The sequence below is a fragment of the Rhinichthys klamathensis genome, unplaced genomic scaffold, assembly GCF_029890125.1.
Source record: "Rhinichthys klamathensis goyatoka isolate OS25496 unplaced genomic scaffold, OSU_Roscu_1.1 h1tg000311l_1, whole genome shotgun sequence".
In the NCBI taxonomy this organism is placed as follows: Eukaryota; Metazoa; Chordata; class Actinopteri; order Cypriniformes; family Leuciscidae; genus Rhinichthys; species Rhinichthys klamathensis.
In genome coordinates this window covers 1,521,375-1,809,732 of record NW_026606829.1, presented here as the reverse complement: position 1 = coordinate 1,809,732, position 288,358 = coordinate 1,521,375, and the positions used below count along the sequence as shown (strand labels likewise).

The following is a 288,358-nucleotide window of genomic DNA, read 5'->3' as shown; positions in this document are numbered from 1 at the left end:
TGATGAATTAAAAAAATAATAATATCCAAAGCATTGTATTAACATGGCCTTAGTGTGTCCAATGACAAAACCCTTTAGCTTGTGCACTAAAAAGATAAAGGACTCCGGCTCAACTCTCTCAGTAAGCATCCCTCTGGCTTAAGTCTAAATTTAATCCACCCCATCAAAAAAAAAATGCTGTAAATAAATATCAGTTTCAAAGTAAAGGCACCAAAGCCCTATAGGCAGGTGTACTTATTTCAATCAGGTGACATTTGTTAGTTACCCACACCAAGAAGGAGGCAGCCACTGGCTAACCTTTCAGCAGTGAATTATGAGAATTTACCTTCATGCTTCAGTGCTTTTGCTGTTCTGCTGCCTTTAGTGTCTAAATCAAAGGCGGGATCTGCCACCTCGGCACTTTCTCTGGCAAGGGCAGCCATTGCACAAGCGCTTGACGATCAGTGACATTTACCGTGTCGCCCAGCCCACTACAGCAGACAGCACAGAGCCCAGGAGGCAAGCACAAGTCAATTCACACTAGCAGCCATTTTCTGCTAATACTGCAACATCTGAAGACTTGGGAAAACACAGGATTATGTAAAGTACAAATATATGATTATTTTAATTTTTAATACATTATTTTCTTAATAAATATTGAGCAATGTCACACTCGCAGTCATTGACTATCTTAGATTGAAACTTATCTTAGAATGACAAAAACAGACAATTGAGAGTGTGCTATTGCTTTCAAACAAGAGTCCAATAAGCAAGACGTTAATACTTAGAAATCTATGTAAATTCATTTTTGCAAAAATACGTTCAGGTTTAAAATGTTCAATCAAACCAACTTTTTTTATTCAAAATCACTGGATGAGCACCAAAACGTCTTGTCTTGTTTCTTTTCATTTGACCATTGATTTAATACTTGTGTTGTGGTGCTGGTGAATGTTCGGTAAAATGCCACACGCTGCATGTCTCAGTTTTGGGAACACTGGTATAAGTGTCTTTTAAAAACGAGCCATTTATAACTTTGTGTTGTGTATTTGTATTTGTATTATTGTATTTTATTTTATTTTATTTGTATGGATGGACCATGAGTCTGAATAAAAGGATACAAACAAATACAAAAGTTTGTTGGTGTAAACATTTTACAACCTGCATGCTTTAGAAAAGTGAATTTACATAAACAGATTGCGAATCAATTTGGCGAGGATAGCCTGAAGACAACTGATGGTGTTTGAATGAGCACCAAAATGTCTTTTTTCCTTTTTGGGGGGGGCGGGGGTATTTCTGAATGAATCAGTGTGTTTGAAGGAATCGGTTGAATGAATGGTTCAATCACTCAGTCATAATAACAGTGGCTGCGTTCGAAAGCTTAGGCAGCTGACTTGTTTCCTTGCTGTCCTATTAGGCAATGACTTTGAAGACAACATTTGCGCATGAAGGTACTTCACAAATCTGATTTTGGACAGGCTTCTGAGGAAGCAGAACGGTCTAATGATCTACAACAAAATTAGAGAGCTTTGGTGATAACCAAGATTAATTACTACAATACTAAATTCTCGCTAAAAATGACATCAACATTGGATAAGATGGTCAAAATCTGGACGTGTCTTGTTGCCTTCCTTCCTCTGTATCCTGCCTGAGGCGGAAGGATTTTTCAGCTTTCGGGTGCAGGCAGTGACTCTGAATGAATCAGCATTTTTGAACAAAAAGGCTGAATTTACTGATTCAATGACTTGGTCATTATAACAGTGAATGAATGAATTCCTGAATGAATCAGTGTTTTTGAACAAATCTGTTGAACTGTAAACGCCGTGAACGCCGTTCGGTCAATCGGATTCGAGGACCAGATGTGTAATTGACACTCTTATTCAACATTACTGAAGAAATAAGCACTGCAACTTAAAAAGCTTCCAAGAAGAAAAGTACAAAACGTCAGCTCGAGGCGAAATGACAAAACTTCAGATTAGATCCAGCGAGTGCAATAGATATTTGCGAATAGAGCATCGCCTCAGGGAGATGAGAGTGGCTCCCAATGTCTGGCTTAGTGAAGCCGGGGCCGACACTCCCCAGACAGTTCTAATTTATTTAACAGCTCAACAGGTAATTTTCCAGCAAAATGCTGATTTTCCTCACCAGCTTCCTCTTCAGCATGTATTCTAATTAGCAGTGGCTCTCTTTGATCTGAGGCCCGCACTTCACACTGCTCCGGCTTCCCCGGGATCTCATTTCATTAGAGGTTCATTTCGTTTTGGCTCACTCCTTATTCCGCAGATACACATTCAGTTAGGGGGGGAGATACGGCTTGACATATTAACTGAGCGCACTGACAAATACTGTCAAAATACACAGCGGCGCTTCCGTCTGCTCTCCGGAGACGGGGCTCAAAAACAAAGTCCGCTGCATTTAAGGAGATGGAAGACGGGATTAAAGATGAGTCCGAGTTCTGATTACCTGATTAAAATTTGGAGGCTGGGTTAAAGACGGCAGTATTAAATTAATTTCATCAGCTCTGTATCAATCATAGCGCCCGGGCTCGCAGGTGCCGTGCGAGGTATGAATGGTTTTAATCTGAGCTTGGCACTGAAAGGAGGTTTTCTGATATCAGGGGCCTCCTGTTAATGATTTGAGGGACGCATCAAGTCCTGTAATAGTTTTCGATGTCAGGGTTTCGTTGTTGCGATAGATTCTGACATGAAAATACAAAGCTCATTACAATACTTGGCCCCCGATAGACTTGACTAGCCTAGCTTGTTATGGTGCAAAGAAATAGGCAGGCCAAGACAGAATTGGCAGACATTTTCAGCTCTAATTTTAGGAGAAAATCAGCGGAACTTTTCAGACGGTAAAATATATTAGAAATAAACACTTTGATTTGATGTTCCCACTTCACAATCAGCATTACTGAAGAAACGAGCACTGCAACTATTAAAAACCTTAGAATTCAGTTCAGTTCAGGAATGACAAAAGTAAATAAGCAAAATAAATAATGATGCAAATAAGACATGTTTTTAATTTATTTGTTTCGGTAACACAGACCTTGGCTTCTGCCAAAAAGGTTTTATTTAAATAAAAATAAAAAAAATAAATAAAAAAATCAATATTTTATAATAATAAAAATGAATAAGATTTATTTATATAGCACCTTTCCAAAACACATGCTTTTCTGATATCATAATTACAATGATCTTAATTATTTTTATTATTTCAGAATATATTGGTTGCATTAATAATTATATTATTATTATTACAGAATATATTGGTTGCTGAAAATAAAACATAAAACTAAGCCAAAATATTTAACAAACAAACAAAAGGGTGCAAATTGTGTAGAACTTTGTAAATTGGTAATTCCAATAAAACAGCCAATTTGTTGGCAAAAGCTTCATTTCAGGCAAGTTCATATCCTGAGGCCACATTACATAATGGCCTATAAGTACTATAAGGTTGGGAATTTTTGTTGGGCAATCCAGCACTTGTGGACTCATCATCATCCCCAAATCCAATTTGCAGTTTGGTTAATATGCAATACGCCCAACAGCTCAACAGCCCCGGAAAGAAGTTGATGCCATTCCACACACACAGTATTCCTCATAGCTAAAAGTGGGTCATTAGGTATACTGCTGAACAAAGAGAAAAAGACTCCTCGTCCCAGAGCTGAGAGGCGACATTAAAAGGGGTCTTTTCAGTACGCAAGAGCACGCAGAAGGTGGCGGTTTTTCGGGAAGGGCCCCCTCAGTTCCTCCATCTGTCCGTCTGTCTGTCTCTGCAGAGGGTCACTGCAGGGGGTGGGTGGCACACCCCCTTCGATGCCCGGAACAGTGCCACGCCTGCACAGAGCCGTGCTGTAATACGGACGATGCCCTGCACCGCCATCGGATGGGCAAGTCTGCTTTACCTGCTGCGATTCCATTACCAGGCTGCCTGTTCCAGCGCTCAAGTGTTTCTGTAGCATATTAAACAGATTAATAGAACAATGCTCCAGGGAGCGAGCGGCCTGTCAATCTCGGCTAAAAACACAAAAGCAGAAAATTAAAAAAGCCCATGGCTGAACTCCAGAGCCGATAAAACACGCTGGAATCTACGAAGGAGGGGGGAGTAACACAGATGGTAAATATTTATTCTCCATCTCGCCGCTTTAGAGACCACACAAACATACTCGTGTACAAAGACGGCATACTCACTCACACACACACACACATGAATGCGGCAGGGTTTGTCTGTCACATCTACACACACAACATGAACATACATTCACAAATAGATCTGTGTGAAGAATACAAGGTCAGACTGAAAAGTCAGTTCTGCCTAATACAATATTAAACCTTTACTATTCACTGCTAGAGACTGTATTTAGTCTGTTTCAAGGTGCATAGTGGCTATTTTACGGGCATGTCATGTTTGCATCGTCCTCGAATGCAATTTAATGTTTTGATTTAAAGATCTAAAGACACGTCGCATATTGTCCTGAGAGGTTTGGAGCAAATTCACTCGGCGCTGTGTTTTATTTCTCCAAGAGATTCCAGGAGATTCAGGCTGGTCTGCAGAGACCACAGAGGCATGCTGGTCTATCTGCTATCTTGATCACAACTCAGCGACCAGAACTGAATTGCTTGAGGTTTGTGGGACCCAATTGTGTGCATTTTAATAAACCATTCCAAAAAAAAAAGGTTATGCGTGTCTTTTTCTGGGAAACAAACACAAATCCACTAACTTAAACTATCAGACATTGCTTTAGCACATTATGTGAAATTGTCTTTTTGTCAAATCCACTGGCTTTTCCTTGTCCCAGGGCTGGATGTGGAGACAGTGCAGTGTATTAGCAGGTTAATTGCCATGTGTTGGATCACAGGAGGGTCGCCTCCAGTTTAATTGTGCACCGTCCTGACTGCTAACCTCAAAGAACGGATGGCCTTTAAAGCAGTGGCCGGGACCCACCAGGGGGCTGCAAAATGACTTAAAATTGATTTCACTTAACTAAAAACATGAAATATGTACAATATTAAATTGTATTTCTTTTTTTTTTTTTCTTTTTTTCACTAAAACTAAAATGTATGTTTTTTTAGTATGGTTTAAAAGTTTGGGTGAGTTTAAATGTATTCTTTATTCAGCAATGATGCATTCGACTGATCAAAAGTGACAGTAAAGATGTTTCTAATGTTACAAAAGATTTATATCTTCATCAGAGAATCCTGAAAAAAATTATAGTAAAAAATGATAATAAGAAATATTTCTTGAGCACCAAATCAGCATATTGTATTATAATGATTTCTGAAGGATCATGTGACATTGAATTCAAGTTTTTCATCACAGGAATAAATTACATTAAAACGTATTAAAGTAGAAAACAGATTTTTGAATTTGTAATAATATTTCACATTGGAATTCTTTTAAAGGCGTAGTATATAAACTATTGTTTTATTGAAGTTCTTGAAACTTCTGTAATAATGATATTAATCATGGTTAATTATTTTTAATCAATTGACACTGTTAGGTTTTTTTTATATATATATATATATATATATATATATATATATATATATATATATATATATATATATATATATATATATATATATATATATAAACGTTGAAAACAAGCAATTTTGCCATGATTACGGCAGAATAACAGAAAAATCTTGGACTACAATGAGGGGCCGTTAAATCAAAAGGTTGAGTCAAAAAGGTTGAGAAACACCGTTTTAGTGGACAGGTGCTAGTCTGTATGGTAGGAGTACAGTAGCAATATATGTGATAGGAGCAATCATTTACAACTGATAAAATAGACAGATTTACTGTAAAAAAAAAGTGATTCAAAGTTGTAAATAAAACAAAGATTGTAGTACTGTACGTTTTACAATAAAAGTACTATTTCAGTTATTCTACTTTAAAATTTCATGTTCAATTTGATGCGTTACTTGCCAAATTGCCAGTAAATTTCACAATTAATTACAGAGTGAAAACTTTCTACACCAAATATTTTTCAGTGCACATACAAAAAGTACTCAAACCAATAATTGACATGCAAAATGTGTTTTACATGTAAGACAGAAAAACTGAGAGGTAATTAGGAGCAGAATCTATGTTCTTGGGTTTGTAAACCTCTGTCCATGGTGCTGAAAAGAGTAGCTAATCACAATCATGCTGCATACGGTCATTTCAAGAAGAGGTTATGACAGATTCTCTTCAATCTCCAGTCACAACCATCCACACCTCAGTTCAGCCTGACCTTCACAGGTGCCCTTTCCTGCTCCGTTGCAATGCAGCCACCTATCTCTCTCTCTCTGTCTCTGAGCCTGTCATTCTATCTCTCTCAGTTTGCACCTCTCTCCAAACACCCCTTCTCAACCCCCCTCTCCACTCGTTTGCATTCCTCTCTGCCCGCTCCTGGATCATCTCCACTTGGCAGCCAAGCCGGCCCTGTCTGTTTTCATTCCCCTCCAAGAGGACAAGTAATTTGGGAAAGAAGAGAGCAGATGACCACTGGCTTCTGACCTTTTCTGCCTCAATTTAACTCCTCCGTGTAGCACCGCGAAAGTGGCAATCAGACTAGGCAGAAGTGACACCCTCATCTAAGCATGGCGGAGCCCCACACACAATCACAGTGTCACTTTCCATCACAGCACAGAGCGGGCTGGGAAGAGAGGAGGGGTTGGCCCGGACGCCACGGCCGTCTCCCTCCACACTGGCTCTTATTAATGCAATGGCGGAGTGGCCAATGAGAAAAGCATCATTAGCGCAGGCTGGACCGCCGGCTTGTCATCAAAATGCGATAACATAGTTGGAATGATCCTTACACTTTGTGTGTCAAGTGCTAATAGACTTGGCTATGAGTGAGGCAAACAGAAAAGGGAACGTGAAGCACTTTTTGTAGGGTTACATGCAAAAACAATTGCTCAAACAAGTAAAGTGTATATCAAACAAGTATATCAAACAAATAAAACACTGGCTTTTGTTGTTGTTGTTTGGTATGAATACGTTTTAAGACAAACCAGGGACAGGCCTATATACAGAACATTTAATGCATGTATATGTAATTCATTATGCACGGTCTGTCAATTAAACATAAATAAAAATAAAATATTTCATAATCAAAAAAATTATTAAAGTAATACATGATTATTAGTATAATAGTACACTGTATATATACTGTACATACACACACACATATATATATATATATATATATATATATATATATATATAGTGTACATACATACATACACACACACATACATATATATATATATATACAGTATATATATATCCTAGAAAAGGATGCTTTAAGTCAATTGCAGGCCTTTCAAGTCAAAAATAATATTTTTTAACATTTTCAGTCAGTGTTTAAAGCAATGAAATCACATTACAGAAAGTTTTAAATGACTATTTGATTTCAATTGATTGAGCTAGTTCTGTGATTTTAGTTTTATTAGACCTCAGCGCATTGATTGTGATATTCTTCTCTCTTGCCTAGAAAAGACGGTGGGAATTTGGGGCATGGCACTTGAATATATCTAAAAATGTTAATATATTGTGGAATTGCACAGCATTTTAATCCTTTCTTTGACAAGAACAGAATTGTTCTCTCGTCTGAGAGGTCACACTACTCTTTGACAATTCATGACCCTGGTTCTAGAAATGTCCACTGGCAGCTAAAAGCTTAGAGACTTCATCAATGCATTCTGAAATGCTGAAGCAGTCGATTATGTTTGTCTGAGCAGAAGGAGGAGGAGGGGGGAGAACCATACGGATGAACCGCGGCGCCTGCTCAATATCAGCAAGTTCCACCACTGTTGCTAAAAGACGTGCCAATGTGTGTGGATGTATGTAAGCTGGTGTGAAATACAATATGTGCCATGCTCACAGGCTACACATGTTATGGCAAGAGCAGCCATGAAATAGAGTCGCTCAGAGGGGATCTGCTACAAAGTGGCATATGCAAAAAAAAACATCACACAAGCCACAACACAAACTGGATAAATGGATTACAGAGAGTGTTCATGGACTTGTTGAGGAGCAGGAAACTTAGGGAGCCGCACAAGCTTGTAACATGATCAGAAATGCAAAGAGCTCTGGGACGCAGATACGATACGTGGCAGAGCTAACCAGAGCGAAAAAAGACTAACTAACATCTTTCTTTCCAACAAGAGGAAGTTTACCTGAGTAGGGGGGAAAAAACTAAATGATGATACGCCTCTAAGGGGGGTAGTATCATATGAAAAGATCCAGTCATTGTACTTGCTCATCCCCTCTGCGCTGAAAATGAAATTGTCTGATGTGCAAGATTTACCTTTGCCGCATTTGGCCCCGCTCAGGCGAGAGGGTCGCGGCTCCACATGTCATCTTGTGGCACCATCGCGGTGGCTCCAATTTACACACAGAGCCGTTCTGCATTTCAAAGAAGCCCAGCGCGAGCCCTCCTGTTAGCGATCGCTATCTGAGCCCCGCGGACGCAAGATTAGGCCAGCTGGAGAAACCGCTCGCTGCTTCCCCCGCATTTACATTTTCATTTTCATATTAGATTTTTCCTCCTTTCCCCCTCCTGGGCTTTAACTAGCCTGTCCACACACCTACCCTTCCCAGATCTCCCCAGAGCAGGGCCATGCGGGCTAAAGCCTGTCACTCCGTCACTCTCTAGCCACTTTACATGGCTATGATTAATGGAATAACTAATGAAACTTTTGATGTAAAAACAAATAATGGAGCTCGTCTGCGGAGCGGCTTTCAAGTATTTCATCTAGAGAGAAAAAAAGGCGACTGTTTTAGACTGACTGAAATAGATCAAAGAGTTACTAATAAATCCATGCGAGGAATACGAGAAGCATTCAAACAATATCGTGGAAAAAAATTAAACGACTGCTAGATAAAAGGAGGTTCGCGCTCGCTCCTCGAGTGTTCTTGTTCTTCTGTGGTTTTGGGCTGTGAATCAGAGATACCGTTCAGAGCAGGCTAGACACGATTAGATGTTCTCGCCCTTGAAAATCAAACTCAGAAACGCTGACGCTCTAAAAAGAACAAGAAAGTATTGTGTGTTTCTCATGAAAAGCACAAACGTGTGAGTTAGGAGAACCCTGGTGAGGCAGACCAACAGAGAACTTCGGAGGTGACCCACACGCAGGACCCCGCTTTAAAATGGACTGGGATTTAATACAGAAGGGATAGTTGCATTATTCCATCGCAGTTTAAAAAGCTTCTGTCTCTCAGGCAGATCTTGTTTATTGTGTGAGTGCAGGGGCCTCATTCAAAGTGGCACTCAATGGACTTAAAGGGCCACAGTGGTACAGTGATGCATTGCACACATAAACACCAATGACTTGGCCTGCATATTAAAGGCAGGGAGCTGCACCCCTATGCATTCTCATCACTTTCCTTGGCCTTCGACAAGCAGACAGAAAAACTAAACCAATCTATCAACAGAAAGTAGTCACCAGCGTGTCACAGGCCGACAGTGGCCAAACAGGTCAGTCGTCAGTGGAACTAACGCACATGATGAACTAGCTGTTGATAGGCTAATAAAAGTGCATGGGGGAAAAAAGCAATGTTTTTCTTAGCTACCCATATTTTACACTAAGTGCACAATTTTTGTCAAGGAATAGTTCACCCCAAAATTTCAATTCATAATTTACTCGTCTTTCAATGGCACAAAAACAAACAAAAATAACAAAGTATGTTCACGCTGCTCTTTTTCATGGAATTAAATTATACATTGACCATGGGTTGTCAAGATCCAAAAAGAGCAAAAAAGACTAATGTGCTATATTCAAAATATTTGATGATCTTGATTATTATTGGACAGCTATTTATTTTATTTGCTACATATTTACTACTACTAATAATAATAATGTTTTTATTTTGACTGGTATTATTACTATTATTATTTTCATTTATATAATTATTTATGAATGCTTTTCCTATTATAAATACTACACTGGGAAAAAAATAAAAGATACATGAACATTCTTCAGTTCAAAATATGTTATTTTGTATTTTTCCATGCAAAAAAAAGTGCCTCTAAACAACAATGTAACAATTGTTTTGTGTAACAAAAACTATTCCACAATAAAACTCTGACATGGGTCAAAACGTCAATATATTCTCGCAGTTTTGTGGCATATACAAAAGAAATTTCATCATTCATCATGTATTGGTTACTTAACCAATGGTTACTTATGGCTGTAAATGTTTCTTTGTGAGAGTGGCTCTGGCTTATTTGCTAAGAGAGTGCGGAAAACGGGAGGAAGAGGAGGAGAAGAGAGAAAGACTCGTTTTACATTTTCTGCATGCTCCTGGTGGCAGACAGCTGACCTTCACTGCAGACATGCTTGGGCGGGTAACGGCGTTCAAATTACGTCCATTTCAAAGGACTACATGAAACGGCCACGGCGCTTTAAAGTCCTTCAATTAGATTATCCTTTTCATTTCTTTCTTCTTGTGCGCATTCAAGATGCAGACATACAGCAACAAAAATGTACACACAGCCTTACACATGTGAAAAAAAAACAAATACATTCACGACAGAGTTAGGGAAGAGATGGGGTAAAAGAGAAAAAGAGTGTGAGAAAGAAATAAGAATGACAAGTAAGCTCAGCGAATGTGATCTGCAGCCTTGATTCTGTGACTTAATTCAACCCTGGAATAAGAGACTAATAAACCCTGCTTGCTTCACAGTTATTTTTTTCCTCTTATTATACATGCTCTAATTATTCATACTCTAAAAAAATGTTTTAATAAAATGTGATAACTTATTCTTGACATATCTAGCAATTTGTGGATGACTGACATGCATGAAAGACAAAGTATAACACTAGGTACAATAATAGCTAAGAAACTGATTCTGCAAATATGGAAAACAGATTTAGAGTCCAAGTTTCAAATGTGAGCTAAAATGATTAAACATACTGATACTAAAGAGGCTGAGATATTTAAACAATCGAAAACCTCAAAAATAATAATAAAATAGTAATACTACTATAATAAAATACATATACATATATATAGATGTATATATATATATATATATTTTTTTTTTTTTTTTACTGATATCAACCATTTATTTTATTATCCTTCTTTCCAACCACCTGATTTCAGTCTAACATGTAACAGCCACTTTTAATGATCCAATATATTGGATAACATCAGGTTCAAACGTTTTTTCTCAATAAATATCCGGTCTCACACAGAAATATTTCACATTGTAGATGTGAAATGAGATGCAAACGCTTCATCATAGTGCCTCTTACAAAAAAAAAAAATTATATGGTATTACCTTGTTTGGACATAATACCAATATAATACCACGTTTTTTTCTTTGGACCAGTAGTAATATTATGGTAACTTGAAGTACCTGGTACAACCCAGTACATTTTGTAAGAGTAGATGGAGAGAAGTCCCTACTCTGCCAACCTTGCTCTTTGATTCCCCCCACCCACACACAGCCCATCTCTCGTAGCTCTCCCACTTTTTCTCTATGTGCACTTATTTTCTGCCCCTGCTGTGGTTTTGAATCCCTCCAGCTTGTCAAGAGAACTGGCTGTGCGGACAGCACCGCATCAAGCATTACAATTCAGTGCAGCTTTGTGTGTGTGTGTGTGTGTGTGTGTGTGTGTGTGTGTGTGTGTGTGTGTGTGTGTGTGAGAGAGAGAGAGAGAGAGAGAGAGAGAGAGAGAGAGAGTGAGGAGGTGTTGGGGGGGGGATGGTTGTATTTTCAGGGGAGTTACCATAATTATATGACAAAATGCTGCAAATCTCACAGGGTGCCGAACACAGGAGCAGGGGTCAGGGGACAGAGCACTTTCGGCGGGGTAATTTGTAAATGTCATTCAGGTGGGCTCCTCTGTCAAAGCCCGGTATCCGCAGCAGGCTTTCTCATGCAGATTTCTAGAACCAGTGCTGCCAATGCTGCTTAATTCTGCTGACCTCCTTGGCAGTATTATCTAGTGTTGCCTGAATAATCAGCAAAAATGTGTTTTAAACAAAAACACTCATTGCGTAATGAAAAATATTCTGCTAACCTTGTTACTATAGTATATATATATATATATATATATATATATGGTAGGCCTCTAAATTGTCCAAATTATATTATACAATATAGAACAAATATATATTGTGCATGAAGAAAATAAAACCAACTATTAGAACCCTTAAAGGGGTCATGACATGGATTTATTTTATTATTCTAATATGTTCCTTGAGGTTCACTTATAATGTTAATAAAGTTTTGGGCACAAAAAACAGATATATATATATATGTGTGTGTGTGTATGTGTGTGTGTGTGTGTGTGTGTGTGTGTGTGTGTGTGTGTGTGTGTGTGTGTGTGTGTGTGTGTGTGTGTGTGTGTGTGTGTGTGTGTGTGTGTGTGTGTGTGTGTATTTATGCATATATATGTATACATGTATGTAAACAGCCACTGTTATGATTAGCTAATCATTGCATAGGAAACAGTATAAACGCCCACTTGCTATTGCACGTGATTAAGTGTTTTGAAAACATTCTCTATATAAAACCGTAATTTACGGACAAAGCATTATGAAATCGTTTGCTTATGGTTTTGACGCAGTTGCTGTCAGATCCAATACAGTTGGCTCCTTTATCTTTCAGCAAAAATTTTCTCTGCAAACTCTCCATTACACTGTCCCTTGCCTTTATTTCGTTATTCAAACTTATAGAAAAAAAACAAGGCCTAAGAGATTTCTTAACCTTTAAAGGCCGTGTTGCAGGGTTAATTTTTCAACGAATTTGTGCAATTTGCTTGTTGGTAATAAACATTTAAACTGTTATCCATTGTCTTTTATGTTGTTGGGTATCACAAAGCGGAATATAATACGAAAAAGTAGGTACTATCTTACAGCGGTTTGCAACGATTCTCATTTCCCCCACAATGCATTGCATTGTTTGAGCCTTGCCTCGCCTGACATGTAGTTGAGAGTCGACTGCAGTGAGAGGAGTGAAAAAAGCGCAGGCAAGCCACAGATCTCTCTTCTCGCAGTGGATCAGACACCTGTGAGATCAAAGACTGATAATCGCGGGATTCACGCTCGTGCACGCACGGTGTTGCTAATAAACTGGATGTAATTTAAGTTTTGTTGCTTTTATCTGAAAATAAATATAATGAAAAAGACACCCAAAGTACTTATTTAATTCCATTTTAAATAGGCCTACGTGTTTATCAAAAAAAATTTCTTTAATACTGACATTTGTTTTTATTAAAAAATTTTAATAAAAATTACATCACATAGATCGCACTGTCAGAGAATTTGGGAATATCCACACATAATTTATACACATAAAACATGATATCAGAGTTTTAAAATCAAACATTTTAAAAGAGAACAATACATCACGGTTGTTTATACCAATAAGCATTAAGCTGTGTCGTCAGCAAGTCGTTTCCCATCGTGCTTTTGATCAGCACCGTCGGTGGAGAGCAACTGCGTGCGACTGCAGAATCCGACACGTGCGCCTTGCGGTCGCGAGTTTTTTTGACATACGTCGGCATGACATCAGAGCAAGGCGGACCGCACTCGGACACATTACTAACCGGCATGCATCTCGCGCTGATCATCGGTGATCGGTTCTGTCAGAGAATTGCTGCGTCCCAATTCGCCTACTTATACTACGCCCTAAAAGTATATACTCTTTTTGTGAAGAAAAAGTACATACTTTTGAGTGTGTAGCAAAAGAGTAGGCAAGCTTTGGGACATACTACTTCGTCATCATTAACGGACAGATCTGTCGCGTGCATCCTATCACCGTAAACTGCCCTGTCAATCATCTCGTCACAGTTAAAATCCTCCATTCAATTAATTTCTTACGGTTTCGGAGAGAAATGTTGTAGCACGTTCATCTGCCAGTCGTGGGTCTTTCAATGCTGAGACTATCCGTCCTCATGTGTTTGGATTTTGAATATAATAATGCATTTAAAAGTTAAAGGTATTGTAGGTAGGATTTTTTTTTTAAACTTTTTGCCAAATTTGTTTAAACTTTCTATATATATCAATGCATAATTAAAATGTAAGTACTCTGGAAAAGAGAGTATAAAAATCGAGTGTCTGTAGTCCTCTCAGGGCTGTAATAAACACAGCTACTTATCTCCATTCACTTCCACCCCCTCCATTCTGGGCTCCTTCCAAAACCACGCCCCCAAAACACATGAACGCGCGATGCCGACAGCTCACAGCTGGAGGACGCGCTTACCAGCGCCGAGCGGAGAGGAGCAGTGCATGTAGTGACATCATGTCAGACTCACATGTAATAAAATACCTAACTTTATCATTATGAATATAAACAACTAACATGGCTGTTAGTACTCACTATCAAGCTAGCATATCGATACTAGTAAAGTTTAAAATATATTGAGTTTGATTCGTTAACGAGCTAGTAACATAAAGCAAAGCTAAAAACAGGTTGCATTGATACAGGTTTTCCCATTACAATCAGTTACACTGTGATGAAGGTGAATTTCGTGTAAGATTCATAACATATACGCCGTGTTTTGCATGTAATTGTGTCTCTTAGTCTCTTACCCTCCTCGAGTCAAACGAGTGCGCGCATGTGGGCAGCGCATGTAGCAGCGGGGGTGTTGCCATGGTTGCGAGAGAGTGACAGTCGCCTAAGCCAATCCTTTGTTTCGTCCCGGAAGGAAATAATGAGCTGTGTTTAGTGCAGATTAAACGGTCTAGAGTCACTCGATTTTTATACTCTTTTTATCAGAGTACTTACATTTTAATTATGCATTGATATATATAGAAAGTTTAAACAAATTTGGGAAAAAGTTTTTTAGACCAAAAACGACCTACCCTACCTTTAATGGCTTAACATATCTTTGCAAAAGTTCACAATGCTGCTGCAGATGCAATATAATGTGGACAACATTGAATAAATACATTTTCGTAAGGTTAGATACTGATAATTAATCACTCAAACCCCTTTATCTAAACCTCTCTACATAACCGTCGGACTCACGTGTCCTCCATGTCTGTAGTTTTTGAACACTTTTCACTTGTGTTTGTACTTCTAACCGAATCCTCGTCCAACGTGCGATGGGTTGTGGGCAATATTAGCCGTTAGAGTGTGCAGCGATCTGCACTTCGGATTCTGACCGGAAATAGTAGACCATCCGGGTCTCTTTGGAACACTCATTTCAACATACTACGATTTGGGACGTACTAATTCTATTTTCGAATACTATTTAGGACGGATAGTATGCGAATTGGGACGCAGCAAATGTCTAATTCAAGAGAATTGGCAATGTCTGGTTACTTCCGGTTTCTGGACTGGCTGCAGTAACACGTCTACACGTCCATGCGGGGGCGCTCGCAGGCGAGTGCAGAATGAATGGGAGTCTATGGGGTTTCACCCCAAGAAATCCACTTTTCTCAGGATGTAATTTTTTGTCAAGTAATTTGAAAGTTGCATTCAAAAGGGAGTGCTAAGATAATACACTCAGCTGAAAATTGCATTTTTAAGTTCACTTATCTGTTCTAAAAATCCGTTCAAAAATGTGATGACGTCACATAATAGCAGAATGCTAGCGTGTTCCGGCCAACAACGGCCTAACCTGTAAGAAATCGAAAGGACAGAAGTACTCGTTCATTCGACTTTTGGCCTATAATCTATATTGAACTTGCGGAATCAACAATAAAATCTATGTTGATTCAACAACAAGCAGGAGAAAGAGATACATTTAGCCGTTTAGCTCCATAGACTCCCATTCATTCTGCACTCGCCCGCGATCACCTCCAGTGGAATTCTAATGGAACTGCAACCAATATGATACACAATGGGGCTAATAGGAAGTGCCAAGGCTCTCCGTTAGACGGCTCTGGTTCTGTGCAGATTTTGCTCATCTCAAACAAGCCTATTTACCAAAGCCCGCCTTGAGAGCAGTGAGAGTCACTAGAGAGACGAGTAGTAGACGAGAGTATTCAGATAGCGCAGATTATAGATAAATTCATAGATATAGATAGACTAGATAGACTAGATAGACAGATAGACAGATAGACAGATAGATAGATAGATAGACAGATAGATAGATAGATAAATAGGCTAGTATAGAGAGAGATAGGCAGACAGCCAGATAGCATATCGTTAGCATAGATAGCTAGCAGCTAGATAGATTAGAAATATATAGTAGGTAGATTGACAATGGTGAGGCACGTCACATGTGGTCGCGGGGTGAGCTCCTCGACCAGCGACCAAAACGCACTCACTTCCCTACAGCAAAAGCTTTCCAACGCAGTTTCCATGGGACGGCACCGACCACACAAGCACCTGCCAAACACAGCGACAGACACGCGGACGCGGCGGCTACGTTTGCAACAACATTTTCACCGGAGGAAGAGATACATTTTTCACTCGGTGCTATTCAATGACAGTAAAAAAAAAAATAATGTGTCGTTATTGCACTGCTCGTAGACTAGCTCCAGTGCTCATTGCTGCGTTGCTAAATGATAGCAACTCACCAGGACACTTCACCAACTCTCCACTCATTCTCCTCGGACCATGCATTTAATTGCCGTTGACGGCCATCAGTTCTTGGCGATTCCTCATTTGCCCTCTCACGTCTGGCAGGTTCGAAATCATACGGCTGCGGGCCATCATACATGTTGGCTCTTGCCACCTCTTCCTCATCCCAGTCAGTCGCCATAGTTCTAATACTAGGCTGAGGCTACCTTTCCTCCACTTCTCCCCAACGTGACGTCATCACCGAATTGCGTAGAAAAAACGTTAATACCAAAAACGTTAAAAAACTGGTCTTTAAGACCATTTTTGGGACATTTTAAAAATGATATACATACTGTATCTTGAGTGATTTATGTACCCATTAATCGTTAGTGGTGGTGGTTAACCTGCAACACGGCCTTTAATGCAGGCCAAAGCACACAGCAATGAAAGGGTTAAACTAAACCATCAAGAGTGTAACTGACACACACACACACACACACACACACATGCACAGAGGCAGAGTGAGATCAGATGCTCAGATTGTTTACCAGTTAATTGAGCCAGAAGATTCAAGTTACAAATAAATAAATAAAATCTATACTGTGACAGAAATTAGTATTTCAATAAGACACCTGAGATGACAACACCTACTCCAGGAATTAAGCTCCAGAGTTGTAGATGTGGCTGGACCAAGGAAACATCCTATGCAGGCCTGAGAAGACACCAAGGCTTGAAAAAGTGCTTGCTGTCAACGCAACAGGGAACTTGCATTGACCGTTACTTCTTACGTAGCAGGTTGAATAAGGCAAGTGAAGTTCAGCAGCAGGACCAAACCCAAAGTCTGTAGAACATCAATCCCCCTGTTCGAGAGGAAGAGGAGGAGCCAAGCATAGTTGTGCCCCTCAAGCCCAACTTGCCGCAGCCTACAACTGAGAATAAGATTCAGGGGCGGAAAACACAGGTCAAGTGGCCAAAATCCTGTGAGAAAAAGGAGTGGGAGACGATTGACACAGACATCAGTAACCTCCTGGGACAACTGAGGGGAACTGCAGTCAAGAAGCTGGAGCGAATGGGAGACCTGATTTACAACTATGGTACACAGCGCTTTGGGATGGCAGAAAAGAGGAAAAAAACCATCACCCACCCCGACGAAGTTCAGAAGACAGCAGGAGATAGAACGGTTAGTCAAGGAGAGAAGGCAGCTGAAAAAACAATGGAGAAAGGCTCCAGAGGAGGAGAAGGAGGGAATTGACCTGCTACAGGCAGAAATTAAGAACCGATTGGCAACCTTGAGGAGAGCTGAGAATCTGAGAAGGAGGCGTAAAATGAAGGAGCAAGCGAGATCAAACTTCTTTAAAGACCCCTACAAGTTTGCAAAAAACCTTTTCACAAAGGAAAAAAGTGGCAAACTCAAAGCATCAAAGAAAGATCTGGAAACTTACCTAAAACAGAGCCACACTGACAGCAAGCGAGGCGGAGAGACAACTCTTCCACCCGATATGCCACCGATACATTCCCCAGAACATCAGCTGGACATCACCCCCCCCAGATGGAGCGAAGTGGAGAGAATTGTACGTCGGGCAAGAGCTGCATCCTCCCCTGGGCCCAATGGAGTCCCATACCGGCTGTATAAGAACACACCAGGGGTATTGCGCTGTTTATGGAGGCTAATGAAAGTAGTGTGGCAGAAACAAGAAATTCCAACGGCATGGAGGAGGGCAGGAGGCATCCTAATCCCGAAGGAAAAGGACTCTGTGGACATCAGCCAGTTCCGCCAAATCAGCCTCCTGAACGTTGAAGGTAAAATCTTCTTCAGCGTAGTGGCTAACAGACTAACAGCCTACCTGGAAAAGAACCACTACATCAATACCATGGTGCAGAAAGCTGGGATTCCAGGCTTCTCTGGTTGCTTAGAACACACAAACATGATATGGAATCAAATCCAAACCGCCAAAAAGAATGGAAAAGATCTCCATGTGTTCTTGGATCTTGCAAATGCCTTTGGGTCAGTTCCTCATAATCTCCTCTGGGCTGCATTCCAGTATTTCAGCATCCCAGAAGAAATCACCTGCCTCGTTAAATCCTATTTTCAAGACCTGCAGCTATGCCTAACTACTAATGAGTATACCACAGCATGGCAACGTTTAGAAATCGGAATAATGGCAGGATGCACCATCTCACCTTTAGCATTCACGATGGCTATGGAGGTCATCATTCGCGCATCTCGGTGGGTAGTAGGAGGTCAGAAGCTCAAATCTGGTCTTCGTCTCCCTCCCATCAGAGCCTATATGGACGATATGACCATCCTCACCACAACCAAGGCTTGTGCTAGGTGCCTGCTGAACAAGCTACAGGAAAACATACAGTGGGCTCGGATGGAAATAAAGCCAGGCAAGTCCAGGAGCATTTCAGTCGTCAAGGGAAAGCTGTCGGAACAGCGGTTCTATGTGGGCAAGGACCCTATACCAACAGTGGCAGAGAAGCCAGTCAAGAGTCTTGGACGTTGGTACCACGCCACCCTTAAGGACACAGAGCAGGTAGACCAGCTTAGGCAAGATACAATGCACGGCCTTGAGAGTATCGACAAGACCATGCTCCCTGGCAGGCTAAAGCTGTGGTGCCTTCAATTTGGGCTACTACCTAGGATGATGTGGCCTCTCACCATCTATGAGGTCTCAATCTCAAAGGTAGAAAAGCTGGAGAGAGTGATCAGCTCATTTGCCAAAAAGTGGCTGGGACTGCCCAGATGCTTTACTAACATAGGACTGTATGGAAGAGGCATCTTGGAGATTCCTGTTTCCAGCATGGTTGAGGAGTTCAAGTGCTCTAAAGTAAGGCTGGAAATGACACTAACAGAGTCCCGTGATCCATGCGTTTCCCAAACAGCTCCTACCCTGGTGACCGGAAGGAAATGGAGCCCAGCTGAAGCCACTCACCAGGCGAAGTCAGACCTCAGGCACAGAGACATCATTGGCAATGTGCAACAGGGGAGAGGCGGCCTCGGATCTGGAGAGAGCAGACCATCGTGGCATAGAGCAGCTCCAGCTCAGCGGCGACGGAGCTCGAGCTTGCTTCACAAGCCAAGCAAGGGCAGTGGATGAGATGGGAGGGAGTTGAGAGGAGAAAGTTCTCTTGGAGGGAGCTGAAGAGCATGGAAGCATTTCACATCAGCTTCATCTTACGTGCAACGTACGACGTCCTGCCTTCCCCCTCAAACCTCAACCAGTGGTACGGAGAAGACCCAACGTGCCCCCTCTGTCCATCCCCCGCAAACCTCAAACACATTCTGGTTGGATGCAAGACAAGCTTGTCACAAGGCCGCTATACCTGGCGGCACAACCATGTCCTGAAGTGCCTAGCAGCCACCTTGGAGTGCAGACGACTAAAGAACAATGCCCTGCCTCCTCCATCATTCCATCCTTCATATGCAAGGGAGGTCATTCGAGAAGGGGTAAAGACAGCCAAAGGCTATACAACCATGGTTAGCGGCCAGCTCGGAAAGGCTCGAGACTGGAAATTGGTGGCAGATTTGAACCAAAGGCTTTACTTCCCATCTGAGATTGCCACAACGAACCTAAGACCAGACCTTGTGCTCTGGTCCCCATCACTCCACATCGTGTACATAATAGAGCTTACCGTTCCCTGGGAGGATGCTGTAGAGGAGGCATTTGAGCGCAAGAGACTTAAGTATACCGAATTGGCAGCTGATGCTGAGCAACGCGGATGGAAATCCAAGGTTTTCCCAGTGGAAGTCGGCTGCAGAGGCTTCGTGGGCAAGTCAACCATCAGGCTGCTTAAGGAACTGGGAGTGCGAGGCCAAACCCTACGCCAAACCATCAAAGCCCTCTCAGGTGCAGCAGAAGAAGCAAGCCGATGGATATGGGTAAAAAGGGGAGACTCCAACTGGGCCCCTAATACCACCTGCGGCATGTAAGGGTTGAAAGCAGAGGGGGGCACACCTGGGACGCCAGGTGCTGCCGATGAGCCCTCTGGAGGTGTCGTGGGCCTATCATTGAAACACCAGAGAAGGGGGGTGCCCACCTGATGACTCCAATGAAGCTTAAACACCCATTCTTAGCCCACTAAACCATTACCACAGTGAGGAAATCATTCTGATGGATGCGTTGTTACCACTAAAACCTGTCACCACTACAGAGAGGAAACCACTCCGATGGATGCATCGTCACCACTCATACCTCAGGTCTTAAACAGGGAATTGTTTCACCTAGTCCTAAATCATAATTTGATAATGTCTAAATATACATGCAAATATTATACCTACTAAACATAATTTTACCTGAAAACCGTGTTCACTGTGCCTCATTTACAAAACAATCTGCAGTCAAATTCTCAGAAAAAAAAAACATAATCCTCCGATGGGATCTATGACAGCATTAAAAATAAACCATCCACTAGTTCTTGACGCTGGTATTTTTCGGAAGTCTGTATAGATACGAGAAAATGAGCTGTTTACTGTCACAAATCCCACAATATCCAAACGAGCTGTTTTAGAAGCTTGATTAAATAAATGCTTTGTTAATAATGAGGACATTTTAAGCTCTGAAACTTGCAGGATGTTTTAATGGCACAAAGATCTCTTACATGTCAAAAGATCAAGGCAAATTTGCCTCTCATATCATGACCTCTTTAAGACTGTTTGCATTGTGAAATTTATTTTCAGGACAATCATTTTTACCCTCAGTCAGCATTGCTGTAATGTGAAATACAAAGTTTCCATTATTGCAACATAAAAACAAGATAAATATAAAAATGTTAAACTATTTTCTATAAACTATAAGTTAGAGGAACATGTTAAAAAAATTAAATGAATTAAAATGAAAAAAGAATGTAGAATTTTCATAACGGTTTGATTAAGCAGCGACAGTATCGTACATAAACATAATATTTCATCCAATGGAATTTTTTTTTGGAGAACAAAATAAGGCCCATTGCATGGGCCGAGACAAAAAAAAATGGATTTCTATGATAAAACATTCAATGCTGTGTAATCGTTCTTCGAGTGTTTGGCCTCAGTAGCCAGTTGATAGAAACGACATGAGGTCAGACACTGGCTATATGATTAGGTGCCTGTGAGATGTCCAGAGCCCGGCTGTAGAATATGTTACTCCAATCTGAATAATCACAAGAGAGCATTCCAGACCCAATCGATGCACTATCACTATTATCCTTTAAAAGAGCCGCCTCATTTTCCCTCAAGTGGGCTATCAATGTTGCCTCTAACCCATATATTTCGAGGCCTGGCCGAAGTCTGAATTAATTTCAAGGCCATAGCTCGTTGGAGCCTTGCTTGCAAGAGCTTGCAGGTTTCTCCAAGCACTACATGCTTTAGACAGACACTTACCACCTATGATGCAGAGGTTTTGAGGATACAGTCAAAGCTTCAAGGACTGAGACGTTGCACAGAGCGGATGGTTACACAATGGATGAGCAATTGCAAGGCTTTCAAGAAGTGCTTCCCAAAAGGTTTTTATTGAGGAACAGGGCAAGGAGTGCTGTTTGGTGATGTGGTTCATTAACTACATGAGGCTCCTTGAGTATCAGATCCTGTAACCTCCTATGATTCATGGCCTCCACAACAGAATAGGAAGTAGATTTGTGTCTCAGCTTCTGAATCACTGTTTACTCAGCACTATTCAATGTGAATCATGAAAGCCTATGCAGTGAATGTCACCAATATATGAAAAGCAAAGTCCAGTCCAGGTAGAAGCAAATTTGCATTCAAGAAAACAAGCAGTACACTTGATCTCATGGGATCAAGGGAAAAACCTGACAATCTATATGAAATAGACATTTTATTTTAAACTTGCACAAACAATGTGCTGCCCACTGCTTTAAAGGGGTGGTATAATGCCCTTTTCACAAGATGTAAAATAAGGGTGTATTCACACCAGGAAAGTCCGATAGTTCACTTGCTTTGGTCCGGACCAAATAATAATTTTTTTTTTTTTTTGGTACGGTTCGCTTTCACACTGCTCTTTTTGCAAGTGAACCAAAATGTGTAAACAAAACAGAATTAAAAAAAAATTAAGTTTTTAAGTTTAACGCAGCATCATCCTTGTATATCGTTACATTATATGAACTGCAAAAGCTTTTTCTGCATCTATGCGTGATTAGACTAAAGAGAACGCTCTGTATGTGAATGCCCTGATGCACACACTCATTCATTCATTCCATTCCAATTATGCACACACGACGCGCAGAAAGACGCGCAACAGTATCGTGTGGCCAGACAGCGCGCCGGAATGGAATTCTCTTTCGCACTTGAACAACAATAACACAAACCATTATGCCAAAATCTCCGACTACGGAAGCCTGTTAACTCAAAGGCGCAGTGCTTTCTTGCAATTGGGTCGGTTCATGTTCACACCGTAAACGAACCGTACCAGAGTTCGTTTGGAACCGTACCGAGACTACCTCTTCAGCTGGGTCTCGGTTCGGTTGTTTGGTCCGCACCCGAGTTCGATTGCTGTATTCACACCTGCCCAAAAGGTCCGCACCAAAGGGGGAAACGAACTAGAGTTCGATTCAATCGAACCAAACAAGGCAGGTGTGAATACACCCTAAAGGTGATGATACACAGGGCAACATTTTGAGCAATGTTGCTGGGCAATGTTGCCGTCAACGGGGAACCAGATGAGACACAGGGCCCACGACCGATCTAAATTATCCAGATAGAAACGTATTGCCCATTTTCAATGGGAAAGTGCCCAAGCAACAATCGCTCAGCAAGATTGCCCAGCAACATTGCTCAAAAAGTTGCCCTGTGTATCATCACCTTAAGTCTTTGATGTCCCCAGAGTGTGTATGTGAAGTTTTAGCTCAAAAAACCCCACAGATATTTTTATATAGCATGTTCAAAACGCACCGTTTTTGTGTCTGTCCCTTTAAATGCAAATGAGCTGCTGCTCCCAGCACAGAGGGCGGAGCTACAACAACTTGCACTCACACAGACATGCACTGAAAATTTCTAAAACTTTTAGCCTTTTATGTTCAAACCGGAATCAGAAAGATGCAGAGACTCAAGAAGAAGTGACAACATGTAGACAACATTTCTGAATGGTTTGTAGATGAATTTATGTAGCTTATGTGTAGTTATCTTCTAGTCATTGATTAGCATATTCTGTCTTGATAATCTATAAATCGTGTTCCTGGGGCGGGGTTTATGTAAATTTTAGGGCTCATGATGTCACTAACCCGGGAGGAATGTCATGTAGTCCCTACCAGCCGTTTGTTGTAGTCTTTAAAAAGCAATTTCTTTATAAGAAAATATCTCCCTTTGCTTTGAACTTTGAGTGTCGTAACTTTGCAGTTGTTGTTTATGCTCAAACAGCAACATTACACACTAACAAAAGTTAGAAAAGTGAAATCATAATCAACCACCCCTTTAAAGCAGAAGTTAAAATCACTAAATGAAAAATGATAAAGAAAAACAATTATAGACTGAATGTTAACTTGAAGCTTGCATTCATCTGTCTCCAATTTGGAGTGCAACACCCACTTCTCAAAATCCAATCAGAAAAGTATGGGTAAAACCAAGTGCCCTGTTTTTTCTTTTTCTTTTTAAATAGGCCTAATCCATTACACTTGGATGTATTGTACTTCAAAATATAGAACAAAAGATTTGTCACTACTTGCGTTTTATCACGACTTTAACGGAGACTCACTTTATGTCGCGATGACCAGTTATACAAAATGTAAAAACTCAAATGAATTTTTAACATGTACAGATAAAATCATAAAATGCAAGTCATGCATTGAGAAAATATGTCCCAAACAGTTTTCCCGCAGCAGCTCACTCTAATTCCATCTATAATTCAGAAGCGTTTGTTCCATAGAAATGTGAAATTCACAATTGTAAAGTGGTGTCACTGTGTCAATTGTTTTCTTAACGATTAGCTGTTGCAGCCCAACATGAGACATTTCTTTTCATGGTTTTGACATTCATTGGTGACTTTCATAGCTTTAAAGTGGGGAAAGACAGGCATCATTACACTATTTCCATCAGCACAGTCTCTACAATAGGGCCATGGGTTTTAGACTTATTCAGAGTAAAGCGCACTGTAGCTTTCCATCCAAGCACCAATCATTATATCTAAAGCAGCTGTGATATTCATTATAAGGAGGCACCTCGCCTTGACCATTCTACTCGCTGCTGATGGCACAAAAGACTCCCCTCAATGCCTCGCCAACACTGAGATGTCAAAACCTCATTCTGAAAGTGAAAACCCTGATCTAATGAATTGCAAATGTCTTAAATAAAACTTGATGAATTAAACTTAATGAGATTATTTTACAAAACACGTCCACATACAAGGGAGTCCAAGAAACGCTATTCATGACGTGGAATTGAAATGAACCGAAAGGCCTTTCTTGAGCTATGTAGGCTGAGAGGTCTGGGGTGAGAGGGTTTTCTCTCTTTTTTCCACTGCAGGTCTATGGCCCAATACTGTAAGAACTTAATGCCATCAGGGACCCTGCTATTTGAATGCAGAGGCTTTTTTTTATCAGGAGCACAAGTGGTGCAGAAAAAATTGCTTGGGATTAATTTGGGTGGCGGCGAACATACAGCTGGGATCAGCGCATGCAGCTTTCTCCGCCCGTGCTTGCGATATGCTGGGGTTGCATGGTCTGTTTATTAACGGTGACTCGACTCTCATTGAGGGGCTGAGACTGGGGGGCTGGAGTCAGTAGTGCAACTTTAAAAGGCATTTAGCCAATAATAACATACATGTACAATACGATAAGAAAATTAAACCTTTTTGGCCCCACTCATCTTCGCAGCCACACCTAAGAACAGCCAGTTTCCCTCTCCTCTTTATCCATATCCAATGCAAAGCTCGGCTGTATCATCTCAAAACATGCAGGATCATGTGTTCATGTGCGTAAATAAGGAGAAAGCATATTACCACTGTGTGTGAAGAATCAAAGCATGCGGTCCATGATACAACCCTATTGGGGATGTGAATGTAAATGCATGCTATGTTGTGACTGTTTTATTTCTCTGTCATACCAAACCGTTTCTGTGGGGTGCAGATGGGTACTGTAGTTAATGGACCAGCACTCGGAGGCATGGCTGCTTTTCACTCGGCCAGACCATAGTGCTTTTCCAGCAGGAGTGGACGGTAGGCTTTGAGCAATGTTTGCAGTTGGGCATTCGTCCATTTAACACAGTATCTCCGAGCTGATGATAGTGGACCCACTGTGAAGGAAACGGCTTCATGGGTACAGCTGCAGCTTCTCATAATGTGCTCTCCCTTTAGCACAACCATAAAATGTAAGTGAAGACAATGAATATGGCTGGGCAATATATAATTGATATTTTTTGGCCAAACAGTAAAATAGTATCTCATGTGTATATATGTATACACACCGAAACCGGAAATGACTACTACTTTTTTAAGTAGGCTATTAATTTCTTATTTTAAATTTGTTTTGTTTTTTTGTATAATTGTATTATTATTATTATTATTAAACTTTTAATTAAATTCAATAATTAATTAATCTGAATTCAAGCCAATAAGATACAAGGTGTGGTTATTTTATTTTATTTTATTTTGAGTAACACAAAAATTATACAGAAAATCGGCCTATATTAAAATAATGTTAAATATCAAATATTAATATAAATATATTATTCTTCATTCAGTTCTATGCAGCAGAATCAGATTTAAAGATACTATTTGTAAAAAAAAAAATCGCCGCTAGGGGTCACTAAGCTCTTACAATAACAAAGGCGTAGGTCGATGACGCAAAATTCCAGTTTAATTATGGAACTTGTCAAGCTTATAGATCTAATAATGCTTATGGATGAGTGAATACATTGATGTTTTTAACATGACTGTGGTATGAAGCAGGGCTCGATTGCTAATGAGAGACAGATATCAGCGCCACACGCGAGTCCCGCGGATATAAAGGAATAGGGACATTTAATTCTACCGAACAGTTTAACGTTATTTGACGAATGAAGCTTGTGAGGTAACGCAGCGCTATTTCACTTGGTCTACACTATCACACTAAACTGCATTTGAGTGTGTTGCGAAAGTTATAATGTTATTCTATGTGTTAGTTTGTTGGCTATATGGGACTAGCAAGTAAGCTAGATCAACATTAGATTAACATACAGATCATATTCTAACATTTTATCATGTTGAACTACATAACATTGATTAGTTGTATGTACATTTGCTCACCTGTCTAATAAAGTAACTTACATGTAAGAGCTCTGTCAAGTCGAAGTTTGTCACGGACGTGGAGCTCTCGGCATCTCGAAAACGCCGATATTGATCCTCGTTTTAGTTCTCCTTTTTCCCCCAAAGTCTGCTTGCCACGGTCCATAATGTTTGAAGGAAACAACTGCAGCTAGACGCCATGGTTATCTGTCGCCATGGTTACTATGCTCGTACTGGAAACCAGAGATAACGCGGATATTACGTCAGTGACAGGCGAAAAGTGAAAATTCCTGGACGGAAATTGGAATTTCTCTGAAATTAAAAATCTATGGGAACTTTTGGGATATTGTAAGTACACAACTGCAGGAAGTATATAACACTGTGCAAGTGATTTTTGGATATTTTATTACATAAAGTAGTCCTACAAAGCTATTATTATCAGAGCATGTGAGCAGATAGCAGGGAGTGGATCGGTGAACGAGAGGGTAACATCATTTTACCAGCGTTGCCCAGCACGGCTATACACACCATGTTACAGCATAGTAGGGCTATTGCAAACAGAAACAAGTGCAGAGAAATTTCATGTCGGCACGTGAATATGTGTATTCTCAATATATCGCCCAGCCATAATGATGTCCAAGAACAGAACTCCTACAAATGAAATATGTGACTTAGAGAAAGAAAGAAATAGTTATTTTCCCCAATAAATGCTATAGCATCATTTTAAACCAGAGTTCCATGTATGATGACAAAAGCAGTCAACGACTAGTTCTCCCTTAGGCAATAATGGTTTCAATGCAACTATCACTGTAATAATGTGAAAGCACGCTGCATTACACCCATTCTGTGGGCTTTGCATCAGGCGTGCAGCCACACACACACACATGCACATATCCAGTAGATAAGAACTTAGCAAATAAGCAGCGTCTGGCCAAAGGCAGAGTGTTATTTCACAGCATAACTAACTGAATGATTGCTCAGTATCTAGCAAGAAAAGGATGGAGAGAGACAGAGAAAGATACAGAAATGAGACATCTTTCCTTCAGTCAGGTCACCACGTGTCATTTCTGGTTGCAAAACTCCGTCCAAAGCACATACAGTCTTTCAATTTAAACAAAGATTCTGGGAAATACATTTACAGTTACAATCGAGCTACAAAGAGTTTTTGCATAGTCGAGCTACAATCTCCATCTATCCATCCAAGTATACATGACAATATGTAATCGAATATTTGATTATCTTTCGGAACAACCAAACAACACCAAGGCCAATTACAGTGGAAGCAGCTTGACTTTATCTCACGCAATTCTGACTTTATAACTTGCAATGGCGACTTTATATCACGCAGTTCTGACTTTAAAAAGAGAAATTGTGAGAAAAAAGGTTGAATTAACTTTTTTATTTTTTATTCTATGGCGGTAACAAGCTTCCATAAAAGTTAAAGGTAGGGTAGGTCATTTTCGAAGAGGCCAGCAATAGCGAACTAGCTTTGAAAGCACAAGATCCCAGCCTCTCTCCAGAGCTCTCTACAAAGCCACGCCTCCTCCAAAACACATGACTGCGTACAGCAAGGAGCAAACAAAAGCGTCATGAGAGACGGCGTTAAACTACCTCATGTCTCAGAGAACATAACATTACAATAATAATGAACAAACAACTTAAAGAGCTCTGACCTGTACCACCTGACTGCTGCAGATCATTTCGCCGTTGATTGTGTTGGCATTGAAACACAAAAATTCAAGTCACGAACCGCTCCGAGTATAATATTGGGTCCCCGTCTCTTCCAAATTACAGTAGTTATGGCGTGAACACAGCATAAGCTCGTCTTTTTGTTTCAGGAGAGACTATGGGTGTTGTTGCGGTTGCGGTGCTTGGTGACTGAATTCTGTCTAACTCTACATATCTGAAACACGCTGATGACGTGTGATGTCTGCGTAAGTAGAGAGCACGGAGTTATGGAAATACATACGCTGACAGGCAGGTAGGACATAGTATCATTGATTTTGGGCCGAATGCAATGATTGGACGAACATTTTATGGTCCTACGCCTTCCACAGACCTCAATCACCTACTCTACTGTAACTTAGTGATTGCTATCAGGATGTGAAGAGACTTCAACCAGCATAACCAAAAATGTTCTGGAACAAATTGCCTACCCTGCCAAATTAAAATAATAAAAAATAAAAAAATAAATCTAAATAATTTTATAATAATAATGATAATAATAACAACAACAATAATCATAAATGGTTTTAAATAATTAAATGGTTTTTAGACCATTTAATTAACCGCTACTGAACAATTAAAATATATGTGAATGCACTTGGTGTGTCTTTATCCTGTATCCAAGCTTACTGAACAACCACTTCTAGAAGCGGTTTTATTTGAAATAAAAATAAAATAAAAAATAAAATAAAGCTACAAATCTTTGGCTCAAATCCGACCACTCTCCCTTCACACATAGACGTTAATGCAAAATTCAACAAAAACAACAAATAACTCCGTTAACAGCATGTAAAGCAATGTGAAGTGATGAGCCAGAAAAAGACAACATGTTTATGGTTTTAAATCACAGGAAATTTCCAAATTGAAAAAGGTGGATAGTATAGAGCACAAGATAATTCAGATCAACAGATCTGGAAAAGAAAAACATGCTGACCGGAGACGAGAGAGGCAAATTGTAAAAGTGATGGGGTGAAAGTTAAACAATCCGAGCAGTTTGTGAGCACGGCAGTGCATGAAGAAACAGGAAACGTTGTGTGCGTTGGATTTAGAAAATGTGTCTGAAAGCAATCAAACAATGTCCGGACCAATACCGGCCTCATCATGATAAGAGGCAGCCGTGAGGCTGAGTGTCTACCAGGCAGCTCTCTAATCAGAGGCCGGACCAACGTAATTGCCTGCTACAATCTATCTCTGCCACTGCCGGCTCCATACTTTCCGTAGTATTAGAAGGCTGCCCAGTTCATTTCAATACGCAGCGCGCCGTCAAGTGAAATTGGCAGGGTAAATAGGAACCGCTGTTTATTTCCTGCTTCCTTCTGTCGTATTGGGGCCAAACACAGAGTAAAAGAAAGTGCTATTAGCTCGGGCAGAATCCACACAAACCGCAGAAATTACTGTCAGCAGGCAACCCTCCTCAAGCCACAAACAATAGACGGCATCCAAATTAAAGCACAATAAATCACAATGTGTTTAGCTGCGCAGACCCCGCCGGAGTCTCATCGTTTTATATGTGAGCGCACGTGTGCGTTTTGCGTTTCAAGGAGCCGAGGGCCTCAAGCTCAGCGGAAAAAACAGGTCTGGTGAAATCTTAGGTCATTATCAGGAGGAACATTCAACAATTCACCTCACACTGCTTCTAAACGCTCTCTTGAAAATAAAGGGTGCCAAACAAGTGTAATGGCTTACAGAGAAAATAAGATAATAATAGTGAATGGTCCTGGGTAAACAATGAGGTTTTGTTACTTGTATTGTTGTCGAGGCAAATTCGGCTCATTGTGTGTGCCGCTAAGCCAAAGAATGGATTTTCCGTCTGGACATTTGTTTTCCTCCTTGTCAAGTAAAATAAAAACACGCTGAAATGTTAACTAAGAAACATACCTAAAAAAAAAATACACATTCTAAGTCTGAAGGAAGTGTTGGTTTTAGATAACTCCAGCCTGAACCGATCTATAAGGACAACAAAACAAATGACACAGTTCATACAGCAGAGTGCGAAAGGTCAATGCAATCACTTTAATATTGTGTGTGTGAACCATCACAACATTTACTCACCACATACATCCCAGTCACTGATCTTCAAAAGATCTGTAATTAAACAGAGAAATGACATACCTATACTTGCATGCAGACACCTTCAGAGGTCCGACATAATTAGTTATCATGACCACCACATAGTAGGCAGGACACAACAAATCAATAACCCATTCTAAATGACCTCATGAACAAACGGACAATAACAGAATCCCTGAAAACATCCACAGAGCCCTGTAAGAACTCAAGGCTGACCGGATATGGATAGGAAATCTCCGTTACCTCAATAAATCACGTGCTTGTGCCAATAAAATCTTTTGCCTTTTCTGTACATTAAGTCATTGTGTTGAAAGTCGAATGGCAAACATGTTGCAATATTTTGACAAGACAGACAGGGGAGTATTTTATATCATTTTTTTTTTCCAGGGTACTTCAGTGCTTTTATGAGGGCGCTTGTGCTTTTTCAATCAGCAATAACAACAGTATTTGGCACCTACTATTCAGCAAGAGCCACAAACAATAATGTTTGAACTCTGGGTTCAAAAGGCCTGGATAAAAACATCATTCAGCCTTACTTTTTCACTTTTGGATGAATTCAACAATTGAGACTGAATGGTTTCTTCAAAATAGGCTGCAGTGCTATTCCTTAAAATGACCTCTAATTACATGAAAGATATTTTGAGTCTTTCAAATTATGATGTGTTCGCCATTGGCCTCCACCTTTTTAAAGAAAATGGGCGAACAATTTTTGTTCTCTTTAGTCTTCCTGAAATGGCTTTTCAAAGTACCTCTAGAGTGTCTCCAATTGGGTGGTACCGAGCATTGCTCCGTTAATTCTGACGTCTGCTGTTTGGGATTAACATGCTGAGAACATTGTTATTTCTTTCTGAGATATGTTACCACCTTTACTTTCCTTTTCGCTAACAAAAGATGCCCTGATGTGGTGAAAATATGGCGCTATACCACCTTTTAAATCATCGACGCAGTCGTTTCATGTTCACACTGCTGCGATATTAAGATGCAAGGCCGCCACAATCTCCCCGTTACGTAGATCTTCTCGGATTAATTACCACCAAAGTCTAAGAAAAGGCTCTGGCACCTAAAGCCCAAGGAACATTACGGACAAGAGCCTTGACTAAATCAGATTCTAACTGCTAAATCAATGCCAATTATTGTGAGACAATTGACAGCAATGCATCTGAAATGAGCCTCTACATTATTTCTGCCACTCTTTAACAAGGACTAGAGGAAAATATAAGACGTTGAAATGTTGGTTTGGGTGAATTGTATTGGCAACCATGACAGGATTATACTGATTTACAGGAACTGGCTGCTTTATGTGTATCAAGTATGTGTTATTTTCACTGGAGTGTACACAGAACACCATTTACCAATCAAACACAACACGTATATAAACACAGTCAATCACTTCCAGCACCACTGAGATCATCCAGTGATATTAAATGCATCATTATGAAAACAACAACAGTATGCATTCAAGAAATCAAGTATATAAGATTTTGACCACACTTATATGATATAGTATAGTATTTCAAAATATAATGATCTATCGACAATATCAGTTTCAAACACCTTTGAAGGCTGTGCCAACTGTATAACTAACTAAACCCTAGTTAGTTTGCAAATTATTTCAATTAATTTATTTTTTGAAATAGGGGACGTGGGTACTTTTGCATTGGGGTCTCCAATGCATTTCAGCGACTCTCGGTATGGACACACCACAAATCACAGTCATACATTAATACTACAAGAGTAATCGATTAATTCTGAATGTTAGGTCTTTCACAGTACGCTCTATTATTTCTAATTACCCAATGGGTCACGGAAGTATGCCTCTGCAATTGCACAGCGCCTACCAGGTATATAAAAAAGAAAAAAAAAAGAGCTATTCCGGCCCTCCTGTCCACTCTTTCTCCCTCTCTCTTTTACCCACACACACACACACACACACACACGTCTCAGTGGCCTTCTACCAAAAGATCACAGCTCCACCTAGTGCAATGTACAAGAAACGAATGGTAGTGAATAGAACTGACACAGTGATCTTTGCAACACGCTTTGGGTCATATTTGCATTATAAGTTAATTGTCAACCTTCAAAAGTGCCTAAGATAGATTATAATTTTCAAAAAGTCCCTTTTTTTTAAAAATAGCTAAATGACACAACATTGCGAAAAAAAATGCACAACATTTTCTATAGGACTTATACTAAATAAGAAAATAAACCAAACATCCACTGCAAGAAAGTAAAAACACACACTAAAGATTTATACTGCCTCAACAGAGTTATTGTGACTCCAAGACCTTATTTTATAAAGTGTTATCTTAATTCTATAAAATGCACAAATAAAAAAGGAAACCAGGGTAATAAATGCCCAAAGTTAGTCTACTTATTATGTGAAAATGACATTCAAAACCTTTTCACTTGATGTACAACATTGAAGGGGGAAAAAATATCTAATATACATGAGATATCATACATATGCATTTATACTACATAATTTTGTCATATTTTGGATCACATTAATTCAGGTTTTCAATGCAGCGGCTTAATTTAATCGATGGGTTTGCAATCTTTATATTTTTCACATATACAGCGATGCTATGCCCAGTATTTAATTTAATTGAACTTTAATGAAAAAGTATGTGAACAGTATTTATGCATTTATGAACAGAAAACGAACATCTATTTTTGTACTGTCACATCTTGCCAATCCAGAGAGCAGACCAAGCTGGAAAATAGGCTCACCACACACACACACTTTGTCTCTTCACACACACACACACCCTCTTCACCCGCTGAGTTCCACAGTCTGGGCCTGCTGCACCGAGAGAGAATTTACATTTTAATAGGCAGAGCTGCTCGCACCGACTTCGAATGAGGGTATATGCTCAGCTGAACAGCGGGAAATGCACCCCACAGCAGAAGTTTAGAATGAACCTCAAGACAATTCCTGGTGCACAAAGACAGAAAATGATATATTTTAGCCCATCTCTGTCACGTATATAGTGAAATATGCATACATATAGAAATCATTTTCTACCAGACCTCATCCGAACGTCTCCAGGTTTATGCAACATTTCTGCATTTAAGCAGCAGCTTTCAATGCCTCTTGTTGCAAGCGGAACTGGGATCTAATGCACTGTGCGGAAAACGGAAGGAACCTGCACAGACTTCCAGTACCAGCGTGCCAATATCTTGATTAGCTACATAGCAACCTGAACAGAACTCTTTGGAATAAGTTTGGAATAAGGTTCAGAAATTATTTTTGTTTAAAAAACAAAATGTGCTGCCATTTAGTTCTATGCAAACGTATTCCTTATGCTAAATTCATTAACAATCAATTTGACTATTCTTATTATTATTACAACAAATCACCTTTAGGATGTTTTCTATCTACCGTTGACCCAATTACTAATCTGACCACAAATGCTCCCGGTTAAAGTAACCGAGGTCAAATTTATGTTTACCTCCATTTATTTCCATATTCTTAGAAATAACCATTCTGTGTTCTCATCTTTCTCTTTCCCTGTTTTTTTTTTGTTGTTTTTTTGGTCACCATGTCATGACTGAGTGTGAAAAAGCACAAGATGTCACTGCTCCGGGCATGCAATCAAGTGGCAGGCCCCTCCCAGCTCTAATTAATAACTATTGAACATGCTAACAACAATCAACACTAATTAAATACGAGCTTGTTGACAAGAGTGGAAACCTTATCAAAAACACCCCCCTTCAAAAAAAAAAAAAAAAAAGCTGTGGAGAAGGGGGATGAGGGAGGGCACTCCTGTTTTCCGTAATTAGTTAACGAAGAGCCCCGAGCCACTCTTTCGATTGAGGGCCTGCAAGCTAGTTAGGAGTTTCGTCTGACACCCTGAACAGAAGAAGCAGTCAGCCTAAACAGCAGGTCACATGACCATGCAGAATCTCCGCTCCGGTTATACTGCTTTCAGCTTTTGAGGTGTTTCACTGCTTAATTTCAGAGAGAATGGAATTTTATGTTGTAATATATGCAGAGGTACAAATGAACACTCACCAAAAGCTAAATGAGATGAAAAATGGAAATAAAACCAGTTGGCAGATATAAGGAATTACAATGAAAGCTATATGAGAGGGTCTACAAACCAGATACTGAAGAAACAACTTTACCTCCATGAAAAATGTAATATCCCAAGTTTATAAAGGAATATTCCTTCAGAAGTACATGTAGTGACACAAATGTGAAAAAAATTACTACACATCTTCATGTTTAGTGACAAGTTTTTCTGAGAGACAAAGTTCATCTTGCTTTTGATGCTGTGCGTGACAAAATGCCTGTGCTGCTTGTAATTAGCATTTTGCCTTGTATTTTTGAATTATTTTTATTGAAATATATATTTTACTTTTCTATAAAAAAATACAATAATGTTACCACAATAAAAATAAGTCATAAATATGCTAGTAATAAGCATTGCCTTAATGTGGAATCTTTTTTTATATATAAAATTAATTTTTAAATCATAAAAAAATGCAAAAAGTCCACTTTAATGGCCAGTAAGAAATATTTATAGTAGGTCATTTCTCAATTTACTCACAATTATCCAGTTGTTGTTGTTTAAATAAATAAATTAAAATACAAATCACAAAAAGAAAATGTGCTAGCATAGAAGAAGAAAAAAGATCTAAGACAACAAACTGACAAGAGAGTCCAAACATCAAAGAACTCCAGAAAGCTAAATTGCTTGTCACTGTGGGAAATCTATGAATGACATTATCTGTCAATAGCCAACTTGAACACACTCAGCAAATGTCACAAAAGGGCAGGTTTGTGGTTTTAGGAAGCTGTTCATGGCAATACAGCTTTAATTTAGAGACTATGAACACGACAGCAGTATAGCGTAGAGAATTTGAGAGTTTGTTGGCAACAAACAGGACACAGTGGGCAGTCAGGGGCAAGAGATTGCCCTCCAGTGCCCCAGTAACCTAACTGACATTTGTATGTGCGCAAACAACCCCTCACGCTCTCCCAAACCGGGAGTAATGCTGAGTGACAGCTACCACGGGGTACAGCCCTTGCATCGACAGCAGCCGTTTGTTTCCATGATCGCTCCCTGATAGGCAATTGAATTTGTCAGTGACCCTAAACAATTGCTCCGATGAGATCCAGCAGGCCCTTCCTTCCCCTGGCCCCACTGCCCATCCTGATCAATAGAGCTGATCAATGGCCAGCGGCCGATATTGATGACTCTGTCCCATCTGCTGCCTGCTGCACAGAAGCTTGCCAAGAGGGCAGCGGGCCACACTTGTTGATCACTGTTGTCCACTGTTTGAACTGATGTCTAAATAATCCTGCGCTCCCAACCAAATCAGAGGTGGGAATAGTCAAGTTGAAGACTGCCAACCTCAAAGCATTCCAGTCAATCATACACCATAGTCAAATACCAATGCCATAATGCCAATGATGACACCAATATAAAACCTGTGACAGCAGAATGCTTGCTATTAGCAGCAAAATAAATCAATTAAAAAATAAAAATAAATAAATAAATCATTCAGATAATTTCAATGTATGAATTAAATTATTGTAATTATAATAAACTTAACGACTCCTTCAGCAAATCATGTTGGTAAAAGTTTGCAGTTAGGTTCAATTTGTTAACAATAGTAAAAATATTTTAGAATTTAAAAAATGTTTTATCTAGATTAGAAATATTTCATAATACTACTGTTCATTGTTACAAATTACAATAGTTACATTTATTATAATTATAGTGAACTTTGTTAGTAGGCTACGCCGATAAAATGTTATCATTTTCTTTAAACAATAAATAATAATAAAACATTTAAACAATTTTGGCAACCCTTTGCAATAGTTACATTTGTAAACATTTTTTTTATTAAAAACTAATTCAAATGAATGTATGGTTTTAGTATTGTTCGTTGTTTATTCATGTTCTTGCATAACACATTAATTCATTTTTACAACTTGAATGTGCAAATTAACATTACCTTAATAAAAAAAAATGGTTATATATGTTTTATTTCCTTGTTTCTATGGCCTGGGCATGGTAGTCTCCGCCATCTTGAAATTGACATCAAATGGCACATTTCACAAAATCTCAGGGTTGGTTTATCTGCCCAGTTCCACTGGTTATATTCAAGTAGGAAGTTTTCGGAGTCATCTGGACGCTGCATTAGTATCCGTGTTTACATTGCTGCTCTTGTAGTCAATCGATCCCTCCTACAAAAACCATAAAGAGTGCAAAAGCAGAGCATGTGCATCAACGAGTGGAGATCAATGAGACCGCATGAATCCAATCAACACAGCCCACCTGATCGCCATTGAGCTTTGGATACTAAAAACGACAAGATCTCAGTTGTCTGCACAAGAACACCTCTCTGGTTCAATGGCATCAGGTTTTGCTTTGGAGACTGAGAGTGTCCCAACTGTGAGGCCTGTGTGTCTGAAGAGTCTGGGGAAGTAGGGAACCATAATTAAAAACCTACCTGAGCAGCACTCTTGATTCAGAACAGGGATCACAAGCTCCCCAAGCGGCACAGCTATACGCCACCCCCTCTACGCCACATGCCCCAAACTCTCGGCCTCATGTGGTTAAGGATTTTCCACCTTATTAGATAAATTGCTAGTGATCAAAAGTAGTCCTCCTGGTTCACATTTCAACCCATAAAAAAGCCCTTGTGGCTATGTGGGCCTGCCAAGACACACTGACCCAGAGACTGAGACCACAGCTGAGGCAGCAATTAGACATCAATAACAGAAAATTCAAAATAAGACGTAGAGAAGTATGCGCAACGCAACTCGCTGCACGTTGTTGCGAGAAGATATGGATTTTGTTTTCCATCCCATTGCCTCGCACATCTGTTTGTGTTTGTTGCTTTGGCATGTTTCCTCTGTCGCCAGAGCCAAGAGGAGTTAGTTCACCATGCTCATTAATTAACAGATTTAGTCCCCCTGAGAAAATGGCTCAAAGGCACCGCAGTCAAAAGCACCAGTCCCACTCGTGAATGAGCCGTCATAATATTCGGCCATTTAAATCTTGCATGCTAGCGGAGCATTCAAATATAGGGAAAAATAAATCAAGGCCTATGAAAACTGCATTTGCAGACTACGGTCCGGTTCACACAGAACGCATTTTTGCTGTTAAAAACAGGAGAAGCAGGTCAGTGCAGTGGAAAGGAAAAAAGTGCAAGGTCTAGTTGAAAAAAGTTGAACTTTTTAACTAGAGCGCCGTGTTTTTAGAATGCCATGTCATGCCCGAGACGCAGCAAAAGACGTGATACGAGAGCACAAGGGTTTAAGACTACTTGTTTCAGTTTCGTGTTTGTTTGTTTCTCATCGTTTCCTTTTTTCCTTTTAATGTTTCCTTGGTTGTCACGGTTTCCAAGTTTTACAACCAGCACAACATGATCCTTCAGAAATAATTCTAATATGTTGATTTGGTGCTCAGAATTCTTTAATGAATAGAAAGTTTAAAAAAAGATCTTTTGTAATATTAAAATGTCTTTACTGTGACTTTTGATCAATTTAATGCATCCTTGCTGAATAAAAGTATTCATTTATTTAATATATAAAATGTTTAAAAAAAAATGTTTTATGATTTATCTCAACTTTTTCTCTTTTGTCAAATCAACTTAATTAATGTGGTTAAGATAACATAATATTTTGAGTTTCTATTAATTAAACCAATCTCCTTTGTTGTATTAACTCAAATTTAAAGGCAACCAGGTAACTTACTTTAAGTTAAACCAACAATACATTTTTACAGTGTATATATATATATATATATATATATAGATACGGTAGTGGACGGCCTTTTAAAACACTTGCTTTTTACATCCTCATGTCATTCCAAACCTGTATGACTTCTGTGGAACACAAAAGACGACATTTTGAAAAGTCAATTTAAGGAAAGTCAATGGACAGTGGCCCCCATTGAAAGGACAAAAAACACTGGGACATTTTTTATTTGTTCTTTTCTGTTCCACAGAAGAGAGTCATACAGGTTTTGTCAAATAAACAATGACAATTTTCCTTTTGGGTGGCATTTTGCCTCCAAAACACTCTATAGTAAGTCCTAAACATTGCTTACTCTTTCACGCAGTGAATGAGGTGCTAATAGTGCATCTGATGGGTATGTTTGATCCAGTCGGGCCTGTTTATTTTTTCAGGAGTGCAATTAGTATCCAATCAATAATCATGCTTCCTCTGAATTTCTCTTTCAATTTTCAGTGGATTTCAGACAAAGAGGAAGCCTTGAACTGTCAATAAGAGCTTCTTGTTTATACCTTCACAGAAACTCTCCAACCGAAGTTGTTAGTGCATAATTGGAATTCTTTCATTGTCTTTGAGTAACCGGGCGATTCGCATTTGACTGGCCGTTTGACAAGAAAAATGTAACGTTGTTCATGTGATGCATCACAACAAAAACAGCCCCAGAGAAACTGTTATCCATTCAGAGTCTCACCTCTCCACTGTAAAACACACTTCCAAAAACACAGAGCATGACTGTTACGCCAGCTGTGCTTTTTAAAAGACATGTCTTAATGAATGACTGTCACAACTTGACTGAACCCTGCTATTAAAGATCTAGAGTATCTCCTTCTCTTTGTTTAACCAAAGACGGCCTGACTAATTATTAACCAGCCTGCTGTTTGACAATTCATTATGTATTCTCAGGAGTACGACAGATTAAAAATGAGAGTAAATACTGCACGTCATGTGTGTTTCAACCAAGTAAATTGTGATTAACAGTGATTCTTGTCCTTTCTCCTCCTCCAAACAAACAAACAGAAAGGGTTGATGCTGCATGCCGTTGTTGAAAACACCACAAGATATCACCTTCCTTCCTTTGGGACAGCGTTAATGTTTTTCCAAATATCCTGTACTTGTTTGAAAATGAGTGATTGCTCATAGTAAATCTCTAAAATAAAATAAAAATGGTGCTTTATTTCAAGGTAGCTAATTGGCAATTAGTAAAACAATTGTGGAGCATTGTAGCATCAGCCTAATTGATAGCGTTTATAAAGCTGGCTTACCCAGCAGCATGCTTTCAGAGCTGTGCACAGCAAGCTACATTTCTTCATTAGATTACAGCAAATTGCTAAAACAAGGAAATAGGCTCATTTACCTAAATGGTGTAAATTAATGTATGTTTATGAAGCTTTTACGAAACCAGCAATAACTTGCTTGTCTATTTTTTAATGCACCCCTGTCTCCAGGCACAGTCAAAGAGCAACGGGCTCATTTAAACCGGCACATCACTGGGAAAGTTTTCAACACTATATGACAGGTAGAACCTTAAAGGTGAGTATATATTTAAAACTACATTTCCCATTTCTTGAAGGAAATTGCAGTGCATACAAGACAGCAAAAGAATAGTGTTCAAGTTTCAGGCAAGTTAGGTGCAAGTCTTAGGTTCTGTACTTAATGCGTAAATGCACTTTCTATGCCGTCTTTGCCATGAAAAGGGTTGATATCAATGGTTAAATAAATTTTGTAGAAATCACAACTGCATAATTCAGATTGCAAACATTATAATGATATTTAGTAAGTTTTGTAATACTCTATTTATTGGAGATTTGGAAAGTTAACAAACATGATTATATTCATTTTTAATGGCGAACGTTTTTGCAATGTTTTATATTTATATGTATATTTTAAGATTAAACTAAAAAAAAGATACACCAGTAAAAATAAAGGAATTTAAAATTCTACATTAAAGGGATAGTTCACCCAAAAATGAAAATTCTGTCAGTAATTACTCACCCTCATGTTGTTCCAACCCCGTAAGACTTTCGTTCATCTTCGAAACAGAAATTAAGATATTTTTGGTTAAATCTGAGAGCTGGATCACTCCTCCATAGGCTTCTAAGGGATTGAAACTTTGCCGGCCCAGAAAAGTTATTAAAGACATCGTTAAAATAGTCCAAGTGACTACAGTGGCTCAATCTTAAATTTATACTTAATTTATACCAAAAAAATAAATAAATAACAACTTTAGCAGCGCTTCCGTGTTGTACGTCACACATAGGCTCACTATTGGCCGACACTGGTCGTGTGTGTGATGCGTGTGACGTACAACACTGAAGCGCTGCGCTGTTACACTACGTGAACTAACTCGAGAACATTTCTCTTATTTTCAACAATTAATGCAGTGATCTCTTGTAAGCACTTGAATAAATGAGGATTGACAACAAAAATAAAATTAATAATAAAATCATCATTATAAATAAAATCCAAATCAGATCAGTGGAAAACCTGGGATTTTATAGGCCTATTTAAATTTAATTGATATTATAAAACTTATAAATATTTATAATTAAATGTTATTATAGGCCTACATCAAAAATCAAATGGATTAAAATCATGCAGGAGAACATGATTAGCAGGTTTTACACAAACTGGTGAACTTCATGCAACTAGTGCTGCAAAAAAGGGGCAAAACAAATACCAAAAAAAAAAAAAAAAATTATTGACAGGTTTTACAAACATGACTTTGTTATATATATGTGAGAACTAGAATTACCTAGATCCATCCATCCATCCTAAATTTGCCCTGTTCAGATGCTACTGCTTTAAGGGTCTGGTTTCCTTCTGCCACCTCCCACCCAAACCCTAATTACTACTCCAGGAACACAATAGTATGGAAGATGACAGACAAGATAGGAAAGAGTAAGAAGAAGGTGTGAGCTGCTATTCTGACACTCTCCGGCATGTGGAGCATATTTGTAAACATCGTTAATCACAGATTAGCAGATGGGGGTGTTAATTGCACCTGTGGAAATAACATGACCCAAAGGATGCTTCTATTTACCGCCTTCAGATGGCATTTCTACACGGGGAGGGCGAGAAGGATAAACAGGAAGCCTTTGCTCGTGACACAAGCATTCTTTATTTGAATGATTCTCCAAAATGTTGTCACCCAGTCTCACAATCAAACCCCCCTTCCCATCTCACACCTCGCGTGTTACTCTAAAGTGAGACCCAGCATCACTTTGCCATTCTCCCTCCTCTCAGGCTGAGATGGAAGTGTGCTGCTCCCCTGACCACCTGCTACCTTCTGCAGTGAAAACCAGTCACTGTACGCACTGAGCCAATGACATAATCTCACTGCCCTCAGCCAATTATGCTATTACAAATATAACTCAAAAACACAATGAAACTGCTTGATGTTCCCTATTAAAAATGACAGTTTGAGTGGATAATACGAAAAGCTTTTTTTAAATAGCCAACAGGATATACATACTTCCCAGTCATCTTAGATGCAATTGTAATTGCAAATGGTAATAGGGAAGGGACATTCTCATACTAGAGATCATCTGATTGGACAAGAGTAGGTCTAGTTAGTCATCACTAATTTTGGTCTGTATTTCTGAAAATTGCAATGATGCACATATCTGCTACAAGTTAATTTTGCCAACATTTATGAGTATTGTTTAGCATTTATACACAACCACAAATCTAATGGACATGTATTAAAAGCCACAAAACTCCTTTGATTTCATAGGGGTTGATTGATTTTTTTAAGGACGAACATACAAAATAAAAAATATATAAAAACCATTTTGCACCAAAAGCAGTAGCCAGTATATATATACAGTGGTGTCCAAAATTATTAGAACAGTAAGATTTTTTTTAATGTTTTAAAAGAAGTCTCTTCTGCTCACCAAGGCTCATGGGTCATTTATTTGATCCAAAATACAGCAAAAACAGTAATATTGTGAAATATTTTTACAATTTAAAATAGCTGTTTTCTATTTGAATATATTTTCAAACTGTAATTTATTCCTGTGATCAAAGCTGAATTTTCAGCATCATTACTTCAGTGTCACATGATCCTTCAGAAATCATTCTAATATGCCGATTTGCTGTTCAAGAAACATTTATTATTATCAATGTTGAAAGCAGTTGTGTGCAATTTCTTTTCAGGATTCTTTGATGAATAGAGGAGTTCAAAAGAACAGCATTTATCTGAAATAGAAAGCTTTTGCAACAGAATAAATGTATATACTGTCACTTTTGATCATTTTAATGCATCCTTGCTGAATAAAATTATTAATTTCTTTAATTTCTTTCCAAAAAAAAAAACTTTTGAAGCTATCACGAAGTGATAATGTTACAAAAGCTTTTCATTTCAGATAAATGCTGTTACTGTGAACTTTCTATTCATCAAATAATCCTGAAAAAAAAAAAATGTACACAACTGTTTTCAACATTGATAATAATAATAAATGTTTCTTGAGCATCAAATCAGCTTAATGATTTCTGAAGGATCATGTGACACTGATGACTGGAGTAATGATGCTGAAAGTTCAGCTTTACCAACACAGAAATAAATTGCAATTTAAAATATATTCAAATAGAAAACAGTTTATTTTAAATTGTAAAAATATTTGGTTTGTTATATTATTAATTAGACAAATCTATTATTGTATTATAATCGTGTATAATAATGTCTCAGAATTCATTAAAATAGTTGTCGAAATTATGTTATATATATATTATATTATATAATTACATTCAATTATATATTCAATCATATTTTTTTATTAAATTCTATTTAATTTTCTCATCATAATACTAGTTCTGTTAATAGAATGTTTATATTATTATAACAATATTAACAAGTCAACAAATATATTATGATTATATATATTATAATATATAATATATTAACTACTATAATAGTTTCATTGTAATTAATAATATTTATAGTATAATTTATTTTACATTTTGTAATACAATATAAACAAGACAAATATTAATATATTATAGTGGTCTCCAACTTGTATTATCATTTTTATTTTTTAAAGACACATTAGCTTTAACAAATCACAATCATGTGACAGTTCCAGGTATGCATGTGATATCCTTACAAGGTCAACAAGGGCCGTATGGTTTTATTCTGCCATCATGCAGTGAAATTAATCCTTTGAACTAATTCTCAAGCAGCTGGACACTACACAGTCTCTCACACACACACACAGCTGCTTCCCACACTCACATGCCCCAGCATGCCCCACGCCCAGCCTTAGCAGCAGCAGCAGTCTCGATCAATCAGGCTCCTCCCATGCAGTGATTGCTAATTGATGCACTAATCCAGTCGTTAAGTACTGTGCCAAAGAGCTTGGGAGTGCGTCCAAAGTAAACACCTGCCGTCACTCATCAATGTGTTTTGCTTCTACAAAACGAATCGAAGGGGACGGTGTAGTTACAGACTTACCGTGCCTGAGAACAAACACACAGAGGAGAGGTGGCCAACATATGAGATATGATCGGTGACATGAGCACAGAATGGATTTTTATAAATATGGCACAAGTGACAGTCAATACTTTCAGGTTAGAAAACAATAAGTGCACAGAAGAAACTGGGTAAAACTGACCAGATTCATCCACCTGGATAGTATGCAGTGTAAAAATATCAGCATATATAAACAGGATGCTGAGATGAGGTCTTAAAAAAAAGTGTCAAAACGTGACTATCCCATTATGAGGTAAAGCAACGGGGGTTCTGTCGAAGATTCATGGATATGGGTAAGGGTCTATAACAAGTCTTCTTTTTGGTTATCCCATCACACTGAATGGTTGTAGCCCCAGACGCCCACTTTCATTCAGAGGAAAAGCAAACTCTAATATGACATGAAATTACTTCTGCAATTCTCAGTGTAATCTAACCTACTTTATTCTAATGATTGTCATCTTGACAGAGGTCTCTGTAGACTCTTAAGGTTGTGTGTTGCCTTGAGTTGAAGGTTGCCAAATGTGACACGCTACTGCCCCCCAGTGAACCAAAAAGGTACAACATCCTATCAATATATAGGTACAATATCCTATCTGACAAGGTAAATAAGCTTTAAATGAATGAAAGAAATTGTTTTTTTTAATTTCTTCATTTGATTGAGATTTTCTAATACATGAGGTATTTGAATTAGTCATGAGTTAAAAAAAAAAAAAAAATCAGTGGATGCAATGTTCCCATTTGGGTCAAAAGAACTGATCATAAAAAAAGCAATAACACAGCATGCATGTTTATAAAAACAGCACAATGTAAGAGTCCAGAAAAATATAGATGTTCTTAGAGAGAGAGAGAGAGAGAGAGAGCGAGAGAGGGAGCATTAAAACAAAGTCCATTGAGTGAATACAAATCATAACTCTACTTCACCTCTACATATTTTCAAAAAAATAATAAGCATTACATATCATAGGAACATTATATGTTACTTTGGTTACTGTTTCCCAAGCTATGCATAGATTGTTGCTTCATTTAAAGTAGGGATGCACAATACATTGGTACAACATTATTTATTGGCCCATTTTTGGTTACACTTTAGTAGTCAATCTTAAAAAAAACTAATAATTTGATAATAATGTTAGATACAATCTTTACAAATCTCAAAACAAATATCCGTTTTTCATTCTGTACATTATAATGTTGTGATGCCTAAATCAGTTTAGGTTTTAGTGTTTTATTTTTATTTAAGACAATTTCCATCAATGTATAGGTCCATAACAAAAAAAAAAAATGTATCAGGTTATGGTATCAAGCAGAAATGAAATATTAGTGTGAACCTCTAATTTAGAATATTGTATTAATTTAAAGCAACAACATATTTTAAAACAATATATATTAAATGCAAAAACCAGCCACCTCAGCTACGTGTGCACCTGTGAATTAAATGAAGAACCTCAACAGCTGATACTCATAATGCTGTTATCGGGCTTTTGTGTGTGGAGTTCTATTGTTCCACAAACCTGCATGAGCTCACTTAAGATAGGTCACACAGCCTCTCGCTCACTTCCCAAAGCTTCCTGGCCAGGGCATCGTCCCGTCCGTCAGCGCTTACATTCTGCAGAGCGCAGGAAGAGAAGTAGCGTCCACTCAGAGGCTCGAGTCCCTCCTGCAAAGCACAGTATAGTGTGGTCTGCGCACCTCCCTCAGGGTCCAGGAAAAACAGCTTGGACATGATCGGGTAAACCAGCTTCTGCACCGAACTCATATTCCGACCAATCTCAGTGGCTATGACACCTATTAAAAAGAGACAATGAAGAAAATTTGGAGGAATAATAATACTTGTGACATAATGGCACACAAAAAAACGAAGGACCACTAACCTGGATGCAGGCAATAGCAGGTGACACTCGTCCCTTCCAAGCGGTTTGCGAGCTCACGGGTAAAGAGCACATTGCAGAGTTTGCTGTGGCAGTAGGCTCTGAATGCATACCAGGAAGACTGACCTGTGACCAGATCCTTGTGGGTGTTGAGGAGGTTGAAGTCCACAGAACCCAGCCGATGCAGAAGGGCGGACACGTTGACAACGCGGCTGTGCTCTGCCTGCTTCAGACGATCCAACAGCAACAGCGTCAGTAAAAAGTGGCCCAGGTGGTTGACGCCGAACGCCATGCCAAAGCCATCATCAGTTTTGCCTGATGCGATAACACCTAGAGAAAACCTCACACACTGAAATCATGTTCTTGCATGTGTCCATACACCAGATTGCCTCTTAAGTTACCTGCATTGTTAATGAGCAAGTCGAGCCTCGGTTCACTCTTCAGAAAAGTCTCAGCAAAATCACGCACTGACTTTAAACTGGCCAGGTCCAGTTGCATGAACAGTACCTCAGAGTTCCCACTTTCCTGGGGGATATACAGCAAGTTATTTCTTTTAGACTGATATCAGTGTAATAAGAACTGGGAGGAATTGGGGTTAATGGAAGAGTTCACCTTTCTTATGTCATAAACTGCAGCTTCAGCTTTCTGTTTGTTTCGGCAGGCGAGGATCACTCGGGCCCCTCTCTTGGCCAGATCCAAGGCTGTGGGTTTTCCAATGCCTGTATTACTTCCTGCATATACAGATTATTGATTACTCAACCCTGAAACAAGGTTAAATGTTCTCTGATGTACAGCAAACTACAGTAGATATAAATATGCAAATACAATATGTATCGACCGTGCTTAAGCGTTTAAATGTTACCAACCTGTTACAATTGCCGTTTTCCCCTTTAACGTGACGCTGCTCTTAAATCTAGCTCCTTTAAACACGGTGTAATAAAGCAGGATATATACAGCCAGCACACCAGCCAGCACTGACAACAGGATAGACATTATGTCCTTTGAGGGCGTCAATTGAGGAATGTTACAAATTTTCAGAGTTTAGGAGAGTAGGCAACACGTGTTTTGCTCTTGGGTTTTGCTCCGTGTTTTGTTTTGTTTTTCAAGCTTTTGTATCGGCCAGTTTCCGGGTTTAACTTCTGACAAGCGCTGGATGGCGCCATTTCTCTACGTCATCTCAAGAAGAAAAGTCGCACTTTCTGAAGAGAATCACCCCAAGACCAAAAGAAGAGCATGAGAAATTAAACTTAAAAAATAAGCCCGTTTTAGTATAGTAGGCCTACCACAAATATGTCTCATAACATTACCTGCCATTTGTATTTTAAAAAGCACCATTTCCACTGTGAAATGATTAGATGTTATAATCTTATTATAGGCTAATGTTCTTAACAAAAATGAAATATTTCATTTTATTTATTCTTTATTATTAATTGTTATTATTATGCCATTACCCATTACATTATCACACACTACCCCTAAAACACCTTTCCTCTGACCATACCTCAACACCTGTGAAATGTTAATGTTATAACCTTAACACAGGCTCTGATGTGTTGCGAATTTTTTTTAATAAAAAAAATAAAAAATAGTTCTTGTCACAACCACACAACAGAAACAACATAAATTGTTTAAAAATTTTAGATAATTTTCCAATTTTAAGCAACTTGCTGCTGCGTGTACATGTGATACGCAAATAGGCTAGTTGTTTTGTCAAAAATGTAAGATTTTTTTCTTATTGTGATGATTCAGTAGATGAAGCAAATCATTTGAATCCAACATGCTGTTTAAATTAATTCCTTCCTTAAAAGTGAATAGATTTGAGAATATTTATCATAAATAAATTAGTTAGCATGTAATCATAATGGGTGACAGACAGGTCAGGAAAATCAACATCGCACCCAAAGATGAAAACAACAATAAACTTTTATTTATTCGTTTTCAGTTTTGCACCCTATTTTGTCCCTGTACTCACAAGCCACTGGAAATCAACTCTTTTTAACAATAGGATGTTTTGGTGCTAATGATGGTTAAAATTTGGGCCATTTTACAAAGTTAGTTTCAAACTACACTGCATGCATCAAACACACTCTCACAATGGTTGGTTTTCATGTGTGTACCCTTTATTGATCTCTTTTGCACAGACTGCATCATGACAGTGATGAGAAGCGAAGCTTAAATCACACCACTGTGCCGCTCACAGAATCAGTCTGCTTGAGTTCTTCCTCTGACTCTTTTCTTTCAAATCGATGGCATGCAGAAAGAAGAAAGCGTTGTAAACATTTGCCGAATGCACCAGACGTTCAGCCTGTGCTGGGCTTGCTGGTATCGGAATGAAGGGGTGGAGGTGAGGAAGAGGAGGAGGAGGCAGGGGAGGGAGGAAGGGTGCTGGGCGAGCTGCCCTCACTGCTGAACCCGGCGGAGGGACTGCACCTGGAAGGTCTGAGCGTGGGAGCCCCATTCCCTGTAGTGTTTGTACTCGCCGCCATGGTGGTCACACTCCATGATGTACTGGAAACCACGGTAGCCGGGGTACTGGTAACAAACCCAGCTGCATGCAGTGAGGAAACACATGACAGATGCAAATTGAGATCTCTAGTTTGAAATTCCAAGTATCCCACATATTGCAAGGTTTGCCAATGTGCCCTCTAATTGTTTTTTTCTTGCTGAGCAAAACCTCTTTCTATAGGATGAACGATTCACTCAAAAGTGCTTACATCATGCTGTAACTTTAAAGTCTGCATGACACGGAAGTTGCGATAGGCCTTTTTTCCCTATCATAACATGTGGTTTGCTAGTATTGGTGGATCTCATGTGAGTGACAGGTTGTCCCGCCCTCGCGCCAGTAAACACGTCATCAGTGAAGAGAAGAAATGTCGATGCAAGAGGGAAGGGAAGTTATTTTGATTAAAGATTATGAGGGCACATGAATTTATTAAAAAATAATGATTTTTGCTTGGATAAATCATTTATAATAAATACTGCAATATTCCATAAAATATAATAATTGTTCGATTTCATGGTGACTTTAAAGTGCTATTTGTACTATTTTATTTGACCCCTGATGTAACCAAGTCAAAATTAAATCAGATTTCTGAAAACAAGCCGTTAATTTAGCAAATATGAAGCACATTTTAAGGTTATCTGAGATTTTTATCTGTGTTAACTGTGCCATTCTTTGAACTATTTTTATAATAATATAATACAATTAAATATAATATAAAATAATATAATAATATCAAATAATATCATATAATATAAGCTTTCAAATAGCTTTTTTTGACTCTTCCTTCAGCGTGGCATTTTGTTTTTTCATCAGAGGTGTGTGGCCTGCATGTGTGCAGCTTACAGGGAACACTGGTTACAGCACCAGACGCTAATGCCATATAGAGAGAGAGAGAGAAAAGTATGGTACTCACGCCCCACTTTGCACCTGCATGGATCCGATCTCATTGGAGGGCCAGCCCATGGCCTTGAGAGAGGGGTAGTCGTCAGTTATCTCCCACTGGTGTCCGATAAAGTTCTCCCGCTCAAAGACGGTAATTTTTGACTCCTTGTGGTTCTGCGTAGATCATAACAGCGGAAGAGATTGTGTTTTATTTGGAGAGATGGTTAAACCATTTCACCACTGATTATTGATATGGTTTCAGACTCACAGCAGAGCAGATTGGCCGGAAGGACATTAGTCTCTCGATGTGGTAGGCATTGCTGCCGCTCCAAGACTCCCAGCGAGGGTAGTCGCCTCTCTCCAAGATGAACTGCTGCCCACAGAAGCTGGAGTGTTCGTAGCCCACCCAGCTGTTCAAATATACACATGCTACATAAATAATACGTGTAGTGTGTGTGCATGTGTGTGTGGTACTGGTAAACCCTACGTTATGGGGACAAAATGTCCCCACGAAGATGCAATATCCAAAATCCTTGTCCTAATGGGGACATATTTTTGGGGGTCCCATGAGGAAAACAGTTTATAAACAGTTTTATAAATGTTTTTTGAAAATGTTAATATGCAGAAAGTTTTCTGTGATGGGTAGGTTTAGGGGTAAGGTTAGTGTAAGGGTATAGAATATACAGTTTGTACAGTACAAAAATCATTATGTCTATAGAAAATCCCCATAAAACATGAAAACCCAACATTTTTTGAACACTACACTAACAACTTTTGAATGGTAGTGTAAAAATTACAGATTATATTAATATTACTTTATATTTTACACACAAATAATATTACATATTATTCAAATACACATTAAACATTTACACAATATTATTAATATTATTTAAAATATATAGTTTTTAAAGTGCAAATACTTTTCTCTTAGGGGTTAAACTGTAGTACTTCTAATTAATTAGCATGATACAACAACAAATGAAGTCTGTTGTGGTCTCATTTAGATAGTATGTGTCTGTGAATACATGACTTACGCGCCACACTCCACTTTCAGAGAGCGGACAGTGTCCATGCCACATTCCATTATGTTTTGACAGGCTGAGGTGAACTCCACGCGCTTGCCTTGGAAGTTCTCTTGGTCATAGACTGTGAGCTACACATATTCACAGAGACAAAAGAGATGTGATTGATTCAGATTATTCCATATCCTTTTGTACTGTGACCAACATTATTTCATAGACATTAAGTGTTTACTTGCCTTCCATGGCCCCATTGGCATGGGATTAGTCAGAGCCATCCTTGAAGATATCTCAATGCTGATAGACCTGAACAAGATAGTTAAAAAAAAAAGAAAAGAAAGAAAACATGCATGGGTTCTATATAATTTATGTTAACTCTACAAGTAGCCTAGGGATAAAAATAAATAAATAATAATAATAAGAAAGATATGGCAGCCAACAAGTTAGACCTTGCTGCTGTTTTAGAAGGTATCATCCAAACATAACAGGATAAAACCACAGCTTACTGAAATATACTGATTAATAGCCAAAACATTGAGGTATATACAAATTTAAAAACGGCATAGATTACATCAGCAACTGCTAAAATATCAGATTGTCTAGAAGGTTGTACATTATGCAAAGCTTATAGTGCCTATTTTACATTTTTAGTCACTAATTTTATATATATATATATATACATTTTCTGAAAAGCCCATATTGACAAAAACAAAACTCATGTATATTTTGACAAAGACACCCACATATGCTTGCTATGTTTGCTTTGGGTTTTCAATTGTCCATATGTGCGCCCTTCCCATAAAGTTCTGCAGATCAGAAAAGCACACTAAAAGATGACCGCAGAGGCTGAAAGGACAAACATGAAGGGCTTACCTGACCTACCCAACAAATAGCTGCAAGCACTCAGGAGTTCCACACAACGGTCTCCAGACCTCCGACTAAGGGCTCTATTTATATGTAGCATGACAGAAAGGGAAGATTGGCCACAGGGCAGGCAGGAGTCAGCACTTTGCCTCAGGCCTCATTGTTTTGGACTGAGCCTTTGGCTTTACCCAGCTCACAATGCCATCTGCCGTAGCCAGGGAGGCATCATGCCTACTGGCATCTGCCACCGGAGTGGATGCCAAGCAAGTGATTCCATGCATGCTTTTACATATGACCGGAGTATACTGCAAACCACACATGCTTGCAGAAACACAAGCAAGCTGTTTCGACTTGAGATCATTCCAGCAAAGACAACACAAAGATTCACTGAGGTATAGATTCAAGGTTTCTTTCAAGCCAAAAATGCTGGGTACAAACAAAAAACTATGGTTTTTAACAATTAACTATCATTAAAAGTCCATTTTTAAGCTGAATTGAGACCCTTCAGCTCTCCTCTCAGTGCGGTGGCAGCTACAGAATGTTTCAACAACCCTCTTCCACCTGCCTTTACATACTCGCCCACATACAGACGCTCTCCCTCACATATGCATACACACGCAACAGGCCCGTATACAAGCACATCCATTCAACATCCATGTCCTGCCCACTCCTTTGACTTTATGCAAAGCAGGCTGCATGGCTGGGGCCCAGTCGAGGAGGTGCATGACTAAGTCAAATGAAGTGTGTGAATTATGGCATTCAAGTAAATAAGAAGATTGATTCATAATTTTGCAGATTTTTGGGTGAGTTTCACTATAGCTCTACAAAGAGAAGTATTTTTGATTTGTCGATGGCCATATGTGTATGATTGTGAGAATAATTAAATGCATCGCTATTTAAATGTAGAGTACCTAAATGCACACTTGTGGGAACTTTTACTTCAAACTTATAAGCTCCAAAATCCTTGACAACATAAATATATAACCGTAACCACACAGAAAACTGCTGAAGCTTCACACAACGGCAACAAGTCCTCTTTCTCTCAATGGAGAGGTCTGTGGCCAGTCTACTGAGGTCAGCACATTGCTAGCCATGCTATAGAGAGTGTGTGAAAGAGTGTTGAAGAGATAGGGGCTGTGGAGTGCCACGCTTTTTGCTGATGGAGGTAGACATCAGACATCCAGCCCTAGCCTGGAACAAAGCAATGAGCAGAGTCAGCAGGGTCACATAGATAAGCCTCCACTCCAAACCCCTCCAAACGGCCATCACTTTTATCCAATAGCCTGGTCTCATTTTGCTTTAGAAGTACTGCAGGCATATATATATATATATGTATATAGAACCCTTGTACATTACCTTGTACATTCAGGTCTCGGCATCTTTTCCTCCACCAGCGCTCCTTTTACATTCCATTCCTCTGACTGCAAAAGTTTAGGTGAGATCTGATTGGTCATTTCAATAATTTCAGAGTGACCACCCTTTAAATAAGTTTGTTATGATTGAGATAGATAGATAGATAGATAGATAGATAGATAGATAGATAGATAGATAGATAGATAGATAGATAGATAGATAGATAGATAGATAGATAGATAGATAGATAGATAGATAGATAGATAGATAGATAGATAGATAGATAGATAGATAGATAGATAGATAGATAGATAGATAGATAGATATCTGCCGAGCTTGTTGCTTTATAAAAAAGACCATTTAAATATGTCACTTGACTGATGAAGTTGCTAATGATTTCTCTACAAATGTGTTCTGATAAATAGCAAAGAAGAATTGAGTGTAACATTCCGGAATTAATCTTGATTCAGTCTTTCATTTAAGCTCAACTTCTCTCTGTTCTGTCGTTTGCAGCTTCAGCCATGTCACACACTGCTCTACAAGGAAGTATGGGGAGTCGCTATGCCAAGGAAATGAGCTCCCACAGAGTATGTCAAACCTGTCCCATCATGCTCTTATCAGATTCTCACTTTTTCCTCTAATATTGCCATTACAAGTGTTTTGTACAAGAAGCACTCGCTGAATTATTTGCCTTTACTGTGTGATCTCTCTGATCAGATATATCTGTTTGAGTACGAGAATTTCCAAGGGAGCATAATGGAGCTGAGTGGAGAGTGCCGTAACGTTTGTGACAAGGGGCTTAACCGTGTGGGCTCCATCAGAGTGGAGTGTGGGCCGTAAGTACTCATCTCACAAATCATATGCATAATATGATTTGTCGCATATGGGTCAGTAATTTTTTTTAAAGGGGTGGTATAATGCCCTTTTCACAAGATGTAAAATAAATCTCTGATGTCCCCAGAGTGTGTATGTGAAGTTTTAGCTCAAAATACCCCACAGATATTTTTATATAACATGTTAAAGTTGTCACTTTTTGAGGGTAAGCAAAAACGCACCGTTTTTGTGTCTGTCCCTTTAAATGCAAATGAGGTGCTGCTCCCGGCACAGAGGGCGGAGCTTTTTAGCTACCTCACACAGACATGCACTGAAAATTTCTAAAACTTTTAGCCTTTTATGTTCAAACCGGAGTCAGAAAGATGGAGAGACTCAAGAAGAAGTGACAACATGTAGAAAACATTTCTAAATGGTTAGATGAATTTATGTAGCTTATGTGTAGTTATCTTCTAGTCATTGATTAGCATATTCTGGCTTGATAATCTATAAATCGTGTTCCGGGGGCGGGGTTTATGTACATTTTAGAGTTGGTGATGTCACTAACCCCGGAGGAATGTTGTGTAGTCCCGTTTCCTTAAAAAGCAATTTCTTTATAAGAAAATATCTCCCTTTGCTTTGAACTTTAAGCGTCGTAACTTTGCAGATGTTGTTTATGCTCAAACAGCAACATTACACACTAACTAAAGTTAGAAAAGTGAAATCATAATCAACCCCCCCTTTAAAGAAACTAGTACTTTAATTGAGCAAGTATGCATTACAAGTCACTTTCAAGTTTCCACAAAAATGTTAAGCAGCACAGATTTTTTTCAACATTAAGAATAGGAAATGTTTCTAGAGCTCCAAATCAGCATATTTGAATGATTTCTGAGGCTCACGTGACACTTAAGGCTGAAAAATAGTTATTTTAAAATTTAAATAATATTTCACAATATTACTATTTTTACTGTATTTTTTATCAAATAAAAGCAGCCATAAGAGACTTCTTTCAAAAACTTTCTTTAATCTTTTATCCTATTTGCGAATATTCCAAATTATTTAAATTATCTACAATTTATTTCCGTAATCCTTTTCAAATGTTTCTTATCTGTTAACTCTTGTCAATAGCATAAAAGGGAAAAAATTTAAAATATCTATTCCATAATGTACATGTAAAAAGACCATTTACAGTGTGTTTGCCCTCTACTGTCTTGCAGATGGGTAGGTTTTGAGCAACAGGATATGACTGGTGAGATGTTCATGCTGGAGAGGGGCGAATACCCTCGATGGGACACTTGGTCTAACAGCTATCGATGTGATCGCCTCATGTCTGTCCGGCCCGTCAAGATGGTGGGAGAACATTATATCAGTCCATTTCCCATTTTATCACAAAACATAACCAATTAATAATAGGAGGACCATCCGTCTCAACTGTTTCTTTCTCCATGTAGGACCCCCAGGACCATAAGATCTGTCTGTATGAGTGCATGAACTTTGAGGGTCGTAAGATGGAGGTGTCTGATGAGGACATCCCAAGTTTGTGGTGTTATGGCTTCCAGGACAGAGTCGCCAGCATTCAAGTAAATGGTGGAACGTAAGTGATTTAACATTTCTTATATTTACTATTACAAAAGATGAAGATTATCTAGGCATTTGATGTTATCTCATGAGTTACCATATGCTATGCTCGTTCCTACTGTAGGTGGGTTGGATACCAGTACCCTGGCTACCGTGGATATCAGTACCTGTTTGAATATAGATCCTATAAACACTGGAACGAATGGGGTGCCAATCACCCCCAGATCCAGTCTGTGCGTAGAGTGAGAGACATGCAGACGCATCACAGAGGCTGCTTCGAGATGGCATAAGGAATGACACGTGGCATGGACAGGTGGATACAACAAGGCCCCGCACGGAAAACTGTGGAATGTAAAAAAAAAAAAAAAAAAAATCCTTTATAAAGAGCAGCTTGGAATAGACATTACCTAGGAATGAACAATCATGTGTTACGAGTTGTAGAACCACTATTAGGTATGGCAAATGCATTCTACGTCTAACCCCATTAAAAAAGTAAAGAAAATAGATCAAGTAGATCCCAATTTTAGTGCTTGTCTAATCATTCATCAGTTTTGTTTGATAGTTTTGCATCATTATATGTTTCTTTGCTCTACCTAAACTCTCTATCTCTTTGCCTTTATTACTTTATATAAGAATGTCTACTACCATATGAACATCCACAGTAAAGCTAATTTGAATCAATTTCTCATTTAGCTGCTAAACCCTGGCAGGAATATTCATTGAACCAGAGGGAGGTGCAATTCAGCTAGGCCCGGCGCCGGGGGCATTGCCCCCTCAGATCTGATTTGTGCCCCTTCAGTTTCATTTTTGTATTCATGGTTACAAATTAAATTTTTAACCTTTTGAGCGGTACGGTCCCATATATGGGATTTTTATTTCTGTGCCCCTGAGAGTCCGGTCCCACATAAGGGATTTAGAATGTTCAGTGACGTGACATAACTGCCAGATTCAAACTCTGAGCCAGAGACGGACGAGCTCAGCGCTGTCATATATCACAACTATGCAGTGTTTTCAACCTCATAATGTTTATTTTAGGTTTCAGACATTTAAATACACATGAGCACTAGCAAAACAATACATTTGGAGTTTGTAAAATACACACTGATGTCTGTGGAAGCAGCGATAACAATCTATTTAAATATAATTTGCCTAATTTGTTCAGATCAGACAAACAAAGTGGAAGTATCAAGTTTACTCTATTTTTCTCACAGTTCACACGCCACTTTCATAGGCCTACATGTATTTCGGGAGAAACTGATGACTGGCAGGACTATCTGAACTGCGGCGCAAAGAAACATGGTGGCGCCCATCTCACGTTATAGATCAAGATCAAGATTATTTATAAAGGTTTTAAACGTACACGCGCGAGAGATCACTTCCAGCGCTTGCCGGAAAAGACCGAAGCGCCCGCGCCCTCAGATCACTTGGACGTGGCTGTGTTTACAAGGGGTAAAAACTATATAAATACTGTTCGTTTTCTCACACAAACTGCTCGTTTCGTGTCTTAGGCTATCAATGTGTACTTACATTTACGAGTCATTAAATCATGTTTAATTTGGACTTCTCTGTGCATGCTCTTTGAGGAAGTGACCATAGACCTGCATTATATGACTGACAGACGAGAACGGTTTGACCTAAAAATATCAAATTAAAACTACTGCGGAAACAAAGACAACTACATCTTGGATTCCCTTGATGTAAGCTAAAACATACCAAAAATTAATTTCAAAGTGAACTATCCCTTTAAGAATTTCACGTGCCCCCGGCCCTCAGTCATTTCATCCTGCAGCCGGGCCTTAAAATTTTATCACAGTTTCCACACAGACACGAACTGTTTTCAACATTGATAATAATCAGCACTCAACAACCTTCTCCTGCTTTCACACCACATCTTCTAGAATCTAGATGTTCAGCTGGTATTGTGACGGACGGAGTCCTCAACGTGGCAGATGGGAGGAGAGAACAGAATATGCCTCTTCTCTCTCCAGGAACAGATTTCAGACCCTCTTTATTTACAAAATAGAATCTTTATCACTTTATAAGGGATGCTGGCATCTAAAAACACATTTCCTAGAAAACCAATAAACAAAAATAAAAGATTTTAAAGCACAATAATTGTACAATGTCCTTAATTCAATATTTTTAATTATTTATGTAATTCACCATGCATAATAAATTAGGAAAAACGGTACACATATTTGGAAGTGAATAGTTATTCTATATTCTACTGGTACCAAATTTTTGCATGGTTTTTGTCATGGTTCAGATAGCAACTATTCACTTCCTAATATGTGTATCATTTTTCCTAATTTATTATGTGTGTGTGTATATATATATATATATATATATATATTGTGTGTATGTATGTGTGTGTATATATATATATATATATATATATATATATATATATATATATATATATATATATATATATATATATATATATATTATTGCTAAAAAGCTTAATCATTTTCCGGTTTTCCTCCAAGAAAGAGGAATAAATGCAAGTGTTGTCCATACAGTGCATAACAAGTCTGATCAAAATGAGACAGACATTTAGTTTTAAAAAGAAGCGGCTTGAGTGAGTAAACCGTCTGACCACTTCCTTCCGCACTTAGTTAATACTGCTCATCTCTCTCGGGGTTTGCTCGATTACATGGAGTGGTTGCTCTAATACCTTCAGCTGCAGACAAACATGCAGATTACAGAGCGAGAGTCCCTCGCCTTAGAAAAGGAGTAGCTAAAATACGGCAACACAACATCCTTAGAAGACAGACTGGCAGGGGGAGGTGAATGCGCTATTCTTGTATCAGTAAAGAGCCTGCGTTAAATAACCAGGACGCATAATACAGCAGAGGTGAGGCAAACCAACGGCCCTTGCCAGAAAGGTTGGTGCGAAGACCGCAACTCGTGCACGGACAACAACAGCAGCATCTTATCGCATTTAGACATGAAAGTGAAGCAAGGCTGCGACGCGGGTGTCCTAAATACGACCGAAGAGGATTTGTTAAAAAACACAGAAATAACGCCGGATGATGTACTCGGACTGCAGAAGATCACAGACAGTAAGTTCAGTAATATCAATGCCACTCTGAAACAGGAAGCTTCCGACAACAATCGCACGGCTGACGAGCTGCTCTGCTAGCTCACACTGTTGCACATATTTTACCAGTGCGAAATGGCACGTTTAGTCATGCGGTTCTTTTTTTTTTTTTTGTTCAGTCTTGCGCATTCTAGTACGAAACTTCTTTTAGAATAGAGCGTCATCTTTTAAAATGTGACGTCGATGTAACGTTTTCATTTAGCGAGTAGGCTACGTCTTCGTACGGTCCTCTTTTTTTTTGGTCGAACGAACCCAGTGATACTGATGAACGTACTGAGCATCAAGAAATAGGCTAGGCTATATATAAAAAAAATAATAATAATAATTTAAATACTGACACTGAGTAACGTTAAGCTTCATTTTAACGTAATAAACGAAATATGTAATCATGTAGGCTATGGCTATAGTTAACTTAAGGCCAGTTTTAAATGTTTGCATTTGTCACCTCTAAAAAGTCTGTGAAAAGTCATTAAATATATAGGAATGATATTTCTAGAATCTGAATGCAATATTTTAGGATACGAGGATGATTTGAATACATTATTCACTCACTGCTAATGAATGTTTACATTTCCATGTAAGATTAAGCAAGTTATTATTATACTTGCTGAACCTCTTTAATCATACAGCAAGAGGAGGTTTACTTAAAACAGGCTTCAGCATTTATACTTTAATTACTGTATAGGCTTATGTGTGTAACTTTGTGCCACACACAGATAAATGCACAAGATAATTTCTTCTAATAATGTTGCCGGATTCATTTCTTTCTGAAGCAGCATACAAGAAAGAGCATGTTTTGTGTACATAACACATTCTTAAACACGTGGCAGGGTTATTATAGTTAACTAAAACCATAAAAAAAACATTACTTGAAATACAATAAATGTTAACTGAAATAAAATATAAACAAAACTTACTTTATTTCAGCTAGTTGCCAAATCAACATTTCTCATGTTTATTTAGTTTAACTCCATGTACTAAAATTACCAAAACTAAAATGCCAATTATATAGATACATTTTTTATAAAACCAATTAACAAAATTAAAAGTTTGACCAAAAATAAAAGGAAAACATAAAAATAAAAAAATAAACTAATTTGAAATATTAATAAAAATCTATAAAATGATTTCAATAATCAAATAACACTGACAGGTGGTTAATGATACAAATTTCAATGAAATGAGGAAGAACCATGCATGCATCACATGATGAGTAAACATAATCAGATCAATCTGATGATGATTGAAGATATTTGTTGAGGATCAATCATACTGAATAGTGTTAACATTTGATATGACTAATAATCCTCTGTCTGAACCCATGGTTAAAAAGGAATTAAAATGCTGATTTGGTTGAAGTGCTTTTACTTATTCAAAAACAGTTTGATTTGTTTAAAATGGAGCATTGTTGGGTTTGTATATTATGATCTTTGACCAATAAGCATTCATCACCTCATGCAAAGGAACTCAGATGCTAAATTTTAGTATGACTGGATGACTCTTGTGAGCTGGTGTTTTGACACATTTTTGATAATGTCTTGCTTGTTGATCCTGCATGGAAGACATTATATCTGGCTCTAAAACAAATATACTTGATCAGAGATCAGATCTGTGGATGAATGCAAATGCGCAGTTTGATGAACAGTTTTACGGAGCTGGCTCTGCCAAAACTGACTAATAGACATTTGCATTACTGTTACACTTCTCACGGTCCATAAATAATATTTCACTTGGACATAATAGCTACACTGTCTCGTCTTTGCCACCATTTCTTGTTGTGAGTCATTAGCTCTGAAATGCGAGTGATTTGTGGTTGAAAAATCAACAATGTATTCTTGTCCTCTGAGCTGTGAATTAAAACCTCTTTGAATAAATATATTTACAAGTGCACAGAAGAAATGCCTGAGAGAAGTGCTGAGATATCACTTTCAGATGCCACTCTTCTTCTAAATGGAAGAAAATCTGGTGTCTGGCTATTGGCTAATCACTTGGATTAGTGCTCTAAAAATAGAAGCTGCTCTTGTTTAAGGATACAGGCTGCTATTCTGAGGAAAGTGGACAGCATGCTTGCTTTGGATTCACTATTATTTACTAATTGCATTTTTGTCCTCTTTATCCCATGTTACTGTTATAAACAAGAACACAGAGTATGTTAATGGATGAAGTGATAAATAGTATAAATATATAAGTTATGTTAATAAGTGTTTCAATTTCATTGAAGTGGATTGGCTTTTAGCAAATGGTTACATGACATCCTCCTATAATCTTTTGATTAACTGCTCAATTTGGCGCTTTACTTAGTGTTTGGAAGCATTTCTTCATAAAGAATGAATTATGGTGTTTAGATACGCACATTATGCCTCATAAATCTAAATGAACCTGTGTGGTCTTGTAAATGGATGCTGTTTCGTTCATAATCTGTGTTTGTTATACAGAGCAGTTCCTTTTGTTTACCTTACAATAACAGGTGGTAGTTATTCTGGATTGGTATCAAAAGATATGTTGCTAGGTGACAGCATTAGAAGCAGTGAAGTGCGGCACCATGGTGGTTTGGAAAGCTACATTGACACTTGCCTGCCACACAGCTCTGATAAGATTTTTTAAAGAATTGCACATTTGACATTTTGTCAGATAATCACACAAATATTGCTTAATATGAATGATCAACCTGGGTACATTAGGTTTCACAAGAAAAGGCCATTTTTAAGGATCAGAGAGAGAGAACTCCTTAATTGCACATTTTCACTTTTTTTTTACAGTTCACAAATAGTAAAGCAGATGCACACCAGGTGCTTTATAACTTTTAAATATAAAAGGCTAAAAATAATTGATTGCACTTATGATGCCTCCACCAAGACATTGGGGTTATGAAAACTAGATAACAGCATATTATATTATATTATATTATACTATTAAAATGTTACATTCTCAATAAATAATATAATAATTGATTACACTGATCATGCCTAAATAAAGTTTAAATTACTGAGATTTACACTTCTAAAAATACACTATGTACTGTCTCTGTTCATTTGTATTCTCCCTTCACCTCTCAATTTTCCTGACTATTTGTATTTTTGCACTCACACTCACACACCGTAGTGTTACCTCACGTAGATTGGTCCCACTGTGTGGCAATTCATGAGGTGAAGTAAACAGAGCGAAACAAAAAAACATTTCCATGAACAAGTTCACCGAGAGCTATAAAAGTGTTGATTTGTTTCGAGCCTGTTTTGTGGTATTGGCAAGTGCATTAAAACGCAGGAAAATATGCAAGGTATCCGTTTCTTGTCTATTCAAGTTTCAGTGTTCTACTCTGAATTGGCTCTCATGCTCAGAGAAGTTATTTATCAGCAGGATATGTTTAAAAACATAAATCTTCGGAACACTAAAGATCTTTTCGATTAAATCTGAAAGATTTCTGTTTCTCCATTCATAAAGAGATCGTAAAACTAATCCATATGAATTGAGTGGTTTAGTCCAAATTTTCTGAAGAGACATGATCACTTTATATGATGAACAGATTGAATTTAGGCTTTTATTCACATATAAACATTTATCAACTCACACATCAGCTGTGGAAAACGGAAGCACAAGCAGGTTCGCTTGACGTGCGAGAACCAATGAGGTTCATTCTTGTGTGTTACGCAGCATGTTTGAGCTTCCTCAAGAACCAATGAGGTTCATTCTCGCGCATCAAACAGGTTCGGTTGAGCTTCTGTTTATGTTCGCTGATCAATGTTTAAATGTGAATTTTATGGGATACGTTACGGTTCAGTGTCTCACAGGAAGGAAGTAGTAATACACTCATCTCAATGTCATCCTAGCAGAGATGGACCTCTCAAAATTTAGAGTTGTCCTAAATCCCCTTAGTATCTACCAATCTGCTCCATGTGATGGGGAACAATGTAAGCTTCTTAGGTATAATCCATCCCAGGTAGAAGAGGGCTGACACAGCTGCTCCTCGCACCTCATATGCCTCCTTTGGGAGTTTGGTATGAGGAAAAGGAGACAAACATTAAAGGGCATGATAAGAGTAGCTGGCCCAAAATTTTTACCAACTCCAGGACACAAATAAATCCCCATATATAGTGAACACCAAAAAATATTTGGACAGTTAAAGGTGCATTGTATAATATTTAGGAGGATCTGTTGACAGAAATGCAATATCATATACATAACTATGTTTTCAGTGGTGTAGACCTTTAACCGTTATGTTTGAATTACCTTAGAATGAGCCATTTCTATCTACATACACTGCGGGTCCCCTTGCATTGAAATGCGCCGACATGTTTCTACAGTAGCCCTAAACGGACAAACGCGTTTCGGAACTATGTTGTTCTTCGTGCAAAGAATTACACAGTGCACCTTTAAGTCACACTTACAAATTACAAATGCCATTGCATTAGATTTTGGGGCCCAAGGACACCAAAGGGGATGGTGCCTGTTAGAGTTAAATACATAGATTCACACACAGAGATATATATAAAAATATTATTATTATATAATGTATATATATACACACACATACTAAAGCAAATTATTATAATATTACATGGAAAATAATATTATAAAACATAACAAAATATCCAACCAGCTGTCACTCATTTTACACAAAATGAGCAAACACACTGTTATGGCAATCTCAAGTTAAAAAGCAATAGAAAATGTTGAAAATGAAAGCACAATGTGTTTAATAATGTTTGTCTGATGGTATACTTCCCATTGTTCTGACAGTATTTCTAAACAGTATCAGTCTCTGCAGGCAGGTAATGAATCGAGTAGGTGTATGGTCATCATCAATGTCATTTCCATACAACATCAGAGAGAACAGAAATAGCTCTTTTTGTCCCTGCAGTCTATCACACAAGGTTACGGCTCTCAGCGTTACTCAGCCCTGAGGCATATCTTTGATAGCTCACTTGATGCATGTGACCTATGTCACGCACACATACCCAGTGTTAAAATGTAGTTAGCTTTATATTTTGAAATGTTGTGACAAGTCTGGAGAGAATCACATCCATGTTAATGTTCCATTCATATTTCATTATCTTACAAATGTTGATGTTATGAAAGTCATAACTGAGGCACATCTTGAACCGCTGCGGTTTTGTTTTGTTTCCATAGATTACCTCTGCGGTCCAGAGCAGAACATACACAAGATTGACTTCACCAGGTTCAAAATCCGAGACATGGAGACTGGCACAGTTCTTTTTGAGATCACCAAACCCCCTACAACAGGTAAGACAAGGACAAGACCTCTCAAAATCACTTCCTCACTCCACCTACACAGGCTACACATTTAAATGCAAGGCTTGTCTTGATTTCTTTTTTTTTTCGCCGTAAAGCCCTGATTTCCATTTAGATGCAGCTCGCTGCTCAAGAGCCCTTCAAAGGCTCATTTGATAATGCCGACCCCTTTCTGATTCACAGAGAGTGGGGAGGACAGAACAGACTTTGACCAGAACGCCGGACGCTTTGTGCGTTACCAGTTCACCCCCACCTTCCTCCGACTACGCCAGGTTGGCGCCACGTAAGTGCATAGTGCAATCAGTGACAGGATTACACTTGATCTTAAATTGCAAGCTAAAATTAGCCTGAAATCACACTTGAGTCTATTTGACTTAATCTTTAAAGGAGTCATATCACAATGAATAAAAGTTTGAGATAAATTGGTTAATTGTACTATGAAAACATGCCGTTTCAACAACTTAAAACTTCCAAGTGAAAAAAGTCCATGTTAGACAGATGAATAATTGAACAAATGACCCGCCAAGTCACAGGGGAGAAAGTAGGATAGTTCCCTTTGTACCTCTGAGTTTTAGAAAAATGGGCAATGAAATTGGCAAGTGGAATTTGCTTAGCCACTCCCCCATATATACTGTTATATAAGATGCAGACAGCGATCACTTTTTTAATCACCGATAAAAGAGCATTGAAAAGAGAAGATGTCTCTTGCTGGATAGTTTACGGTCTCACTCTCTAGCAGACATCTGCAGGGCTGCGGGCTGGGCGACACCTAATACCAGTGTTGGGAAAGTTCACTTTCTAACATGAACTAGTTCAAAGTTCAGTTCACAAATTTTAAAATGAACTAGTTCAGTTCATACTTCACAATTTTGAACTAAGTTCACACAGTTCCAAAAATGAACTAGTTCATAGTTCTTTTTTTCCATATTATGTTGCTGCAAGCGATTTTTTTTTATTATTGCCACAGCCCATATACAACCACAGACAGCAATTATTTTATCGGCGGGCAAAGTTTGCACAGAAATGTAAGATCGTATCATAAAACCCGTTTAAATGATCATACGACGCCTCCTCAATGCTTTGTCGACTACAACTTTTTGTTTTGATGACGCATGCGGCGGTGTGACACTGGTGGCTGGTGTTGCCAGATTGGGTGTTTTTTTCGCTACATATTAAGGCCTGTTTACGGTGTGTTTTAGCCGGGTTTTCGCCTGGAAGGCTCTATAGAAATCTGGCACCCTATTGAACGAAGTTAAACTGAGAGACAGCATTCACAGACACCAGAATGAACGAGTTCACAGTAACGTTCATCAGGCAGTAATACAGTACGTTCAGTTCACGTTCGCCCAAAACATGAACGAGTTCATGAACTATTGTTCAATGAACGCGTTCAGGCACAAACACTGCCTAATACCTTCACGAGATTCTATAATCTCCGGGTGGCGTGGGTTTCTTCCCGCGTGTTGGGTAGTACAAACAGGTAAAGTGTGGGAAGACCACATGGGTATTTCCACTTCCCTTTGGGTAGGATGTGGCCTCCGCAGCATCTCTCTCCACCTGGACTTGGTTAATCCCCAGCATTAACCACTGGTCGTGGCTGTAAAAAGAAAATGGAAAATGAGCCGAAGCACTCTTTTCCATTAAGAACATAGAGAAACAGCAGTAATTTAACCGTCTCCGTGGTAAGCTCAGTCCATTCCATCCCAAGAGGCATGAAGGACTATTCGGCTTACATGGGGCGTTGGGAAGGTTAAGATCGGGCAAGGACATTTGGTGGCACGCTACAGCTTGCCAGCATCTGCTTTGCCAACACTCGTAACGCAGTTCGATCGTTGTGGCACTTTCCATAGGGACCCCTAATGTCAGTCGACATAACGTAGAGCGTGACTGACAGAAAGGGAACGTCTCGGTTACTGTCGTAATGTAACCCTCGTTCCCTGATAGAGGGAACGGAGACAGTATGTCCCTCCTGCCACAACCTTGAACTAACCGCTGAATGGCCGGGACACTGTCTTGGCTCCTCGGCACAGACCTAATGAGTGGATTAGTGCATAGCTGCCTGGATATGCATGCAAATTCCACTCGCTAATTTCATTAGCTGTTTTCCCAAGTAGGACCCCTAATGTCAGTCGACATAACGTCTCTGTGCCCTCCAGCAGGGAACGAGGGTTACAACAGTAACCAAGACTATACCACTAGTCCTAAGCACCAGAAGAACTAAAGATAAGGCAAAGGAAGATATGCCAGATATATACTTGACAGTTCTGCTCATAAGTTTTCATACCCCTTACAGAATATTCATTAAAGACCATTGGGTGTAAACTTCTTGAATTGGATGATCAAAGTAAATTGTACTTATTTGGTCTTCAGGGGAACATGTAAATCATGTAGCTTATAAAGGGCAGTGCTAAATGTAAAAAATATATATAATCTTTAATTCATTTTGATTGAAATAATTTTTTCTTTTGATTTAAATTTGATGAATAAAACAGCTTGAAAGCATTCTGAAAAAAAAGGAAATAACCTTTTAAACATGAAAGTATTATGCAATCATTTAAGATATTTCATCTTATATAGAACCCTTTTGGCATAAAGTGTTCTTTAAAATTGAGCCAAGAACCCTAAGGTTCTACTGTACGTAGAACCCCATTGAATCTTTTTCTTGTGCACGCTCTGCGTTTTATCTCCATCCAGAACATGGTAGGAATTTCATTGCTACATACTACATAATCTTAAATGTGTCCTTTCCTGCCTCCACAGGGTTGAGTTCACTGTAGGCGATGTTCCAATCAACAACTTTCGTATGATTGAGCGGCACTATTTCCGTGGGCAGCTGCTGAAGAGCTTTGACTTTGAGTTTGGCTTCTGCATCCCGAGCAGTAAGAATACCTGCGAACACATCTACGAATTCCCACCTCTCTCTGAAGACATAAGTAAGTCATGAACTGTTTTATGAATTCAGAGTGTGACTTAATAACTATTGATTGATTTCTGATCTTGTGGCAGGACATAATACAAGTGACATTGTGTTTCTTGCATCCCTCTACAGTGCGTGAAATGATCCTTCACCCATATGAGACACAATCCGACAGCTTTTACTTTGTGGACAACAAGCTAGTAATGCACAATAAGGCAGATTATTCCTATAACGGTGGACCGTAGAAATCTGCATCCAGTTGCAGTGGACTGGCATAGGAACATCTACTGAAAGTGGCATCTAATCTTGTATGTGATGGTGCATTGGTTTAAAAAAATCTCAGGATTGTGTGTGTGCATATTTGTGCGTGTGTGAGACAGAGAGAGAATGTTACTCTAAGAATGGGCCTGTACTACTTTTTTTCTCCTTCGAATCTTTTAAAGTGTGTGATAATTGTGTCTCTCATTGAGTACATGAGTGTGCCTGTGCACATGTGCATTAATTGCATGCTCTGTTTTTTATGTATTTTTCAAAGCCCAAAGCCAAATGATTTGTGACTAAATGTTCATACAGTGAGTGACATCACTCAAGGCTTCTAATGCATAAAAAGAGGCTCATGTAGAGAGAGGTGCAGTGTGTTTGAACCTTTAAAGGAAGGAATATTTTCAGGAACTGTGCAAGGAAATGTGTATTTTGCCCTGACATTACACCCCACTGCCTTTTAGATTCGCTGAAAGGCCCTGATTTTCCTTAACTTTTCTCATTTTCCTTTTTGAATACTTATAATTTGGTCAATGATGATGTAAATCTGTGTTATTTATATTAATATGCTCTTATTTATATTGATATACATTGTCAAACATATTTTTAATAGCATCTTTTGTCAGAAATAGTTATATAATATAGTATAGTTATACCATTATGTGTAATTGTTTCATGGAATTTAACAAAAAAAAATAAACAGAAAAATAAAAATTCCAGTGCTTGAAATCATATTTGATTCAATTTATTGCTTTCATTCATATGACTCCTGCATAGTGTTGTAATAGATAAAACAATGCTTAAATCGTACACTGCTGATCAAAATTTTGGAATCAGTGTTATTGAAGATCTCAAGGCTGCATTTATTTGATCAAAAATACAGAAAAAACAGTTATTGTTTTAAAAAAAATAAAAACGTTTAAAATAACTCTTTTCTATTTTAATATATTTTATATAGTAATTTATTCCTGTGATGGCAAAGCTAAATTTTCAGCATTACAATTTTCAGTGTCACATGATCCTTCGGAAATCATTCTAATATGCTGATTGATGCTCAGGAAAGATTTCTTATTATTAATGAGCAGTGTTGTGGAAAGTTACATTTAAAAGTAATGCATTACAATATTATGTTACTCCCTAAAAAGTAATTGAGTTACTTTTATGGAAAGTAATGTTACGTTACTTTAGCATTTGCTTGTTTTTTAATAGCAAAACAAGGTTTATTTTGGCAGATGTAAAGGCCCTTTCACACCTGTACAGCAGAGAGCACAGCTCAAACACACCTTTCAGCTGTGCTGCCATTCTCGATCGCAGAAAAATAGTACAGGAGATGTTCAACACTCTTACTTCAGCAATAAAAACTCAAAAATGAAACACAAATGTGATGTTTATCTAAAGTCATTTTTTGCTTATTCGTATGGTTGAACTGGATCATCGAAAGTCAGCGGCAAAGGCATTGGTTAATAAAGTGAGATTAAATACATAGTGTATTTGTGTAATTTAACATAATTCATTATTGCTGGTTTGCGTAATATTCTGAGTTTGCATTGTTTGTATTCATTTTTAGGAACACTGAATCTCTTTTTGTGTAAGTGAGATTTAGTCTAGAACTACAATAAGCATGTTATCACAGCGTGCAACGCCTCTGCCTCTTACTCCCGATTTCTCTCAACATGGGGACAGAACGGTCAGTCAATAATTGGGAAAACAAAGTAACTTGTATTACTTATTTGAAAAAGTAACTTTATTGGAAAGATACTTTATTGTAAATTTAAAAGTAATGCATTACTTTACTAGTTACTTGAAAAAAGTAATCTGATTACATAACTCACGTTACTTGTAATGCGTTACCCCAACACTGTTAATGATGGTTCTTTCATACTTTTGATACTTTTTTTCCAGATTCTTTGATGAATTGGAAGTTCCAAAAAACATTTAATTTTTTGTTGTTGTTGTTTGTTTGTTTTCTTAATAGAAGTTGTTGTAACTGTTTTTACTGTAACTTTTGGTCAATTTAATGTGTCCTTGTTAAATAAAAAAATATTGATTTCTTTTTAAAAAAAAACTTACTGACCCCAAACTTTTGAATGGCAAATAGTATAATATAAGATACAACCAAGGGCTATAATAATTATTTACTGTAATAGACATTTACTATATTTTCTAATAACAGCAAAATGCATAAATCTGTTGTATATAATGAATTATAACTCAACTGCCTTGTATGTTGTGAGGTTCAGTTCTGGTAGATAATAGATCAGACCACCTGATGGACTTGAGTAGAAGGCTCTAATTTTTGCTTAATCAAAAATTATGAACCATTTGAAGAATTTTGTCAAACAAAAAATAACTTGCAGAGACAGTAAAAATCCTGCAATTCATGAGATCTGTTTTAACTTACTACAGTGCCTTTAATGTGTATTACTGTGGAAAGACAGTATAAAAAAGAGGCAACTACACCCCCCAGTGGTTCCCAGCGCAGATGCAAACAACAATTTGATTAAAATCTTACCAACTGAAACACTTTTATAGATTTGAAGAAGAAAAAAACACTTGTACAAAAGCAAACAATATTCATATATTGTTGAATTTCAGCAAACTTCAACAAAACAAAAATTTAGGCCACATTAAAGTGATTTTGAGCATTAAATGCTTACAGAACTTTGTGGTCATGTGAATTAATAAAAAAATGCATGGGCAGTTTTATACATTTTATAAATATACATTTTTATATTCATATTCACTAGTTATGACTATAGTATATTTTATCAGGTAGAAATTGTGTGTACAAAATATTTCTTTTCAAAATGTATCCTTAATCCTCATCCAGAAAATGACTCAAACAATCATGGGGTCTTTGAATATTGTTGTGGACAATGGAAGCCTTGGATATAGGTATTGGAATTTATGCATTAAAAACATTAAAGCTAATGTCATTTTTAAAACTCAAGCGCACCATTCAGCATAGAAGTCACACATTTTAGACATTCAAAAATATAACCTTTTCGACTTTGGAAAAAGTAGAGATGGCTCGATGGGATGCTAGTACACAGAGGTTACTTTCTCATAGAAGAGGAATGGGAGTGTTTCCTGAAGAAGAAAGGAGACCTGACATGTTGTCTGTACTGGTGAAAGCGGTTGTGCAGAGCCCGCTGAGATACATCCCAGAAACGCTGCCTTGCATCCCACCTTCAGTCTCCGCTAGACCCTCACAGACCCCCACCCTATCCCGTACTTGACTGGGACTGAGCTGGGGTAGGAAAGGGGTTGAGTCCATAACTACCAGTGAATCCAGAGCGAGGCTGTCATTCCTTAGCTCCTCCCAAAGATTCCCTTTAAACAAAGACAGAGAACATGAACATCAATAGACAGGGGTGCATCCCAATTTGCGCACGTATGCACTATTCTGACGTTTTTAAGTATAAATAGTGCGAGTAGTGTATTCACAATGAAAATTCCAAAAAGAAAAAGTGCACTTTAAATACCCGGATGATGCACTAAATCAGGGATGGGCAACGTTGGTCCTGGAGTGCCGTTCTATATCTATAGTCTTTGGTTTAGCTCCAACCATGAAAAAAACTCACCTGCCTGGAGCCTTAGTGGAAAAACTGAGTGGAAAACTCATGCTTGTCAATCATAGATTTGGAATTTTTTATCTTTTTTTATAATTGTGGAGATGTCCCTAATGTAATATAATTTAATGTACATGTTAATTGTGGAAATTGCTTTTTCTGTCTTCAAAACCGTCATTTTAGTTTTTTTTCTGTTGTGCCTTTAGCTTTTTGTCTTGAATCACGTCATAGGATGTCACAGGACAATTTCAAATGAACGTGAAGATAATTTCCAGCTCAAAACCTTATTTATCTGAAGCAGGTTGACCTTTTCATTTTTATCATATATTTATGTGTTGACTCCTGACCTTATGCTTGCAGTTTAATGCACAAATGTTTGTTTTATTATTCATACCACAACAATACATGTCTTTATAGAAAGTTTATATTATAGTAAAAACGACATAATGATGTCCATTTAAAATTAAGAGACAATTTTATACATGTAATTGTGTCTGGCAACTTGAAAAATGTGTTTCGTTGGGGTCTAAAAAGTTAAAGATTTTTTTTTTTTTTTAAGCATTTCACAGATTTACTGTCACCTACACTATAGTTACACAAATGAACTAAATGCAGGTATTTCCATTCAAATGGATGGAAACAGATAGAAAAGTATTGGGCTTAAAAGATTCCTTATCCTGTGTCTCCCTCTAGTGGACAACAGTAATATCAGAGCTTGGACCCCTATAAGATCATCCTCAATGGATACAGTAAACATTTAAGATACAGCGGTAAAACATTTATAGTACAACTACAGTATATTTTAAATTGATGAAATATAAGTGTAATGTCAGTTCAATATACAGTATGGCAATTTTATTCTATAGCATATTATCAGAGTCGAAAAAAGCTCCACCCCTCTGTGTTTCTGTTGGGTTTTTTTGGCATAGGAATACCAATCTCATTAGAAGGGGGGGGGGGGGGGGGGCACAGGACACACAAATCTGATCTAAACAGTTGCGATACAATAATCTAGATCAGATTCCAATGAGATACACAAATAATCACTGCACTGACAGCGTGAACGCAGCTAAAATTTCTCAACTGCCGAAAACATGACTAATTTTTTCAAACTCAATCTTACCATGTAATTGTAGATCTGTGAGGCTGGGATTTAATGTATCAACATCATTGCTGATTTCTCCATCCAGCAGAAGCTCCTGCATGCTCGCTGTAGTGCTGTGACCAGCCTGCAGGGCAGTGCTGTAGCTTGGTGGGGTGTGTGCTGGTAAGGGGGAATCCAAGCTGCCTGTCCTGGGACTGGAGGGGTGCCCAGCACTGGGCTGATGGGTGACTGGAGAGTAGTATGGGAAAGCTAAAGTGTCTGGAGGTAAGTAGGGGGGAGGCGGGACGACAGTTTGAGAGGGTAAAGGGCTGTAGAGAGACTTCTGATGCAGGACACTAGTATCATGGACAGGTTGGTGTCCGTAGGCAGGATGCATGGCAACTCTTAAGGACTGAGAATGTGTTTGGCTGCTTGGTAGACTGAAGTGAGCTCCAAGAGTCTTCAATTTTTCAGGTCTCTCCCCAAGCAGACGTTCCAGCTCCTCTAAAAAAATGAGCATAATGGGAACTATAAATATATATATATACACACACATTTTAATTTATATATTATAAATATATATTATACAATATAAAAGAAAGTAATATAGTGTAATATATATAAGAAATATAATTTGGGGTCAGTAAGATTTTTAATAAATAAATAATACTTTTATTCAGCAAGGATGCATTACATTGATCGAAAGTACAGTACATTTAATGCACTTTATTTTAAAGAATTCTGAAAAAAAATATCACAAAAATATCAAGCAGGACAACTGTTTGATAATAATAAAAATAAATGTTTCTTGAGCACAAAATAACCGTATTGGGATAATTTGTGAAGGATCATGTGACACTGAAGACTGGAGTAATGTTGCTGAAAATTCATTTTGCCGACACAGGAATAAATTAGATTTTAAAATATATTCACGTACAAAGCCGTTATTTTAAATTGAAATAATATTTCACAATATTACTGTTTTTATTCTATTTTTGATCAAACAAATGCAGCTTTGGTGAGCATAAGAGACTTACTTCTTTCAAAAACAAAAAACCGTACCCCAAACAGGATAGAATTTTATTGAAACATTAAATAAATAAATACATGCAATTTTTTATATAAATATATAATGGCTCAAATAAAATACCTTTCGTTATTCTCTCTTAAAACAGAAATGTTTATAAATACAATGTTCAATCATTTGTTTTATAATTTTTGAGTTTTGAACACTGCAGGTGATCATAAGCATAAAATACATTCACAATAATCATATCGCATATGTGAATTTGAGTAATCTGGGTCATTTTTTGCACTTTTAACTTCCAGACCAACAAATGGGACCTTCAGTGCCGGTCCTACACTTCTGCCGCACTGCATGATGTCCGAGTCCAAAACAGTTATTAAATAAATCATTAAGTATTCAGAAAAATACATTTCCACACGACTCCGCTAAATTTGAATGCACATTTATATTTGCATGTTATAAAAAATATGTTTACATACGCTACTTAAATAATCCGTGGTGCTTTGGGGGCCCTTGCGTAGTTTGCGTAGACCGGAGTTGTGCCAAATTCTGACCCCCGCCGGATTATTACCTTCAGTATAATCGCCAGTATGGGTAGGTTTAGGATTAGGTATGGGGGTATAGTTAGGATTAAGGGGTGGGGTTAGGATTATGCAAACAAATAGAGGGTTGAACCCTCTGCGCACCTGGTCGGGCCATGCTCCTCCGTACAGTCAGCGGATCTTTACGTCTCCACTTGTGAAGTTCCTCCTGCATCTTCTCTACCTTCGCTGGGTTCAGGGCCCACAGGCAGCCCTTTCGAGAGGAGTTCCCATTCTTGTTCTCTACTTTCTCAAAGCACTTGTTTAAAGAGAGGTTGTGTCGGACAGAATTCTTCCAGCCATCAGGTGCTGTCTGAGGAATCACAAATAAAACCTAAGGTTGTGAAGTGGTCTCTAAACTGTTGCGAGGCAGTGGCTAAGGGTATTCTAGGGTGTGCACCGAAAAACAATTAATCTAAAACAGAGATTGTACCAGTCAGTTCTCTAAATAAAGAAAGAAATATCTTTCTTACAACACTTCCCTCAGTGAAGTCAACACTGGATCGGTACAAATCTGCATGTTTACCTATTGATGAGCCAAAATAATGTCACATTGTAAATCCCTTTACCAGCACAGCGCCAAGAGGAGGGTGAATTAACTGATCAGGCATATGATCATGCCATAACAGGTATTTTCCAGGAAGAATGAGGAACAAATCTGTTTACATTCTGTATTTGTTACATTCCTCATGAACAGGCCTCCTCTGTAACTGTTCACTGTAGAACAATGTATATTAGATGTAGTAATTGTTCTGAGAAGTGGTAGAGCAGTTTACCTTGAAGTAGGGGAAATGATCCGTCATGAAGCTGTAGATCTCACTTACTGGTAGACTGCCCGTTTTGCTATTCCTCAGAGCCAGGAAGATGAGAATACTGCAAAGAAGTATATTTAACAATGAAAAATCACCAATCAAACAAGACTATTGTGATGCATTGGTTCTCTTACGAGAGGTTCTCTCGTATTGTAAGCTAGCTTACGCTACAGGAAAGATTCATCTTTTCTGAGAAATTGAAGCCAAAAAATTATCCTATAATTTTGTATCCATTGTCAACGCAGTTCAGCTGCAGCAGACCATGAGCGGGCTAGCTAGCAGCTCATTGGTTCGCTCACAGAGAACTGCTTAAGCCTATGAGGAGACGCGAATGAACTCTCGGCCAATGAGAGTCTGACATGCTCTCATTGCGTCAGAGCCCGCCGAAACGGGCGTGGTCAGAGAGTATAAATTCGCCTCTCAGGCTGCACTGATTTTCATCTCTTCAGCGAGGCTACACGCATCTGCTGATCCTGAGAGAAGCCGCCGTCGTCGAAAAGGCAACTCTAGCGAGCATCTGGGAGACTGAGGAAGCCGGCCGTCTTCGCCACCTTCAGCCGTCCTGCGAGCTAGCGCCATCCGACGGATTTGTATCCTTTTTACGAAAAAGCTTCCTGTATTGTATTGTATCTAAAAGAGCCGAGCGTCTTTGTAAAGATGTCTCGTAAATCTTCCTGCGGTTCTTGCCGCGCTCCCCTCGAGACTGGAGACCGCCACGTCATCTGCGCTCTCTGCCTCGGATTGGAGCACGCCGAGCTCGCCCTCGCCGATGGCGGCTGCGTTCTCTGCGAGGAGATGCCGTTGTCGACCCTGCGGGCTCGACTTCAGGCCACTAAAGTTGCTTCCGCGCCGCCTCTGACTTCGCCGCGGAAGAAGAAACGCCGCTCTCAGAGGCCGCCGGAACCCCAGCTGGAAGCGTTCATCCCGCCGGAGCCTGTCGCCTCCCGCTCTCCTTCTCCACCGCTTCCGGACGTACAGTTGCCACCGAGTGCCGCTCTGTCGCCTCCGATGATGCCGCGGAAATCAAGGAAACCTGTTCGCTTCTCGCTTCAGACAGTGAGGAGTGGTCCGGTTCTCACGCCTCCTCGGCCCGAGAATCCTCTGGGACCCGCGCTGGAATCGAGGAGGAATTAGTGCGCCTCCTCTCACAGGCCGTCGAACGCCTCGGGCTCGATTGGTCCCCTCCCCCCGAGCAGACCATCAACCGTATGAACGGCAGCTACTTCCGCCAGCGCTCGACTCCCGTCACTAAACGGGCCGCGCCCTTCCTGCCTGAACTGCACGCGGAACTCACGAAGTCCTGGAATGCCCCGCTCTCTACCAGAACTCGCTCTGACTCTTCCGCCCCGCTTCGCGTTGTGGACGGAGCCACAGAAAAGGGCTAACTCTCCATTCCCCCTGTAGAGGACCTGGTCGCCGCACATTTATGCCCGCCTTCCACGAGATGGCGCTCATCACCTGTGCTTCCCTCTAAAGCCTGCAAAGCGACTTCGAGCTTTCACGCCCGCGCTTACTCAGCCGCCGGCCAAGCAGCCTCTGCACTCCACTCCATGTCCGTCCTTCAGATTCTACAGGGCGATTTACTTCGTGAATGGGACGAGAGCGGAAAAAATCCCCCCTTAGTCGCGGATTTGAGGAGCGCCACGGACATTGCCCTTCGCGCTACAAAATCTGCTGCTCAAGCCCTGGGGAAATGCATGGCCGCCATTTGTGTGTCTGAAAGACATTTGTGGCTCACACTCGCCGACATGGGAGATTCTGAGCGCGCCGCCTTTCTCAACGCCCCGCTCTCTCCATCCGGCCTCTTCGGATCTGCTGTCACGGGTATCGTTGACCGTTTCTCCGAAGTGCAGAAAGCCTCCCAGGCCATGAATCTTTTTCTGCCTCGTCGCGCTAGCTCCTCTGCAGGCCGCTCACGTGACCAGCCTCCTGCACGAGCCCCGCCCCAGCGCCCAGCTCAGCACAGTCAGACTTCTCAGCGACGCCAGGGTGGCCGCCCTCGTTCTCGCTCTGACAGCCGCCAGAGACCGCCGCCTCCCCGGGGGCCTCGGCCCAGGATCACGCTGAAACCTGATCACTCGAAGTCTGCCTAGCACAGCTGAGGAAAAGACGGCGCTCTCCCGCCGCGGCCGGACCGCCGTCAAAGTTTCGCCCTCTGTTAGTCCCCGCTCACGCGGCTACTACAGCAGTGTTCCCCCGCCATTACCAAGCCGGTCCCTTTTCCCGCTTGCATGAGCACAAACGCCGTTTTCACGGCGACCCAGAGAAATCTAAAAAAGAGCATAAAAGCCTCATGTGTAGAAAATGTGCCCACAACACTGTGTTCACTCATACACAAAAGCATTTCAGTTCCCGTGTGTCTCACAGAGCCAACTCTCATAAAGCGGTTCCAACCCGCTCGAGTTTCAGAGTGCATAAGCGCGCCCACGAGCCCGTGTGCGCGTCCCACCTCTGCTCACTCTGTTACACGGCCCTTAAACTCCTCTCTGAGTGTAAGTCCCGCTGTCATAAACACTATGAGCGCGCCCGCGCAGCCCGCTATGTGCAGCAACGGGGACCATGTAGCCATTCTCCCCTTAGCGTTACGCTTCAAAGCGTGGGAAGCTATTCCGGGAATTTCCCAGTGGGTGCTAAACACAATAAGGCTAGGCTATCGCTTACAGTTTCACCGCCGCCCTCCACGTTTCCGAGCGCGGCTAGAAACTATTGTGAACCCAGAAGCAGTGACTCTGCTCCGTTCAGAGATAGCAAAACTATTGTGCAACAGGGCTATAGAGGGAGTTCCTCTATCTATGAGCGAGTCGGGGTTTTACGGCCGTTATTTTCTGGTTCCAAAGAAAGACGGCGGCCTCAGACCAATCTTAGACCTCAGATTTCTGAACAAAGTTCTCATGAAGAGACCGTTCAAAATGCTCACTATCAGAAAACTCCTCGCGCACGTGCGCCAGGGGGACTGGTTCATTTTACTAGATCTGAAAGATGCTTACTTTCAGATTCAGATAAATCCCCTTCACAGGCCATTCTTACGTTTCGCCTTCGAAGGCCAGGTTTATCAATACACCGTCCTCCCGTTCGGCTTATCCCTAGCACCCCGCACGTTCACGAAGTGCATGGATGCCGCGCTCGCCCCCCTGCGGAGTCAGGGGCTGCGAATACTGAACTATTTGGACGACTGGCTGATTTTGGCACAATCACAGAGAGAGCTACTGTCTCATCGTACAGTTCTCCTCGACCATCTGAAAGCTTTGGGCCTCTCTGTCAACTGGACAAAGAGCGCACTACAACCCAGTCAGACTATCTCCTTCTTGGGTATAGAGCTAGACTCGGTCACAATGACGGCTCGTCTGTCAACACAGCGCGCGCGCCGTGTTCAGCGTCTCGCCGCATCTTTTCAGATGAACAGACTCACACCTCTGAAAACTTTTCAGAAGGCGTTGGGTTACATGGCCTCAGCCTCCGCGGTGCTCCAGCTGGGGTTACTGCGCATGCACCCGCTTCAGCTCTGGTTGAAGAGACGTGTGTCTCACCGCGCGTGGACCACGGGCCGCCAGCTGATAAAGGTAACGCAGACCTGTATCACAGCTCTGCAGCCATGGACCGTGGCAGAATGGTTTCAGCAGGGCGTTTCCATGGGGACCTTTTCTCGCCGAAAAGTCATCTCGACAGACGCATCCAACACGGGTTGGGGTGCGGTCTGCGAGGGCTCACCGGCCTTCGGCCCCTGGTCAGCTCAGGAGAGTCTCCTCCACATAAACTGTTTTTGAGATGCTGGCGGTCGAGAACGCGCTTACGCGCTTTCTTCCGCGCATTCACGGTCACCACGTGCTGATCCGTTTGGACAATATAGCCGTGGTCTCCAATCTAAACCGTCAGGGCGGAGTCAGATCCAGGAATCTCTTCCAGCTGACAGAACGCATCTTAGCTTGGTCTCAGTGTCACCTGCTCTCGCTCAGAGCGACGCATGTGCCGGGTCATCTGAACGACGGTCCAGACAGTCTGTCCAGGAACCCCATTCCCCCCGGGGAATGGTCCCTGCACACTCTTACAGTCCAAAAGCTGTGGCGAATATTCGGCAGAGCAGAGGTGGACCTCTTCGCCTCAGAAGAGAACACCCACTGCCCAATATTTTTCTCAAAGAGCAAGGACGCGCTAGCCCAGACCTGGCCCAGCCGCCCGCTTTATGCATTCCCTCCGGTTTCTCTGCTACCACAGGTGCTTCAGAGAATCAGGGAAACACGCCACTCGGTGCTCCTCATAGCCCCGCGTTGGGAGGGTCAGACTTGGTTTCCGGAGCTCACTCAGCTGTCACAGACAGCCCTGTGGCCCATTCCAGTCAGAGCAGATCTCCTCTCCCAAGCTCGCGGCACGATCTGGCATCCCCACCCAGAGCGCTGGGCGCTACATGCGTGGTTGATCAACGACTACCCGTCGCTTTGCCAGAGGGAGTGTTAAACACGATCACGCAGGCTAGGGCGGCTTCTACTAGAAGGCTCTATGCGTCTAAATGGTCTGTGTTCTCTAAATGGTGCACCGACAGAAATTTGGACCCACGGTCATGCGAGGTCCCTTCCTTGCTAGTTTTTCTCCAAGAGATGTTGGACAAGGGCAGGTCCCCGTCCACTCTCAAGGTGTATGTGGCAGCCGTCGCAGCGTTCGTTGAACCCCGGCGCAGCCAGTCACTGGGCAAAGAGGGCTTGGTCATCCGCTTCCTCAGGGGAGCTAGAAGGATGAACCCCCCGCGCCCCCCTTCGGTGCCGATTTGGGACCTTTCCATAGTTCTCGAAGCTATGAAAGCCCCCCCATTAGAACCGCTAAACACCGTGGACCTCAAATACCTTTCGCTCAAAACCGTTTTTCTGCTCACGCTCGCGTCAGTAAAACGTGTGGGAGACCTTCACGCGCTGTCCAGTATCGCTTCCTGTCTCGAGTTTGGGCCCAATGACTCCTTAGTCGTTCTCAAACCTAGACATGGTTATGTCCCAAAAGCGATTGGTACCCCGTTCAGGGCACAAGTTATTTCCCTATCGGCTCTGCCTGCTTCCGATAGCGAATCTGACTCTAATCTCCTGTGTCCGGTCAGGGCCCTGAGATTATACATTACTCGCACTGCTCCGGTCAGACGATCTGAGGAGCTTTTCGTTTCGTTCGGTGGGCGCACCAAGGGGTTGGCCGCCTCGAAACAGACTCTATCCAGATGGATAGTTGATGCCATTGCAGCCGCATACGCATCAAAAGACCTGCCATGCCCTCTGGGCATCAGGGCTCATTCCACTAAAGGCATGGCCTCATCGTGGGCATGGTCCAGCGGAATTTCCATTCATGACATTTGTGTGGCAGCGGGATGGGCTTCCCCCTCCACCTTTGTCAGATTTTACAATCTGGAAGTTCCCGCCTTGCAGGCTAAACTACTAGCAGTCTAGTAGGTTACAGCTCTTCTGGTTGAGCTGCACTATAGGGAATTATTCACTCAGACCGGTTTCGCTCTGTCCCTCTCTATCATGTGCTTATGTACTACACAATCTCCGGCCCGTTCTGCTGACCTTTGTCACAGGTACATATATTTATTCCCACTCATAAGGGTTCCCCGGGGTCTCCCCTGGGACTCATAGTGGATGCTTAGCACGCACGGCGTTGACCAGGTGTTCCCGTAGCGTAAGCTAGCTTACGCAATAAGAGAGAACCTCTCGTAAGAGAACGAATCGGTTACCTAACGTAACCTCGGTTCTCTCTAGATGAGGGAACGAGTATTGCGTTCCTGGCCGTGCTTGTGCTACTAGCGTTCTCGCTTCATTCTATGAAAACCAGTGTTTACAGCCTGAGAGGCGAATTTATACTCTCTGACCACGCCCGTTTCGGCCGGCTCTGACGCAATGAGAGCATGTCAGACTCTCATTGGCCGAGAGTTCATAAGCGTCTCCTCATAGGCTTAAGCAGTTCTCTGTGAGCGAACCAATGAGCTGCTAGCTAGCCCGCTCATGGTCTGCTGCAGCTGAACTGCGTTGACAATGGATACAAAATTATAGGATAATTTTTGGGCTTCAATTTCTCAGAAAAGATGAATCTTTCCCGTAGCATAAGCTAGCTTACGCAATACTCGTTCCCTCATCTAGAGAGAACCGAGGTTACGTTAGGTAACCGATTCGTTTATTTTGATTTGTTTGGAAGTATTGTCAGTTGTGACCATGTTTTTTTTATGCTTTTACATATGCGCTTGGCTGGCACTTGCCAAAGTGACAGTGCACTGCATTCACATACATTGTATTAGTATGTGGTATAGTAAATAATTTAATCTTTTCATAACAGATGACTGATTGTGGTTTAGCAGTTGTCAGCAGTTTAGTTATACTTTTTTATTTGTAACTACATCTGTATAAATATTTGTTGTTCGTCATTTAAAGGGGTGGTTGATTATGATTTCCCTTTTCTAACTTTAGTTAGTGTGTAAGGTTGCTGTTTGAGCATAAACAACAACTGCAAAGTAACGACGCTTAAAGTTCAAAGCAAAGGGAGATATTGGAACACGAATTATAGATTATCAAGATAGAGTGCTAATCAATGACTAGAAGATAACTACACATAAGCTACATAAATTCATCTACTAAGTTACTAACCATTCAGAAATGTTGTCTATGTTGTCACTTCTTCTTGAGTCTCTCCATCTTTCTGACTCCGGATTGAACATAAAAGGCTAAAAGTTTTTGAAATTTTCAGTGCATGTCTGTGTGAGGTAATTGAAGCTGCTAAGAAGCTCTGCCCTCTGTGCCGGGAGCAGCAGCTCATTTGCATTTAAAGGGACAGACACAAAAACGGTGCGTTTTTGCTTACCCTCAAAAAGTGACAACTTTAACATGTTATATAAAAATATCTGTGGGGTATTTTGAGCTAAAACTTCACATACACACTCTGGGGACATCAGAGATTTATTTTACATCTTGTGAAAAGGGCATTATACCACCCTTAATAAGTATCATTTGATATATTAAGTGTCAAAATTTTTACATGCTAGATATTGGTTTTCATGATTTTTTACATGACGCTGCACATATTTACACTCAGCTGATATTTAGATCAATGGCATGATTGTAAGTGTGATGCTGCGTTTAACATTTAAAACATTAACATTTTAAATAGAATGGCAGTTATGTTGTAAATTTCTGAACGAATCAGTGTTTTCTCAGTGACTCAGTGGCGCCAATACACAATACAGTAACACTATTTTTCATAGACGTATTTACGTTTAATACAATATATATAAATGTGTTATTCCATTCATCACTTTATAGATTTATATTGGCCAATTATGGTAGCCCAAGCAAGTGACAAACATTTAAACATGGTACTTGTTGTATAATATGTTGGGCCCTGAGACTATTTAGAACTAACAGGTTTCAGATGACGTTTCAGAAAATGATCTATTTTTGAATATATGTCTTAGATAATACAGGTAGGTGCAAATACATACCTGTAAGAGTAGACGGGTTTAGGGTAGAGTGTCTGGGCAGAATTGTCTTGAGATGTTTGTGATGAGAGGCTTTGGCTATAGTAGTGAGAAACCGTGTCTATTCCTCTTGAAGAATAAAACTAGAGACAGTACATACACACAAAAAATAACTCTTTAATTTTAAAAAGTGTAATTGTGTAAAACGTATATTATTTTTAGTGTTGTCAAATCGATTAATCGTGATTAATTGCATGTAACAAAAGTTTGTAAATATAATATATATATATATATATATACATATACAGTATATGTTTGTGTGTGTGTATACATATATGTATATACAGTATATATATATATATATATATATATACTGTATATATACACACAAACGTTTGTTATTTGTGATTAATCGCGATTAATCGATTTGTCAGCACTAATTATTTTTGCTTGTTTATATATACTATACTACACCCATGTTCAACAAGAGTGAATCTTTGTTATTTGTCAGTCTTAGGATGTAGTAGAACTTTCTGCCAATGTTTTGACTGAACATGCGTCCAAAACCTGTTATCATTTGATCATTTCTACCTTCTTACACATACCAAAGTTTACCTACAGTAGTCATATCAACTTACATATACACTACCGTTCAAAGTTTGGGGTCAGTAAGATTTTATTTTTTTATTCACTAAGGATGCATTAAATTGATAAAAAGACTTTTATAATGTCACAATATATTTCTATTTCAAATAATCCTGAAATGAGAAATGCAAACTTGAGCATATGAGAAAAAAAAAAACATTAACACACTTTTGAACGGTATAGTGTATCAGTATATCACACATTCTTTCAGGAGTACCTGATGTTGTAGAGGACTGATGGCACTGTACGTCTGATGATTAACTGATGTGTAGTCGGGAGGATCTTCAGAGCTCATCTGAGGCTCACTGTAGGGGTGTTGAGTTCCCTGCCCCAAGAGCAGACCATGATTTACTTAGTTCTAACATATCATATGTTAATGCTTCTTTAGAAAGTGTAATAAGGACATCTGCTTGCACATCTGCCTGGCAGGTCTTCTTCTTTCCATGTCTTTTGCCCCTGGCCTAAATATGGTGGCAAGAATTTAAAAGAGCCTTCAAGGTTATACATATAACCTTGAAGGCCTTTTTAAACGAAATCCAAGATAACTAAATACTGTGCAAATTCCTTTAAAATGGGAAATGTTTTCTTTGTTTTTTATCTGAAAAAGAAATTAAAAAAATTCTGTTTGAACAATCACTCAGTCTCACCATGATGCCAGTCGTCTCCACATTAGTGCTTAATGGACTCCAAGAGGATTGTTCCTCCAATCCATCGGCCGTGGTGAGTTTCCCAGCCAGTCCAGGTCTTCTGAGACAACTGAAGGTTTGAACCTCACCGATGGCCCCTTCACTGCATTGACGTCTGTAAGGATGGTAGTGATAGTTTTCCGTCAGGCCAGACTCTTGTTCAACGGGGCTTCCGTCTATACTGTGTCTACGAAAGCGCTCGGCAATAGCACTCTTCTGCCTGTAGGGAAACCCCTCTCCAACATTGCTCTGGTGACACTAGATTGAACAACAAAATAATGCAAAAACACTATAAAACATGCATATTAGCTCACCAATATGAAATTTTCCTAGAACCTAAAATTGCCTAATACATGCAACACCTATAGGCCATTCCATGTAAAGCAACACTGCAGTTTTATTTCTAATTAATGCACTCTTTAACATAAAGCAGTTTTCCAAGTGGAAATGCTGTAGCACGTAAAGATCTTTGATCTGCTAAAGAGCCCATAAATGCATTTAATGTGACATACAGCCTTCCCTAGGGGCCATAATTAATTAATATTTAATGAAAAGGATTTGGTAAAAAGGCAGGATGAAATCCTCCTATTTCTGCCGCAGGGTCTTGTGTCCTTGAATAGTGCCTTGTGCGGAGGTTCATGTCCTCATCAAAAAGTAATAATTATGACACTGTCGTAATGAGAGCAGATGGCAGGCAGCGGTTTCTAAGAAGCGGCAACTACAGAACAGTGTATAGATCAATCATCCATTCATCTATCCATCTATCTATCTATCTATCTATCTATCTATCTATCTATCTATCTATCTATCTATCTATCTGTCTGTATATCTATATATATATATCTGCCTGTCTGTCTGTCTGTCTGTCTATGTATCGTTCTGTGTTTCTAAATTGATTAAAAACAAATGTTTTAAAATTAATAAATTAAATTATTAATACCTGTGACTCTGGCATCTGAAAGCAGGGCGACCCAAGAGGGTCAAAGGATTGTAGTTCACAAGGTGAAGGAATTGGTGAGCTGCTGCTGCTGCTTAAAGACAGGCCATGGGACTCAGAGGACATCGTCCCTTCAACCTGCCTCTTTAAAACAACACAACAGTTCATCAGGTTTTTAGCCTTATTTGTAGATAGAAAGATAAATCAAACAGATGTAATATGCAAATGTGATCCCTTAAGCTACTGTAAGAATAAAAGCATGTAAAACATGGCACAATATACCCTCAAACATTTACACTAAAGTGTCTGGGGCTGTGGTTTTAAAGATAAAAAATTATGCCATATAATGCTATCATGTTTCATGACATACATATACAATAAAAATCAACCTCATGTTTTTTTTCCCTCAGACATTATGTCATAAAGGTATTTTCCATGTCTCCAAACAATCTCTCTAGCTATTTGGCCTTTGAGCAAACCTACAGTCTTACGGGTCGTAACTGTGTAACTCCGTCTAGTAAGCATTTTCCATAACATTGATGGTCCATGTTCCCTGTTGAAGTGAAAAAGGTCCAAAATGCTGTATATATCATTGCCCTGGCTGCTATCTGATCATAAACAGGTAAAACATAAGGCCACATAAGTATCTGGTATTCCTGGAAATTCAGGCTACTCTCATTTACTGTCAGCAGACAGTGCTGTTTGAGCCGAAAACTCATTAAAATCACCAACAAACCATGAAGGAGAAGCAGAAGTGTGTTAGTGACATGAAATGGAGATGGGGGAGTTTTGCTCCATCTGAAACATAGAGTGTAATTCAGTACTGGAGAGGAAGTTGAGCTGGCCTTTATGGTTCATCACTGTGACTTTTAAACTGATCCTTTGACCTGTTACGGTCGAGATACAGGCCATTTCCACTCTTGAGAGAAAACAGCTGAGTATACCACGCAAAAAGGTTATTGGGTGCTTATGTGTTTAAACGATTAGGCAAGCAAATGAGGTATGATAACCGGAATTTAATGCTACATAATTTTAAAGTATATGTTTTTTTGAAGTCTGTTTTACTGTAAACAATCATATAACTACATTTTGTATTTCAAAAATTTTACTCAGCTCTTTGGAATACTTGATTTTGATTGGTCATCTGCAGTCCAGCCTCATAACTGATATTGTTGTGTTGCTGTGCTCGTCTTGTCGCTAAACTGATTGTTTTGTACATTGTAGTGGACAATTTTTTCTTAGCGGAATCCTTAAGATAAGATACAGGTAAGATAAAGAAATGTATGAATTTAAAGCAATTATATTACAAAATAAACAGCATGTTCTGAACAAAGACTAAAAAGAAATACAATTTCTGAATGCATAAATGTATGTTCTGAATATAGTGTGTAAAATGGATACATACAAATCTTAAACAGCAAAAATGTGATTTATGAAAAATAAAACTGATGGTTTTAAAGTCTTATTTAGGAGTGTTTAGCCAATAGGAAGTAGTTACTGCATGATTAGATTCAAGTTAAAATGTCACTGCTTTGAGGGTCAGTTTAATCAAGTCAGTGAAATCACTAAATAAAATGGAACCAAATGAGATCTTGCTCCTTTTAATACATCCACTGGGATGGAGCTACAATTTTACTTGATTTATTTAAAAAGGGCAAATTCATTTATTCCTGCATGGAACCAGGTCGTTCTTCATAAAGAGCTTTACTACTACTTTTGGATCAACCAAATACTGCTTAAAGCAGTGTTTAAAAAAAAAAAAAAAAAATTATATATTTAATAATAGTTGATCGTGTTGCGCGCTATTTAAGTTTTAATGCACAATTTTTTATATATGATATATTGAGAAGCTCAAGAAAATTCACATGATGAACATGTTCCGTTTTCCATTAGCATCGAGCAAAGGTCAGAATGCTGACTGAGGTCAGTAAGCCATGCTATATAATCCTCTAATACAAGATAAAAAAGAAGATAAAGTGTGTGTGCATGCGTGTTCTTGTTTAACCTACACTGAGAGGACCAAATGTCCCCACAAATAGTAAAATGTGAACATTTGGTCTGGTCCCAAGATATAAAGAAAACATGTGTGTATACAGTATGTGTGTGCAATATCCACAATCCTTGTGGGGAAATGTTTTGGTCCACATTAGGTAACCAGCTTTTAAGTGGATTTTTTTGAAAATGTAAATGCAGAAAGTGTTGTGTGTTGGGTAGGTTTAGGGGTCGGGTTAGTGTAAGGGGATAGAAAATACAGTTTGTAAAATATAAAAATCTTTACGTCTATGAGAAGTGCCCACAAAACATGGAAACCAGTGTGTGTGTGTGTGTGTGTGTGTGTGTGTGTGTGTGTGTGTATGTGTGCTCTTGTTTTTATTACATTGTGAGGACCAAATGTCCCCACAAGAATAGTAAAACGTGAAATCACCTACATTGTGAGGACTAGCCAATGCTCCCCACAAGGGAAATTGATTAATGAAAATACTTAATAATGTTTTTTAGAAAATGTAAAAGAGCAGAAAGTTTTCTGTGATGGGTAGGTTTAGGGGTAGGGTTAGTGTAAGGGGACAGAATATACAGTTTGTACAGTATAAAAACCAGTACGTCTATGGAGAGTCCCCACAAAGATAGTGGACCAGACGTGTGTGTGTGTGACTGAAAAGATCATCTTGAGTGAGTAAGAATAAAAATGCTGAAACAGGTATAAATGTAAAAGTACTTCATTTCAAGACTCCTTCCTCTCTCAATATGATCACATTTATCTCACTTTGATCTGGTCTCTTGCATGTCTATACAGCCCCACCCGTGCACTCTCACCACACTTGAGTGGCATTTCAAATGGACTGTGCATCTTCCTTTACACCGTCATCCATCAAGTAATTGGTAGGATTTCTTCCCGTATGTCTACAATAGCACTTTCACTCCACTTCAGTGGAAACACATCTGAGCGTTTAAAAAAAAAACAGTACTTTACTTCCTTAAATGTGGTCAAATGGCAGAATCCTCTCTAAAGGCACATTGATGCTGCTGTTTTCCAATCAATGAAAGTAAATGGTGACCAGGAGCTGTCAGATTTTTTTTTTTTTTTTAAAGGACCATAAAAGTAGTCCAAATCCAAAGTAGTTCTAGTGTACTTATTCTAAGTCTTTGGAAGCCACATAATATGAAGAATAAGCCCCAACATTTTTTTTTTCCAAGATTTTAAAGGGAAAGATTGTGTATTTTGAAGTTTGACAGCCCCTGGTCACCATGCACTTTCATTATGTGGAAATAAGCAGTGTCAACATTCTGACTAACTGATCTACTTTTATGTTCCCCAGGGGAAAGAAAATCATAAAGGTTTTTAATGACATGAGGGTGAGTAAACAATGACAGGATTGTCATTTTTAATGCACACTAGATATTTAAGATCACCGTCCAGCTTAAATGGAAATCCTAGAGATGAAAAACATTGGAGCCAGGAACTTTGGAGCTTTGAACGTGCCTTTGCAAATCTTATAATGAAGGTTTCTGAAAATCGGTTTAATACTATTGTAAACATTGATAAAATGTGATTGATGTGATGAAATTAGAAAGCATACAAGTAAACCCTGCACCTGACAGAAATACTTGTTAAGTTGTATACCCTATAATATATAAATACAACATTGAATATAAATATTGTTTTTTGTATAATATTTATATTAAATATAAATATGAACATTAAATATGACAATAAATACAAGATTATCATTAATTATATTACTAAAATTTGTCCTTATCTATTTGCACATATAGCTTTATCTGATCAGTGAATTAATGACTGTCCAAATTACTTCAAATAAATTAGACAGATACAAAACCATCAGCATTATTTTGATGATAATAAAAATAATAAAAAAACTCAATTAACACTCAAGGAATGTATGACAAGGTTGCTAGATCACAGCTGGAAACCATATCTGTGATCATACATTTGTAACATTACTCATTAAATAATGAATCACATTCATCTAATAGCTTGCGCCTTGTAAAATAAATCTCAGCTCAGCTCTGAGATTTTAACTGGGAATTTGTAAAAGGCTCAGTCCATTTGGCCCCCAGCCAACCTATGGGAGCCACACACCCACAGGGGACAGACCTGCTGCAACAGGTTTTCCAATACACACATGTGCACACGTGTTTGCACAGCTACACACACTTGGGTCACTGGCAGCTGGGATCATAATGAGAACATATTTTAAATGTTATATCAGACCCATCCATAATCATAACCCGGAGAGAATTGGCGGTTTGCCGAACTTCAGCACCCAGAGGGAAACGACCCTGCTGCACCTGCCCTGCCCTCTTTCTCGTTCTCTCTCTCTCCTGTATCCCTCTCTTCTTCTCTTATGAATTTCAGCGGAGATTTCATCCAGGTGGAGACAAGCCTAACAAGGAGCCTGAGGGACATTTCTTGATGCCTTATTTATTGGTGCCAAAAGGGATACAGTTGTACAATAGTATCTGTGTAAATGAAAAGTAAGATCCCACAGATGTTTACACATGTGTACGCCTTTAATTTTGGACTTCTTAGCTCAGGTCTATCTCTTCTAGCATGTTATTTTGCTGTCAATGAAACCTTTATCACAATGTTGATCCTGGTATGTACCAGATGCAGAAAAATGATAGCTTGCAGAGATGACTTTGGAGTGCATATTAAGTAAAAAAAAAAAAAAAAAAAAAAAAAAAAAAAAACTTACCGCTGTGTGTGCTGCTTCCAGGCCCAGGTTGTAAATCTAAGACAGTCAGAGTCCACACAGATACCTGCAAACCAGCTGTAGATCTCCTCAGAAATCTCTCTCTGAGTTTCCTCTCTGAGTTGCTTTTATAGTGACTGACTGACTGACTGCTGACAAGAAAAACAACTGAGACAGATATCTGTAGAGAGTGAGAGAGAAAGAGTGAGGGAGGGAGGGAAAATGAATGTCAATGCAGGTGAATTTTTGCCCTACCCTCCTAGTGAACCTGGGAGGCAGAACCACGGCCCTCCTCAGCTGCTGTATTAAAATCATATTCTAATGTGAATGGCAGATGGCAAGAAGGGCTGAGAGAAGCAAACATAGTGATAGTAAAAGGGAATCGCTCAGTGAAGTGCTTATGCTACACTGCTGCTTGGGGTTTGTTCATAAGGCAATCAAAACTATAGAGGGAATGAAACAAAATGACAGAATGTAGAAACTGTCGTGTTTATCTCAGTTTTACTTTAAAATTGTATAAAGTGCAGTGTTTCTTCATTCGTGTCTATTTATGCTATGTGATTTGATCTATAGATTGTAATGATTTGTTTTAAGAAATTAATGAAATACAGAGTTTTTTTCTTAGATAGATAGATAGATAGATAGATAGATAGATAGATAGATAGATAGAACATTGCACTAAATATGCAGAAAACGGCATGTTTCAGCAGTACTTGTTCAAGACAATACATTACTATATTATGTTTCAGGTAATCCCTCTTTGATTAGTCTTGTTTTTGTGTGTTCTGCAAAGAAATCCTTGAAATAACATGCCTTAAGCCCTGCGATGGTGTAACTGATCATGGTGAATAGTTTGGCACCAGGACATGGCACAACAAAGCACACTTGATGGAGACATATCTGCTAGTCTTTTCCCACAAAAAAAAACACACAAAAAGAATACCCTTTCCTTTTGTAATGTGCTGAAAATCGATAAGTATTGGTAGTGGGCAAGAAAATGTCTAAAAAATCTAAACGTTTTCCCTATCATGTTCCAAACTGAAGTCACCCGAAGGTGAGATGTTTATATAGATTTTACGGCTTAAAACTGTGTGTATTTATATTTACGTCTTATGACTTGGTATTTTAAGTTATCTTTTAGATATGTCATCAAGGCAATAATGTCATGTCAAAAATGATGCTCACGGTATCTCCGGTGACATCATTGATCATGTGGGTTCAATTTGCTATTGACGTAACGCATCCCATATAGACACAGAAGACACTTGGCTACATTATAAGAGAACTAATGATGTTGTGTAACCTGCGCAGTTATCACTTTACTGAGAGGATGTGGTTTACAGGCTGTTGGATCAGTCCAGATGAGTTAGGGTCATGAGGTTAACAGTGCCTATAGTCCACCTCAACCCAGTTTTACAATCTCATCCTTATACTACACTCATCCACTCAACTCAATTCATCTCTTTACCTGAAAGGATTTGCCTTCTATCCCATCCACTTGGTCCAAACCAATCAAGGTCTCTGGAGCTGGAAAAGGGGACATGACCAGCAAAGCACAAGAAAATCTAGATCTACTGTATAGCTTTTGTTTCATTTGGTTTGTTTGTTTTTAGTTAAAACAACAACAAAAAATAATACACAGTAATCACAAGTGTTTTGTTTGTTTGTTTTTAGTTTTATTTGCTTTAAAGTTTTGTTTGTTTTGTTTTCATTTGTTTTAGTTTTGTTTGCTTTTATGGTAACACTTTTCAATAAGGTTCCATTTGTTAGCATTTGTTAACTATTAACAATGAAAAATACTTATAAAGCATTTATTAACCTTTGGCCCTGTTAACATCTGGTGTTAAGATGTGTTTTGTGGAAACACTAAATACAGATGTAAACGGGGTCTAAAACGTTTTGAGCTTGTCCACTTTTGACAACTTCGAGAGGTAGTCGAAAACACATTCGACCGGAACTTTTATGTGGTCGAATGCATTCAAGCAGCCACAAAAGGCAGCACTGACCAAATGCGTAAATATTATGGGAAGAGCGCTAGACAGACGGGATTTAAACTTTGTCATCTGAAGACCTAAGTTCGGTTTGAAGATGAAAAACGTACCAAACACACGTTTCTATTACCATTCCTGATTTCTCACTACGTTCGGAGTGGTTACACGGCTGTCAGAGCATAAATAAAAGCTGCTGCTCTCTGTTTGTGCCATAGACCCTCCCCTCAAAGACATCAGGACAGAAGTGGCCGAAAGTGGACAATAGAGATGGATTAAAACACCAGGTGTAAACGGGTATGTGTCTGCCTCGCATCTTAAAGGTGCACTATGTAATTTTTAGCGGCATCTAGTGGTGAGGTTGTGAATTGCAACCAACAGAAGTTATGGTGGCAGAAAGGGAAATATGTCGTCGTCTGAGACAGCAGAGTGTAGCCAGTTAAGCAATGAGGTTTCATTACGAAGATAAATTAAGAAATTAGGTTAACTTAATTATTAAGTAAATCGATATGTTATTGCTAATATTATTGTTCCCTTTCATTCCGGTCACGTTCGATGTAGTCGGAGGTACCGTACTGATTTGGATCACGCTTAGGGAGCCTGTCATCTTCGAGTATTGATAAAATGAGCCAATGCACATTGGCGTGCGAGATTTGCATTTGTATAAATACGGAAGCGGATGCACGCACCATTTGTCTTTTGCTTCAGAGCCGATCGGTCTTCATGTCGATGTCTCTGAAGAGTGTTGATTCCTTCACGAGCGAGTGTGTCAGTGCTTCTTCTGGAAGGCTCTCCTGGTGCTGGTGGTTCTACAGCGCGAGTGCAGCAGTGATCGCCAGATTCTGAGCTCTCAACTGCTGTTTTAACAGCATTCTCTTTGTGTTTGTTTGTTTGACGGCTGGTTAGAGGGCGAAGAAGTGAGTGTTTCACTGGTACAGGCTGCACCATCCACTGTCAGTGTTGCCGCAGTCATTCCCCTGTGTGCTCCGGCACTGGTGAGAGTCCCATTTCCTGAAAGAGCAACACGGGTGTGTCTGCATCTTTTTCAAGATGCAATTCCACCCATGCGTTTCTGGATGCAGTCGTTCCCTGTCCCCAGCTGACGGTCACAATAGATGCATTACATGTTTGGGAATTCAGCACGTTGAAGCAGCTTTTGTGGATGGTTCATGTTCTCATTGCGGGAACATGACTATCTCGGTGTTGATATCAAGACTCGCCTTCATCCGTGAAGGTGGAGCCCGCATTCTCATGCCCCACTCTAGCGCCCCTTTTGGCCCACCCCAGAAGAGAGCTACCGCGCCGTGTGGGATGGGTGATCTGAGGATCACAGTGAGGGCTTCCCCACCCGGTAACCAGTCCCTGTGGGCCCCTCACTCCTCTGTCACATCGCAGCCGGTGGAGCTCCCTACTGAACGTGTTGGTCCCTCTGTAGTGGACCGACCAGCCGTTTCGTTCGGGGCTCCTCCTGAGGACAGGATGTCGATCGCTGCATCGGAAGGGGAGCTGGACTCTGGAGATGACGACTCTGCTGCGCTCCTTCTGGGAGAGTAGAGTTGCCCGAGCCGGAACCAGAAATGTCAGCTATGCTGAAACGGGCTGAAACTCGCGTGGAACCCTCCACCGTGTCCCAAACCATCTCGGTTGGATGATTGGGTTCTCGGGGCGGGCCGTGCTGGTCCTCAGCGCGCCGCCCCATTACCATTCTTTCCTGAAGTGCATGACGGAGGAACGGCGAAGGGTTGCGTGGCTATCCCTCCAGTGGAGCAGTCTGTCGCAATGCAGCTGTGTCCGGCGACCGCTACCTCTTGGAAGGGTGATCCCACGCCATGACGTTGCTGCAGGTCCACCAGGCCAAAGCACTCATGGACATGCACGAGGGTAGTCCAGACCGTGAGCTCATGGGTGCCCTCCGGGGCACGAAGGTTGCGGCTCGCGCGGTCGGTCTGGCGATGTCCACTCTAGTTGTCCAGAAGTGCCATCTCTGGCTCAACCTGGCCGATATGAGGGAGATCGACAAGTCTCGGTTCCTGGACTCCCCCATTTCCCAGGTTGGGCTCTTCGGCGACACGGTGGAGAACTTCGGCCAACAGTTCTCCACCGCCCAGAAGCAGATGGAGGCGATCCGGCACATCCTGCCCCGGCGGCCAGCTACTGCCTCCGTCGGTGGCAGATCCTCCCCCTGCCACCGCCTTCACTCCCGCTAGGCCACAGCAGCAGCCTTCACCCAGGCCTCAGCGTGGAGCCAGCCGCTTTATTCTTAGGCGCTACAAGACCAGGTGGCAAGCGCAAGCACAAGCGTCCCTGAGACGGGCCACCCAGGGATGGAGGAACGAGCTCTTCAGGAGATGGTGACCGCACCACTCCCTCCCCCGGCTGGCCGGGTGGAGAATCTTTGTTTTTTTTTCTGTTTCTCTTCGGCCGCTGGCTCCCCGGAGCCCCCACCCACATTTTCAAAGAAAGAGCAAATTCCTCTGTTCCTGGGTCCCAAGTGGGCCAGACTGGCAGTGTGCGACCCTGTAAAGCCTTGCCACCCTCAACCCCCTCTTGTATCACCAACCGGCAGCCAGGTGCGGTTTGAGGACCCGATTACGCCTTCTCACGCACCCCCTGCCGACCTGTGGAGACAGGTAAGTGTTGCACCGCACACTCAGACCACTCTTCGGGCCGCCCCCGGACCTTCCGAGTCGGGTCCCTGTCATCCACCTGGCTGCCCCACCCCGGGTACGTCTGTGGTGCCCCTGGTCCGCTTGGCCCGGTTCGTGGAAGCCTGTAAAGTGCTTCCCAACCGGTCCAGCTGGCTCCTCCACACCATCAGACTCGGCTATACAATTCAGTTCGGCCGGCGTCCACCCAAGTTCAGCTGTGTTCATTACACTTCGGTGTTGAGCGAACGTGCCCCTGTCGTGTGCACGGAGATCGCAATCCTACTTGCGAAGGATGCAATAGAGCCGGTCCCTTACGCTTCCACAGCCCGTACTTCATTGTACCCAAGAAAGGCGGTGGGGCCATCCTTAAAAATATTTTGGTTTGGAGTAACAGCAAAAAAAAAAAAAAAAAGGGTCGGTAGGTAGGTCTATTTTTTTTTTTTTTAAGATTCAATGTAAAAAAAAAGGATCATTTTGGTCATGGTGATTACGTCGGTATGAATTTAAACAAATTTACATATCGTGACGTCACTGACTGGGTCTTCAACCCATGCCTTCGGGCGCACCATTGCGAACCTCATTCTGATACAGGTTATAGACCACAAACAATTTGAAATCTTTGTCAAAAAAACATATTTATTCCATTAATTCCAGCTGCATTCATTTGGAAAAAAAAATAGGCTGAATCAATAAAAAATAAAAAAGAAGCCACTAGATTTTAATGAAAGTGGATTTTCAGAAGGAAACAAATAAATTAAAATGACTAATCTCACCAGCGCGCGCCGACCAATAAAACAGCGCGTTTGGCACCATTCGTTTACATTTGACCCATACTGTTACAAGCCCCCTTTCTGGTCTAGGGGCAGGAAAGGAGGGTAACAAAAAGTTGCAGGGAGAGAGTGAGAGATTTGACCCATTAACATCTGCTATTATTAACGGAAATCAGTGAGGTCAAATGGCTAGGAACTATAGGCCTATTAAGTATGGTGAACGTGATTTCACCAAGTACCACATGTTCCTGGATCAACATCGTTGTTGATCCTGGATCAACTTTCCAATCAACCAATCAGATTTGAGGAACAAGTTTACAGTTTATGTCAAGTTTAGGCTTAGAACCAGGGTGAAGTACTCAAACATCAGTGTTATTCACCTTTCATTACCCTCTGATTTTAGGGAAAAGTTATGGGTAGGGTTAGGTTTAGGGGTTGGGATTGGGTAAGGACTACATTTTGGGACAGGAATGTTGATCCAGGATCAACAAAATATGTTGATCCAGGACCATGTCTTACTTGGCAAAATCACGGTGACCTATTAGGTATAGTCCTGACATATTATGGAATGGTCGATTTTCTTTTGTGCTATTTAGTACATTTCGGTATGGCATGTGGTGTTTTATTCATACAGACGTATGAATGAACGTATGACGGCTCATACAGACGTATTTCACAAGCAGCCGCGCCGCAGCCATCATCACCGAGCGCGAACCATTGACAGTGAATGAAACGAAGCGAACGCACAGGCCATAGTGTGACATGCGTAAACCAATGGTGTAAACATAATCATAATAGATGACGCCACGGGTTTTTATTTAAAAGAAAGAACGTAGCCTACGCAATTTATATTCACAATACTTACTATAATATAATTTATATTATTTTATTGCATTTGTATTAGTTGTTTGAAGAGTAAAAAAAAATCGGTCGGTCTTAATGCAAGTTTACAACCGGCAAGTCGGTCGGACTAAAAGGGGAAAAAAATAAATAATTGGGTCGGTCCTAATTTGACTGGGTCGGTCGGGTTACGGCAAACAAGAATATTTTTAAGGATGGCCTGGGTTACGGCCAATCTTGGACCTGCAAGTCTTGAATCGGGCCCTTTACAAGCTTCCGTTCAAGATGCTAACGCAGAAACGCATTTTCAAATGCATCCGTGGTTTGTAGCGATCGACCTGAAGGACGCGTACTTTCATGTCTCCATCCTCCCGCGACACAGGCCATTCCAGCGCTTTGCGTTCGAGGGTCGAGCGTATCAGCAAAGTTCTACCCTTCGGCTGGCCCTGTCGCCCCGTGTCTTTACGAAGGTCGCGGAGGCGGCCATTGCTCCCATGAGAGAGCGTGGTGTTCGTATCCTCAACTATCTCGACGACTGGCTGATACTAGCTCAGTCTCGGAAGCAGTTGTGCGAGCACAGGGACTTGCTCCAGCATGTCAGTCAGTCACCTTTCGGGACCAGGTGGTGAACCTGCAAGCACTGCCCCTGGAGAAGGCAGACCCAGCCCTGGCTTTTCTCTGTCCCGTCCGCGCTCTGCGCCTGTACGTGGACAGAACGCAAAGCCTCAGGAACTCAGACCAGCTCTTCGTCTGTTACGGAGGCCAGCAGAAGGGAAAGGCTGTCTCCAAGCAGAGGTTGGCCCACCGGATAAGGAATGCCATCGTCTTGGCGTATCAATCCCAAGACGCACCATGCCGTATGGCATACTACCTACCACAAAACACAATATCTGCCCAAACACCAACCCTCAGGTCCTCGACCCCTCGATTTTGACAGAGAGATGTTTTGGCTGTTTTGGCGGGCAAACAAGATGGCGGATTAGGTGAACACTCCTGAAGCACCTGCTCGTCTGTAGAACAAAACTGCGCTTCAATTGATCTAATGATATTTAGTTGGCATTTACATGGGCAAGTCGAAATATAGACTAAAGTAACAGTACAGCGTATGGACGCTCCTAATATCACGAGAGGAGAGAAGAAAAAGTTGAAAGGAAAAGTTTCCGCGTTGCTACAGGAACAAGCAGGCATGGGGACGTCAAGGGCTGACAACGCTGTCTTGATTGCTGAATTAACTGAAGTTATTTCTACATTAATGGACGATAAGCTAAAAGAAATTACTGACAAACTCACAATTGTAGTGGCACAAAATGAGCAGAGACTCCAATTGGCAGAAGAGCGGATATCAACTATGGAAGATTCCGTCAAGATACTTCAAACCAAAGTGGCTGTAATGGAAACACAGCTGAAAACAGCAAACGACAAAGTGATCGATCTGGAAAGTCGAAGTCGTCGGGACAATCTCAAAATCCTGAATCTGAAAGAAGGAATCGAAGGGACTGACCTTAATTAACTTATTTATTTATTATTATTATTATTATTATATTGATTTCGTTGACAATAATTACATGATTTCTGTTAACATATAGGCCATTCAGAAGAAATGCACAATTTTGAGTCAGGTAAATCCAAACAACATGGAGCAGATGGTCGCTAGCCTATAACCATATGAATGACATTAAACCAAGCTCCATCATATTAGACATAATATCCTTAATAATTACAGCCTGTCATGGTGCTATATAGCTAGATATATATATTTAGAGATGTGAAGACACATTTGATTCATAATGTGGTTCTCACTCATCATTCGGGCCCTCGGGGTGTGTGTGCTGGTGAGGGCAGTTGTGCCGTCAGTGCTGGCAGCATAACACACGTTCAGGCTCATCCCTATTGAGAGCTGCAGGTACTTCTGCTCTGGAAGTAGGCTACATTTCTATACATTTCTATATGTATGTTCCAAACTGAAGTCACCAGAAAGTGAGATGGGAAAGAAGGTGTCTAACAGGAATGACCACAGCCACCTAGAATGCCTTCAGGGCAATATACAATATTTTCTGTCAAAGGGTACAAAGATAAGTGGGATACAAAAACAAACACGCTAGACTTATAATGGTCATGGTTCAACAATACAAAGTAAATAAAATGCACAAGCCTAAAGATTTACAGTGCTGGAAATATATTGTTCATTACTTTATTCTGAACCGTTTTGGGCTTTCATATCCAAATTTGCCAATTCATAGTCTTGCACATGCATGAAGAGGAAATCACACAAAAATCTCTCAAGCCAAAACCCCATCTTTGGTTAAAAACAATGCTTGCATTTATAAAGGTAAAGGTTGAAAGACAGCAACTAAAATGAGAATGCCTCTGGCAAACTTACAGAGCTCTTTTCCCACTGTGTGACAAACTGACAGCATGGGTGGAGTAAAGGGCTAAACAAGGGGGAGACACACTATTGATTACACAATATGACAGAAAGGCAGATTGAATGTGAAATAAATATTGAGATATTAAAAATGATTTATTTATAATTATTACTGGCAGGTCAAGGGTTTTTTATGTTTTGATTCAGTAGAATATATTCACAAAATAATTTTTACGTTACAGTTTTTCTCAGTCGCTTTGGTGCATTTCTCACATCACTATTTACATTTGCACAACAGTTAGCTTAACCTTCACAACATTTAGTAATTTGTGCACATCATAGTAGCAGTTTCTCATTCCTTCCAACAAATTGCAAATGCTTTTGGACATGCATCAATTGCTTTCATACAACTCTCTGCTGTTTTATAACATTATCATTTGCATGTCATGTCAGTCAAAATTAACTATACTTGTGAATGCTGAATAGTCATTCCATATAAAACCAATAGTCCTCATTTCATTGTTTGAGTCATCACATACAAAAATGTTGAACTAGTTGTCAAAATCTGTCAAGCAAATTTTACATTTTGTTCATCTTTTTTTATCCTAAATTGAACAATTTCTCTCAGGTGAACCTCAGCTTTCACTGATGAGAAGGGATGTGCATGAATGATTTACAGGTCTATGTATGTTGTATGTTCAGTTCCAATATGTACTGCAATATTGTTTACAGTTGTGCACAGCTCCAAAGGGAGTTTATGATTGTTGTAAATAAGGGTGTATTTTTTTCTTTTGCACAATGCTGTGAACAAATTAGAATTGCAAAGAGCATATGCAGTAAAAATGTGAAACATACATATTCAGTGTCTTGTACTCAGTTACCTCACTAAATACAGTAATGTGTAACTTTACTGTAGTTTTCATATGGCTGTGCAAATAGTGCTGTCTTGAGCATTTTCAGGTAGTGTCGCAAGATCTGACTTTTTTGCATTGGAAAACATTTACAGAGTAAACTGTTATAATGAAAACATGACAAAGCCATTTGACTATCTTGTTCATAAACAATGGTGTCAGGACTTTTCATCTTGACAAGTCACTTTCTGACTGACACTTTCATTGACATGAATACTTGCTTTTGAGGAATGAGCTATCCATTTTGAGCAAGTGACACGCTTTTGCAGGTTATCAACTAGGTTTTGCAGTTTGTACTAATTGTTTTGAGAACTGCATTAACTGTTGTGCAAATGTAAATAGTGATGTGAGAAAAACTGTAATTTACCCAAACCAGTTTTGCATGTTTAATTTGTAGGGTGTTGTGTCAAAATTAAATGTTAAAAGATGAACCTGGTACAGAATGTGAGGCAGAATAGATAGATAGATAGATAGATAGATAGATAGATAGATAGATAGATAGATAGATAGATAGATAGATAGATAGATAGATAGATAGATAGATAGATAGATAGATAGATAGATAGATAGATAGATAGATAGATAGATAGATAGATAGATAGATAGATAGATAGATAGATAGATAGATAGATAGATAGATAGATAGATAGATTGATTCTTAAACTGTTTTAAATAATATCAAATGTATATTTCTTATCTCTCCGAAAGGGAGTGGAAATGCTCATGATAACATAAAAACATGTCCAACATCATGCCATTTATGTTTCTTGAAAACATGAAGAAATTATATAGGTCTATCTTAAGAAGAAGCTCAAGTGTTTGTGTATGTCTCTGCAATTTGTCTTTAAAGAGGAGCTGAACTGAATAGCTGTCATTACCTTGGTTTCATCAAATGCCAAAGTGCACTTAAAAGAGGAATAGTAATCTTTCGTTCTCTCTGTTGCTGCAACATGATCTCATAGATATTATCAAAGGAGCTGAAGGTCCCACGGAAAAAAAGAAACCTTTCTCATGGCACTCCCATTAGGACATTGTCACATAGATTTTACTGCTAACATTTTAATGACTTGAAACTGCAAGTTATTTTAAAGTACTTTCTAAGTGCAATGTCCCTGGGGGACACTAGTGATATGTTAAATTTACCATGGATGGATTTCACCTTTTATTTCCTCTGATAATAATTCAAGTCCTCAGCCTACATTTAAACTCACACACAAAACATATTTAAATTGTTGAAATTATTAAAATATTTTTTTAGTATAAAGTGAATTATATCTAGTATCATATAATTCCCTATTGTTAAAGCATTCCATGAAACATTTCAGAGAATCAAAAACGAATTATTTATTCTATATCCAGTTGAATACACATTTAAATAATAAAATAATCTTAATCATTATATTCCAAAGGAAATTACTTATACACATAAAATAGCAGATTAATTTGAAACTGGATTTCATGAAGAATTTTTATTTATTTATTCCTGTGCGCAAGTAAAATCAATATATCATATCAGCCTGCAATCTGCAAATCCTATTTGAGAGGTTAAACCAGGGGCATTCCTCTTAAAAATGATTTCATGCTCAAAAGCTTTTTGAATCCTATTATTACTTGAATCATAATCTAGCGTAAATGTAAATGAACAAATAAAAAAATATTTCTTTCCCATTATTATAGAATTGTTTTACTAGTACATTCCAATATGTTTTTACCTGACAGAATGTGCTATAGGCTACTCATGTCTGGAAAGTTCTGTGAAAGTTATAATATAATATAATATAATATAATAACCTTTACAATAGGATATTCACCAAACATTATAAAGATGACTTTTAAAAAAAACAAATGGCAAGTTTTTTTTGGTCTAAGGAAGGATAGTCTGTCATTCATTGTTTAATGCAATACTGATGAGTTGTACGGGTTGAAAGCAAAGCAGTTGGTTTTAGTTTAGTAATAGTGTGTCATGAGTTAGCATGCCTGAGCACATGGTTAGTATGGGTGACTCGTGATTAGTGCGATAGCCCGCTATACATGAGAGAGGGTCATTTATGTAGATATTATTTGAGTATATAAGAGTTCATGATGTTGTTTAAGCTTATCTTAAACTTGCACATTTGGGTAATTTAACTCCTTCATGTCTGTTAACTGAGAATGCATTTCATTAGTCTTAATCAATCTGGTATTGACTTTATGGTAGGAAATACACCAGACAAGATTGAGTGAACATTGTTTAGACATGAGCATGTGATTAATATCTCAGCTGCATTGTTGTGTCATCAATTTCATACTGTCATAGTGGCCACTTCTAGGGCTGTGGTCAATGGCAAGCGAATTCATTCAAAAGGAGCAACATCTTTATCTAAAAGAATCAACCATGCAGTTGTGGTGGAAAATTTAAGCTGAATATTAAGAAAACCATGTTTTAATATTTGACCTTGTTTAACCTGCTAAATCTCTAAAACAATGTACTAAGACGTTCTGTATTTTACATGAATGTATGTGTGTCGAACCCCTGACTGTGTGTATAAATAACAAATATGGGAAATGAGACTAGACAGATGACTAAGTTAGAACTTGTGATCAATGAAGTAATCGTAAAAACAAATTCTTACCTAGTAACAGAAGGAATAACCAATCAAATGAATGTCATTATGCCATACCTCCCTATTGTATAAAAACTGTTGTTTCCGTGTTTTCGGAGGGATTCTCAATGGAAATTGTCTGAGATCCTCCGGCCTTGTTTATTCTTGGGAGATTCTCTGAGAAATGCTCGAGAACTCCTGGCCGTAATAAAGAACAGTTAAAGGACAATTACTCAAGTCTGTCTGTCATTAAAGCTGCGCAGCAATAGAACAAGTAAGTTAGATTATCGGCTCAACAGTAGTCGTCTGGAGACACGCTGGAGTATAGGTTTTAGACTCGGCAGTAGTCGTCTGGAGACATGTCGGAGTATAGTTAGGGACAAAAGGCTGTAGTCGTCTGGAGACACGCCAAAGGGTTAACGTAGCTAACGTCAAAAAATACATAGACGTGCTAGCGTATAAGTTATACTAGAATAGTTAGTCTTAGGGAGACAAATCTAAAATAGTTAGGTTTGAGGATAGAAAATTAATGACACAGTTCAAACCAAAAATGGGTCTGTCGCATTAATATGATCATTTATAAATGTAGGTAATGCGCAAGGAGAGGGTCATGCCTTCATTGATGTTATGAAAACAACAAGTAATGACATCAGCAGAGACAGAGAATCGGGGATAACAGCAACAAGCATTTTAAAAGAAAGGGATAGACTCAGTTGAACTAATCAAATGCACAGACATTCATTCAACCTGTGTCTATCTCAAGGACCTGCCAGGTCTTGCAAATATTTTTTTTTGCATCCAACCAAATAGAAGGGAGTTGGATTAAAAATAAATTGCTGGCTTTGCATCTTAATGTTATAAAATGTAAAAGTGTACAGTACACAGACTCATATCTCTTGAGTGTTGAAATGTCTTGGATGTTTGCATAAATGCATAATTTTGAAATGATTTAGAGTAATGGTTAATTTTTTATTTTTGCCTATATCTATTCTTACTCTTATTAATTGTATTCATTTATTTGTTAAGACTCATTGTTTCTATTGCTGCCAACAGCTAGAGCGTAATATAGTTCAATGAAATGTACTTGAATGTAATTAAATAAAAATTGTATGAATAAAACTACAGCAACTATCAGAGTTTTTTTCTCTAGTCTTATATAGCCTATCCTGAATCCAAAACCTGTAGGTTTTTTTATATTTATTTTTCATTTTGTATTTATTTATTTTTCATTTACAGGAAAAAACTCCTGTAAGAAAATATTTTGTTTCTGCAGGATTTTTTCACTTGTGCTGCACAGCAGTATGTTCAGTACAACAGAAACATGCAGGAACACCCAACACTAGTGAAAAATCCTGCAGGATTTTAAACTTCCTGCAGGACTGCTGTGCAGCACAAGTGAAAAATCAGGATACCTGCAGAAAATATGAAAATCCTGCAGGATTCCTGTAGGTTTTTTTGTAAGGGGGTTAAGGGTAAATATTCTTTTTGTAAAGAACATGAGATTTGAGTGTCACTGTGTCATAAATGCCACACGTCTCTATAGTGTGATGGGAAATGCTTAAAGCATAGACTGTAAAAAATAGGCTTAAAGTCACTTATGTTTACAGCCAGAGCCAGTCATTACTGTGAAAAAAAAAAGTGATACATGCACTGATGTAATGTGGGCTACTGAGCGTTTGTTATACACATGTATGCATGCCTTTATTATTTTGATTCAGAGTAAATACACCGTCAAGGAAGCCCTCACTGCAGCGCTCTCTTTTATTTAACCCTTGTGCTCCATTAGGGACATTTTTGGTCTTTTGCAGTTTAATTTCTTTGACCATTTTGGCTGTTTTAATGCAAATGGTATGTAATTTGGCAAAATTGTGACTTTTTAGATAAATGTAAAAAAAATTATCCCATTTTGCAAAATATGTATAACACACTCCGTGTAGAACAAATAGTAACACTCAGCACCATAATGGACAAAAATGTCCCATTGAAACCCATTAAAACGTCGTTTAAAGCCGGGGCCATCATTAATACACGAATCATGATTTATGTTGAAACATCCTTTCATTTTGAAGCAAAAGCATTATATTTGCATTATATAGTGTATTCCATCAGATGACGTCACTACATAGGTATTCCCTATGGGTGGAAATGCATGTTATTTTCCTGGTTTCCACTAGGGGCACTATTGACTGTGTTATGAAGCATTTTAATGGCTCAATGATCTAAAATTATGTTTCTGAGTATGTGTGGATGTCTGAGAGCAATGTGTGTCTGCGTTGACAAAAGTGTGTGTGTGTAGGGCCTAAATATAATACATGGTGTTTAGGCGAGTGACAAATCACAATATCCTGAAGGTCATATTTTACCCTTTCTGTCTACTCTCTCTCTCTCTCTCTCTCTCTCTCTCTCTGTGTGTGTGTGTGTCAGTGGTGTATGATGTGTGTGTAGGCGTGTGTGTGTGTGTGTGTGTGTGTGTGTGTGTGTGTGTGTGTGTGTGTGTGTGTGTGTGTGTGTGTGTGTGTGTGTGTGTGTGTGTGTGTGTGTGCGCATTTAGCAAGAGAAAGCGCTTCTCACTGCATTGTTTTCTTTCGGTTTGATTCATGCGTATTTTACGCACAGACATGAACCTTTGACACAGCTTCGTTTTTTTTTTAGCAGTCTATGTTTCAAAGTTAATTGATAATTTCTCACATACGTAGAGGCACAAACACAGCCATGCAGTCAGTCCTTAGACAATAATAACACCTTTCATCTTGCGGCAACACAAAGATGTAGCTGCGAGGGATCCAAAACAAAGTCTGCCTTTGTTTTGGATTAGACTAGTTGAGAAATCATAAGTGCGGTTGATGCAAAAGTTATAAAGCTGTGCACATCTTTGGTGCGGCAATTTCAAACTGAGCAGAAAATTCAGAGGAAAGTGGGTCTGCAGACACCCATGACAAGAGGAGGAGGGGGTGCAGTTTCTGCCCTAACAAAAAAAGAAAAATCTCCATCACCTGTTCAAAATGTGGCATTTACATCTGTAAGGAGCATGCATTGCAATTCTGCAGCTCCTGCAAATGAGCTGAAGAATGATTTTGTTTTGAAGTTTTGATATGTTTTAATAATAATAATAATAATTCATTACATTTTATATAGAGCTTTTCTCAGCACTCAAAGCGCTTTACATAGAAGGGGGAATCTCCTCAACCACCACCAATGTGCAGCTCCACCTGGATGATGCGACGGCAGCCATACTGCAAATTTGGCCAGGATTTTTTTGTGACCACAGAGAGTCAGGACCTCGGTTTAACGTCTCATCCGAAGGACAGTGCTCTTTGACAGTATAGTGTCCCACCATGTTAGGACCCACACAGAGCACAGGGAGAGCACCCCCTGCTGGCCTCACTAATTTTATGTTTATAGAATTAAATTGTTTATAGAAAAAATAAAAATTCATGTTCATGGTGATCTTGTAGTTTTGCTTTCTTTCTATAGCAAATTTTGATGTGTAGTGAGACAGGCACAGGTTATAATCACCTAGTAGAAATCAGGAAAATGTTTGCAGTACTACAGATGTTTGCAGTATGTCAATTATATGACACATGGTACCAACTGGTGGAAAACAGTAAAAAGTAAATATTTTACCCCAAGGCTTGGTAATGACAGGGTATTTGAATAGAAATGATAATTTTATGATATTATGACAGTGGGTTCAAAAATGGATATTTGAATGGGTTCAAATAGGACCAAATTTGTCCTTAACGCGCTATGTGTGATTTTTTGCAAAAATCTTACATATCACAAAAAAAATTAAAATGCACCAAAAACAATGTTGCCGCTAATCTTTGACATATTCAAGACTGTGATAATCCAAAGCTAAAGTTTTCTCTTTGCATTTAGTGTATGGAAAATAATTAAATTTTTGTGTTTTTTCCTCTTATACAAATTGATGGTATCGCCACCAAAACTGGTATTTAAAGGGTTAAAATCCTGAAATTAAATACATATTTGGTAGTTATGATGAGGACTGATGCTGGTTAAAAGATTTAACTTGGTAAAAGTGGAAAATAATAATAATATATAATATTTTAGGCAATGTTTAATATGTGGCCATTTTTGTCCATTAATGCACTCAACGGCGTAAAAAATCTAATGCAGCACAAGGGTTAATTCTTATTTAATCTTCTTATACGTCTTTTCAGGGGTATTACAATTTTGTTTTCGGTTTTATTTAGATTGTCATGTCAGTTTCATATGTGATTCAAAAGGGGGCGCCAGAAGCACGGCAAACTGCTGAAGACGCGGCGGCTTCCGTAAGTCACATTCTGAATGTCAGCTGTTTGCGGTTGCTGTCTGTTCAGACCAGACTAAGTTATGTTAACACTCTTTTGTCGTGCAGATTCGTGCGGATTTGTATAGACCCGGAAAGCTTTAAATCATGGATGAATCAGATACAAGCGCTATTCTTGCGGAGGACTCGGAGTCGGGTGACTCCAGCAAAGTCTGTTGTTGTTTTAAGGTGACACAAAACAAACCTCCTCCGCCGTGTTCGTGTCCATTTTCCGTGACCGTGGAGCCCGTTATGTTCCTGTCCACGTTCTCCATAGCTCTCCAGATGCCTCTATACACGCAGTACCTGTGGGAACGTCTCAGTGAAGATGTGGGTTATAATGGAACAAAGGGAGGAGGATGTAATGCATCTACGGTCCACGACCCTCTGCTGAAGGTAACCGACATTTGACACGTTGTCGTCTTGGTTTGGAACCATAAACGGAGAAGAACCGTTTTTCATTCCCAAATCAGCCGGTTCTTTTAGTGAATCAAAAACATACTGCGCGACCAGTGAAGGGTGAATTTCGAACGAATAACACTTTTGAGTCGGTTCTTTGTAGTGAATCAAAAGCGCGCCTATTGAATTTTGATTCCCGAACGAATGACACTTTTGAGTCGGTTCTTTGTAGTGAGTCAAAAACACACACAGAATAGCGCATCGTGTAGTTCGATTCCCGAACGAATGACTGTCACTGTTATGACTGTCACTGTTATTATCTTAATATACAGAGCCACAGTACCGTAGTTCGATTCCCAAACGAATGACACTTACGAGCCGGTTCTTTCTGTATAGTGAATCACAAAATTGGAAAACAGTTATTTTGCTACCAGTAAAGTCTGATTCCCAAACAAATGACACTTTTAAGCCTTTTCTTTTTAGTAAATCAAAAATAAAAGTATAAAAGAAAATATACACCGCTTGTAGTTCGATTCCCGAACGAATGACACTTCTGAGGATGTTCTTTTACAAAATTGGACCACTGTACCCTGAACATATTGGGGGACCAGTAAATCCAGATTCCCGAACTAATGACTTTTATGAACCTTTTCTTTTAGTGGATCAAAAACATCAACTCAACCAGTGTATTTCGATTGCCGAACATATGGCAGTCACAGGACACCTACATTATGAATGGCTTTTTTTTTTTTTTTTTTTGTAAAACACAAAATTGGACCAGTCAGTGTAATCCTATTTCTGAACGAATGACACATGAACCGGTTCTTTTTACTAGTGGATTAACTCATTTTTAATGATACGGTATATTCAACTGGGAATTATTATTACATTATCACACTTGCCACTAAAGGAGGCTGTTGTGTTTCAAATACTAAAAAGCTACATATGTTTCCAAAAGAGAACTTTAATATGTAATTTATTTCCCTCGTCTAGGAAGTGGAGACTCTGACTGCACACTGGAACCTGTACATCAATTTGGGTGGTTTTCTAGTTGGGCTGATTACGGTGACCCTGTTGGGCTCATGGAGTGATCGTGCAGGTCGGCGTATGGTTCTGATCATCCCATCCCTTGGCCTGGCTGTTCAGGCAGCCGTTTATTTGATTGTAATGTACCTGAAGCTGCCTGTGTTCTGGTTCCTTATTGGGAGGATCTGCAGCGGCCTCTCCGGGGACTTCAACGCCATTTTGGCCGGTTGCTTTGCGTATGTGGCCGACACGAGTGGCATGGGTTCTCGCACCTTTCGTGTGGCGATACTAGAGGCTTGTCTGGGATTGGCTGGCATGTTTGCGAGCATCATCGGAGGACTGTGGCGACGGGCACAAGGGTACTCGGCAGCTTTTCAAACATAAAATAAAATTGTTATATTTCTGTCAAAAAAAACAACAACAACAACAACGTCATGTTTCCCTCCAGGTATATCAACCCTTTCTGGCTAGTATTGGCCACAAATCTTGCAGCGGCCTTCTACACATACCTGTTTGTGCCTGAAACCGTCACCCCTGACCCCGGGGCAAAACTCCTCTCCACCAGGCATCACCGGGCCATCTACCACCTCTATGAATCTGACACGCCACAGGGACGCAGAACTAAACTATGGTTTTACATTTTCTGCTTCTTTTTGGTGGTGTCTGTACATTTGGGCTGCAGTGACCTCTATGTGCTCTATGAGTTGAGTGCTCCGCTCTGCTGGGGTCCAGAGCTGATTGGTTATGGCTCTGCGGCCAAGAATCTGGCCTACCTCACCAGCCTGATGGGGCTCAGGGCCATGCAATGCTGTCTGGAGGACTCCTGGGTGGCTGTGGTGGGCCTTACCTCTAATATTGTTGGCTTGATTGTGATTTCGATCGCTGACACTACAGCTCTGATGTTTACCGGTAAGATCTTCTATATTCAGTTTATACACCACTGTTCAAAAGGTTGGGGTCGTAAGATTTTTTAAATATTTTTGAAAGAAGTCTCTTATATGCTCACCAAAGCTGCATTTATTTATTCAAAAATACAGTGAAAACAGTAATATTGTGGAGTATTACAATTTAAAATAACTGTTTTGTATTTTAATATCAATTATAATGTATGTAAGCAATAAGGTACGTCAGGCTGTGCTGTATCGTGAATAAGTAACGGCTGGAGGGCGTTGTTAGGCACGACGCGAAGCGGAGTGCCTGCAACCCCTTCAGCCGTTACTTATTCACGATACAGCACTTGCCTCGAGTACCTTATTGCTTTTATAAAACGGTTGCCACACAATAAAAATATTAAAGCCGAAAAATATGTATCTATGCAACTTTCATGAAGTAAAATCACTAAAAGCCTGCCTTCCGCTGGAAAAAATAGTCCCGGAACGTGAACAGCAACAGAAGTTACATATATTATTTCGCCAATAGATGGCGGCAAAGACTGTCTTTATGAGTGAGTGAGTGAGTGAGTCTGTAGAGAAGGCTTTTGAAAGGACTCGAACTTGTGATCACGGAGAAGACAGACGCAACTGACAGATGACTAACGTTATGCACGGAAAACCCCATGACTGTTAAAAGGACAAAATATGCAGCGGACATTCAAACGCATTTTTTTATTATGAATATAGGACTGACCTGAAGGAAAATGCTACGTCTACTGTAAATGCAGGTACACTCGCTTACTCGATCTCTCACAATGCTCTGCTCTAGCTTTAAATGAACAATATCAATGAGATGAAACATCTGTTTAAGTTGCTAAGAGTGGTTGCTAGGGGTGTTGTGTAGTGATACATAGAACCGTTGGGTGAAGCGGTCATAGCCGTGTTTTATCGTGAATAAAGCACAGCTATTGACCAATCAGAATCAAGGATTGGAACTAACCGTTTTATAATATGAAATATAGTTTTAATGTATTAATTATTTTAGATCTATTTTAATATGTAAACATTGCATTTATTCCTGTGATGGCAAAGCTGCATTTTCAGCAGCCATCTGAAGCATCACATGATCCTTCAGAAATCATTCTGCTGATTTGTTGCTCAAGAAACATTTCTTCTTATTATCAATATTTTAAAACAGTTGTGCTGCTTAATATTTTTTAAAGACCGTAACATCCTTTCAGGCTTTCTTGATGATTTCTTTTTTTGTACCAATGGAAAATTCTTTGTCACTTTTGATCAATTTAATGCAAATCTTAAAACAAATATTACTGACATCAAATTCATGTAGTTATAAGTGTGTGTAAAAATATGTATAATATATTTTATAAACATACAATTTTATTTAAATGTATATTATGAATCTTATAGTTATATTTTTATATGGATGTTTATTTAGTGATTATATAATGCATTGTGTTGTTTAAAACTGATTATTTACTGGTTAACAAGATTTACAACCAGTTTTTACAAACAATTGAAAGTTTACTTGTACAAAACGGTACAGCAAAATGTCAGAAAACATTGATTGAAAAGTAACATAATTTAACTGACACTTTTCCAGAGTGACTATAAGACGTGTTAATGTTCTACTGTTTAGATTAGGCCTATATTACAGGAGAAAGGTCAAGACACTCTTTCTTGACATTTCGAAATATACAGTGCTGATGCAACCTCACGCTGTCCTCCAGTGGCTAAAGTAGATAAATATGAATCAAGGAAATTAACTTGCAGAAGTTGCTTATCTATCTGTCTTTGTCAGGATATGGCCTGTGCTTCCTTTTTATGGCCTCTACCCCAGTCCTGAGATCTAAACTGTCCAAGCTGGTGGACCCTTCAGAACAAGGTGAAACAAAGATGGCATTTTGTCACAAATTAGTAACCTTTAGAATTAAATGGAATAACATGTTTTATTATTATTATTTTGTCTTAGGTGCTCTGTTTGCTTCAGTGGCGTGTGTGGAAGGTCTGTGCTCACTAGTATCTAGTGGGGTTTTTAACACTCTGTACCCTGCCACCCTACACTTCATGAAGGGATTCCCTTTCCTCTTTGGGGCCGTCATCCTCCTCATTCCAGCTGGCATTATTGGGTAAGACCCCCTCAATGATTGTCATTTAGACTCTCAGTTCGAGAATGAATAACATATTTTTATTATGATGTATACAGGGGCTTGGGTTGCCAGGAGAAGAGAGAGAGCAGAACAAACAGAGAAGACTCTGGAATATCTTGACAATTGACTCTGTGAGTTTTTCTAGAACAGCAAAGGACAGAATGAGTCCAGGAATAAGCAATAATTTTCTGCACAACTGGGATCCTAAAGTTGATTGCCAATAGAGCGCACAAAATGGACTTGTGTCCAATTCGTGATGACTTGGCCATGCAGGTTGCTGTGATTTTGCCAAGAACAACATTCCTGACCAAGAGTATGATTTTTTTTTTAAAGAAATTATTCCGCAAAGATACATTGAATTGGTCAAAAGTGACAGTAAAAACGTTTATGATGTTACAAAATATTTCTATTTCAAATAAATGCTTTTCTTTTGAACCTTCTATTCATCAAAGGATCTTGGGGGAAAAAAAAACTGTTTCCACAAAAATATTATGCAGCACAACTGTTTTCAGCATTGATAATTAGACATTTTTCTCAAGAACCAAATTAGCATATTAGAATGATTTCTGAAGGATCATGTGACACTGAAGACTGGAGCTTTGGATCACAGGAATAAATTATGTTTTTTTAAGCGGATGTGTGTAGAGACTGAGAGTTTATTGTTCCTCATCATGTTAATGTCAACCTTTTTAATCTTTTGTCTTTTCTTCTTTGTAAGCAATAATGACCACTGCCACTTTCATAAAAAAACTGTTTACTGAAGTTTTGTGTAGATTTATACAGGGATGCAGTACACACACATTGAATCAGTCATGTCTCTCACCTCTCTTTTCTTTACTGTGCACTCTCACTCTCCCCCTAAGCATTATGGGAAAACAATTCTTAAAGCTGAACAACATAATAAATGTCAATTTAAACTATTTCTATTATTACTGAAGACAACTTACTAAACATACTTTTATTACTATTACTCATTAATTCACAACATTGAAATGCTTCCCCAATGTTAGTTGTGTTCTAGTTATCTGAAAATTACAGGGATTTGAGAGGAGACTCTTGAAATTATGGCTTGTCTGTGTCGTTTGCAGTATACTAACAGGAAGTGAAAATTACATCTTGTGATTTGTGCTTGTCTGAAAGTGTCAAATCGTTTATCTCAGTGGTTTTGTATTGGAATATTTGAATACAGTGCAACAAGGAATTTATTTGTGAAACAAAAATTTGGACATGCAGAATATGTATGATTTACATATATGAATATGAGTAATGTTTTTCCAAAACCAGTTTTATTGCTGTTTATTTCTCAAAAAGAACATTTCATTATTTCATTGTACAGATTTTACACGTTGTTTAAGACATGAAAGACAGACTGGCAAACATCATAAGGCAACAGTAGGGAGATCAATAGCAGGATAAAGCTTGAGGTGTCAAGAGGTGTTAGTAAATGTTCATTAGCATTTCCCTTGACCTGTTGAATCTTCACAGTGTCTGAAAATGTATCAGTGACTCAAATATGCTGCATAATATCCTTGCAAATCCTAGGAAAGCCTCTACAGCAGTATTTCAAGTCATGTCACTGTCTAAAAGGATTTTTTTTCTAATACTGCACGAGGTGATGAATAACCATTATGATTTAGATGTGAAAAATTGTTCTTTGCTTTGTGAATGATGCAAGATATAAAATAAAATAACAAACCTGCACAAACCTGTAATTATTCACGAAAGAATAACAGAAACTCTTTTTATAGAACTACAGTGTATTTGACGCTTTTAATAACCTACTGCAAACCAAATTCAGAAAAATTAAAAATTTACATTTCATAAGGCTTTTTTAATATTTCAATTGATAATGCTATAATGCAAGATTATCTAGTATTATCTATCATATAAACAGAGACTGATTATGCTTTATGCTGATGTCATAAATACGATTGATAATGCAGAAATCGATTCAACTTCCTGAGTTACAGAAATGTCCCACACAATTCTGGGAACGTGGTCAGTACTTAGCTAGTATGATTACTGCAATTGAGGAATATTCTTAGAATTAGAATAATCCTTAAGGTGCGGTCACATTTATTGTTGTTCGGAATCCAACGCAATCGCAAATTTTGTGTGAGTGTAATAGATTTCCCTATGTAGATTTGACAACAGGTTTCAAATTTCACCACATTGACCACCAGAAAGCTGGCTTGTTTGAAAGTGACTGTGTAAGCTGTGAATCATACATCACTACTATGACGCGTGGCTTTTTCTTCCCGTGAAATTTTGCCAAAATGTCCCTAATGCGACGGCACCTTTAAAGTTTCATTGCGTCTCTGGGTAGGTTACATTTATTAAATTTTTTTCTCCAAGAAAATTCAACCGTAAGCTATCTAGACCAGCTACATGCATACAACCAAAGGAAACGCTGGCCTCTGAGGGTTAACAGGAGCGTTCTGGTTACATGATGGCCATTATTGGGAACGCAACATTATTTTATTTCTGGCTCTTTTTTGTCTGTTTTTGCAGCATCTGGTTGCTCTTGGCTGGGGCATTGCGCTGTCTTGGAAACGCATCTTGGCTGTAGGAAGCGCAGAATCTTGTCGATAGTGGCTTCCTGATACTCATGGGACCACCTGTGACATTAAGAGAAAAGATTTACATTCATTATTTTTCCAATTAGACAAGTGCAAATCTCTACAATAAAAGCTCTTATTGGATATGGATCTGGGGCCGTATTCACAAAGAATTTTATCTTACCACTAGGAGTACTCCTAAATCGCACTAAAATATTTTTGTCATGGCTGGTTGAAGTGAACAAGAGAGTAGGATCCATTTGCAGCATTTATTAAACATACAAACTCAAAACTACAGAAACGTGAACTCAGGAACAAGAAACAAGGTCAGGACAGAACAACCAGCTAACAAACATTAAGCACTCACCAAGACTACACAAGACACACAGGCTTAAATAAGCTAACATGATAACGAATGGGTGTGGTCAATGGGAAACACCTGGGAAGACTATTAACACGCAGGGAACAATTAACCAAGAAACATAACAAAACTACAAGACTAAACACATGACCACTAAGCATGAACCCAAAGACAGAACACAGAACTAAATACGAAACAGAATCCCCCCCTCTAAGGAGCGGATACCAGACGCTCCACAAACATAAGTCCCGGGTGGTGGTGACACAGAGGGAGTCCAAGAGGGAGGTGGGACGGACAAACAATGAAATAACCTGTGCCTGCAACCAGGGCGGGGCAGGCAGTTCAGGAACAAACTCAGTGGCGCCCTCTACCACCTGTTCCGGGTCAAGTTTGAGAGTGACCTCCATGACGTGCTCCGAGACTGACTCTCGAGCGACCTCTACGGCGTGCTCGAGAACAAACCCGCGAGCGACCTCCACGGCATGCTCGAAAACAGACTCGACCTCGCTCTCCGTGACGAATCCAGGGACAGCCTCCTCCACCGCAATCTCAGGGACAGCCTCCTCCGCCGCAATCTCAGGGACAGCCTCCTCCGCCGCAATCTCAGGGACAGCCTCCTCCGCCGCAATCTCGGGGACAGCCTCCTCCGCCGCGATCTTGGGGACAGCCTCCTCCGCCGCAATCTCGGGGACAGCCTCCTCCGCCGCAATCTCGGGGACAGCCTCCTCCGCCGGAATCTCGGGGACAGCCTCCTCCGCCGCAATCTCGGGGACAGCCTCCTCCGCCGCGATCTCGGGGACAGCCTCCTCCGCCGCGATCTAGGGGACAGCCTCCTCCACCGCGATCTCGGGGACAGCCTCCTCCGCCACGATCTCAGGGACAGCCTCCTCCGCCGCAATCTCAGGGACAGCCTCCTCCGCCGCAATCTCGGGGACAGCTTCCTCCACCATGATCACAGGAACATCCTCCTCCGCCACGATCTCAGGGACAGCCTCCTCCGCCGCAATCTCAGGGACAGCCTCCTCCGCCGCGATCTTGGGGACAGCCTCCTCCGCCGCGATCTCCGGGACAGCTTCCTCCGCCGCAATCTCAGGGACAGCCTCCTCCGCCGCGATCTCCGGGACAGCTTCCTCCGCCACAATCTCAGGGACAGCCTCCTCCACCATGATCACAGGAACATCCTCCTCCACCACGATCTCAGGGACAACCTCCTCCGCCGCGATCTCAGGGGCAGCCTCCTCCGCCGCGATCTTGGGGACAGCCTCCTCCGCCACGATCTCCGGGACAGCTTCCTCTGCCGCAATCTCAGGGACAGCCTCCTCCGCCGCGATCTCCGGGACAGCTTCCTCCGCCGCAATCTCCGGGACAGCCTCCTCCACCATGATCACAGGAACATCCTCCTCCGCCACGATCTCAGGGACAGCCTCCTCCGCCGCGATCTCGGGGACAGCTTCCTCCACCATGATCACAGGAACATCCTCCTCCGCCACGATCTCAGGGACATCCTCCTCTGCCGCAATCTCAGGGACAGCCTCCTCCGCCACGATCTCAGGGACAGCCTCCTCCGCCGCGATCTCGGGGACAGCTTCCTCCACCATGATCACAGGAACATCCTCCTCCGCCACGATCTCAGGGACATCCTCCTCTGCCGCAATCTCAGGGACAGCCTCCTCCGCCGCGATCTCGGGGACAGCTTCCTCCACCATGATCACAGGAACATCCTCCTCCGCCACGATCTCAGGGACAGCCTCCTCCGCCGCGATCTCAGGGACAGCCTCCTCCGCCGCGATCTCAGGGACAGCCTCCTCCGCCGCGATCTCGGGAACAGCTTCCTCCGCCGCGATCTCAGGGACAGCCTCCTCCCCCTCGATCTCAGGAACAGGTTCCTCCGCTGCGATATCCGGGACAGCCTCCTCCACCGTGATCACAGGGACAGCCTCCTCCGCCGCGATCACAGCTTTCGGGAATAAAGTAAGCTTGTGGGGCTCCCCTTGAACCGAACCCACATTGAATGGTGAGTCGGTTATGAAAAGGGCAAAGACAACATACTGTGCCAGTGTGTAATGCGGGGTGTCAAACGGCATAAGTAAATAAAGGAACTTGTCGAATCCCCGACCAAACATGTCTTTCAAAGCAGCGTCCTCAATATCCACCTCCTGGCAAAATTCACAAAACTCCCGCACATACTCATCCATCGGACGATTCTCCTGGCGGGAGCAAAAAACTGTTGGATCCTTTGCTGGGTCATGGCTGGTTGAAGTGAACAAGAGAGTAGGATCCATTTGCAGCATTTATTAAACATACAAACTCGAAACTACAGAAACGTGAACTCAGGAACAAGAAACAAGGTCAGGACAGAACAACCAGCTAACAAACATTAAGCACTCACCAAGACTACACAAGACACACAGGCTTAAATAAGCTAACATGATAACGAGAGGGTGTGGTCAATGGGAAACACCTGGGAAGACTATTAACACGCAGGGAACAATTAACCAAGAAACATAACAAAACCACAAGACTAAACACATGACCACTAAGCATGAACCCAAAGACAGAACACAGAACTAAATACGTGACAATTTTTGCTAGGAGTTTTCTCTTAAAGGTTATTCACAACGCCTTTCAGACCTACTCTTAGTAACGAAAAATGACAACTCCTAAACTAAGAGCGAGTCTTCGTTGCTATGGATGACGTCAATTCTCATGCACGAGCTTCCTCGCAATGATCACAGTGATTGGTTGTTAGATGACAGGGCCATCATGCGGAACATAACACAGACGCAACAAATCATGGAATTACGACATCTTAATATGTCTGTCCTACACAAAATAATAATAGTAATGTCATCGAAATGCATATCATGTTTGTGCAGGCCCCAGTGAAGTGTAATTCTAAAAAGGCAGAGAGAGAGAAAAGTTGTGAATTAAATTAAATTAAATCAAGGTAGCCTAATACCCTAATGAAAACTGCCACTTGCCTAAAAATGAAAAACGACACTTGCATTAACACTTGTTTAATTAATTGACATCCTATTAGCCTAAATAGACTAATTAAAGCAAGGAAATGTTGCTCCTATTGAAGTAATGTATTAGTTGAATGACGGTGGATTATGAATAGGGATGGGAATTGATAAGATTTTATCAATATCAATGCCACTAACGATTCTGCTTATCGATCCAATTCTTTAACGATTCTCTTATCGATTCCTGATAGCACTGTGAGGGAAAAAGTAGTCTTTTTCGGGGGAAAAAACAAGTTGTTTTATTTGTTTTAAAGCTTACACTTGACTAAGCAAACTGTACTTTTTATGTAATAAATGGAACCTTATTGTAAAGTGTTACCGATTAGTTATACACCGATTAAACGCCCCGTGAGTTCAGTGTTGGAAAGATCAGTTGTTTTAACCATTCATTAAAACGAATCGGTTCAAATGAGTAATTAGTTCGCGAATTGGACGTGTCATTATCGGACGTGTGCTCGTTGTGTGATTATCCCGGCAGTTGGGACATCCCACAAGATGTGTGTCATCACAGAAAACATTTCATCACTGGATCGTTTTTTTCGTTTATTTGAAGTGTGATTATGTCAGCTGAATGTGCGGAACACTTTTCAGAGAAGATAAGGCAACGTATTTTAGCACAATTCACACCCAGCGGCAATTCAGGAAAAACAAATCTCCGAATGCTCCACAAAAAACTTTAGTCTCCCTACCTTACCATCGTGTCGTTTATTTTGATTAATATGTGCGAGGGAGAGAGGAAGACAGCGCTTAGTTTTGAGACAGTAAAGCCTACTTTCGCCTTGCTCCGAAGAGAGAGAGTGCGTGCGCGCGACCGGGGCTCTCTCGCTCTCTCTCTCTCTCTCTTTCTGCTCGATCAGTTTAACATGCGCCCTGTCACAAGCGCAGCGGTTCATCTACATTACCAGAGAGAGACAATTTTACTCACTGATCAAATAAGACTTTGCAGGACAAAGATTAGCTTTGGACGCGGTGCTATGGTGCTTGATAAAGGACAAAAGGGACAGAGCAGGAGCATCGATAAGAGGACTCGTTAACGTCGAGGGCATACAATATCGATGGATCGTAAAATTTAGAACCGGTTCTCGAGTGGAACCGGTTTTCGATTCCCATCCCTAATTATGAACTCGCCAAAACGGAAAAGAAAGCCCAACTGGACACAGGATCAGTTACTGCTGCTGGCCCAGTTGGTGCTGGAAAAAAAAACATAATAAAAGGGAAATTCGGCACTGGGATATCAAGCAAAACTAAGCGTGAGAATGGGAGAGGATTTGTTTGCAGATCAATGCAGCATTCCCGCTTGTGTCACGGACCCCGGACGACTGCGAGAGGCGGTGGTATGCACTACAATCCTTTGTGAATAGGTCTTAGTGATTTAGGAGTCCTCTCGACTTCTTTTAAGCTGTCCCAGACTTAGGTGCTACTTTTAGGGCTAAAATGCTTCGTGAATTACTCTTAGTGAAAAAAAAATTAGGAGTCCTAAAGTTAGTACATATTATATGTTAAAGAGTAACTGCACCAACATGTTTAGCGAGACAGAGTGTTGACTTACTTAATGCCATTAAATTTGAGAATGGTCCTCATGTCCTCCGGCAGAGAGGCCGGATCGGGCCACACAAAGTTATCAGTGACAGGAACAATGTTCTTCTTCTCATTCAGAGCAGTGACAATCTCCTGTGGATGACAAATTAAATCGTTTAGCCTCACTGACAATATTAATACACATAATTACATACTTCAAAGTGTTGGCAGAAGGGCGTTTTGGCATTTTCTGAGAATAGATTTATGGATTCTCAAATAGGGATTTAGGTAATGATGACTATGACTCAAGCCTTAAGGCCTGAGTTTTCCAGTTGAAGTGCAGCATTTTTGTGTAATGAACTGAACCTTGATCAGTGTAAAAAATGACTTTATTTATAAAAGTAAAGCTTAATCACAGAAAGGATTTCTCTCTCTAACCTTATGAACCCAGTCTTTCATAGCCACGTCGCCCATACATTTGTCCAACGCATTGGCTGACAGCACCAAGATGAAGTTTCGAGCTCGGTGCACGCTCGTGATCAGCTTCTCCTCGAACCTGCCGGCTTCCAGTTTCTCCACGTCGATGAAGACGCTGAAACCATGTAACTGTAGATGCACCTTCAGTAGGCTGCAGAGAAAGAAAAGAACAGGAGATTTAGATTATTTCAAAACAATAAATGGTTGATATTCAAATTATGTACTACGTTGTCTAAATAAATTAAAAATAATGATTTAAAAAAGCTACAAGTTAATTTAGGAATCACAAATGGTAAATCCATTTTTCACAGTATGCAAAGTATGAAAAAATGGATTTATATTTTGAGATTTGCATTTAACATTTCAAAAGAGCAGTCAAGATTACATTTAACGGCGTTATTAAATTAAAAGTGATTTTAAAGATTAACTTTAAAGTCTTTAAGAGTTACATGGTCAAAGTAATAAAAAAAACTTTGGTTACTAAACGGATGATGATGATAAGATGGATAAGAGCCATCTCATTTGTGGTCTGACCTGGCAAGCTGTGAACCCGTAGTGCGACGGTAGCTGATGAACACATCAGGGCCTGCAGGCTGGGAATCAGTTAACTGTTTAGCAGGGCAGCTGGCGGTAGAAAGGATCTTGGCACGATGGATGCCATTCTCTATATGGCAGTCAGACAGCAACTGTTCGTCTGTAATCTTGGCAATATTGTTCCGATCAACTCCAGACTGAATTAAGCCGTAGGTGTACTGACGGAATCGCGGGTCTACATCGGCCAGCCAGTCTGCCAGGTTATTGGGGTCACATGTGGAGTAGTTGGCGTAGGTCTTCAGCACACGCAGATCTCTAAGAAATCTGTACAGAGAATTGCTACAGGTTATGATAAAATGCCTCCATTTTGCCTCTTTTTTTTTTCATTTCAATTTACACTGGGGCTAAAGTAATGACTGCTGAGAATTCAGCTTTACTATCACAGGAATTAATCACATTGGAAAATATATTCACATAGAAAACAGTTGTTTTAATATGTAATAATTTCACAATATTACTGTGTTACTGTATTTTTGTTTCAAATATATGCAGCCTTGGTGAGCATGATAAGAGACTTCTTTCAAAAACATTTAAGAATGTTAATTATTCCAAACTTTTGACCCCCAGTGTACATTATAACATTTGTTTAAAATTATTTTTTATTTCTTTTCATTTCTCAAAATCCTAAAACCTCCAGGTTTTTAAATTAGATTTTTAATCTTTTGGACCCTAATTATGATTATGAACATTTCTATAAATATTTTTAAGAATGAATACTTTTCCAAGAATTAAGTAGCACTAGCCTCTTCCGAGTGAGTCCAGATGTCATGGCCAGATCCTGGATCAGATCCTGTTCTGTGATATTGAGCAGCAGATCTCCATCTACCTGCAGTTCCTGAGAGATATGGTGCAGAAAACTGTGATTAAGTCCACAGCAAACATCGGCATGATATCATCATATCTTTCACCATTATCTTGTTCAGCTGAACAGGAAATAGGAGCTGTGTACAAACCTGAAACCGTTCAGTGAATGCAGTGAAGCCAATCTGCTGAAGCCAGGTCTGCACCTCTCCACTCTTCCAGTTGGGTACAGATGACAGGATACGCTTCGGGACGTCCTCACTCATCATTGTTAAGGCCCGCTTAGCCAAAGAGCAGACAGTGGCATTACTGGAGTACATGACGATCCTCTTTAGACTCTGGACAGCCCCAATCTCCTGAAATATCTGAGTAGAAAGATCCAATACTTAATATTCATTAAATGTATGAATATACTTTATATATTTTGTATACTTGTGCCTTAGTTATTATATGATTATATGTTATGTTTTTATATTGCATAATAATTTTTATTCGATTTTTCTAGACCCTGAACAGCTCCACTCTCCTGAAATACCCGGGTAGAAAGATCCAGGATTTTACCTGATTTATTACCGGATTTATTAAATGTATGAATATTTTATTTTATATATTACTTATTCTCATGTCTTGGTACTATATATCTGTATTAATTAAATAAAACTATATATATATATATATATATATATATATATATATATATACACACAGAAAGAGAGAGAGATTTATTATATTTTATATAAATATATACACTATATACTAAGACACATGCTCTCACACATTTCAGCTAACAGGGAACAGTCTCAGACAAAGTTATGAACGTGTTCTTCCAGTAATGTTTTTTGAAACATTTTAGTTGGGCATTAGTCTAATGTTTTTAAAATGTTTCTACTTACTACTTTTTTCAGATGGTTTAGACTAGAGAACATTCGAATGTAACGTTCCCATAGTACTTGCAAAATGATAACATAGATAACACATTTCCTTAATGTTTTCTCTAATGTTCACATAACCAAGCCAAGGAATTTTTTATTTTTTTACATTTAAAAAACTTGATGTTTTCAATGCTCTGAGAACATTCACAAATAACGTAACTTAAAGGAGAACTCCGGCGCAAAATGAACCTTTGGTCTAATTACACATTGTTTCCTAGTCAACCGTTATCTGAGATTTGTTTTCATGATTATCGAATGTAAATAGTTTTATCTCTAAAAACAGTTTAGCCTATAAAGCTAGTATAACGCTAATATATTGGGCATAGATCAATGACAAATAAAAATCGCTTGTTAATACCACTAACAAGGCTCAAAATAGCCCCACACTAGCACGGTAGCATAATGAGGGTCCCTACCTTCAAACCGAAGCATTGAGAAATTTGTCAGTGTCCAGACAGTTTAATAAGAAGATATTTTATACATACAGTCAACTTCGCGTATACAGGCAGGAGCCATCTTTGAAAAAGAGTCTCTACCAGTCAATCTACGAACGCCGATCCAAGCCTGCTGTTCGCGCTCACCTTATCACAACTTATAGCTCGTTCACATCTCACCAGCGCACTTGGATCGGCGTTCGTAGATCAACTGGTAGAGACTCTTTTTCAAAGATGGCTTCTGCCTGTATACGCGAAGTTGACTGTATGTTTAAAATATCTTCTTATTAAACTGTCTGGACACTGACAAAGTTCTCAATGCTTCGGTTTGAAGGTAGGGACCCTCATTATTAGGGGTGGAACGGTACACAGAAGTCACGGTTCGGTTCATACCTCGGTTCAGACATCACGGTTCGGTACGATTTCGGTACAATGGAGGGAAAAGCAAAACAAAAATGCAGAATGCATTGTATTTTTTAAATAAGTTTTATTATATAAAGGCATAGAACCAGTTTATTTGTAGTGCACTGACAATAGTTTTATATAATTAGTTTATTAATTAAATCAATGAAAAGACAAAAAGACCTTGCGATATGTTTGGTAATTGTACCTGAATTAATTTAAAATTAATTTGCTATATTTCAGATCAATATATTTGTTTTCCTTAATTTTAATTAACATTATTAATTAACAATTTAACATTATTCTTATCTGAATTATAAATAATTGATTTCTGTTAAAATAATACTACCATTAAAAACACATTCGATTTTCTTTTTTAATCAATGTAGAGTGTGTAAGATTAGTGCTCCGAGGACGAGAAATGAAAACCAATGCGATATGACGAATGTCCAAAAGATGGGACCCACAGACTGTTTTGAAATGGAGTTGGATAAATATGTTTTTCTTTTAAAACAGTGTGTGTGTGTGTGTGTGTGTGTGTGTGTGTGTGTGTGTGTGTGTGTGTGTGTGTGTGTGTGTGTGTGTGTGTGTGTGTGTGTGTGTGTGTGTGTGTGTGTGTGTGTGTGTGTGTGTGTGATTTTGGTTGAGTGACAGTTGTAGGTTACAGTTTGACTAGAGTTTACAGTGTGCACAATGTTGTGTTTTATTGCGAGTGTACACAAATATAAGTAAACACTTATATTTGGTTTACACTTATATCACAGGTTTAATGATCTGTATGAACAAAATTACGGAGTATGTTTTTTTTTATGTTTCCACTGTTCGGCCGCGCGCCTCTCTCCTCTCTCTCTCTCTCTCTCTCTCTCTCCCTCCCTCTCCCTCTCTCTCTCCCTCTCTCCCTCTCTCCCTCTCTCTCTCTCTCCCTCTCTCTCTCTCTCTCTCTCTCTCTCTCTCTCTCTCTCTCACACACACACACAGTTCGATCGCGCCTCTCTCTCTCTCTCTCGCGCGCGCACACACACACACACACACAGTCCAGCATTGCAATCTTGACATCGCAGCCTTCATTATGCGGTCACACCAAACGCGAATAGAGCGTCAAATTCGCGTCTAGTTCGACGCTAGTCCAAAGCGAATAGGACGTTCAGAGCTAAGCCGATGGTACAGATTATGTGTCCCTAAAGAACCCGCGTATCTAACAGTAGTTCCGCATTACATTAATTAATTTGCACGCGAGTTTTTATTAATTTTTATACCGTGTATTCTCCGTGTAAATTCGTGCACCGAACCGTGACGCCCGTACCGTTTCGGTTCGATACGAATACATGTACCGTTCCACCCCTACTCATTATGCTACCTTGTTAGTGTGGGGCTATTTTGAGCCTTGTTAGTGGTATTAACAAGCGATTTTTATTTGTCATTACTCCATGCCCAATATACTAGCGTTATACTAGCTTTATAGGCTAAACTGTTTTTAGAGATAAAACTATTTACATTCGATAATCATGAAAACAAATCTCAGATAACGGTTCACTAGGTAACAATGTGTAATTAGACCAAAGGTTCATTTTGCGCCGGAGTTCTCCTTTAATTGGAACATTAGCAAATTGTTCATTGGAACATATTTTTGTTAGTTGGGGAAGGCCTAGAGAATCGAATATAGTGTCTGTCTGACCTTGGTATTACGTTGACGGGACTTGATACTAGTCTCCACGCACAGGTAGAACACGGCGATGCATTTCCCCTCAAGACGTGTGCCATCCAGCAGGGGCAGCAAGTGCTGCAGGTCTGTCGCCGTGCGGCCCTGCATGCTGTCTGCGCTGTCCAAAAGGTTGCGTGCAAACTCATCAGGGTCTAAGGAGGCGATGAAGGGCTCCACCAGCTCCAGAGTACCAGACTTCACCACTTCTTTCTCTATCTCCCTGTTGGCCGCCAGTACAGCCACGGCCAGGCAGGCATGGAACCGGATCAGCTCGTCCTCTTTGGAGAACGCCAGAGGGAACAGCCATTCAGCCGCCTGTTTTTCGATCATCAGACGCTGGCAGCTGTGCCCGCCATGCATGGCGCAGTTTGCCAGGGCCACAGCGCAGTGCCGCAGTACAGTTGGGTCTGTTCCACGGCACCAGTACAGGAGGGTGTCCAGTGCCCCGTTAGTGATGAGCTGCGCAGATGTCTCCTCTGTGTGTTTAAACATGTGCTCAAGGATGCCCGACACACTTCGTGCCAGCTGGGCGTCCTCCTGCTCACGGGTCAGGTTCAGTATGACCCCAAGGCCCATACGGGCCACATAATCCCTGCAAAGAAATACAAAAACGAGCATTTAAAAGAATTCTGAAGCAAAAGCCTTCTGTCCAACAAATACACTATAGTAATCCAACCAAGTGGCAACTACAAATAAATGACACAAGACCCTTTTGAATTTACATTTTACTTTTTAGTGGATGTATGAAGTGGCCTTAAGCTCACAAAAATGGCAACAAAAGTAGTAAAACTGTTTAAAACCTATTTAAATGTGTTTCAGAAAGCAATAGGTGTTCCAGAACTTCTGCCACAATTTTTTATATTATTTTATATTATTTCCATTGAGGTTAATATTATATCCAATATATTACAATACAGGGCTCTGAAAATAATGCTTTGGCCATTTATGTAGGCTATGTCTCTCCAGCACAAGCTTTCTCCTGTCTTCCCGAGAAGCTGCTCACTGCAGAGCAAATGGGTGGAGCTTACGTGGACCTCCTCCTCGCTAGAGCTCCAGCGAGGAGGAGTGAATGTAATTAGGGCCTAATGAGTGGAGCTAGAATATCCAACAACAGCTACCTACTACCCAAAACTCTAGCCCTCCACCCCCTTAGAGCTCCAGAGAGGAGGGGCTGGACTAATCCCACCCCCTTTGAGCTCCAGAGAGGAGGAGCTGGACTAATCCCACCCCCTTTGAGCTCCAGAGAGGTGGAGCTGGACTAATCCCTTTGACTCTGCAGTGAGTGAGTACCACTTGTTTCTTCCACAGAAAACCGCGCATTTTAACTGTAAATTTCGTTTTACTGGCTGACTGACTAATTATGTTTATCAATATCTTTATTGAATAATTACTTATAATTAATAAATATGATTTTGAATAGATCTGACACACTTATTGAAAAGAACATGATGCTAATCGATAAGATATTTTTGTTTACGGACCAAAAGTAGCATGTCCCGCACTGTGGTAAGAAATAAATGCCTATAGCATTTAAATGTAGCCTACTGATAGGCCTATATAGGTGATATCAAGGTGATAAATAACATTGCCAAATGATTGTTTATTCATTTTTGTAATGTCTGTAAATATATATTTCATATTTTAAAGACCATATTGTGTTAAAGTTATTTGTTGCTGAAGAAATTTCAAATCTGGATAGCCTATAGCCTACCCTGTTAAATAGCCTTTAACGTTAAATCTTACATATTAGACCAATTTAAAGCTGCAGTCCGTAGCTTTTTTAAGTTAAAAATAATCCAAAATAATTATATTAAAAAAAACGTATTCTGCCAGTGGTCAAAACTATCTGCTTGCCATAGCTAGATTCAAAACGGTTAGCTTTTCTCGCAGCACTTTACATAATTAAACTTATGGCATCCAGAAAGATCCAAACAACAATCATCAGTGTCAACTGGAGATTCAGCAGTTATAAAACCCAAAAGACTTCGTACTTCGGATTTAAGGTGGCTAGAGAAAGAAAAGAAACCGTCTCATAAGAACACAAGGATTTAAACATCGGCGGGGCTTTTGAAAAGTGCATGAACTCCGTGTTTTGAAGGGGTTCAAAACGGAAGAGACGGCTTTTTTCTGCTGAACAAGTAAGTTAAGACATTTCAATAGTTCAATCGTGTATCAGTACGTTTTCTTAATTCATTTCACACAGTTATGGAGTTTCCTTTGTTGTGCCTTTCTCGTTTTGCTATTATGGAGAATATGAATTCTGAACTACACAGGTAACCATAAAACACATTAAATTTAACATTAGTCACGCAATGCTGATGTGATGTTGTTAACATGAACAATTTGAGAACAAAGTAGGCTATAATTTGCACGGTTGCTGTAAATCGCGTTGATTAAATCTAACGAAGCTTATCATGTCGAATGCTTTTTCCCCCTTAGTTGGTCAGAACAAAAATGGATGTTACTTACTTGTTCAGAAGACATTTTCTTATGAAAATTCTTATGTTGGTCAAACTTTCAAAAAGTGAATCTGTGATTCTGTATGACAGTATCCACACAGCGCGGTGACTGACAGCACCACTCGCCTGAAAACACTGTGTTCATCCGCGCTGTTTCATGCCGATGTACAACCCACGTAAAGATGATAATTCCGCGAATCACTGCAGTTACAGATTTCTAACAGAGAGATGGCGACAAAGAGGAAAAGATACGGACTGCAGCTTTAATATTATTTAAAGTCCCCGTGAACCGGAAGTTTCAAAAGACTTTTCTAAAGTGTTGTGACGTATTTCCGAGAGAAACGGAATACTAAATGAGGCAAAATAGTGGGCGTGGCTTTTTTTCCAACTAGCACCTGATTGGATCTAGAAAAGTAGGTGTTGTCATTCAGCCTGTCTACTGTCAGTTGAAGGGGCGTGGTTACGGATGTTAAGCAGACACCCAAACCGTCAAACCTACGTCATCAGGGAAGGTCCTCCAATGCAGAGGAGAGGGGAAATTTCAGATTTTGATTAAAGATTACGAAGCCAAAAAAAATTTTTTTGTGGATTGACTTGCATGGATGAATTGTTCACCACAAAACGATCAATTTAGGCAAACAAAGTATGGTCAATTTTGAATTCATGGGGACTTTAAAAATAACGTTAGGGGAACGTTAAAGTAACGTTATAATAAAGTTATTTAACTAAGAAAACTTTCCTGGCTAACCAAAAACAAACCTTAAAGGGATACTCCACTTTTTTTGGAAATAGGCTTATTTTATAACTCCCCCAGAGGTAAACTGTTGAGTTTTACCGTTTTTGAATCCATTCAGCCGATCTCCGGTTCTGGCGGTACCACTTTTAGCATAGCTTAGCATACATCATTGAAGTAGACAAGACCATTAGCATTTCTCAAAAAAAAATGACCAAAGAGTTTCGATATTTTTCCTATTTAAAACTTGACTCTTCTGTAGTTACATCGTGCACTAAGACCGATTTTCTAGGCTGATATGGCTAGGAACTATACTCTCATTCCTGCGTAGTAATCAAGAAACTTTACTGCCGTACCATGAGTGTAGCAGGCGTAATGATATGACGCAGCGCCTGAAAATAGTCCCCAGCTCGGCAACTTCCAACGTGACCGGGACCTGCGCCTGCTGCACTCATGGTACGGCAGTAAAGTTTCTTGATTACTACGCAGGAATGAGAGTATAGTTCCTAGCCATATCAGCCTAGAAAATCGCAACTTTACATTTTCCGTCGGTCTTAGTGCACGATGTAACTACAGAAGAGTCAAGTTTTAAATAGGAAAAATATCGAAACTCTTTGGTCATTTTTTTTTTTGAGAAATGCTAATGGTCTTGTCCACTTCAATGATCTATGCTAAGCTATGCTAAAAGTGTTACCGGCAGAACCGGAGATCGGCTGAATGGATTCAAAAACGGTAAAACTCAACAGTTTAACTCTGGGGGAGTTGTAAAATAAGCCTATAGAGATCGCTAAGACATGTGACCAAGTGGGCGGCAACGTCATCAGAACCCAAAGAATTATGGGTATGTTTGGCCAGTTTACATGGGCTGGCACATAGCAGGCTTGCTTTCTGGCATGAAAAAAACAAAACAAACAGTAGTGTGAAAAACATTATAATCCTACAAAATGCAGCGGGCTAAAGATAATATTGTCTGACCATATCGCCTAAAGCTAAATGATAATGCAAAGACGAGATACGAGGAGAAAATAAAGGAAATCAAAGGACTGGATCCGTATGAGCATATAGTGACTGGTCAGGAGACGTCAACCTGCTGCCCAACTTCCAGCACCCATATATATATATAACTACATGATATTAAATGTTAGTGCATACACACACGAAGTTTTCAGTAACTTCAAGTCGCTGCAGCAGGCCCAAGTCTTTTTTACAGATGGATGGGTCCAGGACCTGGAGATTGTAAAAGTGGGGCAGAAAACTGTCGTCCGTTCAAAGGTATCCTAATGTTTTATGCACCACACTCATCGCACTCTCTCGTCTATCTGCATGCAGCATGCAGTCAGAATTCATGTTAAGATTGCAATTTAGGAGTGTACGTGTGTTCCCGCTAGAGAGAGAGAGGGAGGGAGGGGTCGCGGGCGTCGAACAGTGGAAACATAAAAGCATACTTCGTCATTTTGTTCATACAGGACATAATTCAAACAGAACTGCAAAGTGTTTACTTATATGTGTGTACACTCGCAATAAAACACAACATTGTGCTTTTGTCACACTCTAAACTCTTGTCAAACTGTAACAACGGTCAACCAAACACACACACACACACTGTTTTAAAACATATTTATCCAAGCCCATTTCAAAACAGTCCGTGGGTTCCATCTTTTGGACATTACTCGTGTCGCATTGGTTTTAATTTCTTGTCCAAAGAGCAAAGTTACATATTCTACATTGATTAAAATAGAAAATCAAATGTTTTTAATGGTAGTCTTATTTTATACAGAAATCAATTAAATTTAGGGTTAATTAAAATGAATGAAAAAAAAAAAATTTTGTCTTATTAATATTATTTTAATTAATAAACTAATTATGTAAAACTATTCTCAGTGCACTACAAATAAACTGGTTCTATGCATTTATTATTAAAACTTTTTTTACAAAAAATAATTTATAAAAATGCCTTCTGCCTTCTTGTTTTGCTTTTCACTCCATTGTACCGAACCGTGATGTCTGAACCGAGGTATGAACCGAACCATGACTTCAGTGTACTGTTCCACCCCTACGTAAATGTGATGAATAGTTTACACCGTGAGAACGGCTATTACAGTTTACAACGCCGCAGGTAGACGGCATCTTGTACACTGCTTTTACTCCATGCAATCAAGTCTGGCGCCTTGCCTTGTCTTTGTGCCGCGGATTCCCAAAATGCTTTGCGTTCACCACTGGTAATACGTCACTGGTGACGTCACATTAGCAATCTCTATTTCCAAAAAAAGTGGAGTATCCCTTTAAAAAAGAACGTTCGGGGAACCAAAAATTGTTAGCTGGGTTCAATGATATTCATTCATATTTAACTGTAACTTGACGTTGAAATACATTTCAGGGCCTATTTGAACAACATAGCCTACTTTATGTTCCCTTACCTGTTTTCTGAGACCAATATCTGCTCAAGCAGCTTGGCAGACTCGTATGTGATTTCTACAGCAGGGGTCTGCAACAGCTGCAAGAGAAGCTCCAGACCCCCATCCAGCCGGATCCTGTTGCAGATCTCCTCTGCTACCTGACGACCCACTGTGGGCAGGACCCAGGCCTCCTCAACCAGCTGGAAAGTTTCAGCAATGGCTCGGCGAGTCTCTTCCATGTCTCCTGTATCTTTGGAGGACTTCAGCGTTTTGACTGCGGAGCGCAACGCAGGAAGAGAGACTTCCAACACGACCTGGACGTCGGTGCTGATCCCCGGAGACACAGCCCTGGGGTCGGAGCCCGTCCTCCGGTTGTGTAGCCGACTACTGACATATCCAGGAACCGTGAGTCTGTCGGAGCTAAACATGGAGAAATAACGGCAAATCTTGCTGAGATAAACGACGAGGGACAAAAACATGTATGCCAGGTGTTTGTCTGTTGTTACCACAGTTCTGATGTTTCTTTGTCTTTCAACTGTAACAAAAAAATAATCACGTCGCGGTTAACTCATTACGTTATCAAATCGTTTAATGCGAAACAGTTTAATCCATTAACAGCGACTGTTTGCACCAAACGACAGAATCCTGCTGATGTCAGGAAAAAATAAAATAAACGCAAATGACGTCAGAGACGTTACAAAGCCTTTAAGATACCCTTTACGAATCCACCGTTAGAAAAGGCCCATCAAGCTTGTTTAAAAACCATCAAATACCAAGATAAAGCTGTAAGACTGACTCGATCTTTGAGGAAAAATTAGACAAAATTAGCCGGTTTGTTGATGTAGGCTACATTGGCAATCGATCAGATCTCGTCAGGCAAAGACGAATATTTCCACTGTCCTTTTGCCACACTCGGAGAGATTAGGCTACTGTGCAAGCCAACTAAAGCGATATGCCTAGGCTACTTGTTAAATAACAATATGATGCTGCCATATTTTGAATGAAGTCAAGATTGTTGATAATGGATGCTGCTCAAGCATCCTCAGCGTCCGTTTGTAGACCCGCCCAGGTATGTGGAGAATCAACCTCGGCATCAAAGTGGTGCTCTGCAGAGTCAAATGATGTCCAGCTCCTCCTCTCTGCACGTCTAATGGGGTGGAGGAATAGAGTTGTGGGTAGAGAGCTAGAGAGCCCCGTTCACCGCCAGCGACAAAGCGACATGATCCCATGGAGCGCTGGCGACATCCAGCGACACGAGCGACAGTAAGTGACAGAATGTGGGCGTGTCAAGAGACAAGCGACAAAAGTTGAGAAATTTCAACTTTATGCAAATGAGAAGAGATTTGGAAAGAAGATTTTCAGTGGAGCTCACGTCACCATCGAGATTTCACTGTTTTATATGATTTGACTGTAACCACATACATGGATATAATAAAATGACGAATGGAAAAGAAACTGTCGACAGTCTCAGTGAGTTCATATACATTTATAGTTCGAGACTAGTGTTGTAATTTTATGATGCAAGTTTAGCACTGCTGCTGCAGATCATTTTACAGTTTCCCAATCCCCTGCATTATGTTGACTATTAGGGACAAGACAATTGATTATTTGTCAAATTCGAATGACGTTTTAGTAATTTATGACAGAATGAGTGAGTTTAATTTGTTGATTGATCGATCGTTAATCTAGTAAATGATTTAATCCACTGAACACTGCTGTGGTAATATAAAAACACTCTCCCAACAGCATACTGTTTCTTTTGAGCCTAATTCCTAGTTAAATTAAAATGATATAGTTGTATATGTCACTTCTGATGGTATTTTGTATAGATATATGGCCAGACGTGCAGTCTACCAATAACATTAGAGCGACAGCACTACGAACGCCTACAAGCGACTTCACAGTACAGAGACAAGCGACATGTAGCTGCTAGCGATAAAATCGCTGGCGGAGACGGTGTGGTTAGATATTCTGTAGCATGTGTTGTTCAGTGCAATGCTTGGCTCCACCTGCTGGAGAAAGACGATAATGCACCAAACCTACCAAAGGTGGAGCAATTAAAGGGATAGTTCACTTTGAAATTAATTTTTGGTATGTTTTAGCTTACCTCAAGGGCATCCAAGATGTAGGTGTCTTTGTTTCCGCAGTAGTTTCAATTTTTATATTTTTAGGTCAAACTGTCCTTGTCTGTCAGTCATATAATGCAGGTCTATGGTCACTTCCTCAAAGAGCATGCACAGAGAAGTCCAAAAACGAACAGTATTTATATCGTTTTTACCTCTTGTAAACACAGCCACGTCCAAGTGATCTGAGGGCGCGGGCGCTTCGGTCTTTTCCGGCAAGCGCCGGAAGTGATCTCTTGCGCGTGTACGTCACTCATACAATTGTTTTATGTATTTATTTTTTTAATCGTTTTCTTTTACGACGATTTAAACATCCCAGATAAGCGCAAATTAGTACCATTTTAATTAGCCGTCTTACCTACAATCTCTGTTCTGTGTAAACAATGAGTGATGTACACGCGCGAGAGATCACTTCCGGCGCTTTCCGGCGCATGCTGGAAAGGACCGAAGCGCCCGCGCCCTCAGATCACTTGGACGTGGCTGTGTTTACAAGAGGTAAAAACGATATAAATACTGTTCGTTTTCTCACACAAATCGCTCATTTCGTGTCTTAGGCCATCAATGTGTACTTACATTTACGAGTCATTAAATCATGTTTAATTTGGATTTCTCTGTGCATGCTCTTTGAGGAAGTGACCATAGACCTGCATTATATGACTGACAGACAAGAACGGTTTGACCTAAAAATATCAAAATTGAAACTACTGCGGAAACAAAGACACCTACATCTTGGATGCCCTTGAGGTAAGCTAAAACATACCAAAAATTAATTAAGGGGGGTCAACCTCAAAAAATTAAGGGGGGTCAACCTCATAACACCCCATCAACCGCATAGTAAGTAACATGGTAAACACCTTCGGAACGCATCAGAAACCACTTAAAACACCTTTGAAACTCCACAACAACACACTTAAACACCCAGAACACATTAGTAACCACATAAAACCTTAATAGAAAATGAAAATATCATGTTTGTAAGCAGTTGTGCAAGGTCTGTGTGTAGATGCTGACAGGTTACAGAATGGTAACCTGCGTCCAATGGACCTATTAATCATTCACTTTTCACAGAAGTCAACAGGGTTATTTGTCCCTATAGTGCATACCCGTAAAGTATGTCATGGTGGACTCTGTTAAACAGACTATAGGCTATCTTACATTTTGAAAGTTGTAAACAATCATTATTTGTTTTGTAATACCTTTAAATGGATCACTCAAAATAATGTAATCCACAAAAACATCCAAAGTCATTTACTATGACCGGATTTATTAATGTTAATATTATTCAAGTTAAAGAAATGTTACATAAAGTAGTCCTCATTAAACAGCTTTGTCTTTGTTATTATTATTAGAAAGCAAAACAATCCCTGTCTGGTTTTAATGATTACATTTGAACAAAGACGAAAACATATTGCAAAAAATAAGCAAACAAAAGACTGTGAGTGACCTCTGAATCTATTGATCCACTGATTTCTCTTTGGTCCTGATGGTCTCAGTTCTTCAGTCACATTCACTAGACACCAGGATGAGGCTTCTTTTGCTGCTAGGACTGCTTTTCTTCACATATGCGGCTGAGCAAGGTGAGAACGCTTACTTTTTATAACGATTTGATGTATATTTTCTGTGTTATGTTGGAAATGTGCTCTTCTTCCTGTCAGAGTCATGTATTGAGCGCTGTGAAAATGGGTTTGACGCCACCAAGAACTGCCAGTGTGACTCTATGTGCACATACTACAAGAGTTGTTGCACAGACTATGAGTCCTTATGTCGTATTAGGAGTAAGTTTACCATTGTGGTTTCATCAACCATTTCATAAACATGTGAAATGCAATGATCAAAACAGATGCATGAGAAACTATTCTTGTTGCAGCCCGTGGAGACACCTTTCCTTCTTACCCTGAGGATGATTACGAGGAGACAAATACCACAGAGGTACCAATCAGATCCAGATCACAGCAAAGAATTTTGACCCCTTCTCCAGCAACCTTTGCTGATATATTCAGCCTATTAACACCAACTTCTCAAGTCTTGGATTCGACGTTAAATGATGACCCATCACCAGTGATTTCCACTGCTGCCACTCCAACTACACATTACCCTCTATTACCCTCCACCATCAAGACCCCAACAACAACTGCACGAACAAACTCAACTGCTGATCCCACACCAACAAAAGCCAGAGACCCTGACACTGAGGTCTGCAGTGGCAGACCCTTTGACTCCTTCATGCAGCTCAAAAACAGCTCTACATATGCATTCAGAGGTAAGTGCCTCACAGCAAAGAACGAAAATGTAAACAGTATACAAAATGACTTTACATTTTTTACAGTTGTAACGTAGGGTGACCAAACGTCCTGTTTTCCCAGGACATGTCCTGCTTTCACGTGCTGTCCTGGCTGTTTTTTATTAAGTGATGAAAATTTCCTGGTTTTCATTATTTTTCATTGGGCCATTAAGAAAGAAAAACAGGATAAAGAGGAAGAAGAAAACTAAATTGTGCCGAGTGTCCTTGTTTTCGATAATCAAAATATGGTCACCCTATTGTAACGTGTAGTCAGTTTTTGTTTTTGTTTTTCTGTTCCGTTCCTGTTTTACCTATACCTGAGTAGAGTTCCTAGTTAGTTTCCTTGGTTATTAATTAGCTCAATACCGGTTCTGTTATAGTCAATAGTCCTCTGTGTATTTAAGCCTTCAGTTTGCTGTGTTTCATTTTCTGGTATTGTTGTAGTTCTCTTTCATAGGTTCACTCAACGCTGCGGAAAGCGCAGTGGGATATCCTCTGGATGTGCCGATTGCCTGAAGCCCTATAGAATCACGCCAATTCATTGGCTGATGGCGCTCGCGCAAAGCTGGCTCCGCCCCGACGCTCTTACGTCGTAGCATGATGAACGCGCGCGCGCCATCTTCTCCTCAGATTTCTCTGCCTTCACGAAGCGGTCACATCTCGCCCTTCGTTCGGTTTTTCTGAGCCCGAATTCTTCAAATTCAACTTCAGCTTTCGTCTCGACACTTCAGCGACTGGTATAAGTGGAACTCTGTTCTCCTTACAGTGAAGTGTCATGGATTATCGACGCTGCTCTCCGCCATGCGTTCGTTTTATCTCGAACGACGACCCTCACAGTAAGTGTGTTAAATGTATGGGTTTTTCGCATGCGCGTGAGGCTGTATTGGGATTGTCGAAATGTAAATTTTGTGACAATCTCCTTCTCAAAACCCTCCGCTCTAGACTCGCGGTTTTTGAGAAGGAGTCATTCGTTCCCCCCCGTCGCGCTCCCGAGACTGCTGAGGCCTCTCGTGGATCCGCGGCCTGGGGCTCGGATGTTGAGCTCGAGGATATTGAGTATGAGCAGACGGGCCTCGCCCTTTCTCTCCCTCCCTCTCCCGAGCACGCACGCGGCGCGGTTGAATTCGCGCATGATTATTTATGTCCCAGCCCGGGAGCCCGCGAATCGGTTTCTTTCGGTCTGGATGACGTGATTTACACTGCAGCCTCCGACTCCGAGGATTTCGGGCCTGCTTTGGCTGATGACGTTATCCCACCTAGCGGCCAGGACGCGCGGCCTACTCCGGCCTACACTGAGCTTATTGACGTGCTGTCGCGCGCTACAGAGAAGCTCTCTATTGACTGGCCTGATGAGCCCCGCGAGTCTCAATCGTCCAAACTCGACGAGAGGTTCCTACGTGGCCCTAATTCTAGGCCAGAGCGAAGAAAGCTGCCCTTTTTCAGCGATCTGCATCACGAGATCTCCAGATCCTGGAAGCAGCCTTTCTCCGCACGCCTAACTAACGCGGCAGCCGCTGACTTCACCAACCTTGTGGGTTTTGTGGAGCAGGGTTATTCCGCTATTCCAGCGGTCGAGGACACGCTGGCTAACCACCTCGCCCCGTCGTCTGCACCGTCCTGGAAGGCGCGTCCCCTTCTTCCTTCCAAGGCTTGTAGGACTACTTCCTCCCTTATTGGGAAGTCTTACATGGCAGCTGGTCAAGCAGGCATGGCCCTGCATACCATGGCCATCCTTCAAGCCTACCAAGCGGACGTCTTGAAGGACATGGATGAAGGAGAGGGACTGACGCCCGAAGCTGTCAAAGAGCTTCGCAAAGCCACAGATCTGGCCCTAAGAGCCACCAAACACACTGCTCGGGCTGTTGGTCGCTCTATGGCGGGCTCGGTTGCTGCAGAGCGCCACCTCTGGTTGAATCTCACGGAGATCCGAGACAAGGATAAGAGTTTCCTCCTGGATGCCCCTATCTCCCTCTCAGGTCTTTTCGGGGAGGCGGTCAACACGGTGGTTGAGAAGTTCCGTGCCGCTAAGTCTCAGTCGGCCGCGTTCAGGCAGTTTATGCCCAGGAGGGTCAGAGGGCCAAGAGACTCCAACCCTTCCCCTTCTCAAACCCGAGAACGGTCTGCTCATAGGGCTGAATTCCCTACTAGCAGGAGTGACCCGGCTCACCACCCTCCAACTACGGTCTGGGGAGCCCGAGGTCGTCCATTTCCCCGCCAGCGCCCTCACAAGCGCCTTCAGCTGAAGCGGTCCAACAAATCGGCCGCTCCAGCCTCCTCGAGCCGTTCCTGACCCGCAGGTCAGAAGGAGGAGAGCCTCACCAGATCTACGAGGTTGGGACAGACCGGGCAAGCGTTTCTGCCCTCCTCCACCCGGCTCTCCTCATCCAACCTTGTCACCTTCGCCACCCAGCGTGTTTCGAAGTGCAGGTCCTGTTTCACTCTCTTCACCCAGTCCGGCGCAGGAGGAAGGAGACGCGTCTTGCTTTCTCCCCTCGCTCCCGGTGCACGTTACACCCGCCAATCGCTTCCTCGGAGGCACAGTTCGTTTTCCTCTGGAGCAGGCGGACCCAGTTACTTCTATCCAGGTGGTGTTACCCCCCAGTACGTGTCAGGACGCCAAGCGCTCTCCTCCACGGTCATCCGCGCCTCCCCATGGGAACCAGCGCGACACCCTACCTCAGGTATCTCCCTTGCACTGCAACACTCCTCTCCCTCTATCACATTTCGTTCAAGAATGGGAGCGTTTACCAGGGGTATCGCCTTGGATCCTTCGCACAGTTCGGCTCGGCTACACGCTTCAGTTTTGTCGCAACCCCCCCTGCTTCAACGGGGTCTTTCCTACTGTAGTCGACAGCGCCGCTCAGGCTTCTGTACTACAGCAGGAGATTTCATCCCTTCTGCTGAAGGGGGCGATAGAAGAGATTCCTTCGGGGGAAGTCGAACAGGGCTTCTACAGCCGTTACTTCCTGGTCCCGAAGAAGGGGGGCGGCCTGCCGCCGATACCAGATCTTCGCCGGTTGAATTTCTCTCTTTACAAGGGAAAATTCAAAATGTTGACGCTGAAGGCCATCATATCTCATATCCGGCTGGGGGACTGGTTCGTGACGATAGACCTCAAGGATGCTTATTTCCACATCCAGGTCGTACGGCGACACAGGAAGTTCCTCAGGTTCGCCTTTGGAGAAAAAGCGTACCAGTACAGGGTCCTCCCCTTTGGCCTCGCTCTAGCGCCAAGGACGTTCACAAAGTGTATGGATGCTGCTCTGGCCCCGCTGCGGCTCCAGGGCATCCATATACTCAACTACCTGGACGATTGGCTCCTTTTAGCCCACTCCAGAGAGTTGGTGACTCACCACAGGGACATTGTCCTCCGTCATATTCAGTCTCTCGGTTTGAGGTTGAATACGGAGAAGAGCGTTCTTACTCCAGCTCAGAACACGGTTTTCTTGGGGGTACGCATGGACTCCGTTCTTATGCAGGCCCGTTTGGCTCCTGCACGGATTTCCAGTCTGGTGACATGTCTGTCCCGTTTTGCACTAGGCCAGCATGTTTCCGTGAGCACCTGCCGCAGACTTCTGGGCCTTATGGCCGCGGCCTCCCCTGTGCTACCTCTGGGGCTACTCCACATGAGACCTTTTCTGTGGTGGATGAAGCTCTCAGGGGCTCGGCCCACGGGGCCAGCCCTTCGCCTATTGAAGGTGTCGCGCAGTTGCTTTCGCGCCCTGTCAATCTGGCGGGACCCCCTCTTCCTTCAGAAAGGAGTCGGTATGGGTGCGGTATTCCGTCGCCAGATGGTTACGACGGATGCCTCTCTGACCGGATGAGGAGCGGTTTTCGAGGGCAGGCCAGCGTGTGGGGTTTGGACTGGCGAGACCCTCTCGTGGCACATAAACAGCTTGGAGCTGAGGGCTGTCTTCCTGGCTCTTTGTCACTTTCTCCCTTTCCTCGAAGGACACCATGTCATTGTCAGAACGGACAATATGGCAGTAGTGTCCCATGTAAACAGACAGGGGGGTTCACGATCGCGCACCCTAGACAGGCATGCGCGTCACCTTCTCCTGTGGTCCCAGGACAAGTTCCTCTCTCTGAGAGCAGTTCATGTCCCAGGGATTCTGAACCTCGCAGCAGATTTTCTGTCGAGGCAGAAGCTCAGGTCTGGGGAATGGATGTTGAACCGCCAGACGGTGGCCCTGATCTGGGAGGTGTTCGGAAAAGCGGAAGTGGACCTCTTTGCATCTCAGGAGTCGTCCCAATGCCCGCTTTGGTTCTCTCTGAGCCCTCCAGCTCCGTTGGGGATAGATGCGTTCGCCCACCCTTGGCCGATGCAGAAACTCTATGCCTTCCCGCCCATCAAGCTGATCCAGGCGGTTCTGTCCAGAGTGAGGGAGAGCGGAGTCCGCCTCCTTCTGGTAGCCCCATTCTGGCCGTCCCAGCCATGGTTTTCGGAGCTGATCCCTCTGTTGGAATCCTCCCCCTGGGAGATACCGGTCAGGGAGGACCTGCTTTCCCAGCTTCAGGGCAGGATATGGCATCCTCGCCCCGACATTTGGAAGCTGTACGTTTGGCCTATCAGAGGCCGTTACCTTTAAGCTTTGATCTCCCAACTGACGTTCAGGAGACCATTGCGAATGCTAGAGCCCCTTCAACGAGGAGGCTATATTCCTCCAAGTGGAGGGTGTTCGAGGCATGGTGCTTAGCACATGATAGGAACCCAGTTAACTGCCCAGTAGGCACAGTGCTGGAATTCCTGCAGGAAAAGTTTGCTTCCAGAGCGGCCGCTACCACTCTCAGAGTATATGTCGCAGCTATTGCCGCTCATAGAGAATCAGATGAGATTCCCTTGGGGAAACTGAGGTTAGTTTCGGCCTTCATGCGTGGGGTTAGGCGCCTAAAACCGGCTCGCCCCCCTAGTGTTCCCTCGTGGGACCTGTCAGTCGTCCTGGAGGGTTTGTCAGAGGCTCCCTTCGAGCCCTTGGAGTCAGCCCCTGAGCGGATTCTGACTCTTAAGGTTGCTCTTTTGTTAGCTTTATCTTCATTAAAGCGGATGGGGGATTTGCAGGCTCTCTCTATTAGTGAGTCATGCTTGGACTTCGCTCCTGGCCTGGTTAGGGTTACTTTGAGGCCGAGGTCGGGGTATGTACCCAAGGTTCTTTCCACGGCGTTCCGCTCTCAGGTTGTTAACCTTAACGCTTTCCACCCTCCTCCTTTTGCCTCTGAGGAAGAAAGGAAACTTAACTTGCTCTGCCCGGTCCGTTCTTTGAAGTTGTATGTAGATCGCTCAGGCGGTTGGAGGAAATCAAACCAGCTCTTGGTATGTTTTGGTGCTGGCCGCCGCGGGCTTGCAGCATCAAAGCAAAGGATTTCCCACTGGGTAACGGATGCTATTTCGCTGGCTTACGAGGTGCGTGGTTTGCCTTCACCTCTTAGCATCAGAGCACATTCCACCAGAAGTGTGGCTTCCTCTCAAGCTCTCTTTAGAGGGGCCCTCTTGGAAGACATTTGTGTGGCGGCAGGTTGGTCCTCTCCGCACACCTTTGTGAGGTTCTATAATTTAGATCTTGACATGACTCCAGGTTCCCTGGTTCTTTCTGCTTGAACCTGTCATGGTTGTTATTATTATTTGGTCTGGTACCAGTTATGGCAGCGCTTAGCTTGGCGAGTTTGGTATTTCGTTCCCACTGCGCTTTCCGCAGCGTTGAGTGAACCTATGAAAGAGAACGTCTCTGGTTACTTACGTAACCTATGTTCTCTGAATAGGGAACAAGACGCTGCGTTCGCTGCCAAGCTCCTCGCGCTGCCGACAGTTTTTCTTTTCGGCAGAGAAATCTGAGGAGAAGATGGCGCGCGCGCGTTCATCATGCTACGACGTAAGAGCGTCGGGGCGGAGCCAGCTTTGCGCGAGCGCCATCAGCCAATGAATTGGCGTGATTCTATAGGGCTTCAGGCAATCGGCACATCCAGAGGATATCCCACTGCGCTTTCCGCAGCGTCTCGTTCCCTATTCAGAGAACATAGGTTACGTAAGTAACCAGAGACGTTTTACGTGGTTGTGTTTGTTTATTCCCTGTTGAATTTATTAAAGACTGTTTCTGTTCATTACTTCTTCGTCCATTACTCTGTGGCAACAGCAATATAAAAATGAACATACAATTATATTTACTACAGGTAGATTTTTTTTAAATATATATAAATGAATACAAAATGGGTAAGTAGGTAAAAGGAAAATAAAAGACCAAAAAAAATAAAAACGGTAGTAAGATAATAAAACAAAAAGTTCTGCAGTAGTTCTGTAATTATACTCTTATCGTGGTTCAATATTTGTTCTTCTTTTTATATTAATTTATTCTCTTTTACACACTTGTTTTATTCAAAATGTGATATGTTTGTCACCAGGAGAATATTTTTTTGAGCTTGATGAGAAATCAGTATTACCGGGGTACCCAAAGCTCATTGAAGACATCTGGGGAATAAAAGGTCCAATAGATGCTGCCTTCACTCGCATAAACTGCCAAGGAAAGACATACATTTTCAAAGTATGAATGACCCCGAATTATTTAGTGAATACAGTGTGAAAAGTTTATTTGTGTTATTTACAATAAAGTAGCCTAAATAGTCACAATTCAAATTTGTTTAATCAAAGTTATTTAATCTGTTTAATGCGTTATTGAAAAAGACAATATTTTATTATATTATTCCCAGGGTAATAAATACTGGAGGTTTGATGATGGAGTGCTAGATGAAGACTTCCCACGGGACATATCTGTGGGATTTGAGAAGGTACCAGACCATCTTGATGCTGCCTTTGCCATTCCTGCTCACAGCCATCATGGCAAAGAGAAAGTTTATTTTTTTAAAGGTCAGACCTAACTTTAAATATATATATATATATATGTAATTCACATTGAATTTAAATTTAATTATCATTCATTAATCTTTACTAAATAAAGTATATGTTTCTTCTTTCTAGGAGACCAGTATTACCAGTATGAGTTCAAGCACCAGCCATCCCATAAGGAGTGCATTCAGATGTCATTGAGATCTCCCTCAGCACTCTTCAGCAGATACACTGATATTTACTACGACCGATGGGTTGAGCACTTCAACCAGCTCTTTGGTGGAGGTAATACTTTTTTAGGGCAAGCTATCAATATTATGCACCTGGGAAAGCTTTCATAACACAACTTTTAATTGCTTTTTTCCAGCCCAAAGTCATCACGGTGGCCATCACTTCATCAACAAAGACTGGATTGGGATCAAATCACCTGTGGATGCTGTGCTAGCCGGCAGACTCTACGTCACTCCGAGATGGCCCAACAGAAGGCGCCAGGACAGAAATCGGCAGGATTGGGACCAGCAGTGGGGCCAACGCTATGGGCAGCAGTGGGGCCAACGCTATGGGCAGCAGTGGGGCTCCAGGCGCAGGCAGAATAGGTCACCATACTGGGAAACTATGGCTGAGAGGGGCATCAGCATTGGACATGAGTATGCTCAGAGGTTTGGGCAGGACAGGTGGCAAGATCAGGACAGACGCAGAGACTATTATCATAGACAAAATGACTACGATTCTGACTACAGATACAAACCTTCGGAAGACATTGTCCATGACATGCTGCACAGGCGTCAGCCCTTACAGAGTGTCTACTTCTTCAAAGGAGGTACTGAAATTTAAATGATAGTATTATATTAGCCTACCTACAGTATATTAGTATTGTATTAGCCTACAGTATATTTATATTATATTATATAAGTATGTAAAACAATTTCTTTACAGATATGTACTACAGAGTGAATCTCCGAACGAAGCGGGTTGACTATGCAAACCCTCCCTACCCAAGACCTATTGGAAAATACTGGCTTGGCTGCAAAGACACGCCAGGAGCAGAAAAGAGATGAGTCCAACTGTAAACAACGGCCATTTAATAGTATTTATCATACAGGCATACAAAAATAAGCTGCATTTGTAAGGTCAAAAATAAGGGTGATAAGTAAGGCCTTATAGAATCTCTCCACAGATTTCTACACACATGGAACGACATCATTCATAAATATTCCTGATTGTTGTGGTGATTGATTAAGCTCAGTGGACACCATGCAGTTTTTAGTCTAAAAGATATCATTTCAAATAAACAGATATATGAATTTAATGAGAATAAAAGCAATTGCACGAGAGGAATTTACTGATACTTACAAAAGGCTGAAGTTGCCATGAGCTTCGCAACTTAGGAACAGTTGTGCAATCTTTCAATAAACAATGTTTTTTGATCTAAAAATATTAAGTCATTATTTCTATGTAATGCATTCATCAGCTTATTAGGTTGTGCCTATGAAAGTCCTCTCGAAAAAAATATGAACAGAAATCTCTTTAAAAAGGTCAAGGTTTAGCTTCTCCAGCAAAATTTCTTGTCATTTTTGCTGCCAACTACCAATATCATTCAAATTTCCAGAAAGTGTTTTGGCACATTTCATCAGTTTATTGTGGTTTCTTTCTCTATCCAAAGACTGAGTACTGCCAATATCAAGCAATTGAATTTATCTACATGACCCCATATTACAAGTAATCAGTGTCATTCTGCCAAGAACAACTGTGCTGTAGCGATGCATGTAAAGACTTTTTAAAGCACGTAAAAAATCTTTATGTATCTCGCATAGAGAAAGAGATGCCAAAAACCAAGATATGCAAATGCACACTTACACGGCCTTAAGATAAAATACTCTTTGAGGAGAATCAAGACGCAAGCCAATAATATTTTTTCTATATTGTTATGAAAGTTATTTCATGCATAATTGCTGCAGGGTTCATATCTTGGCCCAGGACCGATTTACACTACCGTTCATATGTTTGGTGTCTGTGCGATTTTTTTTGTTTATGTTTTTGAAGTAGTAGAATAGAATGTTTCTAACAATGTAAAAGTCTTTACTGTCAAAAGTCAGTCTTTTGATCAAATTATTGCATCCTTTCTGAATAAAAGTATTATTTCTTTAAAAAACAAAACAAAAAACAAATTGACCAAGTATTTGAAAGTCAGTGTATGTAAACAGTTACTTATGGGTTATAAAGGGAGCATGAAATATAGTCAAGTCAAGTCATGTTCATTTATATAGCGCTTTTAACAATGGAGATTGCTTCAAAGCAGCTTTACAGAGATAAACATACAATTTAAGGTAACAGAGATTGTTTTGGCTTTATAGCGATTTTTGAATAATGTTATTTCCAGCTAAAGTTGGTTTTGATTGATTCACTTCCAGCAAAATTATCATTTGTTATTACATTAGGGGCCACTAAGACGACGGCGTTCTCTCTAAACAGACTTTAAACGTGAACCTGTGACCTGATGGCGTTCACATGCACATTAAAAATGTATTCTATATTTATATTCGTTTGAATATGTGTAATTTGTAATTTCCCAACAAAACATGCCTAAACAAACTACTTGTCTTGCCTATAAATTTGATACAGAATTTTATTTTATCACTTCGAGGTACGCAAACCGGATTTTCAACAACGCTTTATCTGTAGAGTGTGAACGGGATCCTCCATAGGGAGAGGATAGTTGACACTTCAGCACTGCATTGTCATCGGGTCCAGGCGAATCTCCTTCGTCAGATCTGGATACGGCCTGGATCCGGCAGGCTGCAGGAAAACCTCGGGATAAACAAAGACACTAAAGTTAGCGTAGATGCCATTCTTCTTATGATGTAACGAGTACATCTGGATTTAAGGGAAGTGCAGCCTAACATTGAATTATCGAAGTCTATAATGTATTATGTGTATGCTAGGTCAAAGAGATATGTTTTTAGTCTAGCTTTGAACTGACAGAGTGTGTCTGCTTCCCGGACAATGGTAGGAAGACTGTTCCAAAGTTTTGGTGCTAAATAAGAAAAGGATCTACCGCCTGCAGTCGATTTTGATATTCTAGGTATTGTCAACTGGCCGGAATTTTGAGATCGCAAAAGACGTGAAGGACTATAATGCTTTAAAAGCTCCCTCAAGTACTGCGGAGCTAAGCCATTTAGTGCTTTGTAAGTAATCAACAATATTTTAAAATGTATACGATGTTTAATAGGCAGCCAATGCAGTGTTGACAGAACCGGGCTAATATGGTCATATTTCCTGGTTCTGGTAAGAACTCGAGCTGCTGCGTTTTGAACTAGCTGTAGTTTATTTATTAAGCGTGCAGGGCAACCACCCAGTAGAGCATTACAATAATCTAGCCTTGATGTCATGAACGCATGAACTAATTGTTCTGCATTTGTTAATGAGAGCATATGGCGTAATTTAGATATGTTTTTAAGATGGAAAAATGCGGTTTTACAGATACTAGACACGTGACTTTCAAATGAGAGATCGGTATCAAAGAGCACACCCAGGTTCCTAACCGACGACGAAGACTTGACAGAGCAACCATCAAGTGTTAGACAGTATTCTAGGTTATTACGTGTGGCAGTTCTTTGTCCAATAATTAGAATCTCTGTTTTTTCAGAATTTAGTAGTAGGAAATTACTAGTCATCCAATTTTTTATATCGGCTATGCATTCCGTTAATTTTGTGAATTGGTAAGTTTCGTCGGGGCGTTAAGAAATATACAGCTGAGTATCATCGGCATAACAGTGAAAACTAATTTCATGTTCCCTAATGATATCTCCTAATGGTAGCATGTACAGAGTGAACAGCAACGGTCCTAGTACTGAGCCTTGTGGTACGCCATACTTGTGATCGATAAGACATATCTTCATTTATTGCTACAAACTGATAACGGTCAGATAAGTATGATTTAAACCATGCTAGTGCAACTCCACTAATCCCAACATAATTTTCGAGTCTATTTAAAAGAATGTTGTGGTCAATAGTATCAAATGCAGCACTAAGATCAAGTAACACTAATAGAGAGATACAACCACGATCGGATGATAAGAGCAAATCATTTGTGACTCTGATGAGAGCTGTCTCGGTACTATGGTACGGTCTGAATCCTGACTGAAAATCCTCGCAGATATCATTTCTTTCTAGAAAGGAACACAGTTGTGAGGATACTGCTTTTTCTAATATCTTTGATAGAAAAGGCAGATTCGAGATCGGCCTGTAATTGACTAATTTTGTATGATCAAGTTGCGTTTTTTTAACAAGCGGTTTAATCATAGCCAGCTTAAAGGTTTTTGGTATGTATCCTAGAGACAAAGACGAATTAATGATAGTAAGAAGAGGATCTATGACCTCTGGAAGCATCTCTTTCAGTAGCTTAGTCGGTATAGGGTCTAACATACATGTTGTCGATTTAGATGATTTAACGAGTTTAGAAAATTCGTCCTCTCCTATGGCAACAAATGAATCAAATTTTTCCTCATGGACACTACAATGCACTCCCTGATGCGATACTGTGGTAGACGGTTGCATAGTTATAATTTTGTCCCTGATATTATCAGTCTTATAAGTAAAGAAGTTCATAAAGTCATCACTGCTGTGTTGCTTGGACACTTCTGGGGTTGAAGCTTTCTTTTTCGTTAGTTTAGCTACTGTTTCAAATAAATACCTAGGATTATGTTTATTTTCTTCTAATAGGGTTGAAAAATAAGCAGATCTAGCAGCTTTTAAGGCCTCTCTGTAAGCAATCGAGCTCTCTTTCCATGAAATCCGAAATACCTCTAGTTTAGTTTTCTTCCAGTTGCGCTCCATTTTTCTGGCTGCTCTCTTAAGGGCCTGGGTGTGCTCGTTGTACCACGGTGTTGGACTATTTTCTTTAATCTTCTTTAAGCGCAATGGAGCAACTGCGTCTAAAGTGCTGGAAAAGAGAGAGTTAAAAGTTTCTGTTGCAATATCGAGTTCTTCTAAGCTATCTGGGATGCTGAGATGATGAAACTGATTAGGAAGATTATTGATAAAGCAATCTTTAGTGGCAGAAGTTATAGGTCTAACGTATTTATAATACAAATATAATGAAAATATATCAACAAACAAAACTTTCGATGTAAATATGTTTATGCAGTTTATGCAAAACTTACATACAGTACAACTTAAAATGGAAATATTGCCCTTTAAATCAATAACTTTAAGATTCAGGAATATTATGAATGCTTTACATAAACATTCTCATAACTTGGCTCATTTTCTGCTTGGTCCATAACGGTTTCATTAATAATAATCTCTGAAGAGGTGTAGACCCCATCAGACGGAGCCACAGTCTCATAAGCGTGCTCTGTCAGAGCGTCTGTCTCACAATCTACTTCTGTGTCTTGCTCCACCTCTAAACTATGGAGGGTTTCGCTCTCTGGGACACTTTTTAAAATAGAGGACAAGGGCCTCTTCGGGGTGCTGTTCTCCTGAGGAAAGTCTGTTGCCCCTACTGTGCAGGGAGAGCTGAGGGAGCTGTGTTTCCTGCGACTAGGCTTCCTCATGACCACCTCTGATTGGCCGGACCCAGAAGTTTGCTCCCACGCACTGGCCCGTGCTCCCAGTTTCTTCCGCGGGGGCTTGGCAATCGCCTGCCCCCTGCCTTTGGGCTGGGTAGCCTCCTCTTTTTGTCTCTGGAGGCTGCCTAATCTGCGCAGCATTGCCTGAACGGGCCCTTCTGAAGGCGGCTCTTCCTTAGCCATCTTTTGGGTCTTACCTACAGTCACATAAACAGTTGTTAACTTCTCTGAATCTGCATCTGAATGGCTGCCATCAGATGGCTGGGTGTTCTTCCTAGTATTGGAAAGTGTGCGTCGTCTCCCACCGGGCACAGTGAGGTGAGTCCTGAGCGGGCCAGAACTATATCTTCCCGAGTCAGATTGTGATGTTTCAGAGGCAGCTGCTTGCTCCTCAGAGGAGATGCTCTCCTCATTGTTTTTTTCTTCTTTTTCTGTTTCTATCTCACTATGGTTTCCCTGTCCTCCTTGCAGGGCAGAAATCATCAGCACACCCCAGGCTTTGGGTTTCCGAGTAGTTCCTGGCAGATCTTGGGTCGAGCTACGGCGCTCTTTAGAGGTGAACTTTGTGCCCTCTGCAAAAGATACTGAAGGGCGTTTGGATTTGGCAATGCTGGAGGTACGAGGGATACCAAAATCTTGTGACATGTCCTCGCTGCTGAAGGTTGATGGGTCAGGGAAGAAGTTACACTTGGAGTTCAGCTCCTGAAGCTCTCCACCGGCCACTGTAAGAACATCTGTGAGAGAGTGTGTAAACATGAATCAGTATATTACTCAGAAGTAGCTCTTACATACTTTCACATTGCAGTTGATTATGGCGCAAATCTGACTTTCTTCCCTCACAACAGCTGTGGTTCCATCCAAAGTTGCAAAATTAACTTAGCGCTAAATTGGATTTTCGCATTAAAACATTTGCGAATAAAGCAGCATTTCCATCCAATGAGTCGAAGAGAACAAAATCCTCACTTCCTGATAAACTAGCACTAAATGTCACAAATAAAAATGGAAGTTGCTGCAATAGGATTGAGCGCATACATTTTTCAAATTTATGCACATCTTGCCGTTTCCATCCAGCAGGTTTTTTTTAGCGATATCCCAAAATGTGCTTAAAAATAGATGGATGGAAACATAGCTAGTGACACATCTGATTTTTGACAGTGAATAACAAATATTATATGCTAAATATGACCTTTTTTTTTTTTGCAATGTGGCTTTAGTGTGAACAGTCAGAGGTGAAATAAATGCAATTTTTTGCGAACTCTTACATATCCCAAATTCATAAATCATTATTTTAGAGTTATTTTAAAGTAACAACAGGTCGTTTTTTGCTCTCGGGCTCCCCCTACAGTTGGGAAACAGTATTGTCCTCTACTACTGTCGTAAACTGTCATCCTACATGCACGTGCATTTGTTGACAACCATGATAGCCCTGAACACTGTAGGAGGAGGTCACATGCAGGTGTTCTCGCGTGTGTGAAATGTCTTCATCCCAGGTACAGTGGCATATATTTCAGCATGTCATATGAATATAATTTCATGTGTTTTATTTTTTTTATAACGACAAATGATCGCGTTTACAAGCCAGCGTCATTATAGTAGCCTAGTCTATTGGTTCTCTTACGAGAGGTTCTCTCGTATTGCGTAAGCTAGCTTACGCTGCGGGAAAGATTCATCTTTGCTGAGATATTGAAGCCAAAAAATTATTTCATAATTTTGTATCCATACACAACGCAGTTCCTCTGCGGCAGACCTAGAGCGGGCTAGCTAGCAGCTCATTGGTTCGCTCAGAGAGAACTGCTTAAGCCTATGGGAGAGCGGGGCTGAACCCGCTTCCAATGAGAGGCGCCCGCGCGCTCATTGCGTCATGACCCGCCAGAATGGGCGTGTCCATGGTGTATATAAGGCGCTCTCCCAGGCTTATATGTTGATTCATTTCATCTTCAGCAAGCTGCACGCTTCTGCTGTTCCTGAGAAAAGCCATCGCCGTCGAAGAAGGCATCCTCTAGCGAGCTCAAGGACCCTGAAGAAGCCGGCCGTCTTCGCCACCTTCAGCCGCCCAGCAAGCTAGGCCATCCGACGATTGTATCCTTTCTCTATTTCTAAAAGAGCCGAGCGTCTTTTTAAAGATGTCTCGTTTTTCCTGCGGCTCTTGCCGCGCTCGTCTCGAGGACGGAGACCGCCATGTCATCTGCGCTCTCTGCTTGGGACTCGAGCATGCAGAACTCGCCCTCGCTGATGGAGGATGCGACCTCTGTGAAAGCCTGCCGTTATCGTCCCTGCGGGCACGACTTCTGGCAGTGAAAACCGCTCCCGCGCCGCCTATTCTCTCGCCGCGTAAAAAGAAACGCCGCTCTCAAAGGCCGCCGGAGCCCCCAGCGGAAACATGCGGGCCGCCGCCGCCGCCTCCCGCTTCCCGCTCTCCCTCCCCGCCGGACATTCAGTTGCCGCCGAGTGGCCGCTCTGTTGTTTCCGATGACGCCGCGGAGGAGAAGGACTCCTGTTCACTGCTCGCTTCTGACAGTGAAGACTGGTCATCTCTCGGATCCGCGAGAGAGTCGACGGGGACCCGCGCCGGGATAGAAGAGGAGCTGATGCGCCTCCTCTCACAGGCCGTCGAACGCCTCGGTCTCGAGTGGTCTCCTCCACCCGAGCAGGCCCCGAACCGAATGGACGGTAGCTTTTTTCATCGGCGCTCGACCCCCGCGTGCACCCGGGCCGCTCCATTCCTGCCTGAACTTCACGCAGAGCTGACAAAATCCTGGAATGCACCGCTCTCGGCTAGAAATCGCTCCGATGTATCCGCCTCGCTGCGCTCGGTGGACGGAGCCGCCGAGAAAGGCTATGCAGCCATGCCGCCCGTCGAGGACTTGGTCGCCACACACCTCTGCCCGCCCTCCGCTAGATGGCGTTCTTCACCCACGCTTCCTTCGAAGGCTTGCAGAGCGACCTCGAGCTTTCATGCTCGCGCTTACGCCGCCGCCGGTCAGGCCGCCGCTGCGCTTCACTCTATGTCTGTCCTCCAAGTGTTACAGAGCGATATTCTCCGTGAATGGGCCGAAGGCGGTAGAAAACCCCCCCCCGCCGTCACGGATTTGAGAAGTGCTACGGATCTCGCCCTTCGCGCCACTAAAGCCGCCGCACAAGCTCTGGGGAAATGCATGGCCAGCCTTTGTGTTGCTGAGAGACACTTATGGCTCACGCTCGCCGACATGGGAGATTCTGAGCGCGCCGCGTTTCTCAACGCGCCCCTCTCCCCGACGGGCCTGTTTGGATCTGCATCACAGCGCTTGGACCAGAGCCCCATCACAGCGCCCCCCTCCGCAGACTCAAACAACTCAGCGCAGTCAGAGCGGCCGCCCTCGCCCTCGCTCTCGCTCTGACAGCCGCCGCAGACCGCCGCCCCCCCGTGGCCCGCGACCCAAGATCACGCTGAAGCCTGATCATCAGAAGTCTGCCTAACAATGTCAAGAAAACGACGGTGCTCTCCCGCCGCGGCCGGACCGCCGTCAAAGCTTCGCCCTCTGCCAGTCCCCGTTATTTCGCCGACTGCTGTAGTGTTGACCGCCACAAACAAGCCGGTGTCCCAGCCCGCTTGCGAGCGACAAAAAGCCGTTTTTACGGCTACCCAGAGAAATCTCAAAAAGAGAAATTTTGCCAGTTGTGTAGAAAATGTGCCCACAATCATGTGTTCACCCATACACACAAGCATAACATATCCCGTGTCTCTATCAGAGCCCCATCACATGAAACGGGCACAGCCCGCTCTAATATCAGAGAACATAAACACGCCCACGAGCTCGTGCACGTGTCCCCTCTCTGCTCGCTCTGTGTCACGGCCCATAGACTCCTCTCTGAGTGCAAATCCCGTTGCCACACACATTCAAAGCGCGCCCACACACTGTGTCCAGCCCGCTATGTGCAGCAATCAGGGCAATACAGCCATTCGGCCACTAGCCGCATGCTCCAAAGCGTGGGAAGCCATTCCAGGCATTTCCCCGTGGGTGTTAAGCATTATAAAGAACGGCTACCTGCTACAGTTTCGCCGCCGCCCGCCTCGTGCGCGCGCGCAGCTCGAATCTTCTGTCAGCCCGCTGGCCGCCGGCACGCTCCGCTCAGAAATTGCGACGCTGTTGCAAAAGGGCGCGATAGAGAGAGTCCCGCCATCTATGACCGAGTCGGGGTTTTACGGCCGTTATTTTCTGGTTCCAAAGAAAGACGGCGGCCTCAGACCGATCTTAGATCTCAGGTCTTTGAACAAAGCGCTCATGAAGAGACCGTTCAAGATGCTCACTACCAGGAAACTCCTCGCGCAGGTGCGCCAAGGGGACTGGTTCATATCTCTAGACCTGAAAGACGCCTATTTTCAGATCCAGATAAATCCCCGTCACAGGCCATTCTTACGTTTCGCCTTCGAGGGTCTTGTTTATCAATACGCCGTTCTCCCGTTCGGCTTATCTCTGGCGCCCCGTACATTCATGAAGTGCATGGATACGGCGCTCGCCCCCCTGCGAAGCCAGGGGCTGCGCATTCTGAATTATCTGGACGACTGGCTGATTTTGGCCCAATCACAGACGGAGCTTCTGTCGCACCGCGCAGTTCTCCTCGACCATTTGGAAACGCTGGGCCTCTCTGTCAACTGGACAAAGAGCTCCCTTCATCCCAGTCAATCGATTTCCTTCCTAGGAATAGATTTGGACTCGGTCACGATGACGGCTCGCCTGTCTACACAGCGCGCGCGCAGTGTTCAGCGTCTAGCCGCCTCGTTCCAGATGGGCACCCGCAGGCCTCTGAAAACTTTTCAGAGGATGCTGGGTTACATGGCCTCAGCCTCCGCTGTACTTCAGCTGGGCCTTCTGCACATGCGCCCGCTTCAGTTCTGGTTGAACAGCCGTGTACCCCACCGCGCGTGGAACACGGGTCGCCAGCTGATCAGGGTTACGCAAACGTGTCTCACGGCGCTGCAGCCATGGACAGTAGCAGAATGGTTTCGTCTAGGCGTCACGATGGGGACCTTTTCCTGCCGAAAAGTCATCTCGACAGATGCATCCAACACGGGTTGGGGTGCAGTCTGCGAGGGCTCACCGGCCTTCGGCCACTGGTCGATTCAGGAAAGCCCATTACATATAAACTGTCTGGAAATGCTGGCGGTCGAGAACGCGCTCTCGCACTTTCTCCCGCGCATCCAGGGACACCACGTCCTGATCCGTTCGGACAATATGGCCGTGGTCTCCTATCTCAACCGTCAGGGCGGTGTCAGATCCAGAAATCTCTGTCGACTGACGCACCGCATTCTAGTTTGGTCTCAGAGCCGCCTGCTCTCGCTCAGAGCGACGCACGTGCCGGGCCATCTGAACGACGGTCCAGACATACTGTCCAGGAACCTCATCTCCACAGGAGAATGGTCCCTGAACTCACAGACGGTCCAGTTACTGTGGCGACTATTCGGCAGAGCAGAAGTAGACCTCTTCGCGTCAGAAGAGAACGCTCACTGCCCAATATATTTCTCGAAGAGCGAGGACGCGCTAGCCCAGGAATGGCCTCGCCGCCCGCTCTATGCATTCCCTCCGATCGCTCTGTTACCACAGGTAATTCAGAGGATCAGGGACACACGCCACTCGGTGCTCCTCATAGCCCCGCGTTGGGAGAGTCAGAATTGGGTTCCGGAGCTCACGCAGCTGTCACAGACAGCCCCGTGGCCCATCCCAGTCAGAGCAGATCTCCTCTCTCAAGCTCGCGGCACGATCTGGCACCCCCATCCACAGCGCTGGGCGCTGCATGCATGGGTGATCAACGTCTATTCGTTGATTTGCCAGAGGGAGTAAGAAACACTGTCATACAGGCTAGAGCACCTTCCACGAGAAGGCTCTATGCGTCTAAATGGTCTGTGTTCTCAAAATGGTGCACCGACAAACAGCTGGACCCACGGTCGTGCGAGGTGCCGTCTTTGCTTGTTTTCCTTCAAGAGATGCTGGACAAGGGCAGGTCCCCCTCCACTCTCAAGGTTTATGTGGCAGCCGTCGCGGCGTTCGCGGAACCCCGACGCGCTCAGTCATTGGGCAAAGACGAGTTAGTCATCCGCTTCCTCAGGGGAGCTAAGAGGATGAACCCTCCGCGGCCCCCGTCGGTTCCGGTTTGGGATCTTTCTATAGTCCTTGAAGCTATGAAAGCACCCCCGTTCGAACCGCTCGAGTCTGTGGATCTGAAATACCTCTCGCTCAAAACCGTTTTCCTGACGGCTCTGTCCTCAGTTAAACGCGTTGGGGATCTTCACGCGCTCTCATCCAGCGCCGCGTGTCTTGAGTTTGGACCGAATGATTCAATTGTCATTCTCAAACCTAGGCATGGCTATGTCCCGAAGGCGATTGGTACCCCGTTCAGGGCTCAGATTATCTCCCTATCGGCTCTGCCTTCATCCGATAGTGAGCGCGATGCCAATCTCCTTTGTCCGGTGCGGGCTCTGAGATTGTACACTACGCGCGCTGCCGCGTTCAGACGCGCTGAGCAGCTTTTCGTGTCGTTTGGGGGGCGCACCAAGGGTCTGGCCGCCTCAAAACAGACACTGTCTAGATGGATAGTGGACGCTATCGCCTCTGCTTACGCATCTAAATGCCTGCCCTGCCCTCTGGGCATCAGGGCGCACTCCACTAGAGGCATGGCCTCATCGTGGGCATGGTCCTGTGGAATTTCCATTCATGACATTTGTGTGGCCGCGGGATGGGCCTCCCCGTCCACTTTTGTCAGGTTTTATAACTTGGAAGTTCCCGCCTTGCAGGCAAAATTACTAGCTGTCTGACGAACAGCTCTCTAAGAAGCTGCATTTCTGGAGGTCCCTCACAACCGGCTCGCCCCTTGTGCTCTCCTGTAATGCTTATACACTTCATGTGCCCGCTCTGCTGGCCCCATACATGCTTATGTGTACACTTCATGAGCCCGCTCTGCGGCCTCTTTGTACATTCACTCCACGTTAAGAAATTCCCCCGGTATATCCCTGGGTTTTTCATGAGTGGATTCGTAGCGCGCACGGCGTTGGCCAGGTGTTCCCGCAGCGTAAGCTAGCTTACGCAATACGAGAGAACCTCTCGTAAGAGAACGAATCGGTTACCTAACGTAACCTCGGTTCTCTCTAGAAGAGGGAACGAGTATTGCGTTCCCGGCCGTGCTTGCGCTACTAGCGTTTCGCTTCACGCTGAAATAAATCAACATATAAGCCTGGGAGAGCGCCTTATATACACCATGGCCACGCCCATTCTGGCGGGTCATGACGCAATGAGCGCGCGGGCGCCTCTCATTGGAAGCGGGTTCAGCCCCGCTCTCCCATAGGCTTAAGCAGTTCTCTCTGAGCGAACCAATGAGCTGCTAGCTAGCCCGCTCTAGGTCTGCCGCAGAGGAACTGCGTTGTGTATGGATACAAAATTATGAAATAATTTTTTGGCTTCAATATCTCAGCAAAGATGAATCTTTCCCGCAGCGTAAGCTAGCTTACGCAATACTCGTTCCCTCTTCTAGAGAGAACCGAGGTTACGTTAGGTAACCGATTCGTTACCGTTTTACTGGATCTATATGATACTTCAATGCAATGTTTGAGTGGTTGATAATAACCATATATCGTCAATATTATAATATCAAGCTACCATAAATGAATCTGCAAATTTTACAAATCGATTTGCATTATAGCTTGAGGCAAGACAAATAAACAAATATCACAGACATGTTAGGTATCCTAAAATATGATTTTATTAATAATCTTCCTCCTTTCTTTGTACATGTTGAGTAGACTACACTTTTTAGGTCAAACATTTGCTATTGGCATTTCATCGATTGCAAAGTTAAAATCAGAACGAGAATACTATCGCGATAGCTAACCATCAAAAACTAGAATATCGTTTACTAGCTACCAGATTGATAATTCGCTACTACTCTAGCGAATTAGAGAGGTTAGAGAGAGGCATTCTTTTTTCGATGGGGGGTTCGATGCTCCCTGCACACGCAAGGTCTCTCGCTCGCTTTCTCTCTCTGGCGTCCGCGCGCGTTGCAGCACAGTCTCTGTCTCGCGTGCGCGCTCGCTCTAGATTCCGGGAGATTTGAACTAATTTGCGGTATAACTTGTCGATCACGAGTGGCTCAACAGGTAGAGATCTATAGATAAACTCATCTTTCAGGCATTTGACCGACCGGGTTGACAATTTAGCGTGAGAAACCGGGGGTGTGGCGTGTGAGCGTGTGAAACCAATCAAAAGCGGGTGTCTCACGGCCAATGCGTGAGAGTTGGCAGCTCTGCAATGTTGATCCTCGTTCTGCCTTTAACGCGATCACTTTCTCTTTTTGCTTTGCTCCGATAAAACCTTTGCTTTCTTGTTTTTCTGTGCTGCTTCGGCCATGACTATAACATTTGGCTCGCAAGTCCGATTTTAAGGAAGTGGAAGTGGTGGTGGAAGTGACGTATATGCCGTAAAGCAGTCGAATTTTGTAGTTCTGTTTGTTCGCCGGTTACTACCCGAAACCCGAAGTTTAAAAGTACGATTAAAAACGCTACAGACCCCGTCAGGCTATGGCAGACGTGTCATTCAACCTATTGTAAGTCGATGTACCATCACAAGAGACTTGGAAATATATTATGAAGGCTGAAAAGTTACCTGTTGTTACTTTAAAAGAAAGAAATTAGTACTTTCATTCAGCAAGGATACATTAAATTGATTAAAAGTGACAAACATTTATAATGTTACAAAATATTTCTGTTTCAAAAATGTTAACATTAATATAACACAAACAAATTAAGCGGCATAACATTGATAATAATAAGAAATATTTCTTGAGCACGAAATCATCATATAATGATTTCTGAAGGATCTGAAATTCAGCTTTGCATCACAGGAATAAATTACATTTTAAAACAATAAAATAGAAAAACATTTTAAAAATCTAATAATGTTCCACAATACAGTTTTTTACTGTATTTTTGATTAAATAAATGCAGTCTTAAAAAATGATGTATGAATTCAATGGTGTATGTATACACATGCATATGTGTATACAGTATATTCACATTAGGTTACATTGCATAGATTTGTGTTCTTTTAATATTTATAATTTAATATGAACTTTTTAAATTTAATATAACAACAAAATATTATAACATATCAAATATTATTAAATATAATTGATTTATTAAAGAGATCTCATTTAGGGATTGTCTTATGGGAGCTCACAAAAACATTTAGTCATTTAGCAGACATTTACATTTACATTTAGTCATTTAGCAGACGCTTTTATCCAAAGCGACTTACAACTGAGGACTAAACCAAGCGAGTCATCGTGAAGAGGCAAAAACAACGCAAGAAGTGCTCAAAATACAAAGTTCAGACATAGCCAGGCGCGCTGGAAGCTGTTTCATGCGAGGGGGGCTGAGGGCTGGGTTGGAAAATATGTGACGTCATTGTGTTATGGCTGACGACAAGACATGACATTTCTCTGTATATGTTGTAGCCATTAAAGAAAACATATTTAGTTTCATATTTATGTTTAAATATAATAGGCTAATGTTATTTTTTATTTAATCAATGTTGATTATGAAAGTGAGCGCGCAGCGTGAGAAAGACATGATACATGAGATCATGAAATACCCAAAATGTCTGGAGACATGTCACGAGGAGTGGGTAAGACATGATTTTTACCTTCACTAAGTTTTTTTATTGTTGTTGTTGTAGAAAGACTCTTTTAAAAATATTTTCGTTTAGTATAAATTGTATCTTAATTTTGATATGTTTCATCAAACAATTGTATTTAATAGCTAAATAAGAAGCAAATATAGCAGACAATGTAAGGCGCCGGCGATCATTGCACGTAAACTGGAGGGCGCCGAAACTCAGCTTGTGCCTCACAGATTTTATAAATATAGGATATCTATTAGCTTGAAATGTCTTCTTTTAAACGAAACTATTCAAAACGAAAAGAAATAGACTAGGCCTACTCTCTGATTATGTAATCAAATGTGCATTTCTCTCTGGCGTTCATGGCGAGTCCGCATAACTTCATCTTTGCAGCGACACAGAAAACACCTGTTTATTAATAAACAATTAAATGTCTCCTTGCTATTTTTGACACATTAATAATCATTACTTTCGCCGGTTCTTTGTGGCAAGGTTTATGAGTGCGGCTATATTAGCCTACGTAAACGCTCATCCTGTAGCCTATTTAAGTAATTAAATCAATATAAAGGGGCGATGTGTCCACAGTGGCTAAAATGAACAACTACTAATCGACTAGAAGAAAACTTTAGTCGGAGACAGCCCTTATTCCACATATTTTCGAACCAGCAGGCCATTCTGGGTTGAGCGCGCGACCCTGAGCGGAATGAGCGAGCGGAGGGATTCAGAAATGCGCTCTCCGCTCACATGCTCTGATCGGAACAAACTAAGCATGACAAATTCAAACTTTATTTCATTTTCTCCGTAGCTTGAACACTCAAACACAGCATGTCTATTTTCATTTTTTCCCCCACGTTTTTTAGTACAATATTATCTTAGTCCACAGCCCCCACCAAGGGGGCTGTGGCTATGACGAGGGGGGCTGCAGCCCCCGCAGCACCCCCCTTCCCGCGCTACTGGACATAGCTCGGAGTAGCATAAGCCAGGCAAGCGAGGATTTAGAGGAAAGGATTTTTTTTCATTTTTTTATGTTATGTTAAATGCTCCCGGAAGAGATGAGTTTTCAGTTGTCTTTTGAATGCTGTCAGGGATAACAACTAAAAAAAGGAACAACCAAGGCAAAACCCAAAGCTGCTGCCATAACTAGAGTAAAAAGGACATTGAGACTAGAAATATAACTACCTTCCCTGGGCGGTTCACAGTAAATGGCCTCTCCTTCATCATCAGTTTCAAATGAATCAGTCACCCAGCCGGATGATGGCTGCTCAATGAAGCTGTGGTTAAATGTGAGCTCGGGATCATGATGAGCAACTGAAGACACAGCGGAGAACATTATAAGTCCACTTACGTTCACCAAAACACAAACTCACTTGCATATGTTTCTCAGTGACAGCTGCAAATGAAAATAGATGCATTACCTGTAACCCTGGGTAAACCAGATGACCAAAGAGTAATGCATGGCATAGCTGAACCCATGTTGGCCAACACAGTGTAAACATGGTGCTTCATGCGGACTGTAGGGCTCCCATCCCCTACCGCCACTCTGAAGGATTTAGATTTAGCAGAAGATTTTCTTACTGTTTACAAAATTAAAGGACATTTTTTGTATTATATCAGCTGCCAGATAACAATTTCATACCCTTCCTTCCCTTCGACTGGCCTGCCGCAACAGCAGCAGCAAAACAACAAGGCGAGTATTAAAATGCACAGAGGAATCAAAAGCCCTGCTATGAGACCTGCTCTGCTACCTAGCAGACAAACACACACACACAAATTAGTAAGGGGGTGTGGATACCAGCTGTGAAAACCAACTGTAGTGTCTGTACATACTGTTTGGACAAGACCCTGTGGCTGGATGGCAGGCATGATTCCCACAGTCACATGTTGAGGAGCAGTTGACGCCATACAGGTTAAGAGGACATGAGCTGTTACAGCTACAGAGATTTAACGGTGAGAGACGCTCATTTGAATCTTATACCAAGTTAAAAACAACCTATAAATACCACTGTACCCTCACCTCTCACCCTGGAAACCAGGAAGACAAATGCAACTTCCTGTCACATAGTCACAGAGGCCATGATAGCAGGTTTTACACAGGAAGCGGCAGCCATCTCCGTAAGTACCATCTGTGCAGGGTTTGTCACATCTGCAGAGAGGGAGAAGCCCAAAATAAAGTAAACTAAAAGATATAAAAACCACCCCGTGTCAAAATCTAAGATAGCTCAATAGCTAGATGCACTCAAGAAAAAAATACAACGTGTACAGTGGCCCAAAAAAGTGTTTGGACATTTAAGACACACTTAAAATGAATTTTATTGCTGTAGATAATAATGCTTGTTAGGGTTTAAATTAGGTGTCGCCAGATTTCTCAATTCAGTTCAATTCCATTTTCATTTGATAAAATTCATATTAATTTAGGGATTCTGTTGCATCAAGTTTGCTTACATAGGAAAGAAATCTATTGGTGTAAATTATGCCCTGCAGTGTTTCTGACTTATTAAAACCTATACCTCTTCTTTTTTAACTATTAAATAGACTGGCTTTTTAAGAGTCATTTATTTGTGAATGGGACACTGGTTGTGCTGTATGTTGTTGATTCACTTTAAAGAAACAGCTCATAAGAGTCATTTGTTCGTGAATCAAACTACACTGGCCACACTGTATGGTGTTTCTGATTCACTAAAAATAACTAACTCATAAGAGTCGTTTGTGAATCAGACTACACTAGTCACGTAAGGACCTATCAGCCAGGACATCTAGAGATTCATGAACAAACTAGATATTTCTGCGACAAGGTTTATCATCTAATGTGATTAAGTGCATACATTTTAACTGTCCTTTTTAGGCCACTGTAGTTTGCCACAGTAAATAAGACAATTAATAGGATGTTCTTTTCAGAGCTGAATCCCAACAGATCTGTACCTTGGTCCAGTCCACCCAGTATCACAGTGTAAGCATGCTCCAGTTTCCGGGTCACATGGGTCCATATTTCTGCAATGCGGACAAACCTCTTGGCAGCGATGGCCATAATAACCTGCAGGACAGCTCTGGTCACAGCGAGTGCCATTCCACCCTGGTGCACAGGCATCACACAGGCCGTCCTGTTTAGAGCAAGACCTGCCTCCTTCACAGTGTCCACAGCTACACTCACACACAGATATGAGAACAGAAATCATGGATGAACCAAAAATTCATGTTATGTTTTTAATCTAGCCTTTTTCACTCACCTCTCCTTACAGCCTCTGCCATACTTTCCACTTTCACAAGGCTCATTGCAGACAGAGCCTTTGTAACCCGGGTAGCACAAACAGATGCCAGTTTGCAGGTCACAGTCGGAATGGCTGAGATTACAATTACATCGGCGGTCACAGGACGGACCCCACCAGCCACGAATGCACTGACAGGCCCCTGTGCGCTGCTGGCAGGGGGACACGAAGCAGTTGCATCGCAGGCTGCACTTTTGGCCCCAGTAGCCCTCATTACACAAGCAGCGGCCTGTGGCTTGGTCACAGGTGGATGTAGCGGCGTGGCACTGACAGGCTTTGGAGCAAGTGGACGTCCACCAGCCCTCCTCACAGGTGCAGTTGCCGTAGACAGGGTCACATTTCCCATGACGTGCACATTTGCAGCTGTTTTGGCACAGGTTGCCCCAGCGGTTAGACGGGCACGAGCACTCACCCGTAACTGGGTCACAGAGCCCATGAGGGTGACAGGGGCAAAGCTCACGACAATCCGCCCCCCAAAATTCACGAGGACAACCTGCGGAGAAATACGAATTCAGATCCGTACAATAACTAGAATCGCACCACAATGAAAACAATAGAAACTTATATTAATATTATGTAAAAAATATATTAATTATTTATTCAGTTTTGTTTAGTCAGAGATACTTTTTATAGAACAGTTAGTTGCTGTCCTTGAATTTGAAATCATCAATTACATAATTACACCATGCAGTAGGTGGCAACAAACGAACGTCACGAGTGAGTCACTGAATCATTAATTCAACAGATTCATCTAAACACAGTAATTCATTCAGGAACGCCACTACTGTGTGTGCACTAATTTATGAAGCTTTGAAACATTTATGAATATTTTTATTTTTGTTTTAAAAAAGCCCTGTCTAATAAGACAAACAAAAGCATATATTTAATGGTATTTAATTTATATATATATATATATATATATATATATATATATATATATATATATATATATATATATATAGACCTTCATTTAACCAGGATAGTCTCTCTGAGATTAAAAATCTCTTTCACATGAGTGTCCTGGCCAAGAATGGACACAGTCACAAAATTACAAATCAACAACAAATTACAACACTTAAAAACAGTTGCACATCATTGAGTCTTCTTCCAGTGACCGAATAATAGTTTTGAAATGTTCCATAGGCACCAGAGTTTGTAATTTCAATTTCGTTTGGAGTCGATTCCATTCAAATGAAATTCATGTAGATTACATTTAATATATTACACTTTTGATTAAAAGAAAATATTAATTGTTTTTTAAGTGGCATGCATGTTTATGCTAAGGGTTCGTTGCATTTACAGTTTTGAGCAGCAGGTGCCGACAGCCTGTTTGTTTCACGTGCCTCTAAACAGTGAATCATTTTGCGAAGCAATTGATTCAGAGTTTCGAAAAGCTTCGTTTCTCCCATACTGTTTGGAAACAGCTTGATTCTGGAACTATTTTAGTTGACGGAGGGAAAACAAAGTAACTGGCAATATTGTGTCTAAAAATGTAGGTAGCTCAATATTAAATGCTAGTTGTTGATATACGAAGCAGAATCACTTGTCATGCCACACTTGTTGTATTGAGGCATTCTTGCTCGTTTTTCAAATCTCTAACGTAAAGGCCACAGCTGGCCTACAGTCTTGAAAACAGAAACCTAGGTGATATCACTTACGGGTTTTGCACTGGTACCCGTAAAATCCAGGTTTACATCGACAAAGTCCAGGGTAAACACACACTTCGTCCTGCAGACAGGCTCTTTCGCCCTCACAGAGGGCTGAGAAAACAAAAAGGGAGACTAGACAACAGTAACTGAAACCGCAGCTTCACAAAACTGCTGACATCTAGGCCCACAGGAAACGGGCCTGGTGTGTGTGTCATCAATAAAACAACAATTTAATAAAACTATACATCTACAGATGGTATACTCACGGACAGTGCATTCATCACCATGTTGGCCCCATCCGGGACAACATGTGGGAGAAGAATCCCTGTTTAGAATATATAGCAGACATTATAGGCTATTCTACAATGTATTGAATATACTGTCCTAATAAATAGGGAAAAGATTATAAGTAGGAAAGGGAGAAAAATAAAAAATAGGGTTCATAACATAAGAGACCTCTTATAAATCACAAACAAGACCTCCACTCTTTCACTTAAACAGTTTGAGATTAAATTGAAAGAAATTGAAGACATCTCAGATTTTTCTCCAGACAAAAGTACTATAGAGTTTCAGAAGAGATTTCAGTAGTCTCTCAAAATGATCTAAAAATGTCCCAATATCTATGATTTTTTATTTGATCAAACATTTCACATTGAAACTATAAAACTGTCTTGTCAATGCGATTCACTTTAGTTCTCTATTATTACCGGCCTATATGTAGAACAATGACACATTGACACATTCATTTTAGGACATCTGAGACAATGATACTTCAGCATAACTGAATTCTGGGTCAGTACCTGATACTGTGGCAGATATTCTTCCCGGCTGGAGAGAGTCTCTGAGCTGAGCAATAGACACACATGAGCATCAGTCCAAATGAGGTCAGAAAGGTGTCCATCCCCTCTGGACCGACCAAAACCGAACCTCCTCTCCTACCACGGCACCAGTCCAGGCTAGTTCTGTACTTCTGGAATAGAAAAGATCCAGTCCAGTCTCTGTAGCAAAATGAGCTCTCCAATTCCCTTTGTTTCCTCTGCAAGTTTCCTGAGGAAGAAAAGCCAGCTTCCTCTAATTCAATAAGCCACTGGTTGTTTAAAGACAAAATCAAGGCCCAGAATTTCAGGGAGGAGTTGGATATTTTTAATGGTCAGTCTTCCTGCCAACATCTTCTCATCCTTATCAATTACTTTCATATGTAAAAAATAAATACAAATAAAATACAAATATTAGAACATTTTACTGACTATAAATGGACTTTTGTTCAGAATACAATGATCTCTTCAGGTCAAAAATCACACACACAAACATCACAATAACCCCTAAAGATTTTATTTAGCTTTATAGCACTTTAACAAACATGTTTGCGAAAATAAAACAGTAAAAGGTCAGTATAGGACTCATTAACTTTTATTTCCAAAGGTCCAAAAATAAACAGATGAGTCACAGACAGCTAAGGAATACAGAATTCAGCTAAGGGCCTTTAAAACATATGGGCACCCATTATCTCTAATTTCCTCCTGAGGAAACACAGACTTCCTCTCAATCAGGGAACACCAGGACGCATACAAAGTATATTTGAATCACATCCACATTTTTGCTTCTTATTTCAGATGAATGGCTGAAGAGGTACCAACTTATTAAAGAAATAGTTCACCCAAAAATGAACATGTTGTCATCTTTTACTCACCCCCACGTTGTTTCAAACTTTTATGACTGACTTCTGTGCAACACAAAATAAGATGTTTTGAGGGATATCCAGTGTTTTTTATCTGTACAATGGAAGTCAATGGTAATTAAAACAGTTTGGTTTGAACATTCTTCAAAATTCTTAACATATGTCTTAATATTTATGTAATCCTTTTGTGTTCTGCAGAAGAGTCAAACAGGTTTGGAATGACATGAGGCTGAGGAAATTATGACGGAATTGAAATTTTTGTGTGAACTCTCCCTTTAACAGATCAGACAATTAACCTTTAATTAAACTTTTAAGCATCGCTTTTTTTAACTTCCAGGTTAACAATCGTGGACATCTCCACAGAACTGGCATGCTGCTTGACATTAAAAAAAAAATGTTAGATGCAAATATTAAAATGATTCTATTTAAAAACATGCTGAAAATCCTTATAGATATCCTTAGATATAGATATACTTTTTAGGGACAGCTAATGTTTTATCAACAACAACAAAAATACTTGAAGAACATGATTGAATACAAAATACTCTAATGCCCCCTATTGACATAAAAGGGTCAGTGTGATTATCTCTGATAGTGATTGTAATACAATGTCAGTATCTTTGGTTAAAATCCATATTAAATATACTCTCTATAAAAATAGCTGCTATAATTCTCTCTAGCTTCCATCCAGACATCGAAAATATAATGCCAGGTGTATTATGATTATCAAAACACTGCAGATTACTCCCATGTTTTTAAGTGCACCAGTCTGCAGTCATTTATGCACCACCAAATGAAATTGCAGGAATAATTATTGTTTCCAAAGCCTCCTACAGCCCTTCCAAGTCAATTTCCCGCTAAACAGCTTATTACATGTAGCCCCGCCCCAAACACATGCCATTGGTTGAGCCAGAAGTGGGCCTTGAAATAGCAATATTTTGGAAGTGCCACAATACCATTATTTACACTCATTGGAAAAGCAAATGTCTTACTTACAGTTGTATTAGCATATTACACTGTAATAGGAGAAAGTGAAACAAATTATACACTTCACCTTTAACTATACACACTCATTGAAAAGTTTAGGGTCAGTAAGATTTGTTTTTTAAAGAAATTAATACTTTTCTAATTAAAAGAAGAAAAATAAGAAGCACAAATGTTTTCAACATTGATAAACATTGATATCAATAAGTAATGTTTCTTGAGCACTAAATCAGTTTATTAGAATGATTTCTGAAGGATCATGTGACACTGAAGACTGAAGAAATTATGCTTTGCCATCAAAGGAATAAATTACATTTTAAAATATATTAAAATGGAAAACAGTTGTAATAATATTTCACATTACTGTTTGTACTGTATTTTTGATCAAATAAATGCAGCCTTGGTGCTCTTGAAATTTTACCGACCCCAAACTTTCGAACAGAAGTGTAAACAACTAACAACAAAATATAGGACTGACAGTCTAAACTCATCTTCAGGTCTTCTCTTGAGTGACCATCAAGCTCAACTCTAGCTATCCGCTAATTTAACAAAAGCCAAGTGCTGACTTTTTTATACTACGAGTAAAAATGACGGCTTAGGCAAAAACCATAAAAATACCATGTCTGTATAACCAAATAGATAGAGAAATAGTTCTCTCAATACAATCTTCAGTCCGTTCCTTCGTTCGAAACCTAAATGAGATCAAGAACATATTTTGAAAAACCCAGGTAAGGATGAGTGGCAGATGGGGTGGTTCTCAAGAGGAGCTGAGGGTTTGTGTCTCTCCCTCGTCTCCCTGCTCATCTGGATCGATGATTTCCCATGTGGAGCTGGATGTCGGAAGGTCAGAGGGCTGGGAACCGGAGCTCTTAGTAAGACTGGACCGCGTCAGGAAACCAAATCTAAAGGTTTGAGTCAGAGGAGATAAGAGAGCTTTAAATCACTGAGAGAAGAATGACAGAGGGGGATTTCAGTACTATGTTTAGTTCAGTTTCAGTAGCTAGTTGCCACGCTCAGTTACTAAGGTTACTAAGCTGAAGAGAGAAATGTGATTACGAGATCTCTAAGATCAGCTTAGAGTTTTTTCCAGGAACATATAGAATGAATGTTGCTAAGAGGCAGAATATACAGTATATTATGGAGCAAATTGTTGTGTGTGTATCACAAATTACTGCATACAATACACTTTCTCTTTATAAAAAGACTAAGAGTCTTATCTAAAAATGTGTAATACATGAGCTTCTCAATGAGTATATTGTCAGTTGCACAATACTTGAAGTCGCATGCTTTTTACCAACATACATTTAAAGGGAAAGTTTAACAAGCCCAACCTGCCCCACAGGCTACAATGTACAAATGTCTGTCATCTAACCTAAAAACTGTAAACCAAAAAAGTAAATGTAAAAACAAATGTCTGTCACGTAACCTAAAATGTAAGAAATGTAAACAATGTAAATGTAAAAAAAAAGTGGTAACATCTAAATTAACTTTGGTAACAAATTAAATTTGGCCCAAATTATTATTTAATACAGATTCATTCATACAGTAATTTATAAGGATAAAATCACTTAAATTGACTTATTAAAGGTATGTAATGTTTGCACAACTAGCAGCAACCAAAAACATTACAAAAAAATACTGCATAAAAACTGTTATACTACATAACAACATTGAAAAAAACCTCAACAGCAACCATAACAAGTGAAGATATTTTACAGCATAGAAGAAGCATGTCAAGCTGCTGTTGGCTACATCTTAAACTACAAAAACAAACTAAACCTTTCACACTCATAATGCATTTATTGCACCCAAGACTGGTGGCTTATCCCATAACCCAATTCTACAGAAACCCATTTTTAGTGAAGTAGGTCAGAAGAATTTAAGTAGATTGTTGGACTGGAATCAGTTATTGCTATAGGTCTGTCTTGTTTTAGCATGAATGCAGCACTCACATGTTTCTGATGCGTGAGTCCCGGGGTCTGTTGTCAGTGTCGATGTCTTCATTTCCACTCCTCTCAAACAAAGGGCCATCTGTCTCATCTCTACACGAGAGTGAAACATAGTTAAACATAACATTAAATCACTGTATGCTACTAGTATGTTTGTGGCATGTACTCACGTGCTACATTCGCTAACAGGTATGCCGAGCATTTTAGACTTTATGACGGTCCTCTGCTTCTTTATGGCAGAGCGCACGGCATCGAGTAAAAACCCTGGGCATCTCTCATCATTCAGGATTTCCCTAAGGAAAGACAGAGAAATGTGTGTACGTATTGAGAAAGGATGTTGTGCTGATATAAAGGTTAGAATGCATCACAAATGCATCTGTCTCACCTTTGGTAATATGCAAGCTCCTCTTTCACCAGAAAGAGATTGGCCTTCAACTCGTTCCTCTCAAAAAGCATTTCCCGTACTTCCATCTTGGTAAAACAAGGCCGATTTGGATCTTTCAAGTCAACGATCATCTTATCTGTGAGGTCAATGGCTGAACTGCTCTAAAGGAGGCAAAGGTGGAATTATAGGAGTGTGTGAGTCAAATACCATAAATGTCTTAAGCACAGTTGATAATGTGCAGCTGATTCCATTTTTAAAAAGACAATTTGATAGCACTTTTACAGTGTTTGTGGGACACATTAAATCATAAACCACAATCATTAAACTAAAAACAAAAAGTGTGGTACACAGTGGTGCCTAAATAAGAGGTTTAAGTGAGTTCATAAATACTCAGAATTACATTTAAATTAAGTTTGAAAATAATAAATAAATAAAAAACAGTTTAATATAAATATTAATATAAAAGTAATTTAATAATATTGAAATGTAAAATAATAAATACAACCAGTTCCTTTCTAAATCATTTATATTTATATTTGTTAATATTATAATCAATATTATTTTTTTTGTTAATTACTAAAAACGTATATTAAGATAAATTAACTCAATTTAAATTAGAACTAAATTTATATTAAGATTGATTTTGAAACTAACAGTTTAATATAAATATTAATATAACATACATTTTATAATACATATACATACATTTTATAATATTTAAATGTAAAATAATAAATAGAATAGTTATTTTCTAAATAATTTATACTTATTTATATTATATAAAAAATTGAAATTATATAATATATATTATTTATATATAATATTTATTATTTATATAAAATATTTTCTTCATTCCTAAAAGCTTATTTGATTTCTGAATTCAATTCATCTGTTAGTCTATTAAGATAAATTAACCAAATTAAAATATAAATTAAGTTATTTAAACTATCCATTTTAAAATTAATAAAATAAATAAAACATTAAAACAGTGTAAATATTAATATAAATATTAATATCTAGTTCAATGTATCAACTTATTCCTTTGCCGTTTTTGTTAATTACTAAAAGCTTTTATTTATTTCTGAATTTAAATTATCTCTGTTGATTAAGATAGAACTAAAGTGAAAAAGATTCTGACAAGGTTTTAATGTCAGAATTTAATCAAGCATCCTGAAATGTTTATAAGCTGAAGGGGGAGTTGTGCACAAACATGCCCGTTACACTCCTGCGAGGGCAAACATGACCTATATATGCCAAATCCAACCAACCAAAGTGGAATTTAGGCCCTGCGCCTGCGGTAGTACATACCAATACCTAAACCCCCCAAGAGGAACGAAGAAGCTTCTGTCTCATTATGCTTTTAGGAAATACAAAAATGATGAATACCCACAATCCCACATATAAACCCAATACAGGACAGCTAATTTGTTTGTAAGAATCGAAGTAATATTAACTTGACTAACCGTTTCAGCAGCAGTATTCACGCTGGCTCTTTCTAGTTGTGAGTTCAGGCGCTCTATCTCTTTCTGTTTCTCGCACAGGTCGGCCTCCATGTCAGCCTTCCTCTCCACTGCGCTCTTCAGCTGAGTCTGTATGATGTTCTGCTTGTGTCTGAGCTCTGCGTTTATCTTCATTAGCCGCTCCTGCTGCTCCTGGAGCTGAACAACAACCACAAACACACGCTCTTCTGATCACTCAAACTGATTTTGTAAAAGTAAAAGTTAAGTTCATTTTCTCTAAAGCTATGAATTTGCAGTGAATTGTCTATGCAATTGTCTACTATGTGGAACTGGTCTGATCAGTTTTATAACAAAAACAAGGCAAACATAAAACATAAAAAGGGAAACTATTAACCTCAGCTCCAAACCACAGGTATACGCTTCTGATGCAATTCATGAATAACTACTTGTCATCCACGACTGATGACATGACACTTTTGTTATTTTGTCACAGGTGCTCTGCGAGTGACACAATGTTGGCACTGTGTTTTAAATTCAACAAATTGATGTTGCAAAAACTAAACTAGTTCTGATGAAAAGACTAGTCTGTTTTACAGTGGGTGAAAAACCTGGTTACCAGAATTCATTTCTAGAGGGACAGTGAAAAGAAATATCATTCTTTCATTTGCTTTCATTTTAAGTGCAAGAAAGCAACATTTTGGAGTATAATACTAATAGCCCCTTGTAACCCAAAGGTTCATGGTTCAAAACCTGGTGCCCCTGATAATTGATTTGAGCAACTCAGGTTATATCAGGGCAGTTTTATCAGACACATACCGCTTCCACCTCCTTGGACATGCTGGATATCTCCTGAACTTTCGCTCTCAACTCATCACGCTGCTTATCCACCACTTCCTTCAGCTTGAGCATCACCTCTCGTTCCTGACGCTGTGTGCGGTCTAGAGAAAAGATCAGATTTTAAAATACTGCATGCAGACAGATGCAGATAATGTTGTAAAATAAGACATTTCAAATGCAGGTTGAATTACGGATGAATTTTACATTGTGTACTGTCTCTAAATAAACAAATAAATAAATGTCACAGTTTCCTGAATTTCATGAGTTTGACTAAATAAAAGCAAATGTTAACAGCTCCTGGAATCTGACAACAACATTCCTGACTGCTGACCTAACAGTAATAAATGGAGAAAAACTCCTCCCTTAAATAAGATAAATAGCTTTATTCAGTCTGAAACTTGTCCCATAGAATGAGAGCTCAATTGCTCAGAAAAGTTGTATTCCTCCCTGATATCAGGATAGAAAAAAACACCTCCATTTGAAGAAGATCTCATGACAAGCAATTACATTTTGGACTTTAGTTTTTATACTGTACACAACAATAAAAATTAAAGTTAAATTGGTGCTACAAGGAAATACAATGAGCCTGTAATAATTTAAAGCACTTAAGACTCTGGATAATACCTTCCTTGAAAAATTAACAATTCAATATTTTGAAACATTTTTCAATATTATGATGTATAATATAATTTTTTTGTATTTTATTGAAGATAATTCACCCAATTCTCTAAATGCATGTCATAGATCTGACTGTGAAGGATTTATCTATGTAGATGTTTCAATGTAAAAAAATAAATAAATAAAAATGTGTCACCAAAAAGTCATAACTGGATCTTTCTGTGATGATCTGTAATGTGGTGCGGTAGAAGCACGGGAAGGAGGCTGGATCCAAACGCAGTGTACAGGCTTTATTTAGACAAACTACAAACTTAGACAAAGACTCAGACTGGGATACAGGACTCAGAATCAGAAGCGACCAACGTTGACATCAAACATTCAACAACTCACAAAGACAGGGCAAAAACACAGGGCTTAAATAATCATAGACAAACGAGCTAACAGGATAACAAGGGGGCTTGGAATATAAGAAACACCTGGGAAAACTAATAGACAGGTCAGGGAACCACTGAACATGAAAAGACAAGACACAAAACCCACATCATGACACTTTCAGTGAAAGTGGCAGACTTCTCCCATCAAACGACTGCAAGCTTGTCTTCATCTGCCTCCACTTTTGAGTGCAATGCCCACATCTCAAAATCCAATAAAACAAAATGATGTATAGAACCACGCATTACGTTTTCTTTTCAGATAACCCATTACAGTCGGCATATGTACATCACAATACAGGAAAAAAAGTTACTTCCGTGACTTTAGTACGACTGATCATCATTCCACTACATAAAACAATTAAGACCATCTGAACTAAAAACATTTCATGATGGTTTCCATTCCAGAAAGTGTAGTTCATTTACTATTACACTGGAAATGGCAATTACACCGATATTCATTATTCATTTATAAATGAACAAACTCATGTCTTCATTTAAATATTGTTATGTGCATCCCAGCCCAGGTCATTTTACCTTCTTTGGAGTGTGTGCATTGTAAGCGGGTCAAAAGCTCCTGGTTCTCTTCCTTGAGCTGATGCACCTGCGACTGTAACACTTCTACGTTCTCCTTCAGTTTCTTCTCTTTCTGATACCAGTCCTGATGAAAAAACAATCGAATCATTGCAAAAATCCTTTCAAACCACAAACGCATGAAGTGAGACTACCAGGTGTCACCCTGAGATTGGTTTCAAAAGCCTAACAATTTAACAGATCACTTTGAGAACACAGTGGCTGAGTCCGAAATCGCATACTCTCTTGAGTAGGTACTTATTTTGAATAAGTACTTCATGGCACCTAAAAAAAGTATGTTCTATATAGTATGAATTTGTGTAGTATTAACATACTACATTTGCCATGCTTTCATTATAATGTGACCTACCAGCGTCAGTTACTTCGCTTCACTGCCATTCACAAATCCTCTCCCGTGGTCTCATGGGATAGTAAAGTGTCCATCATATGCACACTTCAGAATCTCGCAGGAAGTAGCTGGTCATCCAGGTACTTTTTGCCAACTCTTTTATGAGTAGGCCTACAGTGTGAATTTGGACATACTGTCACATACTGTTTTTCACCTACTACAAAGTAGGGAAGTATGATTTCAGATGCAGCCAGTGGCTTGTAAACCACTCATGTATTAACATTGCAAGACAGGCCCATATGCTTATATAAGCAGCACAACCATACATCTTATTAGTTGAGAGATGTTTGACCGGTTCATTTTATTAAACTATTTAATTAACTCCTCTCTTAAATAAGATAAACCGCTTTCAGTCTTAAACTTTGCACACAGAAAATTAGAGTTAAGAGAAGTAGCCTAAAATTTCTCTCTAAGAACGACAGTGATATATAAGGATAGAAATTATTTTGAAGATCTCATAAGATTTAATAACTGATTGCAACCTAGCATAATTATTTAACCAGCATCACTGAACAAATCATTTTAATGAACATATCACAGACACTTAGACGAAATCAAGATCCCCACTATTATGGATGTTACATTATGTTCTCAAAATGACATTTATTGAGGGGAAGGGTAGACCGGAAGTGCCCCCTATTGGCATTTCCTAAAATCGATCAACGTGTCACGAATCAAAAGTCCAGCTGGATTAAAGGCGATACCCCCAAGTGCAACACAACAGCTCTGCCCATTACATTAAAACACAGTTATCCATAAGACAACCGCATAGACATTTGAAAATAACTAGTAGTGCTACAGTAACAGTGTTGACATGTCGACCATGTTGTCGTGTTCTTACCCGACTCTCTAAGCTGTTGCTGCTCTCATCGCATTCCTTCACATGCCGTTTCTTCTGCTGCTGTAACTGTAACGTTTCAAATGCCTTCAATAGGTCCTCTTCCTTACATTTATTAGATTGATTTCTCGCCGCGAAACTCTCCAAGAGCTCCAACACTTTCACTATGTGAGACACCAGACCCTCCACACTCGACTTCCCATAGCTGTCGATGAGCTTCTCCAATTCTGACCCCACTACTTTAGCGATTTCATACACATCGTCCACTGTCATTGATGAAAACGTCCTCGCAAAACACGAATGTATCTTGACGATATCGTTTTGGTTTTCCTCGAAGGCTATCACGCAAGTCTCCATAACGCACTTCAGATGAACTTGAACTCAAACAGCGACAATCGAAACTCCTGTCAGTCTGATCTCAACATGCGTCCAGTTGTGATTCAGCTCGAACGCAGATCTTTTTTTGTTTCACTTTTAAACATGCATGCATTTTCGATCCAGTCTGTTTTGTAACTACATCCTTTGTTGATACGCTCTAATAAACACGGCTGAGTTATAAAATCGACTTGTCTATGCAGTGTAAAGACTTGCATGTCATAACTTGAAGAGCAACGCCCACGGCACTAGCATGTAGATGAATGTTGGCCGTGCATATGTTTGCATAGTGTTCTTTATAAAAGGTGGTTGAACGGGGGCACATCTATGACTGCCGTGCCCACAGTTCTTGTTTGCCATGGTTGTTCCCTCCTCCTCTGACCAATGCAACCCGAGAGCTTTAACGCAGCACATATGGCAAGCAGTTTTAACATTTATTCCTTAAAACTAGCATCTGTTACTAGTTTATTTTTAAAGTAGGTTTAGTTAGTTTTTTTTCATATGTAACTAACTACTTATATACTTGTTGTACTTCTAATAGCGATCTATTACTGTTACTTATTTGGCAATAGAATATTATGAGACAACATCTATTCCAGTTGGATACATTTTTTTTTTATCTCAGTACAATTGTTTAATGTTTATAAGCTGCAAGACTAGTTCTGAATATTAGTGTTTTTATAAATTGCATAATGCAATGAATAATCAGACTAATAAGAACCTTTAACTACTAGTTAAATAAATAAAAATCTCACTAGTAAGATATTTTAAAAAAAGGTTTCTAGTAAGAATTTGGACATCCAGTCTAATAAAAGGCTGACTAGTGTCTCTTGCGTTGCTATTTAACCTGGAGTGGATACTAAGTACTGGAAAAGGTAGTCTAAACTACTAGTCTTCCTGGAATTACTACTAGTCAGAAATGAATAGCTGATATTTGAACCAGAGACCCCCATAGAAAAATGTGCAGTGTTACCAGAAACAATGAAATAGTTGCTTTAATTATTGGAATGGTGATTAGTACTAGCATGCAATTAGTAACGGTGAAACAAACTAGTGATTGTTAAAGTAGTACAAACGATAGATAAGTTTAAAGTAATAATTCACCCAAAAAGTGTAAATTCTATACTGTACTCACCCTCAAATCGTTCCAAACCTGAATGACTTTATTCTGCAGAACACAAGCAGATAATCTAATGAATATCCAGTTTGGTGAGTTCAGTATCATGACCATTCATTGCATTTCCAGATCTCAAAACATGTTAAGCCACAAACACACCGGAGAGCAGTGGCAGATGCAAATTGGCTTAAATGTTTATCACCAGAATCAACCGTTTTTGTTGACACTCTCGGGTGCTTCATTAAGAATAAACACAAGTTACAAATGTACTGACATTGTATTGACTTCATCCAATCGGATACCACTCTTTTTAGGAATAAATGTTAAAACAACTTGCCATTTCATATGTTCAGGGCTGAGCTGCTCAGTGAACTGTAACATGAATGCAGATTGGTTTGCTCTGAAGGCATACAGTGACCTTGCTCTAGATAAAGCAGCTACTGTTCCTTCAGTGGACACAGATGATTTTATTCCACAAAACCAACAGAAATGACAATGAGATAAAGCTCAAATTCTTATAAAAGTGGTAATCTTTATTTAAACCCAAACTACAGTGCACATGACAGATGCACAGCATAGCTACAGGGTACAGACAAAATATGCCAGATTTATAAAAACACAACATACTACAAATGATTACGAAAAACAACAGATATTTTTAGATGGCAATTCATTCATCTCACATCTACAGACAGAAAGCACAAAATATGCTCTTCCGCAATGTGCATAATCAACTCAATGCCAGACAATTATGATGAAGCAAAAAACATGACATGGTCTGAGTTTCGAAGCATTTACATTACTGCAAACAATAAAGAGTAAGTCTTTGTGACAAAACAGTACAAAAGTATTTGCTGGGTGCTTTTACTTTATATAGTTTCCATAAGCTGTTTGTACTATTATGCATACATGTCCTCACGGTCAGCATTGTAGAGTTCACCTTCCTGCAAAGAAGCGAAGTTGAGGAAGTGAGATGGTCTGTGAACTTCATGGTAGAACTCTTTTGGGTTGGCCAACTGTAGGTCATACTTCATGTTAGGGTCATGGCGAACACCTAGAATGAAGGGGGTAAAGGATAGAAATGCACAGTGTCACATCTGCACGGATTTCTTTAAAAGGTTTAAATCACTTAAATTATATTATTAATTTAAAGCTATGCTCACCCATGAAGTTGTAGTTCCAGGAAACCTGGCCAGGCACCATGAAGAAGCCAAGGAAACGGTCAGACAAGAGCATCTGTACTCTTTCGTAGTGAGAAGGCAAGTAACCTTTGGGGTTATTACCCTTATCTGTGTTTTGCCTACCCCACTCATACCCACTAGGAGTCAGCTTGTATGCCGTCAGCGTGCAGGAACCAGGGGTGAAACTAGATAAGCAAAACCAAATGTTAAACCCACAAAAGCAGTGTCAAATATTATAACCAGATAATCATTACACAGCCACAGTGCATTAGTATGCTAAATATGTACCTGCAAGTAATAATGATAGTCTTCTCGCCATCCCAGGATGGGTTGTCAGCCATGACCTTTGCATGAGTGGTGACATCCTGAGGAGAAAGCTGGGGCGATTCATTGGGCTGTGTATGGATCCATCCAAGAGGTTCCATTTCCTATGAACGATAAAGACGGCATTCAAACGGTTTGATACAAGCTAGGGAGAACATAGATGGCTGATAACACCAAACTACAGACATATGCATGCGTGTAAAACACTGACCTTCAAGTACTCATGTTGTGGCAGCTGGTTGGGCAGGTGAACCGTCTGATGCGTACCCCACTGTGGCACCATCACAATGCAGCGGATCTCTTTTACCTGAGGGTTATCTGGAGGGCTGGTTCCATAGAGATAACCTGCAATCTATAGGCATAAAAAAAAAATAGACAAAAAGGTTTAGGATACTTCTAAATGAACCAAAGGAAGAGGATCTATACGATAAATCATGTTAAGACGACATTTCATCTTACCTGAGCACGCAGATCTGAGATACAGATGAACTTCTTCAGAACGTTCTTGGGCAGGATGTAAGTGTACCCAGTCTCTTTGATGTCATCCGATGATACGTAGATGTGGTTAGTACGTAAGTGCAAGTTTGCAGCAGAGATCGCCCTGTGAGATCGGGAAAACAGTTCAACTCAATCTAGCTGTGTTTTAACAACTAAAAAGACAAGACAGACATGGAGAACTTTACACACCTAACTCTCCATTCAGTTTTGGAAGAGAAGGTCTGCGTCTCGTAGTTGCTGGTGGTGGAGGTGATAATCTCATCCCCGTGTTTGTTTACAGTGCGAGTCTGTGTGGCCGTTAGTTGAGACTGCTCCTTGGTCTGCTTCTCGATCTCAGCAATCTGTTGTCTCTGCTGGGATGGAGCCGAGATCTCCATACCCAGGATGATGTCCCTGATTTCAGACTGGGTCAAAGATGCCACATTCACACTGTGAAGGAGGAGGGAAAACAGTTAAAATGTGAGAAGGAAATATTTTTTCAGTATGCACTCAGAAGCCAGCATTTGTTCCATAGCACTCACTTGTTCTTCTTGCCATAGTCAGCCAGGATGAGATCTTTGAGCTGCACCTCCACTTTGATCCACTCCTCATCAGTCAGAGTGGGCCAGATGTGGTGGGGCTCGGTGATGGTGGTCTTGTCAGGCTTCAGGATAACTTTAGCACGGTCATTATTGACATGAAGTGCTCTCAGGATTAAGATCAAACGAGAGAAAGCCTAGGCAACAAAAATGTACAATGGTTAAAGACCTTATATTGAGCAGTGTAACCCTCAGAAGCAACAAATGATTAGGTCAAAATTAAAGTATAAGTGCTGGATTTACAGTGTAAGAGGAGATGGTCTTCAGCCAGTCATCGTACAGATTGAACAGGACCATCTGAGGCTCTGTGGCCTTCAGAATGAGGTCTCCAAACTTCTCCACTTTCAGACATGCCTGGAATGGCAGCTGGAGTTCAGAGCCCTTGATTACAATGTTGGGGAAGTCCAGCAAGTGCACCTGAGAAAAACAGACAGCTGTTAATCTACAAGTTAACATATACAGATGTTAAATCAATTTCCAGAGCATTAACTCAATTTGCCTTTTACAGTTTTAATGGGTGTTTCTAACCTCAAGAGGATCCAACATGCCCTTCCTGGTCACAATAATCTGTTTGGGCTGCTCTTCAACAGGCAGCGATCGGATCAGGGCAGCCACTTCTTCAGCAGTTTTCCACTTAGCCAGCTATAAAAACAGAAAAAGTGCAACTAAGCAAAACCTAAAAACAATTGAGAGACTGCTTTGAGCAGAACACTGACTAATGACAAAAAAATAACTGCACGGAGACAAAACACAAGACTGACCTGTCCGAGACGCTTTTGTCCTGCCCATACAGAGGTGTGAATGATCTTCAGGAAAAGCTGTCCAGTTCTGGGGTTGAAGATGAAAATTGCCCCATTGATTGGTTTGGTTGTCAAGTTACCTTCAAAAGTCTAAAACATGGAAAAAATGTAAACAAATTAGACATTTTAGCACACAACCCAAGATGACGACAATATGAACACCATAAGTGACATCTACATGACACTTGCCTTGTGGATGGTGACTCTGTACACATTGGTGTCATCCACAAACCAGATGATCTGGTTAGAGAAGAGCTCTCCATAGTTCTGGGAAGATAGGTAAGGCTCAGTGGGCTCTGAAGAGTAGAGTTGGAGACCCTTGCGGATTCGCTCTCTCAGCACATACAAAGCAGGGTTGGCCTTCATTATCTTTGCCATGGCCTGCTGGATCAGGGGCTTGGCTCCAGGGAACCAGTTTCCATAAGCACTGCAGAGAGAGAGAACAAATCAAATACTTTAACAGCTGCTCTGTTGCTGTTTTTGGGATATGTAACCAAAGTTGTACTTAACTATGTGACATAAAATCACCTGCACATGACAAAATACTGACCTGTGAAGGTTGTAAGCCAGATCAATGGCAATCAGGACTCCAGTGGGTGATGGGTAAATACTCATGTTGTCAGTGGTGTAGTCCAAGAACTTGGCCCTGGCATATCGCTCAATGTCATGGGAGTCGTAGTCACCCCATCTGAGCTGAATGTCAATCCAGTACTTCTGTGTGGTGGTGCTGTCCATAACATCCCTATAGAAAGAAAGGCAAGAAAATATGATTAAGACATTTTCTATATGTTTATACTTGCAAGGACTACTTGTGACACTAATATTCATGCTTCCTCTTGATATCTTAGAACTCAACATATCTATTATGCTCAGTCACATACTTGGAGTCTGCTAGAAGCGAGGGACGCGAGACATTCCACTTGTAGGATGCAAACAACAGAATGTCAGCACAGGAGGAATTCATCTTGTAAGACTTCCTGGGATGGATTGTCTCTTTCTGGACAGTCTCGATCTCCAAAGCATCCAGCTCTTGGTCAAACACCTACAAAAACCCAACAGAAGCTTACTGATGGCACTCTTCAGCACAACTCTAAATAAGTAAATTGTTAGTAAGTTCAGTCTAAAGTGTAAAACCTGTCCTACTTACACTGTAATGTAGGTTCTCATTAAATAAGCATGTATTATATTAATTGTATAATATCCTGACCTAAGGAAGCACATCTCTTTACCTGACAGAGATCCATGACGACGCTCTCATGAATCTTCTGCCACAAGTGAGCTCTGAAGATCTGGATCAGAGAGATCTTGAGCGTCGGGATTTTACCATGCATGAAGATTCCAGTGAGGTCCAACTGCACCTGGAAACCCACATATACCTACAAGAACATCAAGATAATGAGTGAGTCTCAATAAAAAGGGGGTGAAAAAATAAGCTTTGAACGCTTTTTTCCCCACCCCATTTCTAAATGCAGTTGCTTCTCATAGACTTACATTGGCTCTGTTGATTGTAGGAGACCACCACAAGGTGAATCGTCGGTTAGGAATCTGGTTCAGACCAGATCTCTGAGCATTGGTGAGTTTCTTCCATTTCATGGACTCTTCGAAACCACTAGCCTTCTCCCTATAGAAGATCAAAATGTTAAATAAATTATCTTAAAAACATTTTTTGCCAAAATTAACTAAATTGAAAGTTTCTGCTGAATTCACTGCGTTTATCAAAAAAAAAAAAAAAGGATATTAGGGTCTCAAACTTACTGGATCTCAACATAAAAAGATCTTACCAGAAGAGACCCTCCCAGGTGGGGAAGTAGGTTCCCTTGAACAGAGTATGCTCAAGAATGCCTTCCACCCCTCCAAGTGCCTGGATCATGTCTGTACGGTAGTTGTTCAAATTCCACAATTTTCCATCATGTCTTTGGTGAGTCCACCAGAATGGATTTTGCTTCAGAACCTGAAAACACATTCAAAAATCTTTAAAACACCACGAAAATAAATCTGACTGGTGTGTGGCACTGCTGTTAACGTGCAATGTTTCCCAGATAGAAAGACTTTTACCTGGTACTGTTTGAAGTCTGTTCTGACTCTCCAGCCCTTGTCATAAGCCAGTGTGTGTCTGTCCTTCTGGAAGAGGGTGTTGATACGTGGAATACCCCTGTCCCAGGAGTCCTCCAGATCTTCCAGTGTCAAACGTCTGAGGAGTATCAAATTCATATTAATAAGCTTGAATTCATCAACATCATCAAGATTTGGCTTTGGTTAAGAGGACAGTACCTGTTCTGAGCAATGGCCTCCTGACGCTTGAGGGCGTATTCGGCCCAAACTCTCTGAGAGTCAATGAACTCACTCTCCCATGGCTGGATGTAACGGTACAGATTAGGAATCAACTGATCCTCCTCGTGACTCATTCCAGAGCGGAAATGAGTGATTCCCACATCAGTCTGTTTGGACCACCTGAGCAAAAAGTAGAGCTATCATCAATAGCCTGAATCTGTGGTTGCATATTAATTTAATTAAAGTTGTAACAGATCAAGGAAACCGCAACAAAAACAAAGTTTTAGGACAACTTACCGAAGGTCAGACTGTGGGATTAGTACGTGTCCCATGGAAAGCATTCCCAGTCCACCCAACTCCTTAGGGGTGTAAAACACCACAGGAGGGAAACGGCTGGGCATTTTGGAGTTCAAACCAATCTTGATACGGGTTTGGATCTTATTCTCACACTTCACCAGCAGGTCCAGAAGCTCTTGAGTGTTGACCACAGCTTCACGGAAGTACGTCATCAGACCAATCAGAGCTGTGTTCCACTTATTCACAATCTGAGAAGAGCAACATTATGTGCAAAATGGGAAATACAAGTATGTCAAATTAGTTCCCCGATACCTATAATACCTATTGTGGATGTTTTGCTGTTAAGGTTCAAGGCTCATACCTTAGTGAAGGTGGTGGAGCCAGAAGCCATAAGAATTTGTCGCACTCTGTTGTGGAACCTCTGCATGGACTCGTCATCTACACGCAGGAAACACTGTGCTGTCCTTTCCTTTGTAACCTAAAAACCAACATACAATTATCCACCACCCTTTCTGATGTGCCAACAGTTATTTTACAGATTGTTTGTAATTCTACTTACCTCGTTCTGCAAATTCCAAACACCATCTTTGTGCGTAAACTCCTCATAACTAGTGCGGCACTTCGGGAGGATGCGACACTCAAAGCCACACATATTGAAAAGCAGGTTGGGGTTGTCCTTGCTGTACACAGACACAAAGCTGTTCTCCCACTGAACTGTGGTCACAGAACGAGGGAGGCGATTCTTGATGTCCCAGAACACAGCACGCCCCCTGTGCGATTATAAGGAAATCAATTATACCACATGCATTTGTCTAATTTATTAAGGTGTTCAGAAGGAGCAAAGTCTAGAGCGCTTACAAGTTCACATCATGTTTCATCAGTCTCATCCTAGCATCACGGGGCCAGCATTTCTTATTGTTGTAGCCCACAATGTTCTCATTGTTGGGATCTGGGTGCTCGGTCAGGTATCTCTGGATCAGATCTCTCGCCTCATCAGCAGAGAACCTACACACAGCAAAACCAGAATATCATAACATTTATAAAACAGCAACTTTAGAAAGAAAAAAACTAATCTCAACTGCACAACAGGAGACTTCCTTCATCTGCACTACTAACCTGAAGAAGATGTGAATGCGGTCTATGTATCTGCAGTAAAGACGGATGGGATGGGCACTCTCAGTGGCCGTGTCCTGGAAGCTGAGGAAGTCATTGGGCATCTGAGGAGGCCCAGCCATCTCACTTGCTCTGTGCAGACCCAGCACCAGCAGGTCCATCACCAACCCATAGTACTGCACGATGAAAGAGGCAAACTGCAGGCCACGGATAATACCATACGAGTTTGTGTGGTTCATGTCCTGCAAAGAGAAAATACAGATATCTAAAATCAACCCAAGCAGTGAAAGGAAATTTCTAATATGAACTTCTCAAATGCATTAAGAGGGAAATATGAATTTTATCAATGGAATGTATTGTGCAATAAACGAACCTTATAGTTAATGACAACATTGTTTTTGGCCGTCATGTAATCGGCAATGTTGTGATCCACAATGAGACGCAGAAGCCTGTTCAACAATGTCAAGTCAATCTTCTCGTACATCTTCTCGTAGCGAGACTCCAGCATGACGTTACATTCACCCTCTGCTGTCTCCCACACATCCTGCAGGTTGTTGATTCCTAGTAGACATAATTAGAAATGTTAATGAAATTGAAAATGAAATTTTATTTAACATTATCCTTTAATCATTTATCCAGTGTACAAGATCTCTAGAATAACATTACAATAGTTTGATGTCTTAAGATAACCAGTCACAATTAGAGGTTGATGGTATTTGCCAGTGTTTTAATTATTGGCTTTAGCAGATGAGTTTCTGCATGCCCGATACATGAATGGAACTTTTAGCAATGGGACTTTCAGCTTGACAACACCAGCACCGAGATTAACGAGAGTGGAGATTAACAATTATTTAAATTATTAGATATAAAATGTTAAACAAAGAAAGTAAACCGTATATAAAAAAGTTTAGCGTTCCATTGTTAGTAATATAAAAGAAAACACTAAGTTTTTCATATACTGTCAACATTTCAGCTTTATATCGGCCACACTGCTTTCTGAGATATTGGCATCGCCCATCAAAATATCCATACTGGTCGACCAGAGTAAATTGATCTCACCTTGGCACCATTTGTACACTAGCAGTGGAGGTGGCTCTGTGTCCGCTGGCTTGATCCAGGGTGGGAAAAGCCTGCGCTTGTCTGCCTCATACCACAGGTACTGATCCAGGTACGCGTCAGTGATCTTTTCCAGAGGTTCAACATCGTAAACCGGCACCAGATGACTGTAAAGGTCCATGAACTCAATGCCCACCTAGAGAGAAAAAGAACCACTTCAGATGCAATCTAGGACCAGTAATGGGCTTAGAGGACGCTTGTGGTTACATGAAGTGCATTTAAATGTTGCATGTGTGCAAACCTCTTTGAAGGCTCTCTGAGTGAGGAGGTGACGTTTGATTCTGGACAGAGCCTCATGAGGGTTGTCATAGGCCTGCTCAATCAGACCCAACTCCTCACGCTGTGACTGGTTCAGCCTCGACTTCACACTAATTAAAAGGAACAAAGCAAAGTCAGAAAAGATGCAATCTACACAAAACCAGCACATCCACCCAGGTTGCTGTTATGGGACTGGCCTGACCTGTAAGCCTCCTTGAGTCTCTCCAAAGCCAGGATGAGCAGCTTAGTGTCATGTTTGTAGGAGAGAGGAGGGAAGGGGATCGGAGAGAACCGACGACTCTCCAGCCAGTGCACTGTGGTGGTGTAGATGGCCACGGCCTCTTCAGCAGTGATGTAAGGCCCATCCTATAAGATAAAATATTAAATCACTCATCAATGTGTTCTTTCACGGTAATAGCATCCTGTTCAAAGTCTTCCAGGACATTTTATGTTACCCAAGAAATGTACCTTCAGGTAATTGTGCTGTCTCTCTTGCTCTGCCTTTAGGTAGAGTCGAGTGAGACGTCCCAGGTTCTTCTTGCACACAGTCTTATCCACAGTAGCTCCTCTTCTGATTCTCTCACGGTTGTAGTGGGCCGTGTTGGTCCACCAGTCAGCTTTGGCCTTCACGTAGCGGAGAATCATGTTCTCGATGGGGGTTGGAAGCCCAGGAACCTGAAAAAAAGAATAATGATCACTTAAATGGTAAACTCTGAAATTGAATAACATTAAGAGGCAACAACAAATGACCAAAAATGTACCTTCCAAGGGATGTTGGCCTTCCAGCACCTCCATGACTCGCTGAGATGCTGCAAGATGGTTCTAGCCTTGTTCTGCTTGATACCTTCAGGCATCATATCTAGGATGTCATGCATCACAGCAGCTCTCAGCTCAAGATCAAAGTGAGATTCCACACGCTGTTTGGTCACAGTCTTGGCAACACCCTTAGAGTGTCGACCTAAATGGCATTACACAATATATTAGTACTTGGTAACTTGTAATATTTGACTACATCTTTCTACATGCTTTTTACATACAAATAAAAGCTAATTTTACCCTCAAACTGCCTGGCCAGAAGATTGCCAAGCCACCGTTCCAGAAGAGGGGTGATGCCTCTCATAAAGAACAACCAGACTCTCCAGCCTGGAGCCCAGAACCCACAGCCAGGACCTTTTCCAACTGGGCCCTAAAAAACATGTCACTTTAGATGCAAGGCATACCACCAATCCAAACTTTGATTCAATCAACAAAATTATGTATTTATTTGCATTGAGTGTTACTCACTGTGTTGAAGCGGTAGTAGATGAGATGCTTCAGGTCTTTGCACATTCTAATCTGCCTCATGAGCTTGTACTTGTAGCGGTACATGCCAGTCAACTGACCGACATGGGCAAAGATGTACTGCAGTCCATCTGACAACTACAGGATAGACAGAAGACTTTAGTAATGAAAAATGAGACATTGGTACGGATTAGCTACACAGAAACCACTCATACCTGGAATGCATCAACGTTTCCAAGCCTGTACTGCACATGACTGTCCACCACAAGCTTGCTCAAACGCAGAACCTCACGGCACAAGTGGAACGCGTTTCCAAATCTGGACTTCTTACGTTCCTTTGTTGTGAGGGTTTTCACAGGCTTCAAGTTGAAGTTGTAGTCCAAGTGCAAGTAATTGAGGTTCTTTCTGTGAATCAGCAGGTTCAGCATGTTGTAGCCCTGCCGGCACACCTGGAGACCGACTTCTACCCAGTCCAGCTTTGTGGACTGGAAGAATTTGGTGGCCTTGAAAGAACGGAACAGGTATCTAAAATAGATAGGAGAAAAGGTAAGGAAAATCATCATTAAATGCATAAACACTTTTCCATGGAACAAGCTCTGGAATAGCAACCTCACCTCTTTTTCTGTGCCTTAGGTGGTCTGTGTTTTAGAGCGTTTAGCACGTAGTACTTCAGGAGCTTCTGGTAAGACACACGCACCTTCACAGGTTGACCTGCAGGACAGTGCTCACGATACCTGAAGGTGTTTGGAGAAACAAGAGCCTATTCAGAAATTATAGCCATCTTGTATGGTCTCAATACTCAAACCCTACATGGAATAGGGGCCAGTCACACAGAACACATTTTTGCGTTTAATAACACGAGACACAGGGCAGTGAAAAAACAATTGATGCATTTGCACAATAGGCTGAAAAATAAATGGAAAAGCAGCAAAGTGGAATGCAAAAATGTGTTCTGTGTGAAAACCCCCTTACAGTGTGCAAATGCAGTATACTGTATTATACAAACCAGTTTTTAATGAGAGGCACATCAATAGCCCGTCTGGTTCTTCCCGAGCGGAGATTGAATGGACGAGGTGCCCACAACAGTGCAATTCCATTAGCTGTGTTGTCAGTGTAGAGGGGCGTCTCCTTCAGGAATGGCTCTACATACTCAGGAAGTTCAAACTCCTCATCATCATCTGGCAGTGGCTCTTGGCTCTATGGAGAAAATACTTGCAATTAGTGTGGGAAGAACCCCAGAAACTTACATCCACAGTTTAATTAAACGGTTTAATTTCTGACCTTAACAGAGTGCCTATGAGAGATGGGGTTGATCAGAGGGTCAAAGTAGAAGGCAGGCAGATCAGGATCCTCAGTCTTGATGAACACCACGTTTGGTGTGTGGTACCTACATGGACCAACAGATATCATTGGTTCAGCACAAGAATTTGTATAGAACAATAAAATCATAGGTATGATAATGTTTCATACCAGGTGAGGTGCACATGATGTGGCAGGTTATTGTACAAGTAAGGGAATGCAATTTTGTATTCGGTCCTGATTGGCTGCCTGATGATGATCTTGTTGATGTCATTGAACTCATTCCAGTCTTCATCCCTGCAACCATAACAAGTTAGACTTCTGGAGAAAATAAAACATAATAATCAATAATGCTACAGGATGGACAGTACGTACTGGAGGTTAATGTCTCTGACAAGCGGCTCAAACTTGGGCCCCCCTGGAATGGCCATGTTCAAAGCTTTGGAGGTGAAGAAAGCCTTCAAGTCAAACAAGTAGAAGTAGTTTCCATCCACCAAGTCTGTCAGCAGCTGATTAGCCAATCGATACAGAGTGGACATCATTGGTAAAGTGAACTGCCAGCGTCTGTATGTGGTCCCATTCACATATCTGTGAAGGGAAAAGATAAATCATGAGCAAAAGAAACAAGCTAACCATATTTTTACAACCGTCACTAACACTCACTTTGTGGTATCTTTCAGAGGTTGATGCTCATACAACCAGTCTACAACAGAAGAATCCTCCTCATTGTCCAGCTCCATCTGGATTGCCTCCAGAGGCTCAACATCCAGGATGTTGTCTGCATAATCTAATGGAGGCTCTTCATCATCAAATGGGGGGAAACGCATGCGCTTGAAGTGCCGTCTGTCTCTCTTCTCACGACGCATCATGATCCACATTGTCCTGGTGAAAAAAAAGAAGATTTTTTTTTAAGGGCTGCATGATAATTATAAATAAAACTGAAATTGCAGTATGAAGAAAAGCTTGAGGGGCTCTAAGCAGTTTTCTGCTTAAATAAAAGCTTGATGGTTTATTGTTTGAAAATTAAGAAATGGAAATAGCCATACATATTAGTAATGTATTTTTTCAGTTGTACTGTGGAAAAAAATATATTTTACTTAAATACCCTTTTTATTTGACAGTTAAATATACCAACAAAAAAAAATTCATATAAATAATAAACTAATATTCAATTAAATAATCAATTATTACTACTATAATTATTAGTGAAGTCTTAAAAACAAGTACAACAACCCTTTCATTTTATCTGAAAAATATTTTTTTCCCACAGATCGTGCAGCCCTAAGTTTCAATCTCTGCTCTGAAAGTGTTGTGTTCGTATGCTGTCACCTACCCCCACTGAGCAATGTACACCGGCTCAATAACCCATGGGATTTCGTTTACAAAGGAAATGGCGCCTGTAATGTGGTAGAGCACAGGAACATCTCTGATCTGCTCCCAGGGCATGGGCATGTTCTCCAGCAGTTTGAGTACTGCATGGGGCATATATTTCAGTGCCCTACAAACAGAAAGCAACAATGTTACTAATGAACATACATAGCTTTCTACGTAATAATGTTTGTAATGTGCTTACCCAAGGTAGACCCTCTTGTCGTGACGAAATTTCCTGTTCGTCATATCACCATGATCCCTGATGATTTTTCGCACATGCTCAGGTGGCATGTCCTCTTTCTGAGCATCCACAAAGCCAAATTTTCTTTTCTCCGAGTAGCGTTTGGCCTGAAGCTGCTGCCATTTCCGAGCTGCAACAAGCAAAAGAGAAAAATGTCACTAAACATTTCGAGTTGGTATATATCTTAAGCTACATCTACACAAATCTGGATCCATTTGAAAATGTATGTCCTCTATGTTTTGACCTTCCATCCACACTGACAGAGCTTTCTGAAGGATTATTATATGGATGCATTATTAAGTAATGAGATATTGTGCTAATAAAAAACAATTGTGCCAGAAAAATAGCCTGAGCACTTTATTATATCTAGTCTCTCGGTATCATCTCAGGGAGCTTTTATTTGTGTTTTATGCATGCGCAGTATGATGATTTCAGTATTTTCCAACGTTTCAGTGTGGACATGAAACTTTTAAAAAACGCTAGTCTGGACAGGGAGTTAAAAATGAACAAATGATGTGAACTCACCTTTCTCTTGCAGTTTCTCCTCAGTCATGTAATCTGGTATTGGAGCAACAGCAGGAGGAGGTGGAGGAACACCTGGAGGCATTGTTCCAGGAACACCTCTGTAGGGGAAAGCAGCTGCCATGGCAGCGTCTACTGGAAGGAAAACAGTAATGCACAAAATATACGAGGTCAGACTTCAAACCATGCGTACAGAAACACGTTAAAGATGATCGCAATACAACACGGCACTACGAAAAGAACCACAACAGCGTAGCTGACTCTCCAGTAGAAAAAAGAAGTGAAATCAAAGAAAAGGCAAATTTGTCGGTTAGAAAAGAAAACTTAAGTTTAAAATGCAAAAGTTCAGCCAACCACTTTTAAACAAAATACCTAAACCACATCAGAGAACTTAGCCGACTAACTTGACTATGGCGCCTGAATTGTTTTCCTATCGTAAAACGTTAGAAACGTGCAAGCCTATGTTTAACTTACTGATTAAATACAACCGACATATAACGTTACACTTTTCAGGTTAGACATTTTGCAGCTCAAATAAAAATATTTATGATTCTTCTTAGGTATGGATGCGCAATACTATTCGTGTCGTCGCCTCAATAAAGCAGGAGTTAGCATGTTAGCTTAGCTTACCGTAGATTATTCAAACAAACTGTTTCCGCAAACAAGCATTGCCAGAGATAAAGTCATACTTTTTAAAATAAAAAACAATTAAATAAAAAGCCGCGTGCGCTAGTGTAAATCAAAATAGCTTACTGTTAAAAGCAGTTTCTCGCCAATGAATGTAGTTGTGTGCTTAGTTTGTGCTCAGCAGAATGGCGTACCATGCACGTTGTGCGTATGGTCTTTCGATTCACGAATGCGTTTTACGTATCTGAAAGATCCTACCTCAACGGAAATGGTGTATTTGCGAAACCAAACGTAAGAAAATGCGTAGGGCCCAGCTTCCGGATATGACACCGGATATGAAAAGTGCTCTTTTTGTCCTTTTCATGTTCCCTGTTATTTTTAGTTCATTCATACTATATAGTTGTAAACTGGTAAGATTGTTTGAATGAAATGCATTATTATAAGAAAATTATACCGAATTTTCTATTGAAATAATATTAATGTATTATATATATAACGTATATAACCACTAAATTGGCAGGAAATATTATGTTATGTATTACAGTCACTGATCTATATAGAATGACTATGTCATTATATAGATCAGTGATTACAGTGTTTCTACACTTTAAGACTATTTCCACAAAATATTTCCTTTCAATTTATTTTTTTCCTTTTTAGCATTTTACAGTTTGTACCACATATGAAAATATGGCCACTCTCCAGCAGCATTTTAAATTTATATATCCCTAAGGACACCAAAAAGTACTAAAGGCTTAAACTTAAATTAATTTACTCTGACTGAAGTGGGTAAACAGGCTAAACATTTTCATTTACAGGCCCACAAATGCAGACATAATGAATGCATTTGAAGATTAAATTCAAAACATTTCTAATTGTAAGGAAAAATATGGAATAATTTTGTGAAGTACTCTTTGCGTCATACATGCATTATACATTATTTTGGTGCTGGAAACGCAGCAAAACGCGCCAGCAGGTGGTGCTGATGCATAGGCTAATGTTGACATCAACAACCAACCATAGCAACCAACCACTCAATCAGACTTCATTAGAAGGGATAGGTCACCCAAAAATGAAACTTCTGTCGTCATTTACATCATTTACTTTGTTCCAAACCTGTATGAATTTCTTTCTTCTGCTGAGCACAAAAGATGATATTTAGAAGAATGTCGGTAACTAAACAGTTGATGGAGCCCCATTGACTTCCATATATATATATATATATATAGATATAATTTTTATTTTTATTTTTACCATTCTATGGAAGTCAATGGGGTCCCATCAACTGTTTGGTTACTGATATCATCTTTTGTGCTCAGCAGAATAAAGAAATGCATACAGGTTTGGAACAACTTGAGGGCGAGTAAATGATGACAGAATTCTCATTTTTGGGTGAACTATCCCTTTAAACTTTATCATGTAATCCCTGCTGCTTGCAAATAAATTAATACCTTTTTAATAATTAATAGTACAGGCCCAAAATAGACAAATGTTCAGATTTGCATGCAATTTGGGAAATACCATGGCCACATTTTAAGGGAACGGGAAAATGTAAATGAGATAAAACGAAATACGTTTTATCTATTCGTTTTATTGGTCAGATTTAAGAAAACTAAAACATTTGAGAGGAATACTGCAGTAAACGTTGCTAAAGAATAGTTGTAGGACAGAGGAAATAGGATGCCACTGAAATATGTGATGTTTCCTTTTTCCTCTAGTCGTTGCCGGTTATATTCAAGAGTGCTATTCTAAATGGCCTGTTACATAACTATGGCAGGACTCTTTACCATGTCAAAACACCCATAGTTATCTTTGCCCTGCCCTTCACCCATTCTGCTACCACACCTCAAATGAGTCCACGATGTCCCTCTTTTACAAACAGGATCATTACTCCAGCGTTTACAGTCTCATAGTCTAAACCATCTGCAGTTGATCTGTGTTTGATTGTGATCTTTCATTCTGTCTGTCATTTCTCGTTGCTCTTATGCTGACCATCTGTTGTTTTTAGTGATCACAGCATGCTATATGGAGGCAAGACAACTAAAGTCATTAAACTGTTAACAGATCAAAAAAACTTCAGAAGTCAGTTTTATGAAACTCACTAAATGCTATGCTGACAGAGATCCATGTATTTATCCAAATTTAGATCGTATTGTACATGGGATGCCAAGGCCACGCTTTCCTGTTGATGCCCAGAAATCATGAATGTCTCAACTAATGTCACAGGTCAGAGGATGTGTGTCTCTGTCATTTCCCCTCCAACAAGCTATTATTTTACAGACAACATTGACACGTTTTTGGGGAATTTTATTCCGATGTTAAGGCCTTCATGTGTTAATTTAAAAACAGATTAAAAGGAACTTAAAAATAACTTCCCAGCAAAAAGAAAGTTCCCCTAACGTTAGCATATTGTTCCCACTATTATTGTTATAAACATTTTATTAAGGGGTGAACATTCCCAGAACGTTCTGTTAGTTAATCCATTATCCATATCCATAAAGAAAGCATGTAAGATATTGTCAAGCCATGTTACATTCAACCCCCAATACCCTCCTCCATTCCCCTCAAAAGAGATATTTCCTTTAACTTGTCATCATCAAAAATCTGCTTGAAGTGTGTGCAGGGGAAATGGAGTAGGCTCCTCCGGTGTTTACCCCGGGAATGTCGAGGACAGGATGCTGAAGCCTAGAGGAAGCCCTGACGGCAGCGCTCACAGCAGCTCAGAGTCAGGGAACGTATCATTATAGTGCACATCTGGCTGTGAGACGAGTCCTGGACTCCCCTTACACATCTATAACGACCTGCATTGACTCTGTTTGGGGCCGGGTAAATTCTACATCAGCCTGATTTGCTTCATCTTTCTCTGTTTATATCTCTTTGTTTATGAATTTCGTCCCTCTTTCTTCTGTATCCAACAGAGCAGAAGCACCAGTGAGGGTTGAACCCCTCACAACAGTGGCTGCTAGTGAGGAAGGACACTCATAGAAAGTCAAAGAGACACATCATGATGGAGTTGAAGATCCAGCTGGTACCCACAGGAGAAATCATACTGTCTCCAGGGAAAAATGGAGAGATTTACTGCCAAAGCTGCAATAAGGTGAGTCGCTTTAGATCAAATCCTCTGCTAAATTAATGTGTTAATCTAAGATAAGAACAGACCCTGCAACTGTATCAGAAAAGCATTCAAAACTAATTTGCATAACTAAATAAATACAACTGCACCCAGCAATTTCTTAACAAATTGCTTATTGTGAATAGCTGTCAGGATATTTTGTGCTCAGCAAAGCATGCCATAGATTTGCATGCCCTAAAACCGAGGCTCATTAGAATTTTCCATGCTGTGTAAGCAAGATCTTGATTTTCAGCATATGCTTGTTTATAATAAAAGCAGTTGCAAGTGATTGCAATAAATGCATAGTGTTTAGACTGATAACCCTTTTGAAAAAATACAAAACTACCATTCTGTTTTCTACAATACTCAATACACTGATTATTAACTCATTGAAAGATGCAATACATAGCTGTTTTTTTTTTTTAAATATGGATTGTAGTTAATATTTGGATATCTCTATAGGTTTTTCCACTGATATAATGATTTTGAGGAATAGGTCTGGATTGCTCCATCTAATAATACAGTCCAAGGAATGTGAGGTTTACACTAAAACCTGTCTGTGTGCAATGAAAATGACCATTAACTCTGACAGAAGTTTGAATGTTTCTTATGGATTGCAAAAATGTTCCTAGTCTGGTTGGCATAAAGGAAAGTTGTTGCCTATGAGTGTCGCAATCCTTTAGCTCAAATATGCTTTGTTTTTCTTCCTACTTTGTTTGAAAATCATTCTTTTGACTTGTTTTGTTCTGCTTGAAGAACTTTCTTTATATGGTTCATTTGGTCTAGTGGTAATGCTGGAATCTAGCTGATAAGAATATATTTTGCACATATTTTGTTAAGAAAAAAACTTTTCTAATTTGAGAACCACTTAAAAACTACACAGTTAAGAATTAATTTACTAGCGGTTGGAATGGAATGCTACTTTGGTGAGGAAATGACACTTTCAAATTCCGGAACAGCATACTTTTCCTGACTTTCTGGTAAGGTCATGTCACCCTTGCTGGGTGTGTTTGAGTATGAGTGGGTCTGAGTGGGAAAAAGAGAGGGAGGTACATTAATAATAATAAGAAAAAAACACTGTACTAGGGTGTAACGATACTCTCATGTCACGATTCGATACATATCATGATACTGAACTCAGATACGATATTATTGCGATACTCCAAGACATATGATAAAAGGTTAACAAAAAATGTACTGTTGATTAAAATGGTAAATTTGATATTGTGGGTGTAAATGAATAGGCTTGATCTTGGTGCTGGAAACCCAATGCACAGGACAATAGTGACACCAGAATAAAAATATTGATAATTCTGAAGCTGAAAATACAGAATTATTTTAGACGAATATGCTTGAACTCTGTCACTGACTAGATATATTTAAAATAATGTAGGCCACTTTTTACTGGTAACATCAGACATTTGGCATTATCAGGACCCACAAATATCCCCACATTGCATTATTATGAATTATATTCAACATCATATATAGTAGTTTAATGTAGTACTGACACTAAAACTCTGAAAACTTGAATTTTTTCTGACATGTAATTTTCATTTTGGGTGAACTATCCACAAAACATATTGTTGCAGTTTTGTATTGCGATATATTGTGACACGATATAATGTTACACCCCTACACTGTACTATTATTAAATAACTGATGAAGGAAGGAACAATAAGTGTAATGCCTATTTCCACCTGACTGGTGACACACCCTTTAGTAGCCTGTCTGTCCAACGTTGCCTTGTAAACAGGATACAACCTTTCCTCTCGGTTCAGCTGGTCGGCACAAATGTGCTTAATGTCAGTTCAGGGTTTGGTGGTCTGAAATTTGAAGAGCACAAGGGCAGAATCGATCACTTCACCCTCTGGCTACAGCATGACACTGCACTTGACTTGGATTAGCAGGCGTGAGGTCACCTTGACATGGGGGTTTTTGTTTCAGCAGTGTTTATTGATATGGTGGAATGTTTACGGCTTTCCTTTCACAGGGAATGCGTTACATACTGTGTGTGTGTGTGTGTGTGTGTGTGTGTGTGTGTGTGTGTGTGTGTGTGTGTGTGTGTGTGTGTGTGTGTGTGTGTGTGTGTGTGTGTGTGTGTGTGTGTGTGTGTGTGAGAACTGAAAAAAGAGATGCTAAGAATGAATGGTTGCGATTCTGTCCCTCAAATCACATTAACGCATTTAACTGGCTACTGAATGACATAATACAATTAAGACCAGTGCAATAAAATCTGAGAAAATGGTTGATTTGAGCACAATAATGCCAGAAGCTCTGTAGGAAATGTGATTTTCAGTAGGCCCACATTGCAATGAATGATAGGACATTACTACAATGGGTTTGTCAATTTTTGAAATTATTATAACATTTTTTTGGTATAAATAAATAAATCCAAATACAACATTACAATACAATATTTATCAAAGCTAAAGTTAAAAAGTAACATTTCAACTATTTTATTGTCTTCCGTCATCAAAATTTACTAAGCAAAACTAAAACCTGAAACCATAAAAACCTTTTTTGTTACTTGAAATAAAATAAACATGAAATTGAAAAATGAAATAACACACAATATAGGCATATAAAAAAGTATAAAAAGCTTGATGTACTAAAATAACTCAAACTCATACTAAAATAACAAAGAATAAAAAACAATAAAGACATTTAAAAAACATAACAAAATGACAAAAACATAACAAAATGACTAAGCCTTTAAAATGACTAAAATTGAAATCAAAAATATAAAATATAAACATTAAGTCAGAATATTATAAATAGTATCTTGATATTAAAATAACTGCAATCTAGACTCCAAGGGCCTTCGAGAAAGATTGAATGGGCCTACTACATTCATGGAGGTGCTGCTGTTTCTTCTGTGTTGTCAGTAGAGGGTGATATAACGCTTATAAGTGCTTTCGAGTCACGCATACTTTATCTCAAGCTATCACACCTCAAGATTGATATATTTATTTGTAAAAAAAAAATATAGTTATTTTTGACAGAAATCACACATACAAACGAGTCTATTCGTTCTGAATAAGCACTTATGCTTATTTTTTGAGGAAAGTAAGCAGTAGCCTACTGTTATTTCTGCTTTTACATATTTAAAATCATGCTATAATAATAATAATAAAAACAGGCTAGTCTTAATCGAAATGCCCTATTACTTTTGATTAAAAGTACTGTGATGAAATAAGAGTTAAAGAAATATTTTATTAGTCGTGGGATTGGTCTGGAACTTCCTGGTACAGTGTCTCTCGTGCGTGTGCGCGAGTGAGCGAGAGAAAGAGGAGGGCGGGTGACTGCCGGCTGGTAATATTTCTAACATTTGCTTTCAAACCATTACTGAGTATATGTCCTACCTATAGCATAAACTAGAGCATGGCTATCTGTTTATTTAACACATACATCTCCAGTAGTCATACATCTGGTCAAGTGATCTAAGCGACTTCTGTCACTGAGGTAAATATTCTGGTCGGTGGGATTCACACAAGGGACAAATCCAGATTACAGCTGAAGTTCGTGAACAAGTTTCCCATCACTGCTGAGTTTCTCTTATGCAGTATTACAGTGAGCGACCGGTGCTTTTGGACATTGCGGGGATTTGAATTTGGTGTGCTTTATTAATCAAGGTAAGTGAGTAACGTTTCTTTGCGTGCCATTCATTTTAAAAGCACAATGTCAGTTTACGCTACGTGACGTATTTTGAATTCACACGTGTGTGTATGTGGGTGTCAGTGTGCTGATAATATTTCGTAAAGATTGGATTCTTGCATATTTGGGATGTCCGATTGGTGAACGAGTCGTATAATTCCAATGAATCGTTTGAAACGGTTCGCCAAATCGGACTGAACGATCTTTCGAGAATCAGACTTGACATTGCTGACAAATCAGACTGAATTAGTCAGAGCAGCAGTTCTTATAAGTATCAAAGCCGAGAAGCATTGATAGTAAGAGCATTTTTGAAGAGAGGCAACCGAGGATTAATTGATGGCGAAATACTCGAACTAAATCAGAAATATTTAAGTAAAAATGTGACGCACTCGTTTATTGTAAAAACGCAATAAAAGCGACCACATGACTACACCATAATGTTAAATAACTTTTTTTTTGTAACAAACGGTTCAAAAGAACTGATTCGCGGAAAAGAGTCGGACTCGATGTTTTCGCTTACTAGGCTTGTAAGCTCCCTACTTAGACAGCATTTTATGGCATTATAGGCGCCTGGCAGCTCAACGGGGTTTTATGCACAGCAACTGTCAAGTGTTATGACCACATGGATCTCACCTGTTAATTTACTGCATGTTATCCATGAAATAACTTCCCTGACCTGTTCAGATCTTGATTCAAATGCATGATGGTTATACAAACAATTCCACATCTCCAAAAGCTTTAAAACAATACTATAAGAGTAAATTGAGCTACATTTCTTAGGGAGTGATTTGGGCGGCTTCAGACCACATTTTTTTCCATGACTCAGATGGGATGACAAGAGGAGTTGAAGGAGACCAGCTGTTAATTATCTGTCATGCCAAACTAACCTCCCTCAGTCCAATTACATTGGGAACTCCACTGGGAATATACTATCAGCACAGAAATTTGTGTAGAATGCGTGATTTTTTTTACTATACTGTGCAGGGTGTGTAAATAAGAGGGTGTTTCTGTCACCCATGTGCGGTCCGAGCAGCCCAGCACTGATGACATGTTAAGGTCGGTGGCAGGTCATGTCCTCAAGTGTCCTCACTCACATCCCCCTTCTGTGTCATTCCTGTTTCCATGTGTTGCAAAACCTAACGAAGATACGCCTGTCAAATTAAATGGATTGCTTGCAATGGGACCCTGCAGATTTTTTTTTATTGTGCAACATTGCATGCATGGTGTAACTAGTATAATTGACAACAATTAGGAGCGGACAGTTGCTTAGGCTTCTGGATGAATAATGCGATAGGCAGTTAAGGTTTGCTGTGCGTTTTCCAAGAACTATTACACATTTGTTTTTTCATTTAGAGTGGTTGTGTTGCAAAAAACTAGTTAAGTAAGACATCCCTGCAAGCCTAATTAACTCAGGGTTGTAATTGATACATGGCGACTAACTGTGCCAAATACTTTGGGATGGAGCATATTTTCAGAGCAACGGGACTGGTTTTTGGTTGGAGGACGGAGACTTTGTACTTGAACAATTTTCCAGCAGTCCCCAGACAATTAAAGTTTCTACGTCTGTCAGCAGCGAGCCATATTAGTGTGCCGTGTGTGTCCACTTTTCCATTGTGCAGGGAAACATAGTCTAACTTTGTGTTAGGCCGAAACATTTGCTTTATCCACTGTTGAGACTTCTTGTTTAGTCTGTTTCTTTATCTTCCAATTACTCTATTCATCATGTTTATGAAGATGGTGAGATTGCGGAGGAATATTTGGTTCAGAGTGGGAGGGCTGGTGACATATGTGGCTGTGCAAAGCAAACCCGGCCCTTCCCTCATTGCTGGTCTGTCAACCAGACAGCTGTCAACATGTCCCAGAGAGATCTCAGAGGGGATACACCTGTGTCTGAAATGCTCAGAACAGGAAGTTCTCAGGGTTAGCCAACCACATAAACGGGTCTCTACCCGGCTTTAAGCTGAAGCTGCATTCTGCACCTAATTGACTGTATTTGTTGTAACATTTTCGGTAGATTTATCCGTATTTACTTTGTAATGCACGTTGCTGGTTTCATTGTGAATGATTCATTTGTCTTAGTATTCATTCATCAAAATCAGCCTCTTTAAGTCCCACACTACTTTTTGTTCTCGTTCAATATCCTGTTTTGGAAATGCTTGACATTAGTGGAGTAAAATGGGTTGCGGGCGCCTTTCATGTTGACTTTTAAACATTTAGTCTTTATTTCAACATTGCAAAGTCTTTCTTCAGTAGATAAAATGGTTCTTATGTAATTGTGTGGTACAGAGGAACAGATTGGCGTTCGACTTGATAGCCTGTTTGTTTACATTATAAAGAGCTCAGCAAAGCAGGTTTTAATCTAGTTTTTTTAGTTTGAGAACTGGAGGGAGCAGAGGGTGAGAAAGAGACTGTGGACTTGTGTTGTAAATGTCTTTATGCCCTGTGGTGAGTCATGAGCTCATTGCAGGATCTGCAGTTTTTCTTAATTTAGCTGTGGCTTTTCCACTTGAAATTTCCCATCGAGGCCCTGCCCTTGGACTCCATTCTGCTCCATATCAAGGAAAAACGGCAGACCAAAAACTTTTATCTACAGCTCTAAAACTTGAACTATCGTTCAAAAGTTTAGGGTCAGAACGTTTTTTTTAAAAGAAATTAATCATTTTTATTCAGCCAGGACAAATTTAATTGATCAAAAGTGACAGTAAAGACACATCTGTAATGTTACAAATAAATGCTGTTCTTAAACAAATGTATCACTGTTTCCACAAAAAAATATTAAGCAGCACAACGATTTTATATTGTTAAGAAATGTTTCTAGAGCACTAAATCAACATCCCTATTAGGGATGCACCGTTAAGAAAATTTTCACCGATAACCGATAATTCATTATATTTAGCCGATAACCGATATATTGGGCGATAAATCTAATTCTGTCAGGACCACTATCGTCAAATACGATTGACAATTAGCATACAGTTTGGATTGGCCGTATCAATGGTTCCGTTCTGGGCGAGAACTCCCTGCGCATTCATGCAGCCTTGCAGGGATAAGAGCTGGGGGAACAGCAATGACCCCCCTTAGGGTAAACAGAACAGAACCAACTTGAATGTAATCAGAATGCCAAATCCTGACTGACGAGAGGAGGAGCTGGGGATGGAGGAGGGTAATGAGCTCCTGAGAAACGTGATAGCTGCTGATAATACTGAAGGATACATGTATATGGTGATAGGCGTCATATTCCTATAGGTAGACATTGATCAGCTGAGAGTCAGCTGATGCAAGCTTGACTAACATGACCTGCCAGAACTAACGCTACACTTGATATTAAACAAATTTATGTCATTTTTGAGAGCCTGATTTCAAAAACAAAAGTCTCTTCATTAAATCCATGCCAACTGCTTTTTCCTTTTTTAAAGGGATACTCCACTTTTTTTGGAAATCCTCTCATTCCTGCATAGTAATCAAGAAACTTTACTGCCGTACCATGAGAGCAGCAGGCGTAATGATATGACGCAGCGCCTGATATATGGTTCCGTTGTGTTGACGGAAGGTGGCCTATTTTCAGGCGCTGCGTCATATCATTACGCCTGCTGCTCTCATGGTACGGTAGTAAAGTTTCTTGATTACTACGCAGGAATGAGAGTATAGTTCCTAGCCATATCAGCCTAGAAAATCGCAACTTTACATTTTCCGTCGGTCTTAGTGCACGATGTAACTACAGAAGAGTCAAGTTTTAAATAGGAAAAATATCGAAACTCTTTGGTCATTTTTTTTTTTTAGAAATGCTAATGGTCTTGTCCACTCCAATGATGTATGCTAAGCTATGCTAAAAGTGGTACCGCCAGAACCGGAGATCGGCTGAATGGATTCAAAAACGGTAAAACTCAACAGTTTAACTCTGGGGGAGTTGTAAAATGAGCCTATTTCCAAAAAAAGTGGAGTATCCCTTTAAGTGATTCAATCATATTTCAAGCAATTCAAAACCATCATGGCGAACAGTGTGCATCTGAAGTGTCTCAGTCGAAGGAAATAATCCATTATTTATCGGCCAAATTGTCTTATCGGGCCGATAACTATAACAATAAAAATGTACATATATCAGCCGATACCGATATGGTGGCCGATATACTGTGCATCCCTATTTCTAATCGACTTAACATCAAAAGACCTCGAACTTTTGAACATTATTTAAAAATGTCTGACTTTCAGTGCATTAGATTTAGATAGAGTCAGTCAAACGTTTTCTCATTTCTCATATAGCCTATTAAGCTAAATGGCTGTTATTTGAGATTGTAGATATGTTTACATGCTTATATTACTCACCGTGTGCTGACTGTGGATTTTAGGAGCTTAAGATCCTCGGTTTGCTTAGTGACACACATACACATACACAGACTACTGATTAACCTGACGGTGTTAGATATTCTGTAATCCATCAGGGATCCTTTCCCCTGGGATTACAGTCTCCCATGATTGACAAGGGCGGACACTGGGGCTGGAGTCGAGGGATTATTGTAACATGAGCTGAGGTTACATTCCTTCTTCCAGAGGTGCACTTCGAGATGAGATTACAGCAGAGATTGCATCCTTTCACTGTGCCCCCATGTTATTTTACATCAGCTTGTTCGTGCCTGTTTGCATCCATTGTGTTTCATCACACATGCTCCACAGACATGAACAAGGCAGGCGCTCTGCTCCATGTTCCTTCCCGAGCCTCAATGACCTTTGTGACCCTTACCCACTGTAGATAAAACCATGGTGCCCTTAAAGCATGAGAACGAAAGCCATTATGTGTTATCTTGTTCATGGTACCATCCTTCACATGCTTACGTCGTCATGCTGTTAACCGCTCAGGATAAATCAAGTCTTAGATTTCAGTAATGGTCTTTATCAAAGACCTTTGAAGTGAAAACTTTATGAGCTCCTTACAGATCTCATCGTGATCGTGAGAAGTGAAAGGCATGGGTTAACCTTTAACCAGGCTCCCTCCTGCACGGAGATAAGTCATGCAATCCAGGCCAGGTGTGGCCTTGCACCCAGACCGCAGAAATGTGCATATTGTGCCTACGTTCCAGAGCGGTTGACCATTTTAACTAAATATGTTGTCTCCATAGTGGTCATATTTGGAAAGTCAAGGATGGATTCAGAAGCGTAGAGTAAAGTAATGCTAAAAAAAGTTGTCACTATATAGTTGACTTGCACAGTTTTTAATGCACTGAAACAGGTGCTTCCAGTTGAATGAAATAACGTTTCAAAGGTTTGATCATGTGATACCGCTAGCTTTAGCACATTTATCCTGGTTGGTGTACTTGTTTTTCATTGTGAACGCACTACATGTGTGCAAAATATTACACAGCTTGAGAAAAAGATTGAGTTAGTATTTACAGTCAGTGTGTCATACTAGTTTTACTGGAGTTAGAAGAGTCACAATTCATAGGCTCTTGCACCCTATTATAGGGGGGCATGTTTAGGAATTTTATCGCATGTTGATTTTGGTGATATCGCAGTAGAGATAAAGGAAGTGTGTGAAACTTAGTCCTGGCATGTTATAAGAGCGTTCAACATCAGATTTAGATTCAACATGCCTACTACACCTCATTAAAGCACCTCATTTCCCACACATGGCAGTTGCTTCCAGACGTGGAGTGACTCAGTTAAAAAAACAAGGGATTGACTATGTAAGACATGTAGTAATAAGCTCTTCCAGACAATGAAAGGTCTTTATGTGTATTCATTCACTGGAAAAGAATGGATGTATGATGTCATTAGAATTGGATTTGTTGTTTTGCATAGATGTTGAGCACATATTTGATCAAATAAATGCAGCCTTGGTGAGCATAAAATACTTCTTTCAAAAACAACTGACCACAAACTCTTGAACAGTAGAGTATAAGATGCTAAAAAAGGTTTGTCTGGTGCAAAAATAGCCCCCCAAGTTAACACCCCCTGCCCCTGAGGACTCAAAATGGGGTAAAAAAAATGTTAGACAAAATGACTAAAATGACATCCCTATTCAAAGTTTGTCTACATGCAGTCCCACTGGGTCAGCTGTAAGACTGGCATAAGGTTATTTGTCCTTTTACACTTCCCTAAGGGAACCGCTGATATCTCATAATTATGTCTGTAATGTGTGGAATGAATGGGTGTGGTGACTCTCTGGCCCCTGTGCACAAAACTGTCATGTTTGTGCAGCAACTGAGTGTCTGGTCAGCAGCTGACCGTCGTGCCAAATGGTCTACGACTAGACGATGCACAGATACATTGTGTTAACCTCACCCCATGACTTGCATTTGAGCAATGCAGGATAATGAAATGATGCTGTCATGCTCAGTCATAGCTGAGATGTTGTAATAGGCCATCCTGTCTTTTCAGTGTTTTCCCTGTGGAGCAGAATATTTTCACAATGGAATTGCAAACTTTTTTTTCCCTCCTAATGTTAGGTTTCAATAAAGTTTCATAATGAACCCACTACAGTACATTCATGAAGTTATTTAATTTATTATGTTGCATTTATTGAGTAAGTCAGGCTTTCTTGGGTGACCTAGTGACCTCCAGGCTTTTGCACCATTCAGAATTGAGTTGAGAATGATTTTTAAATTCAAATTCAATTCCTGTTGATTTTAAAAAATGTATTAATTGATTTATTCATACAATCATTTTGTTTGGCTAAACAAAGGCCAGTTTGACTAAGTTTGAATGTTGCTTGATGGTCTTTGGCTCCAGTAGTGTAAGCAGCGTTGCAGTGCTTGAGAAAACTATTGAACTTTTAGTGAATAATTGTTTTAAACACATTCCTTTGAGTGGGACACTTTGAGGTGAGAGGGGCAACTGTAGGCCGTCGGACTCTGAAATCTGCAACCGCTCTTTGTGTTTTGTTAGAAACAGTCTGATTGTTGCAGATCCCCGAAGAAGTGGAAAACAGGAAGGTCCGTTATCTGTATTTTCAAGGATTGTTATGCAGTCCATTTCCAGTGGATGTGGTGTTGAAAATGAAATAGAAACATCTCTAATTGACCACTGACAGCTCAACTGCCTTGACTTGTCAGTAGAGGAAGAGATCTCAGATCATCACATCTTATACTCAACACTAAGAGAGCACACTACTCAATATATTGGTACCATATCGATTAGCAGCTAATATTACAGGCTTTTTACACTTATCATATTGGACTGTGTTGGATATTTAATGCTCATTTCCCTTAGTTTTACATTTAGATTAGATTTTAATCTTGTTCTAAACACTAATAAATTTAGCAAACCTCAAAATGAATATCCATTTTTCATATTGTATGTTATGATGTTGTCAGTGTTGTGCCTGAACGCGTTCAATGAACGATAGTTCATGAACTCGTTCATATTTTGGGCGAACGTGAACTGAACGTACTGAATTACTGCCTGATGAACGTTACTGTGAACGCGTTCATTCTGGTGTCTGTGAACGCACGCTCTCTCAGTTTAACTTCGTTCAATAGGGTGCCAGATTTCTATAGAGCCTTCCAGGCGAAAACCCGGCTAAAACACACCGTAAACAGGCCTTAATATGTAGCGAAAAAAACACCCAATCTGGCAACACCAGCCACCAGTGTCGCACCGCCGCATGCGTCATCAAAACAAAAAGCAGCATGTTGTCGACAAAGCAGCGAGTGAGGAGGCGTCGTATGATCATTTAAACGAGTTTTATGACAAGGTCGGTGAGGATGGGAAAAATCTTACATTTCTGTGCAAACTTTGCCCGTCGATAAAATAATTGCTGTCTGTGGTTGTATATGGGCTGTGGCAATAATAAAAAAAAATAAAAAAAAGCTCGCAGCAACATATGGAAAAAAGAGCTATGAACTAGTTCATTTTTTGAAGTATGAACTATGAACTGAACTAGTTCATTTTAAAATGTGTGAACTGAACTTTGAACTATAGTTCATGTAGAAAATGAACTTTCCCAACACTGGATGTTGTCATGCCTTAATTCACTTGTAGCATTTAAAAAAAAAAAAAAGATTTTAGTTTTGCTGTTTATTTTTCATTTATTTAAATAAAAACTATAGAATTTGAATAAGTGACTTTTAATACTTTTCGTACGGATTCTTATTGGCTGATGCAGGTGCCCTGAAAACAGCTTGTTAGAGGCCAAAGAAAGAAAGACAGAACTAGGAGGTGGCGGTGTCATCACTGTTCCATCCTCTATCCGCTAAGCATTGCATAGAGACAGGAACCCTTGTGGGAACCCCCGTCCCACGCTCAGAAGCATAACCTGCCCTTATAAGGCATTGTGGGTATTCTAAGATCTCGGAGGAGGAGACTTAAGCATTGCCAACCCAGCTGCTGTATATGAAAGCAATGGGAGATCCAGCTGGCCCTAAGCAGCGCTGCTGTGCTGTGCTTCCAGACCAGTCCTGGAAAAAGGAAGGGCCGTTTGGGGGTTGGGTACTGGGCTTTTGCATGAGTAGGATGTTTGGAGTTCCTCTGACGAGTACAGTCTTGTCCACTCGTACCTCATTGCAACTTCTTTGGTGAGAAAAAATTAAGGCTGTGGTGAAGAAATGCTTTGTCCTTTCCTCTTCTCCTCCCTTATAACCGGTTGGCTGCTGCAGAAGTAGGTGTGTTTTGGTGGTTCCCACCCCTAAATGCGTTGCTCCACCCACAAGAGCAAATAAGAGAGCTAGAAAAGTGTGACTAGAGATTTCTACCCTCATAGATCATTTCACCCCTCATGGAAAGCCTTGATGGATTATTTTGTTATGAAAACCTCAAATAAGTGCCTGCTTTTGTTCTTGTACGGCAAAGAATTCAAAAGTATCTTAGATAATTCATACATATACAATTATTTATTGTAAACAGTGTGGCTTAATGAAATATATATATATCTATATTTTTATATAAAATAATAATAATATATACAAATATTAACTATATAAAGAAAATATATAAATCTGAAAAAAAACATAGCTGTATGTAAGTGGAAGAAACGTGCATCCTTTTGTATAAAGAAAAACTGAATCCATGGGTTTTCCAAATCATCTGAATGATTAATGTGCGATGGACATGAGCCCAGTTGGGTTTTGGAGAGGAACCTTCTTTCTTGTCCAGAAAACACATCATTTTAAAGCCTCCAGGTTGTCTGGAAATGTGTTCGTCCTGTTCAGTGGAGCAAGCTTACACCACCATGTGAGGTACTCTATGACTCAAAAAGCCCAGATGAAGAAGGGATGAGAGGAAACGAAAGAAGTAAATGAAGCTGTGAGCTTCACTCTCAGTCAACTTACAACTTCCTGACGCACGTTGCCACAGTGACCTTATTTAGTTAGATCACAACATTGATTTCTACATTCTGGTGAGACGCTATGTGTTTCCCCTGTCTTTACCTCTCACTCTCTCTTTCTCTTGTTGTCCCCAGTCCTGTGCTGACTGTTTAACACCAACATTACATTCTTCTGTTCTGACATCACACACTATCAGCTTTCTCTCTGCTTTTTCTCCTCCAACATACACCTCCCTTCCTCATGTACAACCTTTCAAATATCATGTTTAATGGGCGTCCCCGTAGGTGGCTTCTTGGTTTACTTTCTTTGTATGAGTCTGCTTCCCTCTGCAGGTCTCATAAATGTAAAAATTGTTCCACTTTTTTTGTTTGTGCCCTCATGTCATTCCCATCCTCCACTTCCCGTGATACTTTGGGCCTTTTCCCAGTATCAGGCTTTTCTCACCACTCCCATTCTTTGCTCAAGGCCCTGACGCATTAGTTAACAAAGAAGGACTTATTGTCTTTGTTGGATTTTTTTGCAACCATATTCTCAGGGATAGTCACAGTAAGGAAGGGACAGTAAAGGGATGGTTCACCCAAACATGTCACCCTGATAGTTTCTTGAATAGTGACTTTAATTAGGTCTCGTTATTACACAAACCTATCATATGGCTACTTTTGTGGTGTTTTTTTGTGTCTTTTTTGGAGCTTGAAAGTTCCTCATTGATTGCAATTGCATGAAAAAGTGCAACCAGGACGTTCTTCAAAATTGTTCCTTCTGTGTTCCATGGAAGAGAGCCATTTTTGGTAATTTTTGCGTGAACTATCCCTTTAAGTCGTGAACAAATGTGAAAAGTGAAAGCAAGATCACAATAAAGCAAATAACAGCCTTCTTCAGGTGAAGAGTTAGTTTGTTTTAATGGTCAACCAGAACAGAGAGGAAGTGTGTTGCTTATTCCAGTTAAACCCAACTAGGTTTTGAAGTTCATTCATTACACTCAGGATCTCCTCTGTCTTTTCTTAACTTCAACGCTGGCCATATTGTTGAAGGATAGCACGGCAATAAACGTTTATAGCTTTGATCTTCTGCCCCTCTGTACCGTCCTCTGGCCGACACAACCGCTTCTACAAATAGACCTGTCCTAGTGTGAGAGTATAAATAGGCTTGTAACAGAGTAGGCGGAGAGAAGGAGGGAGGGGCAGAGAGAGAGAGAAAAAAGAAGTAAAGGAGGTGGGAATGGATTGAGCAAGTACAAAGAAGACCAAATATTTTCATAAGTCTCATTACACACAATTTGAATTAAAATGCCTCTCGCCCACATCGTTAGGTCCTGACCAGGATCCAATTCCAAATAAATGATGTGGACAGATGATTGTGGTCAGGGACAAAAGGGATTGAAAATGGATTTGTTTGTGCATGGGTGACTGAGTGACTTAACTATGACTCATCTCTGAGAGACCATCAGCAGTGGGGGAAACATGTGCCAGGCTGCATGCACAGACTTCCCCATTTAAAAATAAAAAAGTCATGTATTTTAGGATTTACATTTATTAATTGCTGTCTCATTGTTCCAGTTCTTAAGAGGGGTTTTTAGAAAACAATTGGTACACAATTTACAAGATTAGAATTTGTGCATCCTAGATAAAAGTATCTTCAAGGTGGCGGATAATTTAGCCTAATATTTCTGTTAGATCTTTGAAGTCTATCCATCCATGCATGCGTTTTATTGTTCACAACCCTGTTGTACAACAGTTTTGAAGTTACTGTTAAGTAATAATGAATTTAGCTATCGATGTTAATGTTTACATAAAAATGCAAACAATGTTTGGTATTAATATGCATTTTTCTGATGGGGTAGTATGTCACAAATGCTTTCTACTGTACCAATACATTTTTGGGGGGTTAGTAAATTTGATATACATTTTTAAATAATTCATACTTTTATTCAGCAAGGATGTATTGAATTGATCAAAAGTGACAGTAAAGACTTTTACATTGATGCAATAAAAAAAAAAATAAAAAAAAAATGCTGTTCTTCTTATATTTTATTAATCAGATAAAAAAATGTATCATGGTTTCCACAAAAATATTTGAATGATTTCTGAAGGATCATGTGACTGAAGACGAGTAATGATGTTGAAAATTCAGCTTTGCATCACAGGAATAAATTACAGTTTAAAATATGGTAAAATTGAAAAGAGTTTGAAATTGTAATTATATTTCACAATATTAGTTCAAATAAATGCAGCCTTGGTGAACATAAGAGATTTTTTTCAAAAACATTGAAAAAATCTTACCGACCCCAAAATTTTAAACAGCTGTGTATTGTGTAAAGTGTATTGTGTACTTATGAGTGTACTTTTAGAGCATTGTGGGCTATAAATATGCAAACTTAAATTACTCAAATGAGAAAATTCTGCATGCGGAATGTGTTCTGTAGATTGAGTGATAAAGAGAGAGGAAGTGAAGGGCATTGACCCTGAAAGTGCCCTAAAATGCGAGTATAAGCGACAGGCATGCAGGGGAAAAAGCCAGAGTTTCCATTGCTAATTTCCCACGGATGTAATTTGACCACTTTAAGGAATAGAACGCCCCACATAACAAACAAAACCTCAGAGTGTTTGTTTCTCCGCCAAAACGCCATGTGAGGATGTGTGAGTCCTGCTTTTACAGTGACCTGAAGGAAGACTCTGAGTTCAGAGAGTCTGGCACACTCAGTCTGACACAGTGGTTGATGCTTTATGCCATCTCTTAAAGGAAAAGGTCATTCAAAAATGAGCTGTTTATGTCGTTTCAAACCTGGAACACAAGGAACACAAAAGAAGATATTTTACAGAATGTCCAAGTAGCTGTTTTGCGTACATGTAGTCAACAACACTGAATAACTTAATGAAGTAATGTGAATAATAAATAAATAAACTGCCCCAATAAAAATAAGTACATAAATGATCCAATGCGGAAATTGTATTGTATTTTAATTTAATTTAATCATATGTGTATTTAATTATTTTATAATGTATTTGATAAATTAATAATAATTATTACATTTATTATGTCTTTAATTATAATGTTATATATTATTCAATTATATTTTGAGCAGTATAAACATGTATGTATCATTCACATTTATTAATTCGTTAATTTTTGCAGTTTTGATCCCACATTCCATATATGAGTCAAAATCTGCTAAAGGGGTAATAATGTAACAAGTGATTTTTTTTTAGTATTTACAACAGGATCTGCATTTTCATGGGTTTAATTTTTTTATTTTTATAACAGACAATAAAAAAAATGTGCATCAAATCACTCCTTTCGTGGTAAAAAAATTAACTTGATTCTTAAAAGTCAACAAATTTGCGACAACCTAATGTAACATTTTTGACAAATTAAACATGTCAGTCTCTGAGTAACATGGAATTTATTTAAGCCACGGAATAAACTTAATTCCGTAAAAGTATAATGAACTACGCAAAAAACATTTAGAACATCTCCAGCACGTTTTATAATTACCCAAAAATCAAACATTGTTCACCCACACGCATGTTATCACATCCGTCAAAAGCTTAGGCTGGCAGTCGGTTAATCGGCATCAATCACTTCACTGAATACTTGCCGGCTAAGAACTTGTTACCTTATGATCCATCTGTTTTCAAATCCACATCATTTGGATAGCACGACATCGATGTCTGTCAAAAAATGATGTACACAATACACGGTAGTATTTACGAGAAACAGATGTCCAGGGAGAACACGCACACGACCGGATGTTTTGGCTACATTATCGCTTTCCGAGAAGTGGGTGAAAATGGCTGCTTGAGTGGCTTCAACATGCTTACTGTCAAAGACGACAAAGTACGTAATGCATAATGCACGCAAGTATAAATTTGTTCTTCATTCGCTAAATTTAATCGGACTGATCAGGGAACTGAGTGAAATACTTCACACTGCATGCTAAAGAGAATAAACACCAATCCAATAGAAAAACTTCACTGGGTTAGTGAACATTATTCAACATGTGTTGGTTTAGACATGTTTTACGCATTCTGAATCTGACATTCCTGATTTGAATATTTTCTATATTTGACTGATCTTTTTTTCATAATTTTTTGTTAATTGAGTGTTCTTGAGATGAGTTCCTGTAGTCGTCCAATTTGACTCTCATATGCTGATGCAGAGGAGGCTATATATTATAAACTTAAACTTCCAATAAAAGATGATACATTTTTAGATGATTTTTTACGTTTTGCAGATTTTGACTCGTATATGCTTTTGTTGTATGGAAGAAGCAGCATTTTGTTTAATGTGGGAAGTAAAAAAAGAGTTTTACTTTTTAATTGTTCATTAAAAACAACTATTGCTTTAAGTTCTGTCTATCTCTTCTTTATCAGTAGAGCTTTGCACTATCATATTTGGCTCAGTTCTATGTACAGTAAGGTGGAGCGCTAACAAATTGCCTTATTGCCCGATATTAAAGGATGGCCTTAAGACAGCTTTTGAAAGATGGATCAAAGCAGCCTGAATCAGACAGTGGGTTGATTTAGAAACCGCTGTTTATTTATCCTGTTCCTTAGACAACCATTGCCATTGACTGCAGCCACTCATCATAAATTCATAAAGTTTTTAAGAGCACACATACTCGAAAAGCGTGTGCATGCTTAGCAGATCGAGAGCAAATATAATGTCCAGTGACATAATTGTGCCTGCTCTTCTTACACGCTGAACCTGTAATGTCAATGTTCCCAGAGAGAAAGAGAGAGCAGCTCATACCGTCTGGAAAATATTACTTAGATTCCTGCAGGCGGGGTCTCTGATTATGTTGGCATAAGTAAGTGGGAAAGGGAGCGAGCGAGAATGAGAGATTTATAGGACCGAAAGAATAGGGGAGGATTTATATGAATCACAGTGTGCAATGCTGCATTCCTATATTTTGCAACTTAAATTAAATCCTGCTTCCCCGCGCACAGTTATGTCATTTGGAGTGTCCAGTAGAGGGCGCTGCTTTGTTTATGGTCAGTGGAAGTGACCTTGGTTAAGGTTTTACCTGAGTGCTGTCTTGTGTGTGTGGACTTTACAGGTGGTGTGTTGTGTTCTTACTGGGTGGAGAGGAGAAAATGGGGTGTGTCTTCATACATTAACCCTTTGCCCTACACTGGAAAGACTCTATAAAACAAAAGTGCTGATGCATAGCCATTTTTTCAGTCTCATTACGATGATTTGCAGAGAGCTTTCGTAAGACTTTGACACAATTTTTTTTAGCCGAATACAAATAATTTTCTTCTTGGTTTTATCCTTCATTTTATCAGTTCTATCTCTTTCTCTATCTATTTATCTCACAGAAACAATAGCCATAAATCATCTGTGTTAAAGTGGTATGCCTGTGAGTGACGTCAGGTTATAAACTAAAAGTTAAGCACCATAAGGGATTGTGATCTGTGCACTGTGAAGTGCACTTGGCCTGTTTTTCTTACTCGGCAACCGAGCCACATTTAAGCACATTAATTACCTCCTTGACGGATCCTATCTGAAATCTGCCTCAGATTTGCTTCAGCATGCACTTGGGCAGCATGGAAAGAGAGAGGAGGAGGAAAATTCACTTGGGAAAATCACTAGCTGCATTTCATCCAACATGCAATGTTACAGAGCTTTCCCGAATTCCAAATACCAAATCCCTGAATTCTCATGAAGTGTCAGCATGAGACGACGTGTTTTCCTATATTATTTCGTTCACATTTTGTTTATAATATTTTCTTAAAGAGGCACAGGATGGTTTTTAAGGGCAGGCACATGCAGGGCTAGTACAGGGGGGCTGGAAAGTTTTAGCTTTCACTGTAAATCCCATTGCAGGAGGACAGAGCAAATGAGTCGAGGAAGGCAGAGAGGGGGAGTGTGTCACTTTTCAGAAGGACTGACTTGTGCCTTCGTAGGCAGCGACGGGGGAGGGAGTGAGAGAGAGACTAAGGGAAGGAGAGGAAAGTTAAAGCTGAAGAAATGGCAGCTGGGACGCTCCCACACATGGTGCAGACAAAGTTAAAATAACAAACTCTGTACACTTTCTCAAGTGAGAGCCGCTGTTTTGGAAATACTAATAATTCATACACTTACAGCAACAAGCTGGGAAGATTGGGAAGATGAAGTATCGAGGCATGGTAAGAACCACAGCATGCTCCATACTAAACAAAACCAGCTGGGAGATTTCTGCAATGTCAGTGAGGGTCTTATGAAAGTGAAATATGTGGTTCTGGTCCAAAGTTGTCTATTAATTTCGTGTTTAGAATATGTAATGATTTGCTGCATGGCTGGAATGCAAATATGACACATAAGGAATCATGTATGTATGTATCTATGTATGTATGTATGTATCTATCTATCTATCTATCCATCTGAGTGGTAATACACACTCACACATAGACACACATATACATATGTATATACATATATGTATATAGTGTGTGTGATACAGTAAACAGTTTTACCAATTTGTTATAAAAATTTATAGCACCTGAGGTTTAGGTATTTCACTGAAATTCAACTTTTTTTTCTTCTTTTTTTTTATAAGTACATTTTTGTATGTGTTATCCATTGACTAGGTTGTTCATTAAAGAAGACTTCGACAACGCAGGCATGAATATCGACTGATCTCTAGTCTCAATCATATAGTGAAATAGTGAGAAAATCACTTTTCCTCTGAAAAGAAGGATTTTGAGTTTTGTTGGTCCTATCAGGTGCTTATCCTATCTTGGGACCTTCTTTCATGCTGAACATTGTGACAATCAGTATCTCTGTTCATGCCATAGTGTCGTCTCACAGTGAAGCAATCTCTGGCTTTGAACCAGCAGCAGTCACTGTTAAATTCCAGGCTAGAGTGAGAGTGAGAGAGATAAAGAAACTGGCGTCTGTCATCGAGCCATTCCACCCTACTACATTTCTCCCTGCTGTGTCATCCACGACCTTCCTCTGAAAGCCAACAGAAGCTTCAATAACAAGCACTCAAGATTGAGACCATCATCGTTTAAGCTTTGTGTTTCTGAGGTCTTTCACCCATTCAATGTCATGATACGCTACGAGTGTCATTTGCTGCAGAGCATCATTTCATATTCAAATAAACACACCTTGTGGTCGGCAGTACTTTAGATGTGCACATTTTGTCGTAGGCAAATAAGTGCAGAGGGTTGATGAATGTCTGACATTAGATTTATGGTATCTGGTGCAGTTTCATACGAGATTCCATTGAATTGCTAAACAGCTGCTCTGCTCACAGGAAGATCCAAACCTCAGGAAGAGGAAATTAAGTTTACATAGTGACATGCATGCTCTGAGTGACCTTGGAGATATGAAATGGTTAGTCTTGAGATATTTAGGAAGGCCATAGCTGATAGCTTTGCATCTATATATGATTGTGCAGGAAATGCTGTAAGAATTGAACTAGCCGGAAATACCGTGACGGCCCCTTAAGCAGTTTACAGTTCTCCCGACTCATGCTCTTCAAATGCCCTCTGGACATGAATGCCTTGCATTGTCCGGCAGGCTGAAATGAAGAATAACCGGTCACTTTATCTTTTCCAAGTCAAAAAGTATGTTAGTGAGTTTCGCATGTGGAGGGGGTGCATATGATGTAAGATCTTCACCTGTTTGGACAGAGCCAGTCACACCTGTCTGTCAGCTTTCCCCCTGGAGTTTGACAGCCACCAGCGGACTTTCCAAACCAACCCCTCGACACAAGGACAGCCATCGACTCAGCAAACTGGCGTGAATTACAATGCCACCCATGGAATTTCTCACCATCAGGGTGGTGGTAATTAGATGAGCATTGTACGACATCTTCTGTGAAGATTTGTTGATGAATAGGGCTTGATTAAAGGATAATATAATATGATGTGCAGAAAGGCACTCTGTGCAGATTTTGATTGTTTTAAGCACTCTCAGTTTCACGGCTTTGAAGAAGCTCTTTATTGTTGACATGCAAAACAGGGGCAAAAAAGTTGCATTACATTTGGAGAAGTGCTAAATATGTTTTCCCCCTCTGACCAGCTGCATGAATCTAAGCTGCAGGAGTCTGATCTTTTTGCACTTTCCCAAAAAAACAAAAAAGGAAAATAAACAAACAAGAAACCCCACACTCCTCCTCACACTTATCATCATTGGTTTTAATATTGTGGGAAGCCTCTTTGATTTATGAGTGTTTCTTTAAATATGGGCACCTTTGGCCCCTGTGCACATTTTAGTAAATGAACTTTCCCGAACATTTCATAATGACCAGTTGATTTAATTTGCATCTGTCAATTTTGTCATTTTTTTCTGAGGTATCGTACAAATTTCCACTAGTGTCATTTCCTCGTATTTAACAGCTTTAGGAGTGGAAATGAGATTTTAACTTAAACTACTAGCTTGGCAGTTATAAGGGGTAAAATTGTTTTCACACAAGAAATAATTTTTACACAATATATATTGAATGAAACCATTATTAATAATATAATAAACACAAAAAGTTGACTCTTTTGTATAGTTTTAATACTCTGCTGGGACAATAATGTGGCCATACTTGGAAAAACACCTTTATGAATCTATCATCGTTTTTAATGTAGCTGTGCCTCTCTACAAAACTCTGTGTGTCTCCACCCCTTGTTCTTTCCTGCTGCCAAGCAGGAGAGGAAAGAAGAGCGAGGTAACAAGTGAGCCAGATGACTCAATCAGGATGGAAACAGTTGGTAACCTCAAAAGCTTGAAATCATAAGCAAGCAGACAAGATTTACTTTTCGCCATTCTTCACCATTCCCGGTGAAAAGGGGAGGAGCACATGACTTTGCTCTGGATATCTAGGAATGTGCCCTTTATCCACTGCCTTCATTAATTATGAAAAAAATGCACAACACATTCTCCTCTTGTTCATCGACCAGGAGTTGTTAACTGTACAGTATCACTGACTTGCCCTTAGAGAAATTAAATATTGGAGTGTTTGACTTGCTCGTTCACTCTTTCAAAAAATCAATCTTTGTAATCATAGGTCCCTCTCAGTCTGTTTCCAAAGACTGCTAATGTCTTCTTGCAATGTGAGAAGTGCTGACGAAGGCAGCTTGACTCGGCATATCTCCCTGACACAGCTCTGCTTACAAGAACCGAGCAAATCGGTAGGATTTTGGAAGGTCAAGCAAAAGGCAATTATTGTTCAATTCTTCCCAGTGCCTTTGTAAGCACAAATCTCTCCCTTCTTGTTATTTATTTTTTAAAGGTTAGAGGGAAATGGAGTGAATAATTTGCCCACAGTCGTTTTGTTTTAAGATCAGCATTTGGAAAAAATGAGCACATGGCAAAGGGTCGTAGCTTGCCTTAAAGACCAGCAAGCATGGGGAAGGGGACCAGGGGTGGGACCAGGAAAGCAAATCCATAAAGAAGAACAATGGTGTAATGACGCCTGTTTCTTGAGAAAGTAGCTTAGGAAGGAGACTTGGTGGGACAAGGGTCTGCCTTCTGGTTATTGGTGTAAATGAATGGTTGGATTCATTTATGTTGGCTTTTGGCAGCTCAAATGGATTTTACATCTGATGTCCAGATAACTAAGGGTGCTCCGATCAGGATTTTTGGGGCCGATATCAGTGGAAACAATATTGGCTGATACGATCACCGATACCGATCACCGAAATATATAATACTATTCTTAACAACAGTATATTTTAAGTATTAAAAAATTAAGAGATGAGAAAGTATCATGAATTTACAACTCTTTATTTATTGGCAAGAAACATGTGCAATACATTCCATTCCCCGAGGTGATTAGGAACAGCTTAGAGCTTAACAAATATAGCAGTGAAATAAACAATAAAAATAAAAAAACAGAGCAGACTTTATCAACAGAAAGTAATCAAATGTAAAACAACACTGGATAGTCTTCACTGTATAAATTAAATATAGATGAATCATACTAAATCTACTAAAGAGAAGTGAGTGATTTTCTCGGTCCTTTCTTGTTTGATTAACTTTAATGACACAGACGGCAGCAGGAATATAGGCTGCTGTCACTTTAAGAATGATTGCACGGATCCAATATACTGATACACATGTGACTTTTTTTTTCTCAACTGTTTATGTTCACTTAAGACATAACAGACTGCGTTTAAGCAAATACTCACCAAGCTGGGCATTTTGCCATATTTCTGTTTAGGCTTAAATTTATGGGCTCATAATCCTCTCTCATTCGGCACGAATCTAGATGTTTCCATGGCTGTGATGTAAGTTTTTAATAGCTAACCTATTATTTATTTTGTAAACAAAGGTTTGGGCTGGACATATTATTCTTGAGTTGACCAGCTGATGATATCATCGTCTGTCTAACCAGCATGTTTAGTTTTGATTATGACTCCACCACCAATTATTATCTGTCAGTTCTGTGTCACTGCAGTAGAATATACAGACAAATACCCACTCACACTACAAACAAGTAGATGCGATTGAGACAAGATTAAGTGTGTGTTCACTGCACATTGTATAATTTGTTTTTCAAATATGATCGTTGGGAATGAGTGTCTGCACTCTTATTTGTTTGAATCGAATATACACTACTACACTTGAGCCAGTAAGTAACCTCCTAGCAACCATCCAGATCACCCTAGCAACCGCATAGCTATGAACACCTTGACACTGTTTATTTTTTCTGCATTTGTCCGGGTTTTGTCCTGAATGATGAATTACACTTGAATTTCGATCTGGTTCTGATTGAAATGCAGGAGACAGCATTTAAATGTGGTTTGTGTAATAATTGGAGAAAACTGGATTGCATGTGGGTGTTTGCAAATTACATGAAACCAGATTTGAGCTGGAAATTCAAAGCCGGCCTAATGGGGAACAAGAGCGAGAGTTTGCAAAGCAGTGTCAGACTTTCAGAGTTGATGCAGCTCTGTTGGGGCATTCAGCAAGCTGACGGATTGGGAATGAAGTCACTTCCTGGCACTACACTTGTCGGCTGTTCCCGCTCGGCTGTTATGTTTTTCTTACTGCTTGTTTTTTCCCACCGTTAGCCTCCCTCTCTTTTGGTTCTGTTGTAGTTGTTGTACATCACCTTAATTAAAGTGCTTGCTCAGGTGTGCTGTATCTGTCTCTCTCTGTCTCTCCCTCTAGGGGACGGCCGCTGCTGTGTCAATAGCAAAACAACAGCCGTGGCAGCTGGTGCGTTCACACAATGTGACTGTGTGTATTTCAATGCATAATCACGCATTTGTTCATCTGTGTGTGTGTGTGTGTGTGTGAGTGGGTGTAAGTGCGCTTTTCTGTTTCAAGCTAGGAAGTGTCACCCATAGCCCTCTTTGATCAGGATTACAGACATCAGATGACAAGTGACCTGCTAGAAATTAGTAAATTTTTGTGTCCCAATAATTTATGCCTGAGCTAAAGAGCATCTCTGGACAAGGATCGACAGCTTAGGTTTTATCGACACCATGGATTTTTCAAATTTTGGCGATCTAATGCGTAAAACCCAGGCCTCCATTGTGGAGAAGGGTTTTCACTTTAAAGATACAGATGTGGTAATAGATGTGAGTATGATTGTGTTTCTGTTTTCACAGCACACTTGAGTTTGGGTGGAGTTTGCAGTGATGTAGTCACAGATGTGGTTTAAGTGTGAAAATTGATGGTTTAGAGCTTCTTGTTTCTTTGTAAAGGTAATGTAATCAAGTTAATGATAGAGAAAACAGCCTTGTACCCTTATAAATAGTCATGTGGTGGTGCCATGGAGCGATGATGGGATCAGATGGTAACACTATGGTATTTAAATACAGGTGTACCATGATACTTAAGATGATTACCGTATTAATAGGCTATACAACGGTGTTTATATGGTACTTCAAATAATACCTTGTAGGGATGAGCAATTTTAACCTTTTGGCCAATACAACGAATGGCTGATTTCAAAATCCAATGCTTTTATGTTTACATGCATGAAAAACGGATATTCATTTTGAGATTTGCTAAAGATTACTTATTTAACAGTAGAAGTAATAATTGAATTACTTCTAATTAAATTATTAGAGTTAAATTGGGTAAATGAGCATGAAAAATTAGTGATCTTATATGCTTATATCCAATATCAACCAATATTTTAAACATTTTAAAAATCTTTAATATCAGCTAATACATGATATGGCACCAATATGCACTATTGTTCAAAAGATTGGAGGCTATAAGATTTTAAGATTTTATGTTTTTGAAAGAAGTCTCTTATATTGACAAAGGCTGCATATATTTAATAAAAAATATAGTAAAAACAGTAACATTGTGAAATATTATTGCAATTTAAAATAACTGTTTTCTATTTGAATATATTTTAAAATGTAATTTATTCCTGTAATGCAAAGCTGATTTTTCAGCATCATTTCTCCAGTCTTCAGTGTCACATGATCCTTCAGAAATCATTCTAATATGCTGATTTGCTGCTCAAGAAATATTCCATATTATTATCAATGCTGAAAACAGTTGTGCAGCTGCAAAAAAATATTTTGTGGAAATTGTGATAAAAACATTTCTCACAAAATCTCTCTAACCCCAAACTTTTGAACAGTAGTGTCTCTTGCATTCTAGGGCTGGGCGATATGGCCTAAAAATAAATCCCAGATTTACAATTTAAATCGATTTTATTACATTTCGGTTGAAGTTGAACTGTATCTTTCAAATTACCTATTGATCATTCGTGTTTATTTACTATTAACTAGTAGTAAAGAGTAACAGATGATCGGTTCATGTGCCGCTTGAACTGAGATCTGTCAGCGATCTGTCACGTCACATTTACAAGCGCCAAAACGGTGTTTAGTTTTTGCATTTCGTAATTAAATTGACAGAATCTGAGAGCTGAGAATTTGTTTCATATCAATAGGAGTCTTCTCTGTCTTATCTGTCGGTGTCAGTGTCCTCTTTGCGTCACGATTTTTCTCTGCGTGAGAAAATGGATGTGGCGTGAGAGCGTGTAAAAAGTGACAATTGCGTGAGTCTCACAGTGAATTTGTGAGAGTTGGCAGCCCTGCAGATTCGGTTTGTAATATTTTTTGGCGGGTGTGCTTGTGCTGCCGCGGTCTTGTTCATTTGCCATGTTGTTTGTGTATCTCTATGGCAAACGCTGAGGCCGTTTGGAACTACGGGAGCCCAGAGGGGTAGAGATGTTAAAGAGAAAACCGATTTTCATTCAAACAAGTCGACGTAAACTAGACATTCGAGTTAATCGATAAAAACGATTTATCGCCCAGCCCTATTGCATTCCTAATAGTTTTGCAATTCTAAACTTTAAAAAAAATCATGGTATTACTGTGGTACCTTATTAAAAAAGTCATGGTAGTGCTTCCTGGTACTTTTTAGTGTTTTAGAGTATCAACCTGATAATGTGCTTGACACAAATCCATTAATGGTGACATCTTGTTTACAATGGCATGTGTGGTTCAGTGAGAAATACCTCATACAAATGCTTTAAATTAAACGCTTTATTTAGCTGGGTTTCAAATGAGCTGAAGTCTGTGTATGATATGAAATGGGAGGGGTTATGATGGAGTTGGTTGAGTGTATTCTCAAGGCTCTCAGAGGGCCTTGGCATGCTGTGTGTTGCAGTGTTTATATATCACCTCGCGCTGCTCTGTGTCTAGAGGCTGCAAGTGTGATTCTGTATCTCAGATCTGCTCTTTCTCTGTCAGGCTGTGGGCAGTGACGGAATCCGGGTCATGATGGAGAGCGCCCTGACAGCCAGGGACCGGGTGGGCGTGCAGGACTTTGTCCTGCTGGAGAACCACACCAGCGAGGTGGCGTTCATCGAGAACCTCCGCAAGCGCTTCAAGGAGAACCTTATTTATGTAAGAGCTGTTGTTGCTGTTCTATTCACCCTTAAAGCTCAAAGCCCAGAGTATTGATGTGACCCCTTTGTGTTTATCTTTCTCCCACAGACATACATTGGCTCAGTGCTGGTGTCAGTGAACCCCTACAAAGACCTGGAGATTTACACTAAACAGCATATGGAACGATACAGGGGCGTCAATTTCTATGAAGTCTCACCTCACATGTAAGGCATCAGAAAGAAGTCATTGTTACCCACTGTTCTGCTCTCTTCTATTGTGTAGAGTAGGCCAATGGGAAGGCTAATGGTTTTAATGTTTTTTATTTGCTAAATAAGGACTACAACAGTTGTCCAATTCGTCAACCATGTAAACTCACATCCTTGTGGAAGTTGTTCTTATTTAGGAACCGGTTTAAAAAAAATGGTAGAAGCTTCAAATTAACATTTGAGGTGTGACTGTGTATAATTTATATTGTGGAACCAAACATGAATATGAATGTTATTTAATTAATAAAACAAAGAAAAAAATCCAGAGGGAACCAATAGCTTGAAAATGCTACTTAAATATGTAAAATGCCTAATCTGCATTTTTATGGACTTGGTGGGTCTTGTTAATCTTTCTTGTTGCCTTCTGTTAGTGAAGAAGTAGTTCCCTTGGAATATCTGTAAGGAATATTGAGGACTATAAACTAAAGTTCTCAATTCTCATACAATCGTAACGCAAGGGCTTTTCACACTTAAAATAGTTAAGTTAACCCTGGGTCATTCTAAACCCCGGGTAAACAGAATCCTGGGTTATCTTGCTTCATGTTTCACACTGCTCATAAATTACCCGAGGTTAACAATTAATCCTGGGTATTCATAAGGTGATGTTTCACACTGTACATTCCTTAACCCTGGGTTAATGTTCTTATTTGCATATTTGCGGTGTCAGTGTCATTTGTTTGGATGAACGCAGCACTCAACATGTTTACATAGAAGCTCTAGCATTGCGCATCCTTTTATTGCCGACTGTTCTATCGAGTTTATACTGAATGGATATTTTGGACTATAAAGGTAAGAAAGAAACGGTCTCTTCTTCACTCAAATTGTTGCGTTTTCTGTCAGCATTTGACATTTTTCCAGTGTTTTCTCAATGGTTTGGACATTTTCCATTTTTCTCAAATGCTGAATTTACTGTTTATATCAAATGCGCAGTGTTTCTGTGACTGTCTAAAGCAAGCAAATATGAGTATGCGATTGGTTGTCTGTTGCTAAACGTCTAGCTGTAACATTCTAACACCGCATCATTTCACACTGTACAAGTTTGGCAATGCAAAAGCAGTGATAACCCTGCTTCTAAATATTAAGTGTGAAATCTTCTTATACCTATGGTTAAAACCGTTTTTTCGAACGACAATAACCCCAGGGATAAGCGCAGTGTGAGAAGCCCTATAGACTCTTTTCTGTTTGGTTTTTGCGTTTGTGGGAACTTTCAGTTAGCCAGAGGGATAAAGTGATGTAATTCATATTTAATTAGTATTTTAATTGCGATATTGTTTTTTGTTGTATTTTAATATTTGCCTGTGTTAATTAAATGTTTGCTTAGTTAATTTGAATATGCAGTTTTTAATCTGTAAAGGTTTATCTATTTAAGTAACATGAATTTAATGTTTAGTATTATTATTATTTTATTGTTGTTGTTGTTGGTTGGTATATATTTTTTTTATTATTTGTGTGAATTATTCTTAATTACTATTTGTGTGACAAATTTAAATTGTCAAAAACAAGCAAAAAATAAAATACATTAAGGCCCCGTTTACACGAGAACAATTCCGGGTGAAAACGTAAAAATATTTTATCGGATGTGCCTTTCGTTTACACGACAACGGCGGTTTGGGGGCTTAAAAACGCAAAAAAGTGAAACCACCCAGTGGAAATCTTAAAAACGCTCCACCGTCGCGTTCCCGTCTAAACGGTAAAAACGCAAATCTGCTCACGGTGGCTCTCGTCGCGTATGCGTTTACGTCACATGCATGCGCCAGTACAGGAAAATAACAACCAACATGTCAGATTATTTCCATACGTCGGACCTTCAAGTTGCCCTAGCAGCTCTGAAAAACATAAATGAGTCTTTTCAGCAGTTGTACAAAATATTCTAAGATATTGGTATTGTTGTGTGGCAGTGCTTCACATTGCCACCTAGCCGCCTGGAGTGCATACTACATCGAATTTCACACACTTTTGCGTCACCATATGCACGCGGATTTCCCAACCATAACGCTCGTCTAAACGCAGAATAAAAAGTGATAACGCAACGCCACTTTTGCGTTTTCTCTTCAGATCGTTTCCGTGTAAACATAGCCAAATAAAGAATATGACATTATTGATTATTTATTTATTGTATTTTAATTTTTGCTTATAGTAAATGTGAATTCAAGCAAATTGAATTAATGAAATTAAAATGCTAAAAATAAAATATTGTAAAATAAATTCTTAATTTCAAACATGCACATTTTAATCTATATAAATATTTAATTTGTATTTATCTACTTCAGCAACTGAAGTACTTAATTTGTTTTTAGATTATTCATTATCATTTTTTATTTATTATTATCATTATTGTAATCTTATTTTGTTACATTTATAAAAAAAAAAACTTTATGAAATCTACATACATTTGTACTAAGCATTTATGATCTTGACATGTTCCCTATACAGTTATGCCGTGGGTGATAATGCGTACCGCTCCATGCGGACTGAGAGACGGGACCAGTGCATCCTCATCTCAGGTGAGAGTGGTGCTGGAAAGACAGAAGCCTCCAAGAAGGTTCTGCAGTACTACGCCTTCACCTGCCCTGCCAGTGAGCACGTGCAGACCGTCAAAGATCGCCTGCTACAATCCAACCCTGTGCTGGAGGTAAACATGTACACAGCACATCTAAACTAACATGTTTCATCATGACATACAATTTTACTAATCTCCAAATGCCAGCGTATAGTGGTGAGATCAGTACGTGCTGTAATTGTTGCCCTGGACTGCTGTCATAGCGGAAAATGCTCTGAATGACTCTCAGTGATGCCAAGGAAAAGAGCAGAGTTTATTCTGAGCAGTTTGTTTTCCTGGTTTCAGTATAAATCTCTCCAGTAATTATACGCCACTGTTATTATCTGTGTGATAAGACTGGGGCATACATGAAGGACGTCTAAAAATGGAAAGGCCAACGGAAGCAGCGCAGACTGCCGTTCTGCCAGATGTTTCGCAGATGTGGTGCTTCCCTGTAAAATAGCAGTGTGTGTGGATCTAGTAGTGTGTGTATAAGCGTATTTGTGTAAATTTATAAAGATTGTTTTTCTGTATGCTGTACTGAATTGTTATATTCATCATTTTTCCTTCACACATTCTTTGTTTTCTTTTGAATAACTCTTCTCTCAGGCCTTTGGAAATGCAAAAACTTTACGAAATGACAATTCCAGTCGCTTTGGGAAATACATGGACATTCAGTTTGACTTCAAGGTGAGTTTGATCATTTGTTAAACAATATTAATGTTGTTACATGATCATCAAGCAAAGCTCACATCTCAATTGCTATGATCCACCTTCTGTCGATACACCTTTACCCCTACAATTCTCTTCTTGGTTTGGGGATTTGGCTGCATCCACCTGCGTGTTTACGTGCTTGTGTTTGTGTGAAATTATGCGTGCTTGCATGCGTGTCAGAAACCCGGTATTATCCCCTCTGCTTCTCCCTTTGGGTGTCCCCGTTGGCAGGGTGCTCCAGTAGGGGGTCACATCCTGAATTACCTGCTGGAGAAATCACGCGTCGTACACCAGAGCCATGGTGAGAGAAACTTCCACATCTTCTATCAGCTCATTGAAGGAGGAGAGGATGATCTCCTGAGGAGGCTGGGCCTGGAGAAGAATGCCCAACAGTACCAGTATCTGGTGAAGGTGAGAGACAGACCTCACACACTTGTTATGGTTACAGCAGATGACCTAGTCTGAGATGGAAAGACAGCTGTACATTTAAGAAAAAGCTGTGGCTTAGTAGTTAGCACACATGCTTCAGACACATTGGGTCATGCTGGTCAAGTGAAGATGCTGGTTAAAATCTGATGTTGTGTCTGTCTGTCGTCCCTCCATTAATTATGAAAGCTTGTTTCCACCTCAGAGTAAAAAAAAAAAAAAGGATTTTTAACGATAACTTAAAGAAAACATAAAGAGAGCCTTACTGTGAGCTACAAGGTTTTTAATTGATAGTATTTGCTTCTGTTGAAGCTGTTAACCTGCATTATTCTCAGAAATAACGTTAAAAAAATACAATTAATTAAAATGAATTGTGTTTAACAGCAGAATTCATGGTGAAAAACTACATTGCCCATGATGTACAGAAAATTCCACTAATCAAAGAGTTGAAACAAGAAAAACATGCTAAAAGATCTCATTAATTACACAATACCGCAAATTACCTAATCGAGTTGGTCAAAATACTTAAATATTTTAATATATATGCATATTTTGCAATAACCTTAAAATATATTGATATAAATATATATAAAGGAGAAATATAAAACTTTTTTTTATTATATATATATATATATATATATATATATATATATATATATAATAAAAAAAAGTTTTATATTTCTCCTTTATATTTGATTATGCGGTTCACAATGCTTCATGGGATTGTCGTTTCCCTTCAGTCAGTCACGTTCGATGTTACGTTGATACTAGGGATGTGACGGTGAGGATATTTTCCCATCGGTTAATCGACGTGTGACAACACCGGTTATACCGGTATCACCGGCGGGGGCTTGAAAATCACTAATTTGAAGGCTAAAGTAAAATGCGCACGTTCGCATGGGCATTCATAATAGTGCGGAGCAGAGCGAACGTTTTCCATAGTAATGAACTGAAAACGGTCGCTCTGTTCTGCTCGCTCCGCGCCCGTGGACACGTGTGGCTGTACGCATTTTAGTTTCGCTTTCAAATTAGCGCCAATTCGGGGGCGGATTACCTGAATGGCGAGTTCATTAGCATATTATTCTTAATGAAAAACACAACAACAACAAAACAGTACAATGACAAATTTGCTTAAATAGGCGCTTTTACATTTCGATTTGACACCAAATATTGCTCCATCATCTTGTCAGTCTGCACCTCACTCTCGTGATAATTGAAACTCCTGCTGCTGATCTGTGCTGCGACTCTTGTTCAGCTGACGATTTATTAAGCAGAAACGTTCAGTTTTTAATTGTAGTCTCTGTTCTCTAACTGAACTAAATTATTTTATTACAAAAAAAATCTAATCGACAGTGGGGGGTGTTGCCGTGGTGGGCAAGTGATGTAACTGGTGTTGCTTCTGAACACCGGTAACACTGTCAACAGCGCCGACTATCGTAGCAAGCCTAGTTGATACTGACGTATAGGATCTCACTTGGGAACCCAATCACCTCCGGGTAGTAAGAAAATGGACCAAAGAAGATTGACGAGTGATATTTGCATGCCAAACCATCCCCTGGATATACCCCCTGGTATATAAGGCCGGCAACTCACTCATTCAGCTTTTTGCTTCGGAGCCGAGCAGTTGTCTTTACTCGTTCCGCCATTCACCTTCGCCAGAGAGGAGACGTCCGTTGGAAGAGCGTCTTCTTTTCGCTCCATGAGTGCACAGATAAGTGCAGCGATTTCACCCCTGGACGCTTCAACACAAAAGCAGTTTCCCTAAAAGTGCAAAACACAGGTGACGTTGTGTCTTTTTAAAGATGGCATTCCACCCATGTTTTTTTTTTATGCGTTCGCTTCCTGGCCCCAACTGACAGCCGCGTTCACTGCCTTGCATGTCTGGGCCATCAACACGCTGAGGCAGTGTTCTCACTGTGGGAACATGACAGTTGCGATGTTGAGATTGAGACTTGAGTACCTTCAAAAAGTCCCCTCCATCATTCCCCGTTCTGGTTTCTCTGCACCCAGCGTCTCAGATGTCGATCGATTTCACGGCGCGGGGCATGCTTCACAGCATCGTCCTGCCCCGGTACCTTTCATCCCAGAGACCATGAGGAGAAGGTTTGTGGAAGTTTTACTGCCTGAAGCCGCTTCGCTGTTAATCACTACCCTTGATGGTGGGGTAGCCAAAGGAACTGGAACTGCGAGTCTTGAACCGGGCCCTTCACAAGCTCCCGTTCAAGATGCTAAGGCAGAAATGCATCCTCAAGTGCATTCGCCTCAAAGACTGGTTTGCAGAGATCGACCTGAAGGACGCGTACTTCCATGTTTTAATTTTGCCTCGACATACCATATTTAAATTTTTCCTTTCGAGGGTCAAGCATACCAATACAAGGTCCTCCCCTTCAGGCTGTCCCTGTCTCCCCGCATCTTTACAAAGATCGGGGAGGGTGCCCTTGCCCCGTTAAGGAAAGTGGGCATCCGTATTCTCAACTATCTCGACAACTGGCTCATTCTGGCTCACTTTGAGATCTGTTGTGCGAGCACAGAGGCTAATTTATATTCCGGGCGAGCTCAATCGTGCATCCCCAGGTGGTCCAGCTGATCTGGAGTCGATTCAGGCACATACAGGTAGACCTGTTTGCCTCCCAGGAATCTTCCCACTTCCTGCTCTTTTACTCCCTGTCAGAGGCACCCCTTGGCACGAACGCGCTGGCACACAGCTGGCTCTGGGGCCTACGCAAATATGCATTTCCCCCAGTGAGCCTGCTTGCACAAACACTGTGCAAGATCAGGGAGGACGAGGAGCAGACCTGAATGGTTGCACCTTACTGGCCTACCTCGACCCCTGTAAATTCCCGATTAGCTCTGTGCTTTCCTTCCTGCAGGATATGTTGGAGCGAAGGCTGTCTCCCTCCACCTTGAAAGTGTATGTTGCAGCACATCACTATTCATTGGATGGTAGACAAAAGGAGACAAAATCCTCCTCGGCCACGCCTCATCCACTCTTGGGACCTCTCGGTAGTACTCACAGCTCTACAGAGAGTGCCCTTTGAGCCGCTAGAGTCAGAGGAGCTTAAGATCCTGACCCTTAAGACAGTGCTCCTGACTGCGCTCACATCCATCAAGAGGTTGGGAGACCTGTAGGCATTTTCGGTCAGCCAATTGTGCCAGGTATTTGGGCTGGTTGACTCTCGTGTAATCCAGAGACCCCGCCCTGGATATGTGCCCAAAGTTCCCACTACTCCTTTTGGGACAAGGTGGTGAACTTGAAAGCGATGCCCCTGGAGGAGGCAGACCCAACCCTCGCATTGCTGTGCCCCGTTAGTGCCCTGCGCATTTTACGTGGACCACATGAATGGAGTTTTAGGAGCTCTGAGCAGCACTTTGTCTGTTTTGAAGGTCAGCAGGAGGGAAAGGCTGTTTCCAAACAGGTTGGCCAACTGGATAGTGGATGCCATTGCCTTGGCATACCAAACTCAAGACATGCCGTGCCCCTTTGGAGCTAGAGCTCACTCTACAAGGAATGTAGTAGTTCCATTCCTTTCCAGGTAGGACCTACTTTCTTCCATATGTAGGACTGCTCTAATGGTCAGTCCATATGTATGCAGAATGTGGCCTCCGTAGCGTCCCTTTCCATCTGGACTCGGCACGCTTTTTTGAAATCTCTATGGGAGAAATTAATAGAAAAAAATACTTCCAGAACCAATGGTGTACCAATGCTTATATATTTCACATTGTGACTGCTTCTTGCAATGGGACTCTTTATTTCTTATTACTGCGACTTTATATCTAACAGTTGTGAATTTTAATATTTAAATATTTAAATATTTCTTGTTATTGCAACTTTTGTAATGTCACATTTGTTTCTCATTATTGATTTTATTTTATTTGTCGTTATTGCCACTCTCAGTTGCAAGTATTTTTTGCTTATACTACTTTATTTTCCACAATTGCGACTATTTAAAAAAATGTGATTCATATTTCGCATTGTGACTTTGTCGTATTTCAAACTTTATCTCAGAATTACTTTTTTTTTTCGGCGGAAACAGGCTTTCATTATCAATAAAAATGTCAATAAAGCCCCCCAAAAAATTTCAGCTCAGTTTACCACATATATTTATGTTGGACCTGTGTATGAGTATTCATCATAAATGGCATCATACATTTTCCCACAAGTATGCAGGAATGTCCCTTCCTTTCGCTCCCCTGGTGTTTAATAGAGGAAGTCAAGAGGAGCCCCTCCTCCCTTGGTTTCCTCTGTTGTGCTGAGTGAGTGTGTGTTTTTCAGGGCAACTGTCCCAAAGTGAGCTCCATAAACGACCGGAATGACTGGAAGATGGTGAGGAAAGCCCTCAGCGTCATTGGCTTCACTGATGATGAAGTGGAGGTATGACCGACCAATCACAATACACAGACACTATGAACTATAAGTCAATGTTCTTCTCTTAGAAACAGAAAGTTCTTCCTCTTTATCTTAATCTTTCGTCTCATTCACACCCGTCTCTTTCCCCGCAGGAGCTTCTGAACATTATTGCCAGTGTACTACACTTGGGGAATGTCCAGTATGGAGGAGAGGACAGTGGTAGTGCCTATATCACTACAGAAACACAGATTAAATACTTAGCCAGGGTAATAGGACAGTTTATTTATATCACTGGGCTTTGACCACATGTGCATGACATTTTGTTTGTGTTAAAACCTATAGCAATTTTTTCTTTTAATGAAATTCCATTTCAGGGTGTTGTTTTTGACTGTGCTTGTGTGTGTATTTGTGATATTGCAGTTGTTAGGTGTGGACGGCACTGTTTTTAAAGAGGCTCTTACGCATAAAAAGATCATTGCCAAAGGAGAAGAGGTATGTTCCCAATCATTTAGAGTGAAAATATTGATTTGTCCTTTTGTTAAGACAAACATCACTATTTCTATTGCTTATACTTGGACATGGGATTTTTCAAAACTTGTTTAAGGAGAGGTGTGATATTACTCTTGAATCATTAATCATACTAATGATTTTTGACTGGCAGATGATAAAAAGGGTGAAAACAATCCCATAGATCTACATTATATTAGGGATCTGAGTCATGTCTAAGGAACAAACTATCATAGAGACTTTCAGGTGGCCGGCAGGTATTACATACGAAAGCACCACTAACATTTTCTAAAAAAATATGTGAAAATCTTGAAACGTGATATAAAATGTCAAATCACATTCTATTCAAAGCTTGTATTCAAACCATCTTTAATAAAATAGCAGTGTTGCTTAATTTTTTTCCCGTTTCACAGTTGGTGTAAAAAAGTTGTATGTGTGTACAATATGTAATAATTGTTTATGAATGTTTCCCATAATTCCACTGTCTGTGTTTGGGTTGTAGCTGATGAGTCCTTTAAATCAAGAGCAGGCCGCTTCAGCACGGGATGCCTTATCTAAAGCCATATACGGTCGTACTTTTACTTGGCTGGTCAGCAAAATTAATGACTCTCTGGCCTTCAAGGTATGGACTTGTTCTGCTGTTAAATACTCGTCTCTTATCAGCTCCATGGCTTTGCAAATTCTCTGATGGAGTCTAGTTACCTAATGTAAATATTTAGCGCCCCCACGTGGAGAAAGCTTAGAAATGACACAATACAACTACTCCAGTTTTCCGATGGGAGTTATTAGAACACATGCTCACCATATGATGTTACAGTCTGTGGATGTTTAGTCTGAATGGTGTGCCACAGCTGTTGTTGAATATTTCTGTGCTCTTAATGTTTCACAGGATGATTCATTTAACAGTAAGAACGCTTCTGTCATTGGTCTGCTTGACATCTATGGTTTTGAAGTCTTTCAGATCAACAGGTAAAGTAAATATATCAAATGTAATATTATTTATGTTATACAAGTTAACAATTTATATGATGTTTAATATTATAATATTGCATGCACTATTTATTTTATTTTACTGTGAATAATTTAATATTATTTAAAGGGGTCATATAATGCCATTTTTGTACAAGCTAATATGATTCTTTAGGGTCTAAATTAAAAGTTTGTAATATACTTTAATTAAAAATTCTCATTAGTATTGTAAGAAAACACTTATTTTACCTGGTCAAAAACAGCTCTGTTTTCAGCACGCCGTTTCAGTGCATATGACTCTAAATGATAATGAGCTTTGCTCACCCCGCCTCTCTGTGCTGTGCGTACATCGTTTGTAACACAATACAATAACCATAACGCGTTGTTCATTATAAACGTGGGATTATGAATTATATTGAGAACGTCGTACATAGAAAACATGCTGTAATGTACCCTGAGTGTAACCTTAGCCGCATTCATCGTGAAGCGTGCAAGCGATTTGCAAAGATTAATATAAATATTAATATAAAGATTAATAAAACATTTTGATAGGTGCAAAATAACACTGCCAACACACATTTCAGTACAATCAACTTGTAAAAATGCATGTACCATTATATGACCCCTTTAAAATAAATCATTAAATGCCATTAATATTGTTATATTTAATAATATTTAATCAAATATTTTAATTAAAAATGTAAATATTATTATAATTGTTTAAAATTTTATGTTTTATATAGATTCATATTTAGTATTTTTAATAATATTTGATACATTATAAATTATATATATATATATATATATATATATATACCTTTAATATTTTGTTTATTATTATAGTTAACATTGTTTTTTTTTCACAAGTATATAGCAAGACTTTGATTTTCAAAGATATCTCAATCGGCCTCTCTTTGTCTGTCTAGTTTTGAGCAGTTTTGTATCAACTATTGTAATGAGAAGCTGCAGCAGCTTTTCATTGAACTGACTCTGAAGTCGGAGCAGGAGGAATATGAAGCTGAGGGAATCACGGTGAGAATCCCCCATACACATACACAGCTCTGCATGACATCTCATATACACCAGACTCATGTGCGGGGTGGTGGAACGGGGTCTTAATCACAGCTCAATGGGCACATTATGGGCAAACGTGTAGTGGGCTTTATTTCATGCTGTTATTATGGTAATGCTGACCTCTCACACTGCCGATAAAACATTTTGACGCAAACACTGTTAAAGAAAGCCCATTTGTGGTCATGATTCGCGGGTGGGCTGGGAATGCTCTTGATTTTGCGTTCTTTGAATTTTATAGCAAAAACAACATCACAAATCTTGAATATTTTCCACTTGTTTCAAATGCAGTAATGCTCATGTTTTTTTGTTCTCTAGTGGGAGCCTGTGCAATATTTTAACAACAAGATCATTTGTGATCTTGTGGAGGAGAAGTTTAAAGGAATCATTTCCATCCTGGTGAGAATGCTCTCTGTTTACTTTCATTAACAATGTATTAAATATTGTCTTAAGCTGCTTAAACCTATTATTCACCTCTCTTTTCTATAGGATGAAGAGTGTCTCCGTCCTGGAGATGCCAGTGACATCACCTTCCTGGAGAAGCTTGAGGACACTGTCGGTGGCCACGCCCACTTCGTAACGTCAGTCACGCCACCCTTCTTTTGTCATTCTATCTAATATCATGCTGAAAATCAGATCCTGAGCATCTAAAGATCAATATATACAATATGACTATATTACAGTCACAAGCTGGCTGATGGAAAAACCCGTAAAGTGATGGGTCGTGAGGAGTTCAGACTGAGCCACTATGCAGGAGAAGTCAACTATAATGTCAACGGTCAGTTATTGAACAGAGGGCAGAGAAAGAATTAAGAAACAAAAAGAGACCGTGTCATCGAACAAGAGCAGGCTCTTATGCCCACAGATCTTTCCCAGGCTGAGCGTTGACTGACGTCATTGTGTATTTTCCATCTTCTAGGCTTCCTGGACAAGAACAATGATCTCCTTTTCAGAAACCTGAAGGAGGTGAGGGAACAGGCCCAGAAGAAAATTATATTATAAGAAAAATACACTGTATCTGTTCTAAAATTTCCAATGATTAAACATGTTAATGTGTCTGTATGTTCAGGTCATGTGTATGTCCGAAAATAAAATCCTCAATCGCTGCTTTGACCGAGAGGAGCTCACAGACAAGAAACGGCCAGAGACGGTATCTATCTATCTATCTATCTATCTATCTATCTATCTATCTATCTATCTATCTATCTATCTATCTATCTATCTATCTATCTATCTATCTATCTATCTATCTATCTATCTATCTATCTATCTATCTGTCTATCTGTCTGCCTGTCTCTCTGTTTATCTATCTATCTATCTATATATCTATCTATCTGCCTGTCTCTCTGTTTATCTATCTATCTATCTATCTATCTATCTATCTATCTATCTATCTATCTATCTATCTATCTATCTATCTATCTATCTATCTATCTATCTATCTATCTATCTATCTATCTATCTATCATCTATCTGTTTGTTTGTCTGTTACATCCATCCACCCATCCTGCCATTTATTGCTCTTTTTGCTAGTAGGTTACATATTTTGTGTCAGTTTTGTGTTTGTTTATGCTTACACAGAACTGTAAACAACAAACATTTGATTGTGAATCAGTTCCACATTCATAGTAGCATTTATACATAAACCTCAGCAGCTTGGCCTCAGTCCATGAGATTGTGAATCTCTGCTTGCCACCTACACTGTGAGGAATTCCCTGACACTGTTGAACCCCCTACACCCTGTGACTGTGTGCCCCCCCCCCCCCCCCCCCCCCTGTGTGCCCACCCCCCCCCCCCCCCCCCCCCCCAAATCCAAGTGCCCACTCCATGTGGGAGAAGCCATTGGCTGAGTGCTCCATTGCTCCATTGGCTCCATTGGCTGAGTGTGGGTGGGCTGCTGTTTAGTTGTTTGCTTTCATTGTTGACCACTGGCTTCTCCCACATTGTCACTGCCTGGCTGGACTTGCACACTATCGCTTGTGTTCTTGCTTATTTCTCACTGTCCATCTCTTTTTCTTGTTCCCTTGCTCCGTTGGCTCGCTGCAACCAGGCAGCAACCCAGTTCAAGACCAGCCTGGCGAAGTTGATGGAAATACTGATGTCTAAGGAACCGTCTTACGTGCGCTGCATAAAGCCTAATGATGCCAAGCAAGCAGGTTTGTGAGAAATGTTCTATACTCTTGAGTTTTAGTGCTGTTTAACTCTTAGAAATCGTTATACTTCATACTTGTGCTCATTCCTTTCAACTGTTCCCTTTCTGTGGGACAGTATTAGTATGGTATTGTATGAAAATATAATGGTAATTTTATGTATTCCATTGTGCTGGATTATTGCCATATTTACAAACCATGGTATTTGTATGGTACTCCAAGGTATGTAGAAAATGTTTAGTTGCTATAGGACATAAAGAATATTAGTAATATAGTTTTTTGAACGGAATATGGTAATACGTTTGTATTTGTTATACTTTTTTCATATCAAGCCATCAAACATTTAGTCATTATTAAACATTTAAAAAAACAACAGAACATGACCCAATGTGCTATGCAAGTCTAGGAAAAATGAAGCTAAATTGGCTAAATGAATAAAAAGCTAAAAATATAACTCTCTAGAAAACAAGTTGTCTTTTAAAACAAGATGTCTTAGGGTTACGTTTATTTCAAATCTTGAGTTTATTTGTGCATTTTTTTCTTCTCCATCGGTTTTAATGGATCCATTGTTCAAACTGCAGTCATTCATTCCCTCAGTCTGATTCTCTCTTACTTCATCAGCTCCTTTGTTTTGCTCTTGTCATTTGTTAGCATCTTTTGTTCGTTAATAAGCTCTTATACTCAAAAACATCGGCAAATCTATGGTTTTATACACGCACTACATGCATGATTTTACAATGTATTAAACCGAAATCTCTCTCTATAGGGCGCTTTGATGAAGTCCTCATCAGGCACCAAGTAAAATATCTTGGTCTGATGGAAAACCTTCGGGTGAGGAGAGCTGGGTTTGCATATCGCCGTCGCTACGAGACCTTCCTACAAAGGTTAGCACCTACATGACTGAAAAAATACCCACAGACTTAGATCTATTGGAACCATTTTTTCATTCTGGTCTTATATTGGCATAACGTGGACATTGTTGCTAGTGTAGCCTTGCTGGGTGACCGAACATACCTCATAGCGGTAACCCGCAATACGCTTGAACTTGTCGTTTATACTAGCCTTAACCAACTGAACCAATTTAGCTGATTTAGGCTTTTTTCAGCAAGGCTCTCACAAAAAAAGTGTATATTTGTAAACTCTGTTATATTTCATACTTTCGGATCCTCTTTTAAAAGCTCAGCACTTCCTGTGGACTTCAGTGATAATGAAGGTCAAATAGAACAAGAAATGTAATGAAAACAGTGAATCCTGTTTGTACTTAACTTACTTGCTTGACGTTTCCTGTTTCAGGTATAAATCCCTGTGTCCAGACACATGGCCCACCTGGAATGGCCGCCTGGTCGATGGAGTGTCCACACTCGTCAAGCACATTGGCTACAAACCCGAGGAGTACAAACTCGGCAGGTTGGTTACACAAATGTTCTAAAATGCCAACTACTATTTTATTAGTATTAATAAATCAGTATCATTTCTATGGTACCAGAAAAGATGAAGGCACCTTTCCTTTTTTTTTACAGGACCAAAATCTTCATCCGCTTCCCCAAAACCTTGTTCGCAACCGAAGATGCACTAGAAGTCAGAAAACACAGCCTTGGTATGAGCCATATTCAAATGCACATCTTGAGTAACTGGATGGTCTGCTGTGCTCCTCAACTTCTACAATCTGTTCTTTATGCACAGCTACCAAACTGCAGTCATCCTGGAAAGGCTACAGTCAAAAAAACAAATATCGTAAAATGAAACAATCAGCAATCCGGATCCAAGCATGGTGGAGAGGTATTCTGGCCCGCAGGAAGGCAAAGCGTAGAAGAGAGGCTGCCAACACCATCCGCAGGTCTGTGTGCATGACTTGACTAGTACAACAGTCAATACGGCATCACATGGGATCTGATTCTGCCCAGTGAGAGAGGCTATGCTCACTTTTGTTTGTTTTTTTGCCTGTGGTCACTGTTACAGGTTCATAAAAGGCTTCATCTACCGCCACCAGCCACGTTGCCCAGAGAACGAGTACTTCCTGGACTACGTTCGCTACTCGTTCCTAATGAAGTTGCACAGGAGCCTGCCCAAAACAGTTTTGGATAAGAGTTGGCCAAAGCCACCTCCCGCCCTCATGGAGGTGAGATATCAGTCATTAGTACAATCATGAACTCCTCTAGACCTGAGGCCTATAAACTGAGAGATTATGCCTTCCTTTTGTTTACAGGCTTCAGAGCACCTCCGCAAACTCTGCATGCAGAACATGGTGTGGAAGTACTGCAAGAATATCAACACCGAATGGAAGCACCAGGTGTGACATTTTACATAGTTAATTTTTTTTTAATTATTATTTATTATTAATTCTAATTTATTATTAGTCCATTTGTATTATATATTTTATATTATAATATTTATTCATTCACTTGATTGTTGGGCTACTGGAAATTAAGCTTCACCCCAGAACCACTCTCTCACGTTTTACAGTTTTATTTTAGTTTAGTTTAGTTTAGTTTAGTTTAGTTTAGTTTAGTTTAGTTTAGTTTAGTTTAATTATATTTTAATTCAATTCAATTCAAATTTATTTGTATAGCGCTTTTCACAATACATATTGTTTCAAAGCAGCTTTACAGAAAGTATTTTATTATTAGTCAATTTTTTTTATTCTTTATTTTACATTATAATATTTATGAATTCACTTGATGGGCGCCTGGAAATTACGATTAAATTTGGAATAAAATAATTTGGTTTTACACAGATAAATGTTTTATTTTATTATAATTTATTAATAATTATAATTTATTATTATATACCCAATTTTAATGTTATATAACTTATTTTATTTAATACACTTGATGTTTGGGTTACTGGAAATGAAGCTTTGTTATCTGTTATTGCAGTTGGAGCAAAAGATGGTAGCAAGTGAACTCTTTAAGGACAAGAAGGACAACTACCCACAAAGTGTCCCAAAACTTTTTGTGGGCACAAGGCTCAGTGAGTTTTCATCCTCTTTTTCATCCTCAGCTTGGAGACTCATATTCTATGCTGTATTTTCTAATTGTTTTCTGTGTGTGTGTTCAAAAGATGGGGAGGACATCAATCCTAAAGTGCTACAGGCTCTGGGAAATGACAAGATGAAGGTGGGTTGAATTCTAGGCTGGTGTTTTTTGTTGTTGTTGTTTTTTTGTGTGCAAAATCTCTCTTTAATGTGGTTCAGACTATAGTTCACTACTCTTTTTGTATAAATCCATTCGTCAGTCTCAACAAAGAAGCCAGAAGTCTGTCATTTTGCATGACTGTGATAAACTGTATTTCTCAGTGTTTGTAGGTGTTTCCTCAGGCAACATACCCCAAAATTTGCATCTGTGATAATAGATGAAATGTAAAGATTGTGTCTCTCCTAATGTAATCTAAACGTCATCGGTCCTTCCCCACAGTACGCTGTTCCAGTGACTAAGTATGATAGAAAAGGATACAAAGCTCGCAACCGACAGCTCCTGCTCACGGCGAACAGCGCCGTTATTGTGGAGGAGGCCAAACTGAAACAGCGGATCGACTACAGCTCACTGAAAGGTGAAAAGGAAGAGAGATAGTGAATAAAACTGTTCTTACACTTTGTTTGACTGCTTGGTTGGATCCAGAGTTCATTAGTTCCAATTTTTCACATTACGTTATCAATGTGTGTACTACCATGAGTACTAGCTTTACTACCATGAGTACTAGCTTTACTACCATGAGTACTAGCTTTCCATCATCCCAAATACTTTGTCTTATAGGCGACCTTTCCGAAATCCATATCTCACAAAAATATAGGAATCCGTTGCTCATCTCTCTAGCTGTCGCTAAGAAAGTAGTTCTCCAAAACTGGAAATCAAAGAAATCTTGCCACATCAATCACTGGACAAATTTAATCTCAGTACACATCTCAATGGAGAAACACAACGCACACAGAAGGAAGCAGATATCAGCCTTTGAAGACACCTGGTGCCCATTTTTGACATTTTGACATTTCTTAATATCACACAAACATAACTATAAGCCGTGTACATTACCAGACATATACCTCCCCCCTTCCGTTACTGCAGCTATCACTTCATACATACACATAGGCACATACTATCCACACTCATGCATAACATGTTTTCAAAACCCATTTCCCCTCAAACACCTTTACCGTGATAAACTAATGTAAATCTCAGATCTACAGGAAAAATTTGCTCAAGTTTTTTTATTTTTTTATTTATTTTTTATTATTATTATTTATTTTTTTATGTTGTTTGTCTGTCACCTTGTCGTGTCTTATATGTACGCGATACACTCTGTAAGTGGTGCTATAATCCCCCCTCCACTTATGTACCCAGGGTCTCACTAAATGGGGTGAATGGATACGCACTGTATATAAATCTATTGGGTCTCATTCATGAAACACGAGCAGAACGAATTTTTGTGTAAATCGTGTGTAAAGTGGTTCTGACGTAAATTTTCGGATTCATTAAAATGTTCGTATTTTCCAAATGTTAGTTGGTACACAAGAAATCTACACCTGCTCCCCAGCCACGCGTAAATAGTGCGCTTAACACCCGAACGTTTTGCTCATTAATAAGGCTGCATTTTAATTCACCTTAATCGGGTACATATTTGCACAGCATTTTGAAAAAATATTATATATAGTAATTACCTACGGTTTTTCTTATTATGAGAGCCAGTAATAGCATCTGCGATGGTGGTCCTTCTCCAGTTTGAATACTATTTTTCCGAAGTGAACTAATTCGTTTTTTGCTCTCAAGCTTAATGTCGAACCATTTTCTTCTCACTTCTGGGAATGTTCGATTAACAGATGAAACTCCATTAACTGCATCTGTAATATGCTGCCAAGCTTCCTTTTTTTTAGGACCCGATACACCACTATGTACGCTTGAAAATAAAATGTGGCGTTTTGAATGAACTTCTGATAATAAAACTTCAATTTCTGCATCTGAGAATTTTTTTTTTCATTCGCATTCATGTCATAATATGATGCCCATATATAGTTGTCAGTCGGATTTAATGGGCGGGATTTATGGTAATTGAGAATGAATGTGCACGCGCATCCCATTTACGACTGATTGGAATTCATTAACACACACACACATTTCACTATCACATCTGACGTTTACGAAGTATTTGTGAATCAGGAGAAGAGTTTTCGGGAAGGTCTCTTTACGCGCAAATCACTCACATATTTACTCGTATATTTACGAATGTTTCATGAATGAGACCCACAGCCTGTATTGTAATATATTGTGTATATTTTTTTTTCTTTATTAAAAATAAAGTTGTCATGACAAAAAAAAAAAGAAAAAGAATCAAAAACAAATAAAAAAAAGTGACACACTTCTGTTTTATCTGTAGGGATTTCTGTCAGCTCTCTAAGTGACGGCATGTTCGTTCTCCATGTTGCTTGTGAAGACAATAAGCAGAAAGTAAGTCTAAAGATCGATTATTTGCTTTTATTTACCTTAAGTGCTAAACTTCCTGTTGTCAGAGTGAATATGTGAACTGTATTGGTGTCACAGGGTGATGTGGTGCTTCAGAATGAGCATGTGATCGAGACATTAACCAAAGTGGCTATCTGTGCTGACAAGATCAACAGCATTAACATTAACCAGGGAAGGTGAGTTGCAGGCGCAAAAGTATCATTTTGTGAAATACTTTGAATTCTGAGATTTAGACAAGTCTGTCTTAACTCAGATTATGAAATTATTATATTATACTTTTATGAATAAAAGCTTTTGCTTTCCCTCTCATGGACAGTATAACGTTCAATGTGGCTCAAGGAAAAGAAGGGATCATAGATTTCACATCTGGCTCAGAGTTGCTGATAGCCAAGGCTAAGGATGGACACCTTTCTGTGGTGAGCATTGCTGATGAAATGAATTGTAATGTATCCAAATTATTTCAATTAGAAAAATTAAAAAAATGAACGGGTGTGTTTTTATTTCTCAGATTGCCCCCCGCCTCAACTCAAGATGATGGACGAGTCATGACCAAGCTCTTCCTGCGTTCTCACATGATCTTCCAGATATGCTTTTTAGCTCATCAATCACATGACTACAGGCAGAGCTTATCTCTGCAAACGAGACGCCAGCCAGCTGCACCAAAGGCCTCTGCTTTCAGTTGTGAAAATCTAGCGACTTATTTATGTTTTGGGGTTTAATACTGTTATATGAATATTATGATTTTATACGTCAAAGCCAAGAAATAACAAAATATGTGCATTTTTCCTGCACTCTGTCTTTATCTAGCTTTTTTGGGGAATGTTGATTGATTTGTTAGAGAAGGTGACCTCAGCCATGTTACCGAGGAAAATCAGGGTTCGTAATTTTTAGTTATTCGCTTCGGTTCTATTTATGTTCACCCGTGATTACTTTTCCATGGATCCTGCAATCCAAGCCTACTCGGACCCAGTACACTTTTTCTTCCAGTGAATTACTGTCATTGTAATGTGAGTTATAATTACTTGGTAACTAAATTAAAACGTTCATAGGAAAGGTATTAATTACTTTTTGCATATAGAAGATTACTTGGAGATGTTTATATGGACGGATAAACCTGTTCTATATATTTTGCTTACAAGCCTAGTAAGTTATTAATATTAGTTGATGTGTTCAAGAGAAATAAGAATGAACTTTTAAAGAACTTATGCCAAGTGCATTGAAGGTGTGTGTTATGTATGAAAAGGCTCCAGAAATCTTAATGTTGATGGAAAGAATGTGCACATTACAACCAGTGATAGTAACTATGCTAGAGCACTAGCTCCATTTTTCACATTGTGATTGGTTCGTCATTCATTACTCATATTAAGAGTTTGAAGATCAGTAAATGTCTTTTCTCAGTCCCAAATCTGTGCCTCGAAATGTTAGGGTTAGGGTTAGAGAGTATTTTTGATAAGATAAGAAAAGTGTTCCTGTAGAAATGGGATAAAATGGACACAAGATTGATCTCCAGTGGTGAATCACTCAGGCTTTGTGCTCCTAATACACTGGACACAATAATCCTATTAATGCCATTTCCCCCACATTAGCAATGCTCTAAGCTTGTGAGAGATGTTGTTAGCCCTAATAGTTTGGGAAGTTATGTGTTATCTACAAAAAAAGGCTTGTTTATTTCTCTTGAGGCAGGTTTGTGTATATGTAGATAAAAAGTAACAGCACTACTAAATGTTTGCAAACCAAATTTAAATGTTATTTTAGAAACTAAACGTGGAAATTTGGCATACCCAAGTGCACTGTAGGATTTCAGGCACCGAAAACCGTTAATAGCATAATTATTTGATATTGCCTTGATGACATGACTGGTAAATGAGAATGTTCAGAGAAACATTGAGCATGGGCCTACCATAGCTAGTGTCATAGTTGAGGATACTTAAAAGAAAACACTGTAAGAATGCACGTTAAATGCTTCTTTTGCATAAGTGCCGCATGTAATGTATTTAGAACAAATATCTATTTTTGACATATATAAAATACCCCAATACTGTACACACAAACTCATGGCCCACCAGTTGAGATGTAATTCACACTTTGGGATTTTGTTTTATACTATTTGTGTAAAATACCTGGAAATCTGTCAATTTGAAGCAAACTGACAATGTATCTGAGCATATTAAAGCTGATTAAAAACATTGAGGTGCCAGCTCTATATTTTTTCATGGGAATGGGTATTTGTGAACTCATTATTTGTATTTCTTGCTTAGTTATCATATGCTGGAAATTTAGTTTTGCATTTCATAAAGGAAATATTTATATTTGAAAGGCAGAAAATTAATTGCGTTCAAGTTTTGGTAACATGATCCAGTAAAGAAAGAAAGCCTGGGGAATAGAGAGACTGATGTCATTGTGATGTCACTGACAATTTTGTTATTTTTTTCACTGGCAAAGTTTTGAATGAAAGAATTGCACATTGTAAAAAATGTAACGTCAATGAGAGTTTTTCCACGTTTCACGTCAACTATTCTAATGTTTAATTTCTTTAAAACTGTTAAGTTTATGAAAGTCAAAATCACAGCAAAACAAAAGCATTTTGAATAGAGTCTGATTAAAAGTGTTGGAGTTTAATTAATTATAAATGTAGCCGATGAGTTAATTCTTGTCATTAGCGTAGGCTGTACTCTACTGTGTTGGAAGGATGCATTTGGAAAACCCCAGACATGGCGGAGACTGGCAGTCATAGCTGGCAGTGGGCGGAGATCCTTCAACTTCTTGAATTCTGCTATTTCCCAATATATCAGGTGACTTGGAGAAAAATACATATAGTTTTTTCAGTCATATTTTTAAACACCTAAGATCTTTCCGTTTTCACTATTGCGATAAATATGTGCGCAATGGTATGTTATCGATAAGAGCTTCTGATTTGTCAAGATAATTATGTTTATAATACGGTAATTAATATGTCGCAAAAGAAGTTTCACTTTCAACCGCTATTGAATCAATGAGAGTCTACGGAAGTGTGGGAATAATGCGTGTGACCCTGTAAGTTAATTTATTTCACGTTATTTTTTATTAAGTTTCGCTGTGGTTATATGGAACTGTTAATTTATTCATTTGATGTACACAAATCAAACCGTAAATTGAATGGGATAGACTTAACTGTCATTTTCCGGGCTGAAGTCGGTTAGCCTAACTTAGCTATTCGCAAGATTCCTTGTCCCTGTCATAACCAAATCATCTTAAACACAGTTTAAAGAAAACATTCACTTTCTATTTATGTTTGTTATTGTGGTTATATTTAGATATACATTTCCAATAAGTAATAGGCCTGCCTATTATATTTTTGGAAAACGATAATCGCATTGTTGCAATGGTGGTAACTTCAAAGGCTTGTGGTTTCTGCAATTTTTTTTTTTTAAACATTACTGAAATAGGCTACTAAAAAGAATAAATTCTTTTAAATTACACATTTTCTTTTGACTTCCTTTAGGGTGGGGGAGGTGAAGCCTTAATTAGGGGTCCCCAGACTCCCTATATAATCAGAAACATATTAAAGTGATGGCTGTTGGAGTCTGTTGCACAGAAATTCAACAGCGTCGCGTGGAGCTGGTGGAGAACTACAGCGAACACCTTACTCGCCTGCTGGACGTACTGTTTAACGTGGGGGCGGTGACCGAGGAGGACCTCAGTCTCATCAGAGGTTCGGCTGTTAGAGGTGAGCGAGAATGTATGAGATTACTGTTGGATGTGCTGAACGGGAGAGGAGAAGAATCATGCAGGGCGTTCCTCTACATACTGCAGAGTGTTCAAGGTGAGACAACAAACCCAGGACAGGCCAACAAGCAAGAGCATCTCAAAAAGCACAAGGACATCTTGGCCAGACAGCACAGTCTGGTGGACTATCTCAGCATCAGAGGGCACAATTTAGGGCAGGATGAAACCTGGTACTTGACTGATATCACCTTCTCAAGACAAGCTGGTTATGCATCGCCTTCTCAATGCCGACATGAGTCAGCAGGAGTTGGGGATGCTTTCAGGACACGCACGGATGAGATCTGCGTTTTCAGGGATGTGTATGAGAATCTGCTGTCCAAACTATCAAGTGGTGTGAATATGCTGTCAGGAGTTGCTGGAAGTGGGAAAACCACGGTTGTGAGACGGCTGGTGCGAGAGTGGGCTGCAGAAAACACCTCGTCCAAGATTGTCCTATCTCTGGCCTTTCGTGAGCTAAACCTCATAACTCAAGAGCAGAGCTTGCAGGACCTGCTCTCGGATCACTACATCCACCTAAAACCTGTCCTGCACGAGTTACTGAGCTCCAACCCACCCAAGTTTTTGCTCATCTTAGATGGTCTGGATGAGTTCTGCTACCCTCTTAATTTCGAACACACTCCCAAGTGCTCAAATCCTGAGCGGGTGCAGCCTATACAATCCATTGTGGTGAACTTAATCAAAGGAATTCTGCTTCCAGGCGTGTCCATTTTCCTCACCTCACGGCCTCATGCGGTCTCCAAAGTTCCTCCAGTGCTGGTCAGTCATTTTTACAGTCTGCTAGGTTTCTCTTTAGCCCAGCAGAAGAAGTACTTTGAGCAGAACTGCAGTTCTCCGGAGGCTGCCGCTGCAGTGTGGGCCTCTGTTTCGTCCCATAAGCCCCTTCTCCTCATGTGCCACATTCCTGCATTCTGTTGGATTGTGTCCACTGCCTTGCTTGACGGTGGCTCCTGCCTTTGTCCTGATTCTGTAAGTGCCAAGTCAGGAGAAAAAGTAGTCCTTGAGAAAGCCAACCAACCGAACTCTTCATTGGGACCTTCTGAGGTCCTTCTGAGCTCCAAACCAGTCACGATCACTGAGATCTATTGCTGCTTTGTAAAATCCATCGTGCTATTCCATGTGCAAGGGCATTGCGAGGGCTCTCATCACACCAGGCTTCAGCACGCCCCTCATGTCCTTGGCGAAATGCAGCCTATTCTCAAAAGCCTGGGAGCTATGGCCTTCAAAGGCCTCCTGGAGAGACGGTTCATCTTCGAAAGCTCTGATTTGAGCTCTTTTAATCTGGATAGCACCAAAATCTCACAGGTGTTCCTCTTTGAGATACTTAAAGAGGATCGAGCATCCCTCACCTTTGAAAAGGGCTTCCATTTTATCCACACTAGCGTGCAGGAGTTCCTGGCTGCCCTGTACTATGTTCTTCAGTCACTTTCAGGATCAGATCCATTTTTAGGGCTCAAACCAAGCACAGGCCAGTATCTTCAGTCTGCGTTTAAGCAGATAGCATCTGCCTTTAACAAATTCGGCAGACCTCAGCGCCTCTTCCGCAGACGCATTAAGAAGGCCCTTCGCTGTGGTGTACATCATCAATCTGGACACATGGATCTTTTCTGCAGGTACCTTTAAAACTGTTTTCATATTAAATGCATTTTCATACGTTAATACATTCTGTGTCAAAAATCTTTCTATTCAAAATCATTAATGCAAAATGCTATTCATTCATACATACAGTGACTTGAATGCACATCTTGGTATTTTTTTATATTAATATTTTCTGTTTTTAATCAGAAAAAATATTTTAACAAAACCTCTTATTATTAATATCTGAAAAAGTCTTGTCTGCTTAATTAAAGTCATGTGGTACAAACAACATGAAAAAAAAAAAAAACGAAGCAGGAAAGTATGTCATAGAGAGAAAAAATGTAGCTTTTAATGATGCAAAGCAGGTTAGTACAGGTTGTCAAATGTTATGAATGTGGTGCGACTCGCCAAAAATTAATAATACATAAATAATTCACAACAAAAACTTTCATACTTGTAAAAATAAGTTTTCTTGGAAACATAGATAATTTTTAAACCCAGTAAACCCATTTTCCACCCCAATTGTTTTAAATGCAATGTTTTCTTCTTTTTAAAAGATTTTTTGATAGCTCTGATTTACTATGATGACTACATTACTGACCAGTTATTTCCGCTTATCCAGGTTTGTATGCGGCCTGCTGGTTCCTAGAGCACGTCTCATCCTAAATGGATTTTTCCCTGATGGGCCCAAGATGCATCTGCTCCGTTGCCAGCCCTCTCCTGACCCGACTCCTCCTTTCCTCCTCCATCTGTTACACTCCCAACTCCAGAGCTCCGCCCTCAGCCCAGAGAGGCAGGTCAATGTTTGTCACTGTCTATATGAGGCCCAGGACCCTGGTTTGTCCCAGCGGCTACAGGGTTGGATGAAAGTTCTTTCACAGCAGGCCCCAGGTCAGTCCGGTTCGGTAAACAGGGACTGGAGCGAGCTGGCTTTCCTGTTACAGCTCAGCTCAGATCTGCAGGTTTTAAATTTGGACGCTCAAGGACTCGATGCTGACGGATTACGCCGACTCCTACCTGTCCTTCCTCTCTTCTCAACTCTCAGGTAAATAGTGTAGGCTGGTAAGAGCTGTAGGCATAATTATTCAGTGATGATATGATGCATTCATCATTAAATATTATTATTTATTGTACTTATTGTGTGATATGTATTGTATGTTCTTTGCATAAAGCCTTGGCCAGAATCCTCTTGGTTCAGAGGGAGCGTCTGTGTTATCCCTCGTTCTGAGAAACCCAGATTGCCGCATTCAAAGCCTTTGGTAAGTAAGATAAGAATTATTATAAATTAATACATTATCATTTAAAAATGATCATAATTGAACTAATAAAGTGAGACTTTATCATGACTGTGTATGTTCAATATAGGGTGGTTGCGACAGGGCTTGGCTGTGAAGGCCTGAAAATCCTTGTGGAAGCACTGAAAGAAAATCGTACTGTGACTGATCTCAGGTGAACAGTGAAAAAAAACATAATTTCTCATTACAAATACACACAAATTGCATCTTACTCGATATTTACAATATCATTCTTTCATTAGAATGGCCATCAATAAAATTGGAGATGATGGAGCTGGTTATCTTGCAGAATTGTTGAGGACGAATTGCACACTGACAGATATCAGGTGATCGAGACTACCCAGTCTTTCTAGTCAATTATTTATCTTCAGTGTTCACTTTGTTTAAACATTTTGCCTTCAATAGACTTCGTGACAACCTAGTGACAGACAAAGGAGGAGAAGTCCTCATGGCTGCTCTCAAAGAGAACACAACATTAGAGTACCTGTGGTAAGAACCATTTATAGCTGATTTATTTCAGTTTATTTCCTTGTGATTCTGTAACACAAGTGGCATATATTTTCTTTATCCATCGCAGGATGTTTGACAACAAGTTTACCAAAGACGGCGTCAAGAAGCTGAAAGAATTCGCAAATACCAGACCAAACCTTGACATTAAAGTTTGCGTCTGACCCACAACCGACAAACCAGTGGAATATCTCTAAATGGCATTTGCTTTATTAAACTGGCTCATTTACATTTATTTTAATATTAGTAAAACTTACATATTACTTTTAACACACATTAGACTGTTAACCACTCAGGCTACTACTGCCCTCTACTGGACTTTTAAAGAGCTGTGGGTACTTATTGGTATGGTACGTTTGTAATACGTATTTAATTTGCATTTGGCTGTAATATAACCAGAACTGTCAATGATTCATAGAAAGTTATTTCTAAAGACACTGAATTGCATTTATTTATTTTGTGAAATACCTTTTTAATAGCAAAACCATTCATTTTGGCTAAAATCCACACAAGAAGATTTTACTGAAGCTTTTAAGTGCTTTGAGGACTCTAAAATGGCTTTTTTAGCACATCTCAGTTCTTCTTGTATACTTTATAAATTCTTTTCTTCTTTCTCTTTTCTGCTATAGTGTCTCAGAGCAGTTTGACAATAATACTTTATTGCCCTTTTTCTTTCTGGGTGCTTTTACATGCAGAGCTCATACAGGGTTCTTCTTGGATGCTTCATAAACAGAAGTAAAATGTATGTGTAAAATACACAAAGGTATAGTATTCTTTGGTTAGTCGATTCAAAGATACTATCAAATCAGTGATCGACATGTGAAACTATTGACTTCCTTTATTTATTACTGTTACTTTACATCAAGCCAGTTACAATATATCTGTCAGATAATAGTGTTTGCAACATTGTACGCCTGTCTTCTCTCTGAAAGTTGCATAATGTTCATGCATTGTTATATGATTAATTGTCGTAACATCACGAAATATGAATTGTTATAACAAGTATTATTGCTTAGCAATTCTTACAATGCAAATTACAAGTGTTGTTATGCAATCAATTAAAACAAGATGTACAAATAGATGTTCAATAAACACATTATATGGGTTCTCCAGATTCCATTTTGCTTTGGTAATGGAGTCTGTGGTTTGTCATCACACCAAAGTTCAAACCGCATTGCTTTAGATGTATAATTCCATAATATTGCTGCATTGAATGCAAAGGCTTGCCATACATGTGCATTCTCACATCTATCTCACTGTCAAGTCTCAAACATTGCATACGTTTATTGATGTGCAGAATAGAGGATGAACAGCAAAAAAAATAGGAGTTTTCACAGGTTCCTGAGGAATATTTAATATCAGTAATCCCTCATAAAGTAGTTTACTTGTATGTATTTGAATGTAGTTGCTCATTTAAACCACCAGATGCCGACGTGATGTTTTTCGACTCATATCACTCCTTTGTTCAGTTAAGTGCTTAGAAAGAGTACAAGCAATAACAGAAAACCTGATAATACCGTAAAAAGTGCTTTGGTCATTGGTTCAGTTAACTTCTCTTTTGATATTTGCTACTCAATTAGACTATTTATGCAATGTCAATCACAGATAAATGCGACTTCAGAAGTATGAAAAGAGCTCAAATCTGATACACAAAGAGCAAAGTGACTTGTTTCGTTTTCATGGAAAAACTATAATGTACATTGAGACATTTGGCAAATTTGATTACGATATGTTATGTTTATATCATGTGCCAGTCTTCTAGTGGTTTTGCAATAATGTCTTTGATGAACAACAGCTTAGTCATGAGAGAGATTGAAATCGTAAAATACGAGGACGGATTAATTGTTTGGGTTTTGTTTGTTGTTGTTTTTTAATGAATTTTAAAAAGCCATAAAAGGTCATCAAATTCCGTAAAATTGTAGCAGGGACCACAACAATCCGGTGTGTTCTGTGAATGTTCTTTGCGCTGGAGCAAAATATAATGTGCAATTATTTATATATTTTAGCCGATCGGCGGTTTGATTGGCTGGTCTCATCTCTAGCTCAGGACCCAGCCAATGGGGAAGTTGGCTTGTTTGTGTGAAGCAAGCGGTGCAAATATAAAATCGGGAGTAAGAGATGTTGGGAAATAAATGTATGTGTGAACATAACCCAAAGAGTGAAATTGGCATCATAAGGTTGTTTATACCTTTTCTACTCTGAAGAGAGCCGAAGCGAGGATTTGGTGAGGGAAATAGGTATGACTCATGTATAAGGATGCTCTGTTGTAAGTTTATCCTAAGACTGTTGATGTAATATATACTCATTTTATATACATTTTACACAGTCATTGATAAATAAGTAAATCGTTTATTTTGTTTTAAAATGATTAAATATTGATGTAAAAAAATGTTAGATTATTTTTGCACAATTCTTCAATATGACAAAGACTATTGGACCGTTATTCAATACCTGTATTTTATTATATCATTGCACGTTTTCACGTTATAAACTAAACTGTGATGTGTTGTTTGAATTGTATATAATGCGGTTTATGAGTTTTATGCCGCAACTTTGTTCAATCTCTTAATAGCTGTATGACATTCAACTTGCATTGAATAGGCCCAGCATCGACAATTGTTAATTTCCGAAAAATGCTTAATGATTGTCATGATGTTATATGAGCTTTTACATTTGCCGTCGGAACCAGATATGTATCAGATATGATGAATGGGAAACAGAACAGCTGGTACATCGTATGAGTTAGCCTATATATTACAATGTCCACATTTTTTACAGCGAGCATTTATTTAGCCTAGTACAGAACAATAGTGTGTGAAGCGATAACCAGGAAGTGCATTTGTCGCGACTGTTATTCAGTGCAGAGTGTGTATCCTCTGAACAGCTGAGCTCTGTTAGTATGCATGAGGAAGGAGTGGAGAGGGGTGCACATACACACACACAGGCGGAGGCACTGATGATGATGATGCCTGTCCAGTTTAGACCAGTTTTGGGGCTGCTCGTTTTCCGCAGGATGCTTAACGTAAACACATATATAAGACATCGCGCGTAAATCAGGGAAGATAATTCAACCAGAAAATCAATAATGATTGAAATAGTTTTATGAGGCGTTTGTGCGCATATAAAACAACGTGTAAGATGTCTGTTTGCATTCCATATTCTACATCGTTTGTGCAAAGCAAACAGAATTGAATCGTATAATTGTATGACAAAATGTCACTTCGCCAGTGGATAAATAGATTTTGTACAAAGATATCCGTAGCACAAAGCGAACAACTCGCGCCGCACTGGTTCGAACCGGCTTGATCTTGGTCTCACGTGGAGCTGTTCTCTGAATCTGTTTATCTCATAGCCAATGAGAGGAGAAGAGAATGTTCAAACAGCCAATCGGAGGCTAGCAGGGAGGGACTAGAGGAGGGAACTGGTTTCGATCAACAACATTCTCTTTTGGAACTCAGCTGTTTTTTGTTTATGAGCTGTTTTGTAGCTAAGCGAGACAAAGGAACTGAATCTAAATTATGTTCGAAAGGAGTTGCGGTTAAAACATTGTGTCAACAAAAGAACATTCACTATACTGGGATAACAATGTAATAGTTGGGAGATAAAAAAAAAAAGTCAAATTTATCATTATACATGTATTAAACATGTAAATGTTATTATAATTTATTGATATTGTTTAGTATTCAACATTAAAGAACTGACATCCAACTCTATGGCCACTTTCACAGGATTGCCCAAAGTTTAGGGGGATTTCCTCAGTATTACCAGCACAGACTGTATCATCTCCTTCAGTCATGGCTCCCTCACTGGCCACAGCCTTCTCCAGGCGCTGGTGGATGGCGATTACTGCGGTAATCGAAAACCTGTTGTTCTCTGCTGTCCTGCTCGGATGGGGCTCACTGCTCATTATGTTGAAATCAGAGGGCTTTTACTCCTACCTCTGCAGTGAACCAGGTAAGGAGGGGACAAATGAGTGCACTCAGTGTTACAGAAACTCGTAAAGACATTAAATGCACTATCCACAATAGATGCCAGATCGAATGCTGAAAATAATTACGTGAACATCAAAGAAAAGTCTAATATATATACAAAGCATATTCATTTGCTTTAATAGCTTTGTTTTCACTCTTTCCCCACTCAGATTTTAACAGTAAATGTTTGGCAGATTGACTCAAACCATCTTGAAATGCAGTTACCTTAAGCAAAACTTGTAGTATTATTTCGCAAGTCGCAACAACAGAGGCTGCAGCATTATGAAAAACAAAAATCTCTGTTGTCTGGCGCCCATCGCAGGGCTTGTGGAGGAATCCAAACCAGAATATCAATCGATCACTGAGAGTCAGTGCACCTTATTTGGAAGCCCTCTTGCTTTGTGTTGCCATTAGGAATTACAAACAGCATCTACAAGCTTGTTTGGCGTCAGAATTTTGGCAAAGTGGGTCTAGACTCTAGATAATTTGAGCTCCTTCACAGAGTTGATTTCAGGGTAAACAGAGAACATCAATCTGCTTAGCTTATATAACACAGTATAGATATTTCCATGTGCAGCTGTATCATCTTAAGGTCTTAGTGTGAAAGAAAATGTTTAATCAAACAATAAATATCAAGAAAACTTATAAAGAACTGTGATATGCTAGACTATTTGTGGATTTTCTGAATAGCTAAAAGAGTGTAGACCACTTAACAAAGATGAAAGATACCAACCATTCCATGCACTGATATGTGGGTCAACTTATTATTTATATGTTAAAGCACAGCCTTTAAAAAAAATGTACACTGCAAAAAACAATTTTCTCAGTTAGTATTTTTGTCTTGTTTTCCAGTACAAATATCTAAACATTTTTAAATCAGGTTACATAAGAAGCAAAAACACTTAAACATTAAGTCTACATTGTTTTTATAAAAATTAATTGTGTTCATAGAATCTTAATTCAAAGTGAAACCAAGTCACATTTTTCAGAAAACAAGGTCTACTATCATTTTACTTCTCAAGTAAATGTATCTTGATTTAAGAATGTATAGATATTTGTACTGGAATACAAGACAAAATACTGAGTAATAAATTATTTTTTCTGTGTAATTAATCCAGATGAATATAGAATCTTAACTGGTATAGGACTGTTCTGGTCTACTTACAACTCTTGGCAAAAATGTGTCTAGGTCATGATGTTCATCTGTGAAGAACAGCTTGTTCCTACTGAGCTCCGAGATTAACTTTATTTATTAATACATCATGTACTGATCATAGACTGGTACTGGTGCACATAGAATCATACTTATACATTAAGACTGCTAATGGAGTTCATGTCAACAATGTCATTGTCACAGGGCCAAATGGCTTAGACATAATAAAAAAAAACATGGAAGCAATGTGTGCCTGTGAGCCATATTTCAAAAAACCTTTGGGGTATACAGAACGAAGATATGCAACATATATACAGTATATGTGGGAGAAAAGTGTGCAGTGCAATGATAACTAAAGACTCAACAGTTCGATTTTTGTTGACCTCCTGTCTGTTCATATTGTTCACTGTCATGTGGCTTCTGATAATTCAACATTTTTGCTAAAAGTTTAAAAATCTCTGCTTGCTGACAATAGTGTAAAGTTTATTTTGGAGTGTAACGTCTTGTTCTTCAAAGACTTCTTTCTGTGCTGCTTTGATTTAGACTTTTTCAGTGAATTGGGGTCAGGAGACTCAGCCATGCTGCTCTGAACTGGCCCTGGTTTATGTTTCATTTTTCCACTGTCTCTTAAACGATTTAACACGCCTTTGTGAAAACACATTTCCGAAGTTCTGAAGAAACAGCCGGACTACTTTGATGACCCATTAGCACAATGGCTACAAATAAACTTAATCGCCATAATCTTCTCTAGGGGACTTCTGTCATCCGTTCTTTACTTATTAGGGCCCAAGCCCTAAGGGGCGAAGGGCCCCATTGTTTTCCTAAGGTTATTATTATTATTATTATTCAAACTTAAGGGCACTTTTGGGGCCCTTAACATGCTCAAAAATTTTGCACACAAGTGGACATGGGGGATCTTGGGGGCTCTGTGGCACACTCTTTTATCTGGTTGTATTTGAGGGGCTCTGTAGCTCTCTCTGCTTTTCACCTACAGGATGCTAAATTACTAGCGGATTTTTGATATCGCAAACGGGTTGGCCTTGGCGAGGCAACAAATATATGGCACAAAAAGGGAAACAGGAAGTGTACTATAACTGCATACATTGACTGATTTTGATTAAACTTCAGCTGTGTGTTCATTGTAGGAAGCAGATCACATGGATGTGACTATTGTGAGTCAATGTCTTAGCGCCACCAACAGGCAGCAGGAAGTGTGTCACTTTCAAAATGCTTTGAAATCGCCCTCTTATTTTAACCCAGTTTGCTTCAAACTTCGTCAGAATAATGTAAAGACAACACAGGTGTACACAGAGTTTTGTTAGTTTTACCTACAGTCACCAAACTCGCTACATATATTGTTCTCATCGTGCCAGACAACTTTCTAATTTACAGTCATTAGCTCTGACCAACAGGAAGTCAGCTATATTTGTTTGAATGTGGATATCTTGAATCAAGCTCTGAATTTTTAACTACTGGTCCAAAGGGCTTCATACGATTCACAACTTTCTCAACATGATGGCAATATATTGAAGATGCTAAATTGCCAACGGGTATTGGATATCTTGAATGGTGTTGCCATGCCGATGAATTAAAGTAATGACAAAAAGGGAAACTGGAAGAGTCTTATATCTTCTAAATAATAAATTATACACCATTGTGTATATTTTGTCTCTATATAAAGTAATACAAATAAAAAATAAAAAGCACATTTTTTTTTTTTTTTTTTTTTTTTTTATATGCAGATTTTGTGCTATCTGGTTGAAATAAATAAGTAAAATGAAATGTAATACATAGCATAACCACTAGCATAGGCCTAAAAATAACAGTTGACAGATAACAGACTTTGACATAGTTTTTTAACATTTACCCGCTTTAAATCTATATTGCCCGCCGTGCACAGTTGCCCGCGGTGGCGGTGGTGCCATGTCTTGGGCCCGTCATAACTGCTTGCAGCTTTATTCTTGTGTTTAAGAATTTGTAGTGAAGTTCCAAACAGAGTAGTGGCCTAGTACAACACTTATTTTGAAACTTTTTGAGACTTTTATTGATAGAATAGTGGGAAAGGTCAAACACATCAATGCACATTGCAATCCTGACATTCACGTTTCCCTTGTCTTTTTGATTTCAGCTGTTGTCAGCATCTAGTTCAGAGATTCTTGACACCAGGCCTCACATGTCTGATGACACAAGGAAGCAAATGTGGCTCAAGTGTTTGCTCAATCTAAATATGAGATTATCTTGCCATTTCCTCACGTTTCCCTTGGACTCAGCTGTCTATTTCACATTATCAGCTGGTTGGTTCTCTTTAATCAGCAGGCATGAGGAAACACTGACCAGGAAAATGCTTGTCTGGCTAAATGCTTTGGTTCGGCACTTCTGACTGAGTCTGTGTTCATGACGTTTTTGTGCGTCAGACTCGTGTTGAATTCTCATTCCATTCTGCTCTCGCTTCTCTATATCAAAGCAAATGGAAAATCAGGCCTGGCTGTCTCTGGTTTTTGCTGTCGCTGATTAGATCTAGTGGAACAATGGGTTCAAACGTCTGAAATAGAGCTACTCGTTCATCTGAAGAGACCTAAAATGTGAATCCAACAAAACCTGTCTACATTTGCAAGTCATATTTCAACCCAAATGCATAAGAAAATGGAGGCTGTTTTTAGGGTCATAACATTTTATTTTTTATGTTTTAATGGATATTTTATTCATAAGTATACACCACCGTTCATAAGTTTGAAAAAGTCTATAAGATTGTTTTATGTTTTTGAAACAAGTCTCTTATGCTCACCAAGACTGCATTTATTTGATCAGAAATCATTCTAATATGCTGTTTTGCTGCTCAAGAACATTATTTTTAATTAATTATTAAAATAATAATAATATAAATAATAATAATTATATATAATTATTGATTAATTTTGAAAACAAAAAAGTTGTAATGCTTAATGATTTTGTGGAAACCGTGATCGTTTTTTTGAGGATTCTTTGTTGAATAGAAAGTTCAAAAGAACAGCATTTATTTGAAATAGAAATCATTTGATTATATCATTATAACTGTTTTACTGTCACTTTTGATCAATTTGATGTCTCCTTGTTAAATAAAATTAATTTTGATTGCTTAAAATATTACTGACCCCAATTTTGAACAGAAATAAAAATAAAATGTTATTTATGCTTTAATTAATGATTCAATAATGTTACCATGCAAAAAAAAAAATCTTAATGGTCTTAAAACAATCTTCATTTTAGTTTTGTAATTTACTTAGTTTAGTTAGTTACTTAGTTATTTACATTTTTTTGTTATATTAGTTATTTAGTTTATATCAAATTGTGTACTGAACAGAAAACTACCTTTTCTATTCATTTCATGAAAAAGAGTAAAAACATTCACTACTTTTTGAGTCAGTCTGTTACTGCTATCAGGAGCAGCTATTGAAACGGGTGTGTATTGACTCAAGGCAGCTCATTTAGTACTCAACAAAATATCTCAAGCTTAGTTAGCAGATATCTGTCCTCTAATAATCAATCAGTGACTTCTAACCCTTTTCTTTTCATCATCAGTCACCTGCTCAGGTCATATCTGCATTACAAACACAGGTCCTTTGTTTGTTTTCTGATCACATTCGAACAAAAATCCCTCGCACAAAGACTCCCTGTCTCTTGCCCACCATTTTACATTCATAACAGTTTCTCCATATGCTGCAAAAAGCCCCATCCCCCATCAGAACAAGTTATTCCAGACCATTTTCAAGGCTGTTGATAATTCAAAAGAACGCTGGATAAACAACTTTTATTTAGTCTTGAAGAACCAAGTAAGAGACTTGTTGCCCAGGTAAAGCATGATTATCCATAGTCAAAACAACAGGGCAGTACATGGGTGAAAGAACAGGGTTAGAAATGTTAGTCAAACTGCTCATGCCTTGGCGGTTGTAGGAAGGTGTTGAGGCTGTGGGTTCAAATAAACTCCCGTGCTATTTCTGCTATAGTTGTTTACTGTGTATAGCTGCCTGTTTATTTGACCCTTTGCCAAGCATCCTGCCTGCTTTAGGAGGGGGACATGATGGTGGCCACGATATCTCTCAACGACATTTCCTGTTTTACTTCCCAGAGTGCCATAACTGTTTTCCTAGAAGTCAGAGTCCCAATTAGTCCTTAGAGTTTTACATGTGAGCATGTGACTGCTGACTACCCTGCTAAAAAATCCCAGTTTAGACCGGCATTACTTTCCACGCTGGTCCACACTGGTTAGTGCTGGTTTGGTGATTAGATTGCTCAATTTGGGTTCATTCTGTCTAACGCTTTCCAATCCTCCAGGTAACAGTACGGGGCAGAACATATCTGAGAATGAAAATGGTACAACAACAAGCCCAAGAAATGAGGAGGAGGAAAATCTTAATATGAATGGCTGGACCATCTGTAAAGAGCAAGATGAGATGCTGAACCTGGCCTTCACCATCGGCTCCTTCCTCCTCAGCGCCATCACACTGCCCCTCGGCATCATCATGGACAAATACGGCCCACGCAAATTAAGGCTGCTCGGCAGGTATAGGAGGAAAACTGGTTTCTTAATGCATAAAATAAAAATGTACTCTATTTATACGGTAAAAATATTATTAATATTATATTATACTATTATTATTAACATTATAAATTTGTGTAAAATATTGTTAAATTATTACATATGATATTGTTTTATTTGGATATTTATTTGGATTTTGAATAGTGCTGTCAAATCGATTAATCGCGATTAATCGCATCTAACATAAAGGTTTATACATACATATACGTATATACATACAGTATATATATTATACATTATAAACATATTATATCTTTACAAACTTTTGTTAATGCGATTAGTCGCAATTAATCGACGAATATTGAACAAATATTTTATATATATATGATTTTTTGTTATTTTTTTATATATTATATTTTATTATGTTATAACGTTTCATTGGCTCTCAGTTTGAAAACCTCTTTGCTAAAATATATGCATTGGATGTGGGATACATGATGTGTCAAAAGAATAATATGAAATGATCTCTTCGTAGTGCATCGTTTGCCCTGTCCTGCATCCTAATTGCATATGGAGCCAGTGACCCTAGAAGTATGTTTGCAAATCCAGCTGAGACCACCGTTGCTGTTAATACCCACCTACCCCTGCTCTCTTTGACATCCTTGTATTTTTCTTTTACAGATCTCTCTCTCCTAATCTTCTTCGCCCTTGCGCTGAATGGGTTTGGAGGCATGTGCATGACCTTCACCTCACTCACAGTAAGTGCTCATGTCGTACTAGTGGGTTTCCAAGGGTGTCCTCTCCGGCGCAATCTCACATGCTGGCCACATGCCACTAAAACTCAATGTAACTGAATAATGCAGGTGTTTTCTGTTTCCAAAAATTGCCGCATCATCATTTATTCATCCTCAAAGAGAATTGTTTTAGCTGGATTTCCAGCAGAATCATAGAAATTGGCATATGCTGACATAGGATGTGAATTGAATTTATTTCAACAACAAAAAAAGACAAAATAGCTCTTCCATATCTTTATATTGCAGAAACAGTAAGAGGAGAGTAAGAATAGTAAGAATAGTGAGTAGTATACTAGTGTGTTATTCCAATTTTAACCAGCGTCTTGTTTCATTTCTGAATGAATCAGTAGACTAAATGATTCAATGACTCTATCTTAGCATACTAGCAGCATACTATTCTTACTATTTCTGTCATAGTATGTGGGAGAAATAATAAGAGTAGTATGGTACTATGCGATTTCAAATTCAGCTAGTAACTTTCTGAATGAATCAGTGTTTTGAAAGAATCAGTTGATTTAATGATGTGATAACTCACTTATAAAGATGGTCACTTTTTGTCACCATTTACTGGTGTAACAATGTAACTCACAGAAACAGTGTCTGAATAATGTCCACCGCTAATACAGAATAGACAGTCTGTCTGGAACGTGCAAACAGAGACAAGTTGCTGCCTATAGTCACTTATGCTGTTCTAGGCAGAAGACATCAAAACAGCAGCTCAGAGCTATTGTGTCTTGCCACACACTGTTACAGTTTCAGCGATAAAGACAACAAAACATCTAGCTTTGTGTTTAGTGTGAGATCTGCAGTTCATTGGGTTCATATTGAGAAACATTACCAATAAGGAGAGCAGACTGTTGAAGCAAACAGGAAGTTGCGCTCATTGCGAGCTGGCGGGTGGTTGTCTCTTGTTCCTGCATGCTGCTCTGAGTTCATAGAAAACTTTGAGTTCATAGCTGATGGGACAGCCGTTCCTGCAACCAGTTCATTTGCTTGTGTTGTTGATTTTCTATTCCCGGTTCTTGTGCTACCATACATGCCTCAGCCTGTCTGGGCAACCCTCCAACTGTTACATACACACAGAGAAAAACACACACAGAAAGAGTGAGTGAACTGTGTAGCGGAACAGTACAGACTGTTATCTCAGCTGTTGTGTTCTTAGAACCTTTTCCCAGCTGTTCTGTATAACTATGTGTTTTACCCTGCTGGTTGTTGTGTCGGGAGGCTGAACCTGAGGTTCACTGTGCAGTTACTGTCTGACATCTGTTGTTTGGGTGCATCTCTCAATAGCTTCATTACTGTTACTGTTATCAGACTTATTAAAGGTGTCATATGTAATATTGACAGCTTCCATGGCTGCAATACGCTGTATTTTCTGCCAACTGGCAAATTAAACACAAATTAAACTGTGGAGCTTTTTGAGTTGATGTGTGTTGCTATTTTTCTTAGCATTTCTTTCCCAGCAATGCCCTGCAACCAACCAGAACAATGGTTGCCCGTTGACGGCAACATTGCCCAGCAACATTGCTCAAAAAGTTGCCCTGTGTATCATCACCTTAAGAACCACGTAGCAATCTACCAGTAACCACCGGGCAACCACATAGCATTACCATAGCAACCCCCTGGTAATCACTCAAAACACCCTAGCAACCACATAGTATTTCCCTAGCAACCATCTAGCAATGGCCTAACAACCACTTAGCAATTCCCTAGCAATCACCTAGAAAACCCTGGCAACCAATTAGGAAGGTCCTAAAGGCCCTGATATATTTACAGCATAGTTCTTTTTTGTTCTTCATTTTGGGGTAAAACGTAGTTCGAAATAAGTAAGTAACGATACACTGTTATCGAACATCTGACGCCGCCCACTCTGCTGAGAGCGACGGTTAGATGAATATGTTAATATGTGCTGCGCGCTTTCCTGTTAATAACAAAATAAACACACAACAAATTTGAGAAAACAGCAAGCATTTTTAATAAAGCATAAGAAAAGCATCTGATCATAGCAATGTGGATATGTTTGCACAAGCTCTGCAATTCAGCACTCTAGTAAAGTCACGTCACATTTGTATATATATACACAGCACTTTATACAATAGATTGCTTAAAATCAAATAGCTTTACAGCATTAAACATGAAAAATAGTATCAGTGTCTCGTTTCATCAGAAGTACAATAAAAGTCATTTCCTTCAGCATTTTTCCTATAAAGCATTTCCTCCAGTGTGTTCATATTTTCACTCGCCGGTCACGTCTAATCTCAACTGACTCATGAGGAGAAATGAACTGGAAAAAAAAGATTTCCATGTGAAAGAAGGCAGAGCCTCAGCGCACACCAACCTATTACTTAATCGCCACGGACCAATGGGAGTACAAAGGTGTTGACCAGCCGAAGCAAACTTTTCCAGACAGTTCGCTTTGACAAGCTGTTTCAAACTCCAAAAATGAACTCCAAATGAACTTCGTTTTGGCCTGATTTTGTTCTAAATTAAGTCACATCAGTTCATTCTACGATTTCGCTTGAAGTATATCGGGGCCTTAACAACCACTTCAAACACCTTAGTAACCACATCATTACTCTGGAACCACCCAGAACACCCTAGCAACTATATAGCAATGCCCTGGCAACCACCTAGCAACATAGCAGTCACTTATAGCAACACCCTACCAATCACCTGTCCTAGACAAACCTCTAGCGACGTCTAGCACTTAATACTCTAGCGACCACCCGAAACATCCTAGCAACCACATACATTTCCCTGACAACCATAGCATTGTAGTGAGTTTTGCACAGGTAAGCGCAGCTCACATTTATTTCAGCAAATGTAAAAATGTTGTCTAGAAACTTTTCTGAAAATTGTATTCTATGAATAACCAAGTCTCACATTCTGAAGACGAACCCTAAGAGGTTAGGTGAAGCTGGCGATCAACCCTCCTTTTCTTTCTTTTCCACGCTTTTCTATCTCTCTATCTGTCACTCTGTGTCTGCGCACTCAGCAGTTTATAGTGCAGCTGCAGTAAGAGTGCCTGAGAGCTTGTGTTTCCTCCCAGCACACCTCTGATGTTTTCCCAGTACACTGACTCAGCTCTTTGTGTCTAATGGCTGGACTGTCCCCTCCCAGCCACCTGATTCACTGTCTGACCTCAATCCTTCATCTGCCCATTTCTGCAGCTCTTATCCTCTCCCGTTTTAGCTCTGTCTGTCTGTCTGTCTCTGTCTGTCATCCCACTTGCTTTGTAGCAAGCAACCATCTTTTGCAACACAACCTCACTGGAGTTAGAATAATAAATAAATAAATACAACTTAAAATAAATAGTGAGAAACTATTGCATGAGCACAAGAATTGTTTTGCATGCACACGAGAAAATATTGCATGCGCACAAGAAAATGTTCACGTTCACGCAAGGGATTTTTTTTGTATTTATATTTTCAAATATATCTTTATTAATTCATGTGCATCCATACTTTATAGTAAAATGGCAGTGACGCACAAAGGAAATAGATTATAGTAGTAGTAGGATATACACAAACCAGAAATCGTCATTCGTGAGCAAGCAAAAAAATTCCTGTGCACACGCGAAAGTTTAACGCCAGTATATACAGTATATATTTTTTTGTAAATGTCCCTTTAGGGGCTCCGTAATATCCTCTATACCATAAAATTTCATTGGGGATATACTGTTCCTCTTTATTCCAGCTCTATCAGTCTCTGATGCACTAATGCTGTTTTTTTCTTCTTCATTTGTGCCTTCAATGCATTTATAACCCACTTCTTTAGGATGCTGAGTCATGTGAGGAAGCAAATAGGAAAAATGGCTTATAATGGTGGAATAGGAGCATTTAGGCTCCAGAAAACAGATTAAAAACACTCAGTAAGTGGGCATGCCAATCGATATTTTGCTGTGTTGGTCCAATGGACACTTCAAAATGAGGTGTGAAAGTTTTTGTTATATGATTTGTCATCTAAATATGTCCCAGCACCCTCAGTACTGGGTTGCATCAGGAAGGGCATCCGGTGTAAAACCTGTGCCAAACCCAATGTGTGTGTGCGCGAATAATTTCGATGAAGGCAGACCCTGCAATTGAGCGAGACATACACTTGAAAAATGATGAAAAATGAGTCATATAAATGCACCAGGGCCACACGGTCAGTTAAATGTGGAACAAATAATGATCAAGTGCATGTTATACATGACCCTCTGGAAGCCACCTTTGAACTTTGCAAAGTCAGGATCTGGCCAGCCTTTACTAGCTTTCACCAACTCACCTTTACAAGTTTTTCTTTTACTTCTCTGTTCTATATTAATTTTACCCTCACTCATTGTCGTTCTCTTGTGGTGGCAAGTATGATTTATCCACTTCAGGTCCCTCCCCCCAACCCATTTACAGTATGACTCATCATCCTCTCAGAGAGTGGTGGAAAAAGGATTTGACAGATTTCTGTGGTCATATGTTGCTCAAATGGGGATGGGAAACCAAATTCATAATGACGATCGGTGTGATTTCTCATGAAACATTCATTGATTTGTTTTTCTAACACACCCACACATTAATCTATTTTGACAGGTGCTTTTGGGAGAGTGGGACACAGTTACTCAACTCAGGCACTTCAAAATGTACTTTTTATTTCAACAAATCAATCAAGTACCACACTCACTGACTTTAGTGCACATCGATCCTAAATTTAAACCAGCTTCTGGGAAGCTCAAGGCTAAAAATAGCACTCAGTTTAAACAATTTATAGTACAGACTTAAAAAAAACTCCATGCCCACAGTTGAAACTCCCAGTGATCAAATTAACGAAATTGTACTCTTTTTTTAAAATATACACTGCTATTCAAAGGAATTATTGGTATGAGTTTTTAATGCTTTTGTAAGAAGTCTCTTATGCTCACCAAGGCTGCTTGTATTTGATCAAAAGATTTTGTGAAATATTACTATTTAAAATAACTTTTTTACTATTTTCTATTTCAGTATACTTGAAAATGTAATTTATTTCTGATGACAAAGCTGAATTTTCAGCATCATTACTCCAGTCTTCATTGTCACATGATCCTTCAGAAATCATTTTAATACGCTGATTTGATGCTCAGGAAATATTTCTTATTATTATCAGTTGAAAAAGCAGTGGCTGCTTAATATTTTTGTGGAAAGCATGATACATTTTGGGATGAACAAATCTATTATTTGATGAATAGAAAGACCGGTATTGATTTGAAATAAAAAAAAATTGTAGCATTAAACGTCTTTAAAATCACTTTTTCTGACTGACCTTAAACTTTTGAACGGTGATGTATCTTATGTACCTGCCTCACAAGTGCCATCAGATTAGTATCAGATGTAATATTTAATATTTATGAGATAATAATTTTAATATTATTTTCAAAATAATGTTATTTCAGATAACCATTATTGTAAATCTTTTGGTTGTTTTACACTACAGTGTTTTCTCAGTTCCAGTGGCCATGACTTCGGGACTGTTTGGTCTCAGTGGATTCCTTTGGTCTTATTGACTCATATTTAATCTAGACATTATCACTTTACTTGTAGACTATCAGTGTTTGTCAAACGTTTTGTTTTACTCCTTAGCCAATTTCATTGCAGCACAAGCTAGACAGAGCGACACTCGCATAATAATACAAGAGGATTTTGATAAAAGGGACTTTGTTGCAGTGTCTCTTTGTATTTGACATCACATGACCAGCTGTAGTGACCGTCTGAGAAAGCAGAAGAACAGTGTTACTGAAACAGTCTCTTGGTACTTCACATGTAACTCAACTCCATTGAAAGGCCATTACTCTCTGTCCTGTCGGCCCTGTTCCACAGTCCATTAGCCAAAGCTGTTCTTACACAGTCTCTCCAAACACAGGCACAATGCCGCCTATAGGGCGCTGGGTGTGTGAGAGTTATTGTAAGTGTCATCTGGGACGTTTTGGCTCTGGGATGACCTTTACTCTAATTAGAGGCGGTGAGTGACGTCTATGATGGGTTCCAAGGGAGAGCTTTCCTTCATTTTTGTCTTCAACAAGCTTTTGAACTGGGAAGTGGATGATGTCCAGAGAGTTCTTGGAAAATCTGTGTTGATGTTTGAACTGCGAGTTGTGGAGGAAATGTGATATAAGACACTGCCAGCTTTCGACAGGTGTGAAATAGATGTTGTTTTTTTTATTCAGAGAAATGGAAAATACCTAGAAATTAGAAAATAAGAAACATGTACCAGAACATTTTGATACCCTGCAACTGCACTAAAATATTAAGAAATAAAATAAAATGGTGTGACATACAATACTCCATTAATAACTATTTTAAACAGCATTTTGCAAATTATTTTAGATTTATCATACATCCAAGTTGACCACAGTGAGAGACTACATGGAACATTTTTTAATAATCTTTTTTTAAAATGTAACAAAACAAAAGGATTAAAATTAAATAAATAGAAATATATATATATTATATATAATTGTATATATTTTATAATTATATTGTTTTTTAATCATTCATTTTATTTGTCTTATTTTGAGTGTGTACAGGAAACTTCTGTCACCAAGACAAATTCATTGTGTGTGTAAGCACACTAACAATAAACCTCATTCTCGTACATTAATTATAAAAATATTCTCTTAAAGAATACTATCGTAAATGACGACACTCTTGCTCTCTCTGCCTTTTTTCCTTCTCAGATTCTCTGTGGTTCTCTATCTTAGGCGTTCATGCTCTCTTCCTTCCTCTGTATTTTCTCTGTCGTTTGACAGTTGTTTACCCTGACAGTGGAGTTTAGAACAGCCAGTGCTGTACTCCTCCACCCAGCTCAAAAGCAACAGCATTACGCAAGCTTCTCCAGTGTCCATCACACTTTCTCTCGCTGCTAAAAATATTCACGGCATGCAGTTGCCTTTTCAAACGATGTTCCCCCACCTACATGTTGCTCCCACCGGAGAATATCACTGTTACCCTGATGTAATGTTTACTTACCCTCTGCTATATCTGACGTTTTGTCATTTAAAACAGATCCTGTTACAAGATATCTGTTTTTGTTTTGCTTATGGCTCAAACATTATGTCCACAAAGTGAAAGCAAATATATTTACTTTTCATACCAGTACTGCCTCTAAAACGTATTTTTTTTATGCACCTGAAGAGATTTTGATATCCCCTGTTTGACTCTTCTGTAGCTTCCCAACATGTTTGGTGATCTCCGCTCCACTTTCATCGCATTCATGATTGGCTCATACGCCTCATCCGCCGTCACCTTCCCAGGAATAAAGGTAAATCTGAGTGCTCAGTTTGGACTTATTTAATAAGCTGAGCTTAAATCAGTGTTAATGATGATGATTGTTGCTCTCTATCAGGTGATCTATGACTTCGGTGTTGCCTTCATCACCATCCTTCTGGTGTGGGCTGGCTGTGCCGGCCTGGTCTTCATCAACTGCTTCTTCAACTGGCCACTCGAGCCCTTCCCAGGACCTGAAGACATGGATTACAGGTATGTAGTCCAGTGTGTCTGTACAGTACCGTTTAAAAGTTTGCGGTCGGTATGATTTTTTAAAAGGAATTAGTTACGAAACATTTATATTTCAAATAAATGATGTTCTTTTGAACTTTCTATTCATTAAAGAATCCTGCTAAATCTATCACTGTTGTTTTTACAAAAATATGAAGCAGAACAACTTGGATCACATTCAACATTGATAATAATAAGAAATGTTTCTTGAGCATATTAGAATGATGTCTGAAGGATCATGTGACACTGAAGACTGGAGGAATGATGCTGAAAATTCAGCTTTGACATCATACGAATAAATAACACATATTATATTCAATTATATTAATTAATATAATGTAAAATGCAAAATTATATTAAAATATATTAAAATAGAAAATCTTACAGACCCCAAACCATGATTTTGTTTTCTGTATCCATTTATTGAAGGTTCTGATGGAACATAATTCACTTATTGTCTGTCTCACGCTTCACCTTGTCAGTGTGAAGATCAAGTTCAGCTGGCTGGGCTTTGACCACAAGATCACAGGGAAACAGTTCTACAGGCAGGTGACCACCGTTGGTCGGAGATTGAGTGTGGGCAACTCCATGAAGAACAATCCAAAACAGCTGGCCACCCAAGAAGGCAATAAACTCTGCCTGTCCACGCTCGATCTGGAGGTCCAGTGCAAGTCTGAGGAGGAATGTGAGTATCGTCCTTTTTGATATGTTTTCAGTTCACCAGTCTTGCTTCTCATCGTCTGAAAAATGTAAAACCACACCAAAAATCTGGGATTTTTTCTTTTATTTGTTTATTTATTTATTTTATTTTAGGATCTTGAAACATAAAACAAAGAAAAACGATGTCATAAAATAAGTAAGAGATATTGAAAATTCGCTGTTGCAACATTGTACTCCTTTGTTAGGTAAGATGTTCTTAAATTAATTTACATTTAAAGGAGCATTGCGGAAGTTCCGAAATTTCTAACCGTTACTGACACCAGTGGCCGTTAGAGAAACTGCAGCCCGTCTCATGCTCGTTCTCGGTGCACACGCTGGCACGCTCGTTGGCCGCACTAGATAAGGCTTTTTTTTTTTAACTTACGAGGAGTTTCCGTGGGTATTTGGATTGTGCTGGAGGCTGGTCGCTTCTTTCCGTCCGCAGAGTCCATTTGAAACACTACTGCTAGCGATTGCCGCTGCTTACTAATGGCTACCGTACGGATGTAAGCCCAAGTAGACGAGAACGCGCATGACGTCACATTTTGTGAATTTTCACGCCAATTCGGACCCGACTCCTCCACACACAATTGAGCCTACAGGCTGATAGAGGCAACCGTGGTGGACAGTCAAGGGGCCCTATCTTGCACTCGGCGCAAATGACTTTGTACACTGACGCATGTATCATTCCTATTTTGCACCCGCGCAAAGCGGACTTTTCCCTCCACAGACACACGTCGGTTAACTAAGAAATACACTTGCGCTCCCCGGGGCGGTTCAGCGCAAAGAGGAGGCGTGTTCCGGCGCAAACTTTCCCTCATGCTATTTTGCTGTTCTATAAAACAATTGCGCCACTGACCAGAAAAAAACTAGTCTAAAGTCAGTGGCGCGTTGCGCGTTGTTCATTATGCTATTTTAAGGGCGCATGCTTGGCCATAATCAATGTAGCGTGTGCACAACGCGCATACACGTTGATTCTCTCATCTAAGCAGCAGTTTTCATTTTTGCAAATCATACATTATTACGATAGATAGATAGATAGATAGATAGATAGATAGATAGATAGATAGATAGATAGATAGATAGATAGATAGATAGATAGATAGATAGATAGATAGATAGATAGATAGATAGATAGATAGACAATTTATTATAAAAGCATGTAGCTTACACATTTACCCAAATTATCATACGCCTGTTTAACAGAAGTTAATTTGGGTGGGTTTCTCCATCCCCAATGTCACTTCTCTGTGTTTTACGGGCCTGACAAGAACGTTGCTCTCCTCGGCTGTGAACCGCTCCTGGCGCGCTTGGCAAATCCGCCGTTATAATAGGAATCCGCTTTAGAACAAGCGCGCCTGCTCTTAAAGGGAATGTGAGATGACGCTCTGATTGGTTTATTTCACGTTACGCCCAAACCACACCTATGAATAATGAAGCTACTTCAGACCAACCCCTTTTAGATTTGCGCCAGGCGCAAGAGTCATTTATCCCGCCGGGAAAATAGCAACAGCGCCGGGATCCGCCCACAAAGTTACTTGCGCTTTACGCTTTGACACTTGCGTTTCAGATCGTTAAAATAGGGCCCAAGGTGTCATTCTTTCTATTACATTATGGTTGGCTCATAAATGTACAAATGAAGACTCTATCTTAAAGATTTTTTAAGTAAAAACCTACACATAGCCCCTTTAAATTACATTAAAAATGAGTTATAATATTGATAACATAAAATGTATGTTGTTTTACTGCTTTAATAATTTAAAGGGGTCATGAACTGCATTTTTGTATTATTTTATAATATTTCCCGAGGTGCACGAAATTTCGACTGATTTACCAAAGAATCCACAGTGAAATGTACCGAACAAACAAATAATGCTCTACTGAAACATTCACATAGTTGAAAATAAATAACCACTTTCCTAGCATTAGAATCCTTTGGAAGGTATTGATATTTTTAGTCCGGTCATCCTGTATCTCTCTTCTCTCCTCGTCATCTCACTAACACGCTAGTGGGCGCGGCCAAAGGTGCGATGATGTAGAAGTAGGCGTTGATCTTCTTCTGTAGAGGCGGTATTTCATCGCACTATTACATCTTAATGTGACAAAACTCAAAATAAGTCATTTTCTGAGCTTGGTTTCAATTAAAGCTGCTTTTGGACTAATGAAAAAGTTTGGAGTTCTGAAAATTAAAGGAGTTTTTATTATACAATGACCTCTTACATGTCAAAAGATCAATGAAATTTAGATTTCTCAATTCATGACCCCTTTAATGCATTTTTTAAAAATATTTTGTCAATTTTTTTAATACATTTCCATTAGTGATCTCAGATATTTGTACTCCACTGTATGTGTCGTTCAGGTTCCATTTTAATGACGTGAGTGCCAAATAATTTAAAGTTATGCAAGTTAATTATGAAGGCAGAATAGTGTTTATTGGATTACTGTTTTAATGTGTTGAACAAAGTCCTTGTTCATCAAATTATGTAATCGTGCAATCATGCATATTTCAGAAAGAATTGGACAGAACAAAGTGCCTTGGCTCCCGCCGGTGTACAGCGCCTTCCCCCTCACTGCGCACCCCTTGGCATACAGACATGCAGGGAATATGCGAGCAGACAGGGGGCGATGTTAATGAACGCTTTTTAGTAAATCCCTTTTATTGTGCATGGGGATTCCTTCATTAGCCCTATGCCTGGTTTCTAACATCTGGAGGTTGCCGAACCACTCGATGCTCCAGGCACACGCTGTGTTTGCACTTTGCTTCTACTAACCCAAATCTGTGCCATGCAATTATTCCTAATTCACCTCAAACTTGTCAGAATAATGCAAAAGGGCCCTTGCTCCCTTTTTTAGGGCTCTGCAACTCTCGACGGGGTTCCCGGTTGGGCTCTTTTGTAGTAAATGGAGCGTGCAATCGATGCAGACTGCGTTCCTGGAGGACCCATGGCATGGGGCTAAAATTGGCAGGGGTTGACAAGGTGGCAAGGGAGAGGGCAGATAGCACCGAATGGCTGTTTTAGAGACGCAGCAGGAGAGGTTTGAGAGAGAGACTGATGCTGATCCCTTCTAACTGTCATCCAGAGAGCGCTAATGCCTTCACCACCCTGTGTTTCCATTACTGCAGTCAATTACTGTCAGACTCACTGCTGGCGGCTTGAAAGTGTGTGAGTGTTTGTGTACTCAGAGGAATAATGAGGTAGCTTGTTTGTGTGTGTGTGTGTGTTCCGGAGCATATCAGGTGAGTTGAGATTAGATTCCCAATGCACCAGGTAACAGCACCATAAAGGTCTCTCCATTGCTAGTCGGTGAACAGCAGCATGCATTTATTGCGCTAGAATTTGTGGATCATTAACAAACCCAGACCCTCCAGCCTCTGTGTTACTGTGCCAGACATTGAAGTGTTGCCTGCAGGGCCGTATTAAGACAGTGTGGTGCCCCTGGGCACTATACCTCAAAAGGCCCCCTATATTCAAATGTGTCAATTAAAAATGTACATAAATTAATTGACAGCGTTAATTCACGTTTGCCCAAAAATAATAATAAATCTATCAGGTTTCTTACCTATACAGGCATGAAAAGGGGTTAGGGGTGAAAAAGGTGAGAAGGATATTACCCCTCTAGGGGGGTCCGGGGGCATGACCCCCCGGAAGAAATTTTTTAAATATTCCATATTTTATAGCATCAATCTGATGCATTTTGAGATGCATTTTTTTTGCCAACCTGGGGAGAGTTGGAGAAACTTAACTTCAGCCATGAGTCAAAAATATTATGGCCTCCGTAGCGTTAGCTAATAATTTCCCACCAGAGCTTTAGCTAGCTGGCTAATGTTGCGTTCTCTCCTGATGTGTTCAACTCAATTCATCAAGCTGTAACTAACGTTAGCAAAGCCTATGTCAACAGAGCTCCTGGGTAACTTAGATATAGCCTACCAGAAAATATTAGGGATGTCCCGATACCATTTCTTCTGAACCGATCCAATCCGATACCAAAAAGTCTGAGTATTGAATTATACCGATCCGATACCAGCGCAGTTAAAAAATAAAAATAAAAATCAAGTAGAATTTCTATAACTCTGTGTGTTGAACTGATAATCACTATTTTCTGTTAAACACAATCTACTTAATACAGACAACTTCATTATAAAGAAAAACAACAAATAAAAAAAAATATGATCATAACCTATGACAAAAATTCTATTATATAAACTAGATTAGTGGGTAACTCAGCAGTAAAATTTAGTCTAGAAAAATCACAAGTGCACAATAATTGTATAAAATCGAACATTTAGTGGAAAAAAAAAACATTATTTAGTGAGGAACAAATAAGAGACAATAAGTGTAGCACTAAATCTGGTAAAACGTTTTCATGTATTAAGTTTAGCAGAACTGCTCCTTCCTTGATTTTGCGCAAGCAAAGGTGTCAACTACATCCCCAAAGTCCATTTCTTTGTTACCGTCTCCACAGTTAGCTCCGGCTTCGTCAGACTCAGCGCTGCTAGTGATCGCAATTCCCGTGATGTTCTCACAAAAAATCTTTCGATACCTGGAACATTGTGAATTGTAGCTACGTCTAGCGTCCTTGTCTTTCTTTAACTTTCTTTTTGCAAAACCACTCAATTGACGTCTGTCCAGTTTTGATTTTAATTCATTTTTTTGTAGCCGTTAAAAAAATGACACATTTGCACGTATTTGTTGTGGACCAACGCAACTCTGACAGATTGGGGAGGGGGGAGTGATAGTGGTCATGTAATCTTTATTTATTTATAATTTATTATTAAATCATTATTGTTATTATTATTGTTAAATTGGTGTTCATAAACGATTTATTTATGGTCTGTCAAGAATTTCAAGTTAATAATATAACAATTTACGAAAAATATTTTTAATGCTTGACTCATGTGGTGCCCCCCTAGTGGTTGTGAATGGTTGGTGCCCCTGGGCACTGGCCCAAGTGCCCTTATGGATAATCCGGCTCTGGTTGCCTGGCTATCCAAGCACCTGTAGAGTTATTTTCCATGAGAACAGGATCTGGCTGTTTTTTAAAGGCATTAGAGCATCCTACTTAAATTGTGGTGACTTGGGTGCCGTTTACACAACACCGTTTTCAACTAAAAATGGAAAACTTTTAATGCGTTTTGGTTCATTAACACAACAACGTTTTGGGGGCCTGAAAACGCAAACTTTTGAAAACGGGTTTCAAAGTGCAAGTTTTTGCACTATACTGTTATCGTTTCTGTGTAAACTACATTAACGTGCCACCTACTGGCCTGGCATGCATAATACAGTGTTTTGAGTCGTTTTGACGGATCCATGTGAACTGGGATAATTTTGACAGTTGTCGTCTGTATGCGAAAAACGCAAAGGAAAAACTTTTCTGTTTTTAGTACATTGTGTAAACGCACCCTAAGAAACCAATTAAGTTAGCTGTTTTAATAATAATACTTTTAATAATAAAAATGATTATTGTTGATAATAGTTTTATTAAATGTGTTTTTCAGCCCAGTCCTTCATGCGGAGCATCTTCAGCCCCATATTCATGCTCAGCCTCATCACAATGTGTGTGACTCAGCTCCGACTCATCTTTTACATGGGGGCCATGAACAATATTATGGAGTCCCTTGCTGATGGAGACCTGAACAAAGGTATGTTAATATTTACAACATGCTGCCAAAACAAGTTGTATGATGCTTCAGGCTAATAGCGTTTCTGTTGATCCAACGCTAAATGTCACCTATAAGGAACAGAACGCAACAGTCAGTTTAATTTTCTCCAAAGAGAAATAGATTTTTATGATAACATAGAAGTCGCTGCAGCCAAAGTGCTCAACTTAGATATATATTAATATATAAATGATAAATATATAACATTATTATATTATCTAAATATTTGTGCAGTAGATTTAATATATATGTTTTTACCAATTATTTTTTATATATTTATTATATAATATTAAAATAATTATAATTATTTAAAATAATAAAATAAATCATTTAAATTATTTTTAAATAAATGCATGCATATGTACTTGCTACTTGCATATTCTGATATTTAAAAATATCAGAATATATATATATATATATACACACACAATTTACAATACTTACAATTATTGGCTGTTAGTGACCAGATTGACCAGATTTTTCATATACTCATATATCTTGTGCTTCAAATCAAGTCTTGTAGTTTTATGGTTTGGTTCATTCCTTAGAGCTTTTTAATTAAGATTTAATTGAAATGCTTATGGATAAAATTAATGGGAGAAATATTTCTGTATTATCAAGGCTGCTGAAAAAGCACTGTTGTGCTCTGTTCCTCTCACAGCTTCCTTCCTAAATGTTTTCTGATGTCACTCAGTGATTGGCTGCCTAACAACTCTTAATCATGCTTTTAATATGTACTCGGATGGCCACAGCAGGTCCACGTTGCTAATTCCTTGCTGTCTGTCTCTTGTCCTCTGTTTGCACTCTCTTCGTGCTGCTTGGTGTGTTTTTTCAGTGGAAAGGATGGAAATGGGTAAGACTGCAGGCAAAATGAGATGCATTCTCGATTCACCCCTCTCACCCCACCTCCCACCATGTTCCTCCCTCCTTCCTCCCTCACCTCCTTTTCCACCTTCATTTGACATTGATTCATGTTGTCATGTAAAAGCATGAACCCAGCCCTTGGTGGTTAGAGATTGACGTGATGCATCAAAGTCAGTTTATAGTATAATATTCATCCAATCATTCATCTGTCCACCTAAACTTCACAGGAACAAGTCATGGGTCATTCTATGAAATGGGTGTCTTTTCCAATTTTATAGGCTATAAATTTCTAATTTTATACATTCTGTGAGACGAATCATTTTTAAGTGTTAATACATTGCATTGTTCCATCTAAATTAATACATTTTAATATTAGTATATTTTTATATTTTCGTATATTGTAATATATAAATACATTAATATATTGTCAGTCTATTTTGATATTAGGTATTGATTTATTTATTTAATAAAAAAATCTAAATGGTGGAGACATGCCAAAAAAGGCATCCTCATGACAAAAGACAGAAAAAAAACAAAGAACTAAAATAAAGTTACTTGATTTAGCAGATACACTACCGTTCAAAAGTTTAAAGTCTCTATGCTCACCAAGACTGCATTTATTTGAGCCAAAAAACTGTTTTTACAGTAATATTGTGGAATATTACAATTTTAATTTAAACTGTTTTATATTATACATTATGTGTCCTTGCTGAATAAAAGTATTACTAAAAAAAATGCTACTGATCTCACACTTTTGAATGGTAGTGTATGTTTATGTATGTCATCAGCTTCATTGTTAAAGCTATTTTCACATATATTCTGTTTGCCAGAATGACCCTTAAAACAATGATAAAACTCAACTTTCTTTCTCTCTCAGTGAGCACATACACATCTATCTTCGGTGTGCTACAGTTGCTGTGTCTCCTGACGGCCCCTGTGATCGGTTACATCATGGATTGGAAACTCAAAGAATGTGAGGATGAAAATGAGAAACAAGTCACAAAGTGAGTGCAGCAATGCGCGTCCAGCTGCCTTAATGCATCATTTTGACACGTACCGCCAATTATTATCTGATTACAAGCTTAATGTTGCATTGCATCTGCGTAATTCACTCTTGGCTTTTCCTTCAGGGATCCTACTCAGCCAAAGAAACGTGACAGACAGATCCAGAAGATCAGCAACGCTACCCGTGCATTCGTCTTCACTAATTTGCTGCTGGTCGGCTTTGGGATGACCTGCCTGGTGCCCAATCTTAATCTACAGGTAACAGAGCAAAACATCAGTCTCGCTGCCTGCAGAACAATATTGTACCCAATGGGAGAGGAAGTGGTGCAGAGCGCCTCACGTTACTGCAGCGGATGCATTGGGATGTATAGCACAACAGCACACCCCAGTGGCACCACTGACTGTGGCTTTCTTTCTAAGCTAGCTAGTCAATATTTATGCATTAGACAAAGTTAAAAAAAAAGTAGGGCTATTTTTGCCTTGGGGGAGCAATGAGTAACTCTGGTTTCTTGTTTCCCTCCTAGATTTTGTCCTTTGTGTTGCACACCATCGTGAGAGGCTTTATCCACTCTGCCGTTGGCGGCTTGTATGCTGCTGTGTGAGTATGTTTTTGTGTTTTGGGTCTTTATTGGTGTTGTTTTTAATCATGATTAAAGAACAATGGTTTTATTTATGGGTGCAGGTACCCGTCCTCTCAGTTCGGCAGTCTGACTGGAATGCAGTCTCTCATTAGCGCACTTTTTGCATTGCTGCAACAGCCTCTCTTCATGGCTATGATGGGCCCACTGGATGGAGATCCACTTTGGGTGAGCAAGCAGTTACTAATTCATTCACCTTCATGTTGTTTCAACCCCGTATGACTTTCTTTATTCTGAGTAATAATTTCATGAAATTTGATAGGCAAAAAAGGTTCTGCCTATCATCAGCAGTGTAGCTATGTGCCAGGTCTGCACAACAAAACCTATTGCTAATCAAAACTAGCAATTCTGTGGGAAAACCACGGATTGACAACACTATCAAACCAAGCTGAACCCTGTTGTTCAACACAGTGAATTGACTTGACCAACTTGAACCCGTGGGGAAATCCTTCGCCCTCACACAAAATTCCCGACTGTGTGGAATTCTCTTGAAATTACTGGATTATGCCTGCGGAAAAAATGGCAGTCAGTGGGCATCAACAACCAAGTCCCCACCCTATTTTTCTTTTTCAATATTCTGTTTCACATAACAGACGTACGTTACAATATGGGAGAAAAGATTTGTCACTACTTCCGTTACGTTGTGACTTACAAAGTCTTAAACCCATTTTATCTCTCTGCTCCATACACAAACCACATTTTAGGTTGTTATTCAGCAAAAATGCCTTCAAATTGAATTTGTGCTTGCTCAAATTCAAGCTTTTGTCTGTCTGTGTAGGTAAACGTGGGGTTACTGGTCCTGACCATGCTGGGATTCTGCCTGCCCAGTTATCTTCTGTGCTACGGCAGGCAGCTGCGCAGAGAGAAGCAGGAGCGCGAGGAAGACCCCAAGATCTATGTCCAGATCAACAACAGCACCAACCCAGAGGCCTTTGTCTAACTGCAAACACACAGATGACAGCAGTCGGCAGGACGGTGGGAGGGGGAGAGAACTGCAGGTCACAAAAAGAGTGATAAAAACCTCCCTGATCCCTCCTTCTGTCTGACACACATACTCACTCACATATTCTCAACAAGCACACAAAATACAGCCAAAGCAACCGAGAGTCTCACAACGTGCCACACAAACACACGTTTACACGCAATGGACTGAATGGACACTGTGAAAGGCAGGTGTAGAAGCAAATGATGCCCTTGTCCTTGAAACAGACAAGGACATCAAGTCTTTATGTACTGCCTGACAAGAAAGATGAGAATGGCCCTCTTTTCTTGCAATTTTAGCTTGATTCTTGAATTTCACACCATGATGATACAAAAGACAAAGCAAATTCAGTTAAATTCTTTCAGGTTTGAGGAAGCCTTCCTGAACAGAGTATTACACACATCAATAGTATTCAGCTTCATGGCCAAGCTTGTTTCAGACACTTTCTGCATTGTTACCTCACTCATTTTGTTTCTTTCAGCTCATAAAGCTGCTGAAATGCGAGACAAGTACCCTCCATTGCGGTTTGAATATGAAAAACTGACTACTAACTACCTTAAAGCAGAACGATTCTGCGTGTTATCTGTCCCATATGGGTCTTTATTGGAAGTGGACAGATTTTACACTTAAATCTCATATATGAAAGCATGCTTTGGAAAGCATGAGCATGAAACTGCAGCTTTTTGTGAACTGGGCTGATTTTAAAGGACACCTGAGGCTAATGTAAACTAAACACGATTTTAGTATGACAGCTGTGCTATTATTTGCTTTGGGCTGCAGATCCAGTACATCTATGGGTGACATGATGCATACTGTACATATCAGTCCATTCAGAAGGTTGTAGAAGCTATGTGGATCTAAAAGGTTTCTGTTAAAGCGGTATTAGCCTGACATTTCGATCAAGAGTGACTGATCTTCACCAGCAATACTATTCCACACTGATCGTACCGTACCCTATACCACTTAACAAAACAGTACTACTGGTTTAGCTTTACTTATTAGCACAAAATGTTTTCTTTTCCTTGTATTGACTCAATTATTCAGGGTGTTTCACTTTTAGAGTAATAATTCATATCAGATGTCTTCACCTGCAAGCTTTGCTTTGTCACGTATGTGCGTTTAGGGGTACAAAAAAATGAGACACAGTGTACTCTCGGTTGAGAGACTAGAGGCCATTATAGGATATATCTTGCACTACAGGGTTCATAATTACAGAGGTGCTTATGTTAGCCATTACAGAGTATATGCTTTCTGTTTCAACCTCAAAGTACACAAAGACCATGTTAGCCATACAAGATACAAGATTTTTTGTGTATTTTCTCAAGATTTCTGGTCTGGTTACCATTTAACTATACGGTGCTTACTAGAATAGAAAAAGCAAGAAGGTTTCTGTGTTGGTCAAGATGAATGATGCAGAAACCAAATACACACCTTGTAGTGATAAGAACTTGAATATAAATCATAGCGATTAAAAAAGGGAGATTTTTGAGACATGCTTGATGACAATCGCTTTGGAAGATCCATATTCTTGTAGCTTGTAATGGTTTGCAGGTCAGTATTACGAATTACAAAACGTGGTAAATACATCAAATTAAGCAAAATCGGGTCTTTTAGCCAATAAGTCCTGTGACAGATGGATTTGGCTCAACTGTGCTCAGAAAACAGTGTGGAAATTGATGTAAAATCAGTCAAAAGGCTTTTAATCATGAATTCCAGTGTTGATGTAGATACTGTGTTTTGTGCAGATCACTGAACATTTCTCATCGAAAGATTGATTTGATTTGTTACGGTTTTGGTTAAGTCACAACCTCACTCACTTTAACAGTATTTTCTCTGTAAACCTACCTGAAAAGAAAAAAAAGATTTGTCTCTCCATAATTGAGAGACAAACACAATCATTTGTACAAGATCCTGGATGAGTAAATAGGACTTGTGCATGTTGTCTTCTCAACAGTGGTAATAAATGTGACCTTGTTTTATGACCCCTTTGAAGAGGAACAGGTCAGATCCACCCAGCAACATCCTTTTATTGTCTGTCACACTTGTTGTGAATATTTCATCAGAGCTGAGGCTAGACGTGAGTCTGTGATGGACTGCATTTGCTGGCTTGAACATGCCTGGATATTGCAAGTGAATTCCAATCTAATGCAGTACTGTACTAAGCGTGATGAATGTGAAGAGTGAAACATTTGCTCTCAGAACGAAAGTAGCACTTTTTTCACTGCCATACCTTAAATTTTCATTATTTTCTTAGTAGTCACAATCACTTTTTTTATTTTAAATGTTGGTTTATTATACCCAGTTGTATGTGTATGAGCGTGGAAAATGCCCATACACAGAGATGTAAAAGTGGGAAAGATCTCCTTTAACCAATGTTTTCTCTCTGTACTGTATTGTATTTTTTTTTTGTGTCATTTGTTGATTATTTTGTTGATTTATCTACTTTTTTTTTAGGTTGTGGTTTTAGTTATGTGTACATATTTTTTTGTGGGCGGTTTACTGTAATATGCTTTTGGGTTACATCATTCTATTACTATATAGCACCTTTTTTAATAAATGTCCCAACAAATATCAGATATGTGAAAAGTAAATAAAAACATTAATTTGTATATGAAATATTTGTTTGTGTATTTTTGGGTTATGTTAGTAAACTGTACAGTAGATGGCAGTGTGGCGTCAGTCAAGAGTTTGCTCAACCTTGTGGGGAACTGTTATCTATTTTTTTCCCAAAAGCTTTTGTTTTAACATGTCTTTGTTGTAATTTAAATAAGTATTTCTATAAAACAATACTCTAGACTTTAGAAATATGGTCTGATCAGAAAATTAACAGGATGGGATGCCTAACAGGATGGAATCTAACAGAATACAACTTGTTTGATGGTTTATATAGGCTACATAATATATATATATTCTTTTGTTCTTTTTTTTATTTATTCATCAATGAATCCTGAAAAAGTATCAGAGGTTCCAAATCTCTCTCTCTCTCTCTCTCTCTCTCTCTCTCTCTCTCTCTCTCTCTCTCTCTCTCTCTCTCTCTCTATATATATATATATATATATATATATATATATATATATATATAAATACATATATACATATATAGGGGTGTAACGGTACATGTAGGCCTATTCGTATTGAACCGAAACCGTACGGGCGTCACGGTTCGGTGCACGAATTTACACGGAGAATACACGGTATAAAAATAAATAAAACTCGGGTGCAAATTAATTAATGTAATGCGGAACATACTGTTAGATACGCGGGTTCTTTAGGGACACATAATCTTTACCATCGGCTTAGCTCTGAACGCGCGTTCACTTCAAACGTTGGCTTTATACGCGCGTCCTATTCGCTTTGGACTAGCGTCGAACTAGACGCGAATTTGACGCTCTATTCGCGTTTGGTGTGACCGCATAATGAACAGGCTGCAATGTCAAGATTGCAATGCAGAGGCGCGGCCGCGATCGAACTGTGTGTGTGTGTGTGTGTGAGAGAGAGAGAGAGAGAGAGAGAGAGAGAGAGAGAGAGAGAGAGAGAGAGAGAGAGAGAGAGAGAGAGAGAGAGAGAGAGAGAGAGAGAGAGAGAGAGAGAGAGAGGGAGGCGCGATCGAACAGTGGAAACATAAAAACATACTCGGTCAGTTTGTTCATACAGATCATTAAACCTGCAAAGTGTTTACTTATATTTGTGTACACTCGCAATTAAAACGAAACATTGTGCTTTTGTCACACTGTAAACTCTTGTCAAACTGTAACTTACAACTGTCACCCAACCAAAATCACACACACACACACACACACACACACACACACACACACACACACACACACACACACACACACACACACACACACTGTTTTAAAAGCAAAACATATTTATCCAACTCCATTTCAAAACAGTCTGTGGGTCCCATCTTTTGGACATTCACCATATTGCATTGGTTTTCATTTCTTGTCCTCGGAGCACTAATCTTACACATTCTATCTACATTGATTAAAAAAGAAAATCGAATGTGTTTTTAATGGTAGTATTATTTTATACAGAAATCAATTATTTATAATTCAGATGAGAATAATGTTACATTGTTAATTAATAATGTTAATTAAAATTAAGGAAAACAAATATATTGATCTGAAATATAGCAAAATAATTTTAAATTAATTCAGGTACAATTACCAAACATATCGCAAGGTCTTTTTGTCTTTTTATTAATTTAATTAATAAACTAATTATATAAAACTATTGTCAGTGCACTACAAATAAACTGGGTTTATGCCTTTATTAATAAAACTTATTTAAAAAATACAATGCCTTCTGCATTTTTGTTTTGCTTTTCCCTCCATTGTACCGAAATCGTACCGAACCATGATGTCTAAACCGATATGAACCGAACCGTGACTTCTGTACCGTATATATATATATATATATATATTTTAAGCAGCACAACTGTTTCCAACATTGATATAAGCTGAGTATCAAATCAGCAAATTAGAATGATTACTGAAGCATCACGTCACACTGAAGACAGGAGTAATGATGCTGAAAAATTCAGCTTTGCATCACAGAAATAAATTATATTTTAAAGTATATTTAAAAAAATCGAAAATAATGATTTTTATTTTTTTAGTATTTTAATATTTCACAATATTAGTGTTTTTTTCCTGTATTTTTTTTACCAAATAAATGCAGGCTTGGTGAACATAAGAGACGTGTTTCAAAAACTTCCCAGTTTTTCATTGTTTATAAATTGCGAGTTTAATATTTTATCAAATGTTTTAAGACCAGAATATGGAGGAGGAGAATAGCATTTTCACGATAAACATTATTGTGTTGTAGCACAACATACATTAACGTGGAATGGAGAAAGACTAGGCTACTGTAGTTATCTATGATCGTCAGGCTGACTGGAAAGTCAGGTCTGGGACAGGATAGGCTTAGATTTAAATACAAAAACAACTTCACACCCTTCTGTTGAGGTCTCATCCTAAATTTAAAACCAGCGGAACAAGAACATCTACCTGACATCCATGTGGACACACAGTCACAGTTTCTATAAACCTGCTGTGTTTGTGTGAGTTAAATATCAGGGCAGGGTGTGTCGCAAGCGTTTATGTGCAGCTCCTGACCAATCAGATTCGCCCATGGCCCGGTTTTCATTCAAGTGGGTGTGGTTGCTGTGACGACGCGGCAATCCTGTCGACATCTTTCAGGAAATGAATTTAAAGAAATTAGAAATCCAGGAACTTGAACTGAAACAAGACGCGGCGGGGAGGACCGAAGAGTCGAAGAATAAACCCTCTTTAAACTAGTTTGAATGTTGGGCACGCGGAACCGAAGGAGATAACATGTTAATAAAGGAATTGTAAGTAATTTAGTATGATTTAACTGAGCCGAAGTTTTGATCTCGCGCTGAGCTTTGAGTTTGCGGCGCGTGTCTGGTACCTTTCGCCGGCAGCTGCCAAATGAAGTAGATTTATGTTGATATTATTTTGAATGTTTTTTTCGGAGTGGTCACTAAGTTAAATCAAATAGTCCAGAGTTTGGTCTATTGTCCTATTTCGGACTATATTGTTTATATTCCAGCCAATCCCAATTCGTTTTGATCAATCATCAGTTTATTTGTGCAAAGTGAAAGAAAAAAACTTTTACTTTTTTTGAAGTTAGAAAATTCTTTAAAAGCTGCAGGTAGTAAGTGTGATTGTCACATGCTACCGTTCTGCCGGTCACGCGTCATTATGCACCGGTGTGCACGTCACACACGTCAAAGTGCACTTTGAGACTTTGTGTTGCTAACATATAGGCCTACTACATATTCAGGAATTAGTCCTCTAACCAAATTATGACAGTAATATTTACATAACAAGATTATATATATGAATAATAAAGATAATTCTATATGAATTGTAAAATATTACATTAGACGTCAGTACGTTGATGTTATTACAGCCATATTGGTTTTTATAATACTCGATGTGGGTTGAATATGGTGATTAAGAACTTTTAATTTGACACGTCATGGAAAACATGAGAATTATCAGGGGGAAGAATGTGGAAAGTAATCCTGGTTTTAAAAGATTAGTCTGCATTTCTTCATCAGTTTAACTGTTAATGTTTTTGTATTTTGTTGCGCTTGGTTGTAATAAAATTCTCTGGAGCTTTAATTATGTTTAGTATGCAGACATCTATACCTTTTTTTATTTTATTTTTTTTTATTTATGCCACATATCACACCCATATAGGCCAATATCTTATTCTAATTTGAATAATGAAGTAAACTCATTATGAAACAATATTAGCAGATCATGGCTGTTTAATGACTGCAAAGAAACATGGGACAGGTCAGGTTACTGAATAAAGCAACTTCAGTTCTTAATAACTAAAGTGCTGTTATTTATAAGATGTTATTAATGACATTGTCTTCAGAAGGTAAAAAAACAGGGCTTGTGGGATACAGAGATGTCAAAAAACAAAACAAATATGATTGAATGAACGAAGAGTTCAAAGGTCACATGGTATTTTTGCTGACTTAGTTGCCTGTCTGTTTTGTCTTTCAGTCGAATCGTCTTGCCCATTTCTGTTGAAGAGGTACGTACAGTCATTTTTACTTTTTCTTGAGATCTTACAGGTGCTTCTTTGTTATTTATGTTTATTTAAAAAAAATCTATTGTAATCTAGTCATAATTTGAAAAGTCCATCTTGAGGCTCATGGATGTATTTTGGCATGATGACAGTTTTTTTTGTGACTCCAGTTTTCCAGACTCCACCCAGTTTGTTCTGATGGGCAAGAGTTTAGACATTCGAAATGATGAATTGAAACAGTCTGAGGTTTGTGGGAAAGTGCCCTAGTTAACTGCATGCCTGTAGTGTATACAGTAGACAAGGACAGCCTGTAATTAATTGTAACCCGAGACCAGGCTTATCAGACTTTATCAAGTGTACCATCTCTGCTCCAGCTTACCAAGCAAAGGTTGAATTTGTTTATCCCTGTCATTTCTTGCCCTCGCTGTTGTAGTATTTGAAGATTTAGGTTGGTGTGTTTTTACCCTGGGTATCGGAGCGCCTTGCTGCCATCGTTCTGTATCTGTAGTGTTTGAATAAGAAATCATTATTGAAGAAGTCAATTGTTCTTGTCTAAACGGCAGTGAAAACAGACACAGGTTTGGCATGTGTAGTTGCATTCCTTTCTCTTCACCTGTGCAAAAGGCCACATAATATAGACTGATGGAGAATTAAACTACCCAACCAGCTGAATCGGGAAGCACATAGAGGATATTACATTGTGGAAGCTGGTTTTGTAGACATGCCCAGTGTATGTGCAGTCAGGGAGCTGCATGACTCATTTGTGTCTGTATGTCAGTGTTTTTTCTTTTTTTTTTACTGGTTTGATGAAAATAAGTATACTTATAAAACATTCTATGAATTAATTTTTTATGCACAATATATTGGTACCTTAATTTGGGTTATCAGCCTACGTTATAATTTGAGGGGTTTAAGAGGTTTTTATTTATCAATATCATCAATGTTCCTCTAAATGTATACAGTGCTGGTGAGAATTATTTGCCCCCTTGGTAAATATTGATCAAAGATAGCTGTAAAAAATAAATCTGCATTGTTTATCCTTTTGATATTTTATTTTTTTAAAAATGCAAAAATCTAACCTTTTATTGAAGTTAAAGAATTGAAAGTGGGGGGAAAATCACATTATGATATAAATGTTTTTCTCCAAAACACGTTGGGAACAATTATGTGCCCCCTTTTATTAAATACGTTTTGCAACCTCCTTTTGCCAAGATAACAGCTCTGAGTCTTCTCCTATAATGCCTGGTGAGTTTGGAGAACACCTGACAAGAGATCAGAGACCATTCCTCCATACAGAATCTCTCCAGATCCTTCAGATTCATAAGTTCATGTTGGTGCTTCTTCTCTTCAGTTCAGCCCACTCATTTTCTTTAGGGTTCAGGCCAGGGACTGGGATGGCCATTGCAGATGCTTGGTTTTGTGCTCAGTGACCCATTTTTGTTTTGATTTTGATGTTTGTTTTTGGATCACTGTCCTGTTGGAAGATCCAAACATGGCCCGTTATAAGATTTCTAGCAGAGGTTGTCAGGTTTTGATTTTTTATCTGTTGGTATTTGATCGAATCCATGATGCCATGAATCTGAACAAGATGTCCAGGACCTCTGGCAGAAAATTAGGCCCACAGCATTAAAGATACAGCAGAGTATTTCATTTTACACATGGGGTAGCCTACTTTTTTATCCCTGTATGAACCAAACCCATTTAAGTGTTTGCTGCCAATAAGCTCTTTTTATTTATTTCATCTGTCCATTGAACGTTTGAAAAGTAACTGACACTACTGGAACTTCAAACTTGGGTTCTATGGACAGATGAAAAAAAACAAAAAACTTTTTTGGCAGCAAACACTTAATATGGGTTTGGTTCATACAGGGATAAAAAAAGTTCCCCATGTGTAAAATGAAATACTCTGCTGTATCTTTGCTGTGGGCCTAATTTTCTGCCAGAGGTCCTGGACATCTTGTTCAGATTCATGGCATCATGGATTCGATCAAATACCAACAGATAAAAAATCAAAACCTGACAACCTCTGCTAGAAATCTTATAACAGGCCATGTTTGGATCTTCCAACAGGACAGTGATCCAAAAACAAACATCAAAATCAAAACAAAAATGGGTCACTGAGCACAAAACCAAGCATCTGCAATGGCCATCCCAGTCCCTGGCCTGAACCCTATAGAAAATTAGTGGGCTGAACTGAAGAGAAGAAGCACCAACATGAACTTATGAATCTGAAGGATCTGGAGAGATTCTGTATGGAGGAATGGTCTCTGATCTCTTGTCAGGTGTTCTCCAAACTCACCAGGCATTATAGGAGAAGACTCGGGGCTGTTATCTTGGCAAAAGGAGGTTGCAAAAAGTATTTAATAAAAGGGGGCACATAATTGTTCCTAACGTGTTTTGGAGAAAAATATTTATTTCATAATGTGACCCACCCCCCACTTTCAATTATTTTACTTCAATGAAAGGTTCGATTTTTGCATTTAAAAAAATATATATATATCAAAAGGAAAAACAATGCAGATTTATTTTTTACAGCCATCTTTGATCATATTTACCAAGGGGGCAAATAATTCTGACCAGCACTGTAGGTTAACGTCATCTAACACTCAAAACACTTATTTTTAAAACACGTCAACTGTAATCTTTAAAGCTGCAGTCCGTAGCTTTTTTTGGGTTAAAAATGATCCAAAATACATATTTGAGAAAATACATAACCAGCCAGTGTTCAAAACTATCTGCTTGCCTTAGCTCGATTCAAAGCGGTAAGCTTGTAATAATGTTTTTAATTCCAGTGGTACTGGTGGATTTCCGCGGGAGATGCGAGCATGTCTTCGCGTCATTACGTCACATCTGTACAGGAGTCTCGGCTAGTAGGCTATATTGCGAGTGAGGATGCTGGAGGTGGAGATTTATAGCCTTTTCTCACAGCACTTGATATAATTAAACTTATCAATTTGATGGCGGATCCAGAAAGGTTCAAACGACAATCACCAGTGACAACTAGAGATTCACTCGTTGTAAAATGCAAAAGACTTTGTTCGGACTTCGGAGTGGCTACAGAAAAAAAGAGACTGCAACCGGCCCCATGCGAAAACAAGGATACATATCTGAAGGGCATTACATGTAGTCACGCAATGCTGATGTTGTTAACATTAACAATTTGAGAACAAAATATAATTTGCACGGTTTTGGGTGATATGATAAGCGATTGTTAGATTTAATCAGCGCGATTTACTGCAATGTCAGAACCAGAACAAAAGTGGATGTTACTTACTTGTTCAGATTAGATTTTCCGGTGAAAATTATTATGTTGGTCATACTTCAAAAAAGAATAATCTGTGATTCTGAATGCCAGTCTCCACACCGGCGTGGCGAATGACAGCCTCAGTCTCCTCAAACATTGTGTTCATCCGCGCTGTGCCGTGTCGAAGTACAACGAACTCACGTAAAGTTGATAATTCCGTGAATGACTGCAATTGCAGATTTCGAACAGAGATGGCGACAAAGAGGAAAAACTGTGGACTGCAGCTTTAACAAATCTTAGAATAAATGTCCATTTTTCATACTGTGCGTTATAATGTTATGCCTAAATTCACCATGTTTCATGACTTATTGACGTACACAAATTATGGTACACTTTACAATGTTTCATTTGTTAACATTAGTTAATGTATTAACTAACATGAACTGATTGTTAAATACACCTTGTGATGCACTCTTGGACACATCATCAGTGATAGTACCTGGGGTTTCGGGTCTTTCAACTTCAGACCCCCTCACCCAGGCGACCCAACCGGGAGTGATCAGTTCCCGGCCTATGTCCAAGAAGCGTTCGCCCACTGTTTGTCCCTCCTGATCCACAGCCATCGTGAGGCTTTTTCCGCAGCCTCTGAAGCTGCACTAATGGCTCTTCTCTTGCGTGCTCCTGTGATTCCCAGGAGGCTGTAGGCCCTGCAGAGTGACTTTCCTGCAAAGCCCCTTCCCCCAACCTCGATGGGCAAGCACTGTGCACGCCACCCCCGTCTCCGACACTCCTCCACCAGCTCCGCATATTTCTCCCTTTTCCTTTCACTCGCTTCCTCCATCCTCTCCTCCCAGGGCACTGTTAGCTCCAACAAGATAACCTGCTTCGATGATACTGAGAACAGAACCATGTCGGGTCTAAGGCTGGTCTCCACGATGTCTTGGGGGAACTTGAGTTGCTTTCCCAGGTCCACCCTTAGTTGCCAGTCATTCGCTGTTCCCAGCCGGCCTGTCTGAACTGTTGGTCGGGAAGGCGGGGGTTCTCCTGCTCTTAAGAATGAAATTTTGCGCCTTGGTGGTTGTAAACGCTTGCTCTGATTGATGGCAGTATTGATGGACTCAGCAACCACCTTCAGCACTTGGTCATGGCACCAGCGGTAGCGGCCTTCCCCAAGTGCTTTAGGACAGCTGCTGAGGATGTGTTCCAGCGATCCTCTTCCCTGGCACAAGGTACATGCCGGAGTCTCAACCTTGCCCCAACAAAATAGATTAGATGGACTAGGCAGGGTGTCATAGACAGACTGAATGAGAAATTTGATGCAATGGGGCTCAGCCCTCCACAGCTCTGCCCATGAAATCTTTCTCTCCATGGCATCTTCCCATCTGGTCCATGCACCCTGTTGCCTCATTCCCACCATCTGGCTTGCACGCTGCTCCTCTATCCCAGCCCTCACTTCTTTTTCGACTTGGTCCCGCCTTTCCTTACCTTTCAGTTTGTTATAATGGGTTGTTGGAGTACTTCCCAGTCCTGCACGGCCATCAGCCACAGGACCCACCAGTTCCTTAAGATGCAGTCGTGATTCTGGTCCACCGCCTCATGTGCCCTCCACTTTCTGCCAGTCCTGAATGCCAGCTTGAGATACTCTTAGGTCCTTGGAATCCCTGTACTGAAGCACCTCCCTTGCTCTGGTAACCATGAACTCCTCGCTAAGGCTGTTGATCGGTAGCGTTAGCTTGTTCTTTTTGCCGTAAAGGGCGATGCTGCTCAGACTTCTTGGCAAGCCCAACCACCGTCGCAGGTAATTGCTCACCCTCCACTCAAATCCTTCCACAAATCTTTCCACGGTGGAAACTGGAAATTCATACACCAACAATGGCCACAATATCCCTGGTAAGATTCCATGTTGGTATAACCAAGCTTTGAATTTCCCCAGTAGGCCTGACTTGTCAACTGTAGTCAGCCAGCTCTCCAGTTGTTTATTTGTTGCCCTGATGGAAGTGGCATCCTTTAGAGAGCAGTCAAAGGTTTTCCCAAGGCTCTTCACAGGCTTCTCTGTGACTGATGGGATTTGGGTACTTCCTAAGGAGAAGTGGAACTTATGTTAATAAATGCAACTTTAGATTTTATTAATGTATTAGTAAATGTTGAAATTAACATTAACAAAGATTAATAAATGCTGCTGAAGGGCAGTTCATTATTAGTTCATGTTAAAGCTGCAGTCCGTATCTTTTCCTCTTTGTCGCCATCTCTCTGTTCGAAATCTGTAACTGCAATGATTCGCGGAATTATTATCTTTACGTGGGTTGTAAATCGGCATGAAACAGCACGGATGAACACAGTGCTTTGAGGCGAGTGCTGCTGTCAGTCACCGCGCTGTGTGGATACTGTCATACAGAATCACAGATTCACTTTTTGAAAGTTTGACCAACATAAGAATTTTCATAAGAAAATGTCTTCTGAACAAGTAACATCCATTTTTGTTCTGACCAACTAAGGGGGAAAAAGCATTCGACATGATAAGCTTCGTTAGATTTAATCAACACGATTTACAGCAACCGTGCAAATTATAGCCTACTTTGTTCTCAAATTGTTCATGTTAACAACATCACATCAGCATTGCGTGACTAATGTTAAATTTAATGTATTTTATGGTTACCTGTGTAGTTCAGAATTCATATTCTCCATAATAGCAATACGAGAAAAGCACAACAAAGGAAACTCCATAACTGTGTGAATTAAGAAAACGTACTGTTACACGATTGAACTATTGAAATGTCTTACTTGTTCAGCAGAAAAAAGCCGTCTCTTCTTCCGTTTTGAACCCCTTCAAAACACGGAGTTCAAGCACTTTTCAAAAGCCCCGCCGATGTTTAAATCCTTGTGTTCGCATGAGACGGTTTCTTTCTCTTTCTCTAGCCACCTTAAATCCGAAGTACGAAGTCTTTTGGGTTTTATAACTGCTGAATCTCCAGTTGACACTGATGATTGTTGTTTGGATCTTTCTGGATGCCATAAGTTTAATTATGTAAAGTGCTGCGAGAAAAGCCTATACATCTAAACATCTCGTCACGCGCAGTATAGCCGGCTAGCCGAAACTCCTTCTTTATGTGTACGGGTGTGACGTAATGACGCAAAGACATGCTCGAATTTCCCGCGGAAACCCACCAGTACCACTGGAATTAAAACCATTATTACAAGCTAACCGTTTTGAATCTAGCTATGGCAAGCAGATAGTTTTGACCACTGGCAGAATAAGTTTTTTTTAATATAATTATTTTGGATTATTTTTAACTTAAAAAAGTTACGGACTGGAGCTTTAACTAATGAAACATTATTGTAAAGTGTTACCCATTGGTGTCAACCAGAACTTTAATATCAGTGCAATCGTTATTTTCATACTGTACATTATAATTTGGATGCCCTTTATTCACTTGTGGCATTTAAAATGATTGTTTTTGTTTTATTTTTAATTTTTGTTTAAAAATTAGTATGGATTTTTAATATCAACAATTTATCGGTTATGTGTCATAACATTAAAATAAGTATCAGTTTACTGTCGGAGCCAGAATTAGAATAAAATGGTTAGGATTGGTTTCCAAAGTGTCCAAAACTGCTAAAATATTTTTACACTTTTACTGTTTGTCTAACTAGAGGTGCACTTGCATTTGCTAGACACATTAGACACCAGTTTCCCTCTTTTCTGTCATCAGATTATAGGGTGTGAACACTTCCTCTATAATTGTGTCTGTTTGTTTATGGCACACCAGCCTGTATATGGCTATTTATTTATGTAGATGTTGAATCCTCTCCCAGCTTTGTACGCAGTCATGAAATGACATTATACATTCATTTTAATGTGTTTTTGTTTGTCATTATACAGTACTAATTTGCATATGACCAAGTCAAGTTGACGTTATTCTCTCACATACAGTACCAGGTGGGTCAGCTGTTCTCTGTAGCAGAGGCTAGTAAGAATGAGACAGGAGGTGGAGATGGGGTGGAGGTCCTGAAAAACGAGCCCTACGAGAAGGAGGATGGAGAGAAAGGACAGTACACGCACAAGATCTACCGCTTGCAGAGGTCATAATCATAATATTAATTAATCAGTGCTGTGGTGTATATTCAAGTGCCATCAAGCAGAAAAAATGGTTATAGTCTGCATCTTAGTTTTTCTTTGGGATTCTCTCTGTCTTATGCAGTAAAGTGCCAACTTTTGTACGGTTACTGGCCCCTTCATCTGCCCTGAATATCCATGAGAAGGCCTGGAATGCTTATCCTTACTGCCGCACAGGTACCGCACACAGTAACACAGCTTAGCCCTGGAGCTAAATGTACACAATAACGCATGATTGATCTATTAAACACTGAACTCATAGGAATGAGGAAATTCACTTTTAAAACTGTTTTCCCTCTTTTTCATGCGGTCCCTATATCATTCATTGCTCCAGTTCTTACGGTGAGTGTATGAGACACCTGTGTGTAACTAAATTAAATATTTTCTTTTAATAATCAGCATTAGCAATTCCTTTAACAAGTAAACAGGTTTTATTCTTATCTATACGCTACTCTTCAAAAGTTTTTAAATGTTTTTTAATGTCTCTTCTGCTCACCAAAGTTGCATTTATTTGATATAAAAAAAACAGTAATATTGTGAAATATTCTTACAATTTAAAATAACTGTTTTCTATTTTAATATATTTCAAAATGGAATTTATTACTGTGATGCAAAGCTGAATTTTCAGCATCATTACTTCAGTCTTCAGTGTCACACGATCCTTTGGAAATCATTCTAATAAGTAGGGCTGGACCCGAATATTCGTTCGGTGGGTTGGTATTCGATTTGAAAATGTAACATTCGAATATTCGGGGTTTTTTTTTTTTTTTGCACACCTGGCATCCCCCTCGAAACGGTTCTCATTCGCGCTTGAATATGTTTTACACTATAAAATCTGGTGAAATATAATACTTAACATATAACTTAGCTACTTAATAAATATATTTGCTGCTTCTTGGACTACTAAAAGTGTTCCTGCAAGAGTATTCTCTGGCTAGAGGGCAGAAAAGCGGAGTTTGTATGTACCATGGACAGAAGTGCATGCCTGAGCTTGTGTTTTGGGTTAAGCTGCGTTGCTTTGACATTGTGGAAAATAGAATAATAGAAACAAAATGTATTATCCTTTTTACCCGTTATTATCAATCTAAATTAATCTACTGCGAAATATAAATTGAAATTTGTGATGTTGTTATTGAAATTGTTTTTGTTATTGCTACCGTGTTCTTTATTTAGGCTATTACAGTTCGTTCATTTATTTTTCGTTTTTCTTTATTTAAATTTCGTTTTTCTATATTTAAATTTCGTTTTTATTTATTTAAATTTCGTTTTTATTTATTTAAATCTACCCTACTTTGTCAGTGAGAAAAATATTATAAGACTATACCTTATTAAAAATATTGCTTAAGTTAAAAGACCTGTGTGTGTGTGTTTTATATCACTAGTGCGTGGTTCTCGGAGCATATAAGCCCTGCTCGCGTGAGGCGCGCCGCTTATTTAAATCCACCCTACTTTGTCAGTAATTTGTTAGTGAGAAAAGCAATATTTTTAATAAGGTAGTCTAATATTTTTCACACTAACAAATTTCTGACAAAGTAGGATAGATTTAAATAAAGAAGCGGCGCACCTCACGCGAGCAGGGCTTATATGCTCCGAGAACGGACACTGCACGCACTAGTGATATAAAACACACAGGTCTGTTAACTTAAGCAATATTTTTTTAAGGTAGTCTAATATTTAAGTTAACAGACCTGTGTGTGTGTTTTATATCACTAGTGCAGTGTCCGTTGCTCGCGTGAGGCACGCGCGCGCTTCCCGCTTGCGCTGTTCTGTAGTTTAATAAAAGTTTATTAATTCTGAACGTGTCGCGTCTCGCCTGTCTATCTATATTGCACCAAATACGACACTGCACTCCTTGTTAAGTCGTTTGGATGAACGGTTCTCGAAATAATCAAAATGCAAACGGACAGACAGACAGACATATAGAGATTCCGAAGCTTCGAATATTCGATGTTCATTACTACCGAAGCTTCGAAGCTCAAAAAATGGTATTCGGACCAGCCCTACTAATATGCTGATTTGCTGCTCAAGAACCATTTCTTATTTTATTTTGAAAACAGCTGTGCTGCCTAATATTTTTTGGCATTTATTTGAAGTTTTTTTTGTGTGTAAAACTATAAAAGTATTTACTGTCATTTTTGATCAATTCTTACTAAATAAGTTATATTAAGTGAATCTTCCTGAACCCATACTTTGAACAGTAGTGTGTCTGTATATTAAATGTGTTTTTTTTTTTATAGAATGAGTACATGAAGGATAATTTTTTAGTCATGATTGAGACGTGGCACAAGCCTGACCTCGGTGAACAAGACAATGTGAGTAGGCAGTCGACATTATCGCCACAATAAGTAGGAAATCGATTTTAAATTACAAGTATCTGTAAGGATCTAACCTTGTTCTTTCTGTTTTTTTGAAGGTTCATAAGCTTGACCCCGAACAGTGGAAGAAGGTCGAGGTTGTACACATCGACATTGCTGACAGGTCTCAGGTGGACACTAAGGTAAGGAAAACTGAGTGTTTACTTTCAATGCATGATCAAACTTTGAGACTTGCTGACTGTTTAAACGTCTTCACAGGACTACAAACCAGACGAGGATCCAGCCACATTTAAATCACAGAAGACTGGTAGAGGGCCATTAGGTCCTGACTGGAAGGTCTGTATTCTTTCTTTAATTGTTTCTAGATATATAGCTCCTGTATTTCTGAGTTCTGCAGTTGATCAACTTTGTTCCTGTGCGTTGCAGAAAGAACTTCCTCAGAAGACGGACTGTCCTCATATGTGTGCCTATAAACTAGTCACTGTCAAGTTCAAGTGGTTTGGCCTGCAGAATAAAGTGGAGAGTTTCATCCACAGGGTATTAAACTTTAAAACACCTCATGCTGTGTTCAGTTTGACTCACTAACTGTTTATCTTTCTAAACTGCACCTCCATGATGGACATTTTGTTGTTTGTTCATTTTATTTGAGGGCTTGATGTTTGTGTGTCGGCCTAGTGCTAATGCCGTGACTCATGAAACCTTAATGTTTGTTTGGTTTGACTTCAGCAAGAGAAGCGTCTGTTCACCAACTTTCACAGGCAGCTTTTCTGCTGGATAGACCAGTGGATCAATCTGACCATGGAGGACATCCGCCGCATGGAGGAGGAGACGCAGAAAGAACTTGATAATGTGAGTTCAACAACAGAGTGCAGACCGTCTTTAACACAATCATTTATAATATTCACAGGTTTTCAAATAAGATGCAGTACAGTCTTATTGTTAATTAAAACTATTTTAAAAAAGTATTTATATTTTATTTCAGCTTTATTTCAATATCAGATGAAAAACTTAGAACTTAACGTTAATAAGTTAAGTATTAAAACAACTAAAACGTAAATAAATGAAGGCTAAATATATTAAAAAAACGTAATAAAAATGACAAAAGCACACGACAAAAGTGAAAATATAAATATAAAAGCTAATTCAAAATATTAATAGTATATAAATAATACTAAATGAACACTGAATGCAGTAAAGATCCAGTGCTGAATGGCCTTGGTCAGAGGAGATATTTAATTTATGGATACACTGATATTAAAGTTATCGCTGAGACCATGGGGTCTCGTGGGGTTCGTACAAGGTGCTTAAAGTACTTGAATTTGACTTTTTGAAATTTAAGTCCTGGAAAACCCTTGAAAACAGCCGGATTTTTTTTATGAAAAGGTACTTGAAAAATGCTTGAATTATTAAAAGACTATATATTCGAAATTAGTGTATCTTTTCACACAAAATTAACGCTGCATCACGTCTGATATAGATATAGAACCATTTTACATGGGTATGAGTGTGATATGGCTCATAAATATCCATGTATATGATATAACATTCATTCTTCAGGTCAATCATATATTAAATGGGAGAAAAAAAATCAGTTTGAAAAGGAAAGCGATATCTTTGTCATAGTATCCTTTCAATGGTTAAGGTTACCACAGTCATTGCATGCGCTGCACTTTATTTGTACCATTTTGTTTTATTAGTTTATTTTTATCTATCTACTTACCTTTTTTAGAATTTGAAAGATAATAAAGATGTTGTTTGATAAGTAATCTCTGATTGTAGTCCTTGAAAACCAAATACGTAGTGCTTAAAGTCATTGAAAGTCCTGGAATTTAATTTTACAATATCTGTATGAACCTTGATCTAAATGGTGAATATTATAATTTATTTAAAACACTTGACTAGAATCATTCAGTTGAAATGCTACACGTTAATTTGGGCAGCATTATAATGTACAGTATGAAAATGTATTTTTCATTTTGAGGTTTGGTAAAGATTACATTTAACAGTGTTGTTAAATTATTAATGTTTTAAAGATTAACTTTAAGTGAGTGCTAGATGATAGCAAAGGTCTAAAAGTAAAAATGGAATGAAGCATGCATAATTAAATATCTAATATTGACAAGTCTGAAATTTTTCCTTTTTTTTTTTTCTGCCCATAGATGCGAGAGACCGAACCAGTGAAAGGCATGTCTGCCGCAGACGAATGAGGCGCTTGTTTATTGTCACGGTGAGTAAAGATGTGCTGATGGTTTATGTTTATTTATTTACACTAACTCTGCCCACCAATTGTCTAATTGAGCCAGACAAAAATACAAAAGAAACTGATAACTGGATCAGTGTTGTGGAGAGTTAGGCGGGTGGCATTAGCTTTTAACACGGCCAACCGAAGTTCAAATCCAACTTTTATCTTTTCCCATCGCATATCAGCTCTGAGAGGAGTTTATTTTAAATAAAAATTAAGAAAATATTCCAAAAGTGGAAATAAAATGCCTAATGGGTATAGAATAGTCTAGTGGGTATAAAGTGATTAATGGGTAGAGTTAGGTGTAGGGGAGGGCTTTTGTGGACAGGGACAAGTTAAATAATTTGAATAAATACAATCATTTTTATAATATACCGGTACTATAACATATTGAGGTGCAAATAATATCTGCCACTATTTGCACTATGTATAAATGGCATCTTACTGTTGTTTACTGAAAATACTGCTTTTTTCACTTAGTGTTAATAAAATACTTTGTTGCTTTTTACACTGTGTAAATTGCATATATCGCTGCCTTTGTTTATATGTGGAGGAATAACTGCTAAGCAGTGCTTCCCTCACATGGGACACTACATTTTATGTTTTTACTATACATTATAATTTTTTTTGTATTTGTATTGCAGTCTCTGCAGTGTGATGGGCCACTCTCTCTCTTCATGCTCCACTCCACTAGTTTCTCTCTTTTCTCAACATCTGCACGCAGGAGATTCTATCCAGAGGTGTTTCTTACACTAATTAATAGCAACATCTTTTTTTCAGCACATATTTCTACCCCATGTCTATTAACTTTTATTTTAAATGTGCCCCCATAAATGTTTTGCTTAAGTTGACTGACATCAGCACGTGTTTAAAAAACCCCTCACTATCTGTGTCACCAGCATGTTTACATGTTTTTCTAACAGACGTTTCCACCGTTGATGTATTTGCTTCAGGTTTCGTTTTGCCTCATGACAGACCACCAGGAGTTTATGGTATTAGAGTGTTGCAGCTGACCCATTGTTACTCATAAGCCACTTACTCAGGACTTTTTGTAGATTTGAAAGGACTGAATTCTTATAATGTGGTAATCCCAGGTTTACAGTAATGGCGTAAAAATAAACTCACTTTAGTTCAGTTGAGCTTCCACCCAGGGTCTAGGGAGGTAAATATCATGTCATGTTGGTTTGGAGATGTATTAGCACATGTTTTGAGATATGCATTGTGCCTCTGTCACACAAGGCTTAATTATGAACTGTATTCAGATGTTTAAACGGTATTCTGCTGCTCTGTTCCACTTTCTCCTTAATACTCTGTGTTTACTGGACTTGGATACAATGTAATACTCATTTCATTATTGTCTCATGACCTAATAATGATATATTAAAAAGAATTTATATTATTATTGGCTGTAGAATGTATTTATTTATTGGGCTGTAAGGGGTGTGGTAATATTGATAACTCTTTAAGCTAATTTTTTCACAAATTATTTATTAAAAATAAATATAACTACATATTGATTGACAGCTTATTTTACCTATTTTCCTTAAGGATGGTTTACTTTGATACCATTAGCTGCTCTTTAACAAACTATTTAACTTTCTTTTGGCATTTACAAAGTGATCAGGTAACAAGCACAGTGACAATAATATTGCTTTAAAATACACTAACAGCTTTATATAATGCACAAACTCAGCTGTCTAAACAATGAGTTATCCGCGTAATAGATCAAATGAACTCCACCAGTGATGTGTATGTGTACTTTGCAGCCAACAAATGCACTTGACCGTTTGTTTCACTAATGTGCAATGCTGAAACAGTCAAACAACCTAGCTAATTCTCCGCATAGTTGGATAAGAAAGGTGGTTAAAGGACAAGTTTGGTGTTTTACACGCATGATGACACATTTTGACACATGCCGCTGTCCCGAGAAATTTCGGTTTCTGTGGTTGCACCACCCCCCCACCTCCACAATGGTTGCATAGGTGCACAGAAACAATCCTTCCTAAAATGTATTAAACTTTACAAAGACGTTAAACTCACCGAGTGGTCAGGGGTGTTCACTGATATACTCACACAAAAATCGCTGAAAAAGATGCTTTCCAACAGGTTTTATCGTAGTTTTTGAACAACTCCATTTGAGTGGCAGGCACATATAACGGTGACGGGTCGAGTGGCAGGCACACATAACGGAGACGGGTCGAGTGGCAGGTCAAGTGGCGATTTAACGGTGATTGGTTAAGTGGCAGGCACATATAACGGTGACGGGTTGAGTGGCAGGTCAAGTGGCAGGCACATATAACAGTGACGGGTCGAGTGGCAGGTCAAGTGGCCGGCACATATAACGGTGACGGGTCGAGTGGCAGGTCAAGTGGCCGGCACATATAACGGTGACGGGTCGAGTGGCAGGCACATATAACGGTGATTGGTTAAGTGGCAGGCACATATAACGGTGACGGGTCGAGTGGCAGGTGCATATAACGGTGGCGGGGTGTTCACTGATATGCTCACACAAAAATCGCTGAAAAAGATGCTTTCCAACAGGTTTTATCGTAGTTTTTGAACAACTCCATTTGAGTGGCAGGCACATATAACGGTGACGGGTCGAGTGGCAGGCACACATAACGGAGACGGGTCGAGTGGCAGGTCAAGTGGCAGGCACATATAACAGTGACGGGTCGAGTGGCAGGTCAAGTGGCCGGCACATATAACGGTGACGGGTCGAGTGGCAGGCGCATTTAACGGTGACGGCAGGGACATAATGGTGACTGGTCGAGTGGCAGCAGTCCCTAACGGTGATGGGTTGAGTGACAGATCGAGTGGCAGCGGCCCCTAACGGTGACGGGTTGAGGGATTGGCTAAGTGGTAGGCACATATAACGGAGACTGGTCGAGTGGCAGGTCAAGTGGCAGGCACATATAACAGTGACGGGTCAAGTGGCCGGCACATATAACAGTGACGGGTTGAGTGGCAGACACATATAACGGTGATTGGCTAAGTGGTAGGCACATATAACGGAGATTGGACGGCACATACAGTGACGGGTCGAGTGGCAGGTCAAGTGGCCAGCACATATAACG

General features: G+C 39.7%; 15 protein-coding genes across 23 annotated transcripts; 8 read left to right on the top strand and 7 right to left on the bottom strand.

Annotated features, from left to right (window-relative positions):
• Positions 1 to 44,493: 44,493 nt before the first annotated feature.
• On the bottom strand, positions 44,494 to 46,586 carry dhrs13a.3 (dehydrogenase/reductase (SDR family) member 13a, duplicate 3). Its single transcript, XM_056271185.1, has 5 exons — positions 46,372 to 46,586; positions 46,118 to 46,236; positions 45,907 to 46,030; positions 45,509 to 45,835; positions 44,494 to 45,422 (listed from the first exon to the last, which is right to left on the bottom strand). The coding sequence occupies exons 1-5, from the start codon at positions 46,496 to 46,498 to the stop codon at positions 45,163 to 45,165; spliced, it is 957 nt and encodes a 318-aa protein (XP_056127160.1). The 5' UTR covers positions 46,499 to 46,586; the 3' UTR covers positions 44,494 to 45,162.
• A 1,017-nt stretch (positions 46,587 to 47,603) lies between these two features.
• Positions 47,604 to 51,118, bottom strand: cryba1a (crystallin, beta A1a). Of its 2 annotated transcripts, none has more exons than XM_056271187.1 (6): positions 50,795 to 51,118; positions 50,152 to 50,218; positions 49,928 to 50,046; positions 49,159 to 49,300; positions 48,922 to 49,064; positions 47,604 to 48,053 (listed from the first exon to the last, which is right to left on the bottom strand). In XM_056271187.1, the coding sequence occupies exons 2-6, from the start codon at positions 50,188 to 50,190 to the stop codon at positions 47,906 to 47,908; spliced, it is 591 nt and encodes a 196-aa protein (XP_056127162.1). In that variant the 5' UTR covers positions 50,191 to 50,218; positions 50,795 to 51,118; the 3' UTR covers positions 47,604 to 47,905. The 2 variants fall into 2 exon arrangements, with proteins under 2 accessions (XP_056127162.1, XP_056127161.1); XM_056271186.1 differs by having other exon boundaries at positions 50,786 to 51,117.
• Positions 51,119 to 52,137: 1,019 nt separating this feature from the next.
• On the top strand, positions 52,138 to 54,914 carry crybb1l3 (crystallin, beta B1, like 3). Its single transcript, XM_056271178.1, has 6 exons — positions 52,138 to 52,211; positions 52,643 to 52,716; positions 52,847 to 52,965; positions 54,157 to 54,289; positions 54,391 to 54,533; positions 54,642 to 54,914. The coding sequence occupies exons 2-6, from the start codon at positions 52,651 to 52,653 to the stop codon at positions 54,805 to 54,807; spliced, it is 627 nt and encodes a 208-aa protein (XP_056127153.1). The 5' UTR covers positions 52,138 to 52,211; positions 52,643 to 52,650; the 3' UTR covers positions 54,808 to 54,914.
• Positions 54,915 to 57,145: 2,231 nt separating this feature from the next.
• unc119a (unc-119 homolog a (C. elegans)) lies at positions 57,146 to 66,742 on the top strand. Its single transcript, XM_056271204.1, has 5 exons — positions 57,146 to 57,582; positions 62,748 to 62,861; positions 63,054 to 63,153; positions 65,631 to 65,803; positions 65,920 to 66,742. The coding sequence occupies exons 1-5, from the start codon at positions 57,468 to 57,470 to the stop codon at positions 66,030 to 66,032; spliced, it is 615 nt and encodes a 204-aa protein (XP_056127179.1). The 5' UTR covers positions 57,146 to 57,467; the 3' UTR covers positions 66,033 to 66,742.
• A 2,097-nt stretch (positions 66,743 to 68,839) lies between these two features.
• Positions 68,840 to 87,763, bottom strand: foxn1 (forkhead box N1). The gene is made up of 9 exons (XM_056271221.1): positions 87,549 to 87,763; positions 82,834 to 82,974; positions 81,855 to 82,151; positions 81,425 to 81,532; positions 80,587 to 80,705; positions 73,089 to 73,185; positions 72,418 to 72,625; positions 70,744 to 71,208; positions 68,840 to 69,381 (listed from the first exon to the last, which is right to left on the bottom strand). Exons 2-9 carry the CDS (start codon positions 82,954 to 82,956, stop codon positions 69,113 to 69,115), a joined length of 1,686 nt encoding a protein of 561 aa, XP_056127196.1. The 5' UTR covers positions 82,957 to 82,974; positions 87,549 to 87,763; the 3' UTR covers positions 68,840 to 69,112.
• Positions 87,764 to 103,977: 16,214 nt separating this feature from the next.
• slc46a1 (solute carrier family 46 member 1) lies at positions 103,978 to 108,881 on the top strand. Of its 2 annotated transcripts, XM_056271194.1 has the most exons (6): positions 103,978 to 104,354; positions 105,351 to 105,742; positions 105,832 to 106,292; positions 108,075 to 108,158; positions 108,246 to 108,402; positions 108,480 to 108,881. In XM_056271194.1, the coding sequence occupies exons 1-6, from the start codon at positions 104,067 to 104,069 to the stop codon at positions 108,541 to 108,543; spliced, it is 1,446 nt and encodes a 481-aa protein (XP_056127169.1). In that variant the 5' UTR covers positions 103,978 to 104,066; the 3' UTR covers positions 108,544 to 108,881. The 2 variants fall into 2 exon arrangements, with proteins under 2 accessions (XP_056127169.1, XP_056127170.1); XM_056271195.1 differs by lacking the exon at positions 108,480 to 108,881 and having other exon boundaries at positions 108,246 to 108,406.
• Positions 108,882 to 110,689: 1,808 nt separating this feature from the next.
• sarm1 (sterile alpha and TIR motif containing 1) lies at positions 110,690 to 127,649 on the bottom strand. The gene is made up of 8 exons (XM_056271203.1): positions 126,838 to 127,649; positions 121,202 to 121,820; positions 117,911 to 118,123; positions 117,701 to 117,792; positions 116,898 to 117,221; positions 116,325 to 116,514; positions 115,918 to 116,039; positions 110,690 to 111,041 (listed from the first exon to the last, which is right to left on the bottom strand). Exons 1-8 carry the CDS (start codon positions 127,293 to 127,295, stop codon positions 110,897 to 110,899), a joined length of 2,163 nt encoding a protein of 720 aa, XP_056127178.1. The 5' UTR covers positions 127,296 to 127,649; the 3' UTR covers positions 110,690 to 110,896.
• A 2,656-nt stretch (positions 127,650 to 130,305) lies between these two features.
• Positions 130,306 to 139,364, top strand: vtna (vitronectin a). Its single transcript, XM_056271199.1, has 8 exons — positions 130,306 to 130,516; positions 130,595 to 130,714; positions 130,807 to 131,199; positions 137,614 to 137,753; positions 137,920 to 138,076; positions 138,188 to 138,340; positions 138,423 to 138,875; positions 138,992 to 139,364. The coding sequence occupies exons 1-8, from the start codon at positions 130,423 to 130,425 to the stop codon at positions 139,111 to 139,113; spliced, it is 1,632 nt and encodes a 543-aa protein (XP_056127174.1). The 5' UTR covers positions 130,306 to 130,422; the 3' UTR covers positions 139,114 to 139,364.
• A 3,812-nt stretch (positions 139,365 to 143,176) lies between these two features.
• Positions 143,177 to 159,256, bottom strand: scarf1 (scavenger receptor class F, member 1). Of its 2 annotated transcripts, none has more exons than XM_056271180.1 (11): positions 158,982 to 159,256; positions 158,448 to 158,506; positions 158,191 to 158,292; positions 156,494 to 157,025; positions 156,189 to 156,407; positions 155,284 to 155,412; positions 155,097 to 155,200; positions 154,906 to 155,014; positions 154,685 to 154,809; positions 154,449 to 154,577; positions 143,177 to 144,359 (listed from the first exon to the last, which is right to left on the bottom strand). In XM_056271180.1, exons 1-11 carry the CDS (start codon positions 159,080 to 159,082, stop codon positions 143,281 to 143,283), a joined length of 2,688 nt encoding a protein of 895 aa, XP_056127155.1. In that variant the 5' UTR covers positions 159,083 to 159,256; the 3' UTR covers positions 143,177 to 143,280. The 2 variants fall into 2 exon arrangements, with proteins under 2 accessions (XP_056127155.1, XP_056127157.1); XM_056271182.1 differs by having other exon boundaries at positions 156,275 to 156,407.
• Positions 159,257 to 161,051: 1,795 nt separating this feature from the next.
• On the bottom strand, positions 161,052 to 169,014 carry rilp (Rab interacting lysosomal protein). Its single transcript, XM_056271191.1, has 8 exons — positions 168,347 to 169,014; positions 167,061 to 167,184; positions 165,454 to 165,575; positions 164,641 to 164,835; positions 163,178 to 163,338; positions 162,963 to 163,085; positions 162,796 to 162,885; positions 161,052 to 161,745 (listed from the first exon to the last, which is right to left on the bottom strand). Exons 1-8 carry the CDS (start codon positions 168,698 to 168,700, stop codon positions 161,601 to 161,603), a joined length of 1,314 nt encoding a protein of 437 aa, XP_056127166.1. The 5' UTR covers positions 168,701 to 169,014; the 3' UTR covers positions 161,052 to 161,600.
• Positions 169,015 to 170,347: 1,333 nt separating this feature from the next.
• Positions 170,348 to 183,895, bottom strand: prpf8 (pre-mRNA processing factor 8). Of its 2 annotated transcripts, none has more exons than XM_056271222.1 (42): positions 183,739 to 183,895; positions 182,989 to 183,120; positions 182,425 to 182,593; positions 182,185 to 182,349; positions 181,515 to 181,733; positions 181,227 to 181,439; positions 181,023 to 181,148; positions 180,834 to 180,939; positions 180,559 to 180,749; positions 180,167 to 180,286; positions 179,768 to 180,077; positions 179,556 to 179,690; positions 179,328 to 179,457; positions 179,033 to 179,229; positions 178,740 to 178,946; positions 178,474 to 178,637; positions 178,255 to 178,381; positions 177,957 to 178,149; positions 177,271 to 177,458; positions 176,901 to 177,139; positions 176,643 to 176,789; positions 176,344 to 176,554; positions 176,146 to 176,262; positions 175,785 to 176,032; positions 175,488 to 175,667; positions 175,272 to 175,407; positions 174,998 to 175,167; positions 174,708 to 174,837; positions 174,446 to 174,592; positions 174,098 to 174,258; positions 173,767 to 173,958; positions 173,406 to 173,643; positions 173,178 to 173,306; positions 172,945 to 173,058; positions 172,660 to 172,833; positions 172,360 to 172,553; positions 172,028 to 172,267; positions 171,800 to 171,941; positions 171,552 to 171,692; positions 171,305 to 171,444; positions 170,999 to 171,201; positions 170,348 to 170,889 (listed from the first exon to the last, which is right to left on the bottom strand). In XM_056271222.1, the coding sequence occupies exons 2-42, from the start codon at positions 183,107 to 183,109 to the stop codon at positions 170,735 to 170,737; spliced, it is 7,029 nt and encodes a 2,342-aa protein (XP_056127197.1). In that variant the 5' UTR covers positions 183,110 to 183,120; positions 183,739 to 183,895; the 3' UTR covers positions 170,348 to 170,734. The 2 variants fall into 2 exon arrangements, with proteins under 2 accessions (XP_056127197.1, XP_056127199.1); XM_056271224.1 differs by having other exon boundaries at positions 182,989 to 183,117; positions 183,739 to 183,867.
• A 2,438-nt stretch (positions 183,896 to 186,333) lies between these two features.
• myo1cb (myosin Ic, paralog b) lies at positions 186,334 to 234,048 on the top strand. Of its 4 annotated transcripts, XM_056271066.1 has the most exons (32): positions 186,334 to 186,438; positions 186,531 to 186,709; positions 213,282 to 213,437; positions 213,528 to 213,643; positions 216,119 to 216,317; positions 216,834 to 216,914; positions 217,170 to 217,349; positions 221,638 to 221,736; positions 221,865 to 221,978; positions 222,133 to 222,204; positions 222,722 to 222,841; positions 223,109 to 223,188; positions 224,115 to 224,220; positions 224,578 to 224,658; positions 224,749 to 224,840; positions 224,943 to 225,037; positions 225,179 to 225,225; positions 225,329 to 225,409; positions 226,310 to 226,415; positions 227,176 to 227,293; positions 227,703 to 227,816; positions 227,930 to 228,006; positions 228,093 to 228,246; positions 228,369 to 228,528; positions 228,616 to 228,699; positions 229,286 to 229,379; positions 229,470 to 229,525; positions 229,823 to 229,958; positions 231,777 to 231,847; positions 231,941 to 232,038; positions 232,179 to 232,278; positions 232,371 to 234,048. In XM_056271066.1, the coding sequence occupies exons 2-32, from the start codon at positions 186,617 to 186,619 to the stop codon at positions 232,395 to 232,397; spliced, it is 3,207 nt and encodes a 1,068-aa protein (XP_056127041.1). In that variant the 5' UTR covers positions 186,334 to 186,438; positions 186,531 to 186,616; the 3' UTR covers positions 232,398 to 234,048. The 4 variants fall into 4 exon arrangements, with proteins under 4 accessions (XP_056127041.1, XP_056127043.1, XP_056127042.1 ...); XM_056271068.1 differs by lacking the exons at positions 186,334 to 186,438; positions 186,531 to 186,709 and adding an exon at positions 190,010 to 190,359; XM_056271067.1 differs by lacking the exons at positions 186,334 to 186,438; positions 186,531 to 186,709 and adding an exon at positions 205,601 to 205,766.
• A 631-nt stretch (positions 234,049 to 234,679) lies between these two features.
• On the top strand, positions 234,680 to 240,111 carry si:dkey-118k5.3 (NLR family CARD domain-containing protein 3). The gene is made up of 8 exons (XM_056271190.1): positions 234,680 to 234,895; positions 235,344 to 237,237; positions 237,825 to 238,247; positions 238,375 to 238,461; positions 238,568 to 238,651; positions 238,740 to 238,823; positions 238,903 to 238,986; positions 239,075 to 240,111. Exons 2-8 carry the CDS (start codon positions 235,412 to 235,414, stop codon positions 239,166 to 239,168), a joined length of 2,682 nt encoding a protein of 893 aa, XP_056127165.1. The 5' UTR covers positions 234,680 to 234,895; positions 235,344 to 235,411; the 3' UTR covers positions 239,169 to 240,111.
• Positions 240,112 to 241,080: 969 nt separating this feature from the next.
• On the top strand, positions 241,081 to 269,139 carry slc43a2a (solute carrier family 43 member 2a). 2 transcript variants are annotated; one of them, XM_056271089.1, is made up of 15 exons: positions 241,081 to 241,241; positions 242,733 to 242,958; positions 248,440 to 248,668; positions 249,180 to 249,235; positions 249,326 to 249,402; positions 256,612 to 256,704; positions 256,789 to 256,922; positions 257,423 to 257,625; positions 263,137 to 263,280; positions 264,134 to 264,151; positions 265,040 to 265,166; positions 265,293 to 265,425; positions 265,692 to 265,765; positions 265,850 to 265,973; positions 266,584 to 269,139. In XM_056271089.1, the coding sequence occupies exons 2-15, from the start codon at positions 242,799 to 242,801 to the stop codon at positions 266,743 to 266,745; spliced, it is 1,734 nt and encodes a 577-aa protein (XP_056127064.1). In that variant the 5' UTR covers positions 241,081 to 241,241; positions 242,733 to 242,798; the 3' UTR covers positions 266,746 to 269,139. The 2 variants fall into 2 exon arrangements, with proteins under 2 accessions (XP_056127064.1, XP_056127065.1); XM_056271090.1 differs by lacking the exon at positions 264,134 to 264,151 and having other exon boundaries at positions 241,082 to 241,241.
• A 2,856-nt stretch (positions 269,140 to 271,995) lies between these two features.
• Positions 271,996 to 286,680, top strand: pitpnaa (phosphatidylinositol transfer protein, alpha a). Its single transcript, XM_056271188.1, has 12 exons — positions 271,996 to 272,149; positions 273,342 to 273,372; positions 280,542 to 280,690; positions 280,810 to 280,901; positions 281,059 to 281,066; positions 282,962 to 283,036; positions 283,138 to 283,221; positions 283,298 to 283,375; positions 283,466 to 283,576; positions 283,766 to 283,888; positions 285,199 to 285,266; positions 285,926 to 286,680. The coding sequence occupies exons 1-11, from the start codon at positions 272,133 to 272,135 to the stop codon at positions 285,244 to 285,246; spliced, it is 816 nt and encodes a 271-aa protein (XP_056127163.1). The 5' UTR covers positions 271,996 to 272,132; the 3' UTR covers positions 285,247 to 285,266; positions 285,926 to 286,680.
• Positions 286,681 to 288,358: the final 1,678 nt, after the last annotated feature.

Excerpts from the sequence above, each read along its gene's own strand:
- dhrs13a.3 (XM_056271185.1), bottom strand. The coding sequence starts at position 46,498 with ATGTCTATCCTGTTGTCAGTGCTGGCTGGTGTGCTGGCTGTATATATC. Across the intron at positions 46,031-46,117 it reads CAGTTTATGACATAAGAAAG|GAAAGTGGGAACTCTGAGGT; the intron begins GTGAACTCTTCC and ends TATATCCCCCAG. Across the intron at positions 45,423-45,508 it reads CTGCTATTGCCTGCATCCAG|GTGTCATAGCCACTGAGATT; the intron begins GTTAGTGGTCCT and ends TCTTTTTAATAG.
- cryba1a (XM_056271187.1), bottom strand. The coding sequence starts at position 50,190 with ATGGCTCTGACTAATCCCATGCCAATGGGGCCATGGAAG. Across the intron at positions 49,301-49,927 it reads CTGAAAGTGGAGTGTGGCGC|CTGGGTGGGCTACGAACACT; the intron begins GTAAGTCATGTA and ends ATATTTGAACAG. Across the intron at positions 49,065-49,158 it reads TCCGGCCAATCTGCTCTGCT|AACCACAAGGAGTCAAAAAT; the intron begins GTGAGTCTGAAA and ends TGATCTACGCAG.
- crybb1l3 (XM_056271178.1), top strand. The coding sequence starts at position 52,651 with ATGTCACACACTGCTCTACAAGGAAGTATGGGGAGTCGCTATGCCAAG. Across the intron at positions 52,966-54,156 it reads ATCAGAGTGGAGTGTGGGCC|ATGGGTAGGTTTTGAGCAAC; the intron begins GTAAGTACTCAT and ends ACTGTCTTGCAG. Across the intron at positions 54,534-54,641 it reads ATTCAAGTAAATGGTGGAAC|GTGGGTTGGATACCAGTACC; the intron begins GTAAGTGATTTA and ends TTCCTACTGTAG.
- unc119a (XM_056271204.1), top strand. The coding sequence starts at position 57,468 with ATGAAAGTGAAGCAAGGCTGCGACGCGGGTGTCCTAAATACGACCGAA. Across the intron at positions 62,862-63,053 it reads CACCAAACCCCCTACAACAG|AGAGTGGGGAGGACAGAACA; the intron begins GTAAGACAAGGA and ends TCTGATTCACAG. Across the intron at positions 63,154-65,630 it reads CTACGCCAGGTTGGCGCCAC|GGTTGAGTTCACTGTAGGCG; the intron begins GTAAGTGCATAG and ends CTGCCTCCACAG.
- foxn1 (XM_056271221.1), bottom strand. The coding sequence starts at position 82,956 with ATGTCCTCTGAGTCCCATGGCCTGTCTTTAAGCAGCAGCAGCAGCTCA. Across the intron at positions 73,186-80,586 it reads AAACCCGTCTACTCTTACAG|TATTCTCATCTTCCTGGCTC; the intron begins GTATGTATTTGC and ends ACTTCTTTGCAG. Across the intron at positions 72,626-73,088 it reads ATCATTTCCCCTACTTCAAG|ACAGCACCTGATGGCTGGAA; the intron begins GTAAACTGCTCT and ends GTGATTCCTCAG.
- slc46a1 (XM_056271194.1), top strand. The coding sequence starts at position 104,067 with ATGGATGAATCAGATACAAGCGCTATTCTTGCGGAGGACTCGGAGTCG. Across the intron at positions 106,293-108,074 it reads TACAGCTCTGATGTTTACCG|GATATGGCCTGTGCTTCCTT; the intron begins GTAAGATCTTCT and ends TGTCTTTGTCAG. Across the intron at positions 108,159-108,245 it reads GGTGGACCCTTCAGAACAAG|GTGCTCTGTTTGCTTCAGTG; the intron begins GTGAAACAAAGA and ends ATTTTGTCTTAG.
- sarm1 (XM_056271203.1), bottom strand. The coding sequence starts at position 127,295 with ATGTTTTTGTCCCTCGTCGTTTATCTCAGCAAGATTTGCCGTTATTTC. Across the intron at positions 118,124-121,201 it reads CCCGTCAACGTAATACCAAG|ATATTTCAGGAGATTGGGGC; the intron begins GTCAGACAGACA and ends CTTTCTACTCAG. Across the intron at positions 116,040-116,324 it reads TGAAAGACTGGGTTCATAAG|GAGATTGTCACTGCTCTGAA; the intron begins GTTAGAGAGAGA and ends TGTCATCCACAG.
- vtna (XM_056271199.1), top strand. The coding sequence starts at position 130,423 with ATGGTCTCAGTTCTTCAGTCACATTCACTAGACACCAGGATGAGGCTT. Across the intron at positions 130,715-130,806 it reads GTCCTTATGTCGTATTAGGA|CCCGTGGAGACACCTTTCCT; the intron begins GTAAGTTTACCA and ends TTCTTGTTGCAG. Across the intron at positions 137,754-137,919 it reads GAAAGACATACATTTTCAAA|GGTAATAAATACTGGAGGTT; the intron begins GTATGAATGACC and ends TATTATTCCCAG.
- scarf1 (XM_056271180.1), bottom strand. The coding sequence starts at position 159,082 with ATGGACACCTTTCTGACCTCATTTGGACTGATGCTCATGTGTGTCTAT. Across the intron at positions 157,026-158,190 it reads CGGGTACCAGTGCAAAACCC|GTTGTCCTCGTGAATTTTGG; the intron begins GTAAGTGATATC and ends ATTTCTCCGCAG. Across the intron at positions 155,201-155,283 it reads CCTGGTTTCCAGGGTGAGAG|CTGTAACAGCTCATGTCCTC; the intron begins GTGAGGGTACAG and ends AAATCTCTGTAG.
- rilp (XM_056271191.1), bottom strand. The coding sequence starts at position 168,700 with ATGGAGACTTGCGTGATAGCCTTCGAGGAAAACCAAAACGATATCGTC. Across the intron at positions 165,576-167,060 it reads ATGCACACACTCCAAAGAAG|ACCGCACACAGCGTCAGGAA; the intron begins GTAAAATGACCT and ends TCTTTTCTCTAG. Across the intron at positions 163,086-163,177 it reads GAGCTTGCATATTACCAAAG|GGAAATCCTGAATGATGAGA; the intron begins GTGAGACAGATG and ends GTCTTTCCTTAG.
- prpf8 (XM_056271222.1), bottom strand. The coding sequence starts at position 183,109 with ATGGCAGCTGCTTTCCCCTACAGAGGTGTTCCTGGAACAATGCCTCCA. Across the intron at positions 181,440-181,514 it reads CCTCTGAAAGATACCACAAA|ATATGTGAATGGGACCACAT; the intron begins GTGAGTGTTAGT and ends TTCCCTTCACAG. Across the intron at positions 175,168-175,271 it reads CAGACTTCAAACAGTACCAG|GTTCTGAAGCAAAATCCATT; the intron begins GTAAAAGTCTTT and ends ATGTGTTTTCAG.
- myo1cb (XM_056271065.1), top strand. The coding sequence starts at position 211,047 with ATGGATTTTTCAAATTTTGGCGATCTAATGCGTAAAACCCAGGCCTCC. Across the intron at positions 224,841-224,942 it reads GGCCACGCCCACTTCGTAAC|TCACAAGCTGGCTGATGGAA; the intron begins GTCAGTCACGCC and ends ACTATATTACAG. Across the intron at positions 231,848-231,940 it reads GTGAAGACAATAAGCAGAAA|GGTGATGTGGTGCTTCAGAA; the intron begins GTAAGTCTAAAG and ends TTGGTGTCACAG.
- si:dkey-118k5.3 (XM_056271190.1), top strand. The coding sequence starts at position 235,412 with ATGGCTGTTGGAGTCTGTTGCACAGAAATTCAACAGCGTCGCGTGGAG. Across the intron at positions 238,652-238,739 it reads CGTACTGTGACTGATCTCAG|AATGGCCATCAATAAAATTG; the intron begins GTGAACAGTGAA and ends TTCTTTCATTAG. Across the intron at positions 238,824-238,902 it reads TGCACACTGACAGATATCAG|ACTTCGTGACAACCTAGTGA; the intron begins GTGATCGAGACT and ends TGCCTTCAATAG.
- slc43a2a (XM_056271089.1), top strand. The coding sequence starts at position 242,799 with ATGGCTCCCTCACTGGCCACAGCCTTCTCCAGGCGCTGGTGGATGGCG. Across the intron at positions 249,236-249,325 it reads TGGAGCCAGTGACCCTAGAA|ATCTCTCTCTCCTAATCTTC; the intron begins GTATGTTTGCAA and ends TTTCTTTTACAG. Across the intron at positions 257,626-263,136 it reads GTGCAAGTCTGAGGAGGAAT|CCCAGTCCTTCATGCGGAGC; the intron begins GTGAGTATCGTC and ends TGTGTTTTTCAG.
- pitpnaa (XM_056271188.1), top strand. Across the intron at positions 283,222-283,297 it reads GGTCTCAGGTGGACACTAAG|GACTACAAACCAGACGAGGA; the intron begins GTAAGGAAAACT and ends ACGTCTTCACAG. Across the intron at positions 283,376-283,465 it reads CATTAGGTCCTGACTGGAAG|AAAGAACTTCCTCAGAAGAC; the intron begins GTCTGTATTCTT and ends TGTGCGTTGCAG.